The sequence below is a fragment of the Anser anser genome (genome assembly GCF_964211835.1).
Source record: "Anser anser genome assembly, chromosome: 10".
NCBI classification, from domain to species: domain Eukaryota; kingdom Metazoa; phylum Chordata; class Aves; order Anseriformes; family Anatidae; genus Anser; species Anser anser.
In genome coordinates this window covers 6,745,129-7,031,965 of record NC_139730.1, presented here as the reverse complement: position 1 = coordinate 7,031,965, position 286,837 = coordinate 6,745,129, and the positions used below count along the sequence as shown (strand labels likewise).

The 286,837-nt window shown below is 45.9% G+C and overlaps 1 protein-coding gene and 4 long non-coding RNA genes across 18 annotated transcripts; all 5 read left to right on the top strand.

Annotated features, from left to right (window-relative positions):
- Nucleotides 1-9,427: 9,427 nt before the first annotated feature.
- Nucleotides 9,428-32,775, top strand: LOC310905071. 8 transcript variants are annotated; one of them, XR_014588761.1, is made up of 8 exons: nt 9,429-9,501; nt 9,647-9,944; nt 16,643-16,741; nt 16,846-16,941; nt 23,363-23,491; nt 24,418-24,796; nt 24,916-25,570; nt 31,518-32,775. It is a non-coding gene; the product is annotated as an uncharacterized lncRNA (long non-coding RNA). The 8 variants fall into 8 exon arrangements; XR_014588760.1 differs by having other exon boundaries at nt 9,428-9,501; nt 16,643-16,746; nt 24,418-25,570; XR_014588762.1 differs by having other exon boundaries at nt 24,418-25,570.
- Nucleotides 32,776-53,309: 20,534 nt separating this feature from the next.
- On the top strand, nt 53,310-102,750 carry LOC310904979. Of its 6 annotated transcripts, none has more exons than XR_014588701.1 (8): nt 53,310-54,134; nt 87,327-87,435; nt 88,830-94,735; nt 94,852-94,995; nt 95,449-95,720; nt 97,206-97,341; nt 98,515-98,701; nt 98,814-102,750. It is a non-coding gene; the product is annotated as an uncharacterized lncRNA (long non-coding RNA). The 6 variants fall into 6 exon arrangements; XR_014588702.1 differs by having other exon boundaries at nt 98,515-98,705; nt 98,820-102,750; XR_014588703.1 differs by having other exon boundaries at nt 98,515-98,705.
- Nucleotides 102,751-109,174: 6,424 nt separating this feature from the next.
- SLCO3A1 (solute carrier organic anion transporter family member 3A1) lies at nt 109,175-252,525 on the top strand. Of its 2 annotated transcripts, none has more exons than XM_083850424.1 (10): nt 109,175-109,260; nt 143,360-143,825; nt 218,456-218,554; nt 221,574-221,837; nt 229,709-229,873; nt 231,795-231,993; nt 232,930-233,068; nt 237,467-237,642; nt 240,736-240,800; nt 245,514-252,525. In XM_083850424.1, exons 2-10 carry the CDS (start codon nt 143,525-143,527, stop codon nt 245,891-245,893), a joined length of 1,788 nt encoding a protein of 595 aa, XP_083706550.1. In that variant the 5' UTR covers nt 109,175-109,260; nt 143,360-143,524; the 3' UTR covers nt 245,894-252,525. The 2 variants fall into 2 exon arrangements, with proteins under 2 accessions (XP_083706550.1, XP_083706549.1); XM_083850423.1 differs by lacking the exon at nt 109,175-109,260 and adding an exon at nt 118,752-119,762.
- A 2,011-nt stretch (nt 252,526-254,536) lies between these two features.
- On the top strand, nt 254,537-270,045 carry LOC310904981. The gene is made up of 2 exons (XR_014588708.1): nt 254,537-255,330; nt 262,753-270,045. It is a non-coding gene; the product is annotated as an uncharacterized lncRNA (long non-coding RNA).
- Nucleotides 270,046-275,435: 5,390 nt separating this feature from the next.
- LOC310904734 lies at nt 275,436-282,617 on the top strand. Its single transcript, XR_014588584.1, has 2 exons — nt 275,436-276,424; nt 277,739-282,617. It is a non-coding gene; the product is annotated as an uncharacterized lncRNA (long non-coding RNA).
- Nucleotides 282,618-286,837: the final 4,220 nt, after the last annotated feature.

Sequence of the window (286,837 nt, the reverse complement as noted above, 5' to 3'; positions counted from 1 at the left end):
AAAAGTCAACCACTTGGCCGGGCAATTGGTGCTGGGCATTGGAGTCCCGAATTTCCAGTTTGGGGCAGAAACTGCTGCAGGCTGAGCACCCTGCTGATGTGCAAACACTCCTACAGCTTTGTGGCTGATATCAGTTCAGTCCATAGCTCTCAGACCACTTTTTTTTTTTTTTTTTTTTTTGTAAGCTGATGTATAAAACGCAAAGAAAGATAACCAAAGAGATTGCAGCAGTTTTTTGTTTTGTTATCTTTTCTTTTGACTCTTTTCAGTGGGAACTGAGGAACTCGCAGCATCCTTGACCCATGATAAGGTTTGGGGCTTGTATCTAAGTTTTACATTTTGAGTGCGCTATAGATATTAACTAATCCTTAAAAGCACTATTTGAAAAGTGAGAGCTTATTTTTTCCATCACTTGCTTCACCTGTACAAACAGCCACGTACCTATACCTACATCAACGTGCACACACGTGCATATATATAGTGACCTCGACTGTCGCGGGTGCATTTGCTGGTTCTGCCCCAGCCCTTGTGGATCAGAAACGAGCCTGGCTCAGGCCAGAAGATGGCAGCAGCTGCACACAGCACCGGCAGCCCCCGCAGTGCCGGCTGCTGGTGGATGCGCCCAGCACCGGGGTCCCAGCAGGACCCGCACCGGGCACGGGTGCTGCCATCGGGTGCAGAGCACAGGGGTCTGGTCCCCCAGGAAAGTAAGGGAAAGGCGGCTAAAGAGATCAATGGTTAGAAAGTTTTGAAAGGACGGAGCCCTGCCTCGCACCAGAGCTTTTGAAGAGGGAGTTGTGCAAACCTGGAGCAAAGCAAATGTAATTATGGAGGAGAAAATGAGAGTTTCTGCTTCAACAGTCTAGTGCAATGGGTTTCAAGCTTTCCTGGCCTGCAGCTCCTCTGTGTTTTCCAGCAAAGAGGCAAATACCATGTCAAAATGTGGCGAGACTCCAGTTAGATGAGAAAAACCCTGGGCTGGCTAGTGCTTTTCCCACAGAGCTAGGAGCAGGTCGGCACCAGCGTGGCTCCTGCGGCAGCCACAAAGGTAAGACGAAGGGCATCACACATACCTGTCAGTACTTTGCTTACCATCTCAGAACAACCCACAGCCACAAAACCTCAGTGCCTTTCCGATATGGGTGGTATATGATTCAATCAGAGGACTGAGCCTGCTGAAAAATAACCCAATAGCAAAAACAAATGGTGCAGCTGCCTTTCTTACAGCTTCTAGAAATCACGGAGCCCATCCTGAGGCCTGTGACATGGTTAAGTGGGTTTTTACACCCGAGATTTGTGATCTAGGTCTGTTCAGTCTGCACCACCATGGCTGGCTGCAGCTGCTGTCCAATGTGCATTTTATAGTGAGGGTTTCTATCTGGGAACCAAGAGGCTGGGTTCCCCTGGAAAACTTCTGCTTCAATATAAAAAATAAACAATCAAAACAAACAAAAACAAAAACAAAACTATCCAGTAAATACAAGCAGACCTAATTACAAGGAGACCAAAGCCAGATCTCAAGTGGCTTGCTCCTCTCTTTTGTAGCCCTGGCAAAGAGGCTTATGCCAGCACTGACATCTCTTCCCAGGGCTGCAGCCCCTCTCCGTGAAGAAATGCCTCTGGCAGGACAGCAGCTGGAGCAGGCTCTGTGCAGGCTGTGGGATTTCACAAGGAGATGGCAATATTTCTCCAGAGGGAGCCCTTTCTTAGCCTTGAAATCTGCTGCAGACCGGGAAGAGGTTATTGTACGTGGCCTCCTGAAACACATCTTTGAATGATAAACTCAGTGCTTTCATCCCTTCCTATTCAGGATAAGCATAGAAGAGCTTTGAAAACTTCCCAGCAGCCCTGTTCCTTCTCTTAGGCCCCTGAACAACAAACTGCTCTGCAGAAACTAGCCATGTACTGAGCCCTTAGGCCTTTAAATGTCTCAGAACAACTTTTTTTGCAGCCCTCGTTTGACCTAACCAAAGAGAGTTTGTGTCCCTGGCTCAGCACAGCTGTAGGGTGCTGCTGTGTCACTTTGTCCCTGCTGTGTCCCACCTGGAAGGGGACAGGAACAGTGCCACCTTTGCACTGGTCTCTGGGGGCAGATGTCTTCCTCTCTGTGTGGTCACCGATGCATTAGGTGGCTGAGAGACCTTCTTCAGCAGGTTTTTAGAGGCTTTGTGGGGGTCATTTACTTTCAGTGTCCTCATATTGTGGTATTTCAGCATGTGCCTCCTCCAGGTCATTTGAAAAGAGCCTCCTTTTAAAGCGGCGCAAATTTAACTCCAAGTAACCAGTTTCCCTGTCTCCTTAGGTCAAGGTTGAGTAGAAAACTTGAGTGGAAGAAATGTTGATTAAGGAGAGGAAAGAGGTAACTCTGGGTGAATGCCATACACACCTCAGAGTTCAAGGCTGCAGCTTAGTGTACCCTACATCATGACCAAGTTTATTGCAAATTTCCAATGTCCACTGGGGATGAAAAAATGCCTTTAATTAGTTTAAGAGACAGGATTTCACGATGAAGAAATCCAGATAGGAAAACGACGCATGAAAATGTTAGAAAACATCCAGAAAAAAAAAAAAAAATAAAACAAAGTTCAAATCCAAACCCTTTTCTGACCACTATCTGCTTGATGTGAGGCATTATAATGGGCCTTTCCACCAGGTTCTGGTTTCTCCTGGTACAACAGTGATGAAAATGCAAAGCAAAAAACCTCACCTTGAATTTCTATCACGTATGCAAGCCCCAACCAGTGGAGCGTGGGTGGCAGGTTCTCTGAATGAGAATAAGGACAATTCTGTGGCTTACTGGAAGACTGGCAGTTTTTTCTCACTTCAGAAGGAAGACTTTCCAAACTAGATCTCTGAGATAATTCAATGCGTAGCAAAAATATGTGAAAATCAGCTCCTGTCACTTTCTTTCTCTGTTTTATTTGTTTATCTTCAGGTATGTCTTCCCCAAAGATCCACCCCTGCAACTGAAATCTGGCAACACGATGCAAATTCCATGTTGATTTTTAAGCAAGATTATGTAAATCCAATATGTTCAGTCACTGTTGTCCCAGGAATTCCCAGTATGTGAGATAGTGCCAGGGAAGGAATAAGGGCTGAGCTAATCAGCATGCGTGTCTCGCAGGATTTTCTTGTGTTTCTTTCAGAAGTAGGAAGCTGTAGGTTCCTGTGCACCCGATCTCTGGGATTCTCCAAATACAGGAGGGTGCTCTGGTAGCAAAGAACCACACAGTGGATATCTGCGAGCCCACTCTGCTGAGGGAGGCTCATATACGAGGCATGGTATAGTGCATTATGGCTACTTCTTACTGGAAGATGACTCCTAACAGATCTCCTCTGCTGTTGTTTGGTAGATACCTCCCCAGACCACTTTAAAGTATACTTCTGAGTATAATGACACAAAGCATTAAGGAAATCAGGGAGGAAAATCTCCATCTTTGTGTTTGCCGTATAGGGCTCCTAATCTAGTTGGGTGTCTGCCCTTGAGCTAATTCAGGAACAAAGCAATACAATTTATTTATTTATTTATTTATTTGGTCTGAGCAGCTCTGTGGTCATAACCCTGAGCTATTAGTTCTTGTGTTCCCCTTTCCATCTGTAACAAGAACCTATTGCCTGACATTGAAACTTAGAGTGAAGTCCTTGGATGGGGGCCTGATTAATTGTGTTTCAAACTGAGACATGGGGATGATGCTGACTGTATTGGCCTTACATCTTTCTTACGAACTATCTTTGCAATCACACCTCACAGGTAACTACCTTGTTTCTCTTTGGACATAATTGTGCTTTATTTATTGTCATCATTGTTGTTATCATTCATAAAAGAGATTTTCAAGGTAACATGGCTGATGGACTTTCAAGCATTTGGCAATGACTTCTGCAAACCACAAAGAAAAATATAGCTTCCAATCTGAGGCATAAACAAAAGCAGGGCAAGGTGATGATGAGCTTTAAAGAATAGATGTCCTTTCGAGTCAAAAATTCATTCCAGATCAATTATCACGCAGTAAATAGTGCACCTGAGTCTTTGACAATAGAAAGCAAATTTACACTGTTGCAAAAATACTAATCACTAGCCTAGAGACTCACATTATTAGCTGAGAATAATTATTTTCTCCAAGGAAAGCACAGACCTTCAAAGGAGATAACATCTTAAATCACGGCAAATTTTAATTTAAATTCAAAGTGTAGGAATGTCCATAATACCCTATCTCTACGTTATCTGGCTGGGATGGTGTCATTATAGTGTTTTAAAGACAGCCCCAATCGTTAAACTAAATACCTGCAGCCTAACACTTTGCAATTTCATTTTCCCCTTGTCAGAATGTGTAATGGATATTTGTACCGGAGGTAACAAAACAGAAAATGTGAAGGTGTTGATAACTTTGCCATTACTGCCTCTTAAACTGCCTGAGAGATGGAGAGGACTGGATGGCAGCGGAGAAGTGGTACCTCTGTAATGGGATGTAAAACAAGGCACCCAGTCAGTGCCTGCTGGGGTAGGGATTCATGGTGTCTGGGGACTGACGGCTCCCATCGGCAGTCATCAGCTTCTGGGGAAGCAGCAGATTCTGGTACTCTGATCCCCCACCCAGGGATCTGTTTCATGGCCTTCTTGCTGAGAGTCCACCAGGTGAATTGGAGTGATTTTTTGGCCTCTCTTTGAGCTTGTTTTCTCCTCTGAATGCCTTGGGTCTGGTAAGAGCATTTCTTCTATGACAAATTTCTTAAAAGCGTCAAACTACAGAAAGGGTCAGGCAACGGCACATTTCTCTGACGATTTTCAGAAACATCTGAAACTACAAAAGCTACACATTGCACTCAAGATGCTCAATTACACTTTTATTCCACAAACTAAATACAAATATAAATAAGTTAGGTGAGCACATTCAAATGATTCCTGAACCTTCACTCATCTCTCTGAGTGCCCTACTTCAAGATCCAAAGTTTATTGCCTGTTAACGGTATGTGTGCAATTGAAGGGAAAAAAAGATGTCCCTAAGTCAGACTATTCACATACCAGGAAATTTCTGTCTTTTGCTTGTCTGTCCTGAGATACAGAAATACAGAAAGATATTAGAAAGGCAGGGTAGAAAAGGCACAGCTTAGAAGTGGTTACTGATAGATATGCAAGAGATACTTGGTTCTTTGAAGACATGGATGCAATGAGCTAGAAGCAGAAGGACAAGTCTGTGGCTGTAAAATGTTGGTGGTCAGGATTAAAAAGGTGACATTCTGGCACCACAGATTTCAATTTACTCACATTTTCATATAGGGGAGCTGGATATATTTTCTTGATCTCACCACAGCTTGCAGTAGAAACCTTCAAGAGTCAGGTCTGCAAGGCTTTGTATTGACACACCTTCAGAAAACTTGTCCTCAGCCATCATAGCCCTAAAGCTATGTGAAATGCCCAAAGACTTAATTGTCTCCATTACTTTCTGATCCTTGGCAGGTTTTGCTTTCAAGTTTGTGCAACACAAAGTGCAATAGGGAGGATGAGGCAGCGAGATGCAAATGGCACAAAGAGGTGATCCTAAGTCTGAGGCCTTTTGAAAACTTGGACTTTAGTGTTGAAATTACCATTCAGGAAAACACAACAAAAGAAAACACATCCCCTCAAATGTGAATCATTTGTTGAGAGAGTCTTCAGGGGTGATACATAATTGCTATCTGTTCTGCCTCCGAAGCAACTCAAATCAGCCTGGTGACATTTGTCACAAACGGAGGCAGATATTAATAGGCTGCATATTTATGAGGCTTCTTTACAATGCAAATTGCTTCTTAGTGAGCTGCCTTCATCCTGGCTTTTGGGCCATTTTATCCTTTCATTCCTGACATTTCACTCCTCTGTGGTGCCTGAATATTCTTAGAAGACAGAGGGGTGAAAGCCCAGTTGACTTCGTAGCTTGGGACAACACCAGGAGCTCTGGAAATGCTCTGTCAGGGATGCAGGGCACTCTGCTCCAGCAAGAATTGAAGGCCCTGGTCCTCCTACTGTTGGTAGAACAGACCAGAATAAGTCCTACAATCTGGCTAATGTACTTGTTATCCAATGCTCACTGCTGGAGAGCAAGATGTTTGTACCCATCTACTTGGCAGAGCTGATTGAATAAGAAGTTTAATTTATTTCGACTTCGGAGATGCTTTGGCAAATGTAGTTGGGGGAACACTGTCTTCTTTTCAGCATTATATGAAATGTGTATTTTTAGCACTTGTGTTCAGAACTAATTTTTCAGGAATTTCCTGGCTCTCAGCCTCTCAGTTTGAAAAATAATCAGTAAAACATTAAGAAAGGCTGACGAAAGGCAACAGGGATAGGGACAGTTGTAAGCAGTAGCTGATGTCACATGTTGATTGTTGTTTGCATCCTCAGTGCCAGAAAGGAAAACAGACAGAAGGTGGTAAATACAATGCAAAACAAAGTATGTAAATGCAAATTAGCCAGTAATAGTGGCAGTGACACAGGGGCAAGCGCTTGCTGGAGACTAGGGGCTTTCAGACTTCCAGATGATATTTAAAGTCACTGTGCTGAGCTCTCCTTGTCAATAGCAGATTAATGAAAAGCATACACACGCTGTGTAGTAAGATGTCAGAAAAGTGAGTGCTGAAATACTGGCTGGATATTTGTGTGCAGCTCAGTGCACTGAGTGGCAATGAGAACCCAGGTTTTGCTTCTTTGAAAACATGCCCCCTCGCTGGAAAATGCCCATATATTTATACACAGATGAAATTAGACTTACTGTAATATGTGTATTGTATAAACAGACTCTGGTAGCTTTTGTGGTCATATGTGATTTACAAATGCAAATTACTGTTATTATTAATAACTATGATCATGACCAGCTGGGGTTTATAACCCAGGACACACTGGTCCTGGCAGTCTATTACTAATGTATGTCTCCTGATCATTATCTTATAAAGCAGCCAAGCAAAGTGCTATACTGCATGTAGGAAATCATCCCCTTTGTGCTGCTAAGTGAACTAAACACATAGGTACCATTAGCCCTCCATTATGTGCTCTTCCAAGTACAATTAAGCACAGACAAGGTCTGAAACTGGGGCCTGTTGTTTTTCCCAAGTGCATGATGCAGGTGGAGTTGGCTTATTATGCCCATTTTAATTCTTTTTTGTCTGTTTTTTGTTGTTGTTGTTTTTAATGCTAAATGGTCTCATTAAAACCTCATAGAGGAAATCTATTCATCTTAACCGAAATATTTTTGGGTCCTTCCAAACACAGTAATCAGAGACTGAAGACAGTCATCTGCCTTGCTAATGGACCACAGTTACATGTGTAATTGATTAATTAAGGAAATAAAATCACTGCTGAGACCAAGGGAGGAGTCCACAGCTTCAGGAGGCACTGGAGTGAAATAGCAATGAATTTGCCTTCCGGGCAAAGGGGCTGAGCTTGTTTCAGTTATTTTTGTCCTCCTTATACTGCTGCATCCTTTCTATACAGATTCTTATTAGGTATCCAGTGTCACAGGCTCTCATGGTTCACTGTGAGGGTAAAAAATAGGAAAACGATAAACACCCCAACCTTCCTTTTCTAGCTGGCAGGAGGAGCAGAGTTAGATTTAGTTTTACCCTGTGTACTTTTATTTCCATGCAGTCGTCATTGGCTTTGCGTGTGTGAGCAGTTGTGCAGTGTGCATGCAAAGAGGTGACCAGGGGAATTCAAACAGGAGAGGCTTTGGCTGGCTTTGGATGAGCGTGTTGATGTCTGCTGTTATTTGCAAGCTGTGTTGTCGTGATTTACCTCCTACAGGGGCCATGCCTTCTGCCTCACCACTCGCTTTACTAGCTGGGAGCTTCACTGGTGCCTCATAGCAAAGTGGCTTCAGTGGTTTCATGTGTAGGGAGATTTCATGTGCAGGCAGAGCCAGGCACAAATATCTCAGCAGACTGAACAGGGGAAGCGGTGCAAAGCAGTCATCTCTGGCAAGCCCATGGCGAATGTATTGCTAGGAGGATGAACCATGTTCTGTAAGAGCTTTCTCAAGGCGAAAGACTTATTTGAGCACATAACGAAGTGCAGCACTGAGGCACTGGCGAGCCCTGGGACCTTGGTGCCTCCACAGCACACCCGACCTGAAAGGTTCCCAGCACTTGGAAAGGACTCGGTAGGGCTCTCAGTGATATGGGTACTTGTGGCTGCATCAGAGAGAACAGAAAACAAAAATGTAAATGTTTGCCCTTACAAAATCTACTCCTTTTCTATGGCTTTCACACACCTTCCAGCCTGGGTGCATGAGTTTTACCGTGCACAAAGCTCCAGGCAGATCCAAAGACCAGATGGAGTTTATAGAGGGTTAGAAAGAGCAGAGAGCTGAAAATTGATGAAGAGCCCTAAACCTGTCTGCAGATAAATGTCCTGAGCCCTCTAATGGCCGAGCCATTGGCAGTTCAGCCAGGCAGCTCAACCAGCACCAGTTTGTAGCAGTTAGAGGCCGAGCTGTTCAGCTTGCTCTCTGCACCTGCCTCTTAGCCGCCTCCCGTTAAGCACTGCCACTCCGGTTGTGCAGTGGTCAGCGATCTCCTGGAGAGCAGATGGCTCTTCCAAACACCACGGACAAATTTTCTTTAGGCTAGGAACAGTTTCATTTATTTTATATTCTTGAGGATACGTAGACCACAGGCACAGTTTTGGAGTCCTCGCTCCACTCCACTCTTACTCCAGCATAGAGTCTTTCATGAGTCCACTCCATACATTTTTCAGGTTATTTCTGTCATTGTTGGAGAATAAGTGTACTGATTGTAACAGAGATAAATTATTGCTTTGGTCATGATGAGTCAGGATAGCATCCGAGATATTGAAAGGTTTTCACTGTGGTGGTCTCATTATTTGATCATGATTTTCAGGTATTGAAAATTGTAGGTAAGCAGCTACGAAACAGCACCCCAGGTTACCTTCATATTTCAAAACATGTAAAATAAGCTTTTAGGCAGATAAAATGAAACATACAGAAGCCTTCTGAGTTTTATGGCAGCTAAGAGCAATTTTTATCCCAAGAACTTTAAAAATAGCATCTTTGTGCATTTATTTCTCAGAGCTTTTGTGATTTTTGAGAGTTGATTGAGCCTTCTTATCCCAGCTTCCTTGAACTTTTGCTTGTGAGTGGCAAAGATCTAAAGTCAGGTACATTTCCTTAACTGTCCCCTAAAATATTGGTCCTTAACTCTTATGAACAACTGTAATAAGCTGCTTTTTGAAGGTCATTTGCACCTGCATTGCTAAGGTATTCAGTGCCATAAAAAGATTTGACAAAGCACTACTCATCTGGGCTGAATTTTAAGCATGACATTAACTGTGTTTAACTCTGCTTGGTATCAGCGGGGCTCACAATGAGTTCTGAATGTTTCACTGAATAAGGATGGATTCAAGCAGGTGCATATTGTTAAGGAGGCACATAAGTACCTAAGAGAGATAAATGGAGAGAGTTACAGAGCAGCTGGTATCTCTGCCTTCCTATCAGCGCGATTCCCTTGGGTGAGCAGGTAAAAAGGGAAAGAAATCAGAAAAGAGAAAAACTAGATTAAATTAAAAGAAGAGAGACAAATAGGTATTTCCTGGGTATGTTCAGAGTGATGCGTTGACACCTTCTGACGGATTTCCTCGTATGGGTGTGTCCTTTTTTGTTAGGGGCAGGCTATACTACGGTCATGAATTATGGCCCAATAGAAGGATCATCAAGATGAGTGCAATCTCATTCATGGCCCATAAACCAGCAGAGGAGAAGCTCTTCATTTTCTAATTGATGCCAGTTCTGAGATCAAGCCAGAAAACCCAATATCATGGAGCAACATTGAATGCATGTGCACGCACATGTGTGTATGTGTATGCAAAACCAGTCAGACACAGTAATGGAATTTTACTGGACAGGAAACAAACTTTCCTGGTCTTTTTGCTTTCTGATTCATCTGGGAAATGCAAACCTAAGGTATCTCCTGCCAGCCTACATTGCAATGACTTATGATCCATGGTTATTTTATTGTATATTTTATTTTCTTACAAATTCAGATGTCAACATAGCTGGGAACAGAGAGTGTGAGGGTAACACCCAGAATTCCTGGGTTTTCTTCATCATTTTGAGGTTTGTCTGTTGTTTGATCTCTCTCAAATAATTTGATTTCCATCCTGAAATTCCATTTTACCTATAAAATGGGAAAAGTGATAGTTTTCTTTTTATCTAGGAGGCCCCATTTTACTTGTATGTGTGCTGTGTGGTTTTCCTGGCACTCCAGGACTTGTAATGGTAGCTCTGTATTGATCTGTCACTTCCTCCTTCTTTGGATGCGAATTTATTTCACACGCATACTCCACTCAGTTCATGCTCTGGTCTGTTGGGAATATTTAGCCCTCTCATGATACCCAGCCCAATTTGAAGAAATCAATTCATTCAGACTTGTGAAGACAATGATCCTGCAGAAGGAAAATGAATGAGCAGCGGATGTTTACTCTAATGGATGATGAAAAGCTGAAGTGTTTTAAACACTAATTTATTACCGTTGAGACTAGCAGTTGGATTTAGGCACAGGAAGGGCTGAAGCTCCTGAATTGGTTCATTTTCTTGCTGACATCTCCATTTTTCTAGTTTAAAACCCAAAGTTTGTATTAATTAGTTAAAGTGGACGGTGTCTGTAAGGCACAGCAGATAGGCTGTAGGATGACTGCTTAAGGACTGGAACCTCAGACAAAATTCGTGCCTATGTTAGTTACAGAAGTGACTTGACCCTTTTGCTCTTCTGATTATTTCCAGTGTACATCTATCTGGGAGGTAATGAAATCAGAGCTGTTCTTGCTGACTGGCAGTTTGTCAGTCAGGGCAATTCTGGACACAGTTGTATACAAAAGCAAACTGAAGTACCCAGCATAAAGAGATTAAAACTTTGAGGAGGCCTAGCAGTGCTTGGAGCTATTATTAATTAGTATTGTGACCATCATCTGGTCTCTGAAGCCTGGGTAAAGTCCTATCTGCCACTGTGGTGAGTGCTATCCCAAGAAAAAATAAAGAATGTGTTTGCACCAGTGCTTAGGACCAAAGACTAACTCTACAGAAAACAGAATGGAGGATAAGAAAACCATGAGGAGGCTGCAGAAAACATGGCAGGCAGGGATATTTGCAGAGCTGTCTCTGCAGTCCTGAATTGCAGAGGGTGATTGTGGCAAACCTGGTTTTGTTCATCCTTGTGCAATTAGGACCTGCTACAACAGAGATAGTTTATAGTTTCTTTGGAGCAGTTTTTCTTTTGGAGACTGGCATGGTAGCATCCCATATGCATTTGATATGGAATGGGAATGCTGAGTCTCAGGGAAAAGAGAGAGAGAGTGCTAGGCTAAATTTGAAAAAATAGTGTGTGGGTATAGCACAGGTATAGCAGCTGTAGCTTCCCCAGGTAAAATGCACTTTTAGGAGCATGTCTCCTTTTAGATCCTCTGCAGAGGTAAATGTGCAGTCTTTCCAGCATTACACTATCTTCTGTAGGAGAAAAATAAAATAAAAGGTTTTAAAAGTGCAGACAAGCACTGAACCATTTTACAGCCCTGACTATCCCAGCAGGATTGACAAAGGCCAAACGCTTAGCTTCACTAAATGTATTTCATTGAATGGTATTGACATTTTCCATCTTCCCTTTCATTATGCCCCTTCCAAAATCATTATGTATAGGAATGAATTATTATCTTCCAAGTGGAAGTGAAAGAATATATAGTCTTTTTTCAAATTGCTTAGGGTTTTACTTTTGTACGGAGGGGATTGGGCTAGGAACTATCAGTGGGCATGTGAATAGGAATATTTTTGTGTTCCTCCCTTCCATGGAGCTTGCTGGAGTTGGTGCTGAGAGGTGTATGGGGAAAGCTGAGCCGTACCATGGGCAGTGGGCTGCTTCCCTCTGGGCTCACCATTGCTCCTTCAAGGTGTGTGGCTTTTTTCCTATGCCAAAAAACAGCCCTTGGAGATGGCTTGGAAGTAAAATATTCACAGGTCAGGAAATGCACTATTCAATTTCACTTGTCAGCTTCAAGTCTGATGCTGATATCGCTGCCTTAAAGTACACTCTTCCTTCGTGCCCTTGCTTTAATTGTTTCACAGCCCTAAAACAGCACTCAGACCACCAGGGTTGTTATCACTGTGGCTCCCCTCCAACTAGTGAAGCTTTGCTGGTCCCACTGGAGGCTTAGGTCATAGCTGTTTGTCACAAACCAGCCATATCTTTGAGTTTCTATACCCACCCCAAACCTACAGTATGCCCTGGGTGTCTGATATCTACAGCACGGTGCATCCAGAGCCTTGCAAGCTGAGCCCTGAAGAGGTAGGTTCATCTGACAATGTTTGGTATCTGTTAACACAGAGACTCACTACAACAGACCGGCCACTTAGGCAGAGAAAATACAAGAGACTACATTCAACGTAATGCATACAGGAGTCCTTTCTTTCAGCATATATCCTATTAAATTAACTGGAAATGAGTGTTCATCAGTCTCTAAGGGAAAGAGCCTGAAGCCTTTTCTTTTCACTTCACATCAGACATTCATCAGGCCTTTGATCTTACTGCTCGTGACTACATCGGCTTACAGAAAAGGTCAGTAAACAGCTCTGCAAGTACAAGTTGGATTTCCAAGGGCCAAGTCCTTTAGTCCTTAGATGGGATTTTTTCATTAAAATAATGGTCAAATTCAGCAGGTCAGTCTCAATCTTTTATTCATTCAGAGCTGTTGGGGCTGTGTGGAGACTTCAAATTCCCTATTGCTTCTCAGTAAAAATGGGATGAATTCAGGATCAGGGTAAAGTTATCCTGTTTTTCCATGCTCAAAATCTTAATTTTTTTCTTCATACTCTAGGCTTCCTTTTCAAGGAAATTCTCTTTGACTGTCAGATACCATTCCTGTTTTGGGGCAAAGCTGAGGTTTTGCTTTAGGGAAACTGGCTGGACTCAGAAATGTGAAAATACTTCTAAATGCTTCGTTACCTCTTCTGGTGGAGATTGCATCTCTCTCGGCTTTGGTGGCAAGGTTACAGATGCATCTAGAATCATATTTTTTTTTACTTTTTTTTTTTTTTTAAACGGTACTTATAGACACAGAGATAAAGTACAAGTTTGGTAAAGTTAAAATCTCTCATTTTAGTGCCTCTTGTTATATGATGCTCTACTATACAGAACAGTATTTGGGGGAAAAAAAAAATCACAAAATTCTGCTCGACTTGTGACTCATGTGTGCTTTTTGTGGATGCACTGGGTGCCAGAGTCCTTCTGCAAGAAAGCAGCACAGCTTTTCTTCTCAACTTCGTAATTCTAACATAGATTAAAAGTAAACTCCTGGACCCAGGCTCTTGAGAGAAGCTTAATACCTCATCTGCAACCCTTACATCCTCCCAGTTCTGGGGGCATAGCCATCACACAGGCTTCATGGTGGATGACACCTCCTGCAGTTACGATATTGTAAAGGGGCTGTTCTTGTGCTGTGTGAAGCTTTTCCAAGCGATAAACGGTGCTTTCCTCTCTCTCCATATCCATCAAAACCTCTACATGAATTTGATTGCACCCTTGCCATAGAATTGAATTAATATCAAGAGGAAAAGTCCGTTTTTCATTAATTCACATCGTTTTTTCATTTGTCACATTATCTTCTCAGCTTTAAAATCCCTAATGCTTTGGGTATAAGCCACTGATTAATGACATAAACTTTCACCGTTCATCCATGCACTTGTATAAAGCATGAAAAATGCAAGGCAAAATCAGACCATCTACAGAGTGTCTCTGCCCTACCTTTTAGTCTCCACAGTGACCTGCACAAGCAGATGTACTTTGTGGGATGTCACGGTTAGGTTAACAATTCTGGGATGATTTCAAGTGAAAGTTTGTCACAAAGCTGAGGAAATACTGTGCTGTCATCTCCCTCCTCCAAAGTGAGGATGATCTAGCCCAGTTTCCTTTAGCAAGTGCAGTCCTGGTGATACAGCACGAGGTTGGCACTTGAACAGATGATTTATCCTGAAGACCTACAGAGCCTTCAGGACAACCTTCAAATGCTTCCAGAGCAAATCCTCTGGCAAGCGTATATTTCCATTAGCCTTTGCAATAGCTTTTCCTTCTCACTAACTTGCACGCAGAATTTTTCTGGATGGAGGCACCGAAATGAACACTTCCTCAAGGGAGGGGAGCAGCTTTCCAGACTGCAGCCAGGAGCACTCTGTGAAAGAGTAAATCTCAGCCTGGGTTCTCACCTTCCTCTTCTGTAAGACAGAGGAGATGGACCAACAACCAGACTTTGAGCCACTGCGGGCCATCGTATTGCTGGGCTATACTGGTTTTATGGGAAAAGAAATCAGCGATTAGGCAGTGGTCAGGTCCCCTTATCAGGCATCTCAATATTGAGCAGCTCTGTCTTGCTTAACTGCTCAGAATTATACTTCTGGTCTGTCACGCTGACTGATGGGCACCGTGGACATTATTTTCATTTTAGACTAGATGCAAACTCTTGTCTCCATGGATGCATAAATGAATGAATTTATCTTATTGAGGTTCTTGGCCCTCAGTAGAATGTCAGAAGTAAAGTGGATTTTTTTTTTATTTTTATTGTTATTGGTTTCTTTGCTCTTAGATAGGAATATTTTGGGCATGTTCTGTACACATGCTTCCTGGGGAAATTAATTATTGTTATTTTATTATTATTACCGTTTAACACTTGTATGGTGCTTTACATCTTCAAAGCACTTTGCGAGCATTTAGCTAATTAATTAAAGTGCATTTCATGCAAACTGTTCCATTTCCATCTGGATTTACAATCAGCCCTCCTTTATGGGGAAATTATGTCACACATAAACCGAACCGAAATAAAAAAGCCCATCGTAGCTAGGAGCAGTAGCTCGCGCGGCGCAGCGGGAGGCAGGACGTAACGATGCCTCTACAGCTGCCACCCTCGGCTGGGGTCCTGGCGGCTGCTGCACCGCTCGCTGCTCCGGACAGACCCCAAACACCGCAGCTCACAGCGAGACACGCACCCAGAGCAAGATTTAGAGACAACCCAGTGGCCTTATTTCGGAGGAGAGTTTTGGAAGTGTTGACGGCTGCCCGTTGTTAACAGCGTTCCCCCATCCTGTCGTCATCACGGCGCTGACAGCAGTTGTTTCAGCGTTATCCCAGGCTGGAGTGATGGCACTGACGTCCTCTAAACATCTCGGTCCTGGGGACGCAGAGAACGCTCGTCGCAAAGACTTCTTTACCCCGTCGGAGTTCAATGAGGCTTGAAAGACACTGAGTGCAAGTGACTAAATGGGAACGTTGCTTTTGACAATGTGGTGTCGGGGACCTGTGCCTTGTTGGTCAGCCTTTTCCAGTGCCACGTGTTGGGCCTGGCTCTGCCTGCTGGCCTGTCTGCCTCCCACACCAAGATATTAAAGGCTAAAAAGTGCTCAGATGTTGGGATGGGGGGAGGAGAGACCTTCAACACCGTGCCTTTGATTGCTCATGAAAAACCAATCCTGGTTACCTCCAGAAGAGGGTTTGCCAATGACTTTGAGATATTCTACAGCATTTGCTAAATAACCAGAGTAATCCCCAGAAATATGAGAAACAATTCAGTAGATGCAAATAAGGTTGCAGCTCCTAAAACTGTGGGTTATATTTAGATGTTCTGGAGTGGTCAAGAAAAAGATCATATTAAATGCTCACCTAGAAGAGGAGAAAAGGAACATAGCTGGTACCAGTGGACTTGTAAAAATAACCTACAGAAAGAAAAGACTTCACCAATGAGGGGAAAAAAAATATATATATTTTTTGTTGTTGTCAAAATTAGTTTTTGATAGTGAGATTTTGATTTTTCCTGTTTTCATTGTTTTTTCCTATTCTGTATTAAGCTGCAATTTAGGCAGTCAATGATCAGTATTTTTCAGGGGAAAATTAAAATATTCTCTTTCAGAACTTCAATTATTTTCTAGGCGCATTCCCAGACTTTGAAGGAAACAATAGACATTTCTTCAGCACTTTTCCCTCCAGTGAAAATGAATGTTCTCTTAAAAAGAAAAAAAAAAAAAGAAAAAAAAAGAAAAAAGAAAACCCTTGATTTCTATAAGAATGTACAGTCACAGTAATCTAAGAAGCATGGTAAATCACGTCTGTAATACTTTAAAGCTATCCTGCTTCTCCCCATGTGTCACTGTTACTGGACTATGCAGTCATAACCAGTACAACTGTGGCTTGTAGTAATTTAACTATTGGCCCAAGTCCATAAGAATCCTGATCTTTCACTGAGGTGAGAGCAGAAAACATTTTTGAGCCCCACTGCAGTCGAGATATCTGTATTCCTTTACTACCTGTTAAGTTTGTATAATATCTATGAGGAGAGAGCTAGGGTGAATGAGATCTCAAAGCAACCAGAGCTCATGGCTGTGTTTGCTGTTTGAAATCTAATGCATATAAATTGTAAAGTTAAGTTCTAATACACATTTTTCTTGAAGGGAAAAGGGAGCAGGTGAAAGTTGGCTATGAATAGACATTTTCTGCATCCTGGCTGCATTCTAAAGACTTCCCCTCCTTCTAATGATGCCCTTTGGCTTTTTAGTTTTCATCTATGTTGGTTTTCCACTTTGATGATCATTTCTAAATTGTTATTTATTATTGCCATATTGGTTCTTTGCAGAGTGCTTCCAGCAAGATGTGTTAAATCACAATACAGAGTTACTATTATAACTACAGTTGATAATCTGCTGTGCCTGCAAGAACTTTGCCAAGCTGGGAGGTGAGGTAATCTGAATGCTCCCGCAAGAGGAGCAACTCATTTTCTCTCATTTGAATATTTTTGGGTGCAGAAAATTCTGTGACTGAACTTTCACGTCTGGATAGCACAAAGCAGAACTCTTCACACCAAGACCTGAACTGTCCCCAAAGGACCACACAGAGCTACGCCCTTGGCTCCTGGAGAACCACAGCAGCTCCAAGGTAGGTGGCAACCACAAAAATTACAGGGCCTTCTGTAGATCTCTACAACTTCACCGGGCTTTCTGTGGGAGTGGGAGAGACACTTATCTGACTAAGAACACTTATCTGTTCCTTCTTCAGTCCTACTGATGACGGAGCATCTAATTCTGGTAGATGGACATCTCAGTGGCACCAGATGACTGTGCACTATTGCCTCGAGGTCATTGATATGTGCAAACCATGGCCCAGACTGACTTTCCTTTCCCCTGGGGAGGGAAGGGTTCCCTCTCCTCTCTCAAGAGCCAGCAGGACTAGTTATGAAAAACAGTGCTCAGTAACATAGCTCAAACTTGGCTGGTGGGTGCTGGGCTTTCAAATTCCAGCCCCCAGTGGATTACTTCCCTAAGCACAGGAGGGAAAGCCATGGATGGATTATTTCTTGGCAAACACTGACTTTAGCTAGAGAAACCAAAGGGGAAAATATTTAAGAAATTATTTTCTTTTCCCTCTGTGCCTGACCGCTTTCTTGCCTTCGTGAGATTCAATTTCTATAGCTGAGCTCCAATTTTCAGCTCCGTGCCTCCTCTCTGAACTAAAGATTGAATTTAGTGTGATAGAATCGCTGAAGAAAGATTGACCTACCTAATTCAGATCTTGGTCTACGTTCATGCTTCATCCTGCTTGTGTGTTTGGAGGTAGCTTTGTAGCTGAAATGCCTGGACAATTTTGACTGTCAGAGTGCAGTTCAAGAGGCTTCTTGCTCCTCACCAGTCTTTTTCCCACTGCCTAAACCTGACTGCAGTTAGGATATTTATTGTGTATGTTCTTCCATTGGGCAACTGCTCCTAACTAAAAAGCCTTTTTTCTCAACAACATCATACCTTCCCAAACAAGGAAGGCTTGAGGTTGCTGCAGGTCCAGAGAGATGGCTCTAGGCAGAGATGGAAACACTAATGGGGCCCTCCATTTTATCGCTATTCCCTTGCTTCACCTGCTTTTAGTTTCTTGAATGCCAGACTGAATGATGCACCCACCTTGTTCATGTTCCATCCCTCTCCAAACTGACGGGGGAAGCAGCAAGTGAAGCTATGGCCCACTCTCTGCTTTTCTGTAACGTAGAGTTTTCAGTGACTGATGCCATGGCTGGCTAGGATCAGCTTTACCTATCAAGGCATCCTTTGAAAAAGGGACTTCATAAATCATTCAGCCATCACCATCCTGATAGCGCTCCCACATCCTGACCACAGGGCAGCAGCACAGCAGCTCAGGCTGCACAGAACGTCTTTATTCAGGGGGTTGTTTTCATTTCTTTGGGCTGCCAATATCCTGTAACATTTCAGCAGCCAAAGAACTATTTGTTCTTGGGCACTACTTTCTGAACAGGGAATCAGTCAAGTACATTTGCATGGTTAAATTTCAGTGACTTTTTGTTTGTTTGTTTAAGCTCTGATCCCCTCCAGGTTTTGAAAATTCACTTTTTCCCTGCATTTAGTAGAGCCTGATTTCTTCCATCCCCCAAAAATCCTAATGAAGTTTAAAATAAACCTCCCCTTTCAATCCAAAGCAAACAAACAGTTTGTGTCCTTCTGTCCCAGCTGCCTACCATGTTTTTGGAAGCAGGTTTCTTGGTTAACTTACGCTCTTGGACTGGCTGCCTTGCCTCCTCCGGCACGTAGTGAGTGGAGTGCGGGCACCGTGCTTGTCAGGGCTGGCATGAGCAGGCTTCCTAGCAGGACTTCATGGTGATGGATTATTAAAAAAAAAAAAAAAAAAAAAGTTGATCTATGAGTAGCTGAATTTATGAAACCTCTTTCCTGCCATTTTGTGTCTGGTGTTTGGATTATCCTGGGTTTAATAGTCTGGGATGCAGCTTTTCCCATGGAACACTAATAATAGCTCTGACTTTCTTTGCTTCTCTGGTGTCTAATAAGGAACAGGGGTTTAACCCTAGTATCAACCTGAACATAAATGCAGACTCTTTTCTACTTGCTGGACTATTTCCTTCTGGGAACTTAACATTTTTCAGAGTATTCACATATCTGGTTCAAATCAGTCATTGGACTTCTTAATGATTTTTAGAGAGCCATAGGCAAAGAGAAAACAGCTGCATATGTAGAGTTGATCACATAAACCTCATTTTCTCAGGTAAACTGGCCAAAAACCATCATCTTCTGGTTGGCCACGGATTCACCCTGGAGTGTGAAAGTTCCTGTAGTTGAGGCTTTCTCACCCCCATTGCATTTGGTGACATCTTCCCCTCCCTTGCCAGTAAACTACAACAGATTCCCAGTCTCTCTCTGCCTGCTTCCACAGAGCTGTTGTGGGAAAGGGCTGTGGCTGAACGGCCGTGCTTCTGCCGCTCTGCATCCAGAGCTTTCAACCCATTGTCTTTTTAAAAAAGAAAAGAGGGAGAACCCCTGACTCCCCTTTCCTTTGGTCTGTGTTTCCAAGTCATTCTCAGAACAGCAGCAAATCTCACCCTCCTCACCCCCAGGCCCCAGAGGAGCAGAACACTGTTAATTAATTCTAATGAACATCAGACGGCCAGCTCCTCTCTTTCTACATTGGGACAGGGGTTACTTTTATCTCCATCATTTTCCTTCCTTGATCAGATTTCCCCCCAGCTAAATTAAATCTGTCCTCTGTTTCAATTGATTTTTCCTTTCTTGCTCTCTTTTTAACTGAAATAAGTTTACATAAATGTAAAAGCAACAAGACAAGGTCTCAGAACAGACACATTGGCTGTCTAATGTGACCCAGGATGCTGTAAATCAATTGTAGTGCAGTTTAATTTTTATTTTCATAACTCATTCAGTTCTTCCTTTCTTCTTCTCCCCTAACCCTGAAAGCTAAGTTTTATTTAAATGTCACCGGATCCTGGGAGACTTGGATGGAGCTGCCTGGCCCATTGGACCATTCATTTGATACAAGAGGTGGAAAGTCTCAGATTTATGTCACAGGAGCAATATTTCTTACATTAGCTATTTATGGATTTACACATCTTTGCATTTTCTCAACAGTAAATAAAATAAATAGCAGGCACCGAAGGCCTGGCAGCGTGACAGGAACCTTTGTAGGATGCAGAACAAGGACAAAATTAAAAGCAGAGAGTAAATAAATCTTTGGGCAGGACTTCTGCCACGCGGGTAATTGCTGCACTCTGTGCACTGCAGTCATTGTGTCTGTGTGGGGTCAGGGGGAACAGACGTTCTCAGGAGAGGGGGTTCTTGCCATGCCGCTGTAACGTGAGGCCAGCCTCACGGGGAATCTGGTATGGGAGAAACCTGGAGATAAACTGGGAAATAGAGGGAGAGCTGGTAACAGCTTTGGTTATGAAAGCCATTTCTTATGTTCATCTCATGAACTTGGAAAGTCTTAGGCTTGTGTAGGTGAATGTGATGGCTACCAACAGCAAGCTGGCTTAATTATTTGAGAAAAGCATTGGGGTTATAGATGATGAAAGGATTTGTACCTATTTGGATGAAAACATAATTCAAGATTTTTTTTTGATTGTGAGCAAACCTCAGAAGTATTTACACTGTCTGTTGTATATAACTCAGGCCAAGGAAAATCCCATTGACTTATGAGACTCCTTAAAGAAGTGCACAGCAAAACTACTCAGCTCTAAGCTTGCAGGATTTGGCCCCATTTGTGTACTGCATCAGGGGTGCATAAAAAGCTGTAATGGAGCAAACATGTATGCGTGAATATATACGTATGTACCCACATATAAAAAGCATAAAATATTTGCTGTCACCATAGTGACAGAGAACACGTGTGTGTGTTGCCGATGCCTTGGTAACAGCCTGTCTGTGTATGTCTGTGTGTGTGTACACTGAGTTGCCATGGGATTGGGTGTGGCATATACTTACATAGAATAAGTTAAAACAAAACAAAACAAAACAAACACGTAGGCATAAGAAAGCCCAACAGGACATCTGTCTGGCAAATCATTACTCCCTTTACACATCTCCGCACAACCTCAGCATGCAGAGCAGCTCTTTCCCACAACTAAGGAAGACTGAAAAGTCTTTGGAGCATCATTTTTTACTGTGCTCATCTCCGTAACTCCACGTGCACTAGGCAAATGACAGATAAAATTTAAAGAAAAATAACAGCATTGCAATACAATGGTATGTGGGCAGGAATTAAAACTGTTTTAATTGGTGAATCCTTTTGCCCTAAAGAATGAGTGCAACAGAGCACCAGTAATAGTGCACCAGGGAGAAGGAAGGCAGAGTGAAGTCAGTTATATCTACTTAGGTAAAATCATGCTCTAGTCCAAGCGGTAACAAATTCCTGTTAGTACACAGCAGCCATCAACAATTAGGAATAGTTCTATATCCCTGATTTTCTAATACAATAATTAGTAACACCAAACACTGACGTAAGCATCAATACCTAAACAATTTCAGCAAGATTAATAAGCTTGTTGGGTGCCTTCTGAACAGAAATGTCAGGCTACTCACATTCATACCCAGAATAGAAGGGAGTCATTGCTACCTTGGCCTTTTTCTAAACGACAACTTGAATCACTAAATTTAGATATAGGTATGAACAATCTTGAAATTAAGTAGTTCCCCAGGTTTCAGGATAAAATCCCAAACCCTAGGCAGCAAACATCGATCATCTGAGTACTGGAGCAAATTTTAGTTGTCTCTTACAAGAAGCTACTAGAAGTCCTGAAGTTTTAGGAAATAAAAACAAGGAGAAGATGGTTTCAATATTTACTGTGCCTTTTTTTGTCAGCACTGCTTATCTTGAATTTATATCTTGTATGTGATCATTTTAAATTGTATCATACACAGTTGCCCATTGACCTGAGTATGAGTAAAACTCTTTTTGGAATCAACCCCAGCTTCCAGAAGAAAGCACATTTGCAAAGAAAAAGGTAGTGAAATGATCTGGGTAGAGAAGAAAGGACAGTCTTGTTAAGCTGTGGTCCTACCAGTAGCGAATGTCACTGGTTTTAGATTAGATATTATAAAGCAGCACTATAGGACAACTGTTGTGTGAGAATCATGAGAAAACTCTTCATATCAAAGCAAATCAAAGTTATTACTTCCATCCCATACAATCATGCCCATGAACGCAGGGATCCTTGAAATTCCCCTCCTGCATTTTCCTGCATTGATTTAAAAATCATTTTCACTGGTTTCATTAGACTGGAAGTGTAAATCCTAGCCTGACTGTCATTCCATCTCAGTCGGTAGGAAATTACATTTAGCAGTGATGAAATTAATGCCTGAAAGGATACAATAAATAGAGGAGGAATGAGGGAGAGAAAATTTCGTATGGAGGAAAAAAAAAAAAGATAAATAAATAAAAATAACAGAACAAGGAGCAGCGTTGCATTAGGCTGTGTTTGATTGCAAATGGCAATTGTGACCCTGATGGCAGCGCTCTGCGTATTGCTCTTCCAAGTACTCGTGCAATCAAAACGTGGAAAGTCTCCCTTTGGAGCACGGAGGCATGTTCCTGCTCAGAGCTGTCTTCAACACTCGCTGCATACTAAATAGATTCTTTTCATGTTTCAGGAAGTTTGATTAACAGTGCTTGTCTCCGTGCCCCTGCCTGTACCAGTGACTGTTTTACAGGCGGGTTTTTCTGCTGGCAATCGTGGCTGCAAAGTACTTGCTCCACGTGGGCCAGCGAATGCCCAGTCCATAATGCACAATTTCATTTAATGTTCCAGTCCTGTTAAACGCCAGCTTTCTGCTGAGGACTGTGTGTGATATCAGCTCAGGGAAGCCTTTTTTTCCTGGAAGCTCGTACTGGTAACACACAGGGCTGGAGTTTTACCAGAGCCTGGTAATGAACGGCTCTGCAAGATAATCCTTGAAGCTTCAAAAGATCTCATCTCTAACTTGATTATATATTTAAAAGGAATCAATTTTTAAAAACAATGAACAGTTCTATAAGCATTAGGAAATACTGACATGAACGACTTATTTCTGCAAACTTCTTCAGCTCTTATGGAAGAATTCTGTAGAAATTCAAAGGAAAAAAAAAATCCCTGAAGAAGTTTGGGGTTAGAGGGTTAATAGAAAAATCATATCTCTGGTGTGGAATTTATTTTTTCTCAGTGCACCTCAGTATAGCATTCTGTTGGACATCTAAAGGAAAAAAGAAAATCTATCAGAAAGTAACATTTTCTAATCTAGTTGACTACAGTTCTGCCCTGCAAAGAAATAAAGACTTTCTCATCCCATGAATCTAGCAACTGTGAACGGCAGATAGGAAATAATTTGTCAATAGATTTCCAGATACCACAGAGATGTGGGAGGTTAGGGCAGGCACACACCTCTGCACAGAACCATAATTTGTCTAATATTTTCTTTAGCAGCTCAAGGAAAGCAAATAGTGTTTCATGAAACTTTTCAGGGGAGGGCAATGAAGAAGCAGGCCCGCAACAGCTGCTGACTTTAAAATTGCTTTTCAGGTGTTCACAACACTGTCTCTTGCCTGCTGTATGGACCAGAAGCCAAAGGAAGATTTCAAGTAAGAGCCCAAAGAAAAAGAACTTCATTAGTTCTGAAGACTGCTCAGTAGGCTACATGTTGAATACAAGGTGTGCTTTTTCAAGGTTTACGTTTTTAAGGTAAATCTAGGCAGCCAAATGGCCAAAATAAGTCAGGCTGGGCACCTAATTCCTTCAGCATCTTGCAAAACCCACCCTAGGGTCATTGACTGAACCAGCAAAGGAATGCCAGAATGCAGTACTAGACACAGCCAACATCCCAGTGATTTTATCTGGCACAAAAAGAAAGTCCTAAACACTGTTAAATGCAGCAGGCATTAGCCTTCCCTGGCAGTAACTTTTTGTGGGTTTATTTATAGCCTGTTAGTGCTTATAGAAAGTTAGGGAAAATAATCTGAAACAGAGTCAGCAATTGCATGGCCAGAGTCAGAAAAATCAGCTGCTCTCATAATACAGCTTGCTCCTGGCCCAGGATACCGTGTCCTGCTCTCCTGCCTGTCCGTCCTCACACAAGTTACTTTACCCATGCAGGTGGGCTAAGGGGTGCAGGGCCTCAGGAAACCTGCATTATCCCACGAGAAATTTTAGCTAAAATATGGAGAGCACAGATCTATTCAGGGAGAGTACAGAAGGCAGTTGTTCTCTCCCAGAAATATTCTGGTAGAAATAACATATTTCATCCCCTTTGGATCTAAATCACCTTACTAAAACTTCAGGATTTTAGGTGAAAATTATTTTGTTTCCATAAAATATCTGTTCTATAAAATATATATATAGAGAGAGAGAAAAAGAAGCCTCCAGACATAGTCTTGGAAATGCTATGAATTGTGACATAACATTGGCAAAATCCCATGTCTCCTACCCAAATATTTACCCTTCCCCATGCCTGTGAGAGAGGGGACGGGGAGTAAGGGAGCTATAAATAGAGCTGCCACAGGAGGCCCCAGCCTTCCTTGTGATAAGATGGAAGAAGCGTGCAGTCTTTCTTGATTACTAATTGAATAACTGGATTACAGGCTCATCAGAAACCCCAAGCCTGGATTAAATGATGCCAAAGTGTCTGCTGTGGAGAAGGTCTCCTCTCTGTCCTCGCTTCCAGGAGAACAGAAAGGAGCCTGATTTCCAGCAGCTAATGCCCATCAACATTAGGGGAAGGAATTCATTTTTGCAGTTGAGGCTCTGGAAGAGGTGCCACTGCGTATTTGGAACCAGCTTATCTGGAGAGCTGTTTTCCTCCTGCAGCAAGGGGTGGATGCAGGCTAGGGTCTGGGCTGTTGTCCCTGCACCAAGCAGCTTTCCTTGGGGGTGGTGGTGATGGAGATGCCTCCAGACTCAGCTGAAACCTGCTGGGGAGCCTAAAGAGGAGAGGAGCAGCAGAGGAGAGGCGGGCTGCTGGTAACCCTGCTTGTTTCATGTTCGGTTAAGTGCTGCCCTATGCTTGCCTTTACCCCTGACTGTCTATGACCACTTAAAGCTGTAAATAGTGCTTAAAACTTTCCTGTTTCTAACGTCAGCCTACCTTGTGCTGGACCAGAATTGCTACCCACAGCTGGCCCAGACCTGCAGGAGATCCGTTAGAGCAGCAGCAGGTAAAAGAGCAAGGAGTTTTTTCCCCTCTCCTATGGATTGCAGTCGAGGTGAATGCCTGGAGTCTGCTTGCTTTCGGCGCTGAGGGAGGACAGAGCAGCTGTACAAAGCAGCTCGGAGAGGGCTCTCTGTTGCTGTTTTGAGAAGCTGCCAGATGAAAGGAGTGTCAAGGACCGCAAAGCAAAGCGTGGGGGCCACTGATGGAAGAAGGGCCGTAAGATCTCATCTACAAGTGTGGCAGGAAAGCACTGACAGGGAAGGGCTGATCTGTGAGGCTGCTGCAGCTTAAACAAGAGAAGTTAAAGTGATTCTTGAAACCAGCCATTAGCAAGCTGCAAGTGGAAAATTACCCCTCCTCCCCCCCCAAGTCCTGGCTTTTCAAAAAGGGAGAGGTTAAAAAAACATTTTAAATCCTTCAATGCAAATGTGCTTGGAGCATTGTGTGTACCTGAGACAAGGAGCAGCACACATCCCCTGCTGCGCAGTGAAAAAGAAGCTACAGGCGTGCTGTGTTATCAAGAATATTGCAGAACCAGCTCCCCAGAAAAGAGTGGAAAACTTGTACGTCAGTCCACCAAATGGGTAGGTGCTGTGCACATGCGGACCCATCACAGCACGTGGTTCGTGGGATGGGACAAAGGTGTCGGGACGTGTGTTGGGAGGAGAGCTGTGGGAGAGCGTGTCACTGGACATTAAAGGAGGGAGAGCAGGCCTTGAGGTAGAAAGCATTAGTGGGAACAACCCTGGCTAGTTTCTCTTCTGTACACCTTACTCTTCTTTGCTAGAAATCTCAGCTTTGAGTTGTTCTGGAGCTCAGAGTTACCTGGCAGGTTTAATCACAAGGTATCTCATGTAGGAGATGTTGAGCTTGTGTTTGAATAATTCTGAAAAGGGCAGCAGGGCCCCAGATCCGGGTGATCAGAGTATCAGCTGTGTGGCCCGCAGAACAAAGTGGCTTGGCTGCTTCCATTTAAGCAGCAGTGAGCAGCAGAGCACAAGGAGAGGAAACACAAGGTCTTAAATGAATCCAATTACTCATGCCATTAATTTAGATTTACTTGAGTAGTTAGAGCATGTTAAATAAACAACAATTGATTAGTTAGATCATGTTCATTTGAAATTTAACCAAGAGTGGATGGATATTTATCTTATAATGTAGCTGTAAAGGTTTGCCAACAGCTTTCTGTCGTGTTTAAAAGGAGGTCATTCAGACTTTTTGGTCCTAGATTTGCAATTATTCCCAGGATTATTTCTTTCCGGAAAGTCTTTTTCCAAGGTTAAGTGATAGGGCTGCAGTGATGGCAGGGGTAGGCAACACTTTTTTGCTTGCTAGAATTGAATTAGTAGCACAAGAGAGAAGGAATGAACCCTAAGATTTGCCTCTGGTTCATGTGAAGATCAGTAGTGCTTGAAACCCACACTGGCTGCAGTGGTGTAGCAGCAGGGAGAGGGAACACCATCCTCGTGGGCTTTGCAATTAAGTTAAACTAAGAAAGCTGGTGGAGCAGACACGCATGCTGAAGCAGCTGAAGAACAAGAACTCATTTCACATTGACTACTTCACATACATGGGGTAGTGTTGGGGGTGAGGGGGAAATCTGGATATTTTTTTTTCTAGAAACAAGGAAAATCTCCCTTCCTCCCATTTCCTCTAGATAAATCACTGCCTTCCCTGTAGCTCACACCTCCTCCATCTCTTCACTGATATACAAGGTCAGATGCATCTTTATGCAACATTTTCCCATGATGTGTTCTACCTTAACCTTTTTCCAGTGTAAAATAAAGCTGAGATTACCTCCAGTCTGAATTGGTCTAAGTACACAATCTCTGGCAAAAAAAAAAAAAAAAAAAAAAAAAAAAGTGAGAAACATTTCTTCTGGGACTTAAAGTCTTAATCTGAACCCAAGTAAAATGATTATAAAGTAATGTGCTTCTTAACCACATTACTATCAGACAACATTTCCTGCTCATTAATGTTTCTGAGATTGCTCCATGGGCAAAAATGGAATTTAAAAAATAATTTATTATTTCCTCCAGTGGAAACGGAGTTAGGAAGTAGGTACATGTAAAAGCAGAATATTCTCTTACGTTTTGGGGTCTACATAATATTCTCTCTTGCAGATACATCTTGATTTTTATCCTGCATCTGTGTATCTGCATTTTTAATCCATAAACTCTGCATTTACTTCCAGTCAGTCTGGTTTCTGTAAGGTGTTTTTCTGATGGAAACACTTTGAGAATACAAAGGTAAAGCCCAGTTCTCCCATTTGTGGAATATATGTGCAGAGAGAGCAGCATATTAAAATAAGCTCTGTGTTGTGAATCACAGAAGCATTCTGCCCATAAGAAGGGTTTAGATGGCAAAACTGGTCTGTTTATTTGCAGGTTTTATGCTTCTTATTTGGTGGTCCTCACTGTATATCAACTCAGTTGCTTTTACCTGTGTCATTTTCCAAGTCTCTGAGTGCCTGAGTCAGTCTTCTTCAAGTATGCCCTTGTAGATTAAATATTATCTTCTCCAATGCATTTTTAAATAAAGTACTTTCAAGTTCCTGCTTGGAGAAAAAAAAAAATCAAATCTGGCAATTTTGTAATATTTCAGTTGTGTTCGGGTTGTAATTCAAGCAAACAGCTCTATGTGCAGTCTTCTAATTAAAATGAACAGATATTATCAGCTTATTAAATTAGCTTCCCATCTGGTAATTTCACTTTTAAAAATAAAATCTATTCTGCTTAGGGGAAAAAAAAAAATGAAACCAGCATAGCAAGTACTGAATTCATCTTGATACTGACAATGCAACAGTCTTTCAAAAGATGAGGATGACATTGCAGTAGGGAAAAGGTCTAGTAGTAGACGGTGAGGACAACTTGGTGGAGAAGAGGGTGAGTTTGGTCCTGAATGGTATAGAGAAAAAGGAAGTTGATAATTTTTGAAGTCTAGTAACAGAAGGTAAGGATGTCTTGGTGAGGAAGAGGGTGAGATTGGTCCTGAATGTTTTACTTCTCCAGATCAGTTTGAACTGTAGTTTTTCTGCAAGCTTCCAGTATTGTCTTGTCATCAGCCCATGAGTCTTACGTGAATGATTCCTGCTCATATTCCATATAGCATGGGTAAGTTTAGAAATAGGTGTATCTTACTGATGTATTATTGCATATGTACATTTGATGTTCCAAAAAGGAGAGTTCATCTAAACAGTCGTTTTACTGATGTGAAGCCATTCTCACATCACTCTTGGTTCACTCTTGGTATCTTCTAGCATTGGCAATGGTGCCCATTTGGTATGCGAGGTGTAGGTTCAGGTTTTCAAATCTGGTCTCAGCTTCATCACCATGTCCCCGTCATGTCAGGGATGTACCCTCCTTGCAAGCTGTGACACTGAGTTCCCAGCACTGAGCTCAGCGTGTGCTTGCGCTTTCTCCTGCCAGGGCCAGCAGCAATAACGTGTGTTCTAGATTAATCCTTGTAATTCTCGTCTGTCTCATGTCATTATTAAGGGATGTGCTGAGAGCCGTCATGGATGCCCAGGGACAGACATCTGCCCTGGAGTGCTGCTCCACAGGGAAGACAGCAAGAGGAATTTCTTCTCAGCTCCTGAGCTCCTCAGCTCAGAGTTTCCTGGCCTTTTCAGCTGAAGGATTGCCTAATCCAGAAAAAGAAATATAAAGAAACAAATTCCAAATACACTGTGATGCAGTGTAGCTACATGAGTTTTCATTTATAAAAACCTAAAATAAGGCTGAACTTTGAATGCTCTTGAATTAATTCTTCTCAATTTTGTTTTGTTTTGCATCCATGGGTGTTCGTGTGTATAGTTTTAAATCTCCTTTTTTTCTTTTCTCTTTCTTCTTCTCATCTGGAAAATCACTTCCCAATGCCTTGAAGACTCCCCAGGATCAGAGGCCCACAGATTAGGAAATACTGCTCTGGCCAACCAAAGTATTAGAGAAGAAGACCTGCTCCATAATCATTCATACCCTTTTCCACTGCCAAAGCCTACACAGTGGGGAGCAGGAGTGGACCAAATAGAGGCCCACAGTCCTGAATGTTTTATGAATCAGAGGAATTTCTGGGAAAGTAAAATCTAATGGATAGCATCTGTTGCACCTGGCAGCAGTAGACTAGGATAGATTCATGTTCTTACAAGCTTATTTCTTATGACTCACAGACACCTTCCTGAAGAAGCAGAGGCTGTAGGGTCCTTGGGAGGAAGGGCTGGAACCCAGCACTCCCGTTCTGGGCAAGCAGGGTGAGAGGATCCAGGCCAGGTGACAAGGATAGATCCGTCATGTCAATGTTTCCCATTATCTTGGCTCCCCACTGATTGGAGTCAATACACAAAGAGCAAAATTACAAATGAACAGCCATAGAGAACCATCTGCTGGAAGAGAAAGGCATATAACTGGAACAATTATTCAGCTGGCTCCATGAACTGCTTTTGGCCAAGGGGCCTTCCAAATGGCCATGTTCACTTCCGAGAAAGGGGACGCCTCAGCTGAGACTGGGAAGAGCAATGGGGCATGGGGGCCAGGAGCAGCTCAGCCGGGACCGCTGCAGCCACAGTATTTTATGCATACAATGTAAGAAATAATGAAACTTACTTTTCTGCTTTCATTGAGCACCTCTATCCTAAGTGGGAGACAAATAATGTCTCTTCCAGGTCTGAGATGAAGACCTCCTCAGTCTGATATCCACTGGGACCCTGGCTCAGCAGTGACAAGGCAATAGCATTTCTGTTGGATACCAAAGCAAGAAAGAGAATCTTAGCCCTTAATTTATTGTGTTCAGCTACCTTCCCAACAACACTGCCTCCACAGAAATGGGGAGAAAAAAAATATCAGAGGAGCATTTCATTAGCATATGAGGAAAGAAATTCAATACAGATGACATTTGCTTTGCAAAGCAATAAACTAGGTTCAATCTGTTTAACTGTTAGGTACTCTTAGGCAGGATTTAGCACAGAACATTTTCAAAACCCCATTGCAATGTTAAAAAAGGAGAGATGTGAAGTGGAGATGAGGAAACTGAGGCACAGAGGTTGCAAGAGACACCTCTGAGATGAGCAGTGGCAGAATTGCAGCTGGGATTCTCAGGCTTTGGGGTTTTAACCTGGGAATAGAATTTGTCTAATCCTTTTTTTTGGGGTGAGGAAAGAGCAAGTGTGGTGGACAGCACGGTGATTCTTCTAAGACTCAGAACACCACAAATCTGCTTTAAAAAGGCAGCTCTTTTCTTATTTCAAGGGATTGTGCCAGTGTTGAACATGTCGAGTAAGGCATCCTCGCAACAGTGCACATCTGCTGAGATGTGAGATACCCAACTCCAGCCTGTGTCAGGAAATAATTTGATTCCTTGTAATTAGATTCAAAGGGCAACAGCTCCCATTGCTTTCTGTAGGTCAGTGATCTCCAATAAAAGGCAACTGAGAAACCAGCCACACCAATTAGCATGTGAGCACCCAATCAATTACTGCGAAATGACACAAAATGCGAAGCAGAATAAAGCCCTGGCCCATGTTATTTCCGACACAAACAAAACCTTCCAATAAATATTGGAACGGTGTGCAAAATACCTGCTTCAAAGGTGTTCAAAAACCACAGCTGGTCTTTTCATAAAGGTTTGCAGTTGTGATCTAGCACCATTTGGTTAAAAGTTCATTGTTTCCATTATATGGTATGCATGCGTATATATACATAGTTATTATGCATGTGTATATGTACATAGCTATGTGTGCAGAGTTGATGGGGTGGGTGCCTCTGTTGGCATTCTCTCCCTAGGAGGGGTGCCTGCCCATATGTATCCGTGTGATTGAAAAGTCTTGTTCATTAGCTCAGGATGCTCATATTATGTATATTCTATTAAGCACATATTGAATATGCATCTCATTTTCATTTCAATTAGGATCAGAGGGCTGATTTCATTCATGACTATAGATTCCTTCCAGGCCATTTGCATTTTATTCTGTTCATTATTATTTATATGCTCTGTGCTCTCAGAGTAATTTAAATATCCCTCTCGTGATTGCCCCCAAGTGATGAATTATATGCCCTCCTTCAAAAATCAACACAACAAGCCCTGTGTTAACCCTCTGGTTTTTCTCTGTGTATTTATGGGGTCTGCTGTCCACAGGCTCTAGTGCCTACTGTTGGGTTAGGAGCAGGTGATCTATCACACAGCGAAGACGATTTACAGCATGACAAGCCATCGTACCTCCTGTAGTGCTCCAGTGGAAAGACATATTTTGCCCCCAGCCCCAGTGTGAGTATTTCCCAGCTCTGTCAGGGCTCTGGGTCTGCAGGAACGGTCCTGTCTGCAGCCAGCATGACAGCTGAACCACAGATAGCCCATCTCTTCAGAAAAGCACTTGAATTTCACTTCACTTCTCGCTCCCCAAGCACACCCTCTTGCCTACTGTTTCAGAGCATCATAGATTTAATTAAATATTCTCCTCCTCTTTTTATAGGAAGGCTGCGTCCTGCTAGCTGAGACACTGTGTGTAAAGTTTTTTGTTTTTTGTTTTTTTTTTTAAAGGGAGGTTTTAGTCCAGTGGTTGCCATGTACAGATATGTGTGACTGAATTTGCCTGGTCCCTGACCTCCACTGAGATGAGTGAAGAACTGGAGATCCTTCCTGACACGCAGAGGCTCCCCAGTGCCTTCTGATGATTTGACAGGTACTGCCTGAGATCAAAATTTGCACAAGCCTTAGCTCGAAAAGGAAACTTCAAAAGAGCTGGAATTGCAGTTTAAATTGCCAACAAATTGTGTTTGCATTGGAAGAGGTATGCCGTGATTAATTGCTTACTTAAATGTAGCTCTGCATCTGAAAAGGCTTTGGGGGATATAAGGAGGTCGGCACATTAAATCTGACAGTAACATAAGCTCCTGTATTGTTTTGATTTATCTTAACAGAGCTGGAAGGACACAAAAGTGCAATAATAATAAAATACAGACTGAATGCATTTAGATGTAGTAAAAAAGTTGTTTGCTTGAATAGGTTTTGATGAAAACAAAAATAAAATAAGAAAGAGGAGAGAAAGAAGCAAATGAGATCCTCATTTTCTTAAACAAATTACTCCCCGTGTCCACAGTTTAGGCTTTCGTCCACCCATCAGCTAACGCAGCAGCATCGTGCCACACGTGCTATCTCTCTACAGAAAGGAAATAATGAAACCTGCACTGCCAGGTCTGCTGCTGTTTTCTCCTCATGAGGGGAACCCTGGGCTTTCATATCAAGGTGCAGCAGAAGGCAGAAAGCTCCAAGACGCTTCTTCAGTACACACATATTAAGGACAGGTTTAAATGGGGTCGATGTTAGCAATCATAGTTTTGGCTCTTCAGTCACCACATTAACTGATTAATAATTAGTGTCCTGGTTGTTTCTGTGGGGGATCAGTGTGGAAGCAAAGTTCTCCTGGTGCAAGTACAATTCAGGTGCTGAGGATTCCCACCTGGACAGCAGGACTGGGGCCATAGCAGCTCCTCAGCCCACCGGGCATGTAGGGTAGGTGGGTAGGGGAGAGAGGTGTAGGAAAGAAAGCAAAGAGCAAATATCAGGAAAGAAAGCAAAGAGCAAATAGCAAAGGTTGCCTAACTGTACTAGGCTTCCTTAAACAGAACAGGGAGAACTAGACGTTGGCCAAGATTTTAATTCCTTATAGCAAAATGTGAATAAAATTATATACATGTGCATTTTTCCCAGTAAAATTATTTTGAGGAAACACATTAATACCTCCTGTAACATACGTCAAAGTTGCTGATCAAAGCAAGCCCTTTCACAGTTTTCTGTGTGTAACTAGGTGGAGTTCCAGCTATTTATTTTTATCTTTAAAATCCCACCTGTCTTGTGATTTGGCCATAGGACTGACGGATACCCTTTCTCACCAGGCTGCTGAAATCAGCAGAATCCTCTAACTGAGCTTTGCTTAGTTCTTTTCCTTAGAAAATTTAAATATGTCCTACATCTCATTGCAAAGGAGGCACAATCTGCACCAAATGGTCCTGCCCTGGAGGTTTTTGCAGCTATTGACTCTACTTCACCTGTACTTCAAACGACTGGTTCAAGTTCACTGAAAATTTGAACTAACCTGGCTGTGAATGCAAGTGGAAAAGTGATGACTTTGTCTTTAACCAACAGATGACAGTGTGGACTGACCTGAACTGTAAAATATGTCTCTGAAGGGGAAACATATCAGAAGTCAAAGGATGCCCTTTGGCAATGTTATTTCCAGGACCAAAGGTCTGATCTGGTGAGAAGTGGTGGAGAGGCTGCTCTTGCCCTGATGAGGACCCCTGGCATGAATCAGATGGGACCAGCCCCTATACTCTGAGGCAGAGCTCCATCCCGAACCCCTATCTATAGGGCTATCTATAAATTACCAAATCACATTGCCAAGGCTACTTAACTGACTGCCTTGCTGCAACAGAAGCTAGGTGTATATGATGTACAACATCGACCATAGGTATCCTCACCATTTTATCTCAATGCCTGCCACCTGCATACCTCACATTAAGACCATCTCATATCAGTGCACCTAGATGTCCAAAACCCTATCACAAGCTCAGAAACCTAATAGCAGAAAAGGAGGGAGCAAGGGCTCGATAAGGTGTCCCTAGAGCTTGCTCTTATTGCATCAAGCCAAGGAGACAATTTCTGGAGTTCTTGTTGCCTGTTGTCAGATGTAATCCACTCTGAATCCCAAACCAGTTTCCAGGTTACCTTTGTGAGCAAATCTGTCACATATCTGGATTTTCAGAGCCTTGTAAACTGGGTGGCCATGCTTAATTATAAGTTCTGTAATACAAGTTTCTTATTCCCAAAAATATGGGAAAGGGAGATTTATTTCCAAATAAATCTTAAACTTTTTTTTAAATAGAACTGTAGCTGAGAAGCTCATCTCTTCTTTTCTGTCTTCTGGGGTGTGCCAGTGAGCTACTGGGAAGATATATTTGCTCATTTCATTGATGCAAAAATAAAAGCCTATTTGGCTCAATGTATAAAAGGCCCTATTGACACCAGAGCCTATGCTTGATAGAAGTCAATTATGTTGTACATACCCCTTAAAAAAAAAGAAAGGTTCGTGCCTCTTTCATATGTAAACCGTGTATTCCCTAATTTATCTTGGAATAAATGCTATTAAGCAGCCTGTAATGCAGCAGAGGAGATCAAAGGGCTGTGTCCTTGCCTCTCTGCAGCAGCCACTGAAGATGCTGGAGTGGTGCAGGCTCCCCGAAAAACACGCTGCTCGGCTCTTTCACTCCTCAAGCCTAAGTTACCACCTCTGACTACAAAGGCGAAACTGCGGGCTGCACGATGGAGATAAGACACCGAACTGAAGCACTTGCAGATGGCAGTCGCTATAGAACAGCACAAAGGCCTCTTTAATTAAGTCTTCCCTTCCCCTTATTAAAATTCAGGAAAGATTACCAAGGAATTTGTACTGTATCTGGAAAACAAATCATAACAATTACAGCAGGCTGCCCCGGGCTGGCTAGATTGTAGCTTATTATTCCACAAAGACTTGATAAATGTGTAAATTTATATAGAAGGCTTCTGCATGTCACCATTGCTGTGCAAAGTCTCCCTGCTTTCCATATCCAGTTTTAGAAGGAAGACCAGCTGGCTAGAGTCCCTTGAATTATTTGCTGTTGTTGTTGAATTTTTAAAATACATATAAATTATGCCTCCCATCTACAGTTTATCTACAAGCTGTCAAACTGGGACTCATTCATGCTCTTTTTGATGTCTACTGTAAATCCATCTAGCAGCACGGTTAACCCTCTGGCCCCACATCCATTAAACATCACAAACAACTGCATCCCAATAATAAACATACATTTTTAAATGCCACAGGCTTTTCTTTAAGGAAAGAAGCAAACTTAAAAGCATAATTGTTTTGTACCTATGAGCTTAATTGCCTCATAGTAATAAAACAGGTTGGTTTGCATATGTGCACATCCCTAATGTCAGTCTGTTTTCCCTCTGGATGATTAAATGGTGGCCCAAGGAGGGGGGCTGGGTGAATCAACCATTATATGCAATCCTACTTAAAAGGGCGGCTTTCAACAAAGATTAGGGCTGGATTTGTTCCTCTTCATCACATCCTTTGCCTGTGTGATTCCATGGTGAAGTCTGGAGCCATGGTGTAAATTATTGATAAGGCTCATGGATTATTGTACCAGGAGGGACTGTTCAGATCATCTTGGTCAATTCTCCTGCATAAAACAGACCAGAAGACGTCTCCGAATTAACATCTGGATGAAGATCAGAGGTTTGGAAGCTGTGTCCACTCTTAATCAAAACATATCCATCACTGCATAATCTACTAATGACCCTGGGGAAATGTTGCTAGTGGCCACGTTGTTTAACAGCCATCTCTTAGTCAGAGGGCAGACAGATCCAAATTCAGCTCTTAGCTATTTGATTTTGCTCTGCTCTTGCCTGCAACACTGAAGAGCCCTCATTTCTGATTTTTTTCTTCCTTCTGCAGCTATTAAAGATGATGATACATTGCCCTCTAAGCTCATCAGCAATGCACTAAACAGTTCAGATGTCTTTTTTATTATTATTATTATTTTTGGACAGGTAGCAGGTTGCTCTATCTTCACATATTTTCTGATCCCTCTTTAATTTTTCAGTATCCTTCTTAAAGTGGGGATATCATAATGGGACGTGCTAGCCACTTAAGCTGATGTCTGTGCCTGGTAGGGTCTCTCTGCCTTTACAGTTCTTCTGATTTTGTATCTGAGAGCTCATTTTTCAGTGTTACATAGGGATCTCCTTCACTATGCTCCCACAAATTTGAGTATTTTTGCAAATTTTGGCTGATTTATATGATGCTGGTTCTATGTGCAAGGTGCCTTATGTTTGCCCTGGAAAAAAAAGGAAAATGTAGATTTTGAAAGATAGCGCTTATGTGTTCTATTTGCCAAATACAGCTAAATAAAACGTGAGGCCACCTTTCTAATAAATATGTTCCCAGTAAACTTTGGCTATTGCTCAGGGGTCTCACTGGAGATTCCTTCATGGTAATAAGGTATCTTAATTTTGTGCTTCAGTGATCTATTCCACACAAAGCTGTACCTGCTAATTCTCTTTTCTCTCATAAGGCTGTTGTTTTGCCAGGACCTTGGCACTGGGATCAGTGCACAGGTACAATTAGGTGCTGTGCTAACGGTGTCAAACTACAGAGATTATAATTAGATGATTAAAATTCTTACTACAGTCATTCTCAGAAAAATGGGAAATTTACTTGGGTGGATGAAATGTCTCAAAATTAGTAGACCACTACTTTTTAGCCACAATATGTAGATATCAAGTAATAAGGGGTTTACAAGTCCCAGCGAGGCTGAAGATGTTTTTATTAAAGTTACTAATATTCATTTCAGAGGCATTTAGTTTTAACACAAAATTCCTTTTCTAGTATGTCCCCTTCTCCTTTTCTTGCAAGATTTTAAATGTTCAAATACATGCAAATGCTTTTTACAAAGAAAATACCAGACGTTTCCACAGTGCCTGAGAGCTCAAAGCACTATGTGAGCACTGCAAATATTTAAATAATGTTCATGCTATTTCAGTGACAACTTGAAGCTAGGACTTCAGGGTCTGAAAACACCATGCCATGACAACAGCTGAGCTAAACTGAACTGAAGGTCACATAAAACCAAGCTACACCCCTACAAAATCTGCAAATCGAGGCATGGGACTGTATATGATGTGGCCAAAGCCATGATGAGAGACTTGGCAGAGGAAGGGAAAACACAAGGGTTTCTGGTTTTGTTCATTTTCTTTCTTTCTTTCTTAATTTTAAACAACTTTTGTCATTGAATCTCCATGTAAATAATCAAAAGGAGATCCTCAGCAACCTCTCCAGGACTAGTTCTTATTCTTGCTTTTTATCAAAAACACTCTGGCTGGTGTTGTCCACTGAATCAAAGTTTTCAGCTGATCATGAAATTAATAAATAAAGTGACACATTTGATCTCCACTGTGGATGAGATTTCCCATTTCATGCTTCAGTTGCCTGAAGTAAGAATGAGAGAGAGAGATTTTTTTTTTCTTGTGGTTGTAAGGAAAGCTGATGAAAGATTACCTTAAAATCCCTCACAAGGGATGAACAAGCAAGAGATTTTTTTTTTCCTTCCCTTAAAAAAGATAAAAGCAAAGGAATAAATAAAATAGAAGGGGGCACACTTTATATTGATTTTCCGGGTCTGCTTGCATTAAGGCATCATTCTCCCAGGACTGCAGGGAGAGACAAGCTTAAATGAAGAGATGAACAGATGCCACCGGCGTGTGGGCTGGCTACCAACACGAAGTGCGGATGCGGTGACGCTCGCCTTGCTGCCCACCTACGCCTTTCAGGGCTTCTGTCTGCAGTCAAGGCTCTTCAGAGAGCACTCGCAGCCTTGTCCCTGAAGATGTGTTAATTTAAAGAAAAAAAAAAAAAAAGAGAGAGAGAGAAAAAGGGAGGCCTCCTGTTCTGGGAAAAAAAAAAAAACAACACACACACAAAACAAAACAAAAAAATGTTGCAGGTCTGGAGGGTTTTTGCATACTTATGCAAAATGTGGAGAAGAAAATGTGGAAGAAACACATCTTTGATTTCATCTGATAAAGTGGCCTCTAGTCCTGGAGAGCTGCAGAGTGCCGTGAAGAGACTGATGCCCTTCAACAGCCAGAAAAAGAAATTCTAGCCTGGGCATACATTCATGCACATACATACATGACCCAGCCATGATTTTTAAAAATTGTCCCATTAGTAAATATTTAGAAAGTTAAATTAAAATAAAAATGAATAGATAAATAAATAATGGATAAATTATCTCATCAAAGCAAGTGTTTTGTTTGTTTTGTTTTTTAATTTCTATTTGAGAAAAAAAATTGAGAAAGAAAGACAGGAAAAGGTCTGCAAGTTCTCAGATATAGTACTTGCAGGGATGAAAGCATCTAGGAAAATACAAGGGATCATTACTATTACTTAGAGAATGGCTTAATTATGTTTTTGACTGAATGTTTGATGTTGGATGGCACGGTGCATTCTTCAGCAGCTCATAAAAGAGCTTCTCCTTCAACTTCATGGGTTTGAAATGACTGTCCTATTAGTGCAGAGAGGGAAATGCTCAATTATTCTGTGAAGTGTCTTTAAGAACATAGAGAACTTAAAAAAATAAAAAAAATCTCTCTTTCACCAACGAGGGGGGAAAAATGAATAAGGTCTGCGTATCCTTTTTCAGAGTACCAAATCACTCACTGACATACTGATCTGTATCTCTCTGATATAATAAAAAATCTTTATTAACAAATAATGTTTTCCATGCAAGAGCAAATGGAAGGTGGGGCGAGATCAGAGAGAACAGTAAAGGCATCTTTAGGACTTTATTTCTACCTCCCCCTTTGCAAAACAGCAGCTATTTTGACATAGGAAAAAAAAAATCTTTCTTATATGGGTAAAACAGTTTGTGTTCTTGTTAAATGTGAATTTGTTGGTTAGAATGTGTACTGAGTGCAAAGGTTTTGGGAGGTTATTTCTGAATTTAAGTCATTTTGACATTGAGGGTATGGACAAAATATCGGTAAAGTTACTGAAAACCAAAGTGATTTTGAGGAAATATTTGTAAGATCATTGTGAACTGAATCATGATAAAAGTGAAGAAATTATGTTAATACAAAGGAATTAGGTAACTATTGCAATAAGGTAGACCCAATATACTGTACAGTAATGGTAAAAGGATATGTAAATTAAGTAATTTCTAGAAGAAAATGTTTTGAAAGTTATTCCCAAGATTTTCTCACTCAGTTCTTCCAGACCAAAGAGACTGTGAGTACAAAAGGTCTAACAAAATTTTGGAAAAGTTTTGCTTAGAAGAAATTGTTCTTTATTAGCAATGAAGTACATCAGTTCTGTTTTAGTTTCTGTTTAAAACGCCTTTACCTCTTTATACTAATTTTAGTATGGCTTTTATGGGCATACCTAGTAAAAACGACAGGGGTTAACTCCAGTTTCCTCTTCTTGGTCTAGCCTTAATATAAAGAAGAGTGTGGTTTTCTAGTTTCTCCTTCACCAGGAGCTACATCCTACAGCAAAAAGCTCATTATCTCTCGCTGGTGATGAATTCGTGAGCTGAACAGAAATTTCTCTGCAGTTGAAGAATGTATTAAATGTTCCTGCTATACATTCTAGCAATTTAATGAGTTTATGCGTGTGTGTGTATAAAAATGTTAACTTATAAATAAATCTTTCTCCCCCCTATAATTCTTTATGCCATAGTAAGTTAACCCCATAAGCACTGGATTATATTACTTTATAGAGTTTGGGTTCTTTTTTCCTGTTCTGCCCAAAGAAATCACAGGCTGATTGATGCTACCTCTGAGTCTTGGGCTGGGTAAACTCAGGGACTATCGAGTCTTCAATTTATGTGGGCTTCTCAAAAGTCAGCTCTCTCTTCTCCTCTCCAATAATACATAAAGTAGAACAGATTTCTTCATTTTTAATTTTTCCTTTCCCTGGGTCTATTGAAACTTTTTTTTTTTTTCCAGAAAGTGGAGTGTAAATTGATGATCCTTTTCTCTGTAATTATCATCTTTAGCTGTATGTTGCAATTTATGGAGCAGAAAGCAGAAATCTCTCTTTTTTTGTAGTTTGACCCTCTCTCCCCCTGCACGCTGCTGCCTGCAGGAGATTCAGAGGGCAGCAAGGCTGCGAAAACTGTGTGGAAGGAAACCCTAAACAGGAAAGAATCCGTTGTGCAGAAAAACCTTTTGTCAGCTGAAAATTGCACTTGCAAAACAACAACAACCACAAACCCCAATGCTTGTGGTTAAAGAGTAATGTCTTTAGCTCTAATTTATGCTGACAGCACAACAGAACCATTGCTCAGGCTCTGCCTCCTCTTGCCCCATCTCAGCAGGGGTGTTATTAAGTGATAAAATCAATTACTTCAGGGCAAACTGGGGTCCTTATACAATGTTCATTTGTAATTGAAAGCAAATAGAAATACCTTGGGACAGGGGCTTGATAACCCATTTTGAGGGCCAAGCTTGAATAAATGCCCCATGGGGCAGCACAAGGCTATGGTTTGTATTACAAATCCAGAGTGAATGTTATTCCTCAGAATCTGGTCCAATAATGATTTCTTCTTTAACGTAATGAATATTCTGAGCACAAAATTTGGGTTTAAATGGTCAATGCTGGCAGAAAGGTTCTCCTTTGGGTCTGAGGGCAGAGTCTGAGCTGATGGAAGGCAGAGCCCAAATAGCCAGACCTGCCCACACCAGGACCTGCTGCATCTCAGACCCTGTTCCAGGCAAGGGCAGAGCCAGAAAATCCAGAAGATGCAGGGGTAGATCCAGCAGTGACCTGCTCCATGGACATGTTTCTTCCTGGTCCCCAGAGCAAAAGGCTTGTCCATGTCCTGCAACAAGCAGCTTTATACCCGCTGGAGCTGTGGCGGGCAAGGATCTGCCCAACTTCTCTCCTGTTTTGTGAAGCTGCCTAAAATGGAAGAACTTTTGCCACTTGATCTTTTAAATTCTGTTTTAATCTCTGAGGATTTTCTTTTTGAAGCAGAGATAGCACTTAGAGAGATCATGCGTGCTTGCTCCCACTTGCTGTTTAGGATAAATTTCTCTCCCCATTCCTAACTGTGCCTCCTGCATGTGTCCCCCAGGGGCTGCCCTGTCCTGCTCACATCTCCAGGTCCAGCACAAGCTCTCCGTCATGTGAGATAAGAGCATATCCCTCCGGGCCTGTCACCACAGTGGTTTCATCCTCTCCTGCATCCGGGGAAAGCTGGAGTGAAAAATCCACTGTGACTTTAGAGTGCCATTAACGAGATCCAAATGGCAGCAGCCCCCCTCTCATCTGCTGCTTATCAATTTAACCAGCGGCGCTAAATGCTGAATGGGGACGGCGAGAAGAAGTGGGAAAAACAAGTCTTTTTCCCTCTGGCCTGGTGACAGCTCTTTGAAAGGGTCTCCACCACCATGAGCAGGGATCAGTGCTCAGACACAGACACCGTCGGGAACACCTGTGGGATGGGGAAGGTCAGGAAGCGACGTTTAATGGGGATGCAATTAGGAGATCAGTGTGAGCTTCTGAGGGGATGTCCGCTTTCTTCTCCCTGCCAATGCCCCCCAGCAGTGCTGGAGGAAGTGGTGACGGCCCAAAGTTTCTTTATTGCGCTTGGCGAGAAGCCAGCTGCTTGAAAGGTGTGATTACCTTTCTGCTGAAGCTCCTTGCTTTGAGGGGGCTTTCTGGTAGCGCTTGCCACCTCACCAGTTGTGCTCAGCGACCTCTGTAGTATCTTACCCGGCTTAGAAATGAACCGTGCACACCTCCGACCATTGCAGGGGTTCAGAGGTGACCTCTTGGCCAGCTTTATCTCCAGGTTTAGTCTTCCACTTAACCAGGAGAGTTTTTGTTGGTTTGTTTTGGGGGGAGGTCTATAAACAACCTTCCTTTGGCTTTGGCAGCCGCATGACAGTGAGGGAACAGGAGGAAGAGCTGTCGCAGCAGCGGATGACACTGTTGAATTGCAGAGGGCCCAGCGGCTTGCAGGCAAAAACATTTCAGCAGCCGTCGGAGGAGGGAGGAGATCCTGCCTTTCTGCTTCTCCAGCCATGCTGGAGCAGAGGCCCGCTGTGGGACAGGGCTTGCGGTGCTGCCCACGCTGCAGGCAGCTGAGCCGCTGCTGCTGGGAGCATTTCCTGGCCCGTCCTTAGCAAAATCAGAGCTCAAGGCACCAAAGTAGCGGGCTGTTCGCAGTGCTGGTCTCTGCACCCTGGAGTGGGTTAGGGAGGGCTCCCGTGTGCCGTGCCAGGAGAGATGTGAGGGGGGCACCCCTGGGTGCTGCGGGGTGCACAGAAGTGCCTGTAGCTGGCAGAGGGAGCGTGGCGAGGGCCTCCAAAAATCGCGGGTGCTCAGCTCTTTTCCCCATCAGGGAAAATCCCCGCAGGCTTTTCCCCATCATTAATGGGCTCGGCGTGTTCAGAGGTCTCATTAACAACGCGGCAGCAATGCGCAGTGAGTGGCACGGTGTCGTTCTGCAAACGGCACTACTTGGGACCATTACTACAGATTGCCTTCGCATTATTCCTCTCCCAGCTACAGTTTAATTTGAATTCAGCCAGATTCCATCAAATATCCAAACGCAAGCTCGTACTCAATTGCAGTGGAAGGTACCTCTGAGTCAAGGCTTTCCAGCAAAGGCCCTGGTGATTTTTCAGTCACCCACTTCGTCTCTGAGGTGTCAGTTTCTTGCTAACTACCAGGAGGGAAGACACAACACAGCAAATGAAGGGGAGGAGGAAAAAGGAGCAAACCTCCAAACCACAGCTGGGCAATATGCAATGCACTTTATCCCCAGAAAACTGCTTTTTCAATGTCTCCGCCTTCTTTAAGCCTACTTATATTTGTAGGATGTCTTCAGCAGGAGTTTGAAATTGGCGTTCCCTTTAATGGACCACAGAGAGAGACAAACAGGTTTACACTGAAAATTCAGTGTTAAAAGTATGATTTTAAAGGAAAAAAGCTCCAGCAGGCCCTAGAGTCTTGTGGTTGGTGCATTTGATCTCTTTTCATCTCAAGTTACACGCATGAACTTTTGCTTGAAATAAAGTTTTAACTAGTCTTCAGTCCTTCATTAAAGCACACGAATCTTGAGAAAAATATCTTGCCTTCCTCCGAATCTTTCTTGTTTGCATATTTTCTGACTTATCTGAGAGTCGCCCTTGCTGGACTTACCCCGACACAAACAGGACCTGTTCTCAGGGACAAAAAAGAATAACAGGTCTCTAAAAGAGGCCAAAATGACACTGAATCCCTGGGAAAGCTGAGGCCTTCCCTTACACATTGACCCGGCTCGCTGTCAGTACAAATGCCAGGCTACTGCAAACCCTCTGATAAATGTTCCGGATTGATTAACACAAAGGAGAAGCTGGGAGAGGACGCGTGCTGGCAGCAGCTGAGGTCAGGTCCCCTGGGAGAGGGCAGGGAGAGGTGGCTGCTGCCAGGGGGATGCAGCAGCGTCCCCGCTGCTTGCCCAGGGACGGCAGCGCAGCAAAACCACGGAGCAGATTGAGGCCGGCCCCGCGATGATCAGGCTGCGTAATAGAGGTGTCCAACTTAGACACGACAGCTTCATCTCCGCGGGGCCATGAGAACAGAGGTGGGCGGCCTCGGAAAGTAGGTGACCTGAAATCTCCGAGCTCCCCCTCCTGAATTTGGGGCACGGTTACGTGCACCTCCAGCTCAGCCGCAAAACCAGGTGGGGAAGTCGCAGCACGGCCGCCGGTTCCTGATCTCAGGCCACCATCCACCACCAGGCTGTGCCACCAGGGACACCTGCGGAGCTGGGACAGGGCGGTGACAGGGCTCTTCAACCGCCTTTGTGCTCCGAGTGACCCCTAGGCAGCCACCAACCATGCTAACACTGATGTCTGGGGCTCACACAGCCCGTCCTCCCGGGGCTGCAAATGTGATGCTGCGAAGGGTCGAGGAAGAAGATCCTAGCACAGACCACCCGGCTCATCACCTGGCTTCTCAGAGAGCCAGTCTTCCCCTTCATGTAACACAATAATTTGTTAACCAAGAGGTAGATGGCTGTAAATAAAGAGCACCTGAAGCAGGGAAGGGAGGGATGGAGAACAAAAACATCTAAATGCAGACCGCTGTCGCTGGAAATAGTAATGTGATAGCACTCCAACATGCGGGAGTTTTAAATCTTTGTGTCGGAGAATTTGCTGCACAAAAGGCATAGGGAGAATTCAAAGCAGTTTTCTCCCTGATCTTGTCATGATAGGAATCTGTTTCTTCTGCAAATAACCATGTTTTTCCCAGCTCATCCCTCTCCGAACGGGGGAGCAGGCAGAGACAATTTAATCACGCTGGTGCTGCCTGTTTGGTGTTTGCTCATTGCTCTAAGCTCCTTTGTGATCTCTCTCAAAATATTTTCATCCGCTTGTTTGGGGAGAAACTTTTCTCCAGGCAGTAATGTATAATGCAATAATACAGGACACTGCAGCAAATTTCATCATGTCCGAAAAACAAGATGCAAGGTGGATTTGGTCTCCCATTTGAATTCTCATTTACTTACCTAAACAATAATACTGTTTTCCCCACAATGAAAGGAAAGTCAATACATTGCACATAATGATGTTTTTCTGTGGTCTGCCTATTCTCTGCATTCTAATTTTCAGTGTTAACTTCCAGACACATCTAATGTTTCATAAAAGGCAATGATCCATCTCAAATTCCTTGGGACATGTCTCATTTTCTGAAAGATGTCTGTTGTTTACTGCTGGCTGGCAAAAAGCAAAAACAAAAACAACAAAAAAACAACTTCTTTCTTGTTGTTGGCCTTTCTGTATGTCCTGCACTTTATTCCTTTATTTCTTTTTAAATCCTGATGGAGAAAATAGAAAGGGTGTTGACCTTCATTTTATGCAATTTCATCCCAGTCAGTTTTTCTCTTGCTGACTCTTTAGGTTGTTCAATCCCTCTTCCTACAAGCAATGTTTGCACACCGTTAAGGGCAATATTTTCATAATTGTAGCTCTCAGGCTGGTGCCTGGGGCCTGTGCTGTGCTCGAAGGCAGCGGCGGTGCTTGTCAAGCCTGCTGTCCTTGTCTCAGACCCGCAGAAGGGCCGGTGTGCCTGGGAGCCAGCTGCCTTTTCTCTGTTCCTCTGTTGTACTGCAACCGGTCTGCTCAGCTGATTTAATGAAAGGTATCATTTCTCCCTCTGCATCCCATCTCGTGCCTTTTCTGGGCAACATTTCAGATTCCTGGTAATTACACAAGGAATGCCCTTGGGCTTTCTGGGCTCTCCTTTTCCCCAGTTAAAGTCTTGCCCAGGTACAAAACCATCCCCTTTCCCAGGGACAGATCCCAGCCTTCCCAGGAGGACGTTTGCAGAGAATATCTTCCCTGGGTTTCAGCGGACAAGTCCTGAGCTCCCTTCTCTTGTCCCAGATGAGTTTACATAGCCTTTCCCACTTACTCCCAAACTTATTAGGACAGGGGTGCTAAATGCCAGGAGCATTCAGACAGGCGAGGGAGGCCTCAGGAGGTCCCCGAGTCACAGATGAAGCACATCGGTGTGGGACAATACCGACACAGGCATACGGAGAGAAAAGCTGAAATACAACGCAGAACATCAGCTTCACTGCTCCGCACAATGACACGTTACATAGAACAACCCTTTACACCCACAGTAATGCTCAGGCGTCGAAGTCAAATAAGTACTGGGTTTACAGAGGATTTTTTTGTATTGATTTGTAAACAGACAAACCAATTTTGCCTGACTCCCTCAAGACATTATTGATATTTTCTGCTGTAAAATCTTCCCTTTTTGTGTGTATATTTTTCAAGGACAAGGCAAATAGATGACAGGACTCATGTTTTGTAAGGGTAGCTCCGGAATGAAATGTCAAGAATTTGTTTTGTGTTTCCTATTTCCTTCAATAAAGTTAAGTCAGTTAAGTCTTAATAGTTACTCAGCCTCTTATCTGAGACCCTTGGATTAGCAGATCCTTAATTGTTCTCACAGAATGTGTGACCTCCCATAAGAAAATGAAAATAAGAGCTAGTTTACACCTTTGCATCTATAACCATCACTTTTCAATATGAGCTGGACAATCCTCTGTTGAAGAGGTACATCCTGGTGCAGGAGAGATTCATTAATACATATTTTTATATGTAACATGTAATATATTAATGAATTGTGCTGAAATCTGCTGTGCCTTCCGCAGGTACTGATTAGCTTGTTTTAAAGAAGAGTAAACCCCATTGTGGTGCAGAGCTGCAGAGGGATCTAAATATGCCAACATAATTCTTGATGGATATTAAAATACAACAGGGTGTGTAATTCCCATTGCTGTTGTATACATAGATTAATTCCTGGCCCTTTGTGATCCTGGAGCAGAAGATGCTCAAGCTGAGAATGTCTCAAGTGTTTGTACTAATTAACCATTTCCAGAATTTGCAGTCCCCAATGCATGAGTCAGCCTCCAAGAACACATGATATTTCAACTTATTTTTAATGCACCTTCTGCTTCCTAAGCCCTAACATTGAATTCAAGCTTTCCTATGCAATCCTGAAGGCTGAAAACATACTCCCTCTTTTTACCAGTAGCTGAGATTTCTATCTAATCATACATCTGCAGGAGCTTCAGTGCTAAGAAAAACATGAAATATCATGAGAGTCAGACAGTTTCAATCTGGCAGTGAAAAAAATATATATATATTTCCATCCATCTCCTCCACGATGCAGTTTCTGTATTACTGTTCCAAGGTAGTTCAATTTATAAAAGGATGGAAAAGGCTTTTATTGAGATTCACGCAGGTTATTCCTGCGTGGTTTGAGAGCTTGATCTTTCACAATTCAAGTTAATAGAAAGCATCCCATTGATACGAGCAGGAAAACACCAAGCCCTGTGATCTTTTCCTTCCTTTGGACAAGAATATAAATCAGGACTCTACGGCGATGGAGAGGTTAAAACCTGAGGCCAGATGCTTATCGCAGCATGGGCTGTGCTTTCCTTCTTGACCACCAGCTGCTCTTTGGTGGGAACAAAATCTCCTGGAGACCTCCATGCAGCAAGTTGTACACCACCTCTTTAGCTAGAAGGGTTCTGAGGGCTGATGGGGAAGTTTTGGTGGTGCCAACAGCTTCCATGCTCCGTGCCAACTCTCCTATTTGTGGAGCAGCTGCTGGAGGTTGACCACCAAGAACACCACTGCCAGGTAGCGATTTCTTTGGAATCCCCAGTGCAGCTTAAAAAAAAAAATGATGACTCTCTGTCCTTCTGCTCCGTTACCCTAAACACGCTTTTTCTTTCAAGTGGATATGTGCCATAACACGAACAAACACCCGGCAAAGCGTGTCTGCGGAAGAGCGCCGCTTAAATCCTGCGCTAAGCCATTTCCACATGAGCGGACTAAGAGATGCAGAGGAATCACAGATGAGGAGGAAGTTAGTTATCCTGAAACATTAATCGGCACTGCCAGCACAGCTGTTGGGCTAGGAAATGATCCACGCCGCCATCGCCGTCGCTCTTGGCTGCCAGCTCGGAGCTCATCAGGTGGAGCCAGAAGTAAAGGCATTGTGTGCAGGGGAGCAGATGCACGGGGACTGCCTCCAGAGCTGCCAGCTCAGGATGGAGGGGGCTTTGCTTCACTGCCCTGACCAGCCCTGCACTGGCAGGGGGTGGCTGTGGGGCGGTAATTCCTGGCTCACCCTGCCGTGCTCCCACTGGCATGCTCGCAACGTTTTTCCAGGGAGCAAACTGGCTCTTGGTGGTGCCAGTTGCTGCTTTTGCTGCGAACACATTGTGCGGGTTTCGCTCTCTCTGAGGATGTTCCCAGAGATGGCGGCAGGTCTGGGGTTATCTAACTTCTTCTATTTACTTCCATGAGAGGTGCATGAGTCCTGCTAATTACTGGGAGCTGTTTCCAAGGGGAAGTGCAGACCAAGATGGATAGCTGCTGTTAGCAAAGTCTGATCATTTCCAAAGACAGCTTTTTGTTGTTGGTTTTTTTGGCTGCTTGTCCAATAAGTGCAGAGCAACTACCAAAGTCATCGCGCTCAACGGGAATTGGCTTTGGGCCATGGCAAGCTGGGGCTGTTTTTGAGCTGGCAACCGAAAATGAAATTTCTGTATGCTATTTACCAGCCCTCTGCACCTCTCAGTCCCCCCCCCCCCCCTTCCTCCCTTCCTTGCCCTTCATCACATGGCAGCATGGATCTGTCAGTGATGGATGATATCCAAAACCAGGTCCTCTCCCTGCCGTCAGCTGAGAGTGACAGGCAGATCATGACTGCTGTGCACGAAGCGGCCTCAATTTTAAAATGTTTAACAAAAGCAATTTCTCATCCTAGGAAATAATGACTGAAAAGAGATGAAAAATAATGGCTTGTTACTGCAGATTTAGTTCATTCCTGCCTTCGCTGTTCCTGGTGCTGACTGAGCCGCCAGCCTGCCCCAATGGCTACCAGCAGGATTTGGGAGCCCCACGTTGATGGTACAGCCACGCTACCCACAGACCCCTCCATCACGCTCTCCATTTTCTCCATAAAACTCATTTTCATCACGAGGGGAAGAAATGCTATCTTCTCAAACCTAGAGGGGTTTCTCTACAACCACAGGCTTTCCTGGCCCCAGCCTGGGATGGGGCTGGGTGCTAACGGGGCGCCAGGAGCTCAGTGGGAAGGGGCAAATGTCCGTGCTTTAGGGGTGTAGGGGAAGACTGGATTTCTGATGTTTAAATCAGGTGGGAATAAGGCGGATGAGGGGGACAGTATCCCAGAATTGTTAGGAAGAAGATGGCGGTAGGCTTAGGATGTCGCAGTGCTTGGAGAGAGCAGAAGGAGGCAATGGGGAGATAATGCCTGGAAATAGCGAGGGAGGGAGAACAATGATATAAGGGTGGCAGAGGACGGGGGGACTGTGCCCAGTGCCAGGCAGGAAGCAAATGGACTGTTCAGAGTGCACTTGCTCCCTTTGGCTCATGAAGCATCTGATAATCTTTTTTTAATTGGCTTTTCTTCTTTCATCAGTCACCCATACTAACAGCTCTTCTTCTAATCCTCAGAAAGGTAACATTTGGGAATAGTTTGCCAGCCAAACTACTAGGGGTGAGAAATTTAACAGGTTTCAGGATGGAGCTTGTTAAATTTATCAAAGATATTAAGCAGTGGATGTGCCTATGAGATTTGGTTCCCTTGGAGTCCCTTTTGGGCTTGTTTCCTAGGTTCCTATCTCAAAGCACTCTGCAAACATTTAGCCTGTAAGCCTCAACAACTGGCAAGCTGATATTATCACTTCTGTTTGTTATCCAGGGAACGTTAGGCACAGAAAAGAATTGGGCAAAAATCTTGTTGCCGATGAATTTAGTGGAATTATTCAACTGCTTAAAGAGAAGTACGTGCTTCAGTGCTCAGGGTCGCAGCCTCTCTTTGCTCATTCGGACCCATTTGTGCCTTACAAATGACATCCTCTTAAGATACCAGCTGGCCCCTTTGCTTCCTGCTTGCTTAATGTGACTTGTCTTTCCACCACTGCCTTTCCCATTCCCAGTCAGATGGCACTGGGCATTTTAATACCTTTGACAGCTAGAGGGGTACAGGGACGCATCGCATGCTCTTCTTGATAGTTAATGGAAAAGTAATGGCACAGCAGCTGCAGCCCCTCTTACTCCTTTCTCCTCCTTGTGTCCGTGACAGCAGCACTGTGTGGGCACCTGGCCCTGGGGGCAGAGCAGACCTTCACCCAAATGTCTCTGCTCTGCGGTCACATCTTCTCGTACAAATGGGCTTCTCCAGCTGCCTCGCAGGGCTTGTGCAGCATTTACCAGGGGCAGGAGGACAGAAAGCGGAGAGAGCAAGGAGAAAGACGCAGTGCTCACAGCTTGTTCTGCACCAGGCAGGTGCAGGAAGAGATTTCTGTACCTCGAAGAAGTGAACAGTGGTTAGCGTGAGACCAAAAAATGAATTCTGTTCCTTTCCTGCTTGCTCTGTGTTTTTTGTTGTTGTTCTTAACATCCAATTTTGAAAATCCAGTCTGCAGCTCCAGAAATGTTCAAAGCTCTCTGCTTCCTGAGAGACTGATGGATGCTTGCTGGGAAGGAGCAGACACGGCCCTGCATTTCCACCTTGCAGAGCATGAACGTCCGTTCAAGAAATTTTACTGCTGTAGCAGTAATTGTGGCAGTAACTACACTGGTACAGGAACTGGCAGAAAGGCTGGATCGATATCCTGCCAGAGAAAGAATTGCCGTATAGGAGACTCGTTAAACACTCATGAACCATCAACCATAAGTTCTTTTAAGGGCAATAAATTTGCTGCCTTGAAGTATTTGCTGCTCAGAGTACAGGGCTCAAACGATACTGGGTGTTTCAGGTTCTCAGAACACTTTTACTACTTTTTTGGTGTGGCCCCATGTAAATCCTGAGTCAAATTTGCATGAGTAGCAGGGACAGGACTGTTGGCCCACTTGCCAGGGCCATTTGTTCAAGTCTACTGCTAAAAAACAGTGGGTAGATGCTGGAGAATTATTTCTGCCAGATTTAAAAGACGGCTGAACTCAGAAAGCTTGACGGTAAAGTTCCATGTAATTGTTGCAAATATTGATTCAGTCTCGTGGCTGCTACTAAACCTCTCTGGCACGAGCACTGAGAATTACGCTGAAACCAGACCGCTGTTTGCATTGCACAGGAGTCTGTCCTGAGCAAAAAGCAGAGACTTTTGAAGGTGAGAAGTCACGAGGTGAAGTTTCACTGCAGCAGAGACCTCTCTGTATCAGGTTTTTGTGTGTTTTGGTAAAGGAAAAACGTTCCTTGCCGGCAGCTATTTCTGTAGGTATGTCTCTCGAATCCTCCTCTGCAACTCAACAGCACTGCTTGTCAACAGTTCTTCAGCTGAAATAATGCATGACCCTCGTGCATCGATCTGCTGGCTCGGCCAGGGTAAGCCATAAGCAGCATGTTAAATTTCCGTCATTAAAGTCTCAGATGCAATTTACTTCTTCTTGATCTAATGTAGGCAGCCTTGTAAAGCCTCCATCAATGAAAACTGGCTACTTGCACTCAGAATAAGCAAAAGGGTAACAACTTATTTAACGCCCTCTCAATCTGTCTGCTCAAAGGCCTTTTCTTCGGGTATTTACTGCAGATAAAAGGCTCTGGGATAACCAAACAAATTGTTGGTACTTATCCAAACTGAATGAAATCTGAGAAACTCTCCCCTCTTTTCTTGTGGGTAAATCCTGGCCACGCTGAAATGAAAGGCAAAATTCCTGTCGGTTCAATGGGGCTTTCGTCATTCAATCCCCATGTTCCCGGCACTGACTCTGTGGCCTTTTTCTCACGAAGAATTGTTCAGAACACGGAGGGGCCCCGGCACCAAGCGTGCAGAGCGAGCAGGGGCAGGGGAAGGGGGGCTGAGGCAGGATGCTCGGCTGCCCAGCTGCACCGCATCGTGCCTCAGCAAGTAGTCAGGGTTTTGGGGGGAAACTGCTGGGCCCAAACGAAGATATTCACAGGTTGCAAACTCTCAGGGCTGGCGAAATGCTCCCCAGGAACCGGTCACTGCTGCGTGCTGCTGTGTTGCCTCTTCCCATGGAGCTCTAGCGCATCGCTGTCTGCGTAGGGCAGCAGAAACAAACTCCATGTGTTCTGCAGATGTACCTTCCTTTTGCGTGTAAACTCTGGTGCTCGTCACTGAATTAAATGAAGCAGCCTAAAATAAGAATCTTGTATACAGTGGTGTACCGCTTTATACCTTCAAAGTATTTTATGAGCGGTAATTATTGATTCATTAAAATAACATGCGCATCCTTGTTCTGCGCAGGGCAATGTGTGAAAGCAGTATTCACCTTGAATATTAATGCATGAATCATTTGAACAGTTTACAGCTTCAGTTCAGATAAACAATTAAATGCAATCCACGTCTTGTTAGAATAAATGAAATACTTAGTGGGGAGAAAAAAAAGCCATCGTTTCTAGTCAGGGCTAGGAAAAAATCAGAAGGTATGGGAATAGGTTGGAAAAAAAAATATGTTTTGAGCATCCAGCTCCGTTGCGTGTGCAGAGAGGTGGGGAAATCACTGAAGGCAAACATCTTCCTGAGGCTGCCTGATGCTGCCCGTGGCCAGGCAGGCTGAAAGAAGCACAGGATTGCCTTTTCAAAACATTTTTACCATAGGTCATCCTACCTTCGCTACTTGCAGAGAATTACAAAGGAAAGGCACTCGGTCTAACTTCAGAGGAGTCCAAAATGAATCCTCTTGCCAGATTTTTATGAGGTTGCTGTCGTAAGTGATGCTGGTGTTGCAGTAGAGCCTGCAGGGCTCCAAAAGCCATGCAGATGCCATTGCCACTGGACAGGCAAAAGTGATGTCCTCCCCAGCAAGATCTCCAGCTGGGCTTTAAACCATGGGGAAGCAGCCAGGGGTGCCAGAGAGAAAGAGCAAGGAGAAATGAGATTACACCTCATGGCTGCCCAGTGCTCGCTGTGGGTAGAGACTGTCAACAGCCATGGGCAGCGGTGGTCCCTGTCCCTGGGCTTGTTCCCTCACCCATGTCCTGGATCCGTCAGTACCTCCTGTACTGATGGGGTCTGACCACCAACATCCTTGGCATGGTTATTCCAGCTGCACCAGTGTAAAACAGCCAGAGGACAGCTACCCTGAACTGGCTCCCATGGGTGACAAGCATGGGAGATGTCCAGGAGAAATACAAGTTGGGGAGATTTTAGGGCATCCTGAGAGAACCTTTAGCTAAAGAGGTCCAGGGTAACCCCAGGAAACATGGACGAAACCCAGAAGAGGAAAATCCATCTCTAAATTTTGAGAAAATCAAGGGCATCCTGCCTGGAAACTCTTTCTTTGATCTCCTCCCTTGGCACCCAGGTTAGGGGCACTTTGGGCATCTGCAGAGAGGCAGAATACTGACTGGGGACCCAAATCCTGCATTTCCAAGAAGCCCAGACCCAGGCCTTTATCTGAACAGTGCAGCTTGGAGCATCACTCTTTTCAAGAGTCCTACAAAAATTCAGTCGGAAGATAAAAAGCTCTGCTCTAATATAAAGGCACATACAGTAACGAGCTGTGCTGGGAAAGCTTGGGAGCAGACTTAGTGCTCGGTGGATGGGATTAGCAGGGGCTGCAATTGCTTTTACAGCCTGGCTTCTCATTAACCCTGTGGTGTGCCCAGGCCCACAGCTCCTCAGCAGCTCTGCACCAGCACTGCAGGACTGGAGATGGCTTTTAAGATGGTGAGTGAGCCCATGAAAACTTATTTCTTATCAGCGGTGCGAATGCAGGGCAAATCAGCTGGCAGTTTTCCCAAGGTGAAGTATTTGCCCAGCTGTCTGGCCAAAATCTTTCTTATCCAAACAAGGTTGTGAAGCGTCTTCCACTAAAAATGTAAATGCCCAAAGACCTAGGTAAACAATGAAAATATGTGTACACACAGAGAGATTTGTCCAACAATCACATTTGCAGAGACAATGAAACTTACAAAGATTTATTTATCTTGTTTTCTTTCATTGTCTCTAGCATACAGCTGTGCACAGCGTTTTAAAGTTCCTTTGATTGAAGGCCTCTACTATAGTTATTAGAAATAATTCATTAATTGGATGCTGTTGTTTTTCTAGGTCTTCAGCATCCTGGGTAAATGCTCCCCACCTGCTGGGATGTACGTCGGGACATCTGCATTCCCATCTGCGGGCTGCATCGTCCCAGAAACTGCCTCCCTGCATCTGCACGAGGGGATGTGCACCAGCACCACGAGTGGTCCTGGTATATTGACTAATGTCTGGGTGCTTTCCTGACACAGAACAAGCGGCTTGGGGTAGGTATCATTCAGGAGTTAGGACTTAGCAAATATTTTTACAGGCAAGAAACCTTCACAAATGAGAGTGGTTTTGTGATATTCAGAGCAAACACTGAAGGAGGACCGTTTCTTTATATTACTCATATTTCATTCATCTTCTAAGAGAAGAATAAGATGAAATACAGAAATTGTCTGATTCTGGTGTTTCTGGATCAAAACTTCCCCAGCTCTGCCCCTAGCTACATGGCATCCAACATTTCCTGAAGGTGCGTGAGATCCAGCTGGGGCACTCTGTCACATCCTCAGGATTTACTGTGCATGAAGATACCCAAGATTCCCGGGTGCTCTGGACAGATATCAGACAAATAAATTCCAACTCTGTGTCTCCAGCCTGCTAATTCCAATAAGGCAAATTTTTTACTTGAAAAAAGCATAACCAGAAATTGAATTTTCACAAGCATTCGGAGTGTTTTATGGAAAGAAATAATCACTTTCTTCCAATTCCTACTGAAATGTCTCTCCTTGCAGATCTTGCCCCTATTTCCCCCTCCCAGACATTACACATTCTTTGGCTTGATAATTGGTTTGAGTAGGGCCAATACAACCAACCTGCTCTGACAACCATTTGCAAACTGATCTCAGTTGCTGTCCCCAGCCTTCTCCAATTAAAGAGGGAGGAAACCACCTCCCACAACAGTTCTTTTAAGGACCAGTAAGGGCACCTGTAATCACCTAAGAGCTCTGATCCATGAAGTATTAGCAGGAGGGGAGAGTGCTGGGGCAGAAGTTAGGAGGACTGCAATCTTTCAGCTCTGGTGAGTTACTCTCATTTATTCTTGGAAGCTTTTCTAACAAATTGTTTTGGCTAGGTGTTTTTCTCTCTTGATATCGGTTGAGCTACTTACCACCTTTCTGCATTTGTGCATTATGCCTGTGCTGAGAAAAGGAAAAATGGTGGAAAAAGGATTTTCCTGAGCCCAGGGTGGTGTCAGTGTCTGCTGGGGGCTAATCTGGAGACAGCAGTAGCTGCCACATAACTGAGAACTGATAAGCTGTTACTGGGGGGCCCTGTCCTGCAGCAGGGCATCTCACCAGGATGCGTGTGTGTCTTGTGTGCTGCAGTTTTGGGGCAGGTTATTATCAGCAGTGGAAATGAGACGTGTTTTTTGTTAATGTATAGAGGTGTGAGCTGTAACAGTTTCAGGAGAGAGGCAGATGGCTGCTGCATCCACCACTGAGTATGCTCCAAATGAAACAGGAGTGAAAGCTCCTTGATGCATGGATTTAAATTGGGTTAGTACCTTGTACTCAGCCTTGAGCCCCCTGTGGCCTTGCACGCTGTGCGTTAGCTAGGCTCCTGTTGTGTGAGGTGTGTGCATGTGGTCAAAAGAAAGACCCCTGCATACTATGAAAGGGGAAAAAGCGTACAGCTCTGCCTACAACTTACTGTAGGTACTGGTGCTGCAACAACAGCACGGTGTTTGGCCCTGCCCTCTACTGAAGTAACAAGGTGGGGGTTTAGAGATCTGAATTCTTCTGTGTCTCAAAGGGCATGGGGAAGTGGAGCATGGATAACACCAATGCTAGAGAGCATTCAAAGACTGCCACATTAGGAGCCTTATCTCTATTTCCAGGTTATTTTACTTCTTAAATATACTTTGCTATGTTTTGATATCTTCCTTGGAAGGTAGCCTTCCTCCTCCAAAGAAAGCAAGCAGTGCTTAATGTGTGCCCTAATGAAATTGCTCAGCCAATTTCTCTGGCTATTCCTTTCCAGTAACCCATTGGTCACAGCTAGGGTGAAAGCCATGTTTCACTCTACTTCTGTTGTCACCAGTAACAAGCCATAGAAGCTGCATTAGCAGATCAAATGATGACCAGCTGCTAGATGTAAAACCTTGGAAGGGGCAGGTGATTTGAGTGTGCTGCCTGTAAGCGTTGAGCATCAGGGAGATGTGCTGGTGTGCTTGCTCTGCTGGGTGAGACATCAGACCAGAGTGGTTGCAGAGAATGGACGTCTCTGTCCTGGAGACCCAGATCCCGAGATGGGCAAAAGGCTGGGGGATCTCTGTGCTCCCCTGCCCCTTGCGCCATCAGGATAGGTGCCTTGTCAAGCTGTTCAGGCTGTTGTTACCTGATTGTTTTTTCTCATGGCAATGATGATCCTGGAGCTGGTGTTAGGGCCATGCTTCTCCTATATTTTCCTTGTGCCATGGTGCTATGGAGAAATGAGGTCAGGCCTCATGTCTTCATTGGGAACTGGGGGCTATAAGGCACAGAAATACCTTTTTCTGCTCCCTTTTGGTCTTCCCTGCCTTCCCTGGCACTGAAGCCTGCAGACCTGCTGAACTTCTACTATATTTTCTTCAGGGGGAGAAAGCTTTTTAGGTTTCTTTATGGGAACCCTCATAGCTTTTATAATGTGTCAGGAATAATTAAGAAAAATGAGAATATGTGCCTCACCACAGCAATGAATCAGTGCAATGTGAAGTACCTAATTTGAGGGGGAAAACAAAGACCTTTGCCAAAGTTATTTATATGCTCCTCAGCATCAATATTTCTTTCCTGCAAAGAGGTTGCACTTCCCTGAGGACAGAGGCAGGAGGAGATGGTCCTCTTGGGGATGGCTCATAAATAATGGGCTGGCTGGCTGCTTTCTCAGTAGTTCAGGTATTCCTTGTGATGGAGGAGGTAGAAAGTGTGTGTTATGTCAAATCTAGTCTTGCCCAGCTTATATATTGAGTGGCCCCTGTCTGTTCCCAAAGAGTGAGCCTTCAGTCCTTAGAGGGGTGATCCCCCCAGACCAGAGACCAGCTACTCTGTGTTGTTTGCCCCAAACAGAGATGGTATGTAACAGTGCCAAATTAATTCCCTGTTGAAGTGACCCCTACTACTCATCCTGAATAATAAAGCCCAGAGGAAGAAGGGGGCAATGAAGGCTTCTGGACGTCTTGTAAAAGGGGGAAGACTTCTCTATCCAGCTTAACCTTCGAGTTTACTCAGAGATGTTAATAGGAGCCCCTTGAGGGATGCTCTAGAATTCAGACTGACCATCTGGTTGAACCCCAGCCCCCATCTCAGATACCTGTAATGAGGTGCCAGGAGCTGCCCTGTGTTGCTATTGCACATGGAGCTGTTTGGAGGGGATGATCAGAGCTAGACCTGGCTGTCCTCATAGCCCCTTCCTAGGCAGCTTCTGTCACATCCCACCGGCTGTTATAAATGTGCTAGCTGCAATCAGTCAGATGAGCATTTCATTATAACCTGCACAGCTCTGCTCAGCAAATTATTTCTGAGTCCAGAGCAATAAATAACACCTGTCTCTGCTCTGCCGAGCACCCTGTTAGGCTGCTGTGCAGTGCCTCTGCTTCCACTAGAGCAGGAGAATCCTGGACCTGCTGCTCTCCAGAGGTGCTGCCCTCAGCAGCTATAACTTGGGTTTGTTGGGATCCTGACGATGGGAGCCAAGGGTTGTTCTGTTCCTCCTCTGCAGGCTCTCAGCTGGTCTTCATTGTACTGGGAGGATATCAAAGGGGAGGTATAAAACATCAGCCCTTTTGTTAACTTAGGCATTTTCTCCTCCCTAAAGGAATAAGTTTGGGAAGTGTAAATTCATGTTTCAGTAGTTCTTTTAAGCATGGAGCAATGTGTGCTTTACACAAAGTGTAATGCAAAGGGAAAGGGCAGCAAGAGGATTTATTTGTGTGTGCAAGATGGATTTGACAATAGAAAGTATTGACAAAGATTTTATCTGAGCAACTATTTGTGCCTTCTACAAGCAGATCCATCCATCTCTGCAGAACCAGGCAGCTAAGTTTGTGTTGTCTGAGGGAACCTAAATCACAAAGACAGCAAAAGGAGGGAGGCAGAGACAGAGTTCATGAAATTCTGAACAGGCTTTTTGCTGCTCAGGTGTAGTTTAAGACTAAGGTGATTTTGAAAGTGTTGTGTGTGTTGAGTATGTAAGGATGTGCAACAGAAGGTGAAAAACTAGGTCTTCTATTTTCTGGGGGGGGAAAAAATGTGACTTCAAGTTGTCTGGGAGAGGATGAGAAAAGAGCAGGGTGAGGTTAGGGAGCTCTGGAGTAGATGTGAATAACTAGCACCCTATAGTTGTCATTACCATGTGGGGCAGCTCTTCTGGAGCTCTGGCCACTTGTAGGGCCCTGGTCCTGGTAGGGGTCACCCTTGGTGCAGAGAGGAACATGGAGCAAAAAACCTTCTGCTTTGCTCTTATGCAGTAAAGGAATTTTCTGATGCCAGGAAACACTCTTAATGCATTGATGAAGTGACAATGTGGGCATGCATTTTTGTCATCCAAACAGGAAACACAAATGAGGAGGGAGGCTTAGGGTGTGACTTAACATTGCATCCAGCCAGGATCATGCTGCTGCCCATCACCTCCCCCTTCCAAATCCCAGCTTCACCCTCCCCCTGCTTTCCTTTCTCCTACTCAGGGCAAATTAGGTCAAGAAACTGATCTCCTGGAAGGGTGCTCTTTTTTTCTCCCCCCTCCTGTCAGATCAGGTCACTGAACTGCTTTGTTCAGGCTCAGCAGCCGAGTGCCCTGCAATGCTGAGGGGCTCTGACAGTGCAGGAAGCTCAGTCTTGCCCTTCTGCAAGGTGACAGGCACCTGAGGTGGATGCTCATCTGCCAAGGCAAGGAGCAGGTAGATGCTCTGGGGTTAACGGGAATAATGTGAGTTCAGGGCATAGTATGTAGTACATGTTTGGAGGGAATTGTTCTTTTTGCTCCACGCTTTTACTACTTGCCTTTTTCCACCTGAGGAATCAACCCCACATATTGGTTTTATCCCTATGTAGCTTTGCCAGCAGTGAGGCATCTCCTCAGGAGACTTATTTTACAGCACAAATCCCTAGCAGGAAAAAATTAAGAGCCACAAAGGGACCAAAGGAGGGTGGGTTCAGTAACTCCCCAAGCCGGGGGGTGGAAGCTGTCAGGCTTCTGGAGTGTGATGGAGAGGGGAAAGCAAGATGCTGGCTGCAAAACTATCCCTGGCCGCAAGAGGGTGGCCTAAGGTGGCACTTATTCCAAAAGGCCTTGTATTTTGGAATTAGAACAAGCTCTACCAGTTTCTGTGACTGTGCATTTCCTAATTCCAGCCAGAAACACGAGCGCTGGAAAATAGGAAAGGCTGATTTAGCTGTTGTCTTCCTGCTGTGGTTTGCAGATCAAGGGATTTTTAGATGGCTTATTTGGACAAGTTTTGCATAAGCTTTCAAACTTTCTGGGTGCTTATCAGCATGATGTTAGCTCCAGCAGGAATGAAGGATGCTCAAAATCCTAAATAGTCAGTGAATTGTTCATAATCTCCAGCTGAGCAACAGTGCCTAAGAAGCTCTGTTTGTGATCTGTAGTGCTGCAGAAAGTGGGATGCTGTTCTGCTTCCACATCTGAAAAGTGAAACACAATGAACAAGTTCCCCTCGTTGGAGAGAGAGAAGAGGGAATGCAAGTTTCCCTAAACATTTTCTCCTATGCCTTTACTTTGTTAATTCTGTTACCTTAGCTTCTGTATCACATCAGGAAGCCTGTCTGCACATGGCAAAAACCACTAGATTTTTCACACTTTTCTTAGCTTTTCAAGCATAGCTGCGGTTAGAGATGACTTCTTTTTGTATTGAATCAACTGCTGGAAAAAACTTTTGATGGGTGCTAAGATAACAGATGTCAATTGCATCATTATCACGGGCTTTGTTACTTGTGAGCTGCAAAGAATATCCTATTGTCCCAAGGCTTTGTTAGAGGTTGGTCTGAGAGTAGAAATAAGTGTGTATTTTATATTGAACTTGTACTTTTTAGTGCATTTCTATTCTATATTCCTTTCTTATCAAGAACAGCTATCATTACAGCTGATGAAAAAGCTGCAGAGATCAGCCTAGCAGCAGGCAGCCTGTAGTTAAGTGGAAATGAGGTGTTTGCAGGGGAGGGTGACCTGGGTGCATGGAAGTCCTAGTTTCCGAAGGTTCACAACAGTTAGCCAAGATGTGTGGTGTCTGAGGGTAGCTGAGGTGAGAGATCCTGGAGGGAATACCAGAGGCAGGGGGACTCTAGGAACTGAGACCTAAGCAAGAGAAATGGGAGGTGCTGGTGGGTATGAAGCAAGATATGAAGTGAGATGTCCTCCTCCACCAAAGGGCGATGGTTCAAATGTCAGCTTTGATCTCACATCCTCCACGGAGCTCCCCAATCAAGCAGCTTTACACCACAGTGCTTTTGACTCTAATGATGCTCACAGTACCTCTCAGCTGCTCCACAAGGCAGCTAAGGCAGATGTTCAGACCCAGGAACACAGTTTTTCTGCAGGGGGTTAATTTGCTGCCTTATTGCTTTATTTTTTCCATTGTTAGAAGGAAGTTCTGACTTGCAAAGCAGAGAAGCCATTGCATGCTCTTGAAGGGGACAGTCCTGGAGGGTGTAGGTTAGGAGACTGCTTCCCACGGCTCTGCAAGCAGCTGCAGCCTGCCCAGCATTTCCATGCCTGTGTATTTGCAGGGCTACGTGCTTGTCTGGAGATTAGCGGAGGGCTGATGAACAGAAGCTGAAGAAAAACCTGGGTAGTCATTGTACCAGGGAATTTGACAAAGATGACTAAAGCAGAACAGGTTCTGTTTCTAATTTCCTCCTTCAGTGCTTAATGATTACTAATGGAGAGGCACTCCCCTGGAGCCTGGGCTCTGAGCATCTTCCCTGCAGCTTGCAGGGCCTTTCTATTTGAGTTGTGTGTAGCTTCAGCTGAGACACCAGTCAAGATTTGAATGCTAAATGCTCCTTAGTATGGGTGATGATGAGGAAGATGCCTCCAGCTTTCTTTGGTTTTCTCCCCTGGGAAGATGAAAGAAATGGATGTTAGCTTACATCCACATCTTGCCAGCCCTGCCTCGTATTTTGGGGCAGAATGGTGGTAAGTGGAAGGCTTAAAGTGATGTAATTTGAGTGTCTTCCCTAAACCACAGCGAGGGGGATGTTTCCAGTGCATTGGCTCTGTTTAGTGAGGAAGGATGGAAGGATGTTTGCTCAAACCAAGCATCACAACTGGATGCCCTGGCCTGGAGCAAATAACTGCAGCTGTGGTGCCAGGAGAGGAGGAGCAGGAAGATCAGCAGCTGCAGGGCTGGCAGATGGGCACCAGCAGGGCAGCTTGGGTTTGTACTGTTCCTCCTGCAGGGCTGGACCCGTGGTGGTGTTGTGCAAGCGGAGCAGGGAGGTCAGAGGGGAGAGGTGAGGAATTATCCTTTTTTCTGGAAATGTACACCTGTGACTTACCATGTCCAGGAGGGGACGTTGCAGAGGTAAATGGTCTCTGAGGCCCTTGGAATGGAGTTTCAGCTCCACTCTTGCAGACACCCTGCAACCTCAGTCAGAGGGAAGCTGGCGTTCAGCCCTCTGATTTGGGGTGCAGGTTTCCTCCCTAACACTGGCCTGACCATCTTCTCTCCTCAGAGATGACTGAACAACTCCAGGCCTTCAAACATTCTGGATCCTGAGGCAGGGCAGCGTTATGGTATTTCTCAATGTTTTCCCATGAAATCTCCTCCCCAGATCTCCAAGCTGCTCAAGCAGATTCCATTTTAGGAGACAAGAGATGATGTTAGAAGGGGAAGAAAACCCAACAAAGTGAGCATTATGTCCCCAGAACTTCCAAAATTAAACATCTTGCCCATTTTGCTTTTTTGCCTAGGTGTTACCCAGCACTGCTCTCTTCATATTCAAATGCGTATTCATGCCCTACATATCTATTTTAAAGAACAAAATGCAAAGCAGATGTAAATGTGTGGTGATTGCACTGAATTTCATTGATCTCTGTGCTTGCATGAAATGTGAATTCATGCTGAAAGAAGCTGAATTATTACTCAGATGGTCATTAAATACCTATGTGTTGCAAATGCTGCTTTTTTCAAGCATTTCAAACCATTATTGTGATTATAATGTCATGGATCTTATTCAAATTCACATAATTATATATTTCTTAATGGGATAAGAAAAGATAGCAGCAAGAAAAATCTTATGACAAAACATACACAAGTGGCCAGCTGCCTTTGCTTCTTCAGCACAAAGGATCCTGCCTCTTTTATTTAAAACTTCTGTTTATCTGTAAGTGAACCTGCTGCAGGATTACAATAATGCTCTTTCAAGGGAAAACAATAAATACGGTATCAGCTGACAGGTGCTGTCCTTCCTGGCTGCGGTTTTATATCCATTATTTAATAAGATAGACATGATGTTCAGGAGAGCCGGAGCGTTGAGGTGTAACCATATTGTTCTGCATCACAGAGGAACCACCAAAGAGGTTAATGGAGGAGGAAAGGGGGAAGCATTTCCTTTGGGTTTCTGGTGTCTCATGCTTCTGAGCACAGCCAGGACTTTGGAGGAGCCCTGCTGGATATGAAGACTGAGATGCACAGGGAGCTGCTCAAAAATGTCAGTGCATCTGCAGCAAACGTATTTTCTTAATGCTAATCAGAAACCCTTTACATAAGGTGAAGCTGAGTCAATCAGATACAGTGACAGTTAAAACTGGGCCTTTTTGACCAAAGAAGGTGCATTTTTCAGCAGAGATTTCCAGCTATCTGAAATTAGGGAGGTTTCTAGGTTCTGGGGAAAAGAACAGAGTCTTGTCTTTAGGAATTGGGCTGATACTAGCAGTTTGATCCAAATAGTCTTCCAAAGTAGCTCCTAATAAATCCTATGAGCTGGTGTGAAACAGTTCTTGGATCTGAAAGACAGGGATGTTCAGATACGGACTACCTGCTGAGTCTGAACTCATGTCTATACTGGCACAAAAGGAAAACCAAACCCTTAACTCAGGCAGGTCAGATCAGTTTCAGATGCAGGCTTTGTGCCTGGTTACTGGCAGATAATGTTGCTTTGGGTCCCTTACCAGCAGAAGTTATCCTTGCCCATACCACTCCCAGCCTTACTGTTAAAGCTGTCGCACCCCAGGTGTGCTGACTTCCTCTGGTTTGGCCTTAGTTGCTAACTAGTCTTCCAAATACCTGAGAAATGAGGCAAAGGATTGCAAGTTAGAGGGTCAGTGCCCTCTCTTTAAGAGGGTGAGGGGGTTAACACTTAATAAAAATGTTCTGTCACCATAGAAAGATGCATCCTTATCTCAGGAAGCCACATATTCTATTACCCTGGAAATGACTGATTGACCCTAATGAAGCTCCATGGGGAGAACATACAGCAATATGACTGGCTCTGGTTACCTTAGCAACTCTCTCCTTGAGAATTTGGAGGCTAAATTTATATAAAATTGGAGATCTAAAAACATCTGACAATATTCCAACAGAGAAAAATGTTACCTGCAGAAATTAACCTTGATTAAGAGGGGTGATGTTGCTGTAATTGATTAGGTGTGTGCCTCCAACAGAAGGACTTTGAATGCTTATTGTTGCTGTGACTCAGGGTAAGCAACAGGCAGGCTCTAGAGGGGCCCAAAGGAGCATCCGATGCAAACCAGTGGGGTGGCTGATGGAATGAAAATCAGCAAGATGGGGAGAAAATGCCTCCACATCTTTTGGAGCCATCCCACTGTGAGTGGTGTTAGCTCTTGCAGCCCTGTGGCTATTTTGCTGCTGTTTTCTACCTCTGTTTTTCTTTAGGTTAGAAACTTCCCAGCTATCAGACAAGGTCTGTTGCTTTGCTTCTTGAAGCACCTGCTCGGGTCTTGACCTAGACTGGCAGACCTGAAGATTGCTGGTAATGAATACAAACAGCAGACCAGCTACCTTTGTAATAAAGTAGTCGTGTGCTCTGGCTTATGTGATGCATAAAAATGTATTTCCCTGGGTGTGCATGCAGATATAATCCTATGTTTCCTAATCATTAGCCACAATAATGTTGCATAACTTGAGGAGAGGACTAAATACTTTTAATTCATCAGTTTTTAGCTTTTAAGTGCTTGGAGTCTGTAGACAGCTTTACAGATGTAGATCGGCAGCAGCAATATATCAATATTTTTAAAGCTGATCTGGACTATTTCAGGTTTTTGAGGCCTGAAGTGGAGGTCAGTCTGGCCTGGCTGGGGTAAGGTGCAGAGATGGAGGAAGCCCTGAACTCCCAAAGGTGAAGTGCAAGCAGCTGCTGGCTGGGGGGAGGACTGGGAGCCCCTGTGGGCTGCTGGCAGTGGTGGCTCACTTTACTTGAGGAATTTGTTGCTGGGGGAGGTCACCAGGCCAAATACTACAGTTGGGTTTTAAACAGGGCTGGATAACCTCATGATGTCTAACAACATTTGCAGCTCTGCAAGGCAAGCTAATGAGGTTAATCAAATCTTATGCTTCAGGGAACTGCCTTGCTGGGCTGGTTTGCCCCAGCCGGAACACTGCAAAACGGTGCATTGTGAGTGTTTAACGAAATATCGGGAGTCTGCATCAGTGAGCAGCTTTGCTCTTAAGCAAGAATGGTCAAGGGTTTGATCTGATATGGAAAAATGGACTATCCCTCATTTGATTTCAGTCAATTGCTCCCTGAAATGCAGCCATGCTGGCCTCTATTAAAAGAAATCAGGGCAAATGTGCAGCCACTGAACCCTGATGAATTAACGGCTATACTTCAGTGCTCTGTGATAAGTGAGGATCTTAGAGTCCCTGTTGTACTTAATGTAATGCTTGTAGGACAGCGTTTTCCCTCTGTACCTTGGTTTCTGCTTGGTCAGAAGCTCAATAAGACTGGTAGGCAATTAAAGGCTCGCACAGGAGAGGCAGGGCTGCACAAGAAAGTGGTTGTCCTCCATCTTCTAGTGAAGCCAGTATATTTTAATTTAAAAGGCTTCCCTGTGGGGCTTACAGACCCCAGGAGGGGATGATCAGTGCAGGTAATGGGGGCTTTGGGGATGACTTGGGTTCCCTGCAAAGTAGAGTAGATCCTGTGCTGTGGAGATCTGGGGTATTATTTTTTTGACAAGCCCCTGCCTTTGTGATGTAATGGATGGAAGATGTCAGTTTATGCCAGTCTTTTTGGTCTTGTTCTGATCTGTCATAATGGGTTTATACAGGTTATACCCATTGACTTAATGATTTAGAACTTATATTCTGAAAATTAATAGCAGGAATCAGTTGACTGCATTTGTTTCTTTCCTTGCTACTCAGCTCCTGGGTGTGATGCCTGTAACAGAGCTGAAAGCAAGTACAAGACAATCTGGCTGCTGAGCAGCTCCACTTCTAGCCTGCTTGTTTGCACGGGGTTATTATGGCTGTCTTCAAGGGAATCTAGAGTGAAAATGCTCCTGGCTTGACTGCAGCATGGAGCCAGGTGCTTAGGCTAGGTTTGGCTCTTCTGCTTTATTGAACAGGGTCAGAGCCCTGGGAGATGGAGGAGAGCAGAGCTGGAAAGCAGCACACATTTCTGTATGCTTGATGGTGTCTTTCCTTTGTCCTTGCATCTTAATCTCTCCATCTAGCACTTGACATTATACTGAAGCCTGTGTTACTGATGGTCTAAAAAACGCAGGTTTTCCATGGACTTTTCAATATTCTGGCTGAAATATTTAAATTAAGAGCTTCTAGTCTTAAGTTATGTTGTCCTTAATTTACAATAAGCCAAGGCATATTTAAAGTGAAAAACAAAAGGAATTAAACACTTCACATGTAGTAAGTCTCCTTCTTTAAGTTAATTCAAAAAAAGAATTGCAGGTTTGGGGCTACAGATGCTTTCAATATATCACAGTAATTAGCTGTTCACATATTCAATTATTGTTTAAATGTAAAATAATAGATGTAATGCATCTTCCATTCATGGAAATGTAAAGTGATTACAGCTTCCTTTTTTCCTCAAATAATTGCATGATGACCTTGCAAGGTAATATTTTTGAGGATTATGGGGGAAGATGACAAAGAATTGCCCTCTGCATCTTTATGCTGTGCTTGGGAGTTTGTAGAAATAGCACTTGATGCTGACCTTTGAGTAACCTGAACCTGTGGTGAAATGCAATAATCACCTTCAAATTGCTTTTATTGTATGATTGCATGTATGTATTAGCTGTACATATAAATAAAGTATTTAAATATTCTATGTAGTTGCTGTGCAAGGTCAGGCTACCTGGTGCATCCAAACTAACCATCTACTGTGCTTTTTCTCAAGTGGTTCTTCCACAGGGGTCGTACTTGCTGGTTAGGTGTCTCAGCAGAGTTGTCTGACCTCTGAGAGCTTCTAATATTGTGCCACTTCAAAACCTGCCTGCAAATCCTTCTTGAGTGGAATAAGCTGAAGAGGATTGATATTTAGAAAAAACATCTCAAAATATGAGGTTAACTGATGGTTAACCCACTTGATATGGAAAATTGTTGCCAGTCAGGACCGACAGGAAGGTGGTGGCATATACGTGTGACATCTTATGGCATTGCAGTGGATGATAGTCCTCTGTCAACACTCCAGTTCAGAGCCAGCAATCAGTCACAGGAATTTAGAGTGGGGCTTCTCTAGGTGCTTTTGAGTCAAATGTGAGGTTACCAGACCAGGTCTGCCTGGCTATCGATGAATATGAGGATAGGTATAATGTATGGTATTAAACCGTTATGGCAGTGTCTTCTTTTTGGAAGAGTAAGTTATCAAGTTAGTACTTCTGGTAAGGGAGGCAGTCAGCCCTTCCTGGGCGGAGTGTGCTGTAATTGCCCGGTGTGAAGGTCTGGAGGCATCTAAGCCTGGCTGAAATGGGAGCAGCATAACCTATACTTTGTGATAATGTGTACTTACAGAGATGGATGGCTTGAAAAGAAAAGCGTTGCAGATGGTCAGATAGTCAAGGACCCGATCCTGCGTTCTTATGACATAGTTTTTGTCCTGTCCAAGTAAGATACCATCTAACCAAGTAAAATATTGCATCTGCTGATGGAAGTAGGGGGTAATGAAGTCCCATAAAACCAACAGCCAGAAAACTGCCGGATCTGTTTTCTGCTCAATAAAACCTGGTTAGTGTACAGATAATCAGGTATCTGATCTCTTGCTAGCCTTGATGCTTCTGGTGGTTGCTTTAATCACATTTAGCAATGAGATGCCTATCTGTATGGTTCAATACCAAGTTGAGCCCCATCAAACAGTCCGGTAACCCATCAAGATCTATGTTTGCAAGGGGCTCTTTCTGAACATATGAGAGCAGGTTTTGGTGTTTCTTTCCAGCATCAGGAATACACATGGTGTCCGTCACCTTCCAGCACACACTTGTCACTTAATAAAAGGGTGTGGAGAAGCAACCTGAGCATAATGAAAAGCCCTGGATAAAAGGAAATTGAAAATGAAAGTCCCTGGCTTTTGGAATTAAAGGATGAAAAAAAAATGCTGGTTAGCTTATTCCCCCTAGGCAAGCCCTCCAGCCTCTTGCAGCCTGCACTGTAAAGAAGCTTACAGTAAAATATGCATTTCATTTTATTTTCTCAAGAGGAAGAAGGATGAGTGAAATGACCAGAGAAGAGGTGGATGAGGAGTGGAGCGGAGTCTGCACTTTCCATTATGTTTCATTTGTCAAGCTAGTTAGTCTTGCTGCAGAAATAATCTCAGGTTCTCTGGCCTCTTTTCCTCTGGACACCTGCTGCCCTTTGCAGTAATTTAGCTCCTTGCCTTGTTTGTTCTCCCTGGGAGGGACAGCAGAGGGTTTTGTTGTGCGGCTGGACCCTCTGCTCAGAGGCTGAGTCCCTGCTTCAGTAGTTTGAGGTCCCTGCTGCTTCCACTGGAGAGGTAAAGATTTTATAGATCTGTTGAACCAGCATCTGAGGAAATGTTTACCTAGGTGTGTTTTCAGGTAGCTCCTGTCAAGCCATCCTTCACAAGGCACATCTCCAAAATTCTGGATAAATCTACAGAAACTGCTAGGTTTTACATGTTCCTGCACTGCCTGCTTTCCTAAGCTGCCATGTGCATCTTTTATACAAAAAAAAGTGAGTAATTGAGCCATGACTTTTTCTTTCTCATGGCTAATAGCATTTCCCCCCATACCTGTCTTTAAGGTCTGCTTGTGGTGAATGCTCTGCAGTTGGGTTCTGCTGTCTCTGAGTACCTGTGTCCACCCCAGGCTATAGGCATTCCCTAGCCAAAACTTAATCATCTTCATACTCAAATATGGAACTGCTGTGCTGTTGGGGGAGGTTAGAAGCTGCTGCTTAAGCAAAAGCAGACAATTAGACATTTTTGGTAGGGACATGAAGTATATACTTGTACCTGTGCTCAACTCCCTGCAGGGGCTAGCTTACAGTCCAATTAAACCATTACAAATCATTAAACTGAATCTTCAGCATCCTCTGGGTTCTCTAAATTAGTATTTACATAATTCTCTAACTTGGAATAATGAAGATAAAATAATCTGATGTGGAACATCTTTTTCAAGCATATGAAAAGATAATTTTGTTTTATTCCTGTGTGCAAATACTGTCTTGTTTGATAGTGACAAATATAATTCAGAGGGTATTTTACCCACCTGGCATTTAGAGTGAATAGGACCTACTTAGTTGGAGAGGCAGCATCTTGGGGGAAATATTCCTCTATAAAAGTCCATCACCCTGTGGTATGCTCATTAAGAGAATGAGGTGGCTGGAAGATGTAATTTCTGGAAATGGCCCATGCTAGACTTGATCGCACAATGAAGAGTGAAGGCTGGGGTGAACTTGCTATGTCTAAAGCCTGGTAAAAGATAATTTTGCTTTTTGTTTTTCTTCCCAGTTTACCAGTTCACATTGCCCTTTAGAACAGAAGTCCACTCTTGCAGAGGCAGAACACTTCCTACAGATTTGTCAGATTGTCTTGGTGGTGTTCCCCCATGCCCCAGAACTCTTGAATAGTGAAATCCCATAGGCTTCCCATGAACTTTGCCGATTCACTAGGTAGAAGTAAAAGGACAAAACTTGCTCTAAAAGCTTTATTTCAGCTAGAGCTACTGAGTGCTCAGTGTTTTGAAAAATACATTCTTCAGCTGACAACTTGATGGCTCATCCCATATAGGACATGCTTAAATGCTTTATGAAACAGTGAATGGCTTAAACATCTCAAGTGCACTGACGAATACAGAATTAAACTGGATATTAAGCTGTTGCAGCTCTGGCTGTATACCTTGGCACCAGGGCTAGAAGTGGCCTGCTGTAGGGAACAAAGCCAAACCCCCCAAGCTCCAGGGCAAGGCAGCTACCTGTGCATGTTCATCAGGTGTGTTCCTTGATGCCAGTGAAGTTGATGATTTCAGGGTAAATATATTGGATTCACCCAGCTCAACCAACAGACTGGCACCTCCCAGAGGGACAGGCACCTGGGACTAGCTGATGCTTTGCTATTCTGGGAGGACCTGTGCCTGCTGTCAAGTGACAATGTGCTGCAATTAGAAGCATGGTTTCAATCCAGTGTGACCTTGCTGTGTCACAGCCTGTGAGATACCCTGTGAATCACACAATGGTCATTACCAGAGTTAGGCAAGGGCTTTGGGTTTGTTCTGGGTAATAACATTACCACTTATCGTCCCAGAGACTCCTCAGCTTTGGAAAAGCAAGACTCAGCGTTCCCTCTGGTGTCCTTCACTAGGCCTTTTATTGTGTCTTTTGGGCACATTTTATGATGATCCAGCTTTGCCATGATTACTGGTGGCTCATAATGGCCTCGAGGCTTTCTAAGCTTGAATAACGTGATGTTTTGTTTACAGCATCTTTGTGCTCAGGATCTCGAGGGGCAAATAAACTAAGACTGGAGTGATGGCTGTGATTTTAGTATGAGGCTTTCCTGATTTTTTTTGTTTTCAGGGAGATTTTCTTACCTAGTTTTTGAAAATAAATTTGGTTGGTAGCATGTGTTTATAGATGTAACATTTAAAGAAATGCTGCCCTTTGGCAGAGCTGAGGAGCCCACAGGCACAGAGCAGATGAGAAAAGGGGCAGTATCACCTTGAGAAAATGGGAAAGCACTTCTCATTCCTATGGGGTAACTCTCCTTGGTCTCGTTCATCCAGGTGGATTAGAGCCCTTGGAACAGCATGCTCCCTGCTTTTAATTTATGGAGAATTTGGCATGCCTGTGGAAATCATCATTTGCTCAGTCTCGGAAGATGCAAAGTCTGGGGATTCCTGGGGCAGAGATGTGTCAGCCCTTGCCCCTGGCTGCCTGCTCCTCTGGGGCAGCTCGGGCTTCCCTGCACCGTGCCTCCTAGCCTGGCTGGGGGGAGAACTGGCACCAGAAGTAATAAACAGAGAAAGGAGTTAGTTGTCTGGAAAGAGGAGTGGGAGAACCCTGTAATTGATGTTGAAATACTGCATGAATGTGGAAATGTGATCTGTCTTCATCTGAGCTCTTTCAAGCCACGGTTTTAGGGCTTTTAACTTTTCTCCCAAAATTCCTCACTTAGATTTTGATAAGTTTCCAGTACAGGAATGTCGTCTTTGGCAAAAGGATATGTTTTAGTAATTCTTCAGCAATGATGGTCTTTCCACCAAAACAATCTCTACCCCTAAAGAGGTCCATTAAAAACCCTTGAACTGCTGCAGCCTTGAAGTTTCAAATCCTGCTGTAAGATCCCACTCCTGGCTTTTCCTTTGGTGGATTTGCCTGAATCTGTTGCACGCCCTGGGAAGGGTGCTCAGGCCTAGCTGCAAACACCAGCATCGTGCAGCTCCTGCTCCCTTGTGCTTCTGTTGGGCAGCCACGTGCAGTACAGACCAGGATACCCCTCACTGCCTGTGTGAGCTGATCAGAAAGTGCTGGAATCCTCTCCGACTCTGCTTGCTTTCAGGGAGTAGCAAGAAATTTTTTGCACAAAAAAGGGTGTTTGTTCTGTGAGAGGGGCTGTCAGTGTCCAGACAGAAATTAACATGAGTTTTTAAGCTGTTCCCATTCACACAAAGGCTCTTTCCCACCTTCCCACCATGTCAGGCACCTCCTGAAGGCTGAGCACTGAAAAGAGTAGCACTGTGGTGAAACAGGGGAAGCTAAACCTCCCATTTAGCTACAATAATTAGCTCAGAAAACAAAAAAGCACATTTCCATCCTGGAATATGTCCTGTGTGACACGCTAAATAATATGTGTAGCTGACACAGGTCATGTGGGTGGAAGATATGCTGGCTTAAATGGCTAAACTTAACTCCTGTGCCAGGACATCTTTCAAGGACCAAAACCTCAAGTCCTTGCTCTTTTTTAAGAGTAAAAGGATAGAGTAGACTTCACATCCTGCTTTCCTGAATAAAATAGCATCCTAAAGCAGCGAGATCCTGTATTCCAGGAGTGACCTGTCTGACCCAGGATGTCTGCTGTAGAGGCCACAGGGTTTTGGAGGAGTTTTTCCTAACAACAGAAGAAATTCAAAGAAAGCCCCTCACTTGTAGATGTTTGGCTGAAATTTCTCCCAACTGTTCAAGGAAGGAAGCCAGGCCTTAAGAGGAAAAGTCTTTCTTTGAGTCATGTTTCTTCTACTTCCTATAGCTATTTTGGGTGTACAAAGGGGGGTGGAGGGTGGGGGAGCAAGCCTGAAGTTTGTGTTAATGCAGCATCACTAATGCCACCAGGAACTTTCCATTCATTTCGGTGGAGGCTCTTATCACTGTTTCACTTCTGCCTGCCTCTAGCACTGCAAAGCAAATTCCAGCTTTACGGGAAGGTGTGTTGAGCTCAGAATCCTCTTCCTGGGGAATAAGTGGGGACTTTCCATTCAGCTTATATCTATTGTGTGATTTTTTTACTTTGTCAGTGAATAGGGCAGTTCTGGGCAGCCCCCAGACTGTATCCACAATCTTGTGTAGCTTATGCAGGGACAAGGTATCACTGCCCTGTACTAATGTGCAAGGCTATAGATGTAAATCTAAAACATACTGCAGAGCTATGGCTGTGGTGTTGAGTGTTTTGCAGTAGCAATCCAAAAATCTGTAGGAGTGTTACTAGTATAGGAAACCTGCGGGGGGATGTATGAGGTCTGTGTCTGAGAAGAGGTAAACTTGCAGTTGTAAATCCCAAGACTGTTCTTTCACGTCAAATGCTTACTTGTTTTCCTCCAAAACCAAACAGACTGCTCTGCATTGCTGGGCACAGCACAGACCTCTGGGGTTGTGGTTACAGAATGGGACATCTGCAGGATTTTTATCCTGAGCATTTAGATATTTGTGGGATCTGTTCTGTTTAGCTCTGGGTAGCTTCCCTCCCTCTTGGTAACTTGCTGACTGCTAAGGATGTGTGAGAAGCCTGCAGTGACCAGCTCATTCCCATGCATTACCCAGAGCTTTTGTTCACCTTGCTGTAATGTTTCTCACCTGTCCCGTGCTGCAGATTCAGTGAACTTGTATGGGGGTCAGGTCTGCAGCTCCACTTATGTCAGACAACAAAATTGTGTTGCAACAGAGCAGACTCCTAAATCACACAATTGCTCTGATAATGATTTAGGGAAGGTGACAACTAGATCTCTCATCTCCTGAGGTTAAATATCTTAGAGGTATTTGATTGCCTTCTTTGCGTGAAAACCTTTTCTTCCTTTCTAGAAAAATCCCAGCTCCCTTCTGCATGCAGAAACTCAAAATACTTTGAGGTTTGCTTATTTCCTGCACGTTCCTAGGGAAGATTGACTACCTCATAGTGTGCGTGATGTTATCTTCTTTCTACAAGTCACACCGTGCAGCACATGAAGAACCTTCTCCAAGATGAGAGGAAGACAGTCCTCAGGAGTCCCAGACCCCTGCTGTTGATACAGAAGCAGCCTCCTCTCTTAGTAAGACTTCAGTTTTGGTTTCATGGAATTCAGTTTCCAAAAACTTTTGGCATTTAAATCTGCTTCCTTGTGTGGAAAGTTACAGGCATTTTAGCTGTGAGGGCATGAAAGAAAAGGGAATTCAAGCAGTTGGCTGCCCCCCATGCCATCCCAATAATATTTTTATTGCCCTGCAATATTTAAACAGCTTAAAAACTGTCAACGAACTGCTAAGAAAGCCAGAAGTATCTCATTGCTTGAGCTTTAATGAGTCTTTTTTCCCCTAAGGCACAGGACTAAGGCTTCCTAAGGCTTGTGGCAGCCCCAAGCAGCTGCCAGTTCAGAACTGTGCAGGTAACTTCTAATAACACTCCTACTTCTCCTTGGGAAAGGAGGGTGCTGGGCAGTGCCCCTTTGCTGGGATAAAACCCCTTTGCTGCAGTGGCTGTGCAAGGCTTCAGGTGTCTGTGCAAGATCTCTGAGCAGCCATGTGCAGTTGTGCTGAAGGAGGCAGCAGCCAGGCTCCAGGGCTCTGTACTTGTGGTGTGCTGGGGCTATTTCTGCCCCCCACAAAGCATACAGAAGTGGTGAAGCCAACCACAGGCTCATAGCCCTTGGAAATGTCAGTCCCAAAGGTCAGAGAGGTGGAAACCTCACCCTTCCCAGGCTGCTTTCCTTCATTGTCTCTGCTTGTGTGTCCAGCAGTGGGGCTTATCTCGGAGGAAGGGGTGGGGAGGCTTTTGAAACAGCTGATTCCCATCTGTTTTTCTTGCCGTGGGGAAAATGTCATACCTCCTTGCATCCTCCCTGCTGTTGGGGTGTTTCTGAATTGTTTGTGAGAGCCTGCAGGAGGCTGAGTGGGGCAGGATGCCCAGGGTAGGGGCATCCCCTCAGTGTCTCCCAGGAAGGTGCAGCTCAAAGTAATCTCTGCTATAAAACCAGGATCAAGGTGGCTTAAAGAAAAAGCCTGCAGGAAAGTGGTGGTTAAGGGAGAGCATTAAAAGAAGCCACTGTAAATCATGCCACCAAGTGTAATGTGATCCGACTAATCAGCTGTGTTAATTTGGGAGGCGGCATATGGGCAATGGGAGAGGAGCCCTGGTGGTGCTTGAGTTCACTCCTGGGCCACCTCTAGGTGTTTCTTCCCATCATGGGAAGGACAAGTGGGCAGAATGTTCTTGGAGCCGCTTGATTTTAACTGGGGGGAGCTGCTTGGCTGGTTCCTCAATGGCCAAAAGGCGGCACAGGTATGTTGTGTGCCTGTTCTGCCTTCAACCCTGTTTCCAGGTCACTGAGATAGCCAGAACCCCTTATGAGCATCACTACAGTACACTTTCAGCAAGCCCAGGATCTCTAAGAGGCCAAAAGCATATAGAAGAGTACAAGAGAGCAGCTGGGTTATACCCAAAGGTGGCCTTGCTTAGAAAGCTCTTGTCACAGCTTAGATCCCTCATTCTTAGGGAGGGAGGATGCCAGCCTGAATACAGACCTGACACTGATGGGACTGTCAGTGCTGATGAATTCATTTTGGAGCTGTCTCACCCACGCAGCTCCTTAGAGGACACCTTTGCTTCCCTGCCCTGAGGTGGTCCTTACATCTGCATCGTGATTACATGCATCACTATGACACCCGAACCCCTCACTTCTATAAGGCTTATAAACAGCAGATCCCAGTGAGTTTCGCCTGATGCCAGACTGGATTCATGTCCTTAGCTGGGCTGCTGACCCTCAGGGTAGAGTCCCTGTGCTCCGTTTCCCTAGTACATAAAACGGCATTAATATTTCCAGCTCGAGATGCAGCAAATCTTCATTTTTGTTTCAAAGGTGCTCTGGGACCTTTAGATGAAATTCACTGTTCACAATTCAATATCTTTGAGTTCTGTCATTCTATTTTTGTTACATTTGTTGTTCTTTGTACAGTAAGATGCTTGCTTGGGCTCTGCTGAATAAGAGGTGCATCTGTGGTAGAAGAATTTCCAGTGGTTATTTATCTGACCCTCTGAATTTTCATGCTTTATGTATGGGTGGGGGTTATTTCTCTGCTGCCTTTTGCATTGTGCTTCAAAGATGAGAATTATTTTTTCAATGCTTTGCTAAGATTTAATCTCAAGTCCAGCTTCAGTCCTGGAGGCAGGGCATAAGATGCTAATGCATTACGGAGGATGTCATGAAGAGTTTGAGAAGACTATAGATTTGCTTCAAAAAAGCTTCTCTAAAACAATAAAAGTAGTGTAAAATTGGCCTTATGTTTGCAAGGCTAAAAGAGATCTCCCCAGTCATTTTCAGATGTGGCATTTCATAAGCCCAGTCATTCACTTACAAAACTTCATTCATATGTTTGAGAAGCTTTGTATACTTTAGTGGGTTTTGGAGGTACACGTTGTTGAACCTTTTTCAGTACCTGGGTTTCATTTAGGAAGCTCAATTTGAGGGAGAGCCATGTCCAGGAGCAGACTTGCTCCCACTTGTGCAGCCAGCGCTACTCTGGTTCTTCATCAGGCAGCTGCTTCGTGGGGTAGAGGAGTGTGAAATGGGAGAGGAGCCTTCGGAGCCTTCCTTTCCTGGATCTCTTTAGAAAAGCAGCACAAATTTATACTAATAATGGTGATGTTTTAAATCCTGTGCAATTTGTAAATGTACATTTCCATGGTAACACGAAGGTAGTGAAGTAATCCTCAATTCATCATCTTCCATGAAATTCCAACAACTATTCCTAAATATTCATCCTCTTCTAATCCCAGAGCTGTTGCCATGGAAATGATCAGATAAGACACAGGTCTTTAGGCAGATGGGTCTGTAAACAATGCTGAATGTTGGCCCATTGAAATCTACAGAACTATTTATTTCTTATTTAAAAGCAACATCACTCGCAGTGATTTTGATTGTTTCAGGATTAATTAAATTGACTCCACAAAAGACTTTTGTACGTGACCCCCAGGAACTGAAAGCATCCCTGGTCACGGCTGTGGTGCTCAGGTCTCTTCTCCATGCGGGCTCCGATGTGGTGGCAGGGACTTGTGCAGCCCATCTGCTTGCTGCTCTGCTGTCCCCGTTCTCTCCACATGCACATAACTTAAATTCTCACTGTCGTTGCTTGCAGTCTGGGTTTTAGGCCTGCTTTTCAGATATTCAGTCTTGCAAAGAAGCTTATTTTTTTTACTATTTATCAGAGCAAAGGGCAGCATCCAGATTACATCCAACACCCCAGGGATCACTGCTTTCCAGTGCATTAAATTTTCAATTCCTACGGCCGTGCAGGATGAGAGATTTACATGTGCAGAGGCACCTCCTGAGCACTCTTCCAAGCTGGACCTGTAGGTGTGTAACTGAGTGTTAAAATGGGATTTTGTTTTTAAGTCCCTAAGTCAAATATTCCTGAGTCACAAAGGTGAGCGGCTTCACTGAGGAATTTCTGTGCAGGAGGAGCCATTCGCTTCTGTCTCCTGAAATCAAATGGAGAGCTTTTCAAAGACAAACCACTCTTAGGCACCGACTTTTGCTGACTTTTAATAAGGACTGGGGATCCAATTCCCACATATACCTTAGGCATTTTTCTGCAATGTTTCTTTATCTCACTGCATGCAAAAATACTTGTAAATTATTCTGAGCAGAGAACATCTCAATGCAGAGTCTTTTTTGTATTAGTTTTTAGGGACAAGAGTCTGGTAAGAGGCACCCTGCTTAGACAACTGCTATGGGAACCACAGGGATGATTAAAGAGCCCCCCCTTACAACCAACCTGAAAGTTATCACCTTGTGAAAGGTTATGAGGTTAAATAGTGAGAGGCTACCCCTTGTAAAACACAAGCTAGTAAAGAGCTGTGATGTTCCTTGTCTGCTCCAGCATGAAGTCCACTGGTGTAGCTACATTGGTTAAGGAAGGTCAAGTGGATGCTTTCTGTCCTGAAGTGCTAATAAGAAATGGAAGTAGGACAAAGTGAGAAAGTGGCTGGAAAGAAGGAGAGGGGTAGGCATGGAGGCTCGTCATGCTGGGACTGGAACAGGGCAGGAGAGGATGAAGGGGCTCTGCCCCTTCATCACAAGATGCCCCAGGGAAAAGGCCACTAAATATTACTGATATCCATCAGTGTCTACACAGCCTGTTTCTGCAGCCCCTCTGCTTCTCCCCAGTATGGCAGCAGTTTTGCTCTCGTTATAAGGTCGAAATTACAGAAATCATCCCCTGGAGCCAGTGCCTTGTGCCTACCACTGCTGCTGGCAGCGGCAGCCCAGGGCACAGGTCCCTGGAAGACTTTCTGCAAATCAAAAGCTTCTCTATTTGCATTCTTGCGGAGTGGTATTTTGAAGACTCCCTATGGATGACCTGGCTTATCCTCGTAATGCCCATTAAAAAACTGTGCAACTCTGTAAAGAGTTTAAAAAAAAAATCAATACCAGCAGCTCTGTCTGGGTTTTAATCATTCACTGGCACTGTTTATTCCCTAATAGTACTGTATGGTTTGCAGCTCTGGTGCCAAGCACACCACAGACTGGGAGGGGGGAAAAAAATCTCTGTGGCAAATGTGACAGCCAAGGACAGGCACTGGCCTCAACCAGAAAATCTGGCCAGTCCAACTCCTTCCAGAAGAGGTTAATGGTGATCACATCCTGCATTTATATGGTGCCAAATTAATGATACACACAGTACCACTTTTTTTCAGCTTCTGCTTGTAGATTGGGGAAGGAGAAGCAGGGAGAGGTTAAGTTGTGAAAGCTCAAATGCTGGCAGGATTTGGCCCCCTGGAGCCCTGGCCTCTGGCCTGCAGCTGTCACTGAGGTTATGACATTAATCTGGGGACATCCAGGAGGCTGAGAGAGGTGGGATGAGGAGGGGACAGAATAGGGCAGGAAGCTGGGAAAGGCAGAGGATGATGAGAACACTGAGGAGGGAAAAGAGGCAGAGGAGTACACAAAATGGGAAGGAGAACTTCTGGTGGCTTCAAGGAAGAAAGGATCCTGGACTAACAAGGAGGATAGATGGACTAGAGGACAAATATTGAGATGGTGCTCAGCAATGACACACACAGTAAAGATTTCATGCTGGGCTGGCCAACATAGCTGCAGTCCCAATATCTCCATGTCTGCTCATGGAGCTCACTAAGAAGTGATCTGGGCTCCATCAGAGCCTCCCACGCTCCTGCAGGAACACGAATCTCCTGCAGCACAAGGGAGACAGGCATCTCCAGGGAGACAGCTTGGCTAAAGCCTCAGACAATGTCTTAGTCTCTGCCATCACATGCTAAGTAGCAAACCACTCTGATTTCTGCAAGACTTAAGTTCCCTAAAATATCCCCTTGACTAGGACTGGCCATAATTGCTTTGGTTTGCAGATGTGCAAAAAATAGATGGAAAATGCAAGTGTGAAACAGGTGCTCTTATGCAAATGGGAAAAAGAAAGCAGTGAAAATTGACTGCCTCCTCTCCCTCCTTTTCCTTTAAAGATACTTATCTGTTTGTAGCAGCTCTCCTCCAGCACTACTTGGTGATCTGCTGGGACTCTGAAAGCAGCTGGAACTGCAGAGCTGCAGATTGAAATCTGCTCTTGTCCATGTGGTGCCTGTTGTTTTAACAGAGCTTGGAGGAAAAGAAATTTCTGATTCTTACCTTTCTCTAAGCTGCAGGCACCAAAGCTTATCAGCTTTCAGAAAGGTCTGTGGTTCTGTCTCTGTTACTAGTGAGCATCAGTTGCCTTCTCCTTCCTTCTGAGTGTCCCTGGGCCCATCAGGAAGAGCTGCTGCTCCCTTAAAGGCCCTGGCACAAAAGATGGAGGTGTCATATTGTGTTGAGTTAGGTTTGAGAGAAGCAATGCTTTCCCCCAAGAGAAGAGGAGCACTGACCCACGAGTGCTGCTTCTGCCCCCGGACTGGCGGTACTTCTCTCCCACCAGCTGCTGAGATGTCCTCTTTCACCACTCACTTGATGTCAAACTTAATTCGGAAGTAGGCGTTTTCAGCCAGATGAGTGCTAACCAGGGCCCATCAGTCCCCAGGAGCCACGAGGAGTCCCTGCAGGGTTCAGTTCTTCCTCACCTCCCACACGATGGAGGATGTGTGGCAAGAGCAACGATTCCCATGGAAAATAGAGGGGCTCATTGCTATGGACAGACTCTCTCCTGCTGGGATTATGGTGACACCAGGCTGGTTGGGAGGACAGCAGTGAGCAGCAGCTGGGTCTGGTCCTAGAGCCTTTGGCACCATCTCTCCTGCTGGAGCTGAGGGAACAGCACCTCGGCTGCTGGGAACTTATTGTCTGCGTGTGAAAACTCACAAAGCCCCACTTTCTCTAAAAGCAAAACACTTCGAGAGCTTGACAACAGGCTCACCACCTTGGCTCTACTTCAGAGCAGACAGCTCTGAGTGCTGGCAGTGAAGGATGTGCCCAGCTGCCCAGAGCAGGTTACAGGCAAGGTCTGCAGGCTGCAAACCCTGGAACAAGTAGCTTATCACTTAAGCTGCTTCAAGGATTTAGGGTGGTTTAAATTACTTAAAGTGCTCCAAGGGACCTGATCCTGCACCCACTGAAACCACTGGTGATTTTGATGGATACTTACAAGACACCAGGATTTGGCACTGAAGGCTTAGCTGAAGTGGATAAAACCTCCGCAGACCTTTAGAGATGGTGAAACCATCCCAAAGCCGTAGACCCATTTACAGCCCACAGAGGTTGGCCAGTGATGGAAATGCCTTAGGAGTTCACTAAACATCTTGCTGCTGCGTACATTGTGTATTTCTTCCAGCCCCTGTAATTGCAGCAACTCATCTCTTTTTCATTTCCTATTGACAGCAGCGGTATGATCCTGCTCACGGCAGAGCTGGGCTCCTGAAGTCAGTGACTCAAAGAGAGCTGGGGTGCAAAGTATTTGCAGAATCATTCCTAGGAGTTTGGCTGTTGTTAACAGGGCAGGAGAAGACCTGGGCCCTGAGATGGCAATTCAAGTGTTGTTTTTTCCTTCTGGTCCTTGCACAGGGATGCTTTTTCACTCATTTTGATACATTACATAAAAGCACTGTCATTTCCTAAGTTCCTGTCGGCCTCCCATATACCTTCTTTATAATTTAAAGCCATGTTTAATACTGATCTTTCCATTCTTGTCCAAGAAAGTATCAGCATGAATCTTGGCTGTTAAGCTATTAAGGTATTAGACACTTACCCCTGAGGCCCCCACATTCAAGAAAAAATCATACACTTTTTTCAGAACAAAAAAAGCAATGAGGGGTTTTTGTACCCCATGAAAACCTGGGAGGAATGCTGCTCTCTGGAGATCCTTCCTTCCTTTTGTGCACAAGCCTATCCTGTTTCTCATGGAGACCTCGAATGTGATCCCAGCCGCAGTGATAGGCAGCAGCGTACTGAGGGACCTCAGCTTTGTGAAAGCTGCTCCAGCAAAACATTCTCTAACATCTCCAGCGTGGGAGGGTGTGCATCCTCCCTTGGTCGCTTATTCCCCTGCTTCCTGCTAGATATATCCCCTTAAGGCTTAGTTGCTCTTTTTCATGTCTTTCTCATTCATTTTTTATCTCTGTGTATTTTTTCCCAAAAAAATTTCACTGGGTTGGTTTTATTTAAGACTTTCAGGAACAGTGCGTGGCTAACCGTAAGGGCTGAGCCCAACCTACACCCAGCACACGGGGACCCTCAGCAATGCCCCAAAACCAGGGCATCAAATGAGGATTCTTTCTAGCTTTCTCCCATATCCTACTCTCATGGACAACAAAAGAGCAAAAACATTAATTCTCAACAGAAATTCAGCAATCCACAATGTAAGCTACTAAGGGATACATTTCTCGTATAAGAGTGGAGAGAATTTGGAGTTGTGGATAATGGCATGGTGATAAGGAAGCTTTAACAGACCTCCTTGCTCCTGTAGCAATTGCCTACTAAGCTATTCCTCCTCTTCTAGATGCCCTCGCCGTCTCAGCAGTCCCTCATGGTTTTGCATTCTCATGTCAAAAAAGAGAAGAATTGCAGCAAAAGCTGAAGGAGAAAATTCATATCCCAGGGGCCTTCAGCTACTTTTTTCAGCAGTTGCCAGAGCATCCTGAAATCCTGTCAGTGGAATAAAAGCCAAAAGGGCTGGAAAGAAGCATCTGAGAACCATCAGACCAACAGAAATTCTCATGTGACATTAAAAAGAAAATTTAGTTTAAACATTATTCTGCTCAGTAGAAGTCTCTTTGTAGAACACAATCTGGAGAGACTGACTAGAAGTCTAAGTTAAAGAGACTCATCTATTTTCATATATATACCAACCTCGATGTTCATATTTTAGATTCATAGTGGATAGCTCAACAGTGTCCCCTGAAGGATATACTGTAAATAAGAGGGGTTAAGAAAGAGGTAAAAGATGACAAAGGAAGAGAATAAGGAGGAGAAATGTGTGAAAATCTGGGGAAGAACTAGTTCCAGCTGCTTGTTTGGTAATGATAACAGCAGTTTTGCAGGAGATCAGTTCATCAGGGCAGCGATGTCCAGTTAGATGGACTTGACCTTGCTTTGCCATTGAAAGAGCCTTGCATTTCCAGAGGGCATAACTGTAGGGGACAGAGGAGTCAATGCAACTCCTCCTCACCTGATGAGAAAGCATTTTTTGGTAGGGTGATCTCACAAAGAACCACTACCCTGCTGTGCACAGGGGATGTACCCTGTGGCTACCCAAGGGATGCTGAGTTGTCACCAATTTTGCCAGACTGAAGTCATCCAGGCAGACCAAAACAGGCCAGGCACCCAGAGCCACACCACCTTCCCCAGCCATGTCCCTCGGTGCCACCAAGCCGAGCTGGGCTCATTTGGGAGCAGATGCCTCTGCAGAGCCTTCCCATGAGCTCCCAGACTCTGCAAGTCAGAGCTGCTCTTGTGCAGCCGCGTTTGGCTCGAGGGTGTGATCCTGCTGCGAGTTCATTGTGGGAACGCTGCTATCAATAACAGCCACAGCAGGGTTAGGAAGTTCCTTCTATTCATTTAGCATCTCGTGGCTATTTAAACAACAGCGTCAATGAGGGTTTTTTGGGTTTCGTTTTTAAAGGAGAAACGATTTGGCCACAAAGAAGTTCAACTCTGGTTGAGGTTTCTGTAGGGAATCCATTAACTTAGCCACTAAGTCCATCGTTACTTTGCAGTAATGCCAGCTCTTAGTAAATATTGGCCAATGTGCCTCTAACTACTATTAATGAAGTTAATTAGCAACAAAAGTTTTCAAATGTGAAAAAGCTACAGGCATTGCCATGGTTCATTAAGCTTCTCAGAAGCTTCAAACAAATCTTAACTGCATTTCTCAGGAAAATATGTTTTTCTAACTAGTCGAAACATTTTAGCAGCTCTGCTCTATTTTGTGAAAACAGCATCTAAGAATATTGGCATCCTCTCTGCAGGCAAACTTCACGGGAGGAGGGGTGGCAGAATGAGAATAGAAAAAGAAAAATGTGTTTGTCCAGCAGCGTGGATTGGACGTGAGGCTGGTTTCCTTGTCCTTCCACATCTCTAATGGCAGAGATGCCAGAAACAGTTGCGGATAAGCTCCATGCTTCTGCAGCCTTTGATACCCTTCACTTCCCATCTTACAGTAGAAGGATTTGCTGCTGGAGAGCCAGCAGCAAAAGACAAAAGCCTGTGTTCGGGAATGCTCAGCAAAGCATCCCTTACCCCTCATCCTCTCTGGCACAATCCAGCACTGTAGGTACCTGCTCCTCACCTTGTAAAATAGGTGCAATTTAAGAATATAAAGCATTGCTTGGTAGAAAGGGATTGCCTTTTGCTTAGCAATCCCCATAGGGAAGATAGTTTCTGCTGCCCTGGCATGGCCGGGAATAGAGGAAAGCCTGCAGATTGTCCTGGGGGAATACTTACCTGCAGGTGACCTCAATGACGTCCCCTCTTTCCATTCAAATGGAGCTGATGGAGCATTTAGGAGGTATTTAGGATGGGAAAGAAAAGAGCATAACCTTTTTAATAAGCAATTTGCCTGTGACAGCGCTGGTCAGTCCAGCATATCCTTCTCACATAATTAATCAAGACCAAGTGCTAGATTTGCAATCGTCCTATTTAATAGCATTATGGCAATCCAAGATTTAAGCCAGTGCTTTAATGTCCCTGCCTTGCTCAACACCATTACTGCATTATAGATTTAAGGTAGCACTTGGGTGGTAAATTTTCAAAGCGCTGTCTGGACAGAAGTCCCAGGTACCTCCTCTCCTCCTCTCTCCTTCCCCACCAGGAGCTGCAGGTTTGCATACAGCTGGTGCTGGCGGTGCTGTTTCATGCCAATGTCCAAAGTCATCCTGATTTGGGTAGCGAGGTTGCACCGACAGCCGCAGGATGATCAGTTTTCTCCTTGCTGCTTCCCAATTAAAACCAAAATGAGATTTACTTTGCTGGTACCTTGTGAGTCAAGTCTTCTCCATTTTCAAATCTAAGCTAGATGGAGCAATTATTCCCTTAAATTCAGGGGTCATTGTACCACTAGCAGTTGATTCATTGAAATGTTACCTATCCTCCTTTACCCCCCATCTGATAAGCTGGTATCCTAGTCTCTAGCTAGGAGTGAGACTCGATTTCCCAGAGAATGTGCCCCCTTAAATAGAAACCTAATCAAATGCATTCAGTATCCTTATTGGTTGCCAGAGCCTATTTTCCAATAATCCATCTTTCTCAGTCTGAGCATTAAGTCCAGTAAACTGAAAAAGCGAAATGTGGGGGAAACTAAAGTTAGTTCATTGTGGCAGCCATCACTTTTTGTTCAGCCAGCTGTCTTGCACCTCACTGCTGTGAAAATCATTTTGCAAGCAAATTCTCCTATTGCACCCTGATATTTTATCCCCAGCTCCATGAAGTACTTGAGACTATAGAGCTGTGATGTGGACTGCAAGGTCAGTGTAAAGAGAGTCCAGGAGAAGTTAATATGAGGAGAAGTTTTGCCATTTCATGGTCTATGCCCCTGGACCACTACATACATGTATAATCTCCCAGCAAGTATATTTTAACATAGCTAGAAATATCTGTTCCTGAAAGTCAAAAATTTTGGATTATTCTCAACCAATCGGGGACAAACCCAGTATCATATTGTTTACATATTTTGTAGGATTTAACACCCTACTAATCTCCTTGCAGATGAAACACAAACAGTTTTCTCACATATAACGAGAACACGATTCCTTCACCAGATTTATTTACTAAATTGCCTTTCATGACCAGTCATCAGAGCAGAAAGCAAAGCAGTAATGAACTGAGAAAGAGGTGATAGGAAGCTAACCAAATATTCACATGGTTTTATTCCTTTGGGCTGAGTCCTTGTTCCACCAAAATCAATGAGAATAGAATAAGATGAGTTATGATTTATTGGTACAGTCAGCTTTCATTGTGGTGCATTAAAGAGGTCGTGATGATTACAGGTTCTCCTTCAAAAATGCTACAAACACAGCAATGTATTTAGAAAGCATCAGATGTCAAACACCAAACTGTTTCCAAGGGAACTTACAAAACGTCACATCACAAAATGAATCCAAATAATGCCTTTCCCACTGTTTGCTTTGTTTCATTTTGGCAGATGCTAATTCCTCAACACACGCTAATCCAAATTCTTCCTTGATGTAGAGCCATTGTAGTCAGTTCTGAGGACAATGGAGTCACGCTAGCCTGAATTTGGCAGAGTATGTTGCATCTGGAGCGTAAATCAGCTTGGCTTTGCTTGTTTCCTTCCTTGATCATGCACCACATAATCAGGGATGACTCGGAATTACTCAAAGAGTAGCTATTGCTAGTTCACTTTGTTATCCTGAGTGTTGTCTTGTCCGTGTGTGCACTAATCATGCTCCAGGGTAGTGGGATTTAATGACGGTGTCATCAGAAAGTGGTAGTGGGGTTGTTTTTTTGAACTCTTTGCAACAATGTAAACCAGCTGATGCATTGTTCTTCATATTTTTCTGCTTAAAATCCTCAGTGTGGATGGTACAAAGACGAAAGCAACACTGTCAAGCCCTTTTGACTACAGTTAAAATTCCTATTTGCTAATCAGAAAAGATTATGTTAAACTGGCCGTACTTGGGCTGGAGGTACCTTAAAGACATACTGCAATGACAAAAAGCATTACCAACACAAAGATGCAATTGCCTTTCATGGGAGCTTAGCTTCCAGGTATGACTGATTGTTTTAGTACAGCAGCACTGACGGGCTGGGCCAATTTTATCACTTGGAAATTTCCCTCTATTTTTATTTGATTTATTTTATTGGAAAATGTTCTCAAAATGCTGGTGTAGGGGGTTTGTATATTATGCATATTTTTTTTTTTTTTTTTGCCAGAAGGGAGGTGCCAGGCCATGAAAGTCCATCTGATGGTAAGAACTGGGCAGTGACTTTCACAGGGAGAAGGAAGGTTGCAGCTCTGGGGACCTGAGCTCTGCTCTCATGGCTTTTTGCTTATCACCAGGAAGGGAGCAATCTGCAGGGTGCTCGCGTTGTGTGGTCACAGGGGACTTTCAGCTGAGCCCCCTTCAGGCTGCCATGCTGGGAAGCTCAAAGCCTCACCATTGCAATCACCCTACAGCATCTGCTGGCCCCCAGAGCATCAGCTCTGCAGCACCACGGAGGTAGTGCTCTGGAGGAGTAATGAAAAGGGGTGAGGAGCTGGCAATCAGCAGAAATGTTGGACGTGGGTAGAGAGTACTAGGTGAGGTCAGTTATGGTTTGTGAAGGCTTTGGTGCAGCTGGGAGGGGTTTTCATGTGCAGGTAGAAATGTGCCTCCTGTTAGATGAAAACTAATGGTGCTTGAAAAGATTCTGTGAGGCAAAATAAATACATAAGCTTGTATAATCGCTCTAACCAAAATAAATTAATGGATTTTTTTTTCCTGTAAACTGTTCACAAGGTCATCTCAAGCAGCTTCGTTATCTGAAGTTTGCCTAGTGATATCCAAGGAAGACCCCCAGTGCGTACCTGGCTGGTGGGAAGCATGATATAAGGATGTCGCAGGAAAACACCTGCCTGTTAGGAAATGTCCACCAGTATTTTGAAGGACAGATCCTCTTTGTGATCTCTGAAAGAGGCAAAAGTTCAGTTTACTCAACTTCATCCTTCCTAAGGGAAGAAAATAGCTAACTTTTCAACAGCACAGTGCAAGAAAAGTTCAGAGATCTGTGGTTGCGTGGGGACAGAATAGAGGCTGTGTGAGGAGAATTTTAGTCGTGCATTTAATTATGTCATTCAGCCAAAATATATTGGTCATCCTAGAAGACAGCTGGGATCCAGAATCACAACCATCTTCAGCGGTCCAACAGCAAACATTTGTCATCTCCCAGTTAGCTGTGCTCTGCTGGCGTGGAGTCTGAATCACAGCCTGAAAAGGGACCCTCCCCGGAGATCCGGTGAAATATTGAATAGAAGGTTACAGATGATAGAACAAGAAACATGCTCTGATACACTAATAACACTCTATGTCTACGCAGTAATGATAGCTCATATCTAATGCTTCACAAAGACACCGTAGCATTTTATCTGGAGAACAATGATACTCTCATTACAGGCAGAATTAGAGGCGATATTTATAGTGAAGCTGCCGAATGATTTTCCTCATAAGACCCCCTTCAGATCAGAGCCTGTAGGGGGGAACAATGTGGGTTTTTGTATTCAGAATTCATATGGATATGAATTAAGATTGGTTAGACAAACTGAATTCAGTGCGTATCTTACATGTTGAGCACTTGACTGTAGAACCTCAATATCCTCTTGTTTTCTTGAGACAATTTCACTGATAAAGAATGAGGATTATGAAGAGTTGTGTCCATGGAAGAACCATGTAGAAAACAATGGAGACTTTTAAACTTTCTTAGGGAGAGAATTCTCAAGTTAAAGCCTGAGGTGTCTCAGCTGCAAAGTATATGCCCCACTATAATCTGTCAAGAGAGGATAAACATGAATAAAAATGAGCTTTCTACTCTGTATTTTACTTTGTTAAAACTCAGTGCCAAGTTGAGGTCAGGCTATGGAGAAATACCCTCTACTCCTTTTTAAAAAAACTTGCTTTTTAGAGGCAGATTAATTTTGGGAAGTAAAAGAAAGACATTAAAGCAACATTGTAAGGAAAGAGAAAGACGCTTACACTACATTTTAAGGAAAGTGATGGAGTTTGCTCTTCCTGCAAGCAGTATCTTCCCAAGTCCTTCCTTTTTCCATTAAGAGTAACAGTCAAGAAGGCTGGTGATTACTTGTGGTGTGTAGCTCTTAAACACCAGACAGCAAAGAAAGATTGACTTGCTGCAGGAAGATAGTTCCGAGACTTGGTTACATGTCAGTGGATTATAGATTTTATTCTAAATTAAATGAACCATTATATGTTCAATATTGTGCACTTAGAGAGCTGTAAAACTCTGAAATAAAATTAACAATAAAAAAGAGAAATTATCTAAAGAATACAGGAATGTAATGGGGGTGCAGAACTCCCCTGTTCCTTGCTGTTTTGTTTCACAAGTAACTACCTTATTTTTTGTGCTACCATGCTTATTTATCCTAGGCTCTGATAAAAGTGTGATTTCCATGTTATGAGCTTCAGCAAACCCATGCAGGGTCCTGTATGAGAATTTAGATTACGAGAGCTTGCTGAATTTCCTGCTGCTGTCACTTATAATGCTACCGATGTCTAAATCAACTAAACAGAAACTACTGGGGGGCGCTGGTCCATGCTGGGCTGTAACGTGGACATCCTTTCTACACAAGGTATCTTCATCTGTCAGAAAAACACAGAATGAGATTGTTCTGGCCTTTAGGAAGACTGATCCACAGCTGGATTATTTTCTGTCTCTGGACTGAGATGGAGTTTCCATTAGTGGATGCTTTCACTCGTGAGGATAGATGCTGGTGAGATATTTTGTGTCTACATGATGTCAAAACACATCTTTGCAGTGAGAGATCAAATACGGCAGTTTAGCCCGAGATTAACACTGGCTCCCCAGAGGCTTCTGGATGGAAACCAGTATTTTGGCTTACTCCTATTAGCAGCAGACTAACCAAAAGGAAGGATTTGCCAGTGGTCAATGAGCTAATCCATGGCTTGGTGCTCAAAATGCTCTGTGGCTGTGTGTGTGTGACTAGGGGTGTATTGTTTCATTTCTCTGTAACTTAGTTTTCCATCACTAGGGAATGGTTTATATTCCCTTCATCACTCTGATAGAAATGGCATTCACTTTTAGGTTGACATCTTAAGGGCACCCATACCTTTACCTTAGAATTACATGTGTCTAAAGGCAGAATCAGATTCCTATGTTCTCTCATCACTTGTTGCAGGCCCTTCAGCAGAGGAGAGCTCTTAGGGAAAGAAAAAGAAAAGAGAAAAGTCAACTTGTTTCTTTTTGCCTTTTTTTACAGACACTTCCAGGAATGGAATTTTTCAAAAAGTGTACGCACAAGAGAGCAAGAAGGAAGGAGAATGTTCTAAATATGTCTTTAGCCAGAAGAAAAAGAGAGAGAGAATAAAGTAAGTATATCTTAAAAAAAAACTTGTATTACAAGTTTTCTTCTTGATCACACTGTAAAAATTGTATTGATTTCAATAGAATTACCCAAGTGCAACTTCAAGGAGAGTTTGGCTTATGTGGGATCAGAGCGGGAGGCTCAGGAGCAGAGGCTGGCAGAATGCCAGAGCTGCTTCATTCCCCACGGCTCCCTTCTCTGGGAAGGAGGCTGCAAGGAGGAAAACCCCACAGCACACGTACTCAAAGTGTTTCCTAGAACAGATCAGTCACCCAAGCCACAGTCAAGAAGTTTATTCTCCAGCTCCTGTGATAAAATATTACAGAGCTCTGACCTAACAGAAGCTCTCTGTGTTGGAAATCTGGGGCATCACTTCGTGCAATGCAAAATTAAGTTCGGTAGAAGGAGATGAGAAATGATGTTTTAGGGAGGGGGATTTCTGCTTGAATACTGGGGGGTCACTGTGCTGCCGATGGCACACAAATCCCCGTGAAAACCACAGCCTCAGCTGCCAAGCCAGCTGTGAGCACGACGAACTCCTGATCTCTCTTCTGCACATCAACCAGCAGATTAACTATTCACCGGCAGTACCTGATCTATAGCTGGGTGTGATCATAGCTTGGTTACTCTTCTGGCTGACTGAAGACCTCAGGTGCTCTCAGCCAAAACTCCCACGCAGACACAGAGATGTGAATCTCCCTGAGGGTGAGATTTCAATAACCCGAAGGGTCAGAGCTGTCCCGGCGGTGCTTAAGGAGCTGGCTCCGTGGACAGATTGACGATGGTTTGGCAACTGCAGCCTGCTAGTGAAAATAGGGGTTTTAATAATACAGGGACTAAAAGTAATGTTGTATTTCTGCTAGCTGCCTGTGCATTTGCTGATGTATTTAGTTTCTAGGCTTAGGCCTAGAAGGCCTTACTCATCACAGCCCCTAATGCTCCTCTCCTACCACAAAGTCTGGCACCTGGCTTGATGAATAGTTACTGGTATTAATCATTGGAGGGGACGGGTTCCTTCTTTGCGCATTTGTCTGAAAAATTGCTCTCTTTGTGGAAGCTTTTAATGGATTTCTCAAGTCTTTCTCTACCGTGACACACAATGCCTGAAATTCAGTGGCAGCAACAAATGAAAGGGACAAAAAGCGAGGTGGAAACATAATTACCCTGTATCAAAATATAGTGCTCTGGTAACTGAAACTCACAGGTGATGTAGCACCAGCTTAACTCTGCCAGGCGTCGGGGCTGACAGTCCCCTTCGTCACCGCCACCTGTGCTACCACCCTGCTCTCCCTCCCCTCAGCCTGATTGCCTTGCAATTAGTCGTTAGGAAAAAAAAAAAAATGTAATCACAAGAGATTAATTGCATCTCCCTGAAATGCCTGTTTCTGGAACTGACAGGGAGAACGGTCTTGGGGCTTCTGTCCATAGCATCACTTAGCAGAGGAAATACGGCGAGTTTTTTGGCAATGTCAGGGGAAGTTTTCAGCTCTCCTCTCAGGCTCAGATGGCTACAGGAGCACCGTGAGCGCTTCGCTATTTCCATTACAATGGGGCACAAATCATCTGATTTTCACAAGCAACAATGAGAAACCGTTTCTGGCCTGCAAGAGATGCTGTACCGCATATAGACTGTGAAAAAGCAGGAGCAGAGTTTACTTGGCTGGAAGCAATAGAGAGAAGAAATGATGCAGAGCTTTGGCTGGGGTGGCACTCCTGCGTTTTAGGGAGAAGGTTGGAATGGGATCTTATTGACCCTGTCTTAGGCCTTCTCCCTTCTGACTTTTATACCCTGGACTCTGCTCAAACCGATGTGCCTTCATGATCACAATTCACAGATCTGCCCCTCCATTCAGCACCTGCTTTGGTCCAGGCGAAGACTTGAGGCTCTCTCTGACCTCTCTCCTGAATTATGGCTTGTCACCAAGCTCAGCTTGGCAGGAACACTCAATACGATCTATACCTTCACTTCACACCTCACAAGTGCTTCTGTTTTGTGTACGTGGAGCAGTATCCAGCACATTCTCAGCTATAATCAAACAATTGTTGTTAACAACAAATGATGCATGAAAATCATGTGTCTGACTGAAATCTCCCAGTGATTTGGGGAGAATCTCTACAAAGACATTTAGCAACCACACTGTGGAAGCTATGGAAACGCAGCCACCACATCAGTGCAGTTCCATACTTTATAAAACGAAATTCTCATTCTGGGGTATGTGCCATACTTTTTAATAAAAACTGTTCTAAAATAGAGCAGCTGCCAAGCAAAGCATTACCAGGGCTGCCAGAAGGCCTCCTGAGGCGCCAGCCCAGCAGAAAACCAGGCAGGGTTTAAACACGGTAAGGAAGGTTGCTTCAGAGACCTGGTGGATTTGCACAGGAATTCCAGCAAATGGGGGAAATGCTTTTTCACTGAATTTGCAAATTTCTGATGGAAAAAAAAAAATCAATCTGAAAATTTTCAGCCTGCACTACTACGCTTTACACAGCAGCTAAGAACAGCTCCTTCTTCAGATGGTTTGAGGTAGGAAAGGAAAAGCATCTTATTCCTGTTCCCAGACCAGGTCCATCACTATCATCTGGCTCTGTGAACTGTACAGTTTTGCATGGAAAACAATCACATGTTGAAATCTTGCCTTTAACCAAAGCACTCTGTGTTTTCTGCTCAAACGCAGTCCCAGTCACTCCTGATACAGGTTAAAATCTCCTGTGGCAGCCTCTTTTACTTGAAGATACCTAGTCAAATAAAACCAGACTACCACAGCTCAGAAGATATACAAGCATTTCAAAAATGTGCAGCAAGTGCACTCTGAAGTGCTTAAATCCTGCAGCCTTTGTTCATGCCAAGCCCTCAAGCAGTGGCAACTGGACATAAAACTGATGACAGAAAAGTCTTTGCTGCTTGTATTAAATGCAAGGTCTCTTCCTGAGAGCATCAAGCAGCGTTGGTGGCAACAAACCCTGGCATCAGTTTCTGCGATACTGGTGGCCTCTCTGCCCCATGTGCTGGCTCTTTTATCTCACCCAATGCACCACTGAAGCTGTGCCGTTAAACGACTGATTGAGTCCAAAACACGTATGTGATAAGCTGCCGGGGCTCTGCTCTATCTTGACAGTTTATGCTACACAACATGATTTTTTTTCCCCTCTGCATCTGGAAAAGGAAGATCAATGTTGTAGAGAATTTTAAATTGGCTCACACTGTGGAGTAGATTTCATTACCTACATATTAATCGGCGAGGTGCATAGTAATTCTCTGCCTTACATTACTGGAATTTTTTGCATCTTTTCTAGGAACTAAGTATTGATCCCTGGAAAATGAACAACAATTAAAGTAAAATATAGACAACTGCAATCCCAGTGGTCCCATTAAAGGATGAAATGCTTCATTAACACCTCATAAGAACATTCAGAACATGAGAGGAGGGCAACTTTCTTCCTTCATCACTGGTGAATGGTTTCCAGAAAGGAATGGCCTTTAAACTTCCTAGGATTAGTCTATGCACAAATTTGCTAGTGTAACTAAACCAGTTATAAGTTGAAGTGCTCTTTCCTATCACGTCAAGCCACTTTTGCTACTTTAAAATTGTGTTTTCATACTGCAGCATAAATCAGTTACCTAGTGATTTAATCTTAAATTAAGGGAAAATGTAAACCAACAGAGTCCATAATTAGTTTGATAAAACTAGGTCATGCCATAAATTAAATCAAGACAATATGCATATGCCCTTAAACATCTTGACAGTGCCAAACCTACAGCACATTGTTGGACAGGAGCTTCCTCAAAATTTCAGCTTTGACGTTTTGACTGGGAAAAAAACTTCATGTTGGCAGAGGTAGAAAATCTGAATGACATTTGAACATTGCAGAAACACTGAGTCTCTACCCACGACTATATAGTTTTCTTATGTTTATTTAGTGTTTAAGAAATAATACGAAGAGAAAGCTGAGCAATATGCTGAGCTCCTGCTGATTTCCACAGGGCAATGGTACCTCTGAAAATTGAGCCCCTATGAGTTATGCAAGTCATAGCTTATACTCAGTACCTACACAGGAGGAAATGATAGGTAATTTAATTGCTTTTTGTTGGTGGTGGTGTTTTTTTTTTAAATATTCTTTTTATCAGTGTTGATCTCCTGGTGTTCGAGATACAGAAGTGTTAAGCCACTTGAAATGATAGATAGCAGAGTGTTTTTGGCTAGAATCTGGACCTTTGAGTTCTGCCAGGCTATAAATAAACATAGATTGATTTACATATTTATTAAATTCATATTTGCTAGGTTGCAAGCATTTCAGGTCTCTCACATACTGTGGTCAAAATGCCAGCAAGGTCATTCTAAGAAACACAGAAATTTACAAAAATGTTTCCCAGTGACAGAAACACATCACTTCAGAAGCAAAGAAAAAAAGAAGACAGAAAGCAATACCTGGGGCCTGAAGTGAGTAGAGGTGGGGAGGACTTGAAGGAATTTTGTGGATGTGTTATATCGTAAGTAGACAAGATATTGATGGATACCGCTCCATTGCTGCCACTGGATCCACGTGGCATAGATTAGCTCATGGAATAGCAGATCAGACCATATTGAAGAGCACGCCTGCTGCCTCAAGGAAACATTAAGAAAGTTATGGTGGAGAAGGAAAGAAAGAAAAGTATGCATGACCAAACATACACAACTGTCATTTCAAATGTGCCCCTTCCAGGCATCCTCGAGAAAGCAAATCTACCCGAACCTTGAGCTCAGCCCTTGGAGGCAGCTATATATCAGTTGCACCAAACTGGGGATTTCAGTGGTAGATTTTAAGCAGGAACTCAAGGCCCTATTTCCAAAGACACCAAAGGACCAAGAGGCATCTCACGGCTTTTCCCAAGGCCTTGTATCTCTCCTGACGTGGAATGAAATGTTCCGATACTAGAACCTACTTGCATTTTAGCTGCTTTCAGTCCAATGCAGGATTTCGGGGACAGTAAGACACATCCATGCTGTTGCAGCTAGGGCTTAAGCTCACATTTGAGCAGGTTTCCAGTGTTAATTACACTGCCGCCTTATTGCCTGCTGCCTGGCTCAAGGCTGGGGCTAAACCAACTGGCTGCTGAGTGGAGATACTTGGGTGTCATGAGCAGAGAAAAAGACTGGCTTACCCTTGGCAGCACAGCTGCGAGCAAATTTTGCCACTCAGCACAGCAAACTCAAGAGCACGCTGGCGTGTTTAACAAGGACAATATAAACAGTGCCAGCATGAGTTATGTTGGGAAGGAGTGATGCAACTTTTTGTTGCTACTTTTCTTTCACACCTTCAAGCCTTTTGACCAAGCTGCGCCACAAAAATGTGAGAAACATGTCATTCACTGGAGGGGTGAGGAAATACTGCTATTCTGAGCAGGAAAGAATAAAGTCAGTCACCGAGCCAGTATGTAGATCACCACAGAGTTTTCATATTGTCATCAAGTATGGGTGCCAGAACCTGATGTCTTTGACACCACATCAGCAGCCCAATTAGCAACATGAAGTCATCTCAGCATTGAGATTATGTGTCACTCTCTAAAAGACTGATACTTGACATCTGGTTTAGCAGGTTATGAGGCATCATGAAAATGCTCTGATAAATGAGCAAATTCAGTTCATCCATCAGAGCCCGTAAATGACCCTGCTGTGATCCTGAAGGTGCTGGGATTCCTAGGGACATTGCAGCAAGGCAGAGTTTGGCCATTTATCTTCCGAGGCCATCCAGCATATTGCCACCTCAACCTTCACGTCAAGGAAAAGAATTTCTCATCTCTTTTCAACTCACGCCTCTGCAAAGACTCTGAAGTCAAAGGATCAACGGGCATGAGGAAATAGAAGAGTAGGTAGAAAGTTTGACCTAAATGTGTTGTGATTGAACTACCAAACTGAACCACGTATTCCTACAGTGGGACATAAATCAGTCATTCACTAGTACACCATTAACTACAGGGCACTTCTAAACGCCGACCCCTGCGGAAGCAAATACCTGGTCAGTACCAGTCCTGATGTGACTCTGTTTCTCAGGGATGCAGGGACCGAGGCACAGTTTAGTATCTGATGCTAACGAGACACACAATAACACGCAAAGCATTGAAGCACTGTACAACATTTATAAAAATATAATTCACTCTGCTTAGCAGCTGTAACAGAGCAATAAGATCATGCCAGCAAGCACCAGTTCACCCTAATTGGATAATCTTTCTCTTTGGAAAACTAGAGCACTCACGGTAGTCTCCCATTTTTGCGTGCAGATGATTTTACAACACTGCAGTGTATGGAAAAGGCTCCATCCTCAATGTCACTGCTGGTTTTGTGCCCAGTGATGTTCAGGTGAGCTTTGATGAGGCAAGGACCTCGGAATTTTGCCTCAAAGCAATCATCCTGCTAAGAACTGCATGGGATGAGAGTAGAGGTCTGTCTAATCCAGTATCCCCTCCCTCCTCGTGGCCTAAATCAAGATATGCTGTACCCCACCCTGATAGCAGAATCAGACCCAAGCACATTTTCATTGCACTTGTGCATCAACAGACTTAGATTCTGGAGAAATAACATGGAATATCTATTAAAAGCTGAGGGCTTCCCAGTAATAACTCCCATAAACACCCATTGAAATCAACTAGGCATGCCATTTATTTGGTGTTTTGATAAATTATAGCTCTGGGGTGCACCGAGGGCCAGATTTTTAAAGCTATTCAGCTGTTTAACTCTCATTGATTTCAGCATAATTGATTTCAGTGGGAGTAAGGTGCCTGTATTGCTCCGCACTCTGGGCCAGTCCCTTCTATGGTAACTGCACCAATTAGGCAGGAGAGCTATTTATCAGGGGCCCCATTAAATAGACTCAGTGGTGCCCAATTACATCTAAATTACCAGCTCAGCTACCCCGATGGCTGAGCAGGCGGCGCGGCTGTTGCCATCACGCTGGCACCACAACTGACACAGAGAATCTCTTCCATTGTATCCCACTTACAGGAAGGCTCATCCAGGAACAACACCCTGCTTCCTCAATCAGCCTGCGATGGTTTTCACCCTCCCACCAGGTCGTTTCTGACATTGCAACCGACTAATGGTGTAATGGATACTAGGAAGAAAAGCACGCTGAATCCAAATCCAAATGAGTGGGGCTTACATAATTAGAGGGTGAGAGAAAGAGAAACTGGAATCAGAGACAAAGTCTTTTCAAGGTTTCCAAGGCAGCAAGTGGCTGCTTCTCACACAGCATGCACCACAATTGTGTTTTCAATTCTACAGCATCAGTTTTCTCTGTGATGAGGAGAAAAAAACCCACTCTTTTGAAATGTGAGTGCCTTTGAAATAATAGAGAGAAGGTCTGAGACGTTACGCTCCACATGAGTAGTTGTGGTGATATCTTCATTTATTTGATATCATCTTCTGACATTTCATTCTATTTGCAGGCGAGTCATTTGTAACGTTACGTACAGAGGATTCTGGTGTTGTGATCTTTCACTTTTGCCCTGCATTTAATACCGAAGATCATTCAGCCATGGTGAAACCAGATGGAGGAAATTCTCTCCTGCATGACATGAAGGCCAATGACGGTATGAAGGATGTGGGGCTGCTTTGTCATTTATTGCTCCATATTCCATATGCTTGCCTGATTGGTGTGGGGAAAGGTCTATTTATTAATACAACGGTTCATGTCAAATGCAGGCAGATGACAGGGGGGAAAGAAAAAAAAGAGCAGAACTGCCTTAAGGGAACACAGGATGCTGCTGAAAACCATACAACGACGGTAGGTCTGGGGGGGCTCAGCCTTCCCCAGCACCACGCTTCAGGCAGTGATCTTGGGAGAAGGGTTGCAGCAGGGTAAAAAAAAAAAGACCCTTTCTGGCAAAACCAGACAATTTCTGTTAAGCTGTCAGAACAACACCGACAGGTAAAGTGGGTGTAGAAGCTAACTCTAAGAAATATAGGAACATTCCCATAAACAGATGGATCTTTCTATATAGGTCAAACTTTTGTTTTCTGCCAGCCTTCTTTCTCACTCCTAGGATGATGCCAGCTGCACGACACAGTACTGCTGCTCTCTCACTCTTGAAAGAAAGCTTTTTCCAGGTGCCAAATCCAATCAGAACAATGTAGGTAGCTCAGCTGATGACAGGGAACCAGATCCAATGTGCTGTTAGGAGCAAAACGCACCGGCAGCTTCAGGAATCCGCACCCTCAGGAGACAGACCACCTGGCCTGCCCACACCACCAGCTTTCCTAAAACATCCTTCCCAGCTCCAGCAAACTTCAGTACCCCCAGGAGGGACTGAAAAAGGTAAATGCGGCCCAAAGCCACTTTTTTTTTTTTTTTTTTTTTGAGATCAGCCTTTAATGAAGCTCCTTGTTACCCACAACCTTGCTTCAGAATAAATGAGCCAGTTAATGCACTGCAGGTAGATCAGTGCATCATTGTGCTACAATTCAATAGCTCGTGCTTACTCCTGGTAGGGAAAAATATGAATAACTCATTTGGCAAGATTTCGTTCCCTTACTCTTTGCAAGATCTACAAATTAATTCCTCAATGGGCTTTTGTTCTAGCACTTAACCTGAGCTTTTCAGCTGAGCCAGTGCTCATTTCTCAGTTTCTGCCCTATTCTGTAAGAAAATTGCTCCACAATACGCTGCCTTCAGTGACTTCTGCCTCTGCCCTTGGTAGAGCTCTCACAGAACCGTGCCAGAAACGTCAGGAAAAAAAATCACTTATTTGGGTGAAATTTTTAATACCACAGTGGTTATTAAAAAAAAAAAAAAAAGTAAAAAAAACTTGCTTTTCACAGAACTCTGACTAAGCGCCACTTCTAGGTGGATTCCCTCATCTGGCTTCCACCAAGGATAGAGAAAATATTAAAAGTGGCTCACTTCTGTTAAAATAAATAAATAAACAAATTATCTATTATTTTGTTTCCTCCTCCAGACTATTTCTTCCCTGTTCTTTGCCCTACTGAATTGTTCATTCACTGTTGAGTCCAACTAACCCTTTTTATAATGTGCTGGTCTTGATGGTTGTGGAAAGGAGGGCATGGAGACTAATGTAGTAATTACTCCCTGCCTGTTACTTGTAGAATCTGGCATCTAGGACAGGCTTCAATGGTATTTTTTCTTGTGATGAGGAAAAACAACAAAAAAAATGGTGTCACTTGGCCAAAAGCTTGGTGACTGAAGAAATCAGCTCCAAATGTACATAAATCAGGGTGAAAGCCGACCAGATTCTCCACCCAGATTAGTTTATGTTATCATGTGCTGGGTTGTAAAATCACTAAGTGGAGTAGAAGGGCTTGAGGTTCCTCACTGTGGGTGGCACGTTAGGCACCTTCTTGCCATGGCAGTAGGGCAAAAGAATCAAGAGTTATAACTAGAAAATGTACAAAAGTAAAGTTACAGCAGAAACAATAAAGGTGGGCAGGAAACGGTTTGCTCACCAGGGAGCTTTTTTGAGATACTGGGTGGGAAAAAATGACAAAATCTTGAATATTGCCTGAAGTAAAACTTATCAGGATGTGGTGCTTCAGTAAATGTTGGTCTAGAAGCAAAATGAAGCTGGGAGTACCACTGGGCTTTCTGAGTCCTGCCAGCATTCCTCAGGTATTATTTAACATATTGTGTTATTAACATATTGTGTTTTTTAATATATTTATATATATACACCTATATAAATAATATATTTATTTTGTTGCTGTAAAATTTCCCATCTCTTGTCCTTTCGTAATTATCAACTTTCCCCATTTCTAAAGAAGTTGCTTCTCCCCCATTCTCCCTAAGACAACACTCTCCTGAGCCATAAATATCCCTGGTTAGTTCTTCCTGAGACCGAACTCCTGGTGCATTTAACGAGCACTTGGCGCAAAACAAGAATGACACCAGGGCCAGGAGACCTCTGAGCAAGACTTCAGCCCAGGTTAGCGCTTTTTTTTTCTTTTTACTATTAAGAATGACTAATCTCCAGTGCCTCCAACGGAGACGAGAGTGTCCTAGCCAAGAGTTTTAATACTTCCCGAAGGCTTTTTGCAGTTGGTCCAGGCTGGCTAATAAGCATATAGCTCGTGCACAAGCTTTTAAACATCTGCTCTAAGTGCACCATATTAGCCCTTTGACTTTGGCCGTGCATGTGCTATTTTTGGCTTGTGCTAGTGACTGACATGTTGTCCTGCTGACTGTGTTATTTCACATCCTGGAAACACCATGGGCTGAGAGCTACAGGGCTCTCAGTTTGGGAAAAACACACGTTTTTTAAACCTCCAGAGCCTGAGCGCATCCTAGCAAGGCTCACCTAGCAGTGACAAAGACGGGAGAGAAATGAGATGGGTATGGCAAAGCATTAATACGTAATAAATAAAAGAGCAGCGTAGCAGACAGAATTTGATCAGCTGGAATTTCAAATATTGGTGTGGAAGAGGAGTATTTATAGATAGGGGCTGCCCCAGCCCTGCTTGAAAATGCTGGCAGAAGTTAGAGGGAGAACTCAGATTACTGCATAGGGCGGAAATGGCCAACCTACAGCGTAATGTTTGCACTTCTCTGGAAATCTTTGGGATTTCAAGCAGCGTGGGGCAACGTATACTTCCCGCACATGGTGCCTGCAATGTGGCCAGCTCTCTCTACTCGGGGGGCCACCTGCCAGCATTTGTGTAGTTTGTGTGTGCAGGGTAAAGTGGGTAAAGTGTTACTGGAAAGGGAGCTTATGCAAACTCCTCTTTGCTGGGGTGACCTGAAAATTTCCACACGCAGTTCTAACACTGCAGTTGTTTTATAACTAGAGCTCAAACTTTGCCGCTCAAGATTTTTTAACCTTTGTGACTGTTACTTAATTTCCAGATGGGGAGGTCTTTTTCTGAACTTTCATAGCTCAAAATGAGTGCCTCTAGAAGTACAAATACCTATTGCATCTATTTCACGTTTCCATGCACATGGAAACAACCTAGGGCATACAACACCTGCAGCAATGGGATATAGATTGCACCTCAGTATTTATCACTAAATAGTTCCCATTTCCTCAGACACATGCAGCAGTAAAGTGCTCGGGGTATTGGAAAGACAGTTGAGTTTGACACAGGTCTCATTGATTCAGCAGATAATAATCCTTCCTCTGGCAACGCGAATGGGCTTGGCAGTGCCCAAAACGTCTCTGTGTCTGCTGAGGTGGTGCCAGCTGCCGTTGTGGGAGATTGAATTCAGCCCGGGGAAGAGGGAGAATCATTGCTGGTTGTGGCTGCAAAACAACGAAGGGCAAAAGGAGAAGGACAGGAACATCCAGCCAAGTAGGTGGGTTTTCCCTGAGATAAGCCCTAGGGATACATTTATAATGATTGCACTGAGTGTAGCATCTGTTTGCCGTCAGTTTTTTAACTGCTGTTTGCTGGGCTTCTTGAGGTTCAGGAGATCATCCCGTGTCTTCACGTCTGCCCCTAACCTTCCCCCCAAACTACCGGGCCTGGAGGTCAAATTCTGCCAGCTTTCACCTGAAGCCAGTTTTCATTTGAAGCCAGTTTTCAGCTGAGGCAAAGGCTGAACCGTGGTCGTTATTAGATCACTAGGCAATGTGCTCAAAAGAGAGACAATAAATGGATGGATCCAACCAGAGTTCAGACTTCCCCAAACACTACAAAACCCAACCACTAGGCACACCACCATGATTAACAAACAGCAGTAATGGGTCTGTATACAAGCACGATGCTGCCGGAGTTACTATCCAAGTCCTTTTCTGCTTGAGAAAGGTATTTTTTAGGTGCCTGAAAACAGGTTGATTAATCATCAAAACTAGAGTCACTCAAATAAGAAGCACTTCGGAGATAAGCCAGCAGCAAGAAAAAAGGATGATATTTTTCCTAAAGGTGACAGACCCGACAACAGTTTGTTTCTTCTGGATGAAGTGATGCTTTATCCGGGTTGACATCAGGGAGTGTGGTCAGGGTATGGGACTATGCAGACTTCATTTTATTGATACTGGATACAGGCAAAAAATGATTTTTGCATCTGACAACAAACAAAATACGAAACTAGTGTTTCGTGTAGTACAGTTATTTAAATTCAGGTTACAAAGAGTGACCAATAATCAAAAGAAATTTGCTTAATTACATTTGTTTACCCATCCGATTTTGCAAGACGCTATCTGTGGAGAACAAGAAAAATGTCATAAGGAACTGTGGCCCATGCCTTTAAATACTAAACACGGTTCTTGCACTGACAGTGAGAGAGAAGATGATCTATATCTCTAATTATAACCAGTTGGGGGACCTTCCACACTTGATTTGGCTTTCTGCCAGCGAGAGCACCGCACCAGCATCTTTTCCTTTCAACCTTCTGCGCTAAAATGAAAAGAAAGGAATTTATGGCAAGCAGCGTCGACTTGCCGGAGAGTTAACGTGAGTTGGTATCCGCGAGATGGTGCGGAGGTGTAAAAGGCTTCAGAAACGCACCTTGTTCTGAATATCAGAAGACACTGTCGCAGCCAGCGTGCCTGTGCTGCTCGGGGAGGGGATCGGGGCGGAGGAAAGGTCTGTCTGGGTGAGGCGTCAGATGGAGAGCAGCGCTGCAGGCACCGTGGATTGCAGTGAGGAGCTCAAGGCCAGCTTAGCCACTTGAGAGAGCAGAATTGCTGTCAGCCCCCACTCCAGGTTTGAATGCATTTATTACAGCTACGAAATTCACTTTCTCTCTTTTTTCATGTCGGGGGCAAACACGCTTTGTTACTTACCTCCGCAGCCCCAGCACGCACCGAGGCTTTTCTCTGGGACTGGGCCGCACGAGGGGCCTGGCTCACAGCAGGGACAAATTCTGGCAAATGAGAGCGACTAAAGAAGAGGTCACACTGTGCAATGCAGAGAGGACTAAGCCATGCCCAGGCAGCACGTGCAGCTCAGGAAGCAGTATTGTTGAGCTGTTGGGACTTGGGAGAGCCAGCCTGTTTGTTCGGGAGCTGCAGGTGTCACCAGACGTCACCACGGCTTTGCCACCACTAGGCCTGTGTCAGCATCGCCACGAGGAGCTCCGCCGTGGGATGGAGGCACGGCAGCAAGAACTTCCCAGAGTTGCTGGGCCGCACCACATTTTGTCTCACAAGATCAGCGTGAAGGGACAGAATATTAGAAAGCCAGAAGACACCACATGCTAAATATAACAATTACCAGTAATTTGTCTCTGTTAAAGGTGGGGACTGGTGGAGTTTGGGACAACGGCCTTTCCTTGCTGCCTTGTTTCACATGTCATGTATATGTTGTCCAACTTCTTTCCAGTACCACCTGCTTTGGCAGCCATGGTACGGGTTTTCTTTGCTGGTGCAGGCAGTTTGTTGCTAACAGTGGGACTTCTGCCCTGCAGGTCGCTGCCTGTCTTGTACTCGGCCTGTCCTTACTGTCTACTGACAGAGCTGGACAGGTGGCATGTTGGTGAATTCTGCTCTAACAGAACAAAGGTTCAAAGAGAGCAGGTAACATCTCTTAGCCAGAAAAGTCCCGCTAAATGAAATCCTTCTTGGCCTTCGTATGAGCCAAACAGCCATGCTGAAGATTTTCTTTTTCAGCTTAACTCTTAAGATGTCCTATGTATTCTCTACCCAGGGAATATCCACTAATAAGGTCTGAGCACACTCTTGTAATTTCTTTTAAAGCTAACTAATACTAACCTATCCCGTAAGGGTTGCTTTTGTTTCAGGACTCTACCTTAATTACTATAAATTTACCCTGGCTTATGTATTACTGGCCTGTCTTCCAGCTTGACACCTCCTTTCTAGATGTAGACAGGTTTGGGGATTTGGGGCAGTGCAGATCATCTGCAGGAGCACAGGAAGAGCAAGAAACAGTCAAACAAGTTAGCATATTTCTCATTTCTATCTGTCAGCCCCCAGATTTCTGAAGAAGGGAAGAAAAAAGAAGACAAAACAGAACTAGGATCTAAGAATTTGGTGGCTCCAGGAAAGAATCCAGCTGAAATATTTTCAGCAAGAGCATTTCCCCCTAATAGTGATTCAGATGGACTGAGACTATGCGTTCGAGCTGACTTAGGCTAACAATGAAGGACGGAAAAAGTGAGGGGAGCAGATTCTTATGTCCTAACTTCCACGTACACATTTTTCAAACAAAATATCTCACTTCTGGCATGGCATTTGCAGGAGTAGGTTTTCAAGCTGAAAGGATTTGCCTCTTCATGCTGAGACAGGAATTTTTACTGAAAAATTGACCTAGAACTGTTTTTTTTTAAAAGGGAGAAAAGTTTATAAAGGTAAATAATCCAAAGCTGGAGAAAACTATTTTTTTGAAATATCCATTTTTACTTGCCCTAAACTGATTTTCTCCAGTACTCTTATTTTCTATTCCAGCCATTAAATCCAAAAGTCAGGTTTTTACTGCACTTCAGCCCTTACGGCAGCGCCATTCTGACTCCTCAGCACTCTGGGGTCCTTTGCAGGAATTAACTGCATCGCACAAAAAGACACATTTCTAGGGTGAAGGTTTAATTTGATTTTGGACTGTGTGACTGTGAGTAGACAGAAAAGCAAATAAGAACTTCCTCATGCCTCTACATCAGGTCTGCTAATCAGAGCTCTGCCTAAATGAGTTGATTCGCTCGGTTACGGGTGGGAAATGAACTGAAGCAATTCTCCACCCACCAAATGTCCAGCCAAAAGTAACCTAGACAGCTAGGAAATAAGGAAAACAGTGATGTCCTGCTGGTCTATGCCAGCCATACATTATAATCTTCCCAAAGCATGAAGGCAGTAAGACATAAGTTCAGATCAGCAGGGACTCCATGGCACCACGCGTTTGTTAGAAAAGCTCAGCAGGGAACACAAATGTTTCTGGGTTGGGATAGGAGGGCTGGCCACAGCGTTCTGGTGTAGCATATTCGATGTATATATAGTCTATTGAACACATGGCATTGAGGTGGCCACCTTAGGGCCGCACCCAGGGTGGGACGTCCAGCTGCATTGAACACATGGCACCTTGTGGAGCAGTGCAGAGACAGAGGTGGGCTCCCAAAGCGATGCAGGCACATCGGTGTCTGCCATCCCCCAGCCCATGTTGGCAGCCAGCTCAGCCAGGACGTCCCCAGGGATCCCCACCAGTGCACACATCCCCTTAGGGAGTAAGCAACACAACCAGAAGCATCACCCAAATTTCCTGGTATCATTTAGTCTTCTTTACCAGCTAAACTGTAGTTCTGTCCTGGGAGTACCCTGGCGATGCATAACTTCAGCTGATGAGCTAGGATTAGAAGGACTTTATATAAGGCCTATTTGATTAAGTGGCTATTACCAACTAAAAACTTGGTGTTTCCCATTAAGTACTCTCGAGTGCATGTCCTCATTTTACATATTCTGTGCTTGCATTGTGCTTTGGAGGAGCCAGCCTGGCCTTTTTTTCCCCACCCAGGCCCACTTTGCCAGCACTAATAAGATGCTCTGTCTTGTTGAGGGCTAGTATAAGAAATGCAATGCCCTGATGGAGCCTTTCCTTAAAGATATTTTTCTATAATCACATCTTCTGGTAGCTTACAGTGTCAGTTAGCCCAGTCTCTGTGAATTTTCTGCTCCCAACTAGATCCCTCGGTGCCTTGCCCCAAGGCAGCTCTCTCCTTCCAGCGGATCAAAGCGTGCACCATGCACAAAAGACTAAAACAATAGCACTATCACCTTTTGTCTTTGTTTCTGTTACCGTGCCAGTGCAGTTTGATTTCTTGTCTTTTGCAGCATCTGTGCTCAGGCTTCAGTGATTTCCCATAATAGCCCAATATACTTTTTGTGATCCATGTGCAATTTATACACACACATCACTTTAATCCTTCTGTCCAGATCAGTTATTTCATACTTTTGTACATCAAATTGCATTCACCATCTGCTGGCCCAGTTGCCCTACATAAGCCAAATGCTCTGAAGGTATAATTGCAATATTGTTCATTATTTGCTTGCTCTCTTTCTTCCCAATATACATAAGGACGGCAAAATTGAAGAAATAATTTAAATCTAATTTAAATTCCCTTCAAGTTTTTTGCACTGCACTGATCAAAATAGTAGCTAAGTTCCTCAGAAGAAGAAGCCATCCATCCCAGAAGACCCTTGATGCCCTCAGATTGCTGTCTGTGAAAGCCAGCGTATTTTTGTAGGACAGGAGCGTGATGTACCAACGTTAACTAAGCTGAGTGCAAATGCTATCGGCACATCAGTATCCTGTTAAATCATTGCACAGAAGAATTCCAATCTGGTTAATCAGGATCTGACTTTATACTGCACCTTCCATGAAATAAATGTACCCCAAATGTTATTTTCTTCTTGTCATTCCTTTCTAGGTCTATACTCCAGCCAACGCCCGTTGATCTTGGACTGCGTACTGTGCACCGTGCTCTGGCAGTTTTTCAAGCATCTACAGAGAAAGCTTGTAAGCACCAACCCTCTTCCCCAGGGATAACTACTCCTTGAGCTTTGATTTAATTTTTCCTACAGCCAGGAGGCCACCCACAGGACTCCGGTTCTGCCTCATTTGCTTCATTCCTGCTTCAGCATTAATAGCAAGGGCAGGGGAGGAACAAGGCTCTAGTAAGACCCACAGGTAGTCCAGGCCTGGGTTTGCATTTACCTACAGGACTTAATGGTGGGGAAGAAACTGCTGCAGAGCCATGGGGAAATAATTCTGACAAGCATTGGAGGCACACGTTCGAATGCAATACATTTCACCAGCACGCACCTCCTGGAGGAGCAACTTAGGTGGAGATAAATAAGACATGTAATTTCTTGTCAGGCTGTTGCATTTCCCACCGCTCGTTTTAACAATTACACTCTGTGACTTTTTTTTATTAAACAACCGAAAAGAATAGATTCTTGTAACCTAGGAAGAAAAATTGCCTGGAGAGATGAAACATATCCAGACTTAATTTTCTCTCTCGCACTTTTTGAGGTGTTTGCTATGCATGTGTTTCCCATTCAGCTGCCAGAACCAGACCCGCAGCTTTGGCAGTTCTCTGCCACACTCACCTCTTCAGCAGCCAATTTCCTTAAAACCAAACCCAGACGAAATAAATGGGCTGATCCAAGCTGTGGCTTTGCTTGCTGCTGTTGAAAGAGAGGATACAACTTTCTCCCACTGAACTCAATGGAAACATTGCCATAGATTGCAACAGGAATCATTAGAGTCCCATAATTATTTCATAAGCAGCTTTCTCTAAATCTTATTTTTAAAGCAATTAATGAAAGAAGTGATTGCCCTTTAGTAAGCAGTGTCCCAATGCGAATTGTAATCAAAGCTTCTTCCGAGTGCTTCTCTTTGCACTGATATCTGTACCAATTAGAGGTGTCTTCTATGGAAAGGTTACACAAACATAATTTTATTTCTTCTTATTAATTATTTTTCAGACAGGGCCAAGTTTTTAGAATGTGTCTGGACTTACAGCTTCAGTATTGGATTTGCTTTTGTGAAGAAGAGGCTGCCTTTAAGGCTGATCTGGAAAACACATATTCAAGGAGCATACTTGCTAAATGCTTCAGCTTTTCTCTTTGTTTCCAAGACCAGAAGGTTGTACATAAAACACACTCCAGTATTCATGACTAAAACTTCAGTTCTTTTTTAAACGGTGATACTTCTGAACTCAAGATCAACCTGTTGTAAACAGAAATAAGATCAATCTGAACTCCCATTTGTTTGCTTGACTGAGGCAACTTTGACAGCAAAATAAAATGTAGAAGAAGAAAATTGAGCTGCCTTCAAAGACCAAACAGAGAATGATACAACTGAAAAATAGTTATGGAGACAGAGATCAACCTGCCCTCTATAAACACCTATGGTTAAATCAGATTCAATAAGATGTAACATGGTATAATGGTGGCAGAGGTTATTGAAATCGCCATTGACAGATTTGCCGTGTGTTTTGGTGCTGAACACATTACAAAGGTGGTTAAAGGATCTCGTTATGAAAAGCAGTTACTGTTAGGATTTATGCACTATATATTTCACTTACAAGCCTTTTGTCTTGGAAGGATATGACACAACAGAGAGAGGTAAAGGTTGGGAAGGGAGAAAGGGGGGGGCATAAGGGCTTTTGTTCCACACGACTTCCATTTGGATCATTAAAAATGCATCTAGCTATACCTGGAATATTTCTCTTGTGAGGGATAGAAATACAATTCCCCTCAACCAGCTACAACAGTTTTGTTAGAGGGATTTTCACAGGCAGAAGCAACCCAAATCTTCCCCAGTACAGCCGGGCAGAGCAGGTCCCTTCCAGCAGGAACACCTCCATAAACTCAAAGACAGGCTTGCAGGAGTAACTTGCCATTGCTACTGATTTTCAGGGGTGATTTTAAGGTAACTTCTAGGTTACAAACATGAAAATAGGACACTCCAGACCCTCAGCCACCTGAATACAGCCAACAGTGGATGCTCATCTCTAACATTTCTCACCAGAGTGGGTATTGACTTCATTTCTCACTCTAGACTAGTCACTTGACCAAGCTGCACTCCAGTGTTTAACGTGTTGGTCACACTGGCAGGTGGGGACTCATGGTCTGTAGTCTTATCTTATGGTGACCTTTATGACTGGCACAGTCTTAATCGTAATAGAAAAGACAGATGTAAAGGCATTCACATCGTTATTTTTAGCAATAGGGAATGGAATAGTTAAGGAGTAGTAAGGTATGAGTAGAGTGGCATTTATTGTCCCCTGTGGACAAATGCAGTGATTTCTTGTACAGTTTAATTTTTATTTATTTATTTATTTAAGGACAAGGACAAAAAGTTGGCTGGGTAGGCAGCTGAGAGGTGGTAAGTGCTCTGTTGTAGGAGTGATCAGAATGAATGCATCAAGGCTGAAATTCCTCACATTAAGTGCTTATATTTTCCCAGCATCCTTCTTCCACTCCAACAAAACTGAGCAAAACTAAAGATGAGCCAGTGACCTCCTGAAGTCTTATACAAGTTTCAAGTTTGTTCAGCTCAACATGGAAGATGCTCAAATTCTGTAGCCATTGAAAACCACCGGGAGAGTCCAGCCGGCAGGGAGTTTGCAATATATGATGCTGACCTATGAGCTGGAAGATCTCTGCTCCGACGAGGAGCCCTAATAGCAGAAACTGCATTTTTCATGGAGACTGTTCTCACCACACAGCCTTTCCCCCCGCCCTGTAAGAAATAAATGAGAGGGATCAATATTTCTTCATCCTGATTTTGTCATTTGCTAGCTTTCCTGGTAATTTTTGACGACTTTCACCTTTCCAAACGGTCCCTTCTTTCTACAAACATTACCACCCATCCAAAGCATTTCTCAGATATTACAGGAGCTGTATCAGCAGCCCCCAGCAGAGGTTGGCACGTAGAGCACAAGTTGCCTTAAAACACTTAAACACAGTTGACCCCAAATCGCAAAGTCTGTGAGCTCAGGAAGAACCTGTGATTTATGGTGAGGTCCTCCCTGCTGTGAAGGGTTAACTTGAACCTTGCCTGCTACTCGAGCTCCCAGGCTGACCCTCAGTGAAAATTAATAGCTTGTATCTATTTAATATTCCTTCCCAGTGCATTGCCAGATCGTTTCATCTGTATGTAAATGGATCAGTGGTTTTCATCGTCAGTTGTTTCCTCATTCCTCTTTTGGTTTTTACTAATCCTTTCCTGTTTGCAGGTGTTATTTAAATCATGAAAGAAAGTCTTTTGTTCATTGTTTTTATTTTTATTTCACCAAAGTCCTATCAAGTTGGAGGTAAAGGACTCGTGCCATTTCAGGAAATCTACGTTGTTTTGCTCCAGTTAAAAAAGGGGTTCTCATCTATAGATTTTATAGGTTACATTGCAGACACGGCAGCATCATTTGCAGCTAACCAAACTGTGCCAGTTAGGCCCAGATTTCCTAACCACACGGATCAGTATTATTTGTCATGCAAGGCGCTGGTTTAAAACTGATGCATCTGTTACAATCATTGATGCTCAAGATGGAAAAGATCCATAGGGAGGCTTTCAGCTTTCCATTTAGTGCTAAAGCGGAACTGAACTCTATCAGATGTATTATTATTGTCATTATTATTTAATATCCCCCTCTGCCTCTGCTGTGTGCTCGCCACTTAATGGAAAACATGAGTACAGACCCTGTCTCGGATTGCTTGCCATCCAAGTGACAGACTAGACGTCCAAGTGACGATAAAACAAATATCACAAAGACAAGGGCCAGGATCCTCCTGGCAGGGCTGTAAAGGTGGACACAGCAATTTTGGGATTGGTTTTGCTCTTGAAGTGTAAATGCAGTGGTACAGTTGTGAGTTTTTAAGGATGGCATGACAATTCATGGATTCGAGGAGTGTATTTGAGCACTAAAACTTTATTAGCATTAACACCAAAACATGATAAAAAGAAAGAAATTTAATGAAATATTTTGACGATGCTTAGTAACAGAGATGACTGACCACTAAACTTGCTGCTACAAATTCCCTCTTTGAGGAGTGACTTCAAATGCTCCGCAAGCATTGGGCACTATCTTGCCCTCGTGCCACCTCCAGCTTGAAGCCTGTCCTTGTACAGTTTCTGCATGACTTACATGTTCGGCTTCCAAAAATATGAGCATGGCAGCCAAGGCTGGGACCTGCATGTCTTTAGGGATGCACTTTATTTGTTGCACTTCAGTGTGCGGGTTAAAGAACTGCAGAGATACCGAGTTTCCAAGAAAACCTCACGTACATTAACCTTGGGCAAAGGCAGGGGACATCCTTCGTGCTGCCAGGGGACCATTGGAGCTCAATGACGGTCACATTCACCACCCAGATGAGCTGTTCTCAGAAAAGCGTGTCTTGAAGTTGTTCAGATCTTAATGAGTCATCTATGAACTATCAAATATTTCACATTCTATATGGAAATTTTGACTGCCCTAAGTGCCACCATGGCTGGGGTGGCTGCAAATATTGTAAATAATCTCCTCAGTTTAATGAGTTACCAAAGGAGCAAAGGCTCGTCTACCAGGTAATGAGTCACAGCCTCACTTCGTTGTCGATCAGCTGAGACACCTGATTTACTGCGAGGGCTACCTGCACCAAAACTAATCAGAGGCTATCGAGGAAACCCAAACAGATCCAACCCACCACAATTTAATCTCCCCACAAATAAAATGTACTCATAAATCAGGTCAAGCAAGTAAATGTGCCCCTCTAATGCTGCTATTAGGAAAAATAAAACCACAAAAAGCTCAGTAGGATGTGAAAACCATTATGGTTTCCCTGGGTAATGTCAGCAGTATTACACTAATTCATAATACACAGGGAGCTATAAGATACTTTCTGCCCTTACAGCTGGCTAATTAGTCAAGACAGGAAAAGCAATTTGACAAAAATGTTGATGTCTCAGTTTCCATTTTAAAGCTTAGAATGGATATGTTTTTACATTTTTCATTGAATTTCTCAGATAAACACAGAGGAAAAGATAGATAAAAGGTATGAAAATCAACATCATAGTTTTTATTTACCGAAAGAATAATTGTGACAGAAAATCTAGTAAACAAAATATACTGCTTTCAGTAAAAAAAAAAAAAATCACAAAATGTTTCACACAAATATGCACATTTATTATGGGGAAAGCATCTCTCACTAAAAACAACAGTAAGGAAAATATGATGTAAATACTTTGATCAGATCAGGTAATGAGCTATTCTGGCAAACTGCAGCATTAGTTCATTGGCGGTCTATTCAGCTTGATCAAGAAAAAGCATGTTGATGTAATTGAATGACTGCAGTGAAAATCCGTGAATGATCGTTACCATACCGTATGGTGCAGGTGGTAAATGAATATCTACAAAGAGAAGAGTGGAGACAGACTTTGAACTTGGGAGAGTGGGACCTCTGGAACTTCGATCCCAACAGGTCAGTTCAGCACTGCTGCAATTTATGTAAGGCAACAAACTTGAATATTATGAAAGCTGATTTTTTATTTTATTTATTTGTTTGTTTGTGAAAAGAGCTTGATTCTCCTCCTCTTAGCAGAAGTACAACTTCACTGCGCTGTTTCAGAACTGCAATTTTTCTTTGGTTTTAAGACAGGAAAGAATCGAGAATCTTCTGCTTGGGAAAAGACTAATGATATATATCCACATGGAGGAAGTTGTACAAGAAAGTTTGTTGATGTTATTTATTGTCTTAAGATGTTGTACTCTATTTTGCCTCAGTGTGATGCACGCAGACTATTAATAATAGTAACCGATTGCATTTAGGACAAAAATTGTAGGAAATAATTTATAACAAAATCTGCATTCAAAGCTGTCTCTCAGCTTCCACATACTGGTCATAAATCATTGAAGAGACGTTTATGATTGATTTACAGTGAGATTTTTACATTATCATAGATATATATGTTGCCTTCCGTACAACTGTCCTTCATCCATAATTATGCAGCCAAACATATCCTCAGTAATCGATAGTCAGGATGTTTTCAGAAAAAGAGACTTTGAATGCCAGAAAGGAAGCCAAGATACAGCTGTGAAGGTTGATACTGGATGATGTTCACAAGTGGATGTCATTACTCATGTATCTCCTGTGCAGACCAGAAGAAGAAATTAGGGAGCTGGGGTTAGCAATGGGACATAATTCTTACTCTTGTGGTGATGATAATGGTTGTGGTGGCTTTATGACATCAAATGCTACTAAACTCAGGGAAATATCTCTGAAAACAGTTTTTCAAGACTATTTATTTCACTAGATTAGGCCCTGACAGTGAATTTCTTAAGCGCATATGGTCTCCCCTGGGAAAATAAAAAATTTTAGTGGGGGAGTATGTCCAAACTCTTGATGCCCCATCTTTAGTATTAGAAGCTGGTTTCTTAGTCTAGAAGGGAGGGAAATTTAAATGAGTAGGGAGAGATCAACTATCTTTTCATTCATTTGAACTAGCCGTGCCATTCTCTGCCATGCTTCCCCTCAGCATTAGCAGAATGTCATTCTTTGCTTGCGGACAACTCTTCATGCTCTGCAAATGCAGGAGAGAGAAACTGTGGCTCTTTTTAAATGGAAACTAATTGCTGAGTGCTCACCTGCAGGTCATACTACCTACACAGCAAACATTCATGCTGGAGCTTTCAGGGCATTTTCTGTAACCCAATTATTTTCTTCTTAAAATGTCAATGAAAAGTGGAGCAGGAAAATAGTTTTGATAAGAATCTGTCAGACTTTCCTCTTCTTGTTGTTGCTCTTCATTTTGCTCCATTTTCTCCATGTTCATTAAATGCTCTAGAATTGGATTCAGATGGGGCTGTGTTTGAGAAGCATCAAGATAATAGGCTTGCAAATCTCCTTTAGCAAAACCCTCCTCTCATATCCTGCTTTTCTGCTGAGGGGTCGGTCACAGGAGATCTGTTCTGTTACAGCATCCAAAACTGTGGGCTCAGTTGCTTACTGTAAAGCGATAGGAATTGGCCATTTTTTTCCCCAATTGGCCTTGCTTATTTAAAGGTCAAGTAGAGAACTCTTTGCTGCCTTATTGAGGTGCTATCAAATGACTTGTTTTAATTCTTTGACCTTTCCTTGCATTGCCCTGTTTTTTTATTGGAGGTCAGTGCAGTTCTCTTTATCTTCCACTGACTTATCCGAGTTCCACTGAGGTCAACAACTCCCGTCTCCTCTGCATTCCTCAGTCCTGCATTTTTATCATTACTTCAGAGAGATTAGACTCCTCCATAGCAAATGCTTTAAGGGTCCTTCATAAGAGGAATTTCCTGCAGCTAAGGCCTTAAAGACAAAAAAAGCTGCAGCAGGACTACGAGGGTCCTTGGCTGCCTACAGTTCCCCAAGAAATGAGCAGCACGGTTCGCAGCCTATTGTAATGCCTTCACTAAAGGTTGTCTCGCACTTAGTTCAAGTGTTTACGCCAGATGACCGTTGCTTTAAATGCCACTTACTATACTCCAACATTATTTATTACAACAGGGTGTTATAGACACTTCAGTCTCACGTGTTTTCACAGACCCAAAGGAATTTAGGGATTTTGCTACCTCTCAAAGTTGAAGCAATAAAGCACAGTGAGGACCAATCACCGTTCTCCAGAATGAAATAAGTAACGTTACAAAGATTATCTAACTCCTTTCCTGGGGTCTCTACTTGCTCCCGTTAGGCTGTGTATGAACCTCTTGAGGACCAAAGGCTGTCAAGAGTGCTGGAAGTCAACTACTACAAGCTCTTAGAGCAGAGTATGAGACACAAGGAAAACATTTATTTTTGGCAAAAATACTCACTATATTCTCACATTGCTGCCAGTTTTCGAAGGCACATCATAGCTTATTAAGGTAAACCCACAAGATTACTATTCAGCTCAGGGATATGTAATCAGCCAAAAAGATGGTGACTGACCTTATGGTGCCCGAACGTGTTGGTATGGCTAAGGTGACAAAAGGGTGTTCTTTTACATCAAGTTAGCTCAACTGAAATTACATAAGTATATAAGGTAACATCCAACAACACTGCTAGCTGCTGCTAAGAAGAAGCTGTTGAACTGAACTTGTATTATGCATCAGTGATGGGGCAAGAGAATCCAGTCCTGGCCAAAAAAACCTAAAAGTTGGCCTATGGGAGCTGTTTTCCTTAGGAGAAGCTGGTGTGCAACAGCACAACAGGCACTGTTAATGCACCTCCTCCTCCTTCTGCCTGTACTGCTCCTACTTTGTGTTTGCTAATTGTCTTGGTTCTTTCATGGACAGCGAGGGCACTTTTTAAAATTATCTGCTTTATATTTAGCTTAAAACTGTCCCATGAAGATCATACCTTAGCTTGCCAGAATATCGCCCACAGTGGTACATGGCAGGTCTTTCACCTGCAGCTGCAACGTGTATTACAGACTCTAGTACTACAAACTCACTGCAAAAGTCACACGAGAGAGTCACTTCCAAGGGGAAGATCCAGGCTAATCCAGCAAAGCCCTAAGACAGGTTGCTACCAGGTCAGAAATTTTGATAAAATCTACTCTGCAAATAGATACACCAGTAATTTCAATAAACTCAGGGACTAGTGTCATAGGACAGATTCATGCTGCACATAACATCCAGAGAACAAAATATGACTGTGCTGAGTAAAGGAAGCATGAATGGCAGATTGAAAGCATTCATGCAAAAGTTCAAGATCCGCAGAGAATATCATCGTGGACAGTAAATAAAAGGCTCGACAGGAAGTCAGGCTGTGCACACAGGGCTAGATTTCAAGATGCTATTGAGTATCTCTGTAAATAATTTCTTTATTAAATAGCCAATGTGATTTAGAAGTATTGGGTATTCAAATTATTATCTAGCAAGGAGATAGCTGTTGAGTGTCTGGTTAGAACCCTAGGTGCTTTCAAAGCGCTTACAGCCCCCATGGTCCAAAACACATTGAAAACTTGCCTATAAACTTCTGCTGCATTTTGCTATTACATGAAGTTACTTATGAGGTAGAAAGTGGTTGTTGAAAGGGGGCGAAGGGGGTGAGGGGAGGAAAAAAAAAGAAAAGAAAAACAAAGTAAAGGGCCACAATGTAATCCCAGGGATGAACTTTGGGCTGACACACTAAGACTGATGCTCAGAGCTGGGCAGAAGTACCGTGTATCACCAGCAACTGTGACTGTGTCAGAGCTTGGTGTGACTTCCTACACAAAAGATGGCACCATCACTTCTTGTACCACCCCGCCACCTGGAAGACAAATTCTTACTGACTCCAGGGAACATTGCCTTCTGCTGCATCATCAGCCACGGATGAGTCTGGCCAAGAACATTTTCCGGAGTGTGACAGTGGCAGGAAAGCAGAATATTTGTAATAAGTTGTTCCTGCCATTGGGATCTTAGTTGTTTCATAAATACACAACAATTTGTAAAATACAAACAGATAATAATTCCCACTCCCATACACCCTCCCCCCCCCCCCTTTTTTTTGACTGACTAAATAGAATTATCTCCTAGAGTTAGAACTTTAACGTCTCATCCTTACAATAAAGAAATTAAATATTTTTCTTGTGTACCACCTTATAGTTTGGACAATCACTTCCTTATGAGATGCTAATTAACAGTCAGGAAAGTGGTAGTCTATTGTCCAGTAATTTGCTTTTCAATTTCTGATTCTGCAAATTAACTTTCCTACTAAATGAGGCGTCGGGCTGATGTCAATATTTGCAGGTACTCCACAATTATACTGTGCTTGCTAAATCACGTTGCTTTAATTCAAAAGTCACTCTGATTCCCATTTAGACCATGATCCTGCTGGGTGCTTAGTTTCCCTGTAAAAGCGTCTCATGCCCTCAGGTCTCATGGAGTCAATGGTATTAGAGATTACTCAGCTCCCTTCAGATTTGAGTCTCATTTATTTGGGAAAACCATAATTAGAGGTTAGGAGCCAGGTTTATGCAGTGTAGATTGTAGACAAGTCATCCAATTCTTGAATTTATGAATCTTTTTTTTTTTTTAACTGTTTTCATAGTAGGAGATTTCAAGGTGAACCAACACCTCTTGTTAAAATAATGTCTTAATTTTCTGCAATTTTTAGTCTCACTAAGGTGTTCTCCAGCTTTTCATCAGCTGGGGGAAAGGAACGGCTATCTAATCAGCTTGTCTGAAGGAAATGCCTTTTTAATGAGTCCAAGTCTCCAGCAGGACTCAAAATAGCAAGGCAGTAAAGTCAGAAGTGTTTATAGAAAGAAATTGCATTAAAACTGCTGGCATCGTGGTATCTTGGAAATGATGACTGCTGATCCATCTACATGCCGTACCAATCTCACCCCTCCCTTCTGCTGTGTACACACTTGGCTGATGTGCATACTCATACTCCCCTTCTACATTGGTAGATCATCAAAATCCTCTCCTGTCACCTCCCTCCCGTGCCAGCTGACCCACAAGATTTTGCACCAGAGAATTACGATTTCAAAGAAATCCCAAGGAAAAGCCTCTTGTCTGGCATCTTGGGGTTTCTTATTTATTTGTGTGTTCTTCCTTGCTCTTTGAACATATCTGAAGTTATTCCTCATTTCCTTTACATCCAAGCCTCCGCTCAGACAAGGCAGGAGTGCTGATACAGTGCTGAGGAGTCACGATTTATGCTACATGCAAATCCATTTTGGCAGCACCGGAGTTTTCTTTTCATCCAAATAGCTTAAAGCAAATGAAAATTGGCCTTAACATGGCTGTACAGTCCCAGAGAGAAACCCAGATGGGTGTAGTTTGAGAGTGATATCCGAGACAGCTGTGTCTGACTTTAACTTCACAGGCATGATTTTGAATAAAGCAGAACGCAGACCTCTCAGGAACGTTATTTTCCAGCACCTTATGTTGCGCTATGACCTCCTAGCAGCCAGGTGGTAGCATCTACTCTGCCAGATGAAAGGGCAGAACAAGCATCAAGCCAGCAGACTGCCACAGGCGTGCCCCGAAGGTGGCTCTCCAGATTATATTCCTCTGTAGCTCTCACAATTACGCCAAATTAACAGTGATTTGCAACTAGCTTGGCACCCGGGACCACAGGGCAGGAGAGGAGCCCTAATATTGCACTGTACAAACACCTGTCATAAAACCATAGCTGCAGGGAAGGGTGAGGGTTTAGACACTTGGGTGAGTATCAAACTCTAATAACAGCTCCCAGTGTACAGCAGTGTCAAGGAGAGCAACGAAATAGTCGCCCTGCAGAAAATGCTCAGAGCCCTGCAATGAGCAACTTTGGCAAATAAATAAAAGTAAAATAAAATAATATTTAGGGTTGCAGCACTGCTTTTGTTGATTTTTTTTTAATTCACACCACAGGACTGATGTGTGTCCTATGAGACCACTGTCTTCTCTTAGCACCGCTCCTTGCTCTTCTGTGCTGCATCCTCAGCAAGAACAGGTACAATGGGTGCCCATTGCTGCTCCAGTGTGGTTGAACTGGCTGAGGCACTCATTAACTCCCTGGACTGTAAAATACGTCTGGAGGGTTTGGGAATATGGCTCTAATGACGATTGTAGAGATGCCTAATGTCGGAGATGTCTGCCTTGGCACATCTCACAAAAGAGGTTTCCACCAGCTCTACTTAAGGAAAGTCACTACTCTCCTGTTCTTCCTCCTGTTACCAACACTGCTTGATGGTTACGTTTGGATTTTCTTTCTAAGTGTGCACTTCTGCTCCTTGAGGTGTGGGATTTTAGTTAAGTGCTTCACTAAGGCCATCATTCCTCATAGCTCTTCTCTCGTGCTAGTCATGAACCCCATAAACCATAGGTAGTGATTCTAGATATAGATGAAAGAAGTTACACCTGCCTTGTATCAAAACACATGACTAAATAGCTAAATTTCATTAAGATTAACCATAAACGGGAAGGGGAAAAAAAATAAAACAAAAAAAATGTCTTAAGAAGGTGATAGATCAAGAAAACTTCAGCTGCTAAGGTTACCCAAAGGTGAAAGTTGACACAAACCCACAGGTACTCAACATGGAGATGTCCAGCAGGCAAGATATAGCAAGAATGTCTCAGGGGAACCAACTCTGTTAAGTCTGTAGTGTTCATCCTTATCTATGACAGCACATTGCCTCCCAGCTATTCAAGTGTTTATGAAAATCTGACAGGATGACTGCAAGAAATTTAATTTAAATTATCAAGAGGGGTGGGGAGGAGTTGTTAATGCTTGCTTTGGTCAGGGAAATAGCTGAGAATTGTGTTGACAAAACTATTGAGCCCTAAGGAAAAGGGACTATTCTAGTTACAAAGTCCTTTCTGTGCTAATGATAATCCATGAACATTAGCATTCCACACATTAGTAATTAAAGCTGGGTCAATTTAGACCAGAAAAACTGTTTGGGTATAACAATAATTAACTATTAAATCCAAACAGTTCACTTGTCCATCCCTAAAGCACTTGACTGAGATCCCTCAGGAATGCAGTACGTTAAAAGTTCACGGGAGGCAAGCTTAGGTCTACTGAGGTACTTGGCTGGAGACACAAGACCTCCATTCTTTCTTCCAGCAGAGCAATACAGGAGGATTTTTTTTCTAAAGAAGATAAGTGGAAGTGCACAAAATAAAGAAGAGAGAAAAAATCCAGGCATTCTGTCTCCTCTGGACGGCAATTTAACTGATAATTGTATTCTGCTGCAATAAACTAACTAACCAGATGTTTCAGATAATTAGTATTAAAGTTAGATTTTTATAGCAGCTGTTTTCTTTCTGACAGGCAAGCAGTATATCTGCTTCCTGGACAAACTCCTACAACAGGATGTCTAAGACATGACCGTGATGCGTGATGGCACTTGCATATATATGTGCATATATATATTCAAGAGTTTTAAATCATCTAGCTTGAATAGTGGTAAGTGTGGTAGCATGTGTGGGAGCTCAGATGGGTCACCAGATACACATTTGGTGGGTTACACGTGTGTTTTCAGAGCTTTGCTGCCATTAGCACATAACCTAGCACAGGCTGGCTCTGCCTCCAAAAGCTGACTGGCGAGACCAGCAAATTCCAAAACTTTATTTTTGCAGGGAATTGCAAGACTTATCCTGCCATAATTCTAAATCTTCAAGTGTTTTAAAAGACGCTGTTCTATTTTCACCCATTAAGAAGTCCGTTAGATTATCTATCGTGTTTATAACGCGCTATAAAATCCATCTGCAGCAAAGCATCTGTCTAGCTATGTTAATTGAATTAGTCTCCGAATCTCTCTATCTAGAGATAGACCTTTCTAGCCTTCTAACATCAGAATTTTTATAGTAGTGGTCCCTAAACAAACAGGAAGGAGATGAGCAATTTTCTAATCCAAAGAGAATTCATGAAAATGTTTTTGTTTTTCATTTTTCTTTTGGTGGAAGAATCAGTTTTTCTTGATGGAAAACAGCCACCTTATGAATTGGCAGAAACATGTGATGAGCCCAGTTTTCATGACCTCATGCAAAAACCTTGGCATCTGAGGCCTCAGGTAGCATTTGATGTGTATCTCGTGAGGTGCTCCGTGTCTGAAAGACCGATACGCACCTCATTAAAACCATGACCACTCAGCTACCAGACTGTTCTCCTCACTAATTGTTTGGTGCTGTTGCCTTGGGCCATCAAGTGTTGGAGACCATTGCCCTGGGACAGACAGCTGTATTGACACCCACTGTGACCCAGAGGTGCTAGAGAACTTGCAAAGAGCTGAAGTTCACCACGCAAGGGAGATGTTGGCAGCTAATGAGCAAAGGGCAACAGCTGAGCATGCCAGGTCTCTCGTGTCTATCAGGCAATGGCTTGCAGTTCCGGCCTTGGGTAAAGGTTCATCAACTCAGGCAGAGACTGCTCAACATTAATTTTTCAGCATCATATTTATTGAAAGTACTCCTATAAAAGAACAGCAAGATAAAAAATCCCACAAACAATGACAGCACTTTGGAAAAAGAAACTCAAAAGGGGTGCTGGGTGAAAAGTAAGTTCCTTTATAACGTTATTTCTTTTGACTTCCCAGTGTGACTGGTGCTGTGCTGTGAGAAATTAGGATGTTCTTAACTTCCATTTTCACAGGCTTCTTCCTAAGTATTTAGGAGTTTTGAAGACTACATCATCCTTGAAAATGCAATTTAGGATCTAAATCATGTTGTTACTTCTGAAAAATGTAACCTGTGTTTCCACAGAAAGCTGTTCTTCTGAAAGACCACTGGCATACCAGTACTGAGTGGTTCAATACCACTTAGCTGGGAGTTGAATAACACAAAAATATGTGGCAGCAGCCCCCCATGTACAGCCAGAAATGAACTGGAAATGTGTGCTTGAAGAGCAAAGCAGATCAGGTTTTGCCGGTACGCCAAGAAGGAATGCGATCTGTAATAGTAGAAGTGATGATTAGTGGTTTTTAAAATAAGATATCTCTTGAAATTAGAACTCAAGGTGGGGGTGACAACAAAAGCCATCATCAGAATGACACACAGCTATGGACACAAAGCACAGGCCTCAGATCAAACGCTTGTCCACACGGAAGCGGTGCTGCAACACAGGACATCTACCCAACTCTGTTGGCGAGGCCCTTCCTTGAGAACTGTGTGCTGTTTGGGGTGCCACAATATTATAAGGACATAAAACTCTTAGAGAGTGACCAAAGGAGGGCTACAAGTATGGTGAAGGGCCTAGCGGGCAAGATACATGAGATGTGGCTGAAGTCACTGGCTTTTTTCAGCCCAGAGAAGAGGAGACTGAGGGTAGGCCTCATGGCGGCCTGCAGCTTCCTCATGAGGGGGAAGCACTGATCTCTTCTCTCTGGTGAACAATGATAGGATGGTATAGAGCTGCGACAGGAGGGTCAGGCTGGGTGATAGGAAAAGGTTCTTCACAAAGGGGCTGGTAGGGCTCTGGAACTGGCTCTCCAGGGTGGTGTGCACAGCATCCAGCCTGGCAGAGTTTGGAAAACCCTCTCAGACATAGTCAGATTTTTGGGTGGTCCTGCGTGGAGCAAGGAGCTCCCTGGAGGTCTTCCAGAAAATGCCCGAATGTAGAGCTTAGTGACATGGTTTAACGTTGGACCTGGCAGTGCTAGGTTAAAGGCTGGACGATCTTAGAGGTCTTTTCCAACCTAAATGATTTTATGATTCTATCCTTGTGGGTCCCTTCTAAATCGGGATATTCTATGAATCTACTGCTATTTATTTTTTCCAACATGCGATATTTATAGTGCCTCCCTCCACCCCTTAGCAGAACACGAAACTAGGACTTCCAAGCCGGGGCAGCCAGGAGGAAGACGAGGGCCGGGCCTCTCGGGGGGCACCTCGCCCTCACCCCGCGTCTGGAACTTCCAGCCCGGGTCTGGGGGAGCCTCCCGGGCTGCCTGCACCCACAGCCCGGCCCCAAACCGCCGCGGCCCCCGGGGCCGCGTTGGGGCACGGCGGGGGAGGCCGGCGGGAGGCGGAGCGGCCCCGTCCCGGCGCTGGGCTCCGCGGAGCCGCCGCCAAGCCCCGTGGAGGCTCCGCCAGCCCCGTGCTTCTTTCCTCCGCCCCTCGGCGGCGGGGGCGCGGATCCGGCGGAGAGAGGGAGCGCGGCAGGGCGAGGGGAGGAGAGAAGCGAGGAGGAGGAGGAGGAGGAGGAGGAGGCGGCGAGCTGGCCATGGCAGCAGCCCGCGGGCGCAGAGGCAGCCGCCGCGGGCTGCTGCTGCTGCTGTGAGCGGCACCCCGAGGAGGAGGAGGAGGAAGGCTCGGAGCAGCCTCGGGGCCCGCCATCCCGCGGCGGCGGCGGTGCCCGGGAGGATGCCGGGGAAGCGGGGCTCGGCGGGCGGCGGCGGCGGCGGAGGTGGAGGCGGCGGCAGCGAGCTCCCGGGGGCCGGGGCGCCGCGGCAGCGGAGGCGGCGGAGGAAGGTGTCCTGCTTCTCCAGCATCCAGCTCTTCCTCGTGTCCGAGTGCGCCCTGATGCTGGCCCAGGGCACCGTCGGAGCCTACCTGGTGAGTGCCGGCTCCCCCCCTGCGGGGAAGTTGCCGTGAGCCCAGGGCAGCTCCCCCCGGGGAGGGGGGGCAGCGCACCCAGGCGCGTTTTTCCAGCAGCCTTTTTTTTTTTTTTTTTTTTTTCCCCCGGCTTAAATGACTCAGCACCGCCGAGGGGTTCCCCGCCTGCCGCCCCTCTCGGTGTGCGGCTGGAACTTGTGCTGCTCGCCGCCCCCCGGAGCCCGGCGCGGTGCCGTGCCTGCCGCCTGCCCGCCGGGCTGCCCGGTGCCTCGGCTCCACGGCAGCCTGCCCGGGTTGTGCTCGGTAAATACCGGGGGAAAGCTGCTGGGGGCATCTACCTCCTGCCTCCTGTGCTTCTCGTTTTCCCCCTACTCGCTCTCCTTGCCCTCTCCGAGGGGTACAGCAGCGCTAAGCGCAGCAGCCCCGTAAGTCTCCGCTGCTCGGCGTTGGGTGAAGAGCGCTCAAAATAAGTCCTCGCACCGAATCCCGAGTCCTCGCACCGAATCCGTGCGTTGGGATCTGGTGTCAGAACTGTAGTAGAAGAGTTGGAAAGATGTCCGTAAGGCTGGGCTCGTGCCTCCGAGTATACGCAGAGGGAGACAGCCTGTGAAAAGCGAGCGGTGCTCTTCCAGCAGATGCAAGCGTATAGTTGATTTAAATTTCTCAAAATAGCTCGCTGGATTTGAGAGTTAGAGTTTCCATGGAAAAGAAATGTATTTGTAATCTGTAAGGCTTTTTGAGGCCACATACGTAATGTGTTATACAGTAAGTGTAAGAGCTCCACGTTCTGTACTTGTGCTCAGTATTTAGCGCTGCCGCTCTGGCACTCAACTAATTATGTAAATTTGTACTGGATGTGAGCTGTAATTTTTTCAAGGTATGTGGCTAAAATTAATATGGTTAATATTCTCAATTAATATGCAAGGGAAAATTGCAGTCACCTTCATATAATAAAGCATGCCAGCTGAGTTTGGAACATGTTTGTAATTCCAAAGGAAACTACGTTGCTTCTGCTGAGCTAAATTCAGTAAGTCTGTCAGCCTGTGTGGATAGAGGTGGGTATCGCTTAAATTTTAGGAGACATGTCTCTTTTAGGTGAGTAACGCCTTAGTAAGTAAATATGTTGTTTCCAATGAGCTACTTGCAAAATGAGCTGTCAGGAGGAAGGAGTGTGTGGTAATCCTTCGTTAAAGTAATGGCCAAGGAACAGCCCACTGAGGTGATGCCACTCGGTGGGCACCAGTATGCTGGCAGTGTATGGATCTGCTAGAGAACTGTATATCGGCACACTTGGCTACAGCGTCCGAACACCTGCCACGCAGGATGGGCAGAGCAGTCCTGAGCATAGCATTTCCATCAAACCCCTTTGCATTGCTCTCTCTTCAGCAGCCTAGCGTTTCTTGTCCCATTTTTCCCAACTCTTGCAGCATGCTCTGTGCTGAAGTGCGCTTGCTGCCTCTTGCTCCTTCGGAGCATTTCACGTACCCCAGCTGTACCACCTGGAAAATGTGCTGCCATCACAGTTCTTGGAGTCTCAGCTCCTTCCTCTGAGGATTTAACACGGCTACAGAGCTGCTTTCCCTGCCCTGTGCCACTCTCGGGGTGCCTGGTGGGAGTGCCCTGTATCCTCCCCAGCCTGACATCACGCCCGATGGCCAGCCAGATCCACAGACAGTAACAGCCAACTGCTCCGAAGGGAGGAAAAAAAAGAAAACGAAACTCCAAACAATCCACAGCATGCATAAGCAGTGGCCCAGCTGCACTGTGCAAGTGTTTCTCCGTTCCCTGTATAAATTATCACCCGTCATTGCAAATACCACGCAGTTCTCAATGCAGTGGTCGGATGCAAATGTGGAATTGTCTTTGGAGGGTGAATCCGTGCGAGTGCTGTGCTTACAGGTGTCGCGGGGGAGCAAAAGCAGGAGCTGAAAAAACTTGGTGGAAAGTACCTAGGACCTAATCGTTTTTGCAGACCAAGGGTCCTGTGGGGCCAGGTGCTGTTCTCAGGTGCTGTCTTGGGAGCGAATTCAGTGGAGGCACTGCAGAGTTGCCCAGGTGTGGCTGCGAGTGAATATTAATTCACTCAGGCTCCTGGTGTAAGTATGGCTGTTGGGCTCAGCAGCCGAGTGCTGGGCTGCTCCCCGAGGGACAAATTAGCAGGCGAGACAAACGGGTGAACAAACAGAAAGAGAGACAAATAGGGAGGTGCTGTGGGGGCAGTCACGGTGTGTTGTTCTGGGCAGTTGAATAAACTACTAATTTTAGCTTGTCAGCAGTGACCGAGTACTGTGTTCATACTTCTGCTTTGCTTGGCCACATGTACGACTTTCCCTAGTTATTTGCAACTCAGGAAGAGAAACCTTTCTGCTTTTTTTTTTTATTGCCTTATACGGCGACAAGTTGCTTTCCTCAGTTTTGTCTGCCTGGCTCAGCACAGAGATGATGAGGGCGAAAACTGAGCTTGGTAAGGAAACAAGGCAGGGGCTTGGCCTGTTAGGAGTGATCGAAGAGCTTGGTTTTGGGCTTGGCTTTCATGTCAGTAAATTTAGAAGTGGTTGTTCTTATTTCTTAATTTTTTTAGAGGTGTAACAACTTTTTTCCCATGTTCTCTGCACAATAAACTAGCAATGCCAGCCTGAATGTATGTACAAAGTATACATTCATTCATTATGTCGTTTTGAAGCAAAGATCATTCACTTTTATTTGTTCATAAAACATTGTGCTTGCCAACAGGGCTTTATAAATAATAAATGCTGATAAAAATCTATAAAGTCCAATTCTTTTCCCAGAGAACTCAGCAATGAAAATACCCTGGGATGCCAAAAGTGGACGCCTATGTTTAATTAGTGTGGTGTCTCTGAGGTTCTTTATGTGAAGTTTTAGGGAGTGTTTGATCAATGCCACGTTCCAGAATAGTTGTCAATTATCGGGCTTGCTGCCTGCAAACTGCACGTGTTCCAGAATGACTTTGTGCCGTATCCTGCATAGCTTATGCAAATGCAAGCCTGTGCCGCTGCCTTAATTTCTGGGGTTGTTGAATACACCCTATTATTTGCATATTCTTGTAAGGTTTTGTGTATGCGTTTATTTGGCTTCATCTAATTACTCCTGCGTGCTTTTGGAAACTTGAATTTCCCAGCAACTGCAGTGGCGCTGGGGAAGATGCTGCTGGTCGTCTGCAGGCGTTCCTGCTGCAGAAGTTACTCGGGGTTTTAGCAGCAACTTTTAAAAGCCCAGACGATCTCCCCCGGGTTGCTCTCTGGGAGCTGAGCTTTGTGGATGAGAGAGCTGAGCGTTACCTGGTGCAGCCGGGACCGCCAGGGAAGGAGGGGAACCTCCGTTCCCAGCCGGAGCCTTGTGCCTTTCGGGCAACTGCAGCAGTGTGATCAGTCATGCCGATGAGGATTTTGATAAGGCTGATTCACATACCTTGGCAGCGGCTCCTTCCCTGTCCCCTCCCCACCCCGAATTCCTACAAGCACTATATTTTGGTATGTTTTAACTGGTAATAACCTTCCGAGCGCTCCTGATGGTTTATCGCTGAGGCATTTCATCACTCTGCCGGTCAAATCTTTTGCCTAGCCAGTGGTGAAATCATTGCTCTAGCAGAAGGCGAAGAGCTCTCGGTCTGACAGCCACAGTTTGTGGAGCGGGAGCGCAATTTAATTTTCTCTCCCTAGCCTTTAGCCTCGGATCGCTCCCGTTCAGACTGACCTAGTTGCAAGCACCCAACATCTGCCAAAGTCACGGGCTTCTTTAGATAAAGGGCACGCATATGGGAAGCACGTTGAGAAGCAGTTATTTGGTGTGCTCCGGGTAGCTGTTTTTACAGAGCTCCACTGAGATGTCTCTGTGTGCTGCAGCTTTGAATGCAGCTATTCATGTGCTTTATCAAGTGATAGAGGATGACTGGCCTGAGCATGAGATGGAAAGGAAAATAATTGGTGCCTCCTAAGGAGGGTGCCTTGGTGTTTGTGTGGGAATGAATGCCAAATTGTTTCTCGTTTTCCTGAATGAAAACTTTAAAGCCACGCTTAACTTCCCACTATAGCTGTCTGCGCAGCGGTGTTTGGCTACAGCCTGCAAAATCCCTCTTAACGTATCTGCAGTAAAAATAGTAGCGTGTAAGTCCAGTTGAGATAGCGCCTACTTATATGGCATCTGGGACAGGCTCTTTCTGTTGGTCTTTATGGCTATTGGGGTTTGGGATGTTAATGAAGAATTTAAAATACCAAATTCAGGAAAAAAAGGAGGTATTAGAGATAAATAAAGAAGTCGATCATCAAAGGGTTCCTGCTGGAGCAAACACAAGTAGGGTCCTGTGAGATGGACACCAGGGAGCTGAGTGGTTAAGAGCAGAATTTGGATTTGGGATTTTTAAAGGGTTTTGGTGCACAACTCCTCCTCCCCATTTTAAATGTTCTAAATACATCGCTGTTTTCCTGTTGCAAAAAGGGTTGTGTAGTGACCTGGTCAAACTCTTCTTGAAGTCGGTGGGGAGGTGTATGTGGAGGATGTCACTGAAGGCAGTTTCATAGGAGCACTGCGGTGCCTCATGGTGTCGTCTTGTACATGGTGCTGTACGACCATCCCCAAAGAATGAGTTTGCCCCTGAGTATTTGCAGTCTGAATAGACTGGCTGGGAGAAAAGTTGCAGGTGTGGAAAATGAGGCAGAGGTTAAAAGAGTGATTCGGTGGCTGAAGCTATTGGTAAAGCCTAGGTAGCAGCAGCAGAGTCCAAGTGCCTTGGACGTAGCAAAGTCTGGCACAGCAAGGAATTCCAGTTTCAGGTGCTTCGCTCAAGTGACTGAACTGCAAGCGCATTTTTCCCATTGAATTTATTGTTTTTATTCAAGTATTTATTTTCCTAGAATGAGAATTTGCTTTAAAATATTGCTGTACTTCTTTATTCTTTCCATCCTCAGCAGTGCCGAGTAATAAATTAGCTGTAATGCTCATAATTTATTTGTCGCTGGGGCATTTAAGGGGGGAAAAACATGGAGAGAAAATAAATGTTTTAGTGGGGATGAAGATTGCCAAGCATTGGCTGGTTATTGCTTACAGTTCATTTTTTCTTAATATATCTTTGCTGGCTATGTTATTTCTGGAAAGTTGTTTCTAGTATGCCTTTCCCATTAGAGAATATTGTCTGTTTTGCAGCTGAGTTGCACAGAAAGTTATTCTGAACTAGCGCTTTTCAGTACATTCATACGTCTCTCAGAAGCCTTTTGATGTTTTTAGGGTCTCTAAGTGCGGAGCAGAGGGGAAACCTGATCCAGCGCCGGGTTCTGATGCCTGCAGGCTCCTGTGTGGTTTGGGTCAGGAGCGTAGCGTTGACGTATTGATGTTAAAGCTTTATATAAATGAACAGAAACAAATTCTGGCCCATACCTAGGTTGGATTTTGGGTACCAGGAAGGCTTATGAGTAACTGGCATTTCTGCTTCGGTTTAAAGCTTTCTTTCAACTACTACTAATAGGTGAAATGGGGATAGCTACGTGTTTATCTCTTACAATGCTCTGTGCCACTTGCAGAGTAAAGCTGAACTTAAAATCCGATGGCTTCTTGATTAAATGCATTTAAAGGCAAAACACATTTGACGTGCACGAGTGTGGACTGATTGGCTTTAACGTTTAAATTTTTTATTATTTTTAGCAGAAGGTTTGGCAGCTCCTCCTTTTATCCTGTAAGGGCCGAGTGATACTTGTAAGCCCTGAAAGAAAGAGCAGCCTGTTAGAAATGTTATGATCCACCATTAAAAAAAAAAAGTCTAATTTCTTTTGGCTACCCTTAGCTTCCTAAATCTCTTTGGCAATCGCTGTGTGCCTATGTGACAAGTAGGTCTGTGAGTTTTAACGTCCTGCAGTATTAATGCAGCTGAGGTTTAAAGGGATCTTGAATTAGATGAGAGCATACGTTGGTTTGAAGGTCTGGATTTGCGTTGCTCAGAAACTTTATGCAGCATGAGCCTTTAAATGGTAGTGTAGCACCTGTCCCATGAAGGGGTCAGCTGAGCTGTGATCCCTCTCCTTCTCTGCAAGGCAAGCAGATATTGCTTGTTTTCCAGAAAGGGGTGTTTCTCAGGTTACGTGGACTTTCTTTTCCCTTACTTTTAGGATGTTGCAAAGGTTGAAAAGCCAGTTTCTGTTCTGCTACAGCAGCATAAATGTATTGCTTCAAAAAAGTTATTTTTCAATTATCAAGAAGAATTTGTCCTCTGTGTATAATAATCTAAGATGTTCCTTTATTTGTATACTCCTTAGTCTCTAGTTGTTCCTTCAAGTTGTTCCAGTAGCAAGATTAAACAAAGGAATACTGTTTAATAGGCAAGGTTACAGCTCGGATGAATTGCTGTAGCTTGACCTTCTGATCAACACCAGATGAATCTGCAAAGTGTTATATTTTAACCACGATTCAAGGAAGTTTAAACAAACACATAATAATACGTTGTCTAGTACCCCCTGTAAGTGCTCCAGTGAAGTCAAAAAGAATCCATTTTTCCTGTTGCATAGAAAATTGCTGCTGCAGATTTTGATTTACAAGGTTTCATTATAACTGCAGCAAAACCAGGACTGGAACCCCAAGAGTCCTATCTCCAGGTCGCCTTGTTGCAACCATGAGACTCTCTGTCTCTTTGTGAATACATACTGCAGTGCAAACAGTATTGCCTATTCCGTGGTGTAGAGATCTCACGCTGCCACTCTTCGTACAGCATCAGTACGATGAACAGCGATAGCAGACTGTTGATGGAGTTGATGGAGTGTCTGGTGCTTCTTCCCGGTGGTGCCCGGAGGACTCTGCCCTGGTAGGGGAAGCTTTCTGTAAATACTTAAAAAGATGAGTCCTGCATCCAAGATGTTTCCGTTTGAGTAGATGGATAAAAGCATGGAGAAAAAGAAGCATCCCTTTTCCCCAGATTTTAAGTGGGGATACAGTTGTTGTATTCATATAGACCTGCAATGCAGATACGGCTAGAACTACCCCTCCTCGCCTAGCAAATCTAGGGAAGACCTCAGAACTAAAATCAGATTTCTTAAGCTCTCCAGTTAATAACTTTCCCTTTTCCAGCCTTATTCTGGATGTGATATCCTTGTGCATTTTGATCCCTAGATGTTTCTTGCTGAACTAAGGGACACAGGCCCCCTCTTTTTGTTGTTACACAGTGCCTGTTGTATTGAAGTTGCAGATCAGTGACAGGGGCTCATATTGTGGCAGTGTCTGAAAGCACTTGATGATTTTAGATGACTGCTTGCAGCATAAGAGCAAAATCTTTATTCTAGGTCTGTTGGAATATTTACTTTATTTTTCTGTGGTCCAAGAAGGAGAAAATCAATTTGCTTTTGATTTTTGTTTTTCCTTCTGTTGCCTCTCTATCATAGCATCCTTTCTCCTTGCCAACCAGACAGCTGATTTCCCTTCTGTTTTTGAACATCTTTACCTTTCTGGTGTCTGCAGCGATCTCATGGATGACTTCTGTGTGCTTGCAGGCCCAATGAATTTTATATGTGTGGCTGTGAGGGCAGGTGTGGGAACAGAGAAGTTGTTTTTCCATGCTCCTTAACGATGTGTTTTTCTGGGCAAGGATTGCTGGAGTTCTCTTATTTTTAATATTTAAATGTACTTTTAAAACACTTACCATGCTGTTCATCTGTATAATTCATAATTCCTTAGTTTACTAAAAGTGGAAAAGGACTTAAAATTCAGTGTTACGGTGATCCATAAAATGACAGTGAAGTGTTTGAAAGAACCTGGGTAATTCAGTTGTATTGAGGTCTTCATGACTCATCAGCATTATGGTTTCTGAAGCGACTATGTCAGATTTGCTTTCAAGTTTTTTGGTGCTTTGATGTTTGCGTCTGAATCTAACATTTTTTTCTATTTTTTTTTCTCCTTATAAAAAGGCAACTAAAAACTCTACCACAAAGAAACTGAAAGCGTGGCTGTTTAGGAAGAGTTCTGTGGTGTGGGTGTGGAAGAATATAGGAATACTTGAGTAGATGTCATTTTTAGAAACGTATAGTGGTATACTTTCTTTTCCAACTAAAAGTTAGATCTCTGGCAGCATTGAGATTGGCATTGTTCTTGGGTCAATATATAAGGAATAGCCTTGAGGTGTATATTTTGCATGTGCACTGTAAGGTGATGCTTAACAGTTAAAGCACGCAGTATCTGATGAAATGAGGTGGAATTGATTTACAGTGGAGGTGCCAGCAGTAAGTGGTGCCCCCAGAATTCCTACAGCAGATGAATTATGCTGTGAATTTATGTAAGGTGAAAAGTAAGTATTTTCCATGGAGCCTGCTTGGAACGTGTATTAGATCAAGCTTTGTATGCTCGCAGCTGGCAAGGAGCACCTACGTTCAAATGCAGGACGGACAGAATAGTAAGAAAAACTGCACTTTGTCTAGGCCTGCATGCTTTGCAGCAGCAATGGGGATGTTCCCCATATCAAGGCAGAGTTCTGAGTTGTCTGTAGATGCAGATTTGTTTCATTCCTTTGATTCTCCAAAGGGATAATAAGGAGCGAGAAAAATAGCATAACTACATAGAATTGCAGCCCGTTGTGTTGAACAACAAAGGTCATTTTTCTCTGGTAGAGTTTCAACAGGAAGAGCTGCAAAAAGGTTGTTTGGGGGGTTTTGTTTCTTATTTCTGAAAAGGAGGATGTGAAATGGCTGCTACCTCTTTCTACTTCTCTCCTTGGCTTTGTGCAAACGTAGGTTGGCACAACGTTATAAGTAGAGCAGAGAATTGTTTGGGAGCATGATGTTGGAGTTCAGGCTAAACCTCACGCTTTGGCCTGAAGAAAATTTCTGAGAGGCCACAGGAGAACTGGCATGTACCTCACTTGGTGAGTCCCCCACACTTCTGAGTAATACCAGACCTGTATGTAGACATACGTGTCTAAACTCAGAAATGTCAAGGGAGAAGAGGGGCAGCTTTGGAAGCTTCCAAAAGATAAGTTACAAATACAGTCTAAAAGAAAATGACGTTGAAAAATATGAAAGAGGAATGCCCCAGTAGTATCCTGCTGCTTGTTGTGCTGTGCTAATGACTTTCATCTGCTGGAAACATGCTTGCTTCTCGTCCTGACACGGTTGGCAGTGTTGCATGATGTATGGAGCTGCCAAACTAGGGGTAGATCCTTTCTTTCCCTCTAACCGGGAAATGACAGAAAAATTGCAGTACGTAACAGGGTCTTGATTTTTAAAGAGGAAAAACCCAAGTTTGGATTTCCAGTTTTCCAGTCATAAGATTTGCTTCTTGTGGTTTCTCTAAGATGCAGAAAGAGCTGTATTTGCCACAGTTTAGTAAAGATGTTTTCTCCAAGTTGCTCCTAAGGCTTTACTTTTCCTGTTGACAAGCATCCACCGTGCTTGGTGAGATGTTGTGTTGGGTTAACCATGGACTGCAACAGCCAGATGTGCTCTCACTGCCCTCCTCGACAGGACAAGGGAGAAAATGAGATGAAAAAGCTCGTGGGTTGAGATAGTAACAGGGAGATCACCGACCAATTGCTGTCACAGCCGAAACGTGCTCAACTTTGGGGAAAATTAATGTGTTGCCCAGTAAAGTAGATTTGGAGGTTGAGAAATGAAGGCAAAAATTAAGACAACAGGATTTTCTCTCTTTTTTTTTTTTTTCCTCACTCTTCCATGTGGCATTTTGCCCTTTCTTATTTAAAACTTATATAAATTTTCCTTAGCGTTGCTGCTGCCTCGGTGGTGGCCATGGTGGAGCCCTTGCAGAACCGGGCCTGGGGCGGCCCAGCCTGTCCTCACAGCAGCCCCAGCTGCCTGCACCTCGCTGGGGACACCCAGTGCGGGTTTGTGCTGCCTCTCCGATGGCAGTGGGACCTTTACTACCTCCTGCCTGGCCACTCTGGGTCTGGAAAGCCCTGAAACAGAGGGAGGCAAGGGGCACATGCCCTCAGGCCCCAAAAGGCTGCACCTTGTTGGGCGCTGAGAGAGCGTCCACCCTCGTGTGGGAGCTAAAGTAAAATTTGCATCGTGTGTCAGCACTGGCATGCTCTTTGCAGAAATGCTGGCTGGCGTTGGGTAAATTAATTCCCCCGTGCTTGGCTCCTGTCAGCCCTTGGTGGCCGGTCACAGGCTGTTAGGGTGGGCTGGTGAGCAGCAGCCAGGTTCAGGCCATGGAGAAATGAGTGCCTGTGGAGGGTGTGACTAAAACAAATATTCTTTCTCTCCTGCTGGCATTGTCTGTAAAATTTGATAATTGTGGGAATGAGCCTCACCAAATGCCGCAGTTTGTGATGCGCAGAGAAAGCATCGAGCATGTAGGCCCTTTATGAGAAACAGTGGGCAGCATTTGTTAGGGCTTACCAGCAAAAGAAAACTGTGTTTTTGTTTTTGTCTTGCTCAACGTACAGGGCCGAGAGCAGTTAATTACAATGGGCCTTTCAGCCTCCCCATGAGATGCACACTTTGTTTCCTGCTGCCTTTTGCTCGTTATAATGCAGGTCCTTATGTCTGAAGTCAGCGCAGCTGCTGGCCGAGGGACAGGAGCCCTCGCTGAAGGGATGCCTTGTCTGGGGGTGCCTGTTTGTGAAGGGTGGTGGCATTAAGTTGATGTTGTCGTCCGGTTTGGGTGATCCCGTGGTCGGTCAGTCCCATCTGAGGTGCTCAGCACCATGAACACCCACTGAGCTCAGCTGGGTTTCTGCAGGCACTTGACATGTTGTCTTCTCTACCTCTTGTGCAGAGGGGTGGTTTGCCCCCACGTTTGTGTTTCTGTCATCGAAAGGTGGCATCAAAAAACATATGGCTAGCTTGAGCCCTGGGGCTGCAGTGCTAGTCTAGGTTGGATTTTTTGTTTCTTCTCTTGCTTAATCTGTCATAATTAGTAATATTAAAAAGAAAATGTGTATCAAGGGAGCTGGCTTGGGACTACCGAAAAGTTTCAATCCCATAGTTTTGGGTTTGAATCCCGTTGGGATTCACTCCTACCAACTTGAAATATTCTGAGAGCAAAGGCTGAAAAGGGAAGATTTCAAGCATTCCATGGACCTAGATAAACTGTTTGCTTCCAAGAGCTTATTTGCTCTGTTGAGGCCACTTCTGCATTAGCAAATGTTTCTGTGAATGAATGGATTTCAAAAACAGCTTGGGAATTATTCGATGGCTATTGAAGTCAAGCCACACTAGTAATCCATGTGCTAGAGGCACAGCTTTGTGGGTTTGCTGCTTACAGTTTGCTGCATTGTTTGGCATGACTGTACAAGCTTTCTCAAATGCTGGCCCTCTACAGAAGTCCAGTGTTTTCTGTGAATTAGGATGCATCAAGGCTGCTGTATTGCTCTTGCTCTTAATCACGGTGCTAGCTCCTACTAAGAAGGCAGAAGTTTCAGATTTCCTCACTCTTCGTCTTGTGGAAGCACTTGGGGCTTATGGTTTAGCCTTTTGTAGCTGAGAAGAAATTTATTGATTTGAATCATTCAGCTTAATTCAATTCTGGACAAGTTTTCTGCCAGAATATTTTTCCTTATTTAAAAAGATCCCTAATGAATAACTGTAGTTGTATGTAATGACTCCTGGGAAATACTGGATGCAGTCTCTAGAATCAGTTCTGTACTGTTTTCGAATGCAGATTACGAACTTTTGATGTGCATGTCTGAACAGCGCCCAGGGTCCCTTGTAGCCATCTGTTTTTTCAAGATGCTCCCACATTAATAAGCTGCATCTTTGGTATTCTGTGGACAGGTATTCAGTGAGAAATTGGTTGGCTGGATAACAGCTTAGGTAAATCTGGATATAAAAGTCTCTCTGCTTTCAGTGCATTGTTGGGACTAGAGTGTTGCCAGCAGGAGAAACCAGGTTGTTTGCACCTAGATGGTATTTTCATCTGGTTTCAAACCCTTACCCTGAAGAAGAGTCTGCGTAGCTGGGATTGTGGGTCAGGGAAGGGAACATCCATCCATTATGGATGTCTCTCAGAAATTGCACTTTGAGGCTCCAAGGTATGCGTTCTTTAAGAGATGCACTAGATGGACTAGAAATGCAAGTTGAAACCAAAATTACCTTTGCTTTCTCCTTTATTTGCCCCCAGTGGTACATAATATATAGATTCAGGCATGTTCATTTTGATTCTCAGCATCCTGATTGCCCTCAGAACTCTTGGTATCAAATATTACATTTTGTGACTCTTGGTCACAAAAATTTAAATTCATGGAGTGTTTCCAGGAGTCAGTGTCCCTGGTATTTCCCTGCTCTCTGCCTTGCCCCTGCTGCACACAACCAAGAGATGAAACAAATGGGGGAACAGCAACTTGTTTCTTCTGGGCCAATACTCACTAGGCAGAACCTGTTGATGTTGGCATCTTGGCAGGGGCAGAAGAACATTCCTGCCACATGTGGGTTATGTTTTATAACCTGGATTTTGCTTTGCAGTTGGCTGTCCGGAGCTGTCATGTCCAAACTGACTGCCTTCATCAGTCAAGACTAATGTACATGCCCAGAGAAATCTGTCTTCATTTGCATTTGAGCAATGTGACATGTGTCACAGCTAGGAGAAGACAGCTTTGCCGTAGAGTAATGCTTGTTGGCTCAGCAACAGCTATAGGTAGTTTTTGGTAAAGGTACAGGTTGGGGTCTTGGGACGTTTGGGTTCATTTTGTGGCTTTTGTCATGGACTTCCTCAGGCCTTCTTTGGGTTTCATCTCTACATTAGCTAATTGGGTAGTTGTGATGTAGTCAGGCTTTGTCGTGGGCTGGGATTGTGGATGCTCAGCCTCCACAGTGAAGGTGACTGGGGTGAAAGAGGCATGCCCTGAACCAGGTCTCTATGAGATATTATAATAAAGTTGATACCAGTCTGTTAATTTATTTAATGCTAATTTTGTATTATCCCACCTGTGGTTGATCTGTGAGGCATCTTCCTTCACCCTGGGCTACGATGCGGCCTTGTTGCCAGCTGAATGCCATCTTTGCTTCCTTCACACCTGCCTGGAGCTGTGGTGTTGAGCATCCAGCCCTTTGCCTTCTGAGCCTTCCCAGGGACTGGCTATTTGGGGCTGCTTTCCTTGCTCTGTGGGTAGTGATGGATTTAAGAGCCTGAGGGTATTATTTTTCAAAGATGCTTTCCGAGCCACACTCTAATTGACAAAAGTGACTTATTCTAAGTGTCTCTTTGAAAATGGTGCTCTTGTTCCAAAGCCACTTAAGTGCTTTGGAAAAATCTTTCTGCCTGTTATTGATTGCAGTGGACTGCTTCAGTGGTGCCTAGCCTCATGTAAAGCAGTCCAGATTTAAAGCCTAAATGTTATGTGCCTGGCTAATAAACTGTATTGTAATTAGTATCTTTGGGAGGCAGGAACCAGGGGGAAGCTGAGTGTAAAGGGAATTAATTTCATATAAAAGCTGTCTGTAAAGAATAAGTGAAGAACTGTGGAAGGAGATGAAAACACAGCAGTCGAAATGGGTGCAGAGAGGATATGTGATAGGAAGAAAATGGGTGTGAAGCTGCAAGGCAAACTTTAATAGGCTTATGTTAAAGCAGACAAAGGATCTAGACTAGCAGGTAGTGAGCTTGCATAAACACTGATCCACCAGTCGAACCGTTGGAGTTAATATAACCTGCAGGTCCCTGTTTTCCAGCTTCCCCTATGCAAGTTGGACTGGACACATCCCTGTTGTTCACCGCAGCAGGTCCCCAGCATCATCCTCCAGTACGAGAAACCCCTGCTCGGGGCTGTGTGGGCCGCTTTGAGATTGCAGGGGCTTCATCTGACATGGATTCATGCAGGTGGCTTTTCATTTTACTTTGTTCACTGCACGTCTCCCAGGGAAGCTTAGCGTGGCTTTGAGCAGTACACCTGGGGGATGACAGACTCTTGTCCTGGCTGGTGTGTCATGCACCTGCAAAATCGGGGTCAGGGGAAGGCAGGGGCTGGAGAAGTGCAAGGACAGAAGAGTGCATATGTTGGCTGCACTACCCAGATGGTTAGTGAGTCTCTGGTTTGGCTTGGTGCTGAGCAATGAACGCAAAGCCATGCCAACTGTGCAGTGCTGAATTCAGGGTTCCTCCCAGAATTTGTTGTGCCACTGCTGTAGGAGCAGTGGTCCTCTGTGGAAACTTCTCTGGTATTGAGCTTTTGCTCATCTCAGGCTTGGGTGGGTAGGTGGTGGTGACTCCTGCTTTCCTTGCACATACTCATTGAATTTTTGCAGGGTCTGGTGGTTCTGCAGTGAGGGGACCCCATAAGCTGCTGCTCCGTGCCTGTCTCTAACAAGGATTGTTGTTAATACTGCAGACATGAGGTGAAATTCAGCCATCTGTGTGTACAGCCTCAGCAGACACATTTATTCATTGGCTTTTTTGATAGCTCACTTCCCAGTGAACCCCAAGGAACAGAGCTTTCGTCATCTGGCGAGACATCTCGTTGCCTGTATATGTTTTACAGGGAACGCGTCGAGTCCAAGTGAGCTATAACAAGTCTGCAAGTTACAGCTAGATCGCACGGTTAATTGTTCTTTAACTACAAGATGTTTTTTTAATTGCCTCTGTGTTATTTTGTGTGTGTTATTTTAAAAAGCGCTTGTAAATCACCTTCTGTTCAGGAGGAAAGGGCTTGCCGTTTCTGAGAAGTGGCAAAATGGGGAGGTGGTGTGATGGGAGGGGAGGCGACGTTGCACGGCTTGTGCTGTGCTCAGGACTGCCCAACTTCAATGTGCAAACGTCACAGGGCTGCCCTTCACAACTTCCACCCCTCGTTCTTCGCGCAGGAGATGTTCCAGATAACGACGAGGATCTCGGACAGGAATAGCTGTAAGATCACCTTCACGCCCTGACTCCTTGCCTGTTCACACCACACCCTCCCCGCGCTCACCTCCCAGCCTGCCCCGTTCTTCGCCGGGGGGTTTGGCGGCAGCCGGCGTGCAGCTCCCCTTCCTGCCCTTGGCTCCGCGCAGAGCAACGGCAAGGAGGAACGAGTAGTTTGGGAGCAGGACGACCTGGACAGCTCCTGTGTGGGCTGCAGGGGAGAAGAGTCTCTAATTTTTGGGACCAACTTGGGGTGTTGGTACTCACCTGCTAGAGAGCCCCTAATGCCACCTGCAGACGCTTGCAGTAATTTTTGAGTTACCACAGATTGCTGGGGATTGATAATACCCTGTGGCCATTTCGTTAGTTCCCTTTTAAACGGCTTCCTTCCTCCCATCGCTTACGAAGTAAAAGTATTTTGTGTGCCGGTCGATGAGAGCTGCCTCTTATTTCTCCTAAAGCCGAGCTCCCGTTTGCGGTAGCCAGGCATCCTTGCTGCTGGCTGGGGAGAGGAGCGTGAGAGGTATCAGCAGAGCCAGAGCAGATGAGGAGAAAAGTAGCAGGACTTGTCAGAAAACCTCCTCTCTCAGTGTACAGCCTTTATATAATCACCGTTGTCCTCCAACCGTGAAAACTGAATTCAGCTTCCATCAAAGCTTTTATTAATGCTGCCTCAGAGTGTCCTGCCTGTGTCACTTCTGCCCTGGTTCTTGCCTGGCAGCTGGGAACGCTGCTGCAAGCAGCTCCGCGGGCCTCTCGTCTTTATCTGCGCTGTGGCATGACTCGGATGCAACCCTTAGCCCCGAATTCAGCTCTCGATCATAAATTAAGATGAAGTCCTTTGCCTGGCAGGTTTTCCTGCCAGGCTTGCATTATGGTTTCTGTTGTGGTGAGCGGCGCTGGGTATAGTACAATGTCTTATCTGCGGACACGAAGTGTTGTGCTGGGAGTATTTTATTAGCTAGACAAGCAAATTTGCATTGATGGAGGGGCCACGGGGAGAGGGAAGTGAGGCTGCTGCCGTGTGACAGGTCAGGATCCTGCCTCTCTGGTGCCTTGACAGTACGTGGGAAGGGGCTTTTTTTGCCAGAAGGAGCCTCCCAGAGACATGCGCTTCATCTCCGCTCAGTGTTTCTTGTGATCCATCTGCATAGTGCAGATCAAAGCCCCTCATCTTAAACCGAACCCGGGGTGATGGTGCCCTGTTTGCACAGTCCTGGGTTTGCGTGTGAATCGTATCGCCAGTCCTGCGTGTCGCCAAGAGTGTCTTTCGTGCTGTAGGAGTCTGCATTTAAGTTGTTAAATACGGTTTGGGTTACTTTTGGTCTGGCTCTGTTCAGCTACTTACCGGACACAAGAAAAGAATAAAAAGGAGATTTATCTCTGAATGTGTCGAAGATGCTCTGACTGCACTCCCTCGGCCATTTACATTTACATTTTTTTCAAATATCTGCTAGCTTTGCTGTACGCGTGCTGCTAAAGAGAAGTGTGGGCTACAAATGGGTTCTGGCACAGGATATATTTATGCAGATACCCTGTCAGAGACTGAAATATCTCCTGCATTCACGCAGCGAGGTGAATCTTGAACAGCAGGCTTGGAAGAAGAAAGGTTGTGCGGACGCTTGGTTTGTGGCTGCGGAAATGTTTTCAGAGGTTGGGACTCGAAAGTTTTGTTTTGTCTTAAAAAAGCCCGTCTTAGCTGTGATGCTTATCTGTGTCAGAGCAACAGAAAAGGCCTTTCGAGCCTCTCTAGGAAGTTCACTGTGGTACCTGTGTCTATTTCGAGCTGCCCGTGACTCACGCCATCCTGCCGTGACAGGTAACAGCCCCGACAGCCGTCTTGTTTGCACTTCCCCGAATGGGGCAGCGCTCCCTTTCCCCGGGGGAGGCAGGGAAAGGGGGATAGTCTGTGGTGTCCCGTGCAAGATCCTTGGGAAGCAAATGCAGAAGGTTAACAGCAGCCCATTGCATGGCTGTTTACTGCAACGATTGCCTGCATTACCGAGGTTACGTTTTTCATGCTGCATCTTTGATCTGCATGGAGCCCGCTTGTGCTAGACTGGTGGAAAATAGACTCGTTCAGCTTTGCTCTTTTTTTTCAGCTTTTTTTTTAAGCTACTCTGAAATGAACTGTGGGTTTCCATGGGCGTATCGACTCCTGACCAAACAGGATATCTTCTGTGGGTGCTGCCTGCTCTTTGCACTGCTTGCAGTGTGCAGTTAGCATTGTTCCGAGCGGCTGTGGCATAGCTGCACAGCCTGGCCGAGGGCTGCTTCGTGCCTTGCGTCGAGTGAAGGATGCCGCGACTACTGAAATGCAGAGAAAGAAGTCACCTGAAACACAGCAGGGTGCAGGAGGTAGCAGATAAGTTTTCTGCATGGTTGGAGTAAAGAGGGGAGAGAGGAGGTGGTGTCACAAGCGTGCATCTGGCCTCGAGCACGAGTGCACGGTGCTGCTTCTCTTGCTGCATGCTCTAACATCCTTTCTGCTCAGGCCACTGAAAATCCTGGCCGTGAACGTGTGCTTAATTCAGACCGGGTCAATATGCTCAGGGCTGGTCACCAGAATATAAAATAAATTGTCTGCACCAGGCAGGAGAGTGAAGCACAGATCCGAGCTGCACATTCCTCGTGGCACCGGCACAGTAACTTGCAGATTTACTGGTACTGGCCTAGAAACAGCGTAAGCACATGCTGCAACAGCCGAGCTAACAACACCCTCCTTCTCAGCTGCGGCGCTATTATCCCTGTCACGTGAATGCAAATTTCTGTGCAGAGACAATTTCCAGACCTTGAGCAGAGCCAGCTTGGGTGTGTTGGCATCGCCACCCTTTTTGCTTGCTCTTCTGTTCGTATGCCCAAAGCCAGCACAGGTGTCAGCAGCTCTGGTGAGGGCGTCTTTTATGTTCCCACAGACTTGGTTGGACTGGGAACGGCGTTGAAAGAAGCCATCAGCGGGCGGAGATGGGCCCTCCCGATGGCCCCGCTCGCTATTTTGGCAGGGAGGGAGCGGTGGGGTGGGAAGAAGCAGTGGGTGCCGATGCCTGTGCAAAGGGCTCTGAGCTCCCTGCTCTCCTCCCGGCCAGCCAGGGAATGGGCAAAATGCCACGGGAATTGTCCACACTTTAAAAAAAAAAAAAAAAAAAAAAAAAAAAAAAAAAGGAAAAAAGATAAAGATCGACCCTAAATGATCATCATGGTGCTGAAACCATGGAGTGTAAAGAATAAAGACAGGATTTGGCCCTCTCCCGCGTGGCTGCTGGAAGGGAGGACGAGCGACACCTGAAGACGGGGGCGGAGGTGCGTGGAAGCAGCAGAGCTGTTTGCGGGACGGTGGCTTTGGCCCTTCGAGGAATCTTACGTTTCCCAGCTCTGTAATGGAGAATGTGGGAGATGGTTCACGTCCGTTTTCCTCTGGGAACGGAGTTGCCAGGCAATTATTTTACATCCTATAGCACTGCCGACATGTCTCTTCAAGTCCGATCTCTTACCACATAACTGAGAAAACGTATTTTACATTAAAAAGCAGCCTTTAAAAAAGGCCCTTCAGGCATAAAGTCAGTGTGTTTCCTATATATAACCCCGTGTTATTAATACAATGAACTTATCTGTAGACTCTGTGGGTGAATATGACTTATCGTTGGAGATACGAACAATATGATGTTCGTTTCCGATGCACTGTGCGTATGACTCCGGTCATACACACACATGACATACACACAGCGGTGCCCCCAGCCTTCAATTCATTCCTTCGTGACAAACTGGGGCAATGGTGTGAGGCAGCTTTGCGGATTGCATTTTTGTTGAGCATTAATATAAAATAAACAGCCTCTAGAGAGAACAAATCTACCTTGGGTCAGAAATGCCAGGATCTATAGATCTGGGGCAGACAGCAATGATGAATGTGGGCAAGTATTATCGAACTGAGTCCAGAATGGCATGACAAAAGCTTCCCTGGGTTTACTTACAGGGGTTGCAATATAAGTCGCTTTGGCTGAAAAAATTTAAGGTGGTGATTGATTTTGTTGCTTTTTTCCTTTTTTTTTTTTTTTTAATGTGAGTAGTTTATCACTGTATGCATCGTGTGAGATCATTTTCCTCTTTCAATCATTGAAGAGCCTTTCGGAGGGGACTGAGGAGGCCCCTTTAGCCCAGGTCCTTGTGAATACTGAAATGTCTTTGGAAAGCGAGACGGACACATTTGTGCAGAGTTCCCGGGCTCTGTAAGAAGAGGAAGGAATGAGGTACATGAGCTTGCAGGTAGCACAAGCATCGTATAAGTTTAAATTACGGTTATTGTATGTTAGGTGGTGCCTTCGTATAGGCAGCAGGCTGGGTTATGTGGCATTTCGGGATCCCCAGGCCTGCTTTTTGGGAGAGGGAGACGTGCAGGAGCCCAGACTGATGTGTTTAGGGTGGGCCAATTGATTTATATATATATATATATATATATGTAGGCTTACTCTGGAGGAGCGTGAACTTGCAGAAAGGACTGATAGCTTCTGACCTGTTGATCTCATAGCTAAATCTTAGTGCTGAGCAGGGGATGTCTTGAGTGGGTCAAAATGGGGATCCTGGAGGTGGGATGCAGTTAGAGCTGGAAGGGCAGTTCCCGATGGAGGAGGTGGGGTGAGGGAAGGTCTCGAGACATGAAAAAAAAAAAAAGGCCGTGGGTCCGGCACACTTGTGTGCGCGCAGTCCTGCAGCTAAAGCGCTCTGCAGGTGCAGTGCCCTGTGGCCTGTTCAGGACCGATCTATAGGAAAGACACGAGGACATAACAGTAACGGGGATCTAGGCAGAGCAGAGCTGTGCTCAGCCCAGGTGCAAACCTGTACGAAGCTGTAGCTGCAGTGCTGCTCCCACCGTGCCTGGGTGCTGGCATTTGCCGTGATCACAGCACCCTCTGTGCTGCCTCTCTCCTCTCACTCCTCTGGGCTTGCCTGGTCAGTGGATGGTTTCACAGTTACCTTTTTGGGATAAAACTCCCCTTCCAAGGCACTGGGCCCATGCATCTCGTCCGTCTGACTTTTGCTGGGTTGTTGTAACAGCAGCCCTGTAACTATTTTCATCATAGAGCAGAAACTCTTAAAATGAATTTCCTCCTAACCCGCTCATTCCAGCCGTGACAAAACAGCTGTGTGACTTCCAGCAGCCGGGAAGTAGCGAGTTCCCAGCTCACACGGCGGGCTCCTGGCGCTCCCCGCTGTGTTTTAGCGGGAGGCTGTCCGCCTGAAGGCCCCGTGCTGCTGCCCTGCTCCGTGCCCCGTGTCCCTGCTGGGGCCGCAGCCGCCTCGTGGGCTGCGCTCCCGAGCGTGGGCTCAGCGCCCGAGGACTCTTGGTAATCCTCGCAGCCTTTCCACGTGACGTCGGTATTTTACAGGGACCTGTCGTGTCTTCTGCAACGTTTACGTAACTCTCGGTAAATAGGGCTAGTGTCGGGGAGCTGCGGTGGCTCCTGGGGAGCAGGCTTGTGAGGAAACCGGGGCAGCACAGCGCTGGCTTTTCAGCCGGCCGTGGCCCGCACGCGAGCTGCAGCCGTTCGGTCAGGTTACAACTGGGGCTGCTGGGATGCAGGAAGCCCTGGAAGGGTGGGGTGTAGAAGAAAGCGAAAAGAACGATTTGACCTGGAGCAGAGGTTGGTTTTGGGTAAATGCAGGTAACATCTCTGCTGTGCTAACGCTGGTGGTGTAGTCAGTGTGCGTGTTTAAGGTCACGGCCAATGTCAAAGCGAAAATTGGGGCTGTGCTTTCGGCTCCTGCCACTCTGGATGTAACAGTTATATTCCTGGTTTATCTGGCTAAAAATCTGCATGTTGACCATTTATTTCCAAGCCCTATTTTTATTTGGGGATTTTTTTCCATGACTGTCAGTGGTTTTGCACACTCAGAGTTGTTTGCTCATCTTGGAGAGATTCCCCCTTCTGCCGAACCACGTCTTGGTGGGACCTCAGCTATTGCCGTGCTCCCCTGGGGCCGTGCTGAAGGTGGTGGCTGGGTTTCGGGAGGGCAGGAGGATCTGCGCTGTGGCTGTTCCGCCTCAGACGGGTGCAGCACTGCCGACCCTGACCACAGCGCCCCGAACTACAGCGCTGGTGGCGAGGCGTTTTCAGCTGGGGGATCTGGGGGAGAAGGAGCTCGCCTGCACTCCTGATGTTCCTTGCGCCTCAGAAACCGAGGACGCCTCTTGGTGTGAGTAAGGATCAAAACAGCAGCAGGAGCTCCCCCGGCCTGCTGGCACGGCAGGGCTCGCAGACAGGAACCACGCAGTTCCCGAGGGAAGTCCGAAGGCGCCTGCCTGCTTCTGCCTCTCCGTGCCGTCGCGGTCAGCAGCCTCGCCCCATCACCTTCTGCTTTAGCAGCTGGAGGTTGTGCCGAGAGCCCAGGTGCCTGGAGGGGGGTTCCCGTAGCAGGGGGCTGGCTTTGCAGAATTTGTACGTGTTGGCCGCGCGGTGCTGAGCGCTGGAGTCCTCCTGGTGTGGGTGCCCTGACCCTGCCGGCTCACACCTCGCAGTGAAACCAGCCCGTGCCGTGGGCGGTAAACGCGGCTGTGCCACGGCGGTGCCTGGGGGGATAGCCTTGGGCATCGTGAGGTTGTACACGTCTCTCTGCCCCGGTGCACCTCACCGTAAAGATACCCACCTAGTGGTTTGGGGCTGCGTCTGTCCCCACCTGCTCCACTGTGCCTCCGCAGCTCCCACGGAGGGTTGGCGGTGGCGGCGTTGTTCCGTCTGTGCTCAAGCACTGCTGGCTGGAGGTCGCTGGAGCAGGGACAGGCTGTGCTGCGCCCTCGGGAAAGGGTCAGCATTTCTCCCGGCGAATCACAGATCTGTTTCGCCCCAACAGGTACTGTACCCCCCGTTTCAGATGGAGCCGCGGTCTCCTCTCCTTTAGACCCACACATCTTCACTTGGGTTTGGTGGGGGGAAGAATTATTGCATTGTCTGCAGTCAGGGGCTGGATTTTTAGGGTTTTTGTTTGTTTCTTTTTGGCCTTGTTCATCTCTTGGCCCTTCAGTCCAGGATGATTACAGCACTGGCATAAAATGGCCACTGCCTGTGTGGGACAAAGGCTGGAATTTCAAAAATCACGAGTACCGTCTGGTTTTGTAGACCTGACTCTGACACTTCTCAGGTTGAGGTTTTGGGGGCGTTTGCTGGTGCAGGGCAGCAGCAGTGGGCTCTTTCTGTTCTTCCCTTTTGTGGGTGCTGGGGCTGTCTTTGTCCAAGCTGTGCCCTGGCGTCCCCTAGCAGAGGCTAGCTGCCCCCGGACAAGAGCTGCTGTCAGAATACTTTAAAGTCGGTCAGGCTGGCTCCTGCTTCGTGAGGTTTATCAGCAAAGATTTTCAGTGCCTCCAGTGGGAGGCTATTTTTGTTCTATCCAGGGGCTACCTTCTGCTGTGAGGTCTTTATAATGTGTTTTTTTTTTATGTGTATGTTTGTTTTTTTAAATAAAAAAAGAGAAACTTGCCTGTTTAAGGACAACCTTAAACATCTTCATCTTTTGCAGCCTGAAAAACAAGGTAGTCTTTTATCCAAGGTAAACATTTTTGGCATTTCTGTGACACTTCCAAAAAAATTTCTTGTGATTTTCCTGTATAAAACGGACACTGCTATAGACGGGAGAATGTGCTGAGCTTTCTCCCTTGAGCAGGGATGACAGCGAGCGAGGCACCCAACGTTTCGTCTCCCCGCTTTGATCCGTGCCTTGACTGTTGCATAAAAGCCACGTCGTGTTTCGTTGCACCGAATAATCAAAACTGGATGACATCTCAAGAGAGCAGCTGGTCCATTTTCCTGCCCTTTGGCGAGATCAGTCGTACCTGTGTTGTTCCTGACAGATGCTGGCCTGTGGTCTTTTTAAAGAGCTCTGCAGCCTCTCCAGGCAGCCTGTTTCCCTGTTTGACAACCCTCGCCAGCAGAAGGCTGTTTTCCCCCCAACCTTGTGTTTAACCTGATTCATCTTTGCTGCAGTTTAAGCCTGTCACTGCTTGCGCTGCCCAATTTGAAGACAAAGAACAAATCACTCCTTTCTGCGGCAATGTGAAGCATTTGAGGACTATTCTTGTACCTCTTTCATGTTAAATAACAGCTATTTGTTAAATTTTCCTTTCTTTGTAGTAGATTTAGATCTTCTATGTAAATCTTAATTTGCTACTCTTCTCAAAACTATTCTGCAATTGAAGATCCAAGTCATTAACCAATTCACAAACAGTTTAAGCCATTTGCTCGGCGTTTTATTTAAATACTTTAATGGAAGCCTTCTCTGCCAGCCAAATTGCCTATTTGTGCGTCGCTGTCTCTGACTGACTTCATGCCCTCGTGCTAGCCTGGGAGCCAAGTACCCGCAAGGTTTTCTGCTGCTCAATAACCGCGGTTCTTTCCAGGAGGAAGATCAGGTGCCTGGCGTGATGTGTGGCTTGGGGCGGTTTTGCATTGGTGCTGTGGGGCGGTGTTTTAGGACCATGAAGGTTGCATGGTCAGATGGAAAGGAGTCCTAAGAGAGGCTTGCTGATCACGGAGTCTCAGGGCTCTGTAAGCACCCAGTACGTGGATATCGATGCGTTAGGAGTTTGGAAATGAACACGTGTGCAGACAAGTGGAAGGTCGTGAAGTGTCCCTTGGTGTTAGGACCTTCCTGCAGGGCTGCGTTTGAACTTGGAGGTCAGCTGCTGCTGTGCTGTGATTTGGATGTCCTTGATTTGTAGGTTTTTGGCTGTAAGGGAGAATTGAGGAAACTTGCGCTTTAGCAGGGCATACGAGGAGGGCAGAAAGCAGCTTGTGTTCCCTTTCAGTAACTCTGTCTGGGTTTCTCTGTTGTAGGTGAGTGTTTTAACCACCTTGGAGCGGCGATTCAACCTGCAGAGTGCTGATGTGGGCGTCATTGCCAGCAGCTTCGAGATCGGCAACCTGGCCCTCATCCTTTTCGTGAGCTACTTCGGAGCCCGAGGACACAGACCACGCTTGATAGGATGTGGTGGGATAGTCATGGCCTTGGGCGCCCTGCTTTCCGCATTGCCTGAATTTCTGACCCACCAGTATGAATACGAATCTGGGGAAATACGCTGGGGAGCCGAAGGGAGGGATGTGTGCGCTGCCAACGGGTCCACCAGTGATGAGGGACCAGACCCGGACCTTATCTGCAGGAATCGGACTGCTACCAACATGATGTACTTGCTGCTCATCGGAGCACAGGTCCTCCTGGGCATTGGTGCTACCCCCGTCCAGCCCCTGGGAGTTTCCTACATTGACGACCATGTGAGGCGAAAAGATTCCTCTCTGTACATAGGTGAGGCTCGCTGAACTGCTCGCTGAAAGTTTTTCTTGAGGGCAGGTGTGTCCCTTTTGTCGTATTTGTCGGCAGTGGAAGGGATGCCTTGGCGTTTCTTCTCTGTGCGCATCTGTGCCCGGGAAGGTAACGAAGCACTGGGCTGTACCGAAGTGGTTGGTAAGCAGCAGGGAAGCACACTGATACGTTCCTTTATTGTAGGAGTTGACAGCTGTGGTAATTATTAGTGGGTAATTAGAAAGACGATTACTCCTTTTATTGTGTGTACCCGTATTGCTTTAAATTCTGATATTGTTTGTTTACGGTTGAGTTTTAGCTGAAGAATTTCCAAGTAGCATATGTGGTGATAACTTTTTTGTCCCAAGACACCCCGGTTCCTTTTCCCTTCTGAAGCACCTGACTGCACCTGAGCAGTCCTTGCTGTGTAAGGAGACAGAGAAGAGATGCGTGTCATGGCACTACCACCATCACATTTCAGCGAGCAAGTGCCTGTTGTGGAGTAGGACCCCAGAAAATGTGATCCCTGTAACGAAACGGGATGCGGAAGCTGGTGATGTCTATTTTGAGATCTGGTGAGCCTAGAGTTGAGCTCATGATTCTGGTGATCATGTTGCAAAATTATTCCAGATGGCTAAGATATGAAATTTGGGTTCGGTTACCCGGTCAAACATCTCTACTATTTCAGGAAAGTTCTCATGGGTTTCAGCAGCAGTACCCTCTGTGACGGTTTTAAAGAGGATGCTGTGGGTGAAGCTGTTCTCTGGGGGAAAAAAATCCTCCCTGGCTTGGCTCATTCTTCTTTGTTCAGGACTTGTCACCAGGTAAATGGCTCCAGTGCGTTAAATCACAATAGAGGTGAAGTCTGTGCTGCTGTTAATGTGTTCTTCTGCAGTAGTTAGTAGAGTTTTTAGTAACAAAAACTGCGCGCACTCGTGCCTTCATCCCTCACTTGGCTTTTAAACATCAGCCAAGCAGACGGTCCCATTGGTAGCTGTTCTTTTTTCTAAGACACTCATCAAGCTCCCAGCCATAACTGAACACAGCTATGGGATGGCCAAAGCTGGGCAGTCCCGCTGACTTTCTAATGGCCTTAAATGTCTTGGGATAGCGCAGAGGCCTGTTGAAACAACTAACTATATAGCATGGTATAGCATTCCTGGATGTATTTCTACCTGGCGTAGATGTTCTTCTACGTATTCAAAGTGTGTCTGTGTTTTCCTGTAACTGGCCATAAAATCCTGGTATTTCTGTTATTGGTTGTTATTAACCTTCACTTTGTTCTGTAAGCACTTGTTCTGTTAGTGCTAGGGATCCTCTGGATCGAGCAGGGTGATATATAAAACGCAAGGTACGGTACAACCCAAAGGTGAATAATGAGACTAAATTCACTGGGGCAACTTTGCCAACGCCATAAATGATGAGTTGGAATTAAGAGCGATTCTAAGATTATCTATTATAAATAACTATATGGAGGAGCAGCAACTTCTTTCAGGCTGTTCCACGGGCGTTTTTGAAGCAATGCTTCATGTCTGAGAACAGGATTAAGGAGGGTGCGTAAGAGGAAGATTAGGAAGAGTGATTCTTTTTGTTCCTTAGATACATTCATCTTGTATGCTAAAATATCTTCTTTAAAGTTGGCAGCTCAACTGTAGCTGGGAAAATACAGCCAGAAAAAAATGATTTCTGCTTCCTATGTGCAGTTTCATGATTTTTCCTTCAGATACGCGCTTCTAACCATGTAGCGTTCCTTTCTACAGGTAGAATGTATCATAATCATAAAATCATGATCTGGACTTCTATATATAAATTGTGGGTTGCAGAAGAGTGCATGTGTATGCACACTCAGCCAGTCATCTGATTGAATGAAGTTTAATATTAGTCCTGTCCCGAGCTATCCATCACAAGTAGGTTTTTGGCTAGGGGATGATTAATTCTTACATCAAACTGCAATCAATTTGGTTAGTGAAAATAAAAGCTAGCAGGAAAAAATGGATAGGAAAAAATGTGCTCTGTGAATGAATATAAATGGAGAGGGTGCTGGTGGAAATACGTGTCTCCTCAGGTTTGTGAGTGCTTGAGAGGTGGTCCAGTTCCGTAGTTTACGATGCCGTTTGAGAATTATGTGCTTGGATTTGTGTTTAACTGATTATTTTTGTCGATGTCGTCAATGCAATTTTCAGTGGCCTTAGCAGAAAGCTGGCTGAGCAGCTTACCCGCTTCGTTCTCCTGTTTCACAGAGGAAATAACTGCAGTGTGTGTACTGTCACTGGGCTATGTTTATAGCAGTTTTCTTTCTCATAATAGCACGCTCACTCAGTAGGGGCTACTCTGTGTGTGACCGGATGAAACGTTTTTGGGTAAGTTCCCTCAGTTTAAATTAGGAGCAAATCTGGCATAGGCTGTTCCCTCAGGATAGAAACTAATTAATAACAGTGGTAATAGTCTGGCCAAGCTCTCCATCTTGGCTGGGAAGAAATGATCAGATTGACCAGACCGCGCTGCCTTCAGTATATTGCTGCTGTCAGGTATGGATGGGCTGCGTTTGGGCTCCGTTGTAGCTGGGGGGAAGAAATAGTCTCTTACCTGACAGCTTAGTGCCAGTAATTGTTCACCTGCAATAAAATTCCTCTTTTGTCCCAAGGCAGTGAATTAGACGGAACTAAACCCATGCGCTGCATTTTTTCCTTCCCTCCAAGTTGTGCAAGAGTTCAGTGGAGTAACTTCAGATAATCTCATACCACCTCCGTGCAGGGAAGTGACAATACAGGAAGACTGCTCTGTGTAACAAAAAAAAAAAAAAGAAACCACAACTTTTTTTGTATTAATATAAATGTGTCTATGAAGAAGAATGCAGATGTGTTACTACACGGGATTTAAAGTGGAACCTTACTTTCCAATAGTAATGAAAGCCAGTAGCATCAGTGAAACAGAATACATTTATGGCCCTGAAGTCTGTGAAATCCTGCACACTGTGGCTTCTCTGCGATGACATGCACACGGGAGATGGGCAGTGCCCCTCTGCTGTGCACCCCTTGAAGGCAGAGGCTGTTCAGGCTTGTGCTCTTCTTCCAAGGAGGTGGGGATTGATGGAGTTTCATAATTAGAGAGATAGGGTGAACTACTACGGGAAGGTATCTCTGTGGCACGGGCTGCTGACATGTAGCTTCATGTTTCTGGAGCTAACAGCAGTTACGGGAGGTTTTTTGATGCCTGCTAACAAACTCAAACAGATCCTGTTGCTGTAGTAACCAGCCCTAGGAAAAGGGCTGTGCTGTGGAAACTCAGGGCAAATCAAATCAGAAAGATACATGCACACGAGCACGCGCCAAGGGATGTCCAACAGAAAACACATTTGTGCTGTAACAGAGTTTGGAAGGTAGCAGGACCACGTCTGCTCCTGCTAATGATGGGAAATACGTTCCCTTCCATTTCAGCAACCAAGAGTGTGATCAACCAAGAGCAAAGGTCATGAAGTTGGCAATAACATCGAAAAAAATGAGAAAATGTAGGAGTTTTCTTTCTTAGCTGTTTGAAGTTGGGGAAGTCTTCTGTTGTGGTGCTTTTCTCTCCTTGTCTGCTGTTGAATTTAAGATCTCGACTCCAATTCAAAGATTCCCAGTTGAGCAGGATAGTGCTACCTGCATTTACTGGCATTTGGCATAAGCAGCCCCTCCGAGGGGAGGAGTTCCTTGCTCCTGCAGGCTGCAGGACTCGTTGCTGCAGTTATACTAATATTAAAATCCCCTCAGTTTGTGGTATTGTTGGCTTTAAAGGGGGAAAAGCATTTTGAGGACTCCTTACTACACAGTTCCTTTTTCTACCCGCTAATGACTCACTTGACATTTCCCTCCTCAGTGCCTCTTCTGCTAGCTCTTGTGAAGTTCTGTGGAAATCGATGAAGACTTTGTCACTGGGAGAGGGATCAGAGGCATCGCGGAGCTGATCCAGGGGAAAAACGACAGCAGCTGTATGGATTTGCTGCCTCCCGGATGAGCAAGAGCTTGCAAGTGGTTTCTGGTCACTGGAGTGCCCACGCTGGTGTCAGCAGCGGTTTGCGTGTTCAGGTAGAGCCAGGGCAGGGACGTGGCAGGTGAATGTTGTTGGCAGTCTCCTTATGCTCCTTCTGGGCTTCCTGCAGCATTTACCGTTTGCTGCTGAAGCTGTTGCGCCTCGTCTGGAACACGGTTCCCTGCAAAGCACAACGGATAGCTTGGGGAGCCGCTGTTCGATCTGGGACAATTAAAGGCTGCATTATGGAGAGGAAGTCGCTGTTATTCTGTCTCCTGTTGATGGAGGAAATTGATATTGATGTTGGAGGGGGGCAGTGCCGGGCTGCGTGGCGCTTGGCTCGTTCAGGAGAATGCTGTGTTGGTCTTTAATGTGCCAGGGACTTTCATCAGGTTCTCCCAGGCTGTCCCGGTGCTTAATTTCATGTCCACGTGCCCCACGCAGAGGACTGAAGTCTTGGTAACCCGCAGAAATGGCTCTAAGAGGAAGACTGACTCGAGGGAAGTCCCAGAAAGGGCAAGTCTGAGCCAGAGTGAGTGACGAGGAGCGATGAGTGCTCCTCTGTTGGCAGCACAAGGGTGAGTGCCTGACCTCGGTGTGCTCGGGGGAATACAGCTGGTCTTGGTCTGCTTCGTGGCGGGGTGGAGGAACAGAGAAATAGAGAACTCGGCTCTGCTGGATGCGTCCCTTTAGCTGCTTTCTTTCGCCTCATCTTCCAGGCTTCTGTCGGGCCTGTACTGTGTGTATTTGGGCTTATTTTAGGGCTGTTCCCACTGCTGACCCCGGTGTAAGAGGCAAACTCAACAGGATGGCGTTCTGTGCCCAGTTCTGCCCAGATGGGACTTTGAAGCCCCAGGAAAGGGGACAGTGCCCAGTGCTGTCGCTGCTGCCTCTGACCTTTGCAGGGGTTATTTTGCATCAGACGTGTGGAAGCGCTTTTGGTTTTGCCACCGCAGTTGCAGAGCAGTGCTCGCTCTCGCTTCTGGTGCCTTTCTGGCTTGCTGTAAGCATCAACTCGAGATTTGCCGCAGAGGAAGACAAATGTGCCCTAGTTGGAATCTCGCTGTCTCCGGGGATAAATTTGTCCATTTGAAAAATCACTTATGGTAGCTTACGTCAGTCAAAATGACAGCAACCATTGTGTTTTGGAGAAGCAGGAGCGTTTTCGCTACTGACAAGAATTAAATCTGAGCGTATCTATAGCAGTGAGTTAATAGCAAGTTATCAGCGTAAGATGCTGAAATCATCAGAGTTTGAGTCAACATTTTGCATGTGCCAATACAAAGAAATAGTACTCAGATTTCTGTTAGGAAGCACGTGTTGGCAAGCTAAGCAGTTGCTGTGAACCTTGAAACCATTCATCTTCTGTGTATCTGGTGTTACGTATGGTAGGGTTCATCAATAAATACCTACAGGGAAAAAAAAAGAACAAAAGGGGGCTTCCGATTTTAAAAGCAAATATAAAAATATGGTCCATGACATTAAAGAGAAAGCCATAAAAAGCAGAGAGCAGAAACTTTAACCATCTACAGGGCAACCCCCCCATTGTCTGATGTCCTTGTGTGCAAGTTAGCCCATTTGGAGGAGTGTAGAATGAGCAGTCAGTGACGGCACCTTTCATGATAGAAAAATAATGAATAAGTGTCTCCCATTTATTCTGAAGCCTAAGAATTCTGTTTCCTGGGGGACACAGCGTGTAATGCTGGGAAACACGAGTATTTTGGAGCTGAAAGCAGATTGTGCAGATGATCGGGCTTTCATGCTGGAAGCATGTTCTGTTCTGCACGTAGCTTGGTTTCTGCAGCGTGAGAGGTGCTATTTAAAGCTGGTGAGGACCCTGGTTCCCCGCAGAAATGTGTTGAGATGGGCATTGTTTTGTCCCTTCCCAGTTCTTTAGAATATTTTCTCATCCTCAGATTCCCTCTCCCCATTACCCCTGGGTGCTGCTTTCCCGAGCTCACCTCGTTAAAGCTCAGCAAGCCTTGTGCTTTCCTTAGCCCTTTTCCTTTCGGAGCACACTTCTCCCATGTCTTTCATAGGGGATTTTAGCTGACATTTCCTGCTTGTTGTATACCTTCTGCATGCCCGTCAAGTACCTGCAAGTTTGGTGAGGTTGTCCACCTCCACGTGGGCACGTTTGCTTGCAGTGTGAGCTCTTGTTCCAGAGAATTGTTTTTCTCCTCGCTGGGGTGTGCAGTTCTATAGGTACGAAGTATTTTTAGCCTACAGATTTGACAGAATTTTGTGATCGTTTTGTTCGGTAAGTGCATCCTCCTACAGATGATTTGGGGAGCCATTCCTTTCTGCCACAGTCTCCAAAGGGCTGAGAAAGACAAGGTATTAACGCAGCACTGAAAGGAGAGTTGTTGCCAACGTGAGTGCTGTGATGCCTGTTCATTAGCGAGAGGTGTCTTTGCATCAAATTCACTTGTTGTCTTCCCTGTGGACTAACTCCAATCAGTTTAAATTGCACGGCTTCATGTGGATATACCGCTATTAACTGTGCTGGCCTAGCCCACTGATCCACTGATAACCTGCAGCCTCTTATAATAAATTATCCCCCTTTGGGGAGAGACCTCTGTCCTCATTTGCTGTTTGTCAGCAGGGCTGGCTTGGTTACACATGGCCCCTTTTGCAGTGATAATATCCTGGAAAATTAAATGGAAACCTAAACAAGTGTGTAGGGTGTCTTAGAGCAGTAACAATAATCAATTAACAGGAATAACCTTCCCCACTGCAGGCAGGAAGGCTGTTCAGAAAGGCGGTGTTTATTCAATTCAATGTCTATATGCACAAAGTCATAACTGCTATGGGCTCCGTTATTTTACAGCAAGTGCTCCAGTTACCTTAAACTTCTGTTAATAGCTTTTTTTTTTTTTTTTTTTTTTTTTTTTTAGTTAAGAGTTGAGTAAATAAAGCTTGGGTCCAACACAAATGAATTTGTGAGACCGTATTGAGGATGGGAGCTGTTCCCCTGTTACTCTGCGCTCTGTCTGCTTCACAGCTGACTTTTGACTTGAGGGATTTGCTGATTTCAATGTCTTTTAAAAATAATTTAATTTTTGAACATGTTGGTTTCTCTGTCATGTATTTAAAACAGTTATCATCTGAGAGCCTCATGAGGTACATCATTTCTGTGGCAGCCTTTTTGAAGCAGTGCCCTGGGAGAGAGCTGTTTGTCATTTCAATGGCAGACATGCAGAGGACGGTACGTATTAGTTCTAAGTTCATAACATTAATTAAATAGATTGGAAGGTGCTGAGCTGACCATGTCAAGAACTGAAGGCCGTATTGTACCTCCTTAATGGCACAAACATCAGCCAAAGCCAACATGTCATCCTGCGTGTTGCCATCAGAGGCTGCAGGTGCCGGCCAGCTTGTGTCTGCCTTGGCCCTTCTCCTGGGCACATGACGGATCTGCAACTCATTGCACAGAAGATGCTTCAAGATGTGAAACCTATAGGTGGGATGCCTTACAGCTGTGGGACAAGGCACAGAATTTGCCCCTTTGCCAGCATGAACCAGGGCCCTGGTCTCAAAGCAGTGGTGATTACTTGTTGCCTGATACTGAGGCTTGTATTGTCCTGTTCTCTTACCAAAACAATTTGGTATGGAGGGTATTTTAGGATTTGTCAGAAGTGATTATCCTACTCATCCTCACCCAAGTGAGCAAAAGACAGCTTCCATGAATTTTGCTGTACCGCGGTAACCTTGCAATAAAAGAAGGTCAGTGAACTGAATGGCAGGGGGACTAGTGTTAAAAGATAATCACTGCCTTAAAGTTGCAAGCAGATACTGCTCTCCTTTGTACCCGGACACGCACATGCACTGCCTGGTGTCAGCAGGGCTTAACAAAACGTACCCTGCTGCACAGAGGGGCAGGCAGGGGCTCGGGGCAGCTTGCTCAGCACTGTTACTGCTGCTCTCGGTCACGCTGGGTGATGTCTGCTGCCTTGTGAGCCTCAGGGAAAGCTTGCCTGCATGGCTGCATGCCTACGGCTAGCTATTGTGTGGTTATTTGCAGGATAAGGTGCTTCACGGAAGTGTGTAAGTAAACTCGAAACTTTCACAGAAGCTCAATTTGCTTGTGAGCTCATGAGCCTGCCCATGACCCATGTCGCTTGTCACTTTCCATAGGCTTTTTTCACATGCTCCGAGAGCCACTGTGTCATTTTTGTTTGCTGAACCATTTTTCTTTTTTCTTTTTTCCCTTTGAAGGGGGGAGGTTGCTGCAGGTCGGCTGGAGCTGGGCGCCTGGCCTGCCGGCGTTCACACCCTTTGCATGCCAGATAGCGCTTATCTGAGTAACCTAAGTGTTTGGTTTTGCTAAGTCTGGCAGTGCCATGGCGCGCACACACGTGTCGAGCAGTGATCTCTCCCCAGCGCAGCAGCTAAATGCAGCAGAGCTGCTGGGGGAGCAGGGCTGGAAGGAGCCTTTCCCTGGGGCTGGGAGGGACAGCGGGGAGGGAAGGCCAGACCTGGGATGAGACTGCCCAAGGCTGTGTGCGTTAGCTGGCACGAGACATCCGAAAGGCGCCTGAGCAACGTGTCAGGCTCCGTATGCGAACCTGTCTAATTAGAAATTAATGGTGTTAACAGCAGAGGAACAGCTGTGACATGAATCAAAGGCGTGAGGCAGCTCAGTAGTGCATGTTTCTGGGGCAGAGCTGCTGCAGAGCCATCGGTGCGGTCCCATCAGCTACAGTCGTCCAGTTACCCTGAATGGACTGACCCGGAAGAAAAATGATGAAATCAAATTGTGGGGATTGTATTAAATATATAAGTAATGTTGGAAATGCTTTGTGGTGGTGTTATAAGCCAGTCAGAAGAGCTTGTTGAAGGGGAGTCCATCCCTGGGGTAGGGTGCAGGCTCAGGGAAGTCAGGCAAGGCCGTGTACGCAGGGGTCGGTGACGAACTAAACCCTCCCACCTGGCAGGTTTGTCACCAGGGGCCTGGTGCTGGGATTTAACCTACCGACGATCCGACTCCTGATTTTGGAACCCTGTTTGCCGTGCTGGCAGGAAGGCCGCCTCTAAGCTCCTGCCAAGGTGTTTGCCCACTGACTGACTGGTCACTTCACAACCGTCAGATCAGCCGCATCTTCCCTTCCCCACCAGCTCTGCTGTCACGAAACGCTGAGTAAAGGACCTAGGCTGAGCCTGGGAAAGGTGGAGTCGGCCATTAGCTGCACCCCAGAAGCTCCGGCAGGGAATGGTGCAGCACAGGTGTAAAATGATGTTCCTCTGTCACCTACACGGTTTGGTTCACCCTGGGAGTATGCTCAAGGCTTTTTTGATCTTTTTTTTCCATGGAGGAAAATCTCTGGCTTTGCCTTAGAGTTTGGGTTTGGTCCCTAAATTTCTCCTTTGGATTTTGCTGTTTTGAAAGCACTTGGAAACTTTTGGCAGATTTCTTTTTGCCAAGGTGCAGCCATTTCGTTAACTGGGCTGCTAATGAGGTGTTTGGCTTCTCCTTAGAGGAAGCCTGCCCTCACTAAGTCCCCTTTTGATTGCAGTAATAGCGATTTTGTCCAGAGGAGGCTATCCAAATGTGGCCCTTTATTAATTAATACCTGAGGATTTCAGTGATTTCTCGGATGGGTGTTAACAGCAGGTCACTGACGAATACCTCAGAGCACTTCTCTCCACCTAGGCAAGACTCTTACAAGGTGCAGAACCCGACCAAAGGCAACAGATCGAAGCAACAGGGGAAATCCAAGAGTTTAAACAGGTAGGAAAGCAAGACGCACTGTGCAGTTCTTCCTTCCTGTCTGCCTCTGCTTGCGTTTTCCCTGCAGTTTGCTTTACATTGCTGTCTTCAGTGTTAGACAAAACATTCCTGCTGCAACCGCTTGTACGAGACAGCGATGTTGTTTATTAGAGTTGAAAAGAAATAATATTAGGAAGGGGAAAAAAAAAAAAAAAGACAACTGGGACAACTTTCCTGCGTTAGTCATTGCTGCAGAGACCAATTACCCCTGTGATGAAAGACCACCTGTATCTTGTTAGCCATCAGCTAACAACATATGGATGTCTTAATTCAATCATCAAAAGGATAATGCTTGTTAGAGAGAGCTTCCCCTCTGTACCCTTACAAGCTGCGCGCTGGGGGGGACTCGTAGGGGCGGTGGCTTGTGGGGAGCGAGCTGCAAACATCCCCGGCCGTGCTGCGGAGGCGGAGGAGACACGAGCATCGTTTGATGCTCTGGTCCTCGGCTGTGGGTCGTCTCTTATTTGGGGCCGTTGATGGCTTTGTCCTCTAGATGAAGTTTCTCATTCATAACAGGATGTAATGTGGTGAGGTTCGGGGGGGGCTCTATTTTCCCCCCATGTGTTTGATACACAAGCGTACATCCCTGCCGGGCAAAGATGTTTTACTGTGGTGTTCTGTGGCGATGCGTGCCTTTGTTTCTGCTCCGTAAATCTTGCTGTTCTGGGACTTGTTTTGTCGTGGACAAGCATGCTGCTTTGTGGGCTGTCCGAGGGGCAGCACTGCAGGAGACCGAACCATTTGCAGTGGCCTTCAATAAGGTGAGAAGAGGTTCCCACAGGTAATGGGGTAAGAGGTTTGTGGGGAGACATACGCCTCCTATTTGATCGGCGGAGGCAGCTGGAAAGTGCACGTTAGTGCTTGGTGGGCGTTGTTCTGACCAGGATCGCTACTCGTATGGAAGGATTTGCTTTTTGTTTCCCCGCTGTCACCTGAGCTGGTGAAATATATTTGTCTCTCCAGCCCCTGCTTCCCTTCCTGCGTTGGTGGGAGTTACGTACCAAATGGAAGTGCAGCCTGTCCTGTAACTGGATACAGCATCTCGTTAGGTGCCTAGCATCCCGGAGGGATTTGATTTATAAGCAGCAGTAAAACCCAAACGAAGCATAGGTTAAACAAATACTCTTCCTTCAGCAATGTCTCCCGGGTTATAAAGCGAGTTAGTGGGAGGGTGAGAATGGGCTCGGGGAATTCTGACTCCAGCGCCCTGCTCTTGCTCTGACACCTGAAACGTTTTGCTGCATTCCTGCAGCGCATTGCAGCTCCTGTGCCCTTCCTCCTCGGTGTCAGAGGGGTTAACGGGTCTGGCTCCTTGTCTGTTAGCACCATCGTGCCCCACCTCGGCAAACTATTTTTAATTTGTCTCCAAGAGCTGGGTGGTTAAACGAAGAGCAAGGCTGTCTTTGCAGAGAGGGCAACGGGGAGCGAGAAGTGGGTTTAGGGCAGTCGTACTCCCCGCTGCTCTGTACCGTGCTTCCAGGAGCCCCCAGCACAGGGGATGCGCCCTGGGCTTGTGCTGTTGCTTTTTAATGTTGCTTGTGCTTGTGGCCTGCGCGTTTTTCTTCCAAGCCTGTTTCTTTTCTATGATGCCAGTTTTAACTGCCTGGATGCTCAGGATTTTGGCTTTGAGGCTGTGAAGGTGGTGAAGCGGGCGTGAAGCTGTTCTCCTGGCGTGAAGGTGTTTTGGAAGTGGCATCTGCCAGTCGAAAACCTTGCGGTGCCAGAGGTGGCCGTTGTGCCATCACCCTGGCCTTGCCCTCCTGCTGCCAGATCCCACCAGGGGTAGGAGTGCTCCGGAAATCCCTTGAAATGGTGAGAAGGTGCCTGGGGGGAGATGAGGCACAGGCTGGTGCAGCTGGCAAAGATTGGGGCAGGCCATCCCCTTAGGTGAAAAATGTAGCCTTAAATGGGTTTTGTTGATGCATAAAAGACCTGTGGAAGTGAAAATTTCAGATAAAGAAGGGGAGCGAGGATGAAGCCGTGCTGCTCTCTGATATTGATAAAATACTCCCGGGTGTAGCTCTGGGTTTGTCTCACACGCAGCACACCCCAAGCCCCAGTAATGCGGTGACTGCAGCAGCTTGAGCAAAGCTTTCTGAATAAATTAGCCTCGCTGTCCTGTGGTATTCCGAGTCTGAGTAAACAGAAGAGACTTGCTCCGTGCCTTAAAATGAGCAAGTTTGGGCTTTATTAGCCCTGGAGGGGCAGTAAATTCCAGAAGTGAGCTGGAGGAGCAGGAGGAGGAGGTGGCAGGTGAGGAGGCGTAGCGCGAGATAAGGATGTGCTCGAGGATGTCCGTGCTGCTCGCTGAAGTCCAGGAAGGCAATTTGAAATTGAATCTACGATGCACTGGGGATCTATTGCAGGTGGCTTAGGATGGGGTGAAGGTTCGGGAAATCTGCACGAGCAAAGGCAAGAAAAAGGCAGTGTGAAAGGGGAATGGGGGAGAAGCGTGGTGGTGAGCAGCAGCATATTTAGATGGGGAGAGGTGTGTTGGAGCAAAGAGAGTTAACGTGAGAGCTGAGCCCGTATGGGAGAAACCACGGTATGTGCCATTTCCAGTAAGCGTACAGAACCCTGGGTCCTCATATCAAAAAGCACTTTAATTTATATTAAAATTCGGCCTCTTTGTTTTAACCGCTAACCATGGGAATTAGGTGTCTAAATAGAATCTGGGCTAAACGTTGCCTTTCTGGATCACAGTCCTGGGGCGATTCTCTAGGGCATTGCTGTGTGCCTCCTCCTAGGCCACGGGTTGCACGTGGCCTCTGTTTTCTTGCAAGGCAAGCTTGTTTTGTGAATAAGCAGCGTATTTGTTGGCGGGTGTGGGTGGTGTCAGGAGGGGAAGCGAGCCTGCTGGGGGCCTTGTTCCCAAAGAGATCCCAGTGTTTGCTGAAGATGCTAATTATTGTTTCCAGCCCATCGTTATTTGTCTCCTGCCTATAGCACGCTGATCAAAGGTGCTGATAACACTTGTGGTGGGTAAAAAGCTTGTAAGGAAAAACAAAAAAAGGGATTCTTGAATTGCAGGAGTGTTGCTGTCTGCTGTTTTACTTTTTGGCTGGCATTTTTTGGAGGAATTTTTGAGACTGGAGGTGGCGAAGGAAGGAAATGCTTTGTTTTCAGTGTTGTTTTTTAATGCCCCATATGGCCGTTTTATTAACTGGAAAACCTCCAACTGTGAATGAGATGAAGTTATACAGCCCCAACCCGTTTCCATCCGTGTGGCTGGGAGTACTTGTGCCTCCGAACGTGAGCCGTACCTCCCCATCCAGGGTTATGGTGAAAAACAAAAGCTGCGTGTGCCCTGTTTAGCTGACCCAGGGAAAACAGTGCTGCTTCTTATTCTGGGCATGCTGGCATTCTCAAACAAAATGCAAACTTTGAATAAATGACCCGTCAGCAGCTCACAGAAAAGCACCTCTGTTTGAGTTGAGGTTTGGGAACAACAGGTAGAGCAAAAACCCCAAGTTTGTTCTTCTTTAACAGTTTGCACCGAGCTTATCCAGCACGCCGTTGGATGTCTGTACATTCACATCCTTCCCTGCTTATGCAAGTGGGGTTTTCTACCCTACTGTGAAACAACGCACTGCAAACCAAACTGCGGGGCGTGATCTGCGCTTTGCATTATCCAGGCCCTTCCCGAGCATTTCTTTGCATTGTCTGCCAGATTTCTGTCCCGTCTCCCATGCTGAGACAAAGAAATGACTTGCCCCGTGTAGCATGTCAGTTGGTAAATGAGACTGAGAATTTAGAAATAGCTTTTAGCAATCTTTCTATCACCTTCTGCATGAATGTATAGGCTTAAGTTACTACCTCAGTTTTCTGGTGAGGAGGCTTAGCTATGCAGCATTGGCCTCATCTGCCTTTACATGCGTTATTTTCGATGTGTGCAACGGAGGCAAAAGAAGGGTAAGGACCTCTGTCTTTGTTATGAAAGTGTACCTTGGTTCTTCAGCAATATCCTGGTGACTTCTCTGAGAAGGATGCAATGGGGAGTGGGGCAGAACGGGCTTTGTTTAAGCGCATCCCTCTGGATGTAAGGTTTTGCTTCATTTCTGTGCTCAGAGCTGACAATGGGATTTAACGTTTAGGAGTGGAGCTTTCCCGTTTCACACCCCGGGAGTCGTGTGTCTGGGCATCTTCCTCGCAACCTTCAGTGCCCAGCCCAGCTGCTGCAGGGTAGAGCCCGTGCTCGCGCTGTCACGAGTTACAGCTAACAGACGATTCGTTGTTTTTCCTGCTGGCACCTCTCCGGAGCAGTGTCAGGTAGCCCAGACCTGCTCTCTGCTTGCTAACGGGGATGTTCAGACCAAAACAGCTGGGAGAAGCTGCAGAATGGGTATGCAGAGCTCGCTGTGCTTGCTAGCAGTGACCCGGGGCTGTTGCTCCCTTTTCTGGGAGATGGCTCTGGCCGGGAGACAGCCTGCCACAGCCAGACGAATAAACGAGCTGGACTCTGATTACAGCAGGTGCTTGGAAAACCAGTGGCGTCCTCAGGGCAGCAGCGAGGGGCTGCTGCCAGCTGGGCCAGGAGCTCGGGGAACCTTTTGCTACCCCGAAGCCGCTGGAGCAGAGTCACGGCCGCGACCTGCTGTGTCACCCCCCCGTGCCACCCTCCTGGGGACAGTGAGTGCGCTTGGCAGGCATCGCCGGCGTGACTCTGCCGTGCTGCTGGAAGGTAGGGCAGCGCTCAGGGAGCGGCCACGGACCGATTTTGCAAGGCTTGCCCCTTCTGTTCTTCCTACCCTCCGGCCCTGGCTGTCTGCAGGAGGGTGCTGGGAGAGGAGAAGGGCCGGGAGTGCCCGTCGAGGCTTATTGCTCCGACCCAGTTAGATGCGTATTAGTCACAGCTTCCCTGTGTAGTACGAAGTGACCCCAGTTGCCTGAAGGCTTCTTTTCTGCTGGTCGCAGACATGATTTGGTAGGAGGCTGCCTGGCTCGTAACCCCATTGCTGCTGCCAGGTACCTGCACTGCACTGGGCTGTGTCGCCGCGTGGGAATCTGTATCCTTTGTCAGCCACTGCCGTTCGCAACTGTTGTGTTACGGCTGGAAAGAAGGGAGATTTGAAGGTGACGCTTAAATTGTCATCCAGTAGGCTCTTCTGTGCAGCAGGGCGGTGAGCTTCTTCCTGGAGTTTCCTCTCTTTTGTGGGAGGAGAGCCCGAGTCTAACCCCAAGGGCCTGCCCCGAGGATCAGCACAGCTGAGTCCTCTCCCCTGAGAGAGATTTTGTCCTGTAGCAACCATACAGAAAACGGCTTCGTATTATGGTTTAGCAAATTTGTGGTTCTTACGTCTAGTTCTGCTCTCCCTTAAAGAGACTTTTGGGGTTTAATTAAAGTTGCAACCGAACCTGAGGCCCCCAGGGCCCCGGTGTTCCCAGCGGCCCAGGGAGGTGCAGGCCGCTCTCCAGGAACTGCTCCGGCGCCTGAGGACGCCGACACCTGCCCGGCTCCGGCTTTGTTGGAGGGAGGTGGTCAGAGTTTCCCCCTCGCGCACGCTTCGGATGCAGATTGCACGGGATTACTGCTGGGTAACAGCCAAATCCCAGGCAGCAGAGGCTGTTTAATCACACTCCTGTCTCCGCTGGATTAACGTAATTAATGTAAGCCCTTTTGGATGGGCGAGCTGTTATTTGGCTAGCGCAGCTCTCCGTTTGTGCAGCGTTCTGCCTGCAGCCATGGTGCTCTGAAAACGATGACGAAGATCTAATCCCCCTTGCATACAACTGGACACCAAGTAAATCTCCATTTACAGACAACTGGTTTGCTGCTGCCTTCGGGGGGAGTTACAGGCTACTTAAAAAAAAAAAAAAAAAAAAAAGCCTGAGGTTAGGTCAGAATGATCATTTCTTAAATTACTTCAAGGGAAATTAAAATGGGATTTTTTTTTTGTAATGTCATCCCTCTAGGGAGCAAAGAAGGTTATTAATAAATTGAAGGTTCATCAGTACCTCATGGTTGTGGCCCAGTTCAGGGGTGATACAGAGATTAATGTGCAGCGGAGATATTGGTGACAGTGTCCTTGCACACCCAGTCACGTGGGGCAGGAGCTGCGCCTTTATCTTCTGCCCTTTGGGATATCTGGAATTGTGGAGAGGAGCAGAAACGTGGTTCCCAGGGCTGTGACATCCTACGGGCACTAAGTCAGAAGCTGAGTTCCTCCCTTCTGTTTTTTTGCATTTCTCATGCAGCTGGACGTGATCTAACGCCAAACGGGATACACGGGCTCCCTCTTCTCTTTACTGTTTCAGGGTTTTGTAGCTGCACATTGGACAGAGTTTAAAAATGGAAGAAAAAAACCTTGCAGAAATTAATTTAACAAGACTAAGTCAAATCAAACATTGATTTCTGAATAGTGGGTTGTCTTTAATATGTCTTTTGTACAGCAGAAGTACTGGCAACATTTCTTGACAAAAGCTATCTCCTGCTTTCATTTTTCCAAGTTTTAATTGTAACCTTTTATGTCGAACAAAATCACAAATAGGATCATTTCACGAGGAGTAAAATCAACCTTCAGTTCTGGTGGCTTTTTTTTTTTTTTTTTCCTTGATCTTGGCTGTACCCATCTGTGCAGAAGGCAGAGGCTTTCTGGAGCGTTCTCTGAAAAACAAACGCTTGTGTCCAAGCTTGAAAATTAGCATGAAAGTGACATTTAATATTTGGCCGACAGCTTAAAAAAAGCCTGTTATTTGCAGTGAGGTTAAAAGCAACCTCGCTCGGGCAGCTCTGTCCCCCGGGGTCGCCGCTGCCCCCGGTCCTCCCAGCCCAGCCGCTGCTGCCCGTGGGAACTGGCAGTGCTCCCGTGGGGAGCTGGGCAGCGCGTCCCAGGCTGCCCTCCTCCCGTCCCGCTGCCTCCACGGGCCCTTCCAGGGAGAAAAAACCCTATCCAGGGCGGCATAAGATGAAAACGTGATCTTGATCAACTCACAGGTAGTAGGCGGCTGTACGTTGCCGCTGGTTTGTAGTCTGTGCTGGTAACGTGCGCTCATCGCCTGCTCTGTGTTCGTTTTCCTCTCGTTTTTCACCCTGGAACCACATATTAGGGTTTTGGATGCTGTGCAAGTCCCAAATGCCCTGTGAGGGACCTCAGTTTGGGATGAGTAAGAGACCGGGAGCATCAGCACAGCTGGAGGAGATCTCCGTGTATAAGGACGGGCTGTCTGTTCAGTTGCGAGAAGCCCGGTGTTTGAGATTCACATGCAGCGCCATTTGCAACAGACTAAATATCTTGGCATGGCACGTTTTACACAACAGAAATGCTTCTGACTTTCCAGCCTTTGGTATCTGTAGCTCGCTTGAAAGAATTGCTGACGTCTGCCCGAATGCCAATATCTTCCCAGCCGTGTGAACCCGAAGGCTGAAGCTGAGGCTAAATGCGAGCGGTATTTCCAGCACGGAGGGAGATCCTGGCTTTTAACCCCCTGGCTTTTTATTAATTTTCCTCCTGTGCTTGTTGTTTGAATTACAAAGCCAGCCTAATTCCAGGGCCTTTAAATGGCGTATGATTTCTACGTGATGCTGGCAAATCTCCTCGGGGCTGTTTCTACCAGCTGATGCCGTGAACTGAACAGGGGTAGGTCAGGAAAGCAGGGCACTGCTGCTCTTTCCTTGCTGTGCTCTCTTCACCCGTTGTGTAAAGCCAGGTCAGAGGCACCTCTGCGAGTTTCTTCACTGCTTTATTCTCAGGTCAGCCCTTCTGAATTTTTACACTTATTCCTGCTGCACCTCTTACTGGGGGCTGTATATGGGGGAATTCGGGCTCCTGACCTCTTGGGATTAAGTGGAGGCACAGCCTCAGCCCAGGTGATAGCTTTGGACTGCTCTGATGCCAGCCTGTTACGGAGCTGATCCTGGGACCATCTGTATGGCCTGGATCTGCCGTAATGAGCTTGAATCGTATCTTCAGGGGTTTATTAAACATTCTGCTGGTTGCCCTTTTATTTTCCTGCAGATCTGCAGCAGAGGTGCAGCTGTTGGGACCCAGCTCTGAACACTGGACGTAAGGTGGCAATGATGACTTCTCCAGGAGATGAGAGGGTGCTTACACCATTCACTGCTGTTCTGTTTCTTCCACTACTCTCACCCCTAGGCACAGTTTGAATCTTTGGGTTCTTTCTGATTACTAAAGTACCTTTTTACACAGTGATTCACCTTATTAAGCTCCTAAGGGATTGGAAGACTTCCTGGAAGTCTCCTGCAAACGCACGTTGCAAGTGTCACAAATGGAAGAGCAGTGACTGATTTATTTGTAGGTATTAAACGTCATGTGCTAGAGCAGAAGTTTGGGGTTTGGTGCTAACCACGATGGAGCCGCTCACCCCAGAGCCCTTTGCATGCTCTGGAAGACAGGCTAGAAGAGCTCGGTGGGGTTTGGTCCCGGTGCTGTAGGTGTCATTCCTCCAGAGCTGCGCAAGGAATTGCTGCTGCCTTTCCATCCCTTCCCACCCGTTTAGTTCAGTGTCAAAAGTAAGATCTCAGAAAATGAAATTAATTTCCTCTTGGTCCAGCTATTAATGTTACATGCTTCGGGAGAGCTCTTTAAAGAGGACGACGACCTTCATCCATGTGGAATAAGTGCTGAATAATGGAGAACTTTCCTGTTTCCACAAAAAGGAAGTGGCTTTTCAAATGAACTGGAGATGTTTCAGACGTGAAGGAGGAAAACAAACTGCATTAGGAAACGGTGGGCAGGATTTGCATGGAGACAGAGCAGTGGCTTCCACGGTCTGGCAGGTGCTGCTGTTTGCAGAGCTGCTTGTAAACACGTGAAGCTGCACCTGCCTGACTCACCTGCTGTCACCAGAGGTACCTGGGGACCTGTGTACGTGTGGTCCTGTTGCAATGTGTTCAGCCTTTCTCCTTTCCAGCCCAGAGACCTGCCTGGGTTCTGTATAACCAACCACCAGCCCAGGTTTCTCTCTTTCCTTGAACTGATTCACATTATGTGCTTCTCTGTGATGCATTTCAGCCATGCGTTTATGGAAAGAAACGCGTCTTGGACAATATATATATAGCCTGTCCTCTGTCTAGCCATCTTTAACTTCTTGCTTTGAGGAAGCATCATTTCCCTGCTTCTTGTTCCCCCAGTGATCTCTCTCCTCACCCCGGTCTCGTTCCACAGCTCATTTTTAAGCTAGCACCGTGTCTGTTTTGTGGGTGTGTGCGTGAGCTCTGCCACCTTGTTGAAGATCGGGTGCTTAAAGCCCGAGTTGCTTGGGAAGACTTTGCCAGATTTTTTTCCTGCCTGATGTGTCACCAGCTAAATAAGAAGAGAGATCCTTTTGTGCCTCTGTATCTCACCCGTGAGGGATGATCCAGGGGGGACGTGTCGTTTGAAATATTAGGTGGGTTTGGTAATTTTAATATGACTACACAGAGCAACCAAAAACCACTGAGAAAGGCTGGAAACGAAAGCTCCCACCCATCCCCTTTGAAGCCAGGTTACTGACTCTAAGACAGGTTTGATTTGGGATCCCCGTATTCAAAGTTTGTGGTAACAGTTGTTCTTAAGCCTCTTCTCTCTATATTGCAGCTGCTTTTTTTTTTTTTTAATGCTGTGTTTTGGATGGCAGGACTTGCCTTTAATCTGGGAACAACAAACAAAAAATGCAGTCGCGTTGCTTGTGTGTGGCTTTTTGTAGTATTTGCACGCTCGTGGCAGCGTGACAAGAGAACAAACAGTTTCATTAGTGCGTGGTTACGCTGGAAGAGGTCAGAGAGAATACAGCAGGCTTCCCTGAAAGGATTCGAGTCGGAGGTATAAAAACAGGTCCTCATCAGATGAGAGGAGAAGGAGCTGGCGTCTGGGCCTTGGACAAGCAGAAGCTATTGCAATTTGGCTTCCTGACAGCAGCTGCTACATCTTGGCAGTGCTTGAGGAGTAAGTAGCAGACACCTCGGTGTTTGAGGGGCCACGTCTCGGCGTATCGTCGTGCCTGGCACTGTGGGATCCGTGGCTCCCAGCGCGGAGGGCTGCTGAGGAGCTGGGTGTGGGAGGGACTGGGAGGTGTGGAGTGGAGCAGGCAGGCCTTTTTGAGGGATGGGTTGTCAGGGATTACGAGAGAACAGTATCCCGGATCTGTCCTGGCTGGACAGAGCCACATTTTGCTCCACTAGGAAGGTAAATAGGAGCTGTTCCTTTGACCCTGTTCGTTTGCATCAGCAGGAAAGCTGACTTTGGCTCGCTTCCCGCAAGTCACTGAACTACTTTGTGCATCTGTTTCTACAACGTGCAAAGAGGAAAGGCAATAAATATTTATTATTCTATACCCCGAGTGCGGATTTTATTCCTTTTAATATTTTTTCACTGCTTCTGTGGAAGCTTCTGTGGCTTTGATGTGTCCCCAGCACGGGGAAAACTTAAGGACTTGCAGGAGGATTTGAAGAGGCCCGCTGCTACCCCAAGAAGCCTTGTTCAACAAATGTTTCTAATGCTTGTCTCTCGGAAGACTTGCCTTTGCCTTTCCGCTTTGCTTGTAATTACAGCAGTCGAAGCAAGCTCTCCTGCAGCACATCAGACGCCGAGCTGCCATGTATCAGCGCACGGCTGCGCGAAGTGCCTGGAAGAGGATTTCAAGATGTGATCGCTGCACAGTGCTGCACGCTCAGCTGGGCCCCTGCGCGCCCCACTGCGAGGTGCCCTGACTGTGCTCCTGAAAATCCCTGCTCTCGGAGCACTTTGGGGTAGGGGGAAGCAGGTTTTATTACTTGAATAATCTTGAATAACTTGAGTCCCTTAAAAAATTCCCAGCACATGAGTAGCATCAGCATTCTCACGAGGGAAAACCAAGAGAAGTCAGATTTTTTATGCAGTATTGACCTTCTGCCGTTGTTTCTCCTGGAGTTAAAAGTGCAGTTCCTTTCTGTCATGTAAAAAAATAAGAAACTGAATTCAAAAGCTTGCAATTAAGAGGCAAATGCAGAAAACATAGAGCTACCCTTCATACTTACCTACCAGGGTGATTTCATTAGTTTGGATCAAGACCTCTGCTCTTGGGTCAGAGGCTTGCTCTTCTCTTCCTTACTCTAAAATAGAAAAGGCAGTTTCTTTTCTAAGAGCCCATAGGAGCTGCTGTACACTGGTATTTTGTAAAGGAGTCTTGGATTCATGGCCCTCCTTGATTTTTGCCAGTGGACAGCATCAACATCAGAGAAGTAATTGAATGGTGGTTTGTTTTTTTTTTCCCCTTGAAATTGGGAGGAGTTTCTCCATCCTTCTGTGGTGCTGCTGAGTTTCCCTCCCCTTCACACGCACGCTCGTGCTGTTTGCCCTGGCAGTAATTCAGCAGCTTCTGTGCAACGTTAAACAGAGGAACAGCTTTGGGGGCCCCTGTTGCCTGCACCCTCTCTTCCATAGTGACCGGTAGCAAATGCCCCAGTGTGGAAGAAACCACCCAAGTGTCATCTTCTGGGCATTCACAACCAACTTCTACCTACTGGGTGGTTTGGAGGCTGCATCTGGACCGCTGCTGTGTTGAATTAGCCCGTACATCCCAAATTTATCTAACCTGATTTGAAGCTGATTTATATTTTAGGCCTTGCAATATCTTGCAGCAGCAAGTTCCCTAAACTAAATTCTTTCTTGCAGATTGCTTTTAATGTTCTGCTTGGGTACCCATAAGCTCTGGCATTAAGAGAGAGAGTAGATGGTTTTTTTGCTAGCCTTTTCCATGCAATTCAGTTATCTGCTGTTTTCTTCTTAAATTCCCATGACAGTGGCTCTCTCCTTCTACGTTCCATATTCCCGTTCCGTATTTCTGATTTCCTTGTCTCACCTTGTCTACTTCCCTAGTTCTCTTCTTTTCTATTGTTCTGAAGGTTGGATGGCCAGACATTCATAAAAGATAGGGACTTGTTTCAGTGTCAGACAGTGACATCACGGTGTTCCCTTCTCATCCCTCTCCCAGTTTTGCAGAGCGTGCTCTTAGAGGGATTGTTTGGTATGAAGATGGAGCTGTTTTTTCCCATGGCTGTAATTAACAGCCTGAGCTCAGTCTGACTTTGCAATAACTCGGCGCTGAGATATTAAAGCTGTCCAGTCGTCTTGACAGCTCCACAATTATGTCATGGGGCGGAGGGTTGTTAACTTGATTCTTGGGATGTTTCTCCTCTCTCGTTGGACTCGAGGCCTTTTCTAACATGACTCATTTCCTATCGAAACTGCGATAAGTCCTCAGGAGTTGCTAAACTGGAACGTGATTTGGTTGGGAAGTCTGCAGCAAGGAGCTGAGAGCAGGATTTGCGAGCAGTGGGACTGGGAACGCTTTGTTGGTTTGAAAAAGGAACAGAAAAAAGAGGGAAAAGAGCCCGGTAGGCACAGGTGCCCATCTGTGTGGAGGTGTGCCTCTGAATGAAGGCATTAAAGCATTGTACAATATGAAATTGGTTATTATTTTAAAATCAATGCACTAAAAAGGCAGAGCTTCAAAAGTTAGCCTTAGAGCTGTGTTCCTGCTGCAGTAAATATTTTTGTAAAAATCAATGGAGGGAGCCTACTCAGCAGTGTAAATTCTGTGTAATTATCGAGCAGAGAATTATAGTTGTCACGTATCGATTTCCTCTGCTTTGTTAGAGCTTCCTCCTTTCCACAGAGCTGGCTTGCAGTCGGAGTGTCGGCAGTAAAGAATGGGGAAAAGGACAGAGCGTGCTGCCGTCCGTCAATACGGAGGTGAGGGGATGCATGGAAAAACGCGTGTGTGTACACAGAGCGCTCCGAGAGCATCCGAGCTGCAGAAACAGAACTGCCCGAGGACTGAGATTTCCTCTTCTGACCCCAAAAAGCTCAGCTGCTCCGGCAGCTCGTGTGAAGTATTGCTGCAGGGACAGCCCTAGAGACGAGTGCTTGTGCGGTTTTGCTTCTCTCCTGCCTTCCCCTTTGAAAACCTTGGTAATGTTTTGTCCTCAGAGCCGTTCTGGGAGGCTTCTATGGGTTGTTAATCTGCAGCTTCACTTCACCACAGAGATGGTGGCAATGCATAAGTGTCCACTCTGAGGTTCTGTTTGCTTTTGATTTAAAGCCAAAGGATTACACATGTCACCTTGGGTCGGGATGTTAACATCACACAATTCCAGCGTTTCCCCTGATCCATCCTGAGGAGCTACACAGGATTATTCTGCTCTAAAACAAGCAATTGGAGCTGCTCAGGGGAGCATTTTACTTTCGGTTGCATTATATACCAGAGCAATTTAAGCCCACTAAACTGAAACACTGAATAGGGATTTGTAGGGGACTGAGTAGCAAAGTCTTCCTTATGGTCAAATTCTTAGGAAAGGCAGGTGTTGCTTGCTTAGAAAACACAAGAACCTGAGATTCAGGTCACACATGGGTGTTAAAAAAGAACAGTTTCAACCACAGTAACACTGGTAGAGAGCCAGACCAGTGGGAGGAGGAGTGCCCGTGGCTGGAGCTGTGTGCAGGATGGGGCACGTGTGTGCCTTGCCCTCTGCGTGCTGCCACATGGCCAAAGGTTTCCCTCTGGGCATCTTCCTGAAGCTCCCTGCTGCTGTTACCCCTCCTGATGTACTGCTTGCTGGGTAGATGTTGTAGGGTGGTTTTCTTTCTTGAAGAATACTTTGAGAGCAGAAAGTCATTTTTTTTTAATGTATTTTTTATGGGGGGGGGGGGACGGGACTTCAAAAGAAAGTTTGTCAAAATCTTGGCTGCTTGGGTCATAGCGATGTCACAGGGAGGGATTTTCTGGGGTTTATTTCAAAAATACAGTATGGAAAGGTGGTGGGTGGGCTGCAGGCTGTACTTCTAGGCTAAATGCAGAAAACGCTTCAGACTATATTTTAACTACAAGCCACCTCCTGCTTCAGCGTCCCTTCCTGGGGCGTGGGATGAGGCGCTCACTGGTGCGGCTTGTGCCTGGGGAAGGGAAACCCTCGCGCTGGGAGCTAAGGGATGGCAGCAAACTTCCTGGGGTTGGTTTCTGGTTCATTTGCATTTCTCTGAACTGGCTGAGAACAGAAGAATCCTGCTCTGTGCCGCCGTCTGCAGCTGTTAGCTTTTCCATTTGTTTTCAAATGAAATTTTGCATGTGTAGAGGATAAGAATAAAAAGAAAAGTTTAGTTTCTTTTTTATTCCTGTGTACAGAAAAGCACAGATAACTTATTCTCGTCCTTCTGATTGCGCCAAGGCAAAATCGTATCACTTATCTGCTGGTTTCTCTTTTGCCAAGGTGTTTGAGTGTAAGCTGTCTGCCCAAGAGAAAGCCAGGTCAAAGATAAAAAATCCCATGCTAATCCACTGTCTATTTAATTTCAGCTAAACCCTGGTGTCTTTCTGCCTTTTTGCCTCTGCGGGGTCAGCAGGGAGGCTGCTGTGTTACTGCCATGCACCGAGGGAGCTGCCTTGTCCTTTTTTTAACCTGCTAAAACCCTGCGTTTCTGTGACAATGTGGCCACAGCTTCTCCCCCCCAACCCATGTTGCTGCTGGGCTCCTTCTGTGGGGTCACGCCAGGTAACGGCAGTGCTGCTACACAGGCAAATTAAATCAGCATCTATTTGTGTGGATATTTGGCTTTGGCTCCGCATTTGAATCCCTTTCTCCTTCTCCCCCCTCTCCTCGCCCAAAGGCTGCTTTGCATGCTCGCTGGGATCTCCCCTGTGGCAAGATGGTCACCTGTTCCTTGTGCTTGTACCTCCCTTCTGAAGCCTATCACATGGTGCTTTTTTCTTTCCCCTGTGATTCTCCTTTATTCTTCTTTAAATATTATTTGGAGCTCTTGTTCCAGTTTTTGAAAATACAGCCCTTGCACGAGGCCACCCAGTTTCCAGTGCTACCCTCTCTATTTAGGGAGACTTACCACCTAAAAGTCATCTGTGCCCTATTGCTGCCATTCAGCTATTAACGTGCTTTCTAGTGACTGCTGGAAAATACACATTTAAATTGTTTCCAAGCTGAAAACCTCCAGCGTTATTTGGTTGGAGGAGAGAAAAAAGAAAATGAGCAGGTTTTGTTGTTGCAATGCGCAGAACAAAGCAGGCTGCTGCTATTTCGTTGAGCTATAAGGGTTATTGCAAGAAGCATCTTTTTTTTGGCATGATCATAGGATGATGCTTAAACGTAGAGTAATTGAGCTCTGTGCTGAAACAGAGCTTTGCTTTTGCTATGAGGTTTCCATCCCAAACAACTCTGAGGCTCTGTCCAAAGTGCTCAGCAAGAAAAGTTGAAGCATGCTGACATACATGTGCCACCTTGCCAGCAAATGTAAAGACAAATCTGGTAATAACACACTTGATGCTGATTTATTAAGCACTCCTTCCCATGCAGGCGGTCAGAATGAGCTGAAATAATAGGATCAGGTGAGCAGGAACAGTGAATGAGTTGCTTTTCTATGGGCAGTGAGCAACAGAGGGAAGGATAAATTAAAAGCTAATGCCTTTAGAGGACAGAAACGCCACACTGCAATAGAGTGAGAGGCAGGGGACCGGAGGATGCAGGCTCTGCCCTGCCTGTAGCTGCTTTCTAGGTCTCGGGATCTGTAGCCACGTGGATTGGGAGCAGCTTTGCTTCGGGTCTGTTAATTACTGGCTTTGGCAGGGCTGGCCTGCGGGGCTTCTGTGACTGCAGAGGGATCCTGGGCATCCGCAGGGCAGCAGCTCCTCCCTGCAGCCCTGCCTCAGCCTGCATCCCCGCAAAAGCTTTCTCCTTGGGATGCCTCAGCTTTCGTAGTGACCCCGGGGAGGCTTTCCTCGTGCAAGGGCCGTGGTGGAGCACATGCTGCTTTCACTGGGAGGTTCTCATCCCTTGCAGCAAGGAAACTGAGTCACAGCAATGTGACGGCTGGGCTGGTGGAAGTGCTCGCTGCGTGTTAGCTCTTTGAAAGTGGCTGTTGCCGGAGCAACAGCTGAGATTTATGAAAATCTGGGTCTTACTCCATGTGCTGACAGCAAATCCATAGGGCTTTTTTCATCTTGGCTCCAAAGATAAGTGTCATTGTTGTCAATTGAATATATCTAATCAGTTTATATTTCAGCAGCATAAGCATATAAGGGACGAGATTCTTGCTTAGTATACATCAAGCAAAATTAATTTACTGTGCTCTTCCAATCCCCGCAATAAAAAACTCTGACCTAACTTGAAGCTTCTTGTACTTGAAATGAAAATGTGCATTTCTTTCTGTGTTAAAAGTGCTTAGTTTTTGAGTCTTCACCTGAGATTTTTCTGCAGCTCCCTCCTGTAGATTGTACCAGTGCCCTTGTGTTGTAGTGCAAAGTCATGCTGGATAATCATGCACCGGCCTAGGAAACACGACTTGGCCCATGGTCAAACCTGTTTCACAGTTCAGTATACTTTGTACAAAAGGTTTTTGGCTCGTATAAATTAGCCTCTGCTGCTCCTGATGCACCATTCGTTTTATTTTTTTATCCTTCCAGACATTAATGACTTTTGGACGTGTCCTTTCCTTGAGGCCTTAAAATAAATTTTTTTTTTGCTTGCTCATGTTTATGCTTTTTCATAACTAATCCATTTTTCTCGCAGATGTGATGTTTTATTTGGATTTATAAGAGCAAGATGATAAAATGCCCAGCCCAAACACCTCGGTGCCCTTGACAAATACGGTCAAAACAACCCAGACGTGAAAACAAATCTGGGACCAACCTCTGCTGCGTGCAGCAGTAGCTGGGTGAGCTTCCCGGCACTGGGCAAGGAACCACTGCAGGCACTCCTAAAGAGAGTGGGAGTTGAACTTCCCATCCCTGCCGTAACATATATTTTCCTCAGGATCAGCAGATTTGACCTTCTGGATTTAAGGGATGAAATGTTTACGGGGAGACATAGGGGGTGCTTGTTAGAATCCAGTATTTCCTGAAGGGAAGATCCTGGGACCCGTCTCTTGCTGTACTCAGTGAGCAGCCTCTTTCGTACCCATCGCGCCACCATCAGATCCAAGTAATCGAGGTGTAGCTGGGAGCCCCCCAGCCAAATTTACCTCTGCCAGGTGAAGATGAGTGTCAGGTACGGTAAGGAGCACCGTATAGCCCCCTGTGAGCCTCTGTAAGCAGCTGTGCGTAGAAGAACAGTCCCTGTTTGTAATCCAGCCAGACTCCCAAGTAGTACAACAGCTTGGAGGAAAAATCCTCGATCATGCTTTTGGATGCTTCCTGTAACCGTGGTGCTGCCTTCTCTCAGAAGTCACTGATAATGCATAAAAAGATCCTTAAAGAGCTTCTGGGAGCACTGAAGCTAACGAAGCCCGTCCTGTGGGTCTGGGACTGAGGTTCACTGACTTTGTCCGCGGAGTTGATGCGTCCGGTTGAATCCTTTCCTGCTGGGAGGCGTTTGTAAGGTTCCCTCTAACGTGGATTCCCTGGTGTTCGGTGAGGTGTGTTCCCACTGCACATTTTCTCTCTTGGAAAAAGTAGTTGAGCTTTTCCGCCTTTTCGGTGAAAATCATAGGAACTTGTGTTTCATCGTCCACCTTTGCTATACTTTCTTAAAAGGCTGTGTTGAGATCGGCGTAGGCCTGAGCACTGGGCAGAAGCTGAGGCAGGTTTCCTCTGCCTTCGCAGCTCGCTTGCTGCGTGTCCTTGGGCACAAGGTAGCTGAGCCTGCAGAAGTACCCACGAGCTGTGCCTCCAGTCTGGCTACGTTTGCATGCACACAAAACCATCTTTACTTGTCTGTGCATGGCTCCAGCCCGGTTTTTCACTCAAGCAGAAATGTGGATTCGTTATGTTCACCTGTTCATTTGAAAACATCGGCTTTAGCCGCCATGTGTTTTAGCTTTCTCGTCCATGAAATGGAAATGATAATATTCATTTGCTTACCTCACACATTTGTTGAGAGGATTAATTGATGTTTGTATAGAGCTTTGAAACCTTACACAAATATAAAGGTTATTGTTAATAGGACTTCTGGAGTTACAGAATTATCAAATAAAAGAAACAAAAGCTGAATCGTCTCCATGCTTTACAGCAGCCTGGGCTTCCACGCTTGCAGCGGGTGTGCTGCTCTGGAGGTGGGAATTGTAGGGCTGCCCGTGGCTCTGCTGAGATGTGGGCACCGTGCAAGGCTCCTCCATTCTAAAATGCCCTTCACGACCCAGTTCTCGTGCCTGTTGCCCAGCTCGTCAGCTTGCGAACAACTGAGCTTTGGGCATTTTAAGGAGCTTCAGCAGTATTTTGTAAAATCCTCACTGCAAGATCTGTTTTCAGCTTTGCTAGGTGAAACCTCAAATTTATACTTTGTTGGGGTTGTCTTTATATATAAGTATGTGCAAGTATAGGTGCAGAGGGGTGTTTCCATTTCTGTTTCGCAGTGCCTGTTGGCTTGAAAATGTCATGGCTCTAGGCTTTTTCTAAAAAAACTTTTTCTAGTTTTGTAATCTAAATATCCTAGCCTTAAATTACCGTCAGCCTATGTCATTTTCTGTGGGTCAACCTTCTCAAACCCAAGTTGTTTTTATCAGCTTCCATGCCTGTATCTCAGTGCTCTGTCCTTCCCTTGTGGAAGTTCTTCATCCTCTGGGAAGGAACAAGTAAAGCAAATCACATTTCTGTTGAAAATTAGTTTCTTGTATCATCTTGAAATGTTAAGAACTAATCTGAAGACGCTTCTCAAGTCCCTGGCATCAGGCAGAGAACACACATGCCACACTTCTTTCACTTCCAAGCACGCAGGGCATTTAATTCCCATTTTTCTGTCTTTTTGCTACTTCTGGCCTGTTAAAATAGAAATTACTTCCACCCACCATGTTCTGGAAAAAGCTGTTTGCTGCTCTAGCCATAAGGCTCTCATTAGAGTTAATGGGAGGTATATGACTAACCCTTGCTGTGCGCCACTTTCGGAAAAAAATGTAATTGCTAACATGGTTTTCGTGTAGAAAATATTCTTGGTGCAAAAAGAGGACCTATTTTTCTCCTTGATCTATACCATATTTACGGGGGAGTTTGCGTGTTTCAGTGTGCTCTGCATATCCTGGAAGGGACGGCCCCAGGTCTGCTCCTGAAATAGCGATGGAGTTCGGCCAGCACACGACGGCTTTGGAGCCTCCTATTCAGTATGATCCAAATGGAGATCCCTGGGGGAAACACCTCACTCCTAAGGTCTTTGATTGCTTCCATGTCCTGCTTGAGCTTCTTCTGCTTCTCACTTGTTCTTCCCCTAGGGCTCGTGTTTGATACGTCCGTGAGGTATTAAGCGAACTGCTGGGGCACGGGGGGCATCGTCTCTCTCTGCTGCTGTGAGAATCGGACCGCTGTGGCTTCTTTCGCCTCTGGGCGATTCTCTGTGCCTGCTAACTGCACGGTTTTAGCCCTCAGGTCCCCGTGGGACAGCTTGCTTTGCTATCTACTCAAGGCAGAACAAAAACTTATAAGCCTCACGGCGTGGCTGAACAGGAGTAGCCTCAGGTCGGCGATGCCTCCGCTCTGGGGAGCGACCGTAGAAACCTTTCCCTTGTCTGCTAGGTGTGAACACTAGTTGTGGACTATGTGTTTTTGCAAGTTTTTGTCTCCGTTAGCCAGGCAGATTGATGTGTGGACAGTCCCTGCAGCTGCTGGGCTTTTAGCATTGCTGGCTTTCACCGTTCTCTGATGGAACTCAGCGGGCGATCGGCTTTTTGAATATCGCAGCCGTGCATCAATATCTGGCGCTGCGGAGGGAAGAAATAAGCCTTTCTGCAAATGTGAAGTGTGCTGAACTAAAGCCAGCAATCTTTAGAGTTTTTAATTACCAAACCATTCAAAACCTGCCACCTTTGAGAGAGATATTTTGACACCACTTGAAGGCTTTAACATCTGCTCTTTGTACGGAGCTGAGGCACTTGGTGGAATCTGTTTAATTTTTCATTGTCAGATATTTTACCCTGCGTTCCCGTTAACAACAATATATGGTTTGCAGAATGGGAGCTCTGTCAGCAACGACAGCTAGGTTTTTTGTGGTGCAAAAATGAGTTGGTTCTGAATCCTCAGCAACCGAGCGTGAGCTCATGTTTGGGGAGCAGGGCTGGAGAAGAACTGCCTGGGTTATAGTCCAGTTGAGACGCTGCTGCCTCCAAGAATTTGGATGAATGATTTCAATTATGCTTTCCCTGTTTGTAAAACTTTACAGGGTGTTGTGGGCTTTATTGAGCAATATTTTCAGAGATGTAAAAGCAGTCGCAGCTACCAGGACAGAAACGTCTGTCAAACCACATAGAGCCGCGTTTTGTTCGTCGTGAGTTGTGGCTGGACATTTCTTGTTCTTAATGAAGGGTTTTTTTTGCAGCGGTGAAATGCTCTCACTGGGATATTGTCAAATACTTTAATGGTGATGGTAATCACTGGCGTTCAGCTTATCCCCGTGTTTCTACTTGCATTCAAGGAAAAAACACCCAAGCACTGTGACACGTGGCACTTACTGAAATCAGGGATGTGCTGCTTGGTGTGGCTTGGAGGAGCTGTAGAAGTGGGGGAAGGCCTAAGAAGCTCTCAAGTTCTTGTTGAGGTACCTGCTCCTTCCGCTCGTTTCATACAGAAACCAGAACAAAAATGCTGTGCTTTCCACTGGGCTCCGAGTCCGACAGTTACAGCAGTTTATTTTTGCCTTGCTGCCTGTATTTGTAGCACTGGCTAGAAATCTTTGAGCAATAAAATCAAACGACAATTGCTGCTCCAGAAATATTTCAGTAGGAATTGTAAGAAGGTGGTGGAAAGGGTGAGACTTGAACTCTGGTATCTGAAAGCCATTGCCATCTCCACCTTTCTGGTTTCTTTATTTCACCACTGTGGTTTGGGATAATCTAAATATTCCAGCTCTGGATAGGGCTGCCCTGCGCCCACCGACTGCAGTGGGCATCCCTTATGCCAAAGAGTCGTATCGGTCATATTTATTAATTTTGTCTTTACACCAGTGGAGCAGAGAGCGAGATCGGAGCAGAATTCCTGCATCCTGCCTGGGCTAATAACACCGTGCCGCAGTAAGATGCTGTAGCTCTCCCCAAACAGTCTGTTTTATCGAAGTGCTTTTCCCCTCCTTGCCTTTCTACAACTCTGCCCGCAGCCAGAGCTGCCAGCCGGTTTGGTTTCACACGTAGAAGGGCTGCCTGGGCTGAGATTTGGGTCCTTGATACCAGGCAGGAGCCTGCCACCAGGGCTGGAGCCCTCCTGTTGGGCTGCCTCCCTGTAACGCCCTGCTGATCCACCTCTGAAAGCTGCCACAGAAAGGCTATGGGAAGGGCTGTTGGTCATCTGGGGTCTGATACTATCCAAAGTTTTGCAGAGCCAAGGAATGTCTAACTTGCCAGTCTGCTTTCCAGGAGGAAACTAAAGCAGCTGCTTGTCCGACCATCTGATTTTTGCATGCAGGCTGCTTGCTTGCATGTGTCGTCCTCCTGCCCTGCCGGTTTGAGAATGGCTTACTGTTTGTCTTCGGTTGAATCTTTTCAGTTGAATGAGGACTGGGCTTGAAAAGAAGCTCGTGGCTTTCTTTCTGAGCTGCTACACAGAAAACACGGCGCCCTCCTTGCTTCACTTCCAGGCGTTGCTCCTCCACTCGAGCTGCAGGAGGGACTGCCAGTCCGACTGGCGGCGGTTTTACCTGGTGTCACGGCAAGGCTCCGGCACTGCTGCATGTCTTGTTCCGTGTCGTAACAAGCCTTGAACAAAGCAAACTTGCTTTTCCCAGGGCTCTAGTGGTAAATTGGGCTGGGGAAGCAGGACAGTTATCTGCACTTGTGGAAGAAGCAGCTGATAAGAAGTATTTAATATCCCAAACTAACATAACCCCCCAAAAAACACAGGGTCAAATGCAATATAAACACAAGCTCTCTGATTATGAAAATTCAACCTGAAGAAGCTCTGAATTGGATCTTGCATATGTGTATTTTAGTTTTGCAAACAACCACATTCCAGAACAGCAAGGATGTGTTTTTTTTTTTTTTTTTCTTCTTCCAGCTGCACTCTCATGCAAACACCTCTGTGCAGCTCTGGGCGCTGTGTTAATGCCACGCTGAGGTCTGAGTGCCTTCTCTGTCACTGGAGGAGTGTTGACTTCCCATTTTGTGACAGCAATTTCCAAATGTTGTCTCTAAGTTGTTAAGTATGCAACTGCTCAGGAATTCATGGGGCTTCCTGGAATGCTACGGCGGTGTTGGCATGGGTTTGTAGCCCAGCATTGCCCTTCAAATCCATGTGCGTGGCAGTGAGGAGCCTGTGTCTAAAGCACAACCAGGCTGCTCCTGCAAGGAGTTGGCTGCTCTTACTTGTCCTGTCCCTTATCTTTTCTTCCCGTCTTTATCTCTTAGAAGTATCATCCATCTGAAGTTTTTTTATTAAAAAAAAATGTGCTGTCATTTTATTCTTAAGGTTTATGTCGAGCTTTGTGCAGGCTAGCCCAGATGCAGGAAGCAATCCAGCTGTGGAGTCTCCGCGCTCAGGACAAGCTGCTTCACCCTGTTATGGAGCCTGTTTTTAGGCACCGTCAGTGCATTTATTTGCAGAGTTAGTTTTTAACAAGTTTTATCAAGCCTGACCCTGCTCTCAATTTTATAGAACATCTCCTGTTTCCTGCCACTCATGGCCACTAATCAAGTTTAGGCAATAAGCCGGTGATGAGATTTAATTCAGTGTTGGTCAGGAAGGCTCCGGTTAGGACAGGCATGGGAACATCTTGATTCATTTCAGCGGAAACCAAAGGCAGGAGGTGCAAAGTTAGGCAGGTGTCAAAGCCTGCCACAGAATAAGGTAGGCTTGCAGGAGCTGGTGCAGTGCTCTGAGTGGGGCCCAAACACAGGCTGCCCTTTGGGATCACCCCACTGAGTGAAGTGATGTTCAAGCTACATCCGTTTGCTTCTGTAGACATAGACTGCAAAGTGCACAACCATGTCAGCGGATGCAATAAGTTCTCCAACCTCACTCAAACATCCATTGCAGGAGGCGAGCGGGGCACCGTACCCTAGGCTGTCAGCTCTCGAGGTTGGTGCTGCCTAACTGCAGGGGGACTGGAGAGGAGAACCAGATCCTGGAGGCTGGCCGGGTGCCGTGTTGATGTAGCAGCTGTGGGAGAGAGCTGCTAGGGCAGGAGGGATGACTTCAGAGATGGGCAAAACGTGCCGAGAGAGAAAGGAGCTCCTTGCGTGGCTCCCTGCCATGACACGCAGCTGTTTGCAGTTGTAGCCTCTCAGTTATGACAGTAAGACAAATTCTCGTTCCTCTAGGTCTGCAGGTAGTCGTGCTGTTTAACTAACCTTCCCTTTGAAGTCGTGGCAGACTGCAGTCTTCGTAAGAGGCTTTTAATTTTGATTAGACACAGAGCTGTACTAAGTGCAGCTCACAGATGTATCCCAGGCAGAGACGTGAGCACGGGGAGGGCTGGCGCAGGAGTAAGAACAACGTGGGGTTGCATAGCAGTCCCTATAAGGTTCCTGTTGCAACAGGATGTATTCACATGGCCTAATAAACCTAGGTCTAAGTCCTTAGTTCTGTTGCAAACTTGATTCTTTTGTTGCATAAATCCCAAACCTATTGCAGAGCAGCTCCATCATCATCTCCAGCAGCCCCCACCTTTCCCTAGGTCGGGGTAGGTAGCAGGGTGAGCTGAGTTAATGGCAAGCGAGGATCTCCTTATAATTAGTCTTTGTTAGAGCAGCAAGGGATGCCACTGCCCGCCTTTATCTTTTATTGCTGTTAGATCCTATGTTTGATTCAACCAGAAGGAGAATCAATGCGGGTTAGGTTGAGATTCTTCAAGTGTCTCCCATGCTTAGGAAGAATCCCCAGATCCGAGCGGGTCATGCCAGTGGATCAGACGGGTCCGTGTCCTGCGTCCTGACTGCATGGTTGATGTGTGAATAACGTAACCTTTGGAAATGCCCTTCCTGCCCCCAAATCTGTGATGATGAAGAGGCTTCAGATTCTCAGCAGCAGGATGTCAATGGGTGGGGACTGTGCTGCTGCACCCTGCCTGCACCCCACTGCTCCCTCTAACTGGTGTGTCCGGGGTCGTCATAGTCAGAAATGGGTCCTATGAAGTCAAGGGTTTGGGCCAGCTTAAAACTATTTCAGTTACTACTTCAGTTTTGAGGTTAAAGCAACAAGGATACGGGCAATTGTTTGAGGTAACAGTTTCTACCCCCGGTGGGGTGACCTGCCTTCCTGCTGCGTGCACAGCTCAACTGACGTTCTCTAACAGGGTGAGAGCAGCAGTCACTTAGGAGCACATATTAACTTTGGCTGTAGTTTAGTTTAGTCAACTAGCATGACTTTTCTGGGCCACAAACCAGCTATCCTCTGGCTTTAGAGGCCATCATATTTTCCAGCTGAGACAGTGTGTATAGAGTTTATTAATAAATCAGAAGGAGCAGAGTCACTCTGAGTGCCCCTTGGCAAACCACCTCGCCTCTGCAGTGTCTCAGGTTTCCGAGCCCCAAAACTGGAAGATGATACAGACTTCCCCCGGTGAAGCTCCGCCGCTGAGAGCTGTCTGTTAATAACACGATGTGCTCTTCTCTTTTGCTTTTGAGACAGTTTGGTGAAAATGTTTTCCTCAAAACATTGCTTAGCCCTGGCTTTGAAGGTAAAGTAGCGATGGGTCCTTGTGTCTTCACTAGCAAAACCTCTTCCATCTTGTGCAAACTTCCCGTGGTGTGCTGGAGCTCTTAGAGATGGGTAACCAAGTACCAGCCTTCTTTTAAGGAAGGAAGACACAGGTGAAGGAACCACTAATTCCACCATAACAGCATAAGGGTTTGTGTAGGTCGTTGTGGGGATCAAACTGTTCTTTGTGTTTTCTCTGTATGGTTGTTTCTTCTTTGTGGGGCCTTTATACCTTTTTAATTGTTATCCAGCTTCAAGTATAAAAATGCCAATTGGTTAAAATTTGAAGGGGAAAAAAAAGGCAAGAAATAGGAGATAACTAATGCATAGAAATATGCCAGGTCTCCAGCTGTTGAGAAATTCCAAGCAGTAGGTGACTCCGTTTACTTTTCAGGCAAGTACACAGTGTTATTACTCTTCAAGATAGAGCCTTTCAAAAGCATCTTGTTACTGAAATCGGCTTCTGGAATGTGCGTTAAGATTTAGGTGGCATCTCCAGGCATATGCGGAGAGTTTCCATGTGTCTGAAGAGATGTATAAAACCATCCTCTATGTAAACCAAGTATGCCATTTTTGTTCAGTGATACTTTAGAAGGGAAGAGGGAAGAGGGAAGAACAGAAGAAAATTCATGCCCTGGACTTGAAAGAGTAAGGCAAATTATTTTCTTCAGCTGAGGATAAGTATTTGCTTTTGTGTCCTGATAGAGATAGAGCTGCCCAACATCTGATAAAATGCCTTTTTAATTGGTTAGTTGTGTCGTACACAGTTAAAACCCTATTATAGGACTCTCCTGATGTACTGCATTTGAAAGACCTGTTCACATGCATTTGCCTAAGGTCAATTTTGACGTACATGTCTCTCCAAATCCATATTTTCTTTTTCCCCTCGTCTCCAAGCTGGTAATAAGATTTCTTATTATCTTCTTGCTTATGACTCCTTCAATGCTGCTGACAAAAGGGCCTCAGCTGCTCTCTTGATATTATCTGGGCAGATATCAGTTGAATATGAAAGGGTGGATTAAATAAGTGCTTCACTAATGTTGCCAGGCCTAACTTCATTATTGTGATCCTGCAAAGGAGGACAGGAGAGGGGAAAGAAATGAGCTGTCTGGAGAAAACAGAGTGCCAGGATAGTGGCGTGTTGTGCGTGCATATATTTGTGTACATAAACAAATATGTGTGTGTAGGCATATGGTACCTTCATTTGTAAGACCTTGTCTTCTTTCTTTTGGATGTCTAAACTATAAATTATTTATAGATCCATGTAATACAGAATACTTTCTGTTTTGGAAGAAAATACTGGAAGTGAAAAGAGGAGTGACTGTTCACGTAGCCATTTTTCCAAACGTTTCTTCCTGGGTTTTGTGGCGGATCTCTCTACGTATGTACTTGAGCCTTAGCTTATCAGGGAAACATCTGGGAGCTTTTTTTAGGGGCCAGAGAAATAAGTCTCTGCTCTTTTGACTTCTGCTTCCTATAAGTCAAAGTTCCTTTGGCCTTTTTTTGATCTTTGTCTCCTGTCTGTAGCATGGGGATGAGGCCTCCTGTGCAGGGAGCTTGTCTGCGATGTTCACAGTCTGATCCAGTGAATGAGACTGGTGAGACATAGGGAAACAGAGTTGTCTTCATAATTATCTTGATGGATGATTATATACAAGCTCCTTTGCCTTGGTTTCCTCTGACACACCTCTAGTCTTTAGCGTAGGGATGATGCTGTATTGCCTGTTTCAACATTTCCTAATGCATTGAGGCTCTCCTTCCTCTTGGGTCGTCTGAACATTGACAAAACAAACGCTCAACGCTGTGCTTTGAAAATCTCAGATGAAAGGCAAAGTATTACTATGAAGAATTAGCGTCTCCTTCCCCTATGCATTGATCGATGAGGGAAGCGATTCCCGTGGAGGCTGAAGAACAGAGAAAGCCTTGAGGATGTACTGATTTGTTCTGTAGGATGATTTCTCTTGGAGTAATTGCACTGTCAGTGTTTATCAGCTAATGAAAACCTATTTCAATAACACCAAATAGCGAGGATAAGTGAGTCTGTTTTCTCTTTTTTCTTTTTTTTTTTTTTCCCCTTTCAGAGCATCCGTTATTCATAAGACAGTTCTGTTCACCACTCTGGTGGATTGCAGAGGATAAGAAAACCTCATCCACCAGCTTAATGAAACCACACGTAGGAATGGGTACCTAGATAAGAAGAATCTCGCTTATCCAAGAGCAGATGGGGTGGAAGGAGAAACCACAGAGGAAGCTTCAGCTAATTTCACCAAAGCTCAAGTTGCAGAAACTTTGAATGAGGAAAGATAGTAGCTTTAGCTCTTCCTCTGCTGTGTGGGCCAGGGCTCTGTCTGTTAATCCCAGCCCAGTTTTGTGCACATGTTAAGTCCACCTGGCAAAGGCAGAGCTGCAGGATTGCTGGTGCAAGGGGAGTGTTGGAAAGGTCCTGCTGCAGGACCAGTGTTCCCACTGTCGTGGGGAGGTGTGAGCTCAGAAGTGCAGGAGCACTCAAAAAATCATCCATTTGGCCCTGTGTAACTTGTAGATATTGCAGCTTGTGGCTTGGGGAAGAGAAGACCAAGGGTGGGAGCAGGAAAGACAAACTGTGCAAGTCCAGCTCTGTGCAACAAAGAGAACTTGGGCATTCAAGAAGCTCGTCTGCTTTTTGTGGTAGTACATGAGCACACCCTGACACCGAGCCATGATCCAAGCCTGCATGCAGCATTGTATATAAGCTGCACAATTTCTAACCTATGTTGTTAAGCTGCAGACTAATGATAGTGCTCCAGATCCAAGTGGCTAATTACGTTATTTAATAGAGAGGGAGTTCTGGAGCCCAGTAATTTACAGAGCAGTTTAAACAACAAAAGAGAAGAGAGAAGAGGGAGGATGCTCAGTAGGTTCTGTTTGTGTTGTCTGCTGGCTGGGTTTCTGTGGGGAAAGGCAGAAATGGCAAGGAGGAGAGCAGTTTGCTCAGGCTGTGCCCCAGACTCCAGTAGAAATCAAGTTTTCTGATGTGAAAATGGTTCCAGTAAATTGGTAGCAGGGGCTCTACTAATGTCACATCCTGACCAAGGATCAGAGTAGGAGTTACCGGGAATCCTCTTTTATGCCTGTGTATCATACCATTAGTGTTAGAAAATTGGTGTAAGGGGAGCAAGATTGTGTTTAAAATGATAGAGAATTGAGTGAGAAGGAAAACTTATTGTGCGATAAGGAGAAGTTTTATTTGCTGTAGACGAGAGCGTATTTCCACGTAGAGCCAATTTGGAGGTGATACAGCACAGGGTGGAAAAGGTAGTGGGATGTCAGCCAATTTCTTATTGGAATAGCTTATTTTGCTCACAAAAGTGAATAAACTGTACATATGCAAGGACTATTACATGCACAACTGCACCCACCGTGAGGCCTGGGGCTGGCTGAGCAGGGTGCCACTTCAGCCACCACAGGCTGGTAAAAGCAGCAAACTTCCTAGCCTTAAAACCTTAAATTGGATTGTCTGATCCATAAAATGCTAGTGCTTGTCTAAAATTTCCCTTGAAAGCCTTAAAGTCCTGTACAAGTTTCACCAGGGTCTCACAATATGGTGGTGGATGAGTTTTTAAACTGTAGTTAAGGCCAGAAGGCCTCTTTGTGAATCTGAGCACCCTTCCCACGTCGATGCTATTTTGTCAGTAATTGAGCCATCAGAGCACAGATGTTTTTCTTATGAAAACATTATGTAAATGTGACGTTTAAAGGTCAGAATTCACACTTCTCTATTTCTTGCCCATAGTTGGGCAGTTTACGGCCGAGAGTACTTTCCCTGCTTCCCTTACACTTCTTCCTTCCCTTCTCTGTGCTGTTGAGTTGAATTTTCCTGTCCTGTGGTATTTGTGTGACTAAACAGAGAGACAGAGTGCCTAAATAGGCTTTTTAAAGAAATTTCATTAGGCCCAGGGCCATTTGGTCACTGTGTGGTGTCAGAGGGGACTACTTCTGCCATGTGAATGCCATCAGAGCCACTTCACTGGGGCCTGTGCTATAGTCAGAGCTAAGTGAAATGGGAGGATTTTATGGTTTTACCTCCAGATAACACTAAACCCATAGGGCCAAATCCAGTCCTCCTCATAACACACGGTCTTCCAGGCTCTGGTGACAAAATTTTACCTCAGGAGGTGGGAACCCTAACAGCAGTTTTGGAGCTCTATGAATGGAGCAAAGCCGCTCTGGGTGGCTGCTTGGCTTCTCTGCTGCTCTTGGCCGTCATCTGCTCATGCAACACCTGACGGACAGTAAATCCCTGACAGTTCATCTTTGTCGTCATCTGTGCCCATCACCATCTATTTATATCGTTACCGGTGCTGTAATTGTAGAGCAGCAGGACAGCAGGCGGCTGGGGTGTCAGTGCATGAACGTGGGGTGGAAGCTGTAGGTTTTGCCTGGGATTTCTGTGTACAGGAGCCTGTGTGAATGTGCTGTTCACTGTCTTTCCTGGGAGAGGAATGAGGCTTTGGGAATAGTTCTGCTGGAGAATTGCAAGATGAGAAACACATTTACTGTACGCACGAGGAACTGTGGTGTATATTCCCCACTGTCTGTCTGTGAGTCACTTTGGCTACTGAAGTTACTCTTTATATTGGTAGTATTCCTTAATGATACCCGTACTGTGCAGGGCGTTATTGTAGACTGCTGAGGGCTGATTCTGTGGTTTTCACTTACGTTGCCTGCATCAAGAGGAGAGGAAAATCCTTGTCCTGTTCCCATCAGTGCCAAAGCGGGGCTCCTGAGCCTGCTAGGGACATAGAGCCTGGCCCAGAGGTGGGTTTAGCACCAGTTCCAAGGGCAGGACAAAGTGATGATATTTGCAGTGTCCCAAATCCTGTTATGTGGGGAGACTTGTATTTGCTTTGTGAAGGATGAACCTGCATGTGCAGCTGCATAACTTGGGCCTGATAGTAGACTATTTCCCCAAGTATTGCTCAGGGTTATAGTTGCTAAAGCCTCGAACAAGGATTTTCCCATGACCTCCAAAGATTCAATATCAAGGTCATCAGAGACATCTGCCTCTGACTGCCTGTGTTCTGGGCTTAGGCAGTTATTTTAGGCAGCCTGGATCACCCCATGCACGTGTGCTCACAGACATGCAGGCAAGCCTTTCCCATCTGTAGGAACCAGGCACCCAGCTTCTCACTGAGGCATTTGACAGATCCTACAGACTACAAAAATCACCGGGAGAAGTTCCCAAATGGTTTATCTGGGTCTAAATTGCAAGACTGGCACTTGATTTGTAAATATCTGACAACCTGCTTCTCCACTCCCTTGCTTGTGGCCACAGCAGCAGCTAGGCCGATCATCACATGGCACCCACGCGGGAGGACCAGAGAGCAAATATCAACCAAGGGGACCCTGAACGAGAGCAGCCTTGACACTGACACTGGAGCTGCTCAGAGGGCAATGCTGTTAGCAGCGAAGGCTGGCAAAACTTTGCTGCGTAACCATCTGGCACTCCATCAGTCCCTGCTACCGCTCTCCGCAGGCTTGTCTGCAGCCTTTCTGTCCGTCTGTCTCACTTCACATCAGCGCTTGCCACGGTTGCTGATCCTCATTCTGCTCCTGGCGCTGGCTGCTGATCAGCTAACTCCTGATAATGATGGACAAATGCTCGGCTACTTTGGGAACATAATTCGGGCACTGCCCACAAAATCCCGCTTTAATTTAGTCTTTACACCTGAGGGGGGAAGTCACCACGATGTCCTCAGGCTGTGTCCCTGCATTGCTGAAGGAAGGTGGCACTGCCCTGGCAGTGGCAGGGCGACCCCTCGGTCTCGCAGGAAAGGAGCTGCCTCTTCTGTGAAGAATTTCCGAAGTGCAGGCGTCTTGTTAGCAGAAACCAGAGCTGCGATACTGGCAGTGTCAAGCTGTGAGCTGAGAGGTTGGCAGCTGAGAGGGAGATGTTTCTGCATACGACGCTGTGGGGAAGGTTGAACTTGTGTTTTCCTGTCAGTGCTTTCCAAACAGTTGTTGGGTGACTTCACCATCATGACTATTCTTGGTGTGCACTATTTCCAGGAGATTAGAGCCTTCTGGTTTATGATCCCTGTAGATAAGCTCCTGTTTTCCATTTCCCCAAAGAAAAGACATTAGCAGAAGTGGCCAGGTGATACCATAACGTGATACGATAAAAAGACAGGGACTGGAGTTTGCACGTAGGCTGTGGTTATTTTTGTTGTTGTTATTTTTACCTATAAAAGGGATACCGTGTAGATAATACCCTTAGGTTGCATCCTCCCATCTGCATTTGCAAAGCTATCCAGTTGATGTCTCTTGGCAGGCTTGAAAAGGGAGCCGGAGCAACAGATGTCTGAGGTGCTGCTCAGCGTGCCCTTGGGCACACCTGTCAGAAGGAACTCAAAGAGGAGGAAACCAAGGAGTCATCTTACAGCAAAGCCACACAAGGGGACCATAAATGCCTTTTTAGCAAACATCACAGGAGAGAGAACGGAGGAGGAAACACAGAGGTTATAAGCCCTGGCTACCTTTACCTAAGCATAAATTCCGAGGTGTTATTTTCCTTATGTTATTCTGGATTATGAGATCATTCATACTCTTTCCTTCTCTAAGTTGAGATATATTCCTGTCCCCTGCTGTATGTCCTCAGACAACTCGGTGCATGTACGCAGTTTTGCCATGCTGTGCCCTGGTGGTTACTGCTCAGCTGATCTTGCTTAGCCTTTCTGCCAAGGGGGTGTCTGGGAAGGTAGATGCCTGTGCGAATTGTTCAAGTTGTGAAATCCTGCTTTATTTGTTCCTCATTCTTCCCTTTTCTTATCCCATAAAGTTAACGCAGGAGAAAAACAAAAATAAACCAAAAAAAACAAATGTGGAGGGTCCCCAATTTATCGGTAAACCAGGCTTTTGATCCCCTTACTGCTTTCCTTGCTGTTCCTTGAAATTTCCTCTGGGGTGAAATGACCAGGCTGGCTCCTGCGCTCTGCTTGTTCCGATGCTCTGGCAGCTACCTCGGGGAGCCTGGGGCTCACAGGTGGGACAAAAATGCCTCTTGGCCATGGCTTGTGCCATCAGTTACGGTAAAACTGTCAAGGTTGGAGCACACACTGCTCTGGCTGAAGGTGCACCCATCAAACCCTAAATAAATATCTTTTTTTTTTTAATGTTGTTGGAAACCAAGGGTATTTCTCCCTATTTAAATTACAAATATGTCACTAGGGCTTTACTCTTAAACAGGAGCTTGACTGTGTGTGTGTTTACCTGCCTATGGTTTTGAAGGTTTGTGGTCATAAACTAACACTTGGTGTTGCCCTGAACCTATACATGTGTGATGGGGCTGTAATAAGCTTATTGCAGCAGTCTTAAAGTAAAATAAATGTGTGCATCGTATTCAAATTGATTTTTTCCAGCATTTTAAAAATAATAATTTATTTTTGTTATTCTTCGTTTCCCTGGCTTTTGCTGCACATTTGCACTCCAGCTGGGGTTGCAGCAGCCAAAATACTGTGAGGAGAGTCTATTATTCTGCTGCACTGAAGCATATCGCAGCAATGCCTACAAACTCTAGCTCATTTTACTGCGTTACCTCCTTTTCATGTGGTTTGCTCCTGCTTTTGGCTTTTCAGAGGCAAAAAGAAAACTGCTCTTGCTCTTATGGTACGGTTAAATTCTGCCTCATTTTTGAAGCTGTAGCTGTTGAGTCTGAGCCTGTTGTGGCAGCTGGGGCTTCAGGGCTATTTTGCCATACAGTGCGAGTTCCCAAAGCATAGCTCATCTGCTCGCAGCCTGAAAAGACTTCCTCTGAAGGGCCCTTTGATTGTGATCCACGTTGCTGCTGTTGAAGGCTTGGCAGATGAATTGAGCCTGTTCTTTGCCTGCAAAAAGCAGCCCTGTTGTGAACAAAACGGGACCCTCAAGGTTGGCTGTACTGATGCAGAGAGGGAAGTGCTGTCCCTGCGTGAACGGGAGAAGGTAAAAGAGATGCAAGAAGACAAGATGTCGAAGTGCTACAAGGCATGGGATTTACTGGGCAAAGAGAAACTGGTTGATGAAAAGGTACGTTAGCAACCTGCAGACATCCACGACTGAGTGAAGTTTCCCAGCGGAGCAGAGATCTCGCGGCGGTCACCTGAGGTTTCCTCAAATCCTGGCCGCGTGCACAACCAGCCGGCCAGCGCTAGGGACGCGCCTTCCCCTGCATCTTCAGAGTGGTGCCAGGCTGGTGTCACCTGCTCCTGGGTACTGTGAGATGCTGATACAAGCTGGATAACACTAATGCTTTGCATTAATTTGGCCTCTTGGAGGAATCAATCCATCACGCTAATTGGGTGCAGTGCTTTGGTGCCAGGTGGCTGTCTTGAGTCCAGAAAGTCGGAGCACATATGGTCTGCACTGATTTCTAATAGAAAAAAGAATTAGTGCTGGCCTACCTCTATTTTTTTTCACTCGCAGAAGTTTAAAAAAAGATATGCTGAGCCATTGCTGGTCTGACTTGCATCCTTTGAAAACGCTATCTCAACCTTTACAGTTGTTTGATTATGGGATGGAGACTTGGGCTGTCTCTTATGGTCGACGTCTCCAAATAAAAGTTAAATTTGTGCCAGCTGTGAGTACGGATTAATTGCCCTGATTTCTTTGTCCATTGAGCAGCTGGAACAGAGACATTTATCCATATCTTTGTGCAGTAGCTTTGTCTTCTTGTTGTGGAAGGAGCACTCGGGACAAAACGAGAGGCTTTGGGTTTGGTGACGTGACATTTCTTACGAGCAGCATCATGGCTCTGTGGGGTTAAGGTCTCCCAGTGAATTGTGTCGTGCTCCCATCACGGCAATGGGAAGGAGATGGACTGAGTGTTCTCTCTGGCAGCTGAATTCTGAAAACTGACATGTTTTTGTCAATCATCCTTCCCTTCTCAAATTTCTTGGCATTTAATTTTTTTTTCTTTTATTAAAAGGAATGTCATTTGCCTCCAAGAAGTAAAATATTAGATTAGAAGGGAAAAGCAAAGAAAAGAGCTTCTAACCACTGTCGCTGCAGCCAGAATCCACTTCAAGGTTCCATGCCAATATGCTGCATCAGCAGGTCGAGGGTCTCTGGGCTGGGACGTGGGTTGTTGTCCTACTGCCTCTTGCTTGTGACCGTGTAGTTCAATGTCTTTGTGCCTCTGTGTCTCATCCTATATACATTTATGCAGATTAGTAATGCTTCTTTGTTCCCTAAGGGTGTCGGGAGGGTCCCTGATGTTTTCTAGTGCCAGAAACGATCAATATCAATAAACCTGTGAGTTAACACCATCACTGCTTGGACGCCAAGAGGAGCACAGGAGCTCTTGCCCATGCTGTCATGTTTCCAGGGCTGCGCAAGGACCTCTCTGTGATAGAAGACATGTGGGCCAAGCATTGAGCAAACATTAAACATCAAAATATACTTGTGGCAGCATAAAACAGCACAATACACTTGGGTGATACGAGCGTCTGTCTCTTCAAATACATATACTGACCCAGGGCTGGGATTTCAGATGCTGGTGATTCGGTGTGATATTAACTCCACATTGCATCGCCCGTTGTCCCATCTCTAGCAGGTTAAGTGAAACCCTGCTCTCACCTGTCCGCGTGTATATGCTGTGCTTCTTGGCAGTAAGAGAGACTTCTTATTTTGTAAAGTTGCTTTCCGAATCCATCCAAGATTTTGGCTCTCATCATATGCTAGTGAGTTCCACCACTTACAAATAAATTTTGGAAAAAAGGTATTTTTGTCCATTTGGTCTTTGGGATACACTAGTATAATAAAAATTAGAGTAAGCCAAATTGTTCCCTCTGAATTATCTGCAGCTGACTCATCTGTGGTTGGTGCCTGGTCTTCCTCTGTGTTGTTTAGGTGCTCTAAAAACTTTGGCAGATATCTCTAGCATTACTTTTCCTGGGAAGAAATTGCTTGGGTTGACACAATGATCTCAGCGAGGGGGGAAGGAGAGGCTGTGTGATCACAGGTGAGGTGGGGGTCATCTGCATGCCATCTGAGATGCATTTCAGCTGATGAAAACACTTGACAATGTCTTTGCTCTTCTCTCCTTCTGAATGACTATCTGATTAGGGAATAAGCATGAGAAAAGAACAGACTTCTAGATCCAAGATTAAATTCAACAATTCACTCAAAGACTACTTGTGCTAATTGAGGGCACTGTATTTGAGAAGGCACCGTGGCTTATTTAAAGGTAGTTCTCCTGGAGAGAGAAAGACATACTTGAAAACAATCAAACCCATTATTTTATAGCCTTCTGCTGCATTGTATTTGCATTCCAGGATCCTTGACCTGGATGGATCAAGCTGAGCGTTTTCTGTAAGTGGCTGTTTTAACTCTGCCTTTTATCTTCTGCCTTTTCAACACAAGTGCATCTAGCGGAACTGGAGACATGAGAGTTTGGAAATATTTATTTACAACCTTGTCCTCTCAGGGTTGAATGGAAGCTGATTTCCACCGGTACGTGTGCTGATGGCCCATCCAGTCCGGCTTTGAATGCCTTGTGTGCTGAGGTGCCCCTTGGGAAGCCGGGGCTGCGGTTTGATAGCTGTGATCGGCAGAGTGGCTTCCTGCTGGCTTTCCCTGGGAGCTGAGCAAGGGGATTTCTCACCTCAGTATTTAATGTACAGAAGCAAAAGGCTATGAATTTTAAACTATCATTTCAAAATACTTGAAATGAGTTTAACGCTCATGAGAGTGTTTGTCTTCATCTAGAGAGTTGAGTGGTGGGGAGAGCTCCCCACGTGCACCTGCTGGTGTTCTTCCATGTTCTTAACTTTGCACCTCTTCAGAATTTTGGGAGTGACACTGAGCTTTCAGCAAAGCCCCCAGTTCATGCCACTGTGGGGGTGGCACATGGCATGGCATTCATCAGCCTGGGGCAGGAGACCTTCAAATGCTTTTTTAGATATGCTGGGAAACAGACGCGGGATGAGAAGGATCTCTTGTGGTTACTGATGACATGGCTCTCAGCAGAGGTCTGAAACCTCCATCTTCTGTGATTTTTCTGAGGCACCTGGAGCCTTCAACCCTCTCTCCCATCCCGTATAACTCGAAAATGGTTGTAGAAAGAAACTCTTTCTCCAGTTACAAATTATGTGCTCCTTTTACAGTGAGTTTACTAGATGCTTCAAGTCATCGCTGAGGTTAATCGACGAACCCAGGGCAGGCTAATTTGAAAAGCTTTAGCCAAATTATTTCAGGGTACAGCGCAGCTAAGAATTATGGAATTGCTTGTGCAACGCTTTGGGTGTTCTGTCTCCTATCATATCATTGATTTTAATACGTGAGTGAGTACAAATTTATCCACTGTAGATTTAGGAAGTCCAAATATCCTTACGAAAATATAGCAAAGATATTTCTGGTGCTGATATTGTAGGTTCTATGCTTTGGTTTGCTTAAATATAGATAATGTTGCAAGATTGACTGTCAGGCTTTCAGAATGATCCATAAGTTAATAGAACTTCCACATTTCCTACCGAAGTAGTACTGAAACTTTCATCTTTCTCACGTAAAAGATCTCTGATTTGATTTGATTCTCTGATTTGACCTTTCTCAAATTCTTACTTTTATCTCTGAGGAGACAAAATGATCAAAATGAACTTGTCTCCTGGTCTCAGCACTATTAACCCATCAGCTTAGCTGTACTGAAAAATTTTTGTGCTACCGATAAAATTTCATGGTCCAAGTCAACTCTTGAAACACGAGATTGAGTGATGAAGCTCCCTGTGTTCGCTCCAGAGCGAGATATCAGTTGCTGTCATTCCATCTGAAAGGACTTTATAGATCTCTGGCGTGTAAAATGATTTTTGTATTGTATCACGAACTGAGTCATCTTCAGGGAGGAATAAAAGTATATTGTTTCTGACATCTTTTTTTTTTCTGACAGTTTTACACTTTGACATTTTTCTATCCCAACTTGTTTTCCTACTCACTGACCCAAAATATCATAATGGTCTGGTTCAAAGGCTGCAACTAGCCTCAAATTTTGTGCTCTGTTGAGCCTTCATTTCAGTTTAGTTTACTGAATTGTCAAGTATCTACCTATGGGAGTTGGCGAGTGAGGGAAGGACACCGCTGGAATTCTGATGACTGCGAAACTGTGATTGGGGCAGAAGGCAAGATTTCATCCTGCTGCTGTTGCATTATTCATGAGAAAATTAAACGCAAGGTTTTGACCGTGAAATACTTCTTTTTTTTTTTTTCCTTTCTGTGTTTAGGGTTAGATACACAGGCGGTAGCCATGGAGCTGTTGCTAAGGTGCCAGGAAATTGATAAATCTGCCTTATCTCTGCACAAACTTTGCATAATTTCCGAGCTGTCAGTTTTGCTGAGATCTAGGTGTGTACCACTGAGCTTGGAGGTGTTGGTACAGCTCTGTCCAGCCTACGTTTGGCCACTTGGAGGACAGCTCGGAAGGTCAGTAACAATTCCTGCAGGGCAGAACCAACACTGCAGGCAATGGTCTGAACGTACAACTGACTTTGTTGTGGTCTTCTAGTTGTTTTCAAACTTCCTTTAAAAATGAGTTCTAGGTTCAAAAAGAGACTGCAGGAGTGGAGACGTGAAAAATTTGATGCCTTTGCATATTTTTTCACCTAGGATTTGGCAGCATGAGATGCTAGTTTATTGCCTTGTGAAGAGATTTTAAATGTTTGTAAACCATCTGTTTTACAAGTGTTTACCAAGTGTTTGTAAACCATCTCCCAGGAGACACAGTCCCAGAACCCTACAAGGGTCTGGGTGTAGAGTGGGACCATCGTAACATGCTCAGAGCTGCAACGTGGTCTCTTGGAGAGAACAAAAGCGAAAACAAATTCGAGCTTAGATAGATACTGGGATTTGCAACGTGCTTTCACAACACGGCATGAAAGCTGTTGTGCAAGTGCAAAACCCCCTCGTGGAGCAGCACCTTGCTGCCGTTATCAGTAAATGTCTTGGCTATTAAATGGACAATTATCATTCCTTCTAATCAGACCGTGGCCCAGGGATATGGTGCTCAATAGAGCATAATTGTAGAGGGTTATGCATACAGCGCTGCAAAGTTTGCATTAACCACTCGTACCCTTAAAAACTAGGTGGAGGAAAGCACAGGAACATGTGTTCGTGTGGGGTGGGTGTAAACTGACAGCAAGCAGCTATGTTTTTGGGGTTTTATTCCCCTTTCTGATGAAGCACCTTTTTTTTTTCCCAAGTGTCGAGGTGCAATTGGAGGTCTCCGGAGCCTTTCCAGGAATGGGTGAGCTGGGAGAGGGAGCTCCCAGCCTCTCGCAGGTGGGTCGGGTCAGCCAGGCCTGGAAGACACGTAGGCAGCGAGCAAGGGATCCCTGCGGTGGTGGGAGGGAGGTTTCTCACCTCCCGGGCTCTGCCTTGCTGCTAGCAGGGAAACGTGCTTTCACAGCACAAGTTACAAGAGACGAGCAAGAAAACAAGATGCAAATTAGAGAAGAAAGAAACTTCAGAAGAGTTTCCTTTCTGATTTATGGTTTGGTTCAGGGAGGCAGACTGTAGCTTTTGATGCATCAAAGGTATCCTTTAAACTCATCTCTTTCAGTGCCGTTGCTTATACAGGCAGGCCCCAGATTTACATGGCACCGCAGCTGCTTGCCCAAACGGTTGCCTGTTGTTGGAAGCAGAGAAAACAAAACAGAGAAACCTCTTGCTTCCTTTTCCACTGTGCCAGAGATCGATGCGTAGTGGTCACTTCTGCTCCAGTGGTAGGTCTGATGGGACGTAAGAGGTGTTTCTGCCCAGAGATAAAGAATTAGATCATGAAGAGGGAGACGTCCTTGCACAGGGATGCCCCGTAGGGCAGCGGCAGGGCTGGGAGCAGCAGGACCCTCGATGGATGTTGCTGCCACCTCATTCAGTCTGCCCAGCAACACGGTTTGGGCTTTTCTCCTCCCCGTGGAATAACAACTTTGACGCTGTGTGTTAACAGAGAGCTTAGTGGGGGTGTTGGCAGAGCAACAGGCAGCAGGAACTTGGAGAATCATTGAATTTAATCCTTGTCCCGCTACGATTTGGTTGAATTACGTCGCAGTGTCACCAAGTGATCACGCCGCCTTCTATAAACCCTCGGCCCCGTGTTAGTGACTGCCCCGCAGACCTCCCGTGAGACGAGCCGGCTCTGTGCACGCTTTCAAGCACTATCCACACATCTTGTAAGTGGAGCTGTGTATTTTGGTGGCGTAACAGCTGGAGACCGTTGTGGTGTGACAACACGGCTCTCCTACACTTGGTAGGAAATTCAGTTTTGTCGACCTACATTTATCTCAGCCTCCACGCGAACCTGCTCTGTAATCTCTCACTTCTGTTGTTGCAAAGCTGAAACACTGAATCAGGAAACAGAGGCTTGCCAAAACTGTTAAATAAGCAGAGCCCGTGGTATTTGGGAACTGCCGCTGCGTTTTCTTGCTCACATGGGCCTGGAATGTGGCTCCTGGTAGGGGGAAGGGAGATTTGTGAATGTAGCCCTCGGAATGAGTCACCGTGGTAAATACTAATTTTTTTGTGACTTAAGATTAGACGTTTCTGCAATAATAAGCTAGGACCAGGCAAAAATCCTGCGGTGGCTGCCAGTACCAGCCAAGCGGCCTGATGCATGTGTGACATGTGAGCGGGGTAAGAAGCATCCTTTTAGGGAAGGCTATTTTTAGAAGTTACAAACCCTACCTCCTCCATGCACTGCCCTATTTTTAACCAGGAGTGCTTCCTAGCTCTCAGCCGTGCTCCCAGCTGCGAGCCGCAGGAGCTTCTGTGCTGCGTCGCCGCGTTAAGAGCTTGTTGCCCGTTACGGGACACGAGCTCGGTGGTAATTGCACCGGGTTAACCAGCGGCAAAGTGCTGATGTTTTACTTTTCTTCGTTCTTTCTACGTCCCTCAGTGCCACCCTCAGCAGAAGGCGGCTAACCTGTGAGCAGCGAACAGAAGTGGATTAGCAGGTAGTTAGCCCAGGTGCTGAGCAGTGCTTGGCGTGCAGTGGAAAGCACGGGGTGCTCCGCAGCCCTCCCCGCTCCTTCCCCACCTACACGAGCCTTCAGCCCCAGCAGCAGCCCTGGCGCTCCTGTTTCCTAGGCTCAGAACAAGGCATCCCAGAGCCTGTAAATACAAGGGGCTTTCTGCACATAGTAGTTTCTTTCTACGTATACGAGAGTTGTAGCGCAGCGATCCACGCTTTTTGCAGGCGGGCAGATGTTGCTTATTGAGAATTGGGTCAGGAAAGGTTGCATCTGCAATGAATATGTGATTAGTAATTACCCTGAATGGCCCTGTGTGAAAAACATGCTGATTCCTGCAGCTCAGTATCTACTAGATGCTATTTAATCCCACTTGTAAGCTCTTGAAAGTATGGCTAACAAAGTCTTAGCAGATGTGACGCAAGGAGCGTGTTCGAAGAGCTGGATCCGAACAGACGTGGCAGAGAGCGGGGAGAGGGTGATACACGGGCAGGTGAATGGTGTCTGCAAACGCTTTGCGTGTCAGGAGGGAGGGATGAAAGGAGCTTGGCTAAAAGGGAGAGGGGAGGAAGGGTGCAAGATAAGGATTCGCAAGAGATCACGGTTCAAAGAAAGCCTGAACAGGGCTGAAAAATCTGCAGGTCCCTGCCTGAGTGGTTTCTGCAGCTGGTTCTTCTCCTGCTGAGACTTTACCCGGTCCATCCTTGCCATCTTTCTTACGGGAGCATCTCTGGCACCGGGGCTTGGTCATCCCGAGCGGCTTGGTGTGAGCGCTGCTCCCCAGCTCTGGGAGGAGGGCAGGGGGGGCTGGCAGCCGCTGCCTGCTCCGGCTCAGGACCTGCGCACGCCTCCGTGCAGCCTCGGCTCCTGCCTCTCTGACCTCGTGCTGTGCACTGCCTGTTACTGTGGTACACAGGCACCCAGCAGAGGATTTTAACAGGACAACACATCCAATAGCAGTGGGTATTTCAGCTGAGCAGGAGACAGCAAAATGAGATCTAGTAGTTGGAAGCTGAAGCTGGACATGTTAGGAAAAATAAATAAGGGACACATTTTGTATACTGAGTTTAATGAATCATCGAAGGAATTCACTGAACAATTCTGTCATGGGAAGTCTCTCAGTCCAAGCTGAGCATTCATCTAAAAGATGTGCCATAGCTCAAACAGATGCTCTGGAGTGGCGTAGAAATAGTTGGGTGAGGTTCTTGTGCAGGCTGTCTGGTGTATGTTCCTAGTGATCCCTTTCGGCCTCAGCTGAATGCCCCAAAGGTGCTATCTCTGTCTTCTTTTCTTTATAGTAGTGCACTCTCTTTTTTTTTTTTTTTTTTAGTGAGTAACAGGTAATAGTCTAGGAAAGATTTCTTGGGGGATGGGAAGAAAGAAAAGGCAGCAGTGGACGCAGATTTTTGCTTTGCACACATCCAGGTTTTAGCAAGAACTGCCCCATCGGTGCTGGATGCAGGTTTGCAGTTCCTGGCGTTCGATGCCCCTCTGTCACTGCAGCTGGGCCGGCTCCCTCCCGTCCTCCCTGCCATTTCTCTTGGGTTGGTACAGGTAAATTGGATCCATGCTGGTCTGGAGAGCAGGAGGAGAGGGGAGGGCTTTCACCCAAAGTGGATGAATCTCTCACGTCTGATTCACCTTTTAGGTCCTCTCTGTGAAATTATCTCTGAGAGAACTACCCTGATGGTAAAATGGACATGAAAAACTTTCTAACAGTGTGTTAGGCAATTTGGACTTTTTTTTTGAACACAGTCTTTTTGTGGTTGATAATGCCAAAGTGATAGGCTTTTTTTGGCCCATTCACTTCTGCTTTTCTTTGCTGCACGGCCTGGGAATACAATATGCTCCTCTGCGATGGCAGAGACTGTTCTCACAGTGTTCCCATCACTTTCAGAAATAGGAAGAACAAGCTGTACCACGAGCAAGATTATTTTTGTGAGACTCTGCTCCAGCTTTGCAATTCCAAGAGCTCCAGAGATACGTCTGATCTTTGGCGTGTTTGTGTACACAGAACAAGCTTCGAGGCCAGCCTGCCGAGCACTGGCTCTGCCAGCTTGCGCCCTGTTTTACACCGTCTTATTCCAAAGGTGTCTTGCTCCCGGCTCCCACCGGAGAGCTCGGCCTGGCGGTCCCCACCGAAATGGAGATGAAGGGTGGCCTCAGACATCCTCAGGTGAAGGGGCAGTCCCGACATCTGGCACTTTTTCTGGAGGTATGTCCTTGGAGGATGGAGTGCCTATAAAGTAGGTGCCTCGATTGTGTCTAGATAGCTGGGATTTGTCTGAGATGGAGAGGGATGATACCCAGTCGATTGTTTCTCTGAACTCAACACAGACACGTTTCCTTCGGCAGCAAAACCCCCAGCAGCAGTGTTTTTCTTTTTCAAAAGCACCGAGACAGAAGTTACTGGATATTGGTGGCATCACTCAGCAGCCGTGGCTGTTGTCCTTTACGTGGGCTGCTGGGTTAGCGATGCGCCCAAATGATGTGTCCCAGCAGGGTACCTGGGCTTATCGTGATGGGGAGGATGGCATCATCTATGTGATTGTTAATTATCTGTCTTTAATATAGTTCAGGCACTTGAAGCTTTATTTTTAGCGACAGATTCCTCTTTGTAATTAGATATAATGGCTGAAATAGCTGTTCTTTAATGACCCAGTTCTGATCGGGACTGACACTGCAGCCAAACAAAATGTGCTTATCCTTCTTTGTGCCTCTGCATTCCCCTTTCTTAAAGTCTGGGGCGAATGGAAGAGCTTGGTGTAAGAACTGGGGAACCCGAGGGAGTTGGAGCTGCACTTCTCCTCGTCTCCGACTCCTGCGTCAGGCGAGACAGGAGCCAGGATCCGGCCCTGATGGCACGGGCAGGCGGCCAGCATCAGCAGGGGGGGTGTCCCTTTGGGTTTTCCCCTCCAAGCAAAGCGTGGCACTGCCACCCAGCCACGTTTTGCTCACTTTCTTCTTAATGCCAGTGTCGTGACGCTCACAGCTCAAAGCTGAAACTTCAGGAAGGGTTGTTCTGCCCAAATGTTTTCTTTTTATGTCTGTTGACCTAGTCTGTAGGTAGGAACCTGGCCGCCTTGGTTACAAAACACTGTAAATAATGATGCCAGAAGCTAAGCTCCATCAGCTCCCTCTTCTTAAACAGATTTGTTGTATAATGGTGTATCGGGTGTTATTCTGCTGTGATTTAAGGGTCTGGGTCTCATCATTGGTTTAAATATTTTCCAAAAGCATTATGAACCTGCATATGGGGTTGAATTTCTGGCTTGCAACCCTTACAGTTCAGTAACTCAGGCTCTTTTTAATAAAAGCCCTCAGGAGAAGAGCTGTGGCAGGGTGCAGTGAAATATATGCTCTGCTCACAAAGGCGGCAGCGGCTGCATCAGATGATTAATATTTTGTACATCTTGACACTGAAATTCAGGGCTTGGCTGGAGGATCCAGGTATTGTTGTGTCACAACCATATTTTATTACACTTTAAGCTACAGCAACTGAAACAGCACAGTTGCTTCCACATGATAAATAATGGAAATAAAAGCTGATTAAATAACAGCCCTCCAAAAGGGGAGAAGCTGCTAGGAGCTTTCAGCCATCTGATCTTCTGATTTGCTTTGTCTTCGCTTTTTTTTTTTTCTGGAGGTAGTTTATGGTATACGTTAAAACGTTCCCTGGGAACTGCATTATATAACTTTCGGCGGTGTTAATGCGTGATGAAGCGAACGCTGCGCCATTCAATTAACACCGCGCTGTTACTTGTGCTGATATACGCAGACATATTAATGGTGTCTGCACTGATACTGGCTGGTCATAAAAATCCTGCCACTGTCAGCGGGAGAAACGGCCGGGTGGGTGTGCGGAAGGGTTGACCTTAAGATGCAGGAAAATCCTGGTGATGCTGCTGCCCAGCGAGCCGTGCTCCCTTGCCAGCAGGGGATCTGCTCAGCATCTGCAGCTCTGCCAGCAGAAGGTACCCTGGATGAGCACTTTGTGCATTGCTGATTAGATATTTCAGTAAATATCCAGTTTCTCTGGCTTTTTTTCTTTATTTTCTCCATGGTCCCCAAACCCATGGTCCCTCTTTTTTGAGGGAAAGCATGGGCTGCTGAAGGGTAAATCTTCAATAAATACACATGGGAGGAAAATTTGTCCCTGATACTGGGTGCCCTCCAACAGCCAAGGGCTTAAGAACACGTTGAGTTAAATATCCCTTTCAAATTATTTATTTAACACTGAATTCCAATAAAAATTTTGTCATGTCTTCAAGTTCCTTCTTTCTGAAAACAAGGAACAAATTGTCCTGCATTTAAGTACCAAGTCCTGACATCAGAGACATCTGAGACCCCATCACGAAGGCCGTGTGTGGCCATAAAATGTAACCCACCGCGTGCTGGGCTCCCAGAGGCCGCGGGTTACTCCGGCTGTAACGCGCGCTCGGCAGATCCAGTGGCTCTTAAACTACTTAAAAACCAAATAACCCAGCAGCGCTAGGAGATGAAAAAGAAGGTAGGCTCTCTCCAAGCTTCCCGTTGCACGTGTTATGTTTGTGTAACTCCCACCAGAAAATTTCGTTAGCAGGTTTACGGAGCTGGCTTAGATTTATGGCAGAGGCACGGAGCATGAAAGCCCCGGGGGACCGAGGCGGTTCCTGCCCCAGAGCAAAGTCCTGCCCTTATCAGCCAGCTCCCAGCCAGGTGCCTGGCTGCAGGAGTGGGGTTTGAGCTCATTTCCTGCCAGCTGCGTGTTGTGAGTCCTTTAAAAATGAATGTAGTGTGCTCCTGCTAAGCCCTGCCACCGGTACTTCATGGGAGTCCCGGCGAGAGGGCCAGCTCCTACCAGGGACTGCTGTGCTCCTCCTGCAGCCTCGCCTGCCCCATGGTCCGTGGGGGCTGAGAGGGGAAGCTTTGGGTTTTCCCCCCCCTTTTTTTTTTTGGAATATCTTGTTTTAAAAAAATAAGTTTGCAAAATAGGAGGAGAGGAGAGTTAGCCTAACGTGCAGAGTGCTGGCTTTCATCCTGTTTGATCTCTTCTCTGGGTAATATTTACTTATCACAGGTAATGATTGGACCGGCCCCAAATCAGAGTTAACGCCTGTAAGCAATTAATTTTGGTCGATATTCATCATTTGAGCTTCGCAGGTAACTTATCCCATGTAATTTAACCCACACAGTACGGGGATGCTCAGCACCCTGGTGCAAGCTCCCATAGGGCGAACCGGTGACCCCGTGCCGGGAAGGAGGGCACCAGCGGATCAGAAACCTTCCCCGACTGCATTGATTCTACCTCTGTATTTGATCACCGGGTTTAAAAGACACCGTTTGAGTGCTTTGGGGTTTACAAGGGTTGGCTGCTCCACCCGATGTCTTGTTAAATCTGTCTGGAGGTGGAGCAAGGAGCAGTACCAGCTGCCCGCTGGCTGGCCCTGCCTTCGGCGCTGCCCTGTCTTTAGGGCTTGCAGCCCTGCTGACTTTCACCATTTGACCCCGGGATTTCCACGTGAACTTCACGTCTCAGGATTACTTCTTATGCAAAGAAAATGATTTTCAGCACAAATGACTGTCTTGGCTTCTTTTTGGCTAAGTGCATGCTGTTCTACCCCGTTTAAATAGTACTGTAATTCTTACGGTTATCGTGTGCTCTTATGCCTTGCAGTCTGGGGAGAGATAATTTTGAAGCCTCCGAGGAGCCTTTTGTCATCACTGCAGAAGTGTGCTTAACCTGGGCTAAGCCGTGAGCCTCTGGAAGGTTTTATTTTGCGTATGCTCAGCGGGCAGGATGAACTCTTTCTCCGTGCTGCTCGTTGAACCCAAACATATCTGTTTCCCTGACATAACCTAGTTAGGAGTGAGCCAGCATTTTTTTTATCATATAAGAACGGAGAAGGGTGATTATTTTTTTTTTTCCTGGTGAAATATTGCTCTGTAACACGATGCAAGTATCTGGACATCATCTCTGCTATAATACATTTTTTCCTCCAGAACCACCTTGGCGTCGTGCCCATGTAATTAAGTCAAAATGAGTAAGCAACACGTGCTTTGACTGTGCCATGTGGTTCCTTATTGTACATGTTACAATGGAGCTTCTCAGAACACGCGGGTTAATTAACATCTTTTAGGGACCTGAATAATAGATAATGGTGCACAGGGCTTTAACGTGTTGGGCTCTAATCAGTTTATTAGAAGACAGATGAAGACAACACAGCAGGGCTGTATTATTCTTGCCTATAGCCCTGGAAATTAAATTGCTTAGCGTTTATTTGAAATTAACCAAATGAGATCTGTTTAAAAATGTACTGTGTCACATTTTGTTCAGGTCTATACTTTACTTGTTTGTTTGTTTTCACTGCTTGTGGAGGGGAGAGACAGCCTCGTTCAGCCCCTTCTCTAGCGCCTGGTAGCACTCATCAGCACTGCTTTCTGAAATTCCCCCTTAGCTTAATTAACATTACAGTCTGTACCCGAGCAGCATTAATTAATCAGTCACAAGTGGCAGTTCTGAAGATGGCAGTGGCCACCACGGTGAGCGCTCTGCAGTCAGCTTCGCTGCCCACACGCCGGGGAAGGCACAGAGGAGCTGAGAGTAAGCAGCAGGCTTTGTGCTCCGCTTTTAATGTCAGAGGTGGAAATCTTGCTCTCTTCTGTGGTTACACATCCCTGTCTCCACAGGGCAGAGTGCAGCGGAGGGGAGGACGGGCCGGTGGTTTGACACTTTGCATGTTGATCGGTGAATCTCCTTTTCTTTTCCCTCAGCCACCTTGCAGCGTGCTTTAAACAACCTGGAGGGCTGACACGGTGCCTGCTCCGCCGCATCTGGAAAGCGGTTCAAGACCACCTGGGGATAGCTGAGCACTGACCTACTCCACCTCTCATTTCAAGGCAGACACTGCTGCCACTGCTCTGCAACGTGGCAGATAGCTGAGCTGCCTTTAAACTCGCAAAAACCTCACCAGCTGAGAGTTAGGTTTTACTTTTACATTTTATTTTGCTTTGGAGATGGGTTTGGTGACCCTTTGCAGGCTGCATGCAGGGATACAGGTGCTGGGTGACCGTGCCGTGGTCACAGCTTTGTCACAGCCCTGTCTGCGGGGTCCCTATCCCCGACTTGTACCCCTGTCCCCCTCATGGGAGTGACCTGCAGAGCCTGGGAGCTGCCTGGTGGTACCCAGCGTTGTCCTTGGTCACAGGGCATCCAGCAACAGCACGGAAATGTGAGTCTTTATGCTCCTAAGAGCAGGAAGGAAAACTGCTTTCCCTACAATGATTTGAAGGGCTTTATTAGTTGGCGAGTCCGTTTTGGTTTGGCTTCGGTACAGGGCCCCCGAGGATGCCTCCTCTCTCTCCCTCGCTGCTCAGCAGGCTGGCAGCCTGGCAGCCTGATGCCTTAGACGGCAAACTCAAAGCCTCTGCTGAAAACCCTGGTGCTTGCTGCTTTTATCGGGGCACAGCAGCCTCCGTTCTTGAACAGCTTTAGTGCGAGGAGTGAAAGCGAGATGCCTCGGCCGTGACAGCGGGCTGAAGCAGGAGCTGTCATCCAGGAGGGAGAGGAGAGCGTGGGTGGAGGGTAGGGAAGTCGGTGTGACGGGGAGCTGCTGCTTCCCCGTCCTCACAGGAAAAACAAAGATCATCCGGGGAGATGCAGCACAGCCAGAAAGAACGGTAACATGCTCCCTGCGGTGTGTGCAGGGTGAGATGTTCGGTGGTGGCCCTGCAAGCCTGGCTGTGCCATCTCCTTGCCAGCGGTGGGAAGTATGGGGCGGGCGTATTGACCTCAGTTCCTTCTGGAAGGAAAGAAGGCGTTATTTTGGCTTTTCTTGCAAAATACTTTGAGATCAGGACTGTGGAAAGCACAATCCCTGGGCTGCAAGATCAGTTGCTTACAGCAAGACTTGTTGCTGTGTGGACAAGGTGGCGTGGACGCACAGAACCACCAACCTAACCGTCCTTAAATGTGCAGGGAAATTTCTGTGCACCTCTTACACTGTAAATATGGCTTCAGGAGGCTGGAAGCAGAATATGCAACTGGATGCTCCCTGGTTTATTCATGCCAGCTCTGCTTTTTCTTACAATGACAGTTAGAGAGAGGAATTTGTATTCTCTCTGCCCACAAAGATCACACGGGGCCAATAGGCAGTGCTGAGCAACTTCTCTGAAATGACAGCACCTTGTTCGTGTATATTAGCTTATTTTGCCTTCTGCCTCTAGATTACTCTCTAGCGGGACAGTGTGCTGCCTAAATACCAAGAGTAAGTAACGAGGATTAAGTGTTACCTCTAATTCCATCATTATGAATATTTCAGAACTTCCTGTTCAGGCTTAACTGCTACTTGGGTGCAGAAAAAGGCAAGTCTTGGAGCTGAGCTGCTGTTGGCCGTGACATCCCAGCGCTGCGATGCGGGTCTGGCACGACACACACTCCGCAAAGCTCAGCTCGCTCAAGCCTCTTATGTGGATGTGTCTGAGAACCGCTGGGTTGAGAGAAGCGCCCGTTAGTGAAAGTGGTCCGTCTTTAGTATGCCACAAGTGCCATTTTTCTGACTGCTGCTGCTACAGGTTTTTTTTACAGTTTGCTCCCTGAGCTGCAGAAATCAGATCCTGCGCCAGCGTACGAGTTGGACGGAACTTGGGTAACTTTCTCCTTCTTACCCTTCTACGTCCTAATCCATCCCTCCTGAACTGAGGTGCCTTATATAAAACCTGTGTTCTCTTGCTTCCCCCATGGCCAGAGGGGAGGTGATGTGCCTCCCAGGAGCTTGCTGGCCAGCCAAGGCTGCCTTAGCAGATTCCTTTCTGTTTGGAAGGAGGGAGAATAGAGGAGGGAAAGGCTTGTACCTTGCGTGGCCTGGCAAATTCCTGGTGGGGATGAATCAGGGCCTCCAGCTACAGCTGTCTCAAAATGTGTTTTTTCTGTTTTTCCACTTACAAAGTGCCCGGAGCGATTAGTTCCTGGCAGAACACCTTCCTCTGAGAGCTTGGTGATCATCCTTACTGGAAGTTCTTTTGGAAAGTGCTGGCTCGAAAACATCAAGGAAATTGGGAAGTGGAGATTCTCGGGGTTTTTTAGGTCTTGTCATCACCCATGAGGAAAGCTCTGAGGACAGTCAAAGGAAAGCACATTCAATCCTTTTTGCCTCTCTGGCACTTGTGTGCAGCACGTTTCTCATCCAGCAGCATGCAGATAGCAGGATCGGTGCTAGCGAGCCATCCGCGGGCTGGATTCAGCACGCCTTTTGCAGCAGTGCCTGTGTAGTGTCATCACGTCAGGATGGATGCAGGGCCCCCCGTAAACAGCATCGCTGTCCCCAGAAGGGTTCTGTAATTTCAGACTGTGTCAGTCAGCGCCTTTTTTGTGTTATATCACCTGCCATCTGAAGGAAATGTAGTTCTCACTATATCATTTTCATACCTTCATACACTACCAAGAATACATTTTCCTGTCTTTTCTTCACTCGTTTATGAGTTCACTATTGACCACGAGCATAAATGCTCGGTTTTGCATAACGAAATTACAGCTGTACATGGGTACATCTGAAAATTAGTCCCTTACAAAGGCAGGGAAGAGCATTCCTGCACTGAGCACAGCGATCAAGTAAATGTGACCTAACACGGCTTTGCCGTAATACCGCTGAGCTGTGATGTGCTTTCTTGTAGTAATGAACTGGATGGACTCTAATCTGGTTGGACTCTGAAAACTGTACGTTGCCAAACTGTCCTTCGTGACACACACTTCAGTTTATCATACAGAATGGTTACCGTCTCCTGTTATTATTACACAGTTAATGGTCATTCACAGGGAAAGGAAACTTTTCTCTTCCCTAAGTGGAAAGGTACAGTAATTAGCCCGCAGGCTTCAATTAGAACGCTGCAGATGCACGCAGCCTGTGATCTCGGGGCCCAGGTAATTTCCTTCAGACGCGTGCCCCGCTACAGTCTCGTGCATAATCTTGTCCAAATGCAACGACGAAATGATTAAAGTCTGCAGTGCAAACTCCTCCAGCCTGCAGGTTTGAAGATGTTGATAAAGGTCCTTTCCAGATCAGAAAACCTTCTCGGTCATTCCTGCACCTTGCTGGCTTCGGCAATTTTCTGTAAGGCCGATTCGTTCAAATTGAGGTGTTTTGCTGGATTACATCAAACTTGTCCAAATTTTCTAAAGAAGATTTTCACCATTATGTCATTTGGATGGGGGCAAAAGACTTTTAATCTAATAATGAGATGAGACAAACTCGTGGTAGCTATTTTTCACTCTATCAACACGTAACGGTCCAGTAAGTTCAGCGAAGCATTTTGGGAATGTTTCTTTTGGCAAAAAAGTCACAAGGTTTGATGATTTGTCTCGCCGTAGGACTAAAGGAAGTATTTCCACAGGGATGGAAAAATCATATTTTTATTGAACTGTTCTTCCAAACTTCCCGTGGAGAAACTCAGCTCTCTAAAGCTGAGCTCTTGGACTTTTCCTGGCAGCCCGGCACGCACCGAGGAGCCACTGGGATGTTTGTAAATGTTTATCTCCATGGAGTGCTAACCTGATGAAATCGTACCTTTAACCATGTAAAGGAAAAAAGTGATGAGGGGGGATGTTTTTAGAGTTGCAGCTTCATTGTGAAAAGGAATGTAAACAGGATAATGTGAAAACCAAGTCCCCTTCCCCTCCCCGGGGTTCAGGTTACTCTGGGAGAGGCAAAATGCGGAGCTTTCTGGCAGACATACGCCTGCTTTGCAAAGCAGAAACGAGCACAACAAATACCAAGCGCTTTCTGTGTGTCTGCTCTGGAACCTCTTAAACATATTGCGAGGTTTAATAATAAAAACCTTCTGGGAGATGATAGAAGAACGGAGTGAAAGCAAAAGCAGAGTGGTCCCCTGAGATGGCCATTTCATTGGCGATGCTTTACCACAAAGCTAAGGTTGTAATTTTCATATATCGTATCCCCCTCAGGATGCGGATTCGGTGACATATGGCAGAGTATCACATTGATTTTTATCAGGATCCTGTGGGTAACTTTATTGAGGTCCGCTTGGAGGGAAGCAGCAAGCCAGCCCGAGCAGCCTGCAGCTGCAGTCTGCGATGAGGAGGATGCCGCAGGAAGCCTGGCCAGAGGAATCCTGACCACGCTGAAGGAATATTTTCAGTCGTATTTCCTTTAAAACTTGGAGGCTGTAGAGAATGGAAATTCATGGTGAGCGTAATTGTGATTACTCGCTTAGGGACTGATGCTCTGTGAAGGTGCCAGGTGCCTGTGTCCTTCGTGCCTGTGGTGTGTGCCAAGCCCTTGGCTTTTTGTGCGCGATGGCTGGAGGTAAAATTAAGACGTGATGAGTGTTAAAAGGAGGACAGAGAGTTCAGCGGGTGACTGCACAAACTATGAGAAGGGATCCAGCAAAGACTGTAAAGGATCTAGTGTGGTCTGTGTGTCATCGGGGCATTTCTTGATAACAGTGCTGGAAAAAGAGGTAGGATTAAAAGCCAGGGCCCACAAAACCTTGGAAATGTCCTTGGTCATTGGTGCCTCAGTCCTCTGTTTTTTCCCTTCTCTCACTTGTTTAATGAAGAAAATACCCAACGTGTGTGATGTGCAGTAGCAGGAGCCTCTTACTGAGGCAGAAGGGAGCCCGATTGTTCCTCGTGCAAGGCCTGGCCCCCTGCTTGGGGTTTACCGTGGCAGGAACTGTTGTTTCTTTTTTGGGAGCAAGGAGATGGTAGAAATTAGAGAGTGGAAATCAGAAGATAGAGGAAATGAGAGGCTTTCGTTGGACTGAAAGGCCTGCTCCCCTGCCAAGGCACGCTCGCTGCATCCTCCCAACCACAGACGAACCCCTGGCTGCGCTTTGGGATCGCTGTGTGACACCATGTAATGAGCATCTGCAACACCTACAAATAGAGCCTGCGGCCGGGACGTTCCTGCTTGACCTTTGGGCATGGAGTTATTGCTGCTCCCCAGGGCCGCAGATGCATGAGTTACAAGAATTAGTATCTTTAAGATCCTTACTGTCTGTCAGACAGGAGTCCATGAACCCAGAATATTTAGGGAGCAGGAAACCAGGACACGCCCAATCCCAGCATTTTCAAGCCTGTCGCATTCCCCAAAGCCAAGTAGAGCACATGAAGAAAATGGAAGGCCTGATATTTGGTAGGTAAAGAGACTCCAGACTCCTAAAAGAAGTTTTATTTCATTTTTTAGCTAAAAGTTAGCATTGTTTTGGCTTATCAAAGATGGGTTTTACCTTATCAAAGATGCTCAATCCAGGTTCATGTGGGAAGTGGGGACAAGGCTGGTGCTGTCTGAACATTGACAACGGTAAGGACCTCTGTAGGAAACCTCTCCTCTTTCAGTGCTTTCAAATCCGTGTCTTTGCTTACAGTATTTCCCCGTTCTCCTTTCAAGCCTACCTCTCCCTGGGGTCAGGCTGGCAACACAACCAGAAAGGGCGATTGATGCAACGGGTTTCAGCAGCACTTTAATAACTAATCAAGGCTGGAACCATAGCAGGTGGTTAAAAAGGGCCTGTTGGTCATCGGTCTGAACTCTGGCAGCAAGCCTGCCCTGGAAAATGTAATTACTGTCCTAAAGAATACGGCAAACTCTGCCAGAAATAATAAAAGTAGATCATCATCCAAAGCCACACCGGCTGAAACATGTGGCAGCTCCCGCTGGCCAGCCAAGCGCCATCCTGCGGGGCTGCCTGTCAGCGGGGCCGTGCCCCCTTTCTGCTGGCGGCTCCCTTCCCTGCAAGGATTTTGTGAAACGTGTCTCCATTCCTCTTTGTGGAGGAAAAAAGGCAAATTGTGAAATTTTCCACAATGGAATATTTTGAGGACAAAACGTCGGTGAGGTCATTGTTTTTATTACCACTTCATATTTTTATGTGGCCATATATCCCGCAGTATGAAATTTATCGCATAAAAGTGACAATGTTTTTTCAAGACCAGAAATAGTGTTTCATTTTGAAATTCTGAGAAAGGGAATTTTCAAAATCCTGTCCTTATTTCCCTTCCCAAAAATGAAGTTAAGGACAAACAGCTATAATCTCATGAAGCCTCCTGACTTCACCCGCTGTATTTTTCCAGTGGCATGTTCGCCAGGAAGCCTTTGATGGACCTATTTCACTTACCAGGACTTTCCAATAGAGATAAACCTTATGAAATGACGATATTTTTTAAAAACTGCCTCTATTTACTGCTTTGGAAATCACCATTTCCAGCCGTCTGTCACGCTGTCTGTAGGATTCTTCCCTATGGCAGCTCTTCAGCTGGATTAGTTTAATAGTGTGGGTTTCCTAACCTGGATCGCTCTGCGGGACTGGGCTTGGAAATGCGAACACTGGCAATTTGGCTGGCAGAACTTGCAACAGATAGGTGGTAACAAGCTGCAAACCCTGGTTGAGCTAAACCTATTACTTGGTCGAGTGCAACCTGTTTGTTGTCTAACCAGGGCGAAGGGATTCTTATACAGAAAAGCAGCTTGAAGCCAAAGGTGCGGGAATTAAGGAGCTTGTATTAATTTAAAATTTAATTCTAAAGAAAGGAAAACTGTAGCTCCACCATCTTGAAAGCATGAACCTCCTCAACGAGTAACAAGTCCAGAGATGCTCATCTCCAGACAGTGTGGGAATTGGACATTTATCACCGAGGTATTGCTGCCAGGAGGGCAACGGCTGAGGCTGGACAGAGCCACAGCATCTCAGGAGAGGTCCCTGAGCACTGGGAGGAGCTGCACGGGGATACCTGTGGAGGTCCTGTTTTGGAAACAAGATGTTGATGTGCACCTTCCTGCATTCGTGGTAGGATGGTCCTACATAGCCCAGCTGGGTTACTTCCCTCACAGGTGGCAATCCTCCCACTAAACACCTTTAACTGGCTCCTGGTGCATTTACCTTTAAATGGGATGTTCAGGTGCCTTTAATTCACCTCCCAATTTAGAAGGTTTACTGTGGGAGAGAATTGCTTCTCTTGCTGTCTTTGTCCAGGACCTCCCTCCTAGTCCTCCTGGAGGGCTGGAAAAGGGCTTTGTTTTCATCTTTGTGCCGTGGTTGTGGATGCTTAATTAAGGGAGACAAGCCCATAATGATAGCAGCAGCTGTTCTGTCCCCTGGGGAGAAAGAGACTCATCAGGGACAGGGTCCTCCCTGGCACGAAGGAAAATATTCTCATGAAAGCAGCACAGGGGAACTTTGCAGCTCCCCGTGGCTTCTGTCTTTGTAAGAAGCCTCAGCAAAAAGTCTGTGCCCTGCAGTTTGGGGACCTGGAGGGAAGGGTGTGCTCTGGATGGGGGTCCCTAGGGATGAACCGCTGGGTGGTGCGCCCTGCAGGAGCACTCCTCTGGCTCCAGCCCCCAGGGTTTGTGTTTATAGCACAACCGAGCTGCTAGGGACTGCCAGAAATTATATTGAAAGTAATCTTAGATTGGGGGATTATCCTGCATCCAGCCAGCCTCCCCATCCCCCTGAACAGCCTGGCATCTGGCATCCCTCAGACTTCAGCGGGGTGAGCAGGGCGTGCTTGGAGGGGGCTGTCTGACCAGGGCACCCCCTGCCTGCTCTGAAGTGGTCACTGGGAGCACGGTGCTGTCCCAGCCTCCTCTCGTATTTATTCCTGAACATCTCCGTAAGGTGCCCTCATTAGCACATGCCTGGCTTCAGGCTTTCGACTGCATTTCTTCTGCTTCAGACACGGCAAATTAAATTTCCCAGCGATGCTCCCGATGCTAACAAACAGTACATCTTTAAGGCTTCCCAAATTCCTCCTGCTGAGAAGCTTGCCCAGAGCTGGCTGGGAAGTCAGGCTGCCACGAAGCGAGCGCGTCTGGAGCCACGGCGGCGCGCGGCACGTGGTGATCTCCACGGATGGCTTCCCTCTGCAGCGAGGGACCTCGAGGGCAGGAGGTGGGTGGAAAGAGGCACCAGGATCCCAACCACTACCTGCCATCAGCCACGGCTGCTCCCTAGCAGGAGTGCCCTGGGTCCCTGGCCTGCACCCGAAGTGTCTGGCCATCCTTCCTCCCCGCGGAGCTAACGATGGATTTGATCCAAAGCCAGCTGAGGTCAGTGGGAGAGTTCCTATAAACTTCAGCGAGGTTTGGGTCAGTGCAAAGAATGACTATTGTCAAGAGCAAATGCTTTTTCTGCTGGCATTCACAATGTGAGGAAGCAGAACAACAGAAGTTTTGTTTTTAATTTCCTTTCCTTCCTCGTGGCTCAGCCGTTCCTGGAGCAGATTAAATCTACTTTGCAGAGAAAAGCGCAGCCTTTCTTAGATGGCTGGTACTGATAGCTGTTACCAGCTCTGCATTCCCAGCATGTCCCTTGTAGGTGATTCCCAGGCCTCTCCTTGCTGCAGGGGTTTGGGGCTTACCCGTGCTTACCCTTCTGCCTGTGCAGCATGGGAAGGAAGAATGGGGACTTTTGCAGGGAAAAGCCTTTCAAACAGGGAGGTTGGCACAGAATAGACCCAATAGGGAAGAAATGGAGCTGAACTTTTCTTCCTGACTGCATCATTGCTCAGGAAAGCATCAAGCTGTCTGTATTGACATAAAGCGTCAGCTAGAAAGGCGACTTGCTGTTTTCTCATTTAAGGTGTGTGGGATGGGAAGGGATACCCCAAAGACTAAGGTGAAAGTGGGAGGAAGGCAGTCTTGGCAGCCTTATCCTCAAACTGATGTATCTGTGCTGAACTCTGTGCACAGCTTAAAAAAATAAATAAAAAAGGAAGGAGGTGTTGTGCCAACCTCCAAACTGACAAATGCCAAAATTCAGATTTTTCAGGCTCAGAGATTTGCTCTCTGTATGTGACTCTCAGTGGTATGATCTTCTTATTCATTTTTTTTTTTCCTAGTGTATTCTAATGTGTAAGGCGGATAAGAGGTGCTGGCTTTTATGGAATTCAAGTAATGGAGATAAAAACATCCCAGAGCCACGTCCCCATGTCACAAACACGGGTTGTGCCCACAGGTGGGTTAGACAGCTTGCCCCAGCAGGGCAGAGAGGGATGGGAAGGACATTGTGCAGTTTCCTAATGTATCCCTACGTAGGATCAAAACCACTCGGTGTTAAATGAGAAATCAGTCAGCAAACTCAGAGAATTACAGCCCTGTAGAGAGGGACATGTGCCCTGGAAGTGCATTTCCATTCTAACCTCCTGCTGGCATGGTTCCTGTGAAATAACACGAGGAAATCTGGCCTTCTTTAGCTAAAGCAGCACCACAGATTTGGTGAAACAGGTGTTTGTGTTTAACGGCGGGAGGAGATGAACACAGCTCCAAGGCATGTGACTTAAACCCTTCAGAGTGTACTTGGCATCCAAGCATACTTTTCTTTCGGAGTCTATTTGGTGGCTGCTTCCCAAGGTAATTAGCACAGGGAAACTTGCTTGAAATGTGGAAATCTCTCATTCGAGCCCACAGCTACGGCTGGCGTCTTTGCACGGTACGTCGAAGGTGTGGAATCTGCGTCTGGGGATGGTGCACGGGGTGCAGAGCTGGCCATGGATGTGTGTGCTATAGTTAGATACATCCTCACACCCGCTTCAGCTGAGCTGGCTCCTTCTGAACATGTGGTGAGGAGCAAATTTCAGGGACGAGAACGGAGCCAGCTGGGTAGGTGGAGCGGGTGACTTGTCCTTACACTTCAGAGATGCTAAAGAGTGCTTAGCGTTGCCTTTTTTGCTCTTGGGAGAGCAGGAGTAGTGAAGTCGGTGATGCACCTGAGTGGATGTGGCGTGGGTTTGATTCTGGCAGAAGGAGATGGAAAATTGGGCCACTAAAAACCTTTTCAAAAGGCTTGCTCAGCCCAGCCCCCAGTCTGTAATCTCTGGCAATGCATGTGCAGACTACCTGTGAGTAGTTTGGAGGAAGAAGCGCACGTTTTACGAGCATAAGGCAGTATTTATACCTTCAAGGATGGTGCTTTATAAATAAACCCTGTGAACATAAGCATTTTGACAGAGGGTAATGGAGACAGTGTTGTACGGTGCAGGGACGTCTATTAAATCACAGTGCAGGTGTGTGGCTGGGTACGCAGGGTCTGGCCAGGTCTGGCATGGACTCCGGTGATCCTGCAGGTTGCCTGCATGTGCAGTGGATGTAAATATTAGGAGACAGGGCGTCTGAGTGATTGCAGCTTAGGTAGGAAAACACTGCTACAACAATGCCACTGCGTTCATAATCCTCCACGAGTGCTCACTGCCTTAGTTAAATATGCAGAGACTGATGGAGATTGCTCGTGGATTAGTGTCTGGTATGAGGCGTGCCAGGGATTGATTAGCATAAGCAAATTTCTTCTCCAGCTTCCCATCAGCAAGGAAAGAAATGCAGCAAGCAGTCCCTCCACTGCCTAAGGAGGAAAACTGCTCAGGAGAGGGGAATAGTTAGCACCCAGTGCCAGCTGGCAGGGACCGAAGTAATCCTAAGACTTTGTGGTGGGAGCATCCCCATAGTTTTCCTTTCAGAGCTCACAGATTGACTATTTAATTTCTATTTTGCAAACAAATGCAGTTTTGGGGGTTGTGGAGCTTTTGTCCTTGCACTGTTTGTTCCTCTGCAATCTTGTTGGTGGTCCTGTTTCAGTAGCTGGGCAAACCAGAGACCCAAAGGCCAGAACAAATAGGGATCTGGGCTGGTTTTTGTTTGTTTGCTTGGCTTTTCGTTATTTCTGTGCTTTATCAGAATGAGGAGCAGAAGCCAGCAAATAGGGGGGTTTTGAGCAGGCAGAAGTGCTCCACGTTATTATGGAAAATTCAGGGCTGGGCTCCGAGCTTGTGCTCCTAATGCAAAGGTCCAACCACTTTTTTGTGCCACTCTGCAAACATTGTGTGTGTGTGTGTGTATGTGTATTGGGATCCCCGGGGACTGTCAGCTGTCCGTATAACATTGATCCTTTCAAATGCAGCCTTGATAGTGCTGGGGACGGGGATTTGCTGATAAAACAAACTTCAGGCTTGGTAATAATTGAAGATGCAGGGTAGTTCACCTGGCAAAATACCTGCTTGTAGGAATGAGATTTCATCTCAAAGGCAGCGGACATCTCCTCGAAGAAATCCTGAATTCTGTTGGAAATCAATATTTCAAGGGACACTGGTAGCCTGGGGAGAAACCTCTCTGTAATGTATCTCCACGTCCTAGCAACCTCTTTAGGGATTAACATCTGAATGCTAAATATAGGCCAGAACAAAGGGCTGTGCTGAGGAGTTAAGCAGTGTTTTACAGCAGGTGAGGAAGGCCATGCTATGAGCTCTCTGCAGCTCTGGAAGGATCACATCAGAAGTTTGTTACGCTTGTAGCACAGATGCACTTTTTCCTGCCTCTTGACAAGTAAAGGAAAACTCCAGCCAGCTTTAAATACAGCCATTAAGGCTTATTAAATACGGGGGCAAATAAGTCATTCCGCAGCATTTCCACGAAGCGGTGAGTAGCTTGCATTAAAATAAAAAAAAAAATCCTCGTGAAGCCGGAGCTGATTTTACAGGCTGCCTGCCTTACCAGGCAGCGATTTGGTAAATTGCTGGAAACAAGAAAGCTTTGATGGGAGAGGAGGGGACGAAGCTGACAGGAGATGTCCAAAGCTGTCTGATTTTCAAACCAGGCAATTACTTACTTCACTGGCTAAAAGCAGGGCACTCAAATACTGAACCCCTGTGTGGGGTTCCCATCATGAGCAGCCCCACAGAAATGGGAGAAGTCCATCAAAGGCCGGGGCTGAGCAGGGAGTTCAGGCTGTCGGGAACCTCGGCAGCACTGGGACATCTCTCCCAGTCACAGGCGTCACTGAGCAGCCCTCAAGAGATGCCCACAGCTGAGGGGCTACTGGTTTTGAGCTCTTGAAGGCTGGGGGCAAAGCTAATAAAAAATATGTGTGCTGCTACACAGAGATAGCCAACCTCTCCCACTCCCCATTTCATCTGATACCACCAGAGGGCCGGGACCGCTTTGATGCCCGTCAGAACAGAGCCTCGACGTTAAAGTGAATTATCCAAAGTTGCTCCTCATCAGCTGCAGGCACTTGGGAACATCTGCCAGGATTGTCTGAGCCTTCCCTTTGCCCCAGTGGCCGCAGCGAGGAAGCAGAACAGATCCAAACGCCGCCGGTCACGTTTCCTCTGTGAGGCCACGGCGGGGCCAGGGAGCAGGCCTCAGAAGGAGGCGGGCGGCTGCCGGTGCACACCAGGAGCTGAGCGGCAGGAAAAATGACGTCTGTCCCTGGTAAATGAAGAAAGCTGTCCCCAGGAAAGCAGGGAAGGAAAGGCTGGGGGTGTCGCTGGGCGCCGCAGGCATCCCTGCGCCACGGCGGCCGTGGTGCCGCAGGAGGAAGCCGTCTGGCTAGGACGCAGCTGACCCCGTACCCGCAGTGTGCGTTTGTGAGGTTACAACAGCTGATGGAAGTGACAGAAAGCCCACTGAAAGTGATGGTAGCTCTGCCCACAGTGAAGCCCATCTCCAGAGCACTTGAGGGCCACTTATTCATGTTCAGGGGGATGCAGCTCTTGCAGCTGGCCCAGCATTGCCTGCCATCCCCGGGGCAGCGGTGTCCCTTTAAGGACAGCACACGAGCTGTGTCTCCGTAATCCCTTCTCAGGGGCCTGCCCCGTCCTCCACGCAGCGGGAAATGTGGGACAAGCAGGGTTTTGAGATTATCCCGTGCTCTGCAAAACTATTCCCTCTGTGCTTCAGACAGAGCTCGCTCCTGCGGAGGGCAGGAGGCAGCGGCAGCTGGCTGGGGCCGCCACCCGCAGCGCGACACCTCCTCGTGTCACCAGCACCCGCGGGGCCACAGCAGCACATGTGTGTGCCCTGCCCTCCTCTGCGCGCCCCGTATGTGCACTTTGTGAGTGTCGCTGAGCCATCTGGTCACTGTCGTCTTTGACGGAGATCGCGTTGCGCTCCTCGTTCCCCCGGGGATGCAGTTACTCGGTGCAGCGACAGCACCACCGGCTTTGCAGCGGACGGAGCTTCCCACATCTCCCAAACCGAGCTTGTTTTCCCCACTTCACACCCAAGTGATTTTCACAGCGAGGCGAACGTTTGTGAAGGAGTGCTGGGTGGAGTCAAAAATCACACTTTTGAATTTAGATGCTTCCCTCGAAACCCCATTCCTCGACAGAGCAGCTGTTCCTGGGGGGCGAGTGGGGCTGAGCTATCCAGGCCCTGCTGGCTTTATGGATCGGTTCGGAAGTGCCACTGCTTTGCCACAATTTCAAGGCACATCACAGAGGTCATGTAACTCCCTGGTGCTCAAACACATCCAGCTTGGGAGGAGAGGAGTGGAGCAGTGCAGTGTCTGTGCACACACACCTCGGATCAAGCCCATCCCAGCTGTGAAAATAGGAAGCAGCATTTTCAGCAGCATCTGGTTGACTTGAGCAAACTTCCAAGGTGGTTGCAGGTCCCCGGAGGCAGTTCTTGTAGTGCTTTCCAGGGGCTCAGTTGGCAGAGGGTGGCTCTGGCTCTGCACAGGGACTTTGCAACCGAGCTCTTCCAGAGTGCATCGCGAACAAATGTCCTTCCTCTCAGCACTAAATAAAATCTTCGCTTTGGGAACAGTTGAAGCATGACTTCTCTTGCTGACGCTGGCTCTTGGGACTGGCAGCAGGGCTCTTTTGACAGGAGGGCTTTGAAAAGAAGTGAGGGGGCAGGGGCAGCAGAGGCTGTAATTCAGCTACATCCTACAGCTGGGAGCGCTGGGGAAAGGTTGTCATTTCACAGCCTCACTTCCCAACCTTTTTCCTCTCCCGTAGCTCTCCAAAGTGAGTGCTTCTCAACTGCATCTCAGCCTGCAGCTTTGTAAGGCCAGGAAGGTTGACAGCCCTTGGGCTCAGGCTGTTTGCATGGTGCACAGAGCTGAGGAATGTGTGCTCAAGGTGGGCTTTGAACCAGCTGGCGGTAAGGCAAATAGCAGTCTGGGCTTGAACATCAGACACATGGCACCCAGTGCACAGAGCAAAGGCATGAAGAGGTCGCTTTAGCCATGCTTTGCTGGCTGGGCAAAGCTGTTAGGAAACCCAGAGCCAATGTGTGACCTGGAAGAGGCGCTGACTTGTGGCTGGGCGATTTGACTTCTGGACCAGTTTGATACCAAGGCAGAGGACAGAAGCCTTTGGCTGCTTCGGGGATAAATCTTGTTTTAGCATCTGCTCTGGGCCAGTTCCTTTGAAGCCAACATGCTGGATTCGTGTATGTTCTTGAAGCAAGCCGTAGCTCATGTCTAAATGTTGTGTGGAGTAAGTCAGAAACGCATATCCTGCTGTTAGTCATCGCTGCACGGTCCGTTACTGGGCAAAGCACGTGGCAGATAATGGCAGTACTTCATATCTGGACTTAGGAGGAGTGAGAGATGGGACAAGATGACAGCTAACAAGGCTACTTCGATTTCCACCTCCACTTCCAACATCTCTACCACTATTCACTAAATCCCCTCACAAAGTACTTTAGTTCCTTTATAAAGCAAACCGGTACCCAGAGTCCTGACTCTTTTGCTTCAGGGTTTCATGTCAAAACAAACAAACAAAAATGGAAAAAGGGGTCCTTTAACAGCACGCATTATTTTCCTAACCCATGGCACGGGTGGGAAGCCTTGCTGCATCTCCATTGATGTCTCATTTCCCAGTTTTCTGCTGGGAGTTACTGTCCCTGGGTAATTCTTTACAGAGATCGACTTGATGCGGACAGCAAGAGTTTGGTAGCGTTTTGGGATCCTACTGCTGCTGGAAAGCAACCTGGATCGCCAGGGGACAGCTCCTTATTACTGAAATATTGACATCCTTTATCCCTGGCTTTGTAACTTGTAACTCTGCATGACTGACGGAGCATCTCTGTGCACATCTCTCTCCACAGAAGTAGCCGCATCTGCTGTTGCTCTCTCCTTTTGCCCTAATGGAGAACTGCATTAGCAGTCCCGGGTCTTATTCACTAAGAAGTGATAAAGTCCCATCACGAAATGTCAGATCAAATTCTTCCCTCTGTCTCTGCCCTTTCCTCAGCTCCTGGAACATGTCTGTTAGTTGACAGGACAAAGCAGAATTTGGCAAATTGTTCCATTTGAAAAGATGGGGAGGAAAATAATTCTAATTCCTCAGTCCAGCCTGTTTTTCTTTCCTTTTTTTTTTTTTTCTCCTGACTTTTCCAGAGGCAATCAGAGTGGTCGAAAGGGATAGAACAGGAAAGCTGAAAATGATGAGCTTTTTTCAAAATTAAATGTAATTGTGCTTTAAAAGAGACCAAGATGAAATTAAGTATTTTTGAGTTACCAAAGAAAACTTTGAATTGTCCCAAAGCAAGTTTGTTTGTTTCAGTCCTCAGCTCCTGACCATTTTCAAGAATTGTCATAATTTGGGAAGAATTTTTTTTTAAAAAAAGTAAGATTAAAAGCAAAAATTTAAAAACCCACCAAACTGCACAAAGGAGAAACCTTTCTCATCCTTCTTTCCAGTGGTTTGTATAGGGCTACCCTGGGGATGTGCCCCGCTCCTCCTCGCAATGTTGGGTGCAGGATGTAGCGCAGCCCCCCTGGAAGAGGGGCAGCCTGCCGTGCAGAGCAGGAGGTGTTCATTTGCAGAGCACTACTGGATCTGACAGTCCCAGCTTTGTTTTCCCTTCTCTCAAGGAGGATGTTACCAAATGTGCAGCTCTGAGCGATGGAAATGAATTTTAAGCTACAAAGGAAAGGGAAGAGGCTGAAGTATCCTGCACTGATGGCCAGCTTTTTTGCCATCAATGGGATTTCTGCAAGAGGCTGTAATGGAGCCAGGATTAGATCTTGGATCTATTTGCTCCTGGTATTGGTGCCCTTTAGCATCCACCTGTGTTGAATCAGGTTGATTCGATAAAAAGTTAGAGGGGAAGATGGGAAAAGCCCTAGCAGCCCTAGCAAGTGGTGTTAAAGCCATCCACAAGCTTAAGACATCTTTATCCTTAGCAGCAACCACAGGGCTGGGAGAAGAGGTTTTACTCGAGCTTCTCTAACTAAGCAGCTTCATGGTTGTGTGGTCAGGCAGATGATGTGGAAAGTGTTTTCCTAATAATGGTGGTGATGAGCAATCATGCAGAATTTCTTAGAAGAGGAAGGATGTCTTAAGCTAATTCTAATTTGGGTAATTTCCTCTCGAGCGCTGAGTTCCACATACATGTTCAACCACAGGTAGGATCCAAATTGCCTCATTGCCTATTTCTTGCGCCCAGCGGTGTGCTCTGCCGACCCTTGAGCATCGTCCAGATCTCTCCAGGCCCCAGGCTATCGATCGTGACAGCCCATGCCTTGTTTTTTTCAGGACCTGTTCAATTTGTGAGACAAAGTGTAAAATTCTGCAATCAAAGGATTTTGTTGGCATCTTGAAAGAGGATAGCAAAAAGGGCATGGGGAGAGTCTGCTGTTTACCTGGTTTTAGGACAAAATGTAGAAAAAGTAAAAACACAATTGACACAAGGGTTTCTTGCACCTACCCTAGAGGTGAATGTTAATTTAATACCTTCCTGTAAGGTCTTAGCTCCTCATCTCCCTGCTCAGTGGATGCCCTATCCCACATTGCCCTCTAGCGAGAACATTTCAGAGTGATGCGTTGTGGATTCCAGCTGCCAGGATATAAAAGGTGGTGCTTTAATAACTGAGGACGTGGCTTGGTTTTGAAGGGGCTGTTTGCCATGCAACACAAAGAGCTCGAGGAGGAGCAGCACTCGCCCATTGCAGGGGATGCCTTGGGAAAGGGGATGCACACGTGTGCGTGTACCTGCATCTGACAGCTCTCCTGCAGTTGGCTTCTTGTTTGAGCCCGCTGCCCGTGCTTGCATCTCCCTGCTGCTGATGGGCCACGGGCGAAAGGCCTCTGCTCCTTTCTGCTTTGGAAAAAGGGAAAATATTCCCCAGGTTTTGTTTGTTTATTTTGGAGGATTTTGTGTGTGTGTGTGTGCTCGTCTCACCCATAGCCCCATGAAACACATTTTGGTAATGTGTTTTTCCTTATATACGCGTGGTGTGACAGCTCTGCCTATGGTTTGGAAACCATCCCCAGACAAACCTCTGTCCCTCTTCAACCCAACAGGGGTTGAGTTGCCGGAGTGCCATTAGGGTAACAGCTGTGGCCATTCCCCTGCCAGATAAGGTCTGTTAAAAACTAAACTCTTCTGCTACAGCCTCTGCCAGCGCTGCTCGTGGGCGAGTGGCAGACACTGATGCCATCTAGTGACCAAAAAAATGTGCTGTGGATGTTTTATGAAGTGCCACGGGAAGTTTTGTAGCCCCGGCCTGGGAAAGAGGGCGATGGTTCTGGGTGGGCACAGGGCAGAAAGCCCTTCCCCTGCTCTCCGACCTGTGTCTGCTCTCCTTCACATCCCGCAAGGTGCTTCACAGCACCTGGGGTCTCCCAGGGGAGGCTTTACGGGTCCCAGGGGAGCAGGGCATGGCCTTGCCACCACAGGCCGACACGTCCCTGGCCATGCTGTCCTCAGCGCACATGCGGCTCCTCTCCGTGCTGCTCAGCCTTGCCAGTGATTCCTTCAGAAAGCCGTTTACAAGGCTCCTTGGGGACTTGTTGTTGTTTGTCCGTCCCACGTGAAGGCGCTAAATATGCTCCTGTTGTCTAATTTACAGCTGCTTTGTGTTATCTCTGCTGCTGCTTCCTCTGGATTATCCTCGCGTCCCGCTGCCGTTCTGCCCTGGACGGCTGAGAGCTGGCGGCGTGCCCGCGGCGTTCCTGCTGCAGGGCCAAAATGGGAGCGGGAATAAATGGTTCTCAATATCGTGTTAAAGAAGTAAGTCGTTGACTCTCAAGAGCTCTCTGCCTGGCATTGCTTTGGCAATTTCCTGCAGGTTTTGCAGCAGGAGCGAGTCTGCAGGAGAGGTCTGAGTAGCTGTGGTCTCAGGGAATATTTGCTACGTGATATATGCTGGGGAGAAGGCTTTCACGGGTTGCAATGAGGGCTCCTACCTCTCTAACGGGACTTTATCCAGCAGTCTGTGACAACTCAGAATTTCATAGATTCACTGGTTCTAAACTCTGCAAATATCCCAGATTTAGCTGGGGGTAGCAAAGGTAAAGACATTCCTGCGGGGAGAATACAGGTCTTCTTTACCTCGTGCTCTCGAGTGAGACATCCTTCAGAGCAACCAGACGAGCAAAACATGGTGTATGTCCACAGTCTTCCCAGCTCAGTAGAAATCCTTCAGCATTATCACAGCTATCATCTGTTTTTCCTGAAAGGTTGTGGAAAAGCAAAAAGCATTTTGGGTGCCCTTTTGTCTGAAGCACTCGACACAGAGACATATCCATATCTGTTTGGTGTTAGTAGGGCAATGCCATTTTGTAGGAGCCAAGCAGAACAACTTGCAAGGAATAATCTGAGCCAAATACTAATTTTCTATTTTCTCTCTCCTTGTAGGGATCCTGTTTACGATGCTGGTATTTGGGCCAGCCTGTGGATTTATCTTGGGCTCCTTCTGTACCAAAATCTACGTGGATGCTGTCTTCATTGACACAAGTAAGGAGAAAGGGGTTTCATTTAAAATCAAGTGTATTGATGTATCAGCGTGACAACATTGATGCGTGCAAGTAGGACGCTGCTTCTCATTTCATCTTGAGTGCCCCTTATGTATGCGTATCACTTTTAGAGGTTTTTGGTTTTTTTTATTTTTTGACTACGATTCAGCTATTTTCAACTTCATCCCCATAAGCAACAGGTTTGTAGTGGCTAAAAGATTAAAATATCACTGTGGCAGAGCACACAGGGCAGCGTGGGTGTAGTCATGCTAGGGGGGCTGTGTCCATACCTGGGACCTGGGAGAGGCAGCCAGGCGCTCGGAGGGATGCACACCCGTCAGACCCACACCCAGCACTATCTGCAAATGACCGAGTTCAGTCTCACAGCATTGTTGTTTTTTTCCCAAAGCAGTGCTAATTATTGCTCACCTTCACTCTGCTCTTGGGTTAAAGCAATTTGTTGGCAAATTGTCTTTTTTTCCAAGAGAAATGTGCAAATTCTTGTATTGCTACCTGCACTGTGCCCTCTTTGCCATTAGAGGGCAATGTGTAACAGGCTTTTCTCCACTGCTCCCAAAGCCCGTTGGCTGTAAGCTGAAAATCTGAGGCTTCGTGTTGTCGCCTGTGAGGGTGTGCTCCGGTTTTATGATGTTGTGGATACACCTTCATAGGATGCGTTTGGGTGGAGTTTAGCCTTGCAGGGGTCAGAAGAGACTTGTGCAAATCTGGAAAAGTGCTGCTGGCCTTTCTTGGTCTTGCATGTATGTGGCACGCCAAGAAATCTTAATAATATGAAATGAGCAGGGAAGAAGTCTCTTTTTTTTTTTTGATGGCTGGAACTTTTAGCTGTGGCTTGGTCAGAGGGGCATGGCCCCTTTTCATACCTTGTACACCTATGCCAAAGACTCGCTTGGTTCTGTAGGCAGAGGAGCTTGCTTGAACCCTGCTACACATTTGATCATTAAATATAATTCACTCCGAAATATGAATATGCAGAAGAAGACATTCCTTGTCCAGTAGGTGAAGCTGTGGAACTCCTCACCACAGGGCATTGAAAGTTTACAAATGGGTTCAAAAACACCTTCATGAGATTATAGAAGAACAAATGGGAAAGCCACCAAATCTAGCTTATAAAGCCCCTAAGCCACAAACTGCAAGAAGTAGGAGGAGTAACATCAGGAATATGTTGGCTTTAGTCTTGTGCACTTTCTGGACGCCTGCAGCTGGTACTGTCAGTGGCAAGATGCTGGCCTAGGTGAAAAGTTAATGCAATCTGACTATTTTTTATGTAAGATCGTCACTCAATACTTACAGCTCAAAAAGCCCCAGACAAATACGGAGCTGTGGAGGAGAGCAGCAGGGCGTTATCGCTGAACAGCCTGGAGGGGCTGTGGCCCAGCAGCTTACAGGGAGGGTACAGCACTTTCCAGGGGCAGGTCCAGCTGGCTTTGGCCATGGTCCTTTGTTGAAGGCTGGGGCATGTGTGGCCGTGGTCTCTTTTGTTATCAGAAAGAGATTCAGCCTTCAGCTGGCTCTGCCTTGCAGCTCGGGGCAGTGCAAGGAGACCGAGCTCCAAGGGGTGAGCCCAATCCTGCTCCCTGTTCCAGACCAGAGGTGTAGGGTGCCAGAGCAGCTGCTGCACTGCCTGCCATGCAGGGCTTGTTATAGGACGGGGATGTGAGGAAGACCTTTGTTTATATGGCGCTTCTTGTGGCTGTGTTCCCAAGAACCTGAAAAAATGCACTTCAGGCAGGAGGAAATAACAGCAGAAGAATTCAATCCTCCCAAAACACTATATTTCAAACTTTATATATATTTGAGAGCTACACGTTATTTTCCCTAAGGAGAAAAGAGTTTCCTTCTGTCTCTGCTTGAGAGACAACTTGATTGCCTCACTTGAGACAGATTTTTCAGAGTGGCTGTAACCAGACAGACATCGCGATGGGGGAGCTTGTTATTCCAGCCACGTGGGCCCCGGTCTCCCCCGGGACTCAGCTCCCAGTGCTGGGCACCCTCTGCCGGCACACTTAGTGGCTGTGGCAGCGAGGTTGCTGTTGGGAATACAATTTCTTCTCTCCTGCTGCTTATTTTTATTCCCCCGAATTGACTCCAGTGCCTTCCTTTTCCTTATCTCTGCTGAGTGGCAGCCTGTAGGATACTCGTGCCTTTTGCTCTGCTTTTCTTCCTTCTCTGATATCTCTACATTTCCAGGCCCATTAGCTGCAGTGAGTGGCTTTCTTTCCCAACGTTTAGGAGTGTTTTGCCCTCCTTACAGTCACAGGTGCCCAAAAAGCCCAAATATCCAGCTCTCCTTTGCTGGAAAGGATTCAGGTCTGTGAATTCGAGGCAGGGAGAGCCTGATCCTGGATGAGCCAGGATGGGGATGCAATGCCTTGTTTGTGCCGCTTCTGTTCCGTGCATGTCTCTGCATGTCAGCTGTGCTTGTTTTTCTTTAGGACATTTCCAAGGCTTCATGCAGCCGCAGGTCTCAGCTGAGCACAGGTTTCCTGTGCTGGAGCCCATGTCAGAGTCGGTCTGAAAAGCTGCACCCTGTCACAGGCACCTCACTCGTACCCTTATCCATCAACCATTTCCCTCACGGGCCACGTCTGCAGCCGCCAGCTTTTGGAGAGGCCAGCGAGGGTTTATTTCCTCTGCACATTTGACACACTGGGCCAGTGATGCCCAAAACCTTGGTGCCAACAAAGGGGACGCTGGTTTGTACACAGCAACATCCTAGAGCTGGCAGGGCCAACGACACTGGAGAGAAGCCCTGACTACAGGGCATTGCAGAAGCTGGACGTGCCATCGGGGTAGACAAGTGATGGGTTGCTTGTCCTAAGGACATCTTGTAGGGGGAGGTCTGTTTGTGCTGGTGGCTCACACGAGAGGGGTGTGGGATGCTCTGTAGCCCCTCACCAGCCAACAAAGCCCCCAACAACTGCCTTCAAACCTACGGGATCGTTAACCCCTTGTGTTCCCTCCACGCAGCCCTCACTGACACGTGTGCCCTCTTGCAGGTAAGCTGGACATCACTCCGGACGACCCTCGGTGGATCGGTGCGTGGTGGGGAGGCTTCCTGCTCTGCGGTGCCTTACTCTTCTTCTCGTCCCTGCCGATGTTCGGGTTCCCACAGTCCTTGCCCCCGCGGCCAGAGCACGCCGGGGAGAGCGAGCAGGCCATGCTTCCCGAGAGGGACTACGAGAGGGCCAAGCCGAGCAACGGGGTCCTGCGGCACCCGCTGGATGCGGAGAACAGCACGACCTGCTTCCAGCAGCTGCGAGGTGAGGCACTGCCTTCTTGTCACGTTTTCTGTGAGAGTCAGCGACAGGCTAACATCTGGCGGGATTTATAATTGGTCTCTGATTCGGACTGCCTACCTCTACCCAGAAAAAAAATACAAGCCTAGTATCCTGAGATTTCAGTCCCTAGCTTCTAATTATCTCTGGCATTGTCCTCGTTTTAAAGAGAGACTTTGTTCCACTTGAAAGATTTTTTTAAACTACAAAGCTTCTGAAATCCGTGATAGTCCTGTAGAGTTGATAAAAATGAAGGGGAAAGCAGTTGCCAAAGCAGTTTGTGGACTTCTCTCCAGTCTGCTGTCCTGCTTCCCTCTGCCTCCTGAAACGGAGAGCGAGCCTGCACGGGTGCTTCAAAGGGACGGGGAGCTCCCAGCGCTGGGGCTGCAGCAGGGCTACTGCAATCCCAGATACAAAGCAACAAGTGCTTTACCGACACAGCTCTTAAACTGGGATGGGGAAGAGATAGATACCAGCCCAAATGGCAGCAAAGCAGCAGGGCAGAAAATAGCTTGAAGCAGATCAGAATAGAAAACCCTACATCGTGTCCTGCGGTGATGTCAAGGGGCCTGGCTCTAATTAAGGCCAGCTAACGACCTGGCATTTTGCAGGAGTGTGGGTACGTATCCTTTCCGTACTCTGCACCCGAAAATCTTTCATCTGAGGAGGTGGTTCTGTAGTACTGGCGGTTGCTTCCCACCCTCTGTCACTGTGGCAGAGCAGGTTTCATTATTGCCTAATACATTTTGATAAATGAGGACAAAATCACTTACTCCCTGTGCAGTCACCCTAATTGGGAGTTGAATGAGGTACATGAGGGAAGGAAAAAAAGAGGCTTTGGGGAAAAAATGTTTTCTTAAATATAAAAATGGTTTGAATAGTTGATGTGGTTGTTCATTAAGGGAAGGTCAAAGATGTGAAACTTTGACTTGATGAGAAAATTCAAAAGAAAGGAAGGTAAAAGGATACGTTGTTTGAAAATGTGCCAGTAAAATGAATTTCGTGATCCTCTTGTCCTTGTTGCAAGGATTTTCTCAGGTTTGGGAAATGGGCTTTTTCAATGGTACGTCCATCTGGATGATTCTGTGGCTTTTGTTGTGGACTCGTTGGAGCATCTGTTTCTGGCTGCTAAGTTTTTGGAGTGGGCACTAGACATTTTTGCGTTTTTGTAGAGAGGAATAAAATATGGCATGTCCTTGCTGCAAGGAAGGGTGACAGTTCTGCCTGGGGGTGGTTCTAAGCAAGCTGGGTTTTAGCACATAGAGAGGCCAGTAGAGGCGGGGTGCTACAGCATCTATTGCTTGTCGAAGTACAGAAATGTAAGTGTCACTTCCATATGCTTCGAAGTACTGATTAAATCAGGAGGCACTACAGTCTTCCACGTAAGTCTTCTCATTGCAGGTAAATCCCACTTCGGATCAGTGAGCTCCAGAAGTCTCTTTGTAGATGGACTTTGAAGTACAATTTACATCGCATCAAATAAGACAGGGAACGACCTTTTTAGTCACGCCTTTGAGGCTGCCACAGATGACATGGTGTTGGTGGCTGCCATCTCCTTTCAAGTCCCTTGGCACTGTTGTCACAGTCAGAACGTGGTCAGGAGCTGTGTTTGCTGAAGTGCCCGCCTGGAGGAGGTGATCAGACCCCACAAGGGCAGACAAACATGCTTCACTCACTTCTGATGTGTAGTGTTAAGGTGATGGCTTGAATCTTGCTGTGTATATGCATTATTCTGCCACCAGCTGGAAAATACATGTGCGTTCCTGCGTGGCAGGACCTAATATCCTTAATCCATTTGTTGGCTGTATACAGTCTCCTTTGGGGAAGGTTACACCTGTTAATTCGTTTTCTTAGGATTAAAAGGAGTGATAATTGTAAACACAGGTTAAAAATATATATGTGCACGTGTAGTCACGAGTTCTGACCTATCATGGGCTTTGGGGTTTTCAAGTATTTGTGAAGCTGAACAGCAGAGAATGTACCTGTACGTGGGGTTGTGGGTGGAAATGTTCGTCAGGGTTTGTGTGGCCAGTAACTCCAAGTCCTTTTTCGTATGTGTTGTCACTGCAGCTTGGTCCTGGACAGGTGTGTATGGGGCATAAGTCCACGCCTGCATGGAGGTGTGGGATTGTCCATCTCTTGTGCTTAGTATGGGAAGGAAAAGTTCTTCCTCTGGACTTTGTGTGAACACGGTGTATCAACAGGGCATTCTTGGAGGCTAAACTGAAGGTCCTTTTTGGCTTGTTGAAAAAAAAAAAAAATCAGGTCTCGCAGTGACTGCTACAAGTGACTAGACATGGCAGGGGAGAAGGGGGGTAGTGTAATTTGGAGACGTGCTCCCAGCTGGGTCATGGCTGTCAGCTAGCGACAAGGCATGTCTGGCACATGGGAGGGTGCCTGAGACACTACAATGTTTGCTGAGAGACAGGGAGATGTAAGGCTGGGTGAGATTCCTTGGCTTTCTCTAGCCTTAGCACACAGAAGAGCTGTGACTAATATAAAAACAACCTTCTCAAAGTGTCGGAAAGTCTTTTACATCTCTGCCAAGGTCTAAACAGAAAGGAAGAGCTGGCTTTTGGGAAGCCATGGCATTTCTTCCTGCGGGGTATTTTCACGATGGGAGACGAAGCATCTTTAAGAGGAGCTTCAAACTTGCAATGGAAACCGCGCGCCGTGCTGCAGGTAGGACCCGCTGGCTGGGGCAGCTCTTCTGTGCCCCCAGAGAGCTGGGGAAGGAGGCTGAGCCCAGGGCAGTCCCCTTGTCCCCCTGGCTGTCCTCAAGAAAACCCGGGGACAGACCTGGGAGGTGCTTACCATCACCAAACTGGAGAATGAATGCTGCACCATTTTATGTGATCGGTGTTTCAGTTAAGCAACACAAATGCATTTGGGAGTACAGGGAAGGGAAGGATTAATAGCAGGGAGAGGGTGGATAAATGCTGCCGTTGATCTTTGCTCCCGACAGGCAGCCTGGCATCCAGCATTCTTCGTGTGGTCCACAAAAGCAATTGAGGCGTGGGCTGCAGCAGTCCTTGCTGTTCCAGGGGCACAGCTCTGCTTTCACACCTCTGCTCTGCCCTGGGGACCTCTCTGCTATTCGGAGCTGGAGATGACGTTCGGCTCTGTCAGGGCACCTGTGCCCTCTGCTCGTGTCTGCCACGCATCTGCCCCCTCGCTCCACATTAACACGCTGCCTCTAACCCACCACCTGCTCCGGGACGTGCTTGGAAATGCTCTGTCAGAATCATTTTTCCCTATGAAAACATCGCTTTGGTTGAATTTGAGTGGTCAGCTTTGATGAAATTTGGTTTCAAAATGCTTCCTTGGCTTTTTCTTTAATAATCCTGAAACATTCCGCTCTAAATGCATTTTGTTTTGTAATTATTTAAACCAGAAATTCATTACATCTGTCTAGCGAGAGATATGAAAAAAATGTTACGGGATTGAAATTGATATGGAATCCTTCAGGTTTGGAGATAGAAATTCATTCACAAGGAATTAAGAGCAAACCCACTGCGGAATTAAATGAATTTCAAAACTGCAAATTCCCTCAATTTGGAAACATTTTGCTTTCCACCCAGCTTCATTTCCAAGAGCGTAGGAGAGCCGAGATGTACAGCTGACAGCTGTCTTGTCTTCTGTTCGGTTCCTTCCTGCTCAATGTGCCGATCTGCTGAGTACCTCGAGAGAGAGCTCCTCTGGATCCTGGCTCTCTGACCGAACGAGTGCTCTCCAGGCAGACAAGTTGTGCTGGGCCAGAAGCTCCCGGCTGTGCACAGGTCCCAGCCTGTATCCCTCTGTGGTCGTTCGTGGAATTGAGCAGGATTAGCAGGTACCACAAGGAGTTTTAAATTCACAGCTCTAACGTGTCTTGGGGACAACCTTTTGGAGAGGGCTCCAGCTGTATGGCCGTAGAGGTGAGTCGTTGGCCCAGATCTGTTGGTCCCAAGACCTCAGTTCCTTACCAACACCTAGAAGGCTCGCTGAGAAGTCCTAATTGTAAGGAAGGGGAGGCAGGTGACCATGAAAGGCCCTACATCAGGTTGCTGCTGATGCTGGAGGCAGGGCGATAGACTAGAGGGACCCACTGCCCAAGAAGCCTTTTTGACACGGGTGTCATCCTTTTCCTTCATACGCTTTGTGATATTAATTTTGCCCAGGCCTTATGAACTTTGGTGTATCAAGCTCACTTGAATTATCTTCAGTGCTTCTTGCCTTATCCCATCTTCTCTCTCTCTATTACAGGAGCTTCCTCTTTCCAGGAAGTATTTTCGTCTTGCTGCCTTCACTCTTTTCTTCATCCCTTATTCCTCACGCAAGCTGTAGATCTTTCCTTTTGTTTTTGTTTTGTTTTTTATTATTATTATTCAAATTTGAGACTTGCTGCCTACGTTGCTGTTAGAAAGTAGTATTTTGGATCAATGCTAAATTCCGTCTTTCTCCCATCGCACTGTCCTAGGTGGACTGGGCTGTAAACCTCCCTCTAATTTATTACTTTGCTTTCTGTGTTCCTCATCTTTACTGCAAATTGAAAACATGTCTCTGTAGGGTGCTCCAACTGGAAAAAGGGGCCTTGGTGATTGTAATGTTCCAAACAATTCATTTCAAGCACCAACATGATGATTATAGTTTGTCGTTTCTGGAGAGTAGTTAAACCTCATGTAATGAGGTTGCCAATTATCCCCGGTACTCCCCGATGTTTAGTGACAAATCAAAGCTACTTGGTGTACATAAGTGCATTTGCTCGTCGAGCCCGTGGTCTGTCACCCACAGCTGGCCCGTCAGCAGGAGGGGATGCTCGATAACCTCAGCCCGAACTGCTGGTGGTTGGCTTGGTGTTGCTGAGGGTGGTAAAAGGCGTGAAGGTGAGGGATTAGCAGGGGTGTCAGAGAGCTGTGGGGCATCCTCCTAGGTCCCTTCCAACCTGAACATCCTATGACCAGTGCTGCAAGCATTGGGCTTTAGGTACTTGAGCAGGGAAGAGAGGGTGATGAAGTTTCTACTTCTTCTCAGTGTATCGTTGTTGCTGTAACGTATCGGGTGCATTGGGATGAGGATGTTAAATGAGCTGGTCCTTCTGACCGTGGGAGGGCGGGTTTCTTGTGCCTTGTCTGATACAGCTGGTGGGTTCTCCATGAAGACTTCGGAGACTATTTTGAATCCCAAAGTCCTTTCCCTTTTTCCATTCGATGATTCAGATTTATAGCTCCAAAATGCTGCTACAAAGCGTACGGCTAACCTTCTGGGCTGGAGCACACATCGAAATCCTGATTGAGTCAGCAAGACGCAAGGTAACGTTTATCATGACTTCCACTGGGATCCAGGGAAGGAGCACCACGCTCAGCTCTTGTGCTCCTGGGGCTTTCCTGTCCCCCATCAGACATCTTCCATTCCCCCTTCCTACCCAGCACCGTATGCTAGACAGCTGAATGCACGTCACTCCAGTCTATGGAGAGGTTTTTAAACTTCACTGCTGACTTTTAATCTTGTTCCTAGAGGTATTTCACCCCAAGAACTGAGACAGATAAGGCAGCAGCAGGTGTCAAATGAATCATCTTAACGGGTGGCAGTAGCAAGATGAAAGGATATTCATTTCTTTGGGGAACCTCGTGTCATTTTCCTTAGAAAATAAAAGGGAATGAGCTGGCCCGTGCTGAGAGAAGATGGTGGAGGCTGCCAGGCATTTCCTGCTTTGCCTTTGCGCTCTTTGTTGTGGGTTTTGTATTATACCCTATTATATAGCTGGTACAGAGCCCCGTTGCAGTATACACTAGTCAGACGTGCAGTAAAGGGCAGACCCCGTCCCAGAAACCTCACGCCCGGATGCACAGAGAGGATGACCAGTGACGAAGCGATGGGACTTGTAGCCCAGCGCTGCCAGGCAAGGCCGTCGCAGCGGCCTCCTCCCTCGTGTGAGATGCTGCAGGGACTGCAAAAGCCTTCCTCTCCTCCAGCGTGTATGAGGGATGGGTTTTCACTTTGTAATGCATGATGATTTGGTACCGGCCTTGTGACCTTCAGCAATAAATGTCCGTGATCTTTAACTCCGTCTTGCAAAAGACAGGCTGTCACTGTTATTATTTGGTGGGTGAAGTTACGGAGAGACCTCTGCGTCTTTACATTTGAATTGGCACAAAGCTACATCTCAAGGAATCCATTAATCTTGTACAGATTGAACTCCAGAGGCACAACAGGCAGTAATACCTTAAATATGGCTTTCCGAGCTCAGCTCTGCCAAGTCCACCTTTGCTTTTTCCCTTCTTTTCCTGGCAAGGAGGGGAAGTTCTGTGGGTGGCCCCCAAAGAACTGAAGGAGGCAGCAGGTAGCTTCTGAGATCTGTCCACATCTGAATCTCCCAGACTTCTTCCTCCCTGTAATTTTTTGTTTTGTTTTTTTAAGTTCTTTCCCACTAAAAAGTGCTGTGCCTCCAGCACCTTCATTATGTTCAGCAAATCCTCAGGAAGCAAGAATTTTATACAGCACGAAAAAACATTTGTGATGTAGAGACCAGAAACTGTGGAGTGGTCCCTTCCAGAAAGGTTAGATCAAACCTAATTATAACCTTTTTTTTTCTCCCAAAGAAAGAACCGTGGGGACCCAAGCAGAGCCTTGACAAAGAGCTGTGCATTTTCTTGCTGAGGCCAATGCAATTAGATTTCACACCAAAAAAAGCCCTAAGGGAAAATAGAAGCCACACCAGAGAAATCTGTCATCTGGCAGACCCTGGTACACCAGAGGTGGGTGGGGAATGGATTTTCAAAATGCAAATAGGGGCCCATTGAGGCTTCACTACACTTCAGCAGGGTAATTTTCAAACTTAATGATTTTCACATTTAATTCAGGGAGAAATTAGTCATCAGGTATCGAGACAAAGCAAGGCTCTCTCCTGTACTGCGATGCTATCCTCTTCAAGCTGTGTTATCTCGGCAATAATTAAAATGTTCACTGAAGTAGAAAATGTGCTATCTGATTCATTAGCCAAATTTCCCTTTGTAAGGTAGCTTGTGTTTCCTTATCGGAAATAGAGACAGGCTTGGAGAAGAGGACTCAGGACACTAATGATGCGGGAGGGAGGAGCGAGGGATCACGAAACTAAAGCAGGTGTGTGTGTGTTAGGCAGAGGGGAGCTCAGCACGTCCCCTGCCAACCCTGCAGCCACCGAGGCTGGCAGGGTCTATGCACAAGGCGTCATTCAGCTGCTCAAGCTCAGGTTTATGGGAACATACAGGCTAGTCTGCCTGTCCTAGGTGTGGGATCCTTTGTGCTCATGAGTGCCCCTGGGCCAGAGAAGAGAATTTCAGCTTGTATCCGAACATGCTGCAAGAAGATGTCCCTTGGCATGTGAGCCAGTTAGGCAGGAGTTAAAAAATGAGGCAAATCTGGATGGCAGGAAAAGGAAGGGCCAAATGTGAGCTTGGATTAGCTTGTGTCTGAAAGCCTGAAAGAATGCGGGTGCTAAGTACGGTACTCATGGCACTTATCAGCTGGCTCGGTATTGTTTGTGGGGAGCAGGTAGGAAGAGGTGAAGGAAAAAGAATACGAGGCTTTGACTGACCTCTCTACGGGGGAAACAAAAGCAATACTGGAAAACATTGATCCTTTAAAATTTCAAAATCATCTCTAACCTTTCAGAATAATGACAGATGACTTCCCTTTGCACCTCCTGGTACTTTAGATGACACCGTGGGATTTGTTTCATTTTGTTCTGGCGTTGCCACTTTTCAACCAGCTTGTCTGTGCAGAGTGGAAGTTTAGTCCTAATACCATGAGTTTGTCCTCAGGAGAGTAGCAAGGCACCTTCAGCACCTCGAGCAGAGCCTGCACAGTAACACCTCTCCCTTTTTTCTCTCTTCTAGTGATCCCCAAAGTAACAAAGCACTTGCTCTCCAATCCTGTCTTCACCTGCATCATCCTGGCAGCCTGCATGGAGATTGCCGTGGTGGCGGGCTTTGCCGCCTTCCTGGGAAAGTACCTGGAGCAGCAGTTCAACCTCACCACCTCGTCTGCCAACCAGCTGCTGGGTGAGTAACCACAGGGACCACCGAGTCTCCAGCATCCGAAGGCACTGAAATATTCGGCGTGACTGGTAGCTGCAACCAGGCTGACTGATAAGGCTGCTCAGAAAGTAACTTGCCCATCATCCGAAGACGTGATGGGCCTGAAGTTCAGCCGAAATCCTAACCAAACTGGGCCATCGGCACAACTACCTGCCAAGCTGCAGGGCTGCACATCTAACTACTTACCTCCTGGTTCAGGTATTCCACATTTCTCCAGTTTCTCCAGCTAGTCCCCTTCTTTCTTCTTGTATTGGAAGTGAGAAGACTGCAATCATCAGCTGAAATAGCTTCAAAAACCCCTTCTCTCTTCTCATGCTGCTGCTGTTTCCCATATACTCTTCATTTCTCAGCATTCATTCATTCTCTGTCAGGATACTCATGCATAGGCAGGATCTTCATTTATTTTCTCCTGCTGCTCATTTCCAAGCAGTCTAGCAATTTGTTTGTGACAGCCATTCTCTCAGCAGCACCCATCTGAAATATCTGCGAGCTGATCTTGGCTGATCTGCACCCACAGCTCGCCAGATGGGCATCTGGCAGTGACCTGTCAAAAACTGGGACATCATGAAATGGATGAATCTTAATATCGAAATAAAAAACTCGCAAGCTGCTCTCCTGACAGTTACTTATTTTCCCGTCAAACTCATTGATATCTTCTGGTTTGGGCCCAATTTTCCAAAAGAAACAACCTCGTGCAGTCAATCTTGCCTCCACCAGCAACGCAAAACTTGCTGATGGGTTTTAATGGGTTTTACAGAAGGGCAGAGGTCTCAGAGATGTTGGGTTCTTGTAATTTTCCTGGAAATTAAAGGCTTGGCAAAGGAAAGCAACTTCAGTACTGGCCCAATGGAAGAAGGACAACCACTGTGCTGTTTGAAGGAGGGTGTCTGGCCGGTCAGCATGCGTGTCCAGCTGGCCGGCCGGCAAAGAGGGAACTGCTGTGAGCCAGAGCACGTCCTGCCTCTGACCGAGCAGGGGAAAAGGAGACTTCGATACTTCCACTGTCCTCACAACTTGTTTAATTTAAGCAGCGTTGCTGCCAGATTTCCCAGGTGACTTTCGTGGGAGTCCAGAAATGTGAGGATTTGGATGCACTTCTGAGCTTAGCTTGGGAAGGTGAGGTTCGGAGCGCAACTGGCAGCAAAGGGATTAAAGTGAACCCAGACACGTTCAGTGTGATAATGCCTTTCTGTGCCTGGAAAGTGAGTCACTTCTGGCAGTGATTTTGCATCTCTCATTTTAAGGAGATCCTATAAGGGAGGCTTAGCATTTTCAAATGCAACTATTGCCTAATCTCTGAGAATCAGACTGCTTTGAAGTATACCAAACGGGGTTCACCCGAAGCTTCTAGACACCTCAGGATATTTGTGGCTTTTCTGGCTGCTGACTGTCACACAAAGCATTAACGATGCTGTTGTTTAGGTTAGGGTGGGCCAGCCTTGGCCATTTTGGCATCCTCCTAAAATATGGATGAGAACTGGAAGAAGGTCATGGCTCCTCCAGCTTACCTGTTTGTATACATCCCTCTGTGTGGAGCAGCCCCAGTTTGTGTCCTAAAACAAGGCTGGAGAAAACAGCACAGATATAATTGTGCAGTGCCTGAGGCGAGGAGAGGAGCGGGCTGGTGGTCGGTGAGTTGGTCTGCCATCCCAAATGGGCTCTAACTCAGTCACTGCCAGGTGTCAGCGCTTCTGTGCCTTCTGATTGATGACTGCTAAGAAGAACATGCCTGAGTGAATAAATATCAGCTCCAGTAGTTGACCATTAGAAGGTTTCCCAGTGATAACACACAGATCTGTCTGTGGAGAAATACAAGCCTGTAACAGTGTGGTTCACTGACCCTTACCTGCACTTGCTGCTAACTGTTTTTTTTTTTCTCTTGCAGGGATGACAGCAATCCCATGTGCGTGTCTTGGCATATTCCTGGGTGGCCTCTTGGTGAAGAAGCTCAGCCTCTCTGCTCTGGGAGCCATCAGGATGGCCATGCTGGTGAACCTGGTGTCCACAGCTTGCTACGTGTCTTTCCTGTTCCTGGGATGCGACACAGGACCCGTGGCAGGGGTTACTGTTCCCTATGGAAACAAGTAAGTCCCCAGAGAGTTTCAGGGTCTACCCTCCATCCAGCCAACAAAGGGCACATCTCTCTCAGCCTTGCCAACATAAGTGCCACATTATTGTCCTCGATGAGCAGCCTTCAGGCGGTGCTGGCCCACGGGCAACCATATAGCAAGCAGTTTAAAGAGGGCCGTGTCGAATAATGCTCTCACTCTGGGGGCTCTTCATACCACATATCTCCGTGAGAGCTGAGTGCCTGCAGCTGACAAATGAGCTTTACTAAAATCGGCCAAACTGAATCAAAGGTGCCAGACCCAATTCTGAACCCATGGCCACCTACATAGCATTCGGTCCACCACACCATCTGGTTTCTCCTGGCAGTGAGGGACATAACGCCGCTTTGTATGTTTATTGGAGCGCCTGAGGGGAATTTGTAGAACCAGGTTTTAGACACATGGAAATTTGGATATGGTGGAGAGAGCATAAATGGCTCCAAACCCATTTTGATGGGAGTAATGAGGTACCCAGTTCACTGTAGCATTCACAAGACTTGGAGAGTTATTCCCTGTTTTCTTTTCTGGTGCTCCTCAGTATGCAGTAGTGACTTTTATGAAGATGAAAACTTCAGGCTCTCGGCTGTTCAATGCTCCAGAAAAACACAGAGCAACCTCTCCAGGCATATCTTTGGATCTCCTTGGGGCTGCTCATTGAGAAGCCAAGGCATCCCAAGTTTTGCATTAGATTTCCTACTGCAGAGGGATGGTGGCCAAGGCATTTCTGTCCTCGGGAGACACTGTAGCCTCAGTTTGCTCAAGCTGGGACCCAGATAGCCTGCCCACTGCTTTTTGTAATTTGTTTGCCTTAACTGACCCCGCCTTCAAAGCCATCTTTGTGCGGCACTGATTGGAAAAGCTTGCTGATATCATTATACTACCTGTTAATTTCTATTTCTGCTTCTCTTACAGCTCAACTCCAACCTCATCTCTGGACCCATATTCCCCCTGCAATAACAACTGTGAATGCCAAACTGATTCCTTCACTCCAGTCTGTGGTGCAGATGGGGTCACCTACTTATCCGCCTGCTTTGCTGGCTGCAGCAGCACGGTAAGCAGCCTTTCCTTGGTATCTCTCACCTGTAGGAATGACCCTGTGAGAGCAAGTGAAGGATGGCAGTGCATCTCTGGTAGAGTCACTCGTTTACAGTCAGCAGTGGTTAAACCCCCAAGTCTCTGGTCCTGAGCCATTGATGTTTCTCACTCTGTTGCTTAAATGCCCACTGGCTCTGGCAGCGGTGTGTCGGGGCACTCGCAAAGCAGGATGGGTTTTTCCTTCGTTCTCCTCCTTGTCATCCCCCTCTTCCAGTCTTTCTTCTCAGCACTGAAGCAGAGGAACACAAGAGGAAATCTGCGTGTTTGTGCATTGACAGAATTCCAATGTGCGAGAGCTTGCTGGCCCAAACTGTGGGGAAAGCTTCTCTTTCCTCCTGCTGCTCCCCATCTCCCTGGCTCTCCACCTGGCAATGTTCACCCTGCCCAGTCCTTTCTACTTTTCCTCTTGCATTTTTCCCAAGTCTGGTTCCTAGACACATATGACCAAATCCTGATTTTATTCATCCTTGTTTAAGATTTCTTTCTACTCCTCTTGCTTCTCTCTTTCACTCCTTTTCTCTGAGGCAATGGCAAGAACACTTGTCAAGAGAACAGAGACTCCATCTAAAGACATCCTGCATTTTTCAGTTCTCCATTTCTAAGAGTTTATTCCTTTAGAAAACTCTTAAAGACCAAGCCATCTCTGTGTAAAGACGAGGAATTCTTAAAAGTCTGCTTTTCCGCTTTTTTGCTGCTGAAATGCTAATGCCTGCTGGGTTACACTGCAAATGAACGCCTGTCGCTCCCGCGGGGGGGAATTAGCAGGGTTTCTGCTGTCTCTGCTCCCTGGCTGGGGCTGTGCCAGGCACAGTGACCACTGCCGTGTTGTGTGGAGCCTGAGGGAGGTGAGCCCAGTCGTGGTGACCGTTTGCAGCTGCAGGGACATCAGTGCTCACCACGTGCAGTTATCCCTCTGTGGTTTCATCCTTCCTTTTTGAGGAGACATCAAACCTGCCTTCCCTCCCTGAAGAGACAAACGGCCTGCGAGCACCAGGCAGCGGAGGCACAAGCTCGCTGCTAACAAGCGCAGACTCGTGGTACAGATGACCCGGGAGCCAGCTCATCTTGCTGAAACCTCTTCTCTCCCGAATTCCCACTCCAGCCTCAAAGATGCAGGCGGCCCTTTGAAAAAAGGGAAAGTGCCACAGATTCGAGGTGTTCTCAGCAACCCCAGAAGGGCCTCCACGAGCGTGTGGCCTGGGCCGTGGTACACGCAAAGATGTTACCTCCTGCCCTCAACCTCCCGACAAGAGACAAGCCAGCACTTCGGGCAGCAACGTGAGCGTTTTGACAAGAAGCCAGCTTGTACAGAGCACGCAGAGCGGTGTCTCACCAGTTCACCGAGCCCTTAGCAAGAGTACAACCAGTGTTGTTCATGTCTGGAGCGCAGGAGCAACCGCCTCGCTGTGCGACTCAGGGCAAAGCTCGGGCTCCTCTGGAAGGAGCGCAGGAATGAAAATTCAGCTCCGTCCATTCAGCGAGCAGCTGCCTGACCTCGCGCTCCATGAGAGCAAACCCTGAGCAAGAACCTCTCTCTCCCTTCCCCTCTCTCTTACTCACTCATTCTTTCTTTTCATCGTCATCTTGGGGTTCTTTTTGATGCTTTGGGTTGTGTGGTTTCTTGCAGTAACATTTTGAATACAAATTAGTGAAGCAATAGCATCCTCTGGAAAGGGCATTATCAAGAATTATGGACCAGTTTGGCCATGTCATGGCCCTGAGGCAAAGCCAAATTTCCAAACCAGGTTTTAAACCCATAATCCAGGTAATGACCTGTCTAGAGGTTCTTGTGAGTGTTATATGCTCGTGATGAGCCAAGGGTTGCTTTTTACTGGGACATAAAATTCTCTGAATGCTTTATTTAACTTTACTGCATTGGATGTTTCTGACTGCCTCTCTACATTTTCCCTCTGTGAACAATTTCTAAAAGCAGTGTGTAGCTCAGTGTTTTTTTTTTCATTTGTGCTCTCTTATTGAGCTGGTTGCAGGGGTGCACCTTTCCAAAAAGCTTTAGGAGTATCGGGGCTGATAGGCAGAGCTCTGGCACCCACAGGAAAACTTCTTTTGAGCCATTCCCACAAGTGACCCATGCATGCAAAGCCTTTGACCATACATCTTGTTTGTTTTGTGCCGTTGCTTTTCTTAATCTCTCTTTTGGCAGGAGGTGCGTGAATTCCAGCCTGGCATTACGTTGCTGGCATCTCAGGGCTTTGCAGTGAAGGACCAGCTTGTCCCTCTCCTGTCAGAGCCAAGGTTTAAAACAGATAGATAATTAAAATCATGGGTAATTTGTGTAGATAATTACCCCAAACTTGGGATGCTCTTGAAGGTGCAAAGTCTGAGTGTGTGCAGCTTCACACGTGCACAAAAAATGTGGGTGTGCAAGCTGCTATGCGGTGGAAGATAAATGTGTGGTTGAATGGTGGTGGGGTTGCAGACAAGGGAATCTGTAGCGGTTTGGCATGGGTAGCAAAAAGTTGCCTTGCCACAGGGCAAAGGTAAAAGTCCATCTTTGATGTTTCCTGGGTTTGATGTCTGTGAGTTGTATCGCATGTCAGTAATAAAAGATCAAAGATCTCCCAAGTAAGGCTGAGGCACAGCACTAAGCGAGCGGATGTAGCTGGAACAAAATACTTGCATTGCTTTGGGATAGCACCTCGGTGCTAGGTGGTTGGAAAAGCGGATTGAGGGGCAAAGTTTCAGGGTCCAAAGGTAGGGACCTGCTGCATGGTTTGTTGTACCAGGTATAAACCCACACCAATGGGAGGAGAATCTGCCCCACCATTGTCAGGAACAGGCACTTTCTCTTCTTTGATGAGAGCCCATTAGAAATAAGCAGAAATAAGCACCCAGGTTTGCACGGTTACCACAATGGAAATTTTATCCCAGGATTTTTCAGTACAGGTATGTATTTAGATGTGGTTTAATCTGCAGGGCTGTGTCCTGGCTGGTTGGATACCAACAACGTACGGCAATAAGAGCCAGGAGTTACGAATTACTGCACTGTTATCGCTGTGCAAACACCACTGCAGTTGTGCTAATTGTCACCATCTCAAAGCCTTCAGGTGGCAGCTTCTCACTCACAGCACAGGAATTTGTTATGTTAATGATTGCTTGCCAGCCAGAAAGGCACCTGTGTGTCCACTGCCACGATCCTGGAGTTCTGCACTGCGGTCTCTCTTGCCCTCTGTGCACTTATGTGGAAGAAAATCATTTGACTCCTGTGCAAGAAGAAAGAGATTGGTGTCAGAAAGGCTAGAGTAGCGTCCCCACGGATCCTTAACTTTAGAGGCAGTGAACCAGAAAGTGTGCTTTTGTACAGTCCTAAGGGGACCCCAGTAGAAAAGCAAAGGAATTTCTGCTTGAATGTGGTAGAGGGAAGGGGAGGAGACGAAGCTGTTTTTCAGTATGTGTTACTTATGGCATTACTCCTCTTACAAACATGTGACCTGCAAACCCAGCAACCCAACGAAGACAAGACATGAATCATTTATGATCGTTTCATTCTGTATTCATTAAGGGATTTCTTGGTAGTATTGTGCGCCTTAATTGCATTGACATCCCCCACTCACAAATTCAGGAGGGCAAGCTAGAAAATAAGAAAAAAAAACTAAATCTGTGACTAGCAAACAAAGCTTCTTTTCACATCCTGCACTTGCTGGAGACATCAAAGAGAAATGCAGTCGTTTCACTCTTCTTCTGATCACATATTGATAGTTTATCTTGCCTGACTTCAGCTTTTAGCTCGACACAAATTCCTCTGAACCAGATGTCGTTGATTAGCCCTGCAGTGCACTCGAGTCCAGCAGTGTCTGTGCTACCACACCACAACAGTCAGCTCTTGGTGGTCCGCAGCACCTGCCATGGGTGTCTTCCTCCCGATACCCAGGGTGCTAGAATCAGGCACCGGTCCCACAGCTGGGAACAGGGCTGCGGATTTACCTGGTTTTAATGTACTTCGATTTAACTGCGAGAGCCACGAACACAAAGGTAAAGAAGGAAGTAATTAGAACCATAATTTGGGGATCTTTTGTGTCTGAGGGACACAGATCGTTTCTTTATTCTCCTCCGAAGGGGCATAACTTGGCAATAATTTCATCGCCGTGACATTTATGGGAGAGACTTGAAAGGAGCAGGAGAAAAGAAACAAGCCGAGGGACGTTTCCTTGCTGGTCACATGCATCAGAGCTGACAAGCTTGGGAATCCTTTCCAAGCCCCCCTCAGATAAGCACTTAGGAGTGACTTAATTGACCATGAGAGCCTTCCGAGTGGCTGTTGGCAGCCCTTATCGCAGAGGGCAGGTGCTGGGGACCACAGCTCTTGCTTTCCCTGAACCCCTGTGCTCCTCCACAGAACCTCAGCGGCTGTTCGTGCCTCAGCTCGGTCCCTGCCGAAAATGCCACCGTTGTTCCCGGAAAATGTCCCAGTCCCGGCTGCGAAGAGGCCTTCTTGACATTCCTCTGCGTGATGTGCGTTTGCAGCATGATCGGGGCCATGGCGCAGACGCCCTCAGTGATCATACTCATCAGGTAAGGCCAACGCCAGGAGGAACTGGGGGGCTGCCTGGGGGCTGCAGTCACTGGGGGGCTGCTCTCGGGGTGGGAATGGGGCCGGGGGCTCATGGGGTACTCACAGCTCCTGGTTCATCCATGCCATGGCTGATGGGGATAAAGGAATCACTCGTGTACAGTGTTGGTAAAAAGGGAGTGAGGAGGAGCTGGGCTTGCAAACCAAGAAGGTCGCTGCCAGGATGCTGCAAAAAGAGGCAGCAAACTTGGTTTTGCCAAGGCTGGGGTTAGCACAGGAAAGGACATGCAGAAGTACAGCTTCCAGTCCAGGCAGGAGGGACATTACAGTTGCAGCAGCAAAGTGGCAGAACTGCAGCCCCGTGGTCTCAGCATGTAATGGCTGAGATACCGTTAGGGATGGCCTGGAGATCTTAGAAATGATGGAAAAATACAAGACTGTGGCAAAGGTGAGCATTGGTCAGTATCCACTTGGCTAGAGTTTGACTTCTCTCACCCTGGACCAAGTCCAAAACCAGAAGGAACTTTAAAGTATGAAGGACATCTCGGGGCTGAGCCAATGTGAATAGTTGAAGTAGCTTAGTCAGATAACTGACCCTGTGTTATTTCCAGACACACGGAACACTTCACCCTATGATACAAGTATATATCTAAGCCCACGTTTATCCAGAGGCTGTCACTTAGTGAGAATAATAACCAGAGGCATAAATAGCAGATCCATTCTGCAGCCTGGAAAATTCCAATAAAACCCAATCAATAAGGTCTGTATTAGAGGCACACTCTTGAGTGGATCTTGGACAGAAGAGCTCTGTGAGGGCATGTCTCCCTGCGGGATACAAAATGAGATATTCCATCTACTAGTTCTTTTCTCTCTTTGCATCTACAGTAGCTAAAGGGAAATCAAATTTCTCATGATAAATATTGTGGCAAAAGTAATTTGAAGTTTGAAGGGTTCTTTGTTCGAGGGAGCTGCCATCACCTGTAGGATCCTGAATGAAGTTGTCTTTGTGTTGACTTCAAATGAGACAAGCCAGTCACCAGCCAGGAAGAGGAATACAAGAAAAAGGGAAGGGAGCATTAAAAATACGTAGCGCTCAGCTCAGATAAATAAACAATTCACCCTTCCAAATTAGTAGCTGCACTCCCTTCAGAGTTTTAGTGTTTTAGCTGCTAAAATGCATGGGAAAGAGCTGTTCACCATATCCCACCACATGTTCTCTCGCAAATGCCATCTTGGATAAGGCATTGCTAAAAGGAAGTGTTGGCATGTGTCCCTGGTGTCTCTGGCAGTGACAACAGCATCATTCGCTTCCCGTGTTTAATTTAAAAACGAACTCCCCTCGCCAGACAAGCAAGAGTTGCACTGGGACTGGTAGCTTTTGTGCGCCCGGGCATGTGCCTGAGATGGCCACAGGGCAGGAACTGAAGTTTTAGCCAGAAAACACTTTGATCAGCTGTAACTGATTGCCTTGGAGCGGAGGCTCCAGAATTGAGTCACTGGGAGGTTTAGGGACTGGCTGGGGGGTTGCAGTGGGATTAAAAATAAAAAGAGGTTTGCCTTCTGCCCCTCAAGGCCTTCTGGTATTGCTCACCCAGCATCCAAAGAGAAGTGGGTACCACGTGGGTAGAAATCAGGGCAAGTCCATATTCTGAAGAATTTCAGCACTTGGTATGAAATTTGTTTGCCCTCCCTTCAGGGTCCACAAATTAGATGTCTCGTCTAGGAAAGTCATTAGTTCACTGTTGTAGTCAAGAAAAGGAGATGTTTTGAGCTGACAAATTGTACTTCACACTAAGGTATGGGGATTGACCTTGACTTAAATACAAAAAGGTGGACAGACAGACACCAATATTGATAAAAACCCACTGTGAATTTTTCAAATGATAATCTGTTTTTTCCATAAAATAAACTTTGATACTGTTTCTGTTTCCTTCATTTCCCATGCTACCATAGACCTTCTTTGAGCCAAGCCATTAACCACTCAAATGTTTTTCCAAGGGTAGATACTTAACACCTTCGGGTCTTTATATCAAGCCTGGGTGTCTGCCTGAAAACTGCTGAACCTCAGCCAGAGGTTATAGGCTTCAGGCAGGAATCCTGATACCACGTTACATGGCCTGTGTAACGTCTGAGATAAGGGCAGTGATCAGAATGGTCTTCTCTTAATTTGAAACCTATTGCTTTTCTGGCTTTTTTATTGGTATTGTCTGATTCCCCTCCGATATATTTATACAGAGGTGTGCCTGTGCCCCCATGGGTGTCACTGGCAGCGCTGAGTGCAGGCCTCCGTGAGAAGCTAGGGGAATAGACCACCGAGGCCTTTAACGTTTTCCCGTGTGATGAACCCAGTCACGTGGGGATCACCGTCTGCTTTCCAAGCCTTTGTACACCATGGGACACAAAATGCTATTGTAAGATTTGAGACCAAGTTAATGATTTCTGAAATGCCAGAGGCTTTGCTGAGCCTGCCTCGAGAGGATGACTTTAGCCAATAGGGTCCTTGAGCTAAGCCAATCGGAAAACCATGAATTATTTTTTAAAGCACTTTGGAGGCTGATACTAATGCGATAAACCGGGTTCTGTTCATAGCAAAAGGTTGGGCAATGGTTGTCTTCCCGGTATAAAGCAAATTCCATGAAAAGAAGTCTTCTCGAGCACGTCATCACTGGGAGGCTTGTTTTAACAGGTTGGCCGAACGTTTTGGTCCATCGTCCGCCCTTCCCCTCTTATTCCCAATAGTCTGGGAAGCGTCAGAAAGTTTTCTCTCCCACCAATTCTCAGCATATGGAGCCTTAAAAGCATGATGTGGAGTTTGTAAACGATGATTTACTGGGATGGGCATTTCATTTTTCCCTATCCGACAACAGGATCAGCTGCTGTTATTAATGACTTCACTAAATTCCTGAACCCATCACATGGCCACCATCGCAATTACTTTCGAGGCTGTAGGCAAAGGGAGAAGAAAACCCCATTAATGACTTTTTGAAGAGGTGGTGGTGGCATCCTGGCTGACAGCACAGAATCGCCGTGGGGTGTGTTAATCAAAGCAGAACAATAAGAATCGATTTCACTCTCTCCCTCTCTCCTCCCTACAGAACCGTGAGCCCTGAACTCAAGTCTTATGCTTTGGGGGTGCTTTTCCTGCTTCTCCGTTTGCTAGGTAGGTACAAAAAATTCTTGTCTTCCTCCCCAACCCTTTCCTCTCTCACAGAAAACGCTGTTTTTAATATGCAAGAGTTGATTTCTTCTTCGTGCAAACTTGCACATCAGACACTGGTTGTCACGAGTGGGGTCTGAAGCAATGAGGTCTAGGACCTCCCTGTGAAGGATGTTGCATCAAGGCTCCTAAAGGCGCTTTTCCTGCCATTTGGATTGTGCTAATGGAAGAAAATGGGGTGTTGCATGAGAAATGACCATTTCTGCCACGCTCCCATGCAGACAGTTCTCCTCTATAGTTGTTATTAACATGTCAGCAGCTTGCAAAATTACTGCTGTATTGCATATTGCTGAAGTAGAGGAATGTATATTTTGATCCTCATTTGAGGGGCAGGACCTATGTTACGTGCTGTGTTTGTCCCTTCCTTCTGGTCTCTCAGAAAAGAAAACAGTGAAATGAGACAGGCTGAGTCCTTGTACTCTCCTGTGGGTTAATATCCCATTAAAATGCATGCAGCTATTCCTCTGGACCAGTATGTGTTTCTCATGTGTGAATTAAAAGGAACACACTGGGCTTTTGTTTATCTGCTTCTTATATCTAGGTGGAATTTTTTCCCTTTTTAAAGAGATGGCTCCTATTTTAAAGCTTCTGTATTTCAGCTCATCAATATCAATGACACATCGTTGTGTGGGTCCATCTCACACACATGGTTTCTTCATGTTTTAGGGCTGAAATTTGCTTTTTTTAGGGTCACACTTCATGCCTCCCGCAGCAGGGCACAGGCAGTACCTTCCCTGCATGGTCCCCCAGTCTCAAAGGGATGAGCTGGGGAGTAAAATGCCATCTTCTAGGCTGTAGCAAGGCACTGGGAACTAGAGGACTAAAAATCACACAGTATCACACATTGCCTTTAATAAGTGACTTTGTTTATTTACTTATTTTTAGTAACACCTTGTCTCTCATGAGCTGAAAGGGAAATGATGTCCCAGGCCAGTTTGCATTAAAGCTCCATCAAGCAATCTTATCCAGAGCTCAGATAAGTCAACGGGAAGCTTCTGGGTTGACTTGGCCTGGCTCTGGTTCAAGCCTCGCAAAGACAGTATTTTCCTTTGCTGTCAGTGCTGCTCTCAGGTTTTGGCCTGTCTTTTTTGGCTGAATGTGGCGTGTCGGCAGGGAAGTGTGCAAGGAGGAGATCTGTGGGTTGTTGTTTCCAAATGAAAAAGTACTTAAGGGGGAAGGTTTTCTCTCTTCTCTCCACATTTTGAAAGAGAGAAACCTTCTGAGATAGCAGCATCTTGAATTCCACTAAAACTGGGCTCAGACGCATGTACTGAAGATGAATAGATCTTTTTTTTTTTCCTCCAGTAAAGAAGCCATGATAAGAATTTAAACTCAAATCCTTATATGTTGCTCTGTCACTAAGGAATTCCCTTGAAATAAGAGAATATATCCAGCAACATAGCTAGAACATCTAGAAAATGAAGAGAAAGGTACTTTTCAATATAAGCCGTGGTATCCAAATCTTGCCCTTAACAATCTGAGGTTTGAGACTAGCTTTACTGATTTATTCTAAAAGCTTTTCAGTTCACCTTTAAGCTTTGACTTAAGAAGAGAGTGATAATAGCTGCTTCTTGAACCAAAGGAGAGTATTAAATATAGGTGGTATGAGACCCAGAGGTGCAATCGTAGCTAATAGATTTCAGTAAGCCAGGGGTAGCTTTTTTTCTACAGCCCTGCAGCTTCTGCATGAAATATATATCGCAGAAATTTTTGCAACGCTTTGCAATAAGAGGTAAAGCATGATTGAATCTCTTTAATATTCACTATAATAACATGAAACACCACTGAATTCTTCCAGTATCCTTCTGGATGTATTATCTCATTCCACAGGAATTCTGCTGAGAGAGAGCAGCATAACAGTGTTTTCATATAAAAGTGCTATTGCAGTTTCTCAGGGAAGAGTGTAAAGCAATGCAGTTGGAGCCAAAGGTTTTCAAAAGCAGCAGCTGCTATACAAGAAGCTCTGATAGGGATATTCTTTCCCTATAACATCTCATGCATAGAGAGGTAGGGCTGATAGAACTAGAAACCTGGAATCTCTTTAACGCTTCCAGTAGCTGGGGAAGTTCTGAGCTGGATGGGAAATGTCCAGTTCAGGCCCCTCTGAGACTGAAAAATGGCTTTTGGAAACAGCATGAGACAAAACATCCTTGATGATCCCATCCTGATTGTGTCAGGGATTGTCAGCACTGACTGGGCATGTCTGGAGTGGTGAAAGGGTTTAGTCACGTGCAGAGATGCTGGATGCATCCTTTCTGAACTGTGTTCACTGTGCATCCTGGCATAGCCTCCGCTTACCAGGGAACTTCCTGTGTTTTTTTTGTACAAGCCCATGTTGTTTGCCTGTCTACGTCCAACGTGACAAAAATGCAGTGCTTCTCTTGAGAGGACTTTCCTACCACAGTGCAATCCCTCAACTCCCATCTCTCAGAGGGTCTAATCACTCAGTCACTCCTGAGTCTCGTGCCCTGATGAAAATGACCTGAAACACTGGTTGCTAAAAAGAAGTTTTTTTCGTGTATTTTTCTTAAAGGTTTCCACACGTGCCTGCATCCACGTAGGTATAGGTTTGTAGTTCAATGAAACAGGTCCTTCCTCGAGTCTTGTAAGGAGCAAATTCCAGGTCAAATTATCTTTTGAAAAGCTGGAGAGCCAGCTGAAAGCAGCCGATGGGAGCGATAGCTATTTCTGGAGTCCAGCCTGTGCACCTCCAAAGCTTTGCATCAGCAATTCTCAGTGTGTTAAAATAAGTATGGGTTCACACCTCAAAATTATGATTCGCATGCAGCTTTCCCTTAGTCCAGAAGGCATGCAGCTCCGGCTTCCTTGGTCACGGCCCCATCTGTGCCTTAGCCCTTAGGGAGGGGGCATCCAGAGCCACTGCAGCTCCCGACACACAAACTGCATTCACAGCACAATCTCTTCGCTTGTTTCTGGCAGGAGCCTGCCTGAATTTTTAAATGCTAGATTGAGTGTGCAGTTGTCCACGGGTTTAAAAAGCAGACATCTTTTAAGTTCAGCGCAGACCCAGCTCGGTCTGGAATTTCCAGTCATTGACATGAGGAACAGTGAGCTGGCACTGGCTGTTTTTCCAGAACATAACCAGGTTTTAGATGTGATGACTGGAACTAGTGTTTGTAACAAAGGGATTGTCTCGCTTTTATATCGTCTATTTTTATTTACTGCATCCATGCTATTAATGACTGGTTAAAAAGAGTACCAGAAGTCCATATAGCCTTTTTTCCTTCCTGCATTTATTAACGTATAAGGAAGATCAAACAAAACCTGCAGAGCTCTAGTTATCAAAATAAAATAAAGAGATCTCAGCTGCCACGGGGAACAGTGAAGACAACCAATTTGTTTGTAGTCGTAGGATATATGTCATGAATGTCACTGTTTTGTTCGTGACAAGCTGAAAGAAGGCATCTTATCTAAGCCTGGAAATCCAGGTTAATGATGAAACAGGATCCAAGATTAAGCACTTTTCTGTCTAAAAACTGCAGTCCTTGTGTCTGTTTGCCTACACATGTATTTATAGGGACTCAGCCATCACAGCACCTACAAATGGGGTGATACTGTCAAGGCCCAATCTGGGAGAGTACATGGTGCCCACAGTGTTCTCCTCCTTTGCTTGCTGTCTTAACCCACAGCAGTAAGTTTTGTTTGTGTTTTTTTTTGGTTTTGTTCCCCGCCCCCTCTCCCGCAGGTTTATCCACTTTCCATCTGATTTTTTTTTTCCCCTATAAATATAACAGAAGGAAAAGAAACGCTTTGCGTTATGTAGAGCATCCACATTTAGAGCTTCCGCATTTTCTTCTGAGTGCTGCACGCTCGGTGCCCACGTGCCGGATGGGGAGCACACAGCTGGATGTGGACAACCTCACCGCTGTGGGGGTAATGTGAAATGGGGTAATGTGATGCTCTACAGTATGCCTGTAAGATGAGAAAAAGTAGAGAAGAAAAAACATCGCCTTCATTGGTTAACAGAGATTGGAGTGATTGCTTTGCTTTTTGATCGCAGCTCTGTTGCAAATGGAAAAATGTTCCATCAGCCATTAGCTGCAGTGGCTCTGGGAGAATCCTGCTGTGATGTTTCACTAAATGACACACTGAATTTTTCCCTTCTTTTCCTATTTAATATTGGCATGCATTACAGGCCATTGCTTCTTCTCCTTGGATCAGCGGAAAGCCTACTCCTCTGCCAGCAAAAGGTCCAAAACTAGATCTCAGTTCTCCAGCTGATTTCAGACTCTGGAGTCCTTTGACACCCTTCAAGTGAGCATCCCAGGGTGCAGAATTACCAGTATCTAAACAGAGAGCAAGCTACAAGGCCATCCTCGTCCTCTTTCATTTACTCCTCCACCCAGCTTCAAACCAGAAGCTTAATGCAAGGCACTTAATCTTGAGAAAATCCTACCTGCATTTGGGATATCAGCAGGAGTCTGTTCCATAGATAATGAGTCCAAAATAAAAACTCGTATCCACAGCATTTGTTTAGGTTGATTTAGAACTAAAAAAAAAACAGAAGAGAATTACAGGCTCCATCTGGGACCATTAACCTTGATAAGTGTCCTCTCTTTCCATTCACTGCAATCACATCCTCTCCCTTTATCGTAAAGATCATAAAAGCATGATTTGTCTCTCTTATTTTGACAGGTTTTATTCCACCTCCCCTGATCTTTGGGGCTGGAATTGACTCCACGTGTCTGTTCTGGAGCACATTCTGTGGCGAGCAAGGAGCCTGCGCACTGTATGACAACGTGGTCTATAGATACCTGTACGTTAGTATTGCTATAGCCCTCAAGTCTTTTGCATTCATCTTGTACACAACCACCTGGCAATGCTTGAGGAAAAACTATAAAAGATACATCAAGAACCACGAAGGTGGGCTCAGCACTAGTGAGTTTTTTGCCTCTACTCTCACCTTAGACAATCTGGGGCGGGACTCGGTGCCCCAAAATCAATCACATAGGACAAAATTTATCTATAACCTTGAAGATCATGAGTGGTGTGAAAATATGGAGTCTGTTTTATAGTGACTGTGGAGGGGTGAACTATATTAATAATATAAGGGTCCTTTTTAATAAAAACAAGAGGAGAGTGAGAGTGAAAAAGTACAATTGCAAAGCAACAATGGCAACACAGGAACCTTTTGTCTTTTTCTCAAAGTCAAACCCAGTCAGGATTCTTGAGAACAACATCTTTTCATGGGATCACTTGCGATATCCTGCGGGGTGATGGAGAAAGCAGGGAGCTGCTGCGGCTGGGTACCAGCCCCTTTGATGACAGTACGGGCTTCCAAAACGGGAATCGACGAAGGGCATCCACAGAGGTTCATCGCAGAGCTCGGCAAACGGACAGGCTTGGGCATGAGGCCTAGAGAAAGCAAGATGTTAATGGCAGGGATGTGTGGAGCCCTGCTATTCCCGCGACGTGGGCTGAGGGGTTAGCTGGGCTGTTCGAACCCGGCGCACGCCGTGATGGCAAAGAGCGAACGGTGCTGGAGTTTTTCGACCACTCACACTCTGCCACCAGCCACGAGTCCACGATAAATACCTTCAGAGCTGCTGGAAACCTTCCAGGTAGCTGGCAGTGCTGTCCGAGGATCCGAGTCCTTCCAGCTGAGGCGCATTCGCAGATCGCAGCTCTTTGGGTGTCTGTGAATAGCTGTGCTCAGATCTGTCAAACCCAGTAAAGTTCAAGACATTTGCTCACACTTGCCAAACGTGCTGTCATTTTTAAAGGGGGATGAATTCCAAATATTTGTCTGCGTAGTCCTCTGATAAGGTTTTATAAAGTTATTTTCAAATCTATGTTAACCCTTAAATCGCTGACACTTTTCCATAGGGTGGATTTATTTATGCTAGTTCGGGGAAGGATTCTGTTTAATAATATGACTGAAGGGGTTTGTTTAATCCTCTGCATTTTTTATCCATACGCCTTCATTCTAATATGCTACCAAGCCAATGAAGACACACAATATGTTTTTAAAAAAGAGAATGAATGCACTGTGTCTCTCTAAAAAAAAAAAAGTCAGTTGGAAAATTATAGATAATATGATGATTTACATAATATAGTTTTTTCATATTATATGTGACTCAGTGAATACATATATATATATGGAGAGACTATTTATGTTCTCTCCAGTTTTTAAAGATATATATATATATAATTTGCAATCTAGAAATTGTGTGGTGGATGTTTTCTTTAAAGTGTGTGTGTGTGTGTACAAGATGAAAGGAATACTGACCTTGATCCTGAACCCTCACAACTGATATTTTTTCACCTGAGAAATGCCACTCACTTCAATGGAAGCCGTGTGAGAAAGGTGGAATAATCTCCTCTCCTGGAGGCCACGTTTTGACCTTAGATGTGCAAATTGTGTTCCCGTGGAAGGCTGGGTTGTGGGAGCAGAGGCTGGCCAGCACCTCTGAATTTTTCATTCAGATCCTCAAGAGGCACCCATACAAGAACAGATTTGGCTTTGCCTTTGCAATGCAGTCTTAGCCAAGACTGTAAAGAATCAAGGGAAAACTTTCATCTGATTTCAAGAAGCGTTGGGCCAGGCTTATTTTGCATGCTTATTTTTCTTTTCCAAAACATTCCTGTTGGGAAGCAATACCAGGCGGTTGTGTTTGATGAGTTTTCCCCAGTCAGAAATGGAAACCAGGCCCATTTCCAATGGAGTAGGTGTCAGAAGGGTTTTAAGGGTTAGCATCTTAATAAAAAAAAGACGCCTTTTTTGTTCGTATTTTGAAGCTGTTGTGAACTTGCAGATGTTTAGAGAAGTAACCTGGTATGTTGAACCGAATGCTGGACATCGCTTCCATGCAGCTGGAGGATGGGCTGATCTTCCCCAGGTCCTTGTCCACTGCTGGCAGTGGACACCCTACAGCTGGTGCAGTTACAGGGGAGTTGATAACTTGCTACTCATGTTCAGCACTGGTTTTAGCAGACTTTGCTCTTATCTAGGCGTTTAAACATGGGCGTGGGGTATCAAACTGCTTCCGTTTGACTTACAAGTGTGTTTTGTAATTTATGCACAGCATTAAATGTTCAGCAACAGTAAGGGCAAAAAAAAAAGGTGTATCAAATAAACTCCATGGTGCCAAATGCTAAACAGATATTGTAACTGCAGATACTCGATTCTCGGTTTTCAGCCATGTTAAGGATCGTTTGATTAATGAAGGAGTTTAAGAAAAAAAAAGTTACAAAGCTATGCAGTGCCATTGTTACGCTGGGCGGTAAATGATGCTTTTTAGACCATTAGATTTGTTTAGTATATCCTGTCTGATAAAATAAGAGATACTGCATCCATAAAACAATGAATTTAAAAAAGGCACAGGGTGCATAACTGTCTCATAAAATATGTATAATTGTCAAGTATAAGCCTTTGAAATCATTCTGTACAGTTCTCTTCATTCTGGAAATTTATTACTTAGACTGCTGTCTTTTCAAATGTTAGCTCATAATTTTATACCGTACACACACATTCAGACTTGAACACAAACGTTGGAGAATAGAGCCTTTCTCAAAGCCTGACTGCTTGAAATTCTGTAACCCCTTCCACAATTCCATTGCTTCCCCTCTGAAAGTCCAAGGTGAAGGAGAACGACGTGCTGGCATGATGCAAAACAAACTCCCAGTGTTCAAGAGCTGTGGTTTGTCAGTACAGTCAAAAGTCCCCCTTGACCGGAGTTATAGAAACAGGATTCCAGAGCACTTAATGCTTTCGATTTTTTTTTCCTTTTTTTTTTTTTTAATCTCTTCTCATGGTGTGTATGGGAGATGCAGTTGAATCGGGTTACTTTTATTATTTTTAAGCTGTAACTTAAAATATCTGCATGATTGTTGTTTTATTTCTTTTGATAATGTGGCTTTTGAAAAGCTCTCTTCCCATCCCCCTCTTTTTTTAAGGATGTATCAGATGCCTGCATCGTGAAGGGTTTTACTGTCAGTGCTTTGGTACAGATTCAAATAAAAGTTTTATTTTAAAGAAAATGTGCAGACCAGAACCCTCATCCATCCCAGCAACCTCTTTGCTTTTCTGATTTCAAAACCACAAATCAGTTTTGCCTGCAACCCCATTTTTGTCTTGGAATAACAAGTGGAGAGTCTCAGACATCCTCCTCTTTCCCAAAACGCGGTGTGCGCCTTAGCCTGCAAGCACTCCACTTCCATCCGCAACTGCCTTAATGTGCGGGACCCCTGAGAACAAAGAAGGGGTTAGAAAAATGTCCATTCCTGGGAGCAGAAGTAGTGGCATGGTCTGAGCCATGCAGTGCAGATTTAGAGTTGGAAATTCTTTTCCATATTCAGGGGCATTAAAATTCAGGGTTTTGTTGAGGCCTCCATCTCAGCAGAAATTTTATTTTGACATCTCCAAGCACTGTGTTCTCTTCATGGCTGTCTGCTAAGGAATGGGATGTTGGAGATTCAATCTCCTTGAGGTTGAGCAGTCTCTAAGGTTTGTCTGGTTGCCTCGCGTGACTTCAGATTGGGGTTTCCCTTCCCTAGCACAGATCCCACCTTGATGTTGCCCCAACAGAATCAGAAGGGAATCCCAACCTAAAATTGGTGCAGATAACACTAGAATATGTCCCATGGGTGTTTTTTTGTTGTTTGGGTTGTTTGCTTGTTTGTTTTACATCCTTTTTCAACAAGAAGATGCATTTCCAGAACCTTCTTTTTTTATACGTGTTGAAATCATACGTTTTTCTGTCTTTGCCCAGCACATTTTGGATGTGTAATGGGAATGAAAAGGCCATCACTTGAATTATCTAGACCAAACCCCCATTGCTTAGAATTTGAAGGGTTTGCAAGGAGCTTAGAAGGGCCTCACGCTGCCATGCCCCTGTGAGATGCTCTGAGCTACTCAGAGCTCCTATTTTTAATCTCAGCTGGGTCTCACCTTGCTGGGAAGGTGAAAAGGGAAAGATGCAGAAAGGAATTAGCTGCTTCAGAATTGAACTGGCCGGCTGCAGACGTTTGGAAAGTGATTGGAGTATTTCCAAATGGCTAAGACACGTAGCATTTTTTTTTCTCAAAAGAACTAATAATAATAATAAAGGGAATGATTGAGACTTCTAGTCCCTCCAACCCCCATCAGGGTTCAAAGTAGCATCCTTGGCTGGTTTTTGTTCATCAGAACTGTTGGAAGCAATGCACTGGGGGTTTACCTTTGTGTGTCAGTCCGACACATTTTCTCAGAGTGAAAAAGGGAGACAGAAGGGCAACTGCAGCTAGTAACCAGCAGCTTCACCCCGGAGCAAACCCAAGACAACCCCGAGGCCGCCAGCACCGTGAAGCTTTAGCCCCACAGTCAACCATGGCCATTGCTGTCAAGTGAATTTTTTTACAGCTGGTTGTGTTGGCCTGTGTTTTCTTAAGGCTTGGACAGTCTTGCTGTGATGTTTGTTTTATTCTTGGCAGGTGACGCAGGGAATTGTCAGTATGAAAGACATATGCAAATGTTTCGCTGGACTGATGTGATAACAGCTTTGTTCGCAGGGGTTTCCAGACTTACTTCCACTCTGCATTTAGACACAGCCATGCTCATCTATCCCTCGCGTATGTGAACTTTTGCAGGCAGAAGCAGGTTTGTTGTCGCTCTCTCTCCAGATCTGGTTAATTCCTGCCAAGTTCATAGGCTTTCCATGCGCTGGGCTGAGCACCCTGAATGTAAGCAATAATATTGACCTGTTCTCACTTCCATTAGGAGCTCTTTCTTTCCTTACCTAAGTTGAGCTCAGCTCTCCCAACAGCCCGTGTTGCTGCTGTGACTCCCCTGCTTTGTGGCAGCAGCTCAGGAGCCTCCAGAAATTCTCCTTTCCTCCCAGCGTGGTGCCCTCCTGTCCCCACAACCCCACACGCCCCAGGCAGCCAGGACACCATCAGCTGGTAGGAGCAGCCCTTCATTCAGGTGGGCAGCCACGTGAGGGGAGCCTTTGGCACGAGTCAGGCTTTGCTTCGGGTTGAGGTTGATCCAAGGAGGAAGGGAACGAGGGCACTACAGGGATGTGGGCTTAGGGATGCTATGAGCTTGTGGTGTTTTCCCCAGATTCTTCCCATTAACTGCGGCAGAGCAGAGTATCACAGCCTAGAAAGGAAAAGATTAGCGATACCCTGACAGTTTCTAGTGCTGGGCTTGTTCTACATGATGTTGGTGTCTGCACATGGCAAAAAGCAATAAGAAACTTGTCAAGTCCAACTCAGCAAATAATTTATAGCGACTTCATAAATGAATTTTCCCTTTTATTTCCTCCTTGTGAATTGCTGAGAAAAACAAGAAAATGCCTCCAGTGTATTTGCAAGGTCATTTCTGCATATCATCTGTGGTCGGGAGGGGGGTTGAAAAAGCTTCCTTATAATTCACGCAAGTTGGTTTGTTCTGTCTGGACATCGCAGTCACTGGGGACATTTCTGATCCCTACTTCCCGAGACTGGAATTTTCTCATCAGTGCAAATGTTTAGTTCAGAAGTATGTGATTAGAAATTGAGTAAGAGGAGCCTTGCTCAATGCCAGTGGGCAGAGCGCCGCTGGACATGCACAGCTTTAGGACAGCCAAAGTGCTGGCTTTCAGCTCCCGGTTCACTTTCCAGGAATATTCTCTCACAGATGCTTGAAATTCTCTGCCTCTCGCAGTGTTCCTACCAGTTAATGCATTCATTTGAGTAATTACAGAGAGCAAACACGGGAAGGGTATGAACCCAGGCAAAAACAAATCGGTATTAAGGTGAAGCAGGTGGCGGAAATTTTATTTGCAATGTTTGCACAGCTCTTAGACCTGAAGCAAAAATCTCTTGGGAATCGACAAGTTGCATATGGCCCGACATCTCTTGGTTCTTCCCAGTTGGATTGCCAGCTGCTAGGACAGCAAAAGGCATCTTTCCCCACCACTCATATATTTTAGTCCTTCAAAACCCATTTCTTTTGCAGTATGGCATCGCACAAATACCAGTGCTTTTACCCTCCAGTGCAAACTGCATCCAAGTGCTATGCTTTTGGTGCCTCACAGCAGTGTGAACCCGAAAGGACGAAATGAAACGAGCCCTGTTCTGCGCCCGTGATGCTTCCAGTGAGCCCGGAGGATTGCAATCCCCCTTGCAGGATCACAGCCGTTTTCCTAAGGTCCTTAGTGCAGTGGGACCAAAATAGGGCTCTGCTGATCGCGGGCGGCCTACAGGCTGTGCTCACGGGTCTGTGCCCTGTCCTACAGCCCCCTGTTATTGCCTTCTTGATGCTTTCAGTTAAACGCCTCGTCGTGCGGATGTACGTTACTGTCACTGACAACTGTTAGGGTTTGCTGCTGGTCTCTGACCCCCAAATTTTGGGAGACTCCATGCTAGCACTGAAAGCAGCTCCCATCCTGCTCGTTTGGGAAGGAGCCATCTCAGAGTAAGGCTCAGTGGAAAAGTGTAACAGTGCTGGGACCACAGAGCGTCATGAGCAAACGGCAGCTCTCATTGCTCTTCGGTAAAAAGTCCGTGGGGAGGAGGATGGGATGGGAGCAGGGGAAGAGCTGTGACCTTTTAAAACCCATAGTGCCTAACACTGCAAACGGAACGCTGTGCTGTATTATAGTATACGTGACGACCATGTAAATAAAGTACAATAAACGTGGTGTTTGTTAGGATTTTGATACGAGTCAAATGCAGTCTGCAAAAATGTTTTGTTCTTTTTTTTTTTCCCCTGCTCTATGTTCTTACATCACATTCCAGGCATGGGGACGTTTGGGGTCGTGTGAGCTAGAAGCACGTAAATGGCATTAGATGGGAAATGTTTGCAATAAGGACATTTTAAAATTCCTCTTGCCCTCTATAGATAAGAAGCAAGCACCATGTGAAAGCCAGAGCAGAGGGAGTGGGGCAGCCTCAATGCGTAGAAGGAGAGCGGCTCTTTACTTGGCGTGGTCTGTGAGCAGAAGCAGCAGCACTGCCCAGCCACCTTGCCACGGCTCTGATTTCTCCTTGCTCGTTTTCCTGATGCAGAAGTTGATCAGAAGCATATGCCCTGCCTGTGTAACCCAGTTACTCTCCACCCTTGAGATCCCTCAGCAGCAGCTACAGCTGAGCAAACTTGAGAGCTTAAAATTCAAAGCAGATTGGGAAAGAAGTTATCCTGTTAACTCAACCAGCTGGCCCCTCTGTGGCTCTGGCAAACACTGAGGGGCTTTTTTTTTTTTTTTTTTGCTTTTTTTTTTGCTTTTTTTTTTTTTTGGCTGATAAGATTATTGGGAACTTAATTTGTTCTTTAACCCACTCCCTTCTCCATGCTCACGTTTCTCCGTGGTGCAGTAACGGAGAACAACGCACCAACGCGTTTCAGTGAGGCAGATGTGCTGCCTGCCCTCCAAACCCTGATGCCTCTCGTAGCTGGGCTGTTGGTGAGCACAATCCGCCACCAGCACGTGGAGGATGCTTCCACGTCGGTTGTCTTGTTGAAGGAGAAGACCATCGCTCACCACCGAGGCTTGAAACTCACCCCCAGGACCCGCGATATTGGCTGAGCACCTTCCTGCCTCTGTGCCAGGCCGGTCCGTGGTGTCGGACCCACGTACCGTTGCTGTTCTTCCGTCACCTGGGCAGAGCAGCATTTCTGGGAGGCTGCACAGCAAGGAGGTCCCTGCTGCGCGGGGCAGCTCCATCGAGGTCTGCAGCACGGGATCTGCCCCTGCCTCAGGCTGCGGGTCAGCCCCTTCCTATGGTGCCCGAGGGACCGTCTTTGAAGCGTGCTGGTTTTACTGCTGGTCATCTTGCAGATGCTTAGCAGCACTTCCAAAATAAACCAAAACTTGGTTTGGAAAAGGAAATATTTCGCTGTGCAATTGATTAAAAAAAAAAAAGAGAGAGAGAAACCACATGCTCGATATATTTTGAGTACTGCATTCTGTATTTTTGCAGCTTATATTTTCCAGATGAGCAGTTTAGAAATATGTGATGTGAAATAACATACTGTAAGTTTGCTGTAAATGATATTAAAAACACTATTTTCATTCTTCTCCTGTCTCACTGGATGATCTCTTCGGTACTCCCTTTCTTTACTGCTCGGCTGGCCGGGCTGGTACTCCGTCTCTCCCAGAAGGGTTTGTTTCAGTAAAAGCAGAGCGGAGAGGTTGGGTTGGAGGTGTGATGTTGAGGTGCAGTTTGTTAGGACTAGCAGCGGGGCTGGACATTTTCCTGTGTGTGCACAGTGCCTGCAGAGGAGAGCTCCTGGGGAAGAAATGCTTGGCTGTGACAGCACAAGGAAAGGTGGATTCTCAGCTGAAGTTTGCATAGTGGTTGTAGAAAAGGAGAGAGGGAACCAGGGCGTCCTAAGTGGTTGCAGAATGGGGGAACTTGAACCCCTGGAAGACAGTAAGGCGAGGAGGAGCTGGGAGGGAACGTGAGTGGAGCAGTTTGGAAGAATGCTGGATGTCTTCTAGTTGTCTGACACTCTTTGTGTCAGTTCAGCTGTGCAGGGGAAAAAAAAAAAGTGCTTTTCGTTAAAATAACGAGAGCTCAGTGAAGTGGCTGAGCCCTGCGAAGTACCCTGAGAGCCTGCAGCTGTTTTTGCTCGGAGAGCTGGAGAGGTTTTCTGCCTTCATCTCCATCAGGGTCCTGGGGTCAGGGCAGCACAGTGAGAAGGTGCGGGTATCATTTCTACTTGGTTTGTCTGCTGCTGTGGTCAGGGTAAGACTAGGCGTTTATTTGGCCAATTATTTTTAAATGTTTCAGCTCTTGTAAGAAAAGGAAATGATTTTCTCCTTAGTTTCTACAAAATGATCCCAAATGAGGCATCTGCGTTCATACTGAGAGGAATATTCACTCGCTGCACATTTGTTTCCTTCTTTATCCTTCCCTGTTCCCAGTCCCTCTTCTGGAAGGCAGAGTACAAAACAACCATTAAAAGTTAGCCAAACCTGCCGTTTTACTGCACACAACTTGAGTGCAACCACTTTGAGTTGCCCTTCGTACGGCAGAAGCTGTGGGGAGCAGTTTCTGAAGGAGGGTGCGAGGGAAGAAGGAAATACATTTCGTTAAACACCCTCAGCAAAAAAAAAATCATTTATTTATCTTATTTTGTTGCTTTCCCTTGCTACTGCTGGCGGTGGGGCCTACACAGAACCCCTCCGAAGGCATCGCTGCTGCACGCTCTGGCTGTCCCCACAGCACTGCAGTTTGCTGCCACCTGTGCCAGAACCCGGTTAATTGGGTATTTACTGAGCTGGGTTCTGTTTTGGATGCAGATTATTAACCTTTATGTCACCTAGAAGATATTACACCTGGTAAAGTTAATGTTTCGAGACCGGGAGGTTAATGTGTCGGTGCTCAGCCCTCCCTAATTAGCAGCAGAGCCATGTGCGGCTGTGCTGCGAGCCCCATCCTAATTAGAAAGGACTCGCAGATGGGTCACATCAACAGCACGAGGAGTTTTGTCTGCCTCCTTCAGCCCTCTCTCCTGCTTTTCCTCCTTGCTGTCCCTGGACCTTGGGTAAGTCTCAGGGATGTGGTGCCAGCCCCGGGGAGGGCACGATCCTGGCAGCCCAGCACCTTGGAGCCTGTGCGTGGTCAATAGCAGTGGTGGAGTCAGGAGATCTCCAAGCTGAGAAGGTGGCTGTGTGTCCAGGAAGGTGCCTAGCAGAAGGCCTGAGCTCTGCACCAGGTCTGCTCAGCTCCCCGAGCCTCTGGTGAGCTCGGAGCTGGCCAAATGCTGTGGGGTTGTTAGAAATGGTCACTGGGGGCTTAAAGGAACTCGGTTTGGTTGGGGATTCTGGCATTGCTGCGCTTGCTGCCAGAGCATGCCCTGAGGTATGTGTATATTGGAGTAGGGATCATGAAAAGATCAATTGGGAGGTCAGGAGGGCAGAGTTCTGGAAGGAAAATATATATGTATATATATACATACATATATATATTAGTTTGAATTGTGAGCTTTTGTACCAGCAACTTCATAGAGTCTTGGTCAGCTAGAGATGACCAACATATCCCGTGTTGTTCATGGCAGTGCTAAGTTAGTTATTTGCCCCTGGTTTCTGTCTTTTCCTCCTCCTGTGACAGACACTGGCCAGGCAGGAGCACGGTGAGGAGGTTCTTGCACGATGGGAGCTGCCTGCAGTGGGCCTCCTGCCTGGCTTTGCTGTCGCAGGGACCCCGAGTGGCCCTGGACCACATCAGGCAGGTTCTTGCAGCAGGGTGAGAGCACAAAGGTTTCTCTTGGAAGCCTTGCTTTTAAGCAGCAGGTGTGTTCCCAGCAGCGCTGTGCTGAATCATGTTCCTGAGACAAAGACCTCAGGCACGTGTGTGTGCCTTTTGCAGATCCCCAGAGACCTGTGCAATGCTACCACGGTACCTACAGCTTTGTTGGCGCTGTATTTTGGCCATCGCTGCTCCTATAACAGAGCCAAATTCCTCCCTGTTCCCAGCTCCCAAACGGGCTCGTTCCTTTCTCTATGGCAAAAGGTGGTTTTTGTCATGCACCTACCGAGGAGCCACGCATGTTGAGCTCGGTGACACGGGCGCCCAGCATGTGGGAGGAGGGCTTGGCACGCTCCCGAGCGATGCTGTTACCTGCGAGCAGCTGTGCCTCGCTGGGGGATACGATGGGAGTATCCCCATTTCGGTGGTGTTTCATTTAAACAATCTTTTGAGCTCAAAGGGTCTTGTTGGAATTGGACCACGTCAAGTTTTCTTTGGGAGGCGGCAGCTTGAATGCTACCAGCATGTATAACAAAGCGCTTGGGCTCTTAGCGAAATGAAATGTTGTGATGGCCTTCCAGCAACCTCTTCTGCTTAAGATCACGCTTCTGTGGAAATCTCAAAATTCAATATTTTGTTCTGTTTCAAAATACCCATGTGTGCGGACCTCCTGGAACTTTCCACGGGCGGCTCCTCACCTCTCCAGACCCCACTGGTGCCTATTTCTAGAGCATCGTGAGCCTGGTGCTTAACTGGGAAACGAGAGCAGCCGCGGCTGCTGCGAGGGAAGTGCAGGAGCACGCAGCCACCCCGCAGTCCTTGCCAGGCAGCACGAGGATAAATCCCATTCCTACACAAGTAAAGGGTTACCCATCGCTCGGTTTTCCCTCTCTATCGATCCAGCCTTTGAGAGAAGAACTAATGTATGGAAAAATCAAACCAAATGGTGCATTTTCCTGTCAGTCTGAGGCCAGCGTTCGTTTGAAATTGGCTTTGGGTTTGCTCTTATTGCAAATTTGCTTCGTGCTCCGAGCAGGGTCTGGAAAGGAGCTGCCAGCACGATGCTCGAGCCGGGCTCGCAGCTCTGTGGTTGGGGCAGGGCTTGCTCGTGTCCTGCTGCTTTGCTGCACGGGTGGGAGGAACACGGCACTGGCTGCATTGCTCCAGCCTGCTCTGCAGAGGGCAGGAGCCCCAGTAGGAGGGTTTTTATTTTAAGGGTGCAAATCCACGGAGGAAAAGGGCAGCCAGAGAAATCTGGCATTTCCACCGGCCTCGCAGGCAGGGAAAAGGTGACAAAAAGCTAAAAAGCTTGCAGAGGACAAAGGGCCGATCAAGGGGATCGGGTCCTGCCTGAGGTCCTGGGGCTGCCAGCTGCCAGGCTCTTCAGCAGAGCCGCTCCTCTGCCTCGCAGGCTGTGTAGCCCATTAGTCACCTTCTGGCCTTAAAGAGAAGGAATTTCAGGCTTTTTATTAAAAGCCTTGAGCCTTTGGTGATGGTGCTCAGCGGAGGTCCCATTTTCACCTTTAGGAGATGGCCAGAAAGAATAAAAATGGGCTCATTATCCAGCACGTTAGGGAAACTTTCTCTGAGAGGTGGGAGAGGAAAGGGGGCGCGGATTTATTATCTCTGTCTCAAATGGACTCAAGGTGGCAGCGAGGGGTGAAGGCGCCCCTGAAGGCTGCAGGATGGTCCGTGCACCATGAGCAGGGGGCCTGGGGCTGCCTCCATCCAGCAAATGACTGCGGTGCAGAAACTGGGCAAATTCAGCCACTGGCTGAACAGGAAAGTGGAGCGGAGCCTCATCCTGCCTTTCACTCGTAGAGGTGGCCTCTGGGATTCAACTCCTCTCTCCCACCAACCTTTCCCTTCGATTAAATAGGAGGAATGCATTTCCATTGAATCCTGGGTACCTTTTCCTGCAAGCTTTGGGTCTATGCAGCGTATTTTCTCCATTCTGAGCATGTACTAATTCCCCACTGAAATCGATGCTCATCCAGTACTAACACCCACACAGCTTCTAAACGCCTTTGGAAAGGAGCAGAGCAGCTTGAAAGACACCTCGATTTCTTGATGAAGCCACAAGTCAGAACACAACCCAGCCTTTGTGGAAGTGACACGTGAACAAAAAGGTCTCTGATCTCTCCGACTTTGTGCACGTGCTGTTGAGTCCACAAACGCACACGGCGGTGCAGAGCAGGGTGCTGGGCTGCAAACCAAAGCCTGATCATCACAACAAGGCGCTTCACAGCTGAGTGAGACTCAAGGGGATTTTTTCTGAGGTTTGCAGGCATCACATCTGATCTGTTTTCACTGCAGACCACGAAGCCTGGTGTGCCAAGTTTTTTCTGAGTGTCATTAGTTTACAGGCTTGTTAGCAGAAAGGATTTGTTTTTACCTTTCAGGCACTGAATCTCATTGAACCAGCAATGTGATGGCTGAGAAGAATCAGGTTAACAACATTCAGGTTTGTCTTTTCAGCAGATGTTATTTGAGCTGGTTCTCTATTTTCCTCCCTCCGTGGTTGTCATCAGCAGAATTAGCTACCTGGCCATGCGTTGCCATAGCTGTATTTAAATGTATTTAAAATCACTTGGGTGAGGCTTTAGAAATAAGTCAGCCTTTTGATGGTTGCATTCAGAAAAAGGTGGAGATGCCTGCAAAATGCATGCTTATTTGTTTTTGCATATGCACCTTTATACAAAGCTGCAAATGGGCACACAATCATGTTTGGTAGCTAGGGAAGAAGAAAACAGAAATTTCAAGTATGATTAGAGTACAGCAGACCATATGGTGGTGGAAACTTGAGAAGATAAAAGGGCACATCACTTAATTAATATGTTCAGTTAATGTATTGCTACAATAAAAACCGTTTCAGTGTGAATGGGGTAACTGCTAGAGGTGCCTAAACAGGGTAAAGGTGTTGTGTGGGTCAGGAACACAGCCGTGTGTTCCAGCAAGGGCAGGAAAAAGTCTCCAAAAATGTTTGTACCAGAAGGACTGGAGATTGTTGGCAGCTCTTGATCCACGTTATAGATGCTGACTTGGACGACTGCTGCTGCTGAAGAAGCTTTTTGATGGTTAAAACTCATTGATGGCCTGGCCTGGCATCGTTCACCTTTTCTCTCTTTTTTATCAGTTTTCTAGTTAAGTGCAAGCAAAGCTGGAATGCACCAGGAAAAAAAAAAAGCTTTGGGTTATTTCTGGTGAAAACAGCCTCAGAACCTACCGGCTGCTTTCATTCTTTACCTTTCTCTTATAAGGGAGAGAGCAAAGACCTTGCTGATTTCAGTAAGATGTTTCTCTTACAAGGTAACAACCTTTATAGCAGTCTGCGTTTTGATGGGACATTCTTAAGATCTAATGCACTGCTATCCAAGACCTTCCTTTTCTTTAGAGAGGTGAAAGCGAGGCTTTGCCTTCTAGAAGCTCAGTGTAACCAAACAACCTATTGACTTCCCTGCTATGAGGTGTCTGCTTTCAAAGGCTGCGTTGAACATGACGGGTGCTTCTCCGGTCCGAGGCATCGCGGCATTAACTGTGTCTGAGCACCGCCTCTGCTGCAGGGCGCTCTTCCCAGTGTCCAAACTGACACAAAGGAACAGAGATGCTGTAGATACACGCTGGAGAAACAGGTCAAAACTGCAGGCTTTCAAGAAGAGAGTAAATGGCTTCACTTCAATGCTTCTTTCTCGTCTCTGCTCCCTGACACATGGCTGGCTCATCGATATCTTCCTCTCTATGACAACCCCGAGGGAAACAAGACGCTTCGAGAGGAAGAGGGGTTATTTGAACAAGAATGCTGAGTGGCTTTCAAAAGTAGCTATTGTTTACTATAGATCTGCTGAGATATTTTGGAAAGAGCATCGGCTTTTAAAGCCGTGCTGAAATCCCAAGCGGCTTGGCTCACTTGCAGCCCGGGTCGAGCAGAGCCGCAGCTTGCCCTGAAGGAGCTGCCTGAGGTTAGGTGCTGGGAACAGCCTCGGGGAGGCACGTAAGGGCCTATCCAGAAGGCTCACAAATACCCGTTAGACCTCCTCCAGCACTGATTTTATTCCATCCCCAACTATTTGGTTGGGCACGAGGGTGGTATGCTTCTAGGAGACGTTGTCTCCTTGGCGTGAGGTTGGAGCAGCTTTGTCAGGCTGGCCGTGTAGAGCTGCTCCCTGCACCACGTAGGACAGGCCTCTGCAAATCGAGACATCCCTGCCCTGAGCTCATCATTTCCCTGTACTGAGAGCTATAACCTCAGGAAGCCTAAAATCCACCTCTGGAGCAGGTAGTCCTGCTTTGATGTGCGCCGTGCTGCTGCATCGCAGTGTTTGGGTGATCCCGCCCGTAGGTTCGAGTGTCTGGGATACCCTGGGGTCCCTTTGGCCTGTGGAAGAAATCGTAATCACCACTGATTTCTCTTCAGCGATGGAACAGGGCAAAAAGCACACCTTGAGGAGGATGATCATAATTTAAAAAAAAAAAAGTTTAGTGTAAGCAGCATTAGCTTTTGCTTTTTGATTTAAATGGCCGAGGTTCAAACACTGCCACAAGCCTGGACAGGTGGCCGTTTCGTAGTTAACGATAAATAATTTAAATGACAAATCCAGACCTGTCTCTTGGTCCTGTATTATTCATGAATGAACAGGCTTGTTTTTTATGACAACGTTCCTTAATCAAACACAGCCCGTGATGCATCTCAGTCCTCGAGTTCATTTCGATTGCGCCTGGCTGTTTGCCATCCTTTCGCGGCTGTTTTCTGTTCTGCAAAATGTATTACCTAGATCGTATTACTTCTGCTCCCTTCCTGGGGGACCGAAACTTTTGTACACAGCGGGGAGATCTCTGCACGGCTGCGTATGTCCTTTTTGTGGTGAGGCTTCACTCAAATGCATATTTCTGAGCATTTCCCGTTGCACAATTGTTTTTACTATCAAAAATATCATTCATGTGAACGCTCGTGGCAAAAGTCAGAGGAAAGTGTTCAAGCATCGTTCACGTAAATCTTTGGAGACGCTTCACTGTTATTTGCTCATTTTGGCTTGCTTGAGGTTCACCAGGACGGTCTGGGCATGTGAGGGGCTGGCTCCTCCGTGCCCCCCGGGCTGCCTGGTTTCTCTGAGCATCTCCAACTCCCTTTCATTTTGCTGGAGATGGTGAGGGTAAAGCTGTGGTTTTCCAGCTGAATTTCTGGGGTTGAGAGATTGGTGAGAAGACGTAAGCCTTGTGACTCAAGCACCATGTGCTGAAAAACCAGGATTCACTTCTCAGTCCTTTATAGACTTCCATTTGCCTTTGTCAAATGGGAATAATAATGCCTACTTCCCCAGGTGCTATTTACTTGTCCTACCAGCTTATTGGCTACGTGCATAGGTGTGTGCCACATTAAAACATGAATCCAGCCTTTTTTATGAATGTACAGACTGCTGAAATATGGTGTCTAGGGGGAGAGGCGGCCCTGGTGCTCATACGAGCAACTTGCTCACACACGGCTGATTTGCTCCCCTGTTGTTGCCACCAAAAGCTGATGGCACTTACTGGTTTCATTCATCCCCTGAAATATAAATGTCTATTAAAAAAAATAATTATTTCTGCTTCATTCCCTAAAAATAAGCTCATAGAAACTTAGGAGAAATTAGAGAGGATTTTATTTATTTATTTTTCGGAGAATGAGCAGTCACAGAACTGAAGAAGTTGGAAATCCAAATGAGAAAACTAGCTGAGCGTGTTTTTAATGCCCTCCATGTCTTAAAAAATGGATTAATTTGCTAGGAAGATCCCCTTGGATGAAAAGGGTCATGGGTTATTTACAAGCGTTATTTCTCTAGCTATCATCGCTCAAAACTGCGAGGAAAAGAAAGGAGTTTATTGTCCTTTTCTTTCTGTATGCAGGGAGGCTCCAGTTTATCAGAGATCTGTTTTTAATACAAAATCCTTTAAAAGCCAGAGGATATACCAAGCCATCCCAGGAGGTGATGAGACTGCTGATCTAATTAGGAAAGGGTTCGGAGCATTGCACCCTTCTCGGATGGCTTTGGTGGAAGCTGCGGGTGCGCGGCCCCTTCCAAAATTCAGTCCGCGCATCCCTTTTGTGGCTGGTCCAGAGACCTCCAGGGAAGCCCCAGGACCCCGCAGAAAGTGCTGGCGTTGGCACAGAACGAGGGGAATTTGTTGTTTCTGGAAATCGGTCTCATATGAAATGTGAAACTAAGGAAAGGCCTTGATCATTTACAGTCATGAGCCATCCTCTGTCGTTTTTGACACGAGCAAGGTGCTAATTCTGGAGTCCTGGCTTAAAAAGCCCTGCAGTGGTGTCTGAATAATTTATCTCTCTGCACATGTTCTTCTTCCTGGTTTTGGGCGGTATTACCCTGCTTTGGTTACAATGGTGTTCATTCATTTTTATTTTTTTCTTTTGCCCGCGGAGCTACTTCACAGCAATGGACTGAGGAATTTGGGTTTGTAAGGTTTATTGAATACATCCTTGGATGTCTTATGCGAATCCAAAACCCTAGCTGCAAAAGTCAGATAGGTCATACTATTCGTTGAGATAGCACATCTCTGCAAACTATGATACACGTTTTTGGGCTGTGAAGGGCAGGAAGGATTGTGCAGGTCAGCTCCACAGGGTCAGAGAATCAGGTCTGGACCAAGGCCGAGGTGCGTTGATGCTGTTGTTTTGGGGATCCTGGATTGGACTAAATGGAACACATCATTTTTCATCAAACAGATGAATGAGCAGAGCTCTGCGGTGCTCCAGGACTGGAGGAGAAAGGAGATCAGGTGCTGTCAGCCCGAGAGCCTGGATGATAGCAGGAACAGCCAGGGGGTACGTGTTAGGAGCGAGGTGTACCTGCAAGCCATGCAGGCAGATGATTTTGCACAGATCTCTATGTATTCCAGCCTGTGCTGTTTCTCCCTTCATAAACAACATCCAAGCACTAAAGTCAGCATGCGTGTGTGTTTGCCCAAGGCCAAATAGAGCTCTGCTGTCATCGCTGGCAGCGAGGACTACCTGCCTGCTTCGTTCCCAACCACGTATCCACAGAACCACTCAAGATTCAGTAGACTTGAGTCCTTTTGATGCTCCCGTGGATTCAGCATGGGAAATCAGGATCCATCACCGCACGCAAACATCTTGCTCTTTCTGCTGCTGCTCTGTTAACCAGATTAAGTTCCCCTGCTACCTCATTCATTTTGCGCTCATTAAGGTTAAATTTAGAATTGAAGGCAACTCTTCTGCCCTCTGGGAAAGGTAGTGAGGGAGCCCGTGTTGCAACAAGCCCTGAGGAGGCAGAAATAGCATCTGGATGCTCTTTCCTTTGAGACAGAAGTGTGCGTGGCTCTGCTGAGACAGAGAAGGAAACTTGCTCCCAGTTTTTTTTTGAGTCGGACACTGGTTGGACCTGTGCATCTAAAGAAAGTTGTGAAATCACTGATGTGTACACACAGAAAAGGGGTTGGCCAGCCCAAATCACAGGTGTGCAGTGGTGACTCCATCCCAGTTTTCCTCGGAAGACGACCTCTCTGCCTGCATCCGTATGAGATCCTGGTGGGATGCACTGCTCCTTTTCCCAAAAGATACAGGCTGAGATCCAGCCTCTCTGCTGCCCCTGAGGCTTGTGTGATGATGCATCTGTGCCATGCCGAAATGCAGAGAACAGCTTTTCGGAGAAAAAATGACATGTGTGACCATCACGGGGGAAAAAGTAGCGAGGAGGTCTGTCAGCACCTGATTAATGGAGTATTTCCCAGTAGGCAGAGTCATGTGCAGCTTTCTGCCAGGATGCTGGCAATGCCAAGAATGAGACGTGGGATCAGCACCGCTTCCAGGGCTGAGAAATACAAATCCTGTGAGCAAACAGAGCCGGCTTCGCTGATAAGTGCAATTTTTCTTGAAAGTTATCAGCACTGCTTGTTAGGCCGCAGGAGTTAGAGCAAAGCATACTGTTGGGCAGCGTCTCAGGAGCTGGGTGACGATGGGATGGGCATCCCTGGCTTGGGGCTTGATGGCTGGAGAAGTAGTGGTGTCAGACCAGCTGGTCTTGATCTGCTGCTGCAAGTTGCCTGGAGCCCGAGGTTTCTCTCTGTGCGCTGAATTTCCTCCTGGTTCATTTGCACTCAGTTGGCACCAGCCTCTGAGATGGGCTGCGAGTGCCAATGCAATTCCTTTGGAAAGAAAAAAAAATGCTTTTGGCTTTCAGGCAGACAGTGATTTTATTTCTAGAAAATAGAGCTATAAACCCGGCTTATGCCAAACAAACACTATGCAATGTCTGCATTAAGCTGGGGGGGTGGGGAGTTATGTCAAAAGAGGAAGATATTTGTCATTCACCTGTCTGAGCACTGGGAAATGCTCTTTTCTTTATATACTGAGTGCTTGACTTTTTTTTTTCATCATGCCTGCATCCCGGCCTCACTTTTTGCTCAGCTGAATTCTGATCTCAAGCCTGCAGTGCTCAGGAGAAAAAAATATTTCCTTTCCAGATCAGCACACAGGTCTGTGGCAGCAAAGAACCGTGGGCAAAGTTGCCTAACAGGCAAATACATGAACAAGGGTATCGTGTGCCCTCAATGGGACACGTGTAGCAAGAAAGAGCAAGACAAAAAATATCATGCCTTTAACTGTCCATCTACCTGACAGGCACCTAGATGGCACATTAGAAACCTGATAGATAAAATAGACGAGGCAGGAGTAGCAGGCTGCTAAATTACATAAAGTGCAGCCACAAATTGCAGGCACAAAAAAAAAAGGACAGCTTAAAAAAAAATTATACCGTAAGTATCCATTTCTAGACCAGTATTTGTGGTGCTTGCAAACAGATATATCATTTGAGTCCAAAAAAGATGAACTATTTATTTAGCATGAAGATTGCCCCCGGCAACTGTGAATCGGAGGTTATCTAATGCCTTTGCCATAGGCTGTAAGTGTCTGGGCAGTTAGCATATGCAAGAGAATTACTCACAGATAAGCATCCTGTAATTTATACAGCGCATTCCAGATAGAAACCTCTTCCGTATCAATTTCTGCCTGTTCCATAAACTGCTCCCATTTATCACACGGGATAAATTCACAGGCGGGCACTGAGGGTGTGCTGTGATCTGTGTATACTTCATCAGTTAATACTCGCTGAGGTCCCTCCAACATGATTGGAGTAAATCTTTCTCTCCCTTTCTTTGGTTATGACCAGTCTATAATCTTCTGGGCTAAACACCCTTCTCGTGAATGAGGAGTAATACTGAGACACGGGGTAAAAAATAATACGGAGAGAGAATGTGTTTCATCTCGCTTCGGAGATAATGAGACAGTTTAGTATGACATGTCATTTAAAATCAGGTTTTTCTTTTTAATAGATTCAGTATCCATGAAGAAGTGACTGACAGATCAGCACGTGACATATATTTCTCTTAGGGAAAAAAAAATTGAGATTGGCAGAAGTGGGGAGGCGGCGGATTCACGGCGATCTTCGAGAAGACAAAGGGGCAAGGCGTCAGGTGAATAACACAGACCTGAAGCTATGCAAAAACTAAGCTGAAAGTCTCAAAACCAGCATCCATCAGAGCTGTAGGTGCAGTGGTGCCGATGTCCTCTGGCTGCAACCTGGAAATGCTTCCCTGCACAGCTCTGCAGCCTGGCGTGGCAGCAGGAGCAAGGCATCCCGAGCAGCAAATACACTGGGCTCCCTTCATCCTCTCTGCAGGCTTTGTCTGCAGCCGGGTGCCTCTTGCTAGGCAATTCCTCTCCTTCCATGCCCTGTTTTGCCTGGGCTGTGGCTGTCATGGAAATATCAGCCGAGGAAGTGTTTGAGGTTGGGGAAAATCTACGGAGATTGGGAGTCTGCTGAGACATGGCTGGATGCTGGTAGCTTCGTTTTGCATAGGCTGCCAGCAGCCTACTCCAAGCTATCCGAAATGAACGCACAGCTGTTTCCTCAAAGCAGGCAGATGCTCTGTGCCTTCGGAGGGCGAGGACTTCAGAAAGCATTGCAAATGGAGACAGCCCTTTTCTTGAATGACAAAGGTGTATCAGCAGCATCCCAGGCATGGGAGGTGTTGCCACATACTTGGACAGAGTCCACACATGGCTCAAAAAAAAAAAATAAAAAAAAGGAGAAGAAAAAAAGACACATAATGAGGCCTGGCATGCGTGTACTTAAGGCCATCTGCTAATGTGATCTGTTGCCAATTTGTAGAGCTAGCAGCTAGCAACCAGTCTCCACAGGTCATGAATGCCGAGATGAGATGGGCTTAGAATAGGCACTTGCAGGACGTGCTAATGGCCACTGTTTATCAGAAAAATCTTCCCAGCAATGAACGCTATCAAAGGAGGGCTGTGATGTGCTTTGGTATCGGGGACCACATCGGCTGAAACAGGTGGAGGTTCCTGCCATTTCCTAAAGTCTCTGCCCTTGCGGTGTGGACTGGAAGGTTTAATCCTATGTAAACACAGCCAGAAGGGAACTTCCAACCAGCCTACTCTGCAAGTTATTTCAGTTTGTTTCCTTCTGCTGCGTGAGCAGGTCCTCCTTCACGTGGCAAGGCTGGAGAAGAATTAACGTATACCACAGCATCCTTAGGAGCAGGAGCAAGGCAGTTTATGGGATGCTTAAAAAGCTGTTCTCACCTGTGGCAAACACTAAAGCCACCCCGACCTGCTCATCAGCCGTGTCTGGAGGTGTCTGCAGGGCGCCCTCGGAGCAGGAGCCTTCCTCCCCTGCCAGTCTCCGAGCTCCAGACCTAACCCCAGGGGCCAGCCAAATACGAGGAATGAGCCGTGGTTACCTTAAAAAAAACCAGTATATTGTTGATAAAAAGGAGCCCTAAGCAAATCAGATTTATTTCCTAATCAGTGCCTGGCAATGTCATCATCATACATTTGCATAAGCAGGATGTTTTATGCATTGTTTTGCTTTGAGCAGGTACCTCTTCATTTGTGTGCACTCGCTGATGTGCTCTCTTAACCTGCCACAGGCTTCCCCAAAGCTAGTAGCTGTGAATGCTTCTCAGATAATAATTAGGAATATTCACCCTCTCCGCATCCCTTTTCCAACAAAGACTTGAAAAATGCAACCTGATTATTTTTTTTCCCCCAGTTTTCTCTCTTTTCTTCCTTGTTCAGGTACTGGCTGCATGGAGGGTAGGTGCCTTTTATCAAAAGACAAGGAGTCTTCTCCTTAGGAAATGTTTATGTGCCTGCTGCAACACCAAATTCAGAAAATAGATTACCTCTCAGAAAACCATCTGTTTCAGCATCCTGTGAACTTTCAGATTGGTTCTTGTGTTTTATATGACATTTATTCAAATGTCTGTGATTTCTCCCTTTCACCTGTCTGCCTGTCATAAAAATTATTCTGAAGGCTCAGCGCATCTATTCAGATTCAAAAAAAAAAAAGGGCACCACAAACTCCCTATTATACTTTAAGATAGATGAGCAGAGACAAATGGAAACTGGAGAGAAAAGAGAAAGTTGGGAATTTAGGAAATTTTGTATTATTTGGTAGTAAACCAACATTTTTCTATCCCAAATTATGGGAAGTGATTGGTTTCCATAGAGAAATCCCTAGCTTTCCAATGAGAAATGGAAATTTGGGGTAGACGGCCAACATATTTGGTGGAAGGGTTCTTTAGGAAAGGGCTCCAACAAGCCCTGTGTCCTGCTTGGGCACCCACCCCTGGCAGCATGACTAGAGTCTTTTCTTGGAATAAGTAATTTGGAGGGAATGGGAAGGTTCTCCAGACTCCAGAGTTCTCCTTACAGTCCACTTTGAGTCTTGGAAAGTTCATTTACTCCAATTACGTTTTTTTCAACGTGCTTGCCCTCTTCTACTCCCGTCAGAGCCACTCAGTCTCTCCTGAAAATGCAAGTGGACACGAGATGGACTAATGCCAAAAAAGCACTCCCCGCATACCACGTATAATCAATAAATAGCTTTCCCAGCTTAACATTTTCTGCAGTAAAATAGTGAGGCTTTAGAGAATGTGTACCAAAACCAGGGATATCACAAAGCACAGAGAAATTGCTATTAATTTCAACATCTTCAAACACGTAGTTTATTTTTGGTGTCATTAGCTGATGTGATGGACGTGATAATGGGCTACAAAACTTTTCACCTCTGGATAATGGGTTACAACACGGTCCAGAAAATCAGTAACTAAAGTAATTGACATCCACTATCTGTTCAGTAGCATAAGTGGAAACAGGATTAAGTCTGTCTATCCAGCTCCAGCCCAACTGGTGTCTCCGTTACCAAAGCCACCAGCACAATTAGCTCTAATGGACATCTCCCCCTGAAAAGATATGGCATGTAGGCAGCAATTTTCCCTGTAGAAAAGTTATGTAATTGGTAAATTTCCATTCTGAAATCTAATTGGGTGCTTTTGCACAGGAAGAAAGACTCGGGGAGACGTCCTGTAGTGCTGGGACTGAACCGTGGTGAATAACGTGGTGGGAGAGGTGGGGAGAGGAGCTGTGCTCTGGGGGCTGCCTGCCCTTCCCGGGGGGCTGCCTGCTGCTCCTGCCCCTGCTTTTTAAACAGAACCAAACAAAAAGCCATGAGCTTCGGAGCCAGCTCTTGGCCCCTGCAGGAGCCCTGGCTCTCCAGGCAGGTCGTCCTGCCCCTGGGAGCAGCTTCAGAGCCGTGTCAGAGTTAATCTTTCCTCTTAAGCGTTCTGCCTCCTCCCAGGAAAAGGAGAGGAGGTTTTGTTATACTGGCAGGATCCTACTGAGCCCAAAGTAGCATAAAACCTGCCTGCCTTGTAAACACAGCGCAACAGAAGCCGGGCATCGCGGGGAGAAGCCGCCAGCCCCACCACCGCCTGGCCCTTTGTGCCGGGAGGTTTCAGTGCTGTTGGGCAGGACGAGGAGCTTTCGTCGCCGCTATTAAGCAAAGCCAATCGCTGTGCTCCTGAGCGTCTCTGCAGGCTGCAAACACGCCTCGTAACCAATCATATAGCTAAGCTTACACTTTCACTTAGGGGAAGCTTTGTTCTCCGTCGCCGAATTGATGTAGAAAGCAAGGAGCGAGTGGCGTTCTTTTCCCATTCAGCAGCAGACACGACAGGAGAAGCAAAAGCAAACATCAGACCCTTGTCTGTGGCAATGAGAAGTGATGCACGGTGGCCCCTTCACATCCCAGTGGAGATGCGAAGTCACTGGGAGTCTTGCGGAGGTTTGCCGCCATCTCAGATGAAGAGTTGTGCTGTGCAGGATGGATTTTGCAAGAGCCATGCTGCTGTTGCTGCAGTGGCCGTGACAGTGTGGGTTTTCTAGTCATACAGAACAATAACGAATGAATAAATTGATAGCAATTAGGGCAGGTGCCTTATTGATTGACATCTCAAGGCAAATGCTACATTCATTACCAGTAAAATACGCCACCATCCACCCCAATAACTAGAGGCCCATCACTTGATAGCATTAATGTTGGCACGGTAAATCACGCCGCTGCCTGGTCCTGGGGTCCAGCTCCACGCAGCAGCACGAAGCCTCCAAGAAGATGACATTTATCTACCAGACCGCAGCAGCTGGAAGCTCCATATGAAGCTTCTCAGGGGCTTCCCCAGAGGCCAAAACTTTTCATGAGGCAATTAATCACAGTTCTTCAGTACTAGATTTTGCAGGGGAACTTTCTCTTCGCTTTCACCTTTGCAAAACATCCACCCTCTCTGCCCACATGTTCCCCTGCCACTTGCTGTTGGCACACCTGATTTGTCCCCATTCTCTTCTGCTTCCCTTTCCACTGGTTTCACAGTTCCTGAAGCTCTTGCGTTTTTTGGTCATCGCTCAGTTTGGAGAATTCCCATCTCTGCTTTCTCTGCTCTCTCCATTCCCCCAGTTTTCTCATTATTCCCCTCTATAGTAAACACTCAAATCTGTTGCATCTTTGGTACAACCTCTGATACATCTCTCTGACACCCCACACTCAGTGTATGCTATTTGCTTTTCTTCTGCCCACTTTGTTCACCGATCATCTCCCTGTCCGTTCCACTTGGCAGAATATCTCCACATGGCAAGAAAATTGGGTTTTTAACTTGGATTAATTAATTGGAATTAACCAACCTTGGTTTTAATTCAGGTAAACGAAGAGTTTTCACCTCCAGGTTTCTCTGCAGGCTTCCCTACCATTCCCTTAGGTCTTTTTTCTCCTTTTTTTAGCAAAGCAGGTCCTGGCTTTTTTGCTTCTCGCCACAACTTCCCTTCTGTTTAGAGAAATCCCCTTTTCCTGCCTGTCAAGCCCCCCTCCCTTCCCACAGACCTTTTTCCTAGAAAAGTGCATTTCATCAGCTTCTGCCAGGTTTGACGTGCTCCGGCAGCACGGCCCACCTTGCAGGTTAATGCTGCTCCCCGTCCAGGCTGTGCTTGTCTGGGCTGAAAAACTCCAGCTGTGAATTTGACTCCATCTCTCAGACGCAGCCTGACTACTGGGCACTTGTTAAGTTATTCTAGATCAAAATATCAGTTACTCATCCTGCCCTCATGTCTAAACATTGATCACGTTGTAAATAGGTATTCTGAGAGTGTTCAGAAACTGTTGGAATAGAAATAGGGCGTCGTGATAGACAACCAAACAGACTGCCAGCACAAATCTGTAGCTACAAGTGCAAATATGAGCCACGAATGAGGAAGGAAGGAAATGGAAGGTAGTGTAAAGCTGCTACATCTAAATCTATTGTCATTGAGACTGCGTTTGATACTTTCTTCAGTTTTGACACCTAAAGCTCCAAGAGAGTTTGGAAAAATCAGAAAGATTTCAGAGGAGAGTTCCAGGAATTATTTAAGATCTCAAAAACCTGCTTTATTCTGAGAGGCTTAAACCCTAATCTATTCAGTTTATCCACAAGCATGCAAAGTGCTCACTCAGTCACAGTCTGCAGCTTCCTACTTGGGTTAGAGATTGCTCACATTTACGGCTCTTTAATCTTCTCGCAGCGGGAACTGATCCTGGATACACTCAGCCTAGCAATACGGCATACTTCAGCAATGCAGGGAAATCAGCCTTCCAACAGCTGACCTACAGATGTGATGAAGTCTCTGTCACCTGGGATCTTTAAATCAAAACTTAACATCTTTTTGGAGGGTGTGCTATAGCACAGAGGGGACTTACAGGCGTGCCTGCAGCGTAGATACTGCCAGAAGAGGTTCTGCGATCTGGTTAACAAATGCTGTATAAATAAATTAGCACAGTCATTGCTCCAGGTCTTAAAAATCTATTAATACTTTCAATACATGATTTTTGAAATAATCACGCCATCCTCTTACAAACCACAAGCCTGAAACTGTGGTCAGATTATGGGTTAATTACGCTTGCGAACAGCTCTGGATTGTGCAACTGAGAAATCCAAGGCAGCAAAACCGTAATTGGCTTTTCCAAGGGCATCCAGCAAATCGCTGGAAACGCTAGGCACGGAGCCCAGGGGAGCCGGTGCTTCCTCCTCTCCCTGCACCTCCCTCTTCCAGCTGCTACTAACAGCGATAGCATCGGCTGGGACACGAGGGCCTCTGAAATCTGCTGCAGGGCACGGTCTCGACTCAGCACCATCGGATCCTGTGCCGAGGGAGGCATCTCCCCAGCGACACTCCTGCCGTGGTAATTGATGGGTCTGGCTCCTGACACCGGCGTGCCGTATCTCATCACCCCATCCCCAGCCTCCTATTCTGATGGGCAGCCTTTCATTTGGGTGTGGGAGAGAGGGGCGCGTCCCGGCCTCTTTTGCCTCAGTTTTTAGCAGCTGAACAGACCTGCCTCCTCATTCTGCCTCTTTTGCCTGTATAATTCCTTGCGTTAAAGACTGGTCGATTCATTTCCCAGATCCACTCAGTCATCAAAGGTTAAACAGCCCTTGGTTTATCTATTAAAGGCAGGCAATTAGTTCCCCCATGCTGACTCTGGGTGAGAATCGGGAGGGGACGAGGTAACCTTGTCCCTGAAACACCTGCAGGAGGAAGGCACGAACACCCCGATAGCTCCCTACGGCTCCACAGCCATCACCCACCCTGGAGAAAAAGGGATTTCTCTCCACCGTGCAAGCAGCTGAATGAACAGCCCCGAGGGGCCCAGCCAAACATCTGCTGTGAAATAAAAAAGTGGGGGAAAAAGCCGCAAGGTTGGCAGGCGTTGGTGCAGCCAAGGTAGTGCCTGGGGAAGGACAGCGCTGGGAGCTCAAGTAATGCATGTCGCCTCTGCTTGCAGAGCCAGCAGAGGGGAAAATGTCAGAGAATTGGCCTGTCAAAATGACGAAGCTGAAAAAGCAAGAGCGGTGCAGAAATCCAGGCTGTGGACGAAATGCTTGAAGGAGCTTGCTGAGACCAGAGCCCGTGGGCACGGTGAAACCTGGGGAGGGAAAGCTCTGGCCCTGTCCCACAGCCCTGCTCCTGGGCTGGCCAGGAAACTCCCTTCCGTACACCTGTTTTTTTGTCTGTTTGTTTTGGTCGATTTGTTTGTGGTTTTTTTTTTTTTTTTTCCCAACCTGACCATTAAATTTTTACTTAAATTCTTAACACTAGCTCCTCTGATCCATATGGAGACTGTTCCTCAGCTCACCGCAACCTCACTGCTGCACAGGTCGTTCTGCCAGCGGGCCCAGCACGCTGCCATGCACCCACCTGAAGCACTCGGTCTTTGTCCTTGATATTTCATACCTTTTCTTTCAAGTAGATTTGCCATTAGCACCTTCCCGTTTAGCCATCACTTGGCCAACATAGGAAGCTCTACCTCATCTGTCACCATAAATCACACCCTCCAGACCCGAATATTTTTCAGTCCCCTTCCGTGCTCTCTCTCCTGTTTACAAATACCTTTCTAGGGTTTTACAGGTTTTAAACAGGGCTTTAACCATGCCCCAGTCTCCACAACAGCCTCTGGGGATTACTTTGGAATTATACCTTCGCTGGTTTGCAAATAAATAAATAAATAAATAAAAGAAATAAGGGGAAAAAAGAAAAAACTTGTGGCTATTTTAAACAGCCCTGGGTTGACTGAATCCTTTAGGACTGTGAGAACATTCGAAGCAAGACCTTTGAGGAGCTCCTCATCATGGTGGGCAAGGGGAGTTCAGTGTTGCATCTCTGACTGAGGAGCTCTGGTTTGATTCTTCGGGATCCCTGAAAAGGGGATTCAGGTCCTTAAAAATTTTAGGTGTGTAAAGCCCACTAAATCCTAAAGTGAAAGAAGGCACCCTGTTGCTTTTGAGGACCAGGGCTTCAGTGTCTTGGAGCTGAAACTGGAGATGCATAGATTTGAGACTACACAGCTTCCCAAGACCAAGCTCTCCAGGGGTTTGCCACCTCTTGGTGGCAGGACCACGACATGGTTTTGCCATGGGGACACCATGAGGACATCAGGCACTTTCAAAAACCTGGGCGGCATCCAGGGGTATCTGATGAGTTGTCCTGAGCCGTGTTAGGCTGGGTAGTCCAAAGTTCCTCCTGGTTTTAAGCACTACTCTGTGAATCTGTAAAATGGAGCATTAATCCCTTCCCCGCAGGGCTATTCTAAGAATAAAAGCTGTCAGGCAATGGATGCTAAAGCAATCAGGGCTTTACCCGACGTGCGAGATAGTTAGATTGACTATGCCCCCGCGAAAGCAGCAGAATCGTTTTGTGCAAGCCTGGTGATAAATTGAATGAGAAGGCTCATGCAGCCCATCTATTAACAGCTGGCCTCTGCAAAGGCTCCAGCAAACAAACAGGGTGAATGAAGTCGCGAGATGATCTCTTTTCACAGAAAAAGGACTTCTCTCTTTCCCTTTTTCCCTCTCTTTTGTGCTGAGTTCCATCAAAAGGCGAATGCGCCGACAGCTTTTCTAAAGCGCTTGTTTTTCGGAAATGTTACCTCTCTCACCTGTTGGCTATTCAGCTTGTTGGAAACGGGATTAAATCTGGGAGGTAAAAACAAAACAAAACCAACCCTGCAAGCGCTCTGAGTATACAGTGGGATGAATGAGAAGCATCAGATGGCGAAACAGACATCTGATGTCGGCTCTCCCTGCCATCCTCTTCCCGAGCAGACAAATTCCCTCCGAACGGCAGAAATCCACGGCTATTTTTGCCTTCCTGATTAGTTTGTTTCAGTAAATCCCACTCCGTGGATAGGCCCAGCTTGCTTTAATTAGCTCTGGCACATTGACAACGAGCAGGAAGACACCACCACAGCACCGTGCTGTCCGGACACACACCGCCGAGCAGTGACAAAAATAACCCATTTTGCTACATAACTGCTAAGTGCTTCCTGACTGTCTGCTTTTATCCCTGTAAGCCCGCTACCTAGCTGGTGAAATTAGTCTGAGCAATCCAACACTTTACTGAGCAAAATCTATTTTTCATCTCTTGCTAGCAAATTGTTCCAAACCCAGCAAAATCGGTGACCGTCTGGAGTTATTTTTCCTTTGATTTTTGTCTTCCACTGTCTCTCCCTGGTTCCCGCATCCCGTAGTATGTTTTATCTCCTGCATGTTCAGGGCAGTCTGGTCATTGCTAGGCAACATGTCATAATAAATATTTCATCAGCAGAGGAGCGTTTGGAGCTGCGGCCAAAAATGTTGGTCTCCCCAGCCGGCGGAGGGGTGAGAGGGCTGCAGCGAGAGGGGCCAGGCTGCCCGGACCAGGCTGGTGCGCTCTGCCTTGTGCAGCATCCAGGGGTCTGAACTAGCAATATTGGCCCTCGGAAGCAGATTTTTGGGTATTACAAGACAATTTCATGCACGTGCATGTGCAATGTGGAGAATTGTTGTGGGAAGACAGAGGATGGGTACTTGCACATGAACATCTTGCAGAAGTGCGAAACCCAAACCCAAACCCACAGGAGTGTTTGTCCTTGCTTCCAGGGCTCTCTGAGCTCTCTGTCCCAAAATAGCCACATCTCTCATTGCTTTCACTCCCTCTCTGCCTTCCCAGCCCCGTGGGCCACAAAAAAGGTGTCATTTGGGAAATGCCCACAGCTGAAGCTCTCGATGCGACCCAGCAGCACTAGCTGAGAAGTTGCATCGTTGTGTGGAGGGAATTCTCATGCCATTGTCTGTCACACTGTCATTTTTTCACCCTTCCCTTATCTAACGTGAACCTGGCCTTTCCTGTCTTTCCTTGACTCTGTGGTTGATTATTGCTGCTGTAAGAGCTGCTGTATCGGTGGTACGAGCCTGGCAGTAAAGTGGGACTGTCCTACCTGGTGGGCTGCCTCATCCCTGTTTATCAACCATGCATGGAGAATGGGGGTTCAGGATCCCTGGTGACCCCCAAAAGGCTCTGTGTTGGCTGGTCTTTGCTCAGAGGCCATCAGGACTGTTGCAATGAGTGGCATTACAAGAAAGCAGGCACACGGTGACCGCTTTATGACAGAGGTTACCTGCACGTGCCAAAGAGGATGCACTATGAGGGTGCCTTTGGATGACAAAGAACAGCCTTGGGGGGGAGAATTACAGCGTCTTGGAGGATACATCACTGAAATGCAGCTCCTTCCAGTTCCTGCTGACTTTTGCAAGCAGCGAAGGGATCCAGGTTGGGTCCCACCAGGGAGGTGGGACCCCTTTCACACAGATGGAGATATGCGTGAAGAATGGAGATGTGTATAAAGCAGTGTCCTAGCCTGTGATCCTGGTGCCCTAAAAAGCTTGCTTGCTTGCTTGCTTGCTTTCCTTCTTTCTTTCTTTCTTTCTTTCTATCTATCTATCCATCTATCTATCTATCTATCTATCTATCTATCTATCTATCTATCACAATGGCCTTGGCAGCTTATCAACTGCTCCTTCTTCTCTTGATCTGGAAATAGGTTTTGTGGTCATGGATCTTGAAATGTCTCCGCCCTGCTCCAGAGGAAGAAGAGCACCTTCCTCCCCTGCTTCTGGAGACCCGTTGCGTTCAGCCAGCACCTCCCCTAGCGTGCTCTGCACTAAAGCCCCCAGCCCTGCAGGGCTGAGCTATGCCTTCAAGGCACCAGCTCCTCCAAGATTCCCCCAACGCAAGGAAGAGCAATGGGAACTTGTCAGATGAGCGGAGCACACTTCTGTCTAGACTCCCTGTCAAGCCAAGTACAATCTTAAAACAAATGACTGCAACAGACTAACACTCATGCCAGGATGTTAACAGGAGTACAGACAAGGGCAGGGAGGTATTTTGAGCTTTATCTATTTGCTTTCATCGTGCGTTGCAAAGTGCACTTGTGGCTGTTTGTCTACATCTGATGGAGCAGGATCCTGCCCACCAGAACAACAAGCTCAGCACCGGGTGCGTGCTGCCTCCTGTGGGGGTGGGAAAGCCATTACTCAGGCAACAGTGTTGTGCCTCTGATTGGGATGCTTTCATCACATCTGCCTGCGATCATCAATCACGATCTCTATTTCTTTGCAGGCTGAGAAGTAGGTGAGCTTGGAGGGAGTCTTCTGGAGATGCTGTTAGCTGACAGAAGCAAGTAAGTAATAGGATATGAATGTATTTCTAAGTATGTGGGAAGTGTAATGGTCTCGGATCAAAACCTCAGTGGTTTGTGGCTCTCTTGTTTTATGTTTTATCTTAAATACCTCAGGGGACTTTCATTGCTGGAGAAATGTGTCCAATGCTCAGGCATGCAGAAGGGGTCTGATGCAAAACCCCGTTTTGGTTAGGTGGAAGACATGGGTTGCAGGGAATTCATCCTTCCCAGTCTTTCTCCTAAGCTGTTGAGAACAGTGCCGGTGCAGTGGCTGTTCTTTGCAGTCGTTAGTCTTTATGGTTTTGGCAATAACTAAGGGGACCTCATTAATGTGTGCTTAAAATTAAGGAAAGGTGTGTCTCTATAGCGCAAAGGTGCAAGAGATGCCAAAGTAGCCCTGTGGGTGAGAAATAATATGTGTTGACTTGAAAGGAGTTCTGTGTGAGTGCAGCTTGGGTGCCAACAGTGCAGATGCTGCCTGACTCTGAGCTGGCTGATGCAGCTCTGCGGAGCACTGAATTACGCCGAGTGGGCACGGCCACAGTGACAGCAGTAAAGCGTTGGAGACCTGGGCAGCTGGGAGGCTGAGACAGGCTCCTCTCAGTCTGCTAGCATGCCCTGAGGACAGAGAAACCGAGACCCAGAGTACAAGGAGAAATGCACAATGCTATCTTGCCGCATCGACAGCGGATGGCATTGCTAGCAGGGGACTTGTCTGTCCTCGGAACTGCTCGGGTGGTAGGAAAGACCATTAGGAGTCATGGTGATTCACTAGGCTATGGAGGGACTCTTGCAATTAATGGCTATCAGCCAACAGGGCAGTCCTTGTTAAAGTTAAAACATTGTTGTATACAGTTAGTTTCCAAAATTTGTCAAAATGCTGTCCAGAGATCCTGAAATTCCCTAGAAAGGGCAACCTGTGAGCAGAACACTTTCATAAGGATGTAAGAATGGTTGTAGTCAGCCTAACCAAACTCCACTGTGCTCCCATTTCTGTCTTCAACAGTGATCAGCAACGGAAGTTTTTTGGTATAGGCACAAAGGAAATGTATGGCGGTGTATCCTTCTAGCTTTAAGCAGTATAGTGTAGGCACTTTCAGCCAATATTTACATCTTTCTTTTTAACAACATTTGATTATTTTATTTTTTTCTGACCACGGATATTGTTGTCTTGCATGTCATCCTTGTGGCAGTGTGTTCCGCGGTTTAAATATGTGCAAAAGAGTTTATCTTTGCTTAATTCTGCAACTTAAGGATTTAATTTCGTGATCCCTCATTTTTCTGCTATGAGAATGGTGAATAATTGTTTTCCAGTCACCTTCCTCTGACATACTTGGTCGCAGCACGTCCACCCCTGATTTTCCTGTGCAGCTACACCAGTGTCTAAGTGTCACATCAGCAGTAGATCCAGCCATACTCAATTACCTTGTGCAGGTACCAGCAGCAGTGACAGTGGGGTGATGTGGATGTCGCCATGGGTTAGCAGCCCATGAACTTGTATAGCTCATACAACCATCTATTCTACCAGACCTCAGCTATCATTTTTATCCTTCCTGGATACATCAAACCCAGCAGAGCTCTACCTCCCAAGATTACAGTCTATCTCCGTTAGATAGAACAGGACTCCAGTTCAAAAAGGTGCTATTTTGAGTGGTGGTGGCTGAGATGTGAATGTCTATTAGGATGACACAAAGGTATGCTGAAGGCCCAGCTGATGTTTGAAGATTCAGCCTGGATATTGACTGCCAGCAGCATCTCAACATGGGAATTGTATGCTTTGAAAACCCCTAATTTTCAGAAGTCCCTGACAACTCTGTGCTAACCTTTCTAAAATGAATCCAGTCTGGAAATACTCCACAAGCACACAGCCTATTATTGCCACCACTATTTTCCCCCTGCATAGTACCAAGAAGAATTAAAGACACTGGTAGTTTTTTGCCCCAAGCAATCATATATAATATATGGTGCAGGGTCGAATCGCTGCTTGCCTGAGCTAGTTTTGTACAGTCAGAAACTCAGCTGAAGTCAACACTTAACTTTGCAGAACAGAGCCAGCCTCCAAAAACCCACAGCAGTCTGTGTGCTGCCACCCCCCAGAGCTAAATGCCTCCAGATAGTGAGGGCAACTCAGGGCTGAACCCGTCCTGTGTCTCAGCTGGAGGAGCCAGTCGTGAATCATCACGGCTTAATGAGCACTGAGCTGAGGATTATGCACTGATGCAGGAGGCTGCATCCAAATTCTCCACCAGAAACGAACTGATTGCTTTGGTTTTTTTTTTTTGAGAGATGCAAATGAAGGGAGTACACCCTGGCACTGGAGTTCACAGAGGAATATTTGCATGTTGGGATTTTGGTTATATTTACATCCATTTTGGGAGGAGAACTTTTCTTTTTTAAAAAAAAAAAAAAAAAAAACAGAAAATGTACAATGGACTTACCTGCTGTTAACTTTTTTGTAATGGTAAAAATACGGATTTCAGTGAGGTCACTATCCATTAAAAATCCCATTTAAATTGTCACCTTCAATTAAATCATTTCATGTATTTGGAGGGCTAGCCAGTTCCAGTACAGTCTCTTTGAAGGGATTTTTTCCAAATATTAGACCATTAGACAAATGGTTTCATTTTATGCCAGCTGAGCTCATCTCTCAGAAGAAACACAAGAGTGCTTTTTGTTTCCTCTAATTGTGGGGCACGGGAAGGCACAGGGAATGACGTGGCACCGCTGAGCAGGACATGGCACGTGGTGTAAGTGCCTTGCAGAGGGTGTTGGAGGCCATCTCCGGTGAAGTAGCAACCCTTCCCTTTGGATAAGGGAGAGCAGAGAAGTGGTAGATGTCAAAGTGCCCATTGGGTCTGTAGTCCATCTTTATTCTGTCTTGGAGTTATCCCAGCAGCATCACCAGCAGTTTTGTCCCTTCCAGTTGCCAGGCTAGGTCTAATCCTGTCAGTTGTAGGAATATTCCTTCATTGACTTCTCATATGCAGCTCAGATTCACTTATTATTTTCTCAATCCATTTTTGTCTTCAGTATTTCCCAAGCTCCTCTTGGCTGCAGGGGCTGAGTTGTTCATCCCCACTTCAGCAGATCAGCAGTGGAAACCAAGGGCCGGTGGCTCGGAAGGCTCACAAAAGGCAGAAAGCCTTGGATGTGAAACATCTGCCCTCCATCACTGCAGCATCGAGGAGCAGGTGACATCCTTGCTGCTGAGGTGAGGTCAAACAAGACTCAGAAATCAAACCGACTTCCATCAGAACATCCCTTTTTTTTTTTTCCTACAAAAAAGGAAAAACCTCTTTAGCCACATCAGTGAAGCAAAGTCCAAGTGTTTTCTTTAATCCTCCTTAATCATGGCGTTGCTGATTAACATCTGAATAGAGCTTCTAATTAGAAAGAAGAGACACATGCAGCCTCACCCTGCTGAGAAGGTGAATTCTCGCTCCTACCACTCAGTCCTGCATATGCTGTGCTGATTAGGGCTTGAATGGGACAATGATTAAAGAGGCCACTGCCACTTTGCAACCTCTCAATAGCATAGCTACATTCAAGGATTTATTTTCAACTAAGACTTGAATAAATGTTTTGCAAATGTGAGCCACTCCTGCCAAATGGAAAGAGCTTTTAAACACTTCTGAAGCACTATTCCATCTTGTTCCTTGCTTTATCACACTGATCTCTGCCTGTGTAGAACATGCCCTGTTCGACCATAATGTGTTTCAATTAGGATCGTGGTTTAAGCATATGTATTTCATTTGTTATCTACTTCATTATTCAAAAAGCAGCTGAAGCCTGGTGAAAACCTGAAAAGTGCTCTATTGAAAAATCGCTTCTGCCTTCTTGGGCAGAAGTGTTTTGCTTAAGTTCTTCCATCCATTATATAATTTATTACACTTATTAATTTGCAGTAGGCCTAACCAAAGTCAGGGCTCTGTTGTGTGAGGGACTATCTATTTTCAAAGAAGACCATAGTCCTAATCTCCAAAGAGTTTTTGAACTCCGCTTGAGGCGATTGCATCAATCCACTTAGACTGTTTTTCTATGGCTGGGGAACAAAATGATCTCGATTGACCTAAGCCTTGCTGGAAATGGGCATTCAGCCTCGTACTCATAGGACATCCTGGTTACAGAGCGCTGGCAGACGAATTCCTGCTGCAACTGCTCAAGAAATCACAGCCTCCAGCTGTTTGCTGCCAATTTGCCAAAGCTTCTCTCATCTCAGCCTCTTCTGCACAGGTCTGTGTCTGGCAGACTGTGGCTTTGAAGGGTGGCAAGAGCCTGCTGGGGTGCAACTGAGCTCCAGGCCCATGTTGCCATCTGCTGGCCCCTCTGAGGAGGAGGCAACATCTTAAAACCACTGCAGCCACCTTTGTGTGAGCCCATCTTTCGTGGACCTTTCTCTCCCAGAGTGCGTTTTGGGTCTATTTCTTCTGTAGGTATCACATCAGCTAAGGAGAGACGGAAAAGTGGTGGCCTGTGGAACCGATGCTGTGTGGGCCCTTGTGCACTAAATCCCCCTCAGTGTACTCATTTTCCCTAGATAGAATCAAAAATCATCCCTCTCTCAGAATTAAAGACCCTTTCACAAATGGAACCTTGACAGTAGTTTTCATCCTCATATCCAAAATTAGTCCTGGAGATACGAGTGGGCCCATTGTGAGGAGGCCCGAGCTCTCGTCCCTTGAAGTCGTTATCAGACTGAGCGCAACAGAGGCAGAAGCGGGTGAAAAGGCAGGGGCAAAGCTTGCAATGTAATATCAGCAGGTTCGATTCAACTCTGGTGGAGAAGTAGAGAGATTTTACATAAAGCTATCGAAAGAAATAATCTCCCAGAGACCCTTCCCTTCAAAAGTGCCTTTTCTGTAGTACTAGGCCTCGTGCACCTAAATAGGCCAAAAGCCAATTAGCCAACTTTTTTTTAAGCCCATCACAAAAGCAACTTTCTAATAGGCATTCTGTGAATGAATTGTGACTGGCAGAGCTTGAGAACGGAGATTCAGCTTTTTCTGGGTTGGAAACGCTGCCTGTGCCCACTTCACTGTGAAAGCTCAGGGAAAGCAGGCCCAGCTCTCCATGCTGCCCTCTCCCCCTTGCAGGAGGATGCCTGGGGTTGATGTCCTCCCAGGCGTGTCTGAGGGTCACCAGCCTCCGAATGTGCTCTGAAAAACTCCCCTGCACTGCACACCCAGAGCCTCTGCCTTGGCTCTGCAGCAAGGGCTGGTGTTGAAGGTGCCAGCACAGCTGGGCGACAGGAGAGACCTCATCAGTAAATAGCAGTGGTTCGCCTCTTTGGCATTTATTTTGTCTGACATCTGAGCAGATTTACTGAGTGCTGCTATACCTCTGAAAGCAGGAGAATGAAAGCTTTCTGACAGCCTGTATCACCCAGATCAAGCTAAATTCAGAGCCACAAGCCTATACGTCTACAAAAACCTCTGAGAAAATGTCTTAAGCTAACTCGGAGGTGACCTTTATCGCAGAGGGACTTCTCGGCTGCAGCAGTCATTGGGACCTGCTAGCCACACTGCTGGGCTCATTAGAGAGGGAGATGGTGCTACCTTGACCTGGTCCATCACTGGGTGCCACAGGACCTCCAGCTGGTCACAAATCTCCCCAACTGTCAGAGCAAACTGGAAAATCGCTCAATTGACTTGACGTTTAACTCCCAACAGCAGCAGCAAGGGAGGGGAGAGGAGAAAGGCAGGTGAGGAAGGGCAGTTTTTGCATCATTCCTTCCAAAACGGCCTTTCAACAAAGCAAAATGAGGTGACATCTACCCGCCCTTGGAGCTTATCTCCAGAAGCCTGAGTTCACACAGTCCAGTCATGATCTTCATACAAGTGCAAAGACACCTCTGCCATTTAGCAGCTGTTTCCTGGATTTTAAGCTAGCTTGTTCCTATGGGATAGACAAGCTCCTGCACAGGAGCAGCAAAAAAAATATGCTAAGAGGCCTCTCTCTTCAGCTTATTTTTGTCCCCTGGGCTTTTTCCATCCCTGCTAGAGTGGAGTTGCACCCAGGCCTTGAGATCTGCCCTGGTGTCATTCCTGCTCAGCAGGCAAGTCAAGCAAGGAGTTGAGAGACCACCATGTGCTGGAAGCACACTAAGCTCTTTGGGATCTGCTCTTGGGAAGCTGGCATACCACAGCACCCTGCCTGCCCAAATCAGTCCTGATGGCCTGCTGCAGACTGCCAACTCCCTACCACAGTGTCCCATGCCAAGGCAAGAGCCTGCTGAGTCCTGTACTCAGTTGCCTCTTTTCATACATGCACCTTTGGGCATCCTGGTGTCCCTCAGTGATATTCGAACCTCCTGGTGGCATCTTCCCTCTTTAACGTCTGAACTTCCCAGTTCTGGGACTGCAACCTGTCAGGGCTGTTCTTGCACCTCCTGCTGCTGCAAAGCCAGAAGGGACAGGCAGAAATGACCCCAGAGCCAAGGCAACTCTGTTCAGCTGCTCCAGCTTCAGAAAACAGCAGCTGGGACTCGGCTGGAAGGTCTATGCTTTATCTACTCTGCACCAAAGGGTGTTTGCAGTGACAAACTTGCTCTCTTGAGGGAGGAATGTGTTTCCAGCCCATGTTAACAGGGAACCAAATTACTGCCCACTGACACTGGGGAGGAGGTATGAAATAAATTGGTCAGGGGCACCATTACTTTTAAAAGTCAAAAATAATGTGATGTATAACGTAAAGGACAAAGTTGAGTATTGAAGGCTAGTGACTCATACACAATATAAATCCAAGTGTCGTAGCAGAGCAATAGTGGAGCAAATTGCTGCAAAATGTAGGGCCTGGTAGGTAGCAGCAGGATATTGAAGATGAAGCTTGCGTGGTGATTTTAACAGGTTTTGAAACCTGCTGCCATAGCTTGTTTTTGATCACTGTGGTTTTACTTGAGTTCATTAGAGTGTCAGGCTTTCTGTGGAGGTGAGGAGTGTATTCAGCTTACACTCGTTGTGCAACCAAATCCATCCTAACCAAATAAATTAATAACTATATAATACTATATATATTATCATAATAACTAGTAAAACCACGGTTTAATTACAAGAAAATCCAAGCATATTATGAACAGAGCAACCCTCCCAGGAGCAGACGCAGCCAGAGGAAGGATGAGGGAGGACCTGCAAGAAACCAGTGTCAAAATAGCTGTTCTGCTCTTATTTCATTGAGCTTCCTAGGTACGTGTGTGTCACTGACAGCTTGGTGAGTCACTCAGTACAAGACATTAAAAACACAACAGAATGCCTTAAAATGTGTGGAACAGAATTACATGGACACCAGAGAGGAAGCAAATGAGGGTACCTAGGTACCAGGGAGCATTTTTGGTTAAATCCTAGTGCAGCTGGTCAGAAATGCCTGAGTAAGGGTTTTTCTCTGGCCTCCCAGCCCTAGGGAGGCTCATATGCATGTACAGCGAGTGGAGAAGGGGATGAGAGCTGATGCCTACAAGTCCTGGCCTTGGAAACTGCAATTCCCAGGCTTTGGCATTTCTATACGGCCTATTACAAAGAGAAAAGTGATTAGAGAAACCCCAGCAGGTCCTGTCTGTCATTACAGCTGGATCTAATAGCAGGAGAAGATGAAACTTAGCTTACAGGACTGACTGTGGATGATCCTATTGCCCATGGGAACAGATATTTCTCTGGCACGTCGGCTGGTTTTTGCACAAGGGAGCAGTAAAGGCTCTGATTTTGGTCTCGCTTCAGCCTGCCCGGCTGCTTGGGTTAGAGGCAGGAGGTGACATCTTTATTCCCATACTCCATGCCACTTTACCAGGCACGCTTTCAGACCTAATTAAGCTTAGCGTTATCATTGTTTTTATCACATTAAGATCCCACTTGGCTCTCAGCAGCACAGACCACAAAGTCAACACTGCATCTTTAAACAGAAACAACAGATTTTGGTTCAATTAAAAATTCATTAGAATGTAAATTAGTTTGTAGGATTTTTTCCCTTCTAATGCCTATTCAGTGTGGCACTGTAATGGTGCAAAGCTTAAGAGGAGGCTAACTCACAGCACAAAGATAAATTGTTCTCCATAAACTCACTGCTTAGGGAATCTTGGGAAATTATTTAACCCTTTTCCCTCATCCACCACAGGATCTCTATCTGATCCCACCAGGCTCAACCGTTTGTCATGATCTGAACACTGCTTTTATAAGTCTAAACTGAACAATTGACCTTATCGTGCAACTTTGCTTTCCCTTCTCCTTTGAAATTCTCCTACAGCACTCAGGGATTTCTCTTTCCCAGCAAGGCCTGTCATGAAAGCCAATTGTTTCCTACCAGACCCTGTTACATGCCAGAATAAATTTACTGCTTGTTTCCCTTCTAGTGGTTGCACAAGATGTGGTGGTTTGACCACAGGCTTATGAAACCATGTGTTGCTTCTGAGGTGCTATGAAGCCACGTGTGAGCTTTACTATTATTTTCCTTATCACTGTAAACTCAGTCACTCTCGCAAGTTCATTAGGTGTCATTAATTGCTAACAACACACTCAGAATGTATGGTAAACGCAATTTAATTGAGAACTAATTAACTTGTTATAGTTATCTCATTACATGCCAATTAAACTTTTTAACATTCCTTTTCAGTAGATAAAGGAACAGTTAAAATCCCAGGGACATAATTGAGGGCTGGTGTAAGGGGGTCAGCGTTGCTGCCTTGGTCTGTAATGCATTTGCTGACAACGGTTTTGCTTTGCAACCTGCTTTTTCATAAGATTAAGGGAAATCAAGGGAGTTCAGGTTAATTTACTGCACCTCTGAAGAGGCTGGGAACTCATAGAAAATGCCTCTGGCAGGGGTTTTATATTTTAGGAGAGAAACTGAAGGACCAGGGCCAGGAATTTCTGCTCTGCAGCTGAACCAGCCTAGAGGTTTCATTTGGCAAACCAACCTCCAGCTTCTCCCGCATCCCCAAATTTTGGGGGTGAGATATTTGCATACAACATCTGCTCCGGGGTCCGTGCAAAGGCATCACTCGATAACGGGCCCTGGATCAGCATTGTTGTGCTACCTAATTCCCGGGGACTCCGTGCTGCCGAGCTCCAGCTGATTGCACGCCCGAGAGTTCAAGGCAGCGTGATTGCCTGTGCCTGCCCCCCACCAGCTCTGTGATCAAATCACATTTGCCTAGTTTATGTTTCTCCCCTTTCTCTGCATGAAAGTGTCAAGCAAACAAAGGAGAGAGAAGTAATGGAGGAAAAAAAAAGCAAAACCACACGAGTACAAAGTGCTTGCAAAGACACAAAATAGGCAGTTGGAAAAAATTGGGAACAATATTGCCTTTAATCTCCAAGATAACCAGGTGCAGTCATCTTAGATGTTACTACTAACATCTGTGGCTTTAAAAAAAAATAAAAATAAAAAATCAACCTGTGGCTGAGCCATTAAGTTCAGTGTCACTGCGATGTTGGCTTTTTAAAAATAAATAAATAAAACACAAAACAAAATCTTTGAAAGCGAACAGAATCCAGGAGGGGCTTATTAAAGTGCGAGAAGCCCATTTCGGCGCTATTGAAGTGAAGGACAAAGTGCAGGCACTGATGATTAATTTCTGTTTTAGCTGCTCACTTCAATAATTGCATGAGAAGCTTGGAGAGCACGTTAAGAGACCAGCGGGCAGGTTTGGGGGCCAGCTAGGCGGGGCTTTAACCCAAGCAGCTTCCTGGCATAAAGGAGTCGCTGCTAAGCAGGAGAAAAAATAAGTCCAGGAGCGCTGCTCCTGTTTCCCAGGTATCTCAGTGCAACACTATGGAAGCCACCTGATGTGAATAAAACCAGTTTAGGTGTCAAGCAGAGTTAGCATGGGCCAGTATCCTTAGTCCCTGGGCAGAGCCATCCCCCAGCCCAGGGGCTATAGCAGGTTCAGATGTTGATCCATCTCCAGTGAGAGCAAACTGTACTCTCTCGGAGAGGATATAAGAAAAAGTGCTGGGAAAAAAGTAAAATGAAGCTAGGCCAGGGAGGCAAAGCAAGCTGTGTCCTTCAAAGTAAAGCCGAGGAGTGCCTGTGAAGATGAACCTTCTCTTAAAGCGCGGGGAAGAAGTGTTAATACAACACCCATCTCACGCAGCTCTTCCTACAAGAGCTATAATGCAACAAAAGAGGCTGAAGAGGCTATTCTCACGGAATTTTCTACCCAACTTTGTGAAGGCAAAACTTGTCTGGAGGCCTTTCGTCTTCTCGGTTTGTTGAATCCAAACAATTACGTGCGTCTCCCAGAACCATTGTGGTTGAAATCGGCAGCGCTCCTCGAGTGGAAGGGGTGGGTGTGATGTAGTGTTGTGGAGGTTACGAGGACACATCAGAAGCCTCAAGAACTCTTCAGCATTTCTATCCAGGATGTGCTAAGATGGCAATACTTGCATGGTGAATGTATTTTTACTGTGTCTTTTTATGATGTTT

Coding starts and splice junctions, on each gene's coding strand:
- SLCO3A1 (XM_083850423.1), top strand. CDS start 119,571: ATGCCGGGGAAGCGGGGCTCGGCGGGCGGCGGCGGCGGCGGAGGTGGA. Junction 221,838..229,708: donor CTGCTTCCAGCAGCTGCGAG/GTGAGGCACTGC, acceptor TCTCTCTTCTAG/TGATCCCCAAAGTAACAAAG. Junction 240,801..245,513: donor CCTGCTTCTCCGTTTGCTAG/GTAGGTACAAAA, acceptor TTATTTTGACAG/GTTTTATTCCACCTCCCCTG.